Source organism: Saimiri boliviensis, chromosome 17 (genome assembly GCF_048565385.1).
Source record: "Saimiri boliviensis isolate mSaiBol1 chromosome 17, mSaiBol1.pri, whole genome shotgun sequence".
In the NCBI taxonomy this organism is placed as follows: domain Eukaryota; kingdom Metazoa; phylum Chordata; class Mammalia; order Primates; family Cebidae; genus Saimiri; species Saimiri boliviensis.
The window spans coordinates 58,159,134-58,422,681 of NC_133465.1; the positions used below are offsets into that span (position 1 = coordinate 58,159,134).

At 45.0% G+C, this 263,548-nt stretch overlaps 4 protein-coding genes and 1 pseudogene across 14 annotated transcripts; 2 read left to right on the top strand and 3 right to left on the bottom strand.

Moving 5' to 3' along the window:
- The first annotated feature begins 19,278 nt into the window (after positions 1-19,278).
- AMZ2 (archaelysin family metallopeptidase 2) lies at positions 19,279-29,173 on the top strand. 5 transcript variants are annotated; one of them, XM_074388882.1, is made up of 9 exons: positions 19,279-19,375; positions 19,859-19,956; positions 20,266-20,351; positions 21,801-22,077; positions 22,404-22,577; positions 22,669-22,797; positions 26,466-26,629; positions 27,732-27,908; positions 28,834-29,173. In XM_074388882.1, the coding sequence occupies exons 4-9, from the start codon at positions 21,903-21,905 to the stop codon at positions 28,987-28,989; spliced, it is 975 nt and encodes a 324-aa protein (XP_074244983.1). In that variant the 5' UTR covers positions 19,279-19,375; positions 19,859-19,956; positions 20,266-20,351; positions 21,801-21,902; the 3' UTR covers positions 28,990-29,173. The 5 variants fall into 5 exon arrangements, with proteins under 5 accessions (XP_074244983.1, XP_010340794.1, XP_010340795.1 ...); XM_010342493.3 differs by having other exon boundaries at positions 19,280-19,375; positions 21,795-22,077; XM_010342492.3 differs by lacking the exon at positions 20,266-20,351 and having other exon boundaries at positions 21,795-22,077.
- Positions 29,174-31,243: 2,070 nt separating this feature from the next.
- On the top strand, positions 31,244-177,524 carry ARSG (arylsulfatase G). 6 transcript variants are annotated; one of them, XM_074388885.1, is made up of 12 exons: positions 31,244-31,650; positions 77,376-78,114; positions 107,985-108,172; positions 111,805-111,852; positions 116,080-116,191; positions 120,064-120,201; positions 131,013-131,209; positions 132,847-132,927; positions 148,533-148,641; positions 159,803-159,923; positions 165,708-165,824; positions 166,019-166,096. In XM_074388885.1, the coding sequence occupies exons 2-11, from the start codon at positions 77,897-77,899 to the stop codon at positions 165,810-165,812; spliced, it is 1,317 nt and encodes a 438-aa protein (XP_074244986.1). In that variant the 5' UTR covers positions 31,244-31,650; positions 77,376-77,896; the 3' UTR covers positions 165,813-165,824; positions 166,019-166,096. The 6 variants fall into 6 exon arrangements, with proteins under 6 accessions (XP_074244986.1, XP_074244987.1, XP_039332822.2 ...); XM_039476888.2 differs by lacking the exon at positions 165,708-165,824 and adding an exon at positions 176,266-177,524 and having other exon boundaries at positions 31,245-31,650; positions 166,019-166,109; XM_074388884.1 differs by lacking the exon at positions 165,708-165,824 and adding an exon at positions 176,266-177,524 and having other exon boundaries at positions 31,245-31,541; positions 166,019-166,109.
- On the bottom strand, positions 41,148-61,375 carry SLC16A6 (solute carrier family 16 member 6). Of its 2 annotated transcripts, XM_003931796.4 has the most exons (6): positions 61,175-61,375; positions 49,380-49,618; positions 46,403-46,546; positions 45,123-45,251; positions 43,337-44,152; positions 41,148-41,841 (listed from the first exon to the last, which is right to left on the bottom strand). In XM_003931796.4, exons 2-6 carry the CDS (start codon positions 49,609-49,611, stop codon positions 41,591-41,593), a joined length of 1,572 nt encoding a protein of 523 aa, XP_003931845.1. In that variant the 5' UTR covers positions 49,612-49,618; positions 61,175-61,375; the 3' UTR covers positions 41,148-41,590. The 2 variants fall into 2 exon arrangements, with proteins under 2 accessions (XP_003931845.1, XP_074244984.1); XM_074388883.1 differs by lacking the exon at positions 61,175-61,375 and having other exon boundaries at positions 49,380-53,399.
- On the bottom strand, positions 44,622-44,746 carry LOC120366947 (U4 spliceosomal RNA; annotated as a pseudogene).
- WIPI1 (WD repeat domain, phosphoinositide interacting 1) lies at positions 177,337-217,571 on the bottom strand. Its single transcript, XM_039476886.2, has 13 exons — positions 217,378-217,571; positions 212,582-212,664; positions 209,811-209,980; positions 202,942-203,038; positions 194,873-194,970; positions 194,120-194,212; positions 193,049-193,119; positions 191,992-192,099; positions 187,658-187,822; positions 186,478-186,585; positions 184,469-184,587; positions 183,489-183,589; positions 177,337-177,873 (listed from the first exon to the last, which is right to left on the bottom strand). Exons 1-13 carry the CDS (start codon positions 217,455-217,457, stop codon positions 177,826-177,828), a joined length of 1,341 nt encoding a protein of 446 aa, XP_039332820.1. The 5' UTR covers positions 217,458-217,571; the 3' UTR covers positions 177,337-177,825.
- Positions 217,572-263,548: the final 45,977 nt, after the last annotated feature.

A 263,548-nucleotide genomic window follows, 5' to 3' on the forward strand; every position in this document is an offset into this window, starting at 1 on the left:
CTTGGGTTCAAGTGATTCTCCTGCCTCGGCCTCCCGAGTAGCTGGGATTACAAGTGCCAGCCACGAAGCCTGGCTAATTTGTTTGTTTGTTTGTTTGTTTGTTTGATTTTTTTTTTTTTTTTTTTTTTTTGAGATGGACTCTCACTCTGTCACCCAGGCTGGAGTACAGTGGTGTGATCTCAGCTCACTGCAACTTTTGCCTCCTGGGTTCAAGTGATTCTTCTGCCTCAGCCTCTCGAGTAACTGAGATTACAGGGGTCTGCCACGACGCCCAGCTAATTTTTGTACTTTTAGTATCGATGCAGTTTCACTATGTTGGGCAGGCTGAACCTTGCTGGCCAATCTGGTAATTTTTGTATTTTTAGCAGAGATGGGACTTTGCCTGTTGGCCAGGCTGGTCTCAAACTCCTGAACTCAGGTAATCTGCCTGCCTCAGCCTCTCATAGTGCTGGGAGTACAGGGGTGAGTCACTGTGCCCACTAACGGATTGTCTAGAGAATTGATGTGCTGCTTTTTTTCTTTTATTTTGTAAGATTCTTTAAGGAATGAGCGCTTCTCTAATTGGTAAATTTTCTTCTCTAATTGGTAAATTTGGGTGATTATTTTCTTATCGCCCAAAGGGTGCTTCTAAAATTGGTAAACATGAACATGGGCTTTAGCATAAGAGGGACTTGGATTCATCCAGGCTTCTGTGTTTACTAAGCTGGGTGACCTGTAATCCCTGCTACTTGGGATTAGCAGGTGTACACCTGTAATCCTGTCTACTAGGGAGGCTGAGGCAGGAGACTTGCTTGAACTTGGGAGGTCGAAGTTGCAATGAGCCAGGATGGAGCCACTGCACTCCAGCCTGGGTGACAGGGTGACACTCTGTCTCAAAAAGCAAAAAAGAAAGAAACCAGAAACCAATGTGTGAAATTCTCGCCTGTAGCATCACCTTTACCACCCTGCAGTGATAGTTGAGCTAAAAGTCCCCTGAGAGAGGAGTTGTGTTGATGATGATTGAAGAGGGAGGGTGGAAATGAAGTTCAGCCCTATATTAATAGGATCTGTCAGTAAAATTCACAAGCACCCAAACTGTGTGGTTGGCTGAGCACCACAGGTGTAAATTATTATTAACTTCATGCCCAACAGAATTCAGCTCTCCTCTATTTTTACTATAGGAAAACACGCAATCGCTGGTTTTTTGAATTTTAATTTTTTTCTTTTTCCCTCTGTGAGTCAAATAAAGAGAAATAGCTATTTTTTAAAAGATATGATTGTGTTCAGGCAGATAATAAACATTCCTCAACGATGAGGGTTTTAACCCTTCCCTCCCATCCCCTCTTTTTCTTCTTTTTTTGAGCGCATCTCACTCTGTTGCACAGGCTGGAGTGCAGTGGTGTGATCTCAGCTCACTGCAACCTCCGCCTCCCAGGTTCAAGCCTCAGCCTCCTGAGTAGCTGGGATTACAGGTGCCCGCCCGCCACCATGCCCAGCTAATTTTTGTATTTTTTAGTAGAGAAGAGATTTCGCCATGTTGGCCAGGCTGGTCTCGAACTCCTGGCCTCAAGTGATCCGCCCACCTTGACCTCCCAAAGTGCTGGGATTACAGCATGAGCCACCGCACCCAAGCCTTAACATTCACCTTTCAACACTAATTCAGGCAAGTTAAATAGAAAGAAAATGGGGTCCCAGATTGCCTGGCCCCAATCCCATCTTCTTTTTGAGATGGAGTCTCACTCTTGTCACCCAGGCCGGAGTGCAGTGGCTCAATCTCCACTCACTGCAACTTCCACCTCCCAGGTTGAAGCATTTCTCTTGCCTCAGATTCTGAGTAGCTGGGATTACAGGCACACACCACGATGCCCTGCTAATTTTTTGTATTTTTAGTAGAGACAAGGTTTCACCATGCTGGCCAGGCTGGTCTCAACCCCATCATCTTTTGGCTTTTAGAGAGTGAAAAGGAGGACTTGCTGTGGTCTCCACCTGAAGCTGGCTCACCAGGGAGCCCTCCTGGGCCTGTAAGGACGAGAACAAACCCTGGCAAACTCCACTGGCCAGAGTGGATTTGCGAGAGTGCAGGCAGCACAGTTAATTCAGTACGGCATTTGTAAGTGTATCACTTCACAAAGGAACAAACAATGCAGGAATCTGAACGCAAAAATGCCAAGAAAAAGGATTGGGAGTAGACCTGCCTCTTGTGTATGTTTGACTGTTTTGTGCCCTAAGAGTTACATGAGAGGCTGACTCTTCCATGGTGAGAATGGAGAATCCAGGGAGGCTTCCTTTAGGACGAAGAGTGAGGAGGGAAGGCTGTCAGGATGCAAGGCTGCTCTGGGGACAGAGTCTTCTCTCCTGCCCCCCACTCCAGCCCTGTGTCTCTTTCTCTGTGGTCCAGTCCTCTACAAATTGTCCAGCCCACCGCAGGAAGCCAGTCTGATGGAGTCAATACTTTGCCCCATTGGAGGAAGTCTTCATGGGCCACCCATCAGCCAATGGACTTGTTCTGGTCACATGTCCTCCCCTGATCTCCAGTGACCTAGGAGGTGCCCAGTCTGGCTTACCTGGCCACCTTCCACCTCTGAAGGAGGGCAGGCATCGTACAAGTGTTTGGAAAATACATTTGATTTTATAGTTTAATTCTGGACAGTGGTCTTGGGACTGTCCTCAATAGCAAGGATCATGTGACCGAGCCCCCATTACTTTTCACATTTCAGCTGCCTAATTTACTCCTAAAATGTACTCTGTGTGCTGAGTGGGGAAATTCTGAACTGGCTTCTGATTCTGGCTCCAATATCAAGGGACCCACCTCACCACTCTGAGCAAGGTGCCACTTCTTAGGGTCCCAGTTTGCTCCCCTGTGGCACAGGGTTAGGAGGGAGGAGCGCAAAGTAACGTGCCATCACCTTGTGACTTTGCGATTTTGAAACGCTGTTGTTATACATAATAACTTTTATGACTTGGGGCACCAAGAGAGAGAGGCCCTGATTCCTTTACCAGAACTTGAACCCTTGTGGATATAACGTTTTTAGGAATCTATGTTCATAGCTGGAGGACGGAGTGGCAGAATGGTGAAAAGTGTTCCCCCTGGCATCACACCCACATCAGTGAGAATCACAGACCCGCTCCGTGACCTTGGGAAGATGAGCTGATTTCTCAATACCTGGTTTTCCTCCTCTGGGAAGTGGGGATGCTAGTAGGTCCTCCCCCTCTGGCTCATCGGAGGAGTAAAAGGCAACACAGGCAAAGCACTTAAACTGGAGCCTGGGGAGGGACCTGCCTGTGAGTTCAGAGCCTGGGATTTGTGAGATGGCCCAGTGCATGCATTTCCAATGGCTGCTGGCATTACCACAAACTCTTGGTAGCCAAACATAACTGAAATCTACTCTCTCACAGTTCTGGAGGCCAGAAGTTGAAACTCCATATTGCTCAGTTGTGCACTTGCTGCAGGCTCCAGGGGAGAATCAGTTCCTGGACTCTTCCAGCTTCTGGTGGCCACCAGCATTCCTTGGCTCGTGGCTGCATCACTCCAGTCTTTGAGGCCAGCATCTTCAAATCTCTCTCTGCTCCATCTTCACACAGCCTTCTCCTCCGTGTGTCTAATGGCCCTCTGCCTCCCTCTTACAGAGATACCTGCACTGGCCAGATGCAGCAGCTCACACCTGTAATCCCAGTGCTTCGGGAGGCTGAAGCGGGAGGATCACTTGGGGCCAGGAATTCAAGATCATCCTGGGCCACATAGTAAGACCCCCATCTCTACAAATTAAAAACAAGAGAACTGTATTCAGGGCCCAACCACGTAATCCAGAATAATCTTCTATTTCAAGACCCTTACTTAATCACATCTGCAAAGACCCTTGTAGTCACAAGTTCTGGAGATCAGGATGTGGATATATTTTGGGGAGGGAGACATTTTCAGCCTATCACACCCAGCTGCAGAGGGCACGTTCCAGCTGGCTGTTAATTTTGCCTTCACCGCCTGTTTGCTGTGGCGTTGTGCCCTCGTCTCCTCCAAGTTCCCCTAGCTGCCCACGTGTCACCTTTCCAGCCCAGGTTCAGCTCCCCGTCCTGAGACTTCCTACTTCTGCCCACAGTGTCATCATCTTCTCCCCACCCTCCTCAGAACTCTCTTGACTCTTGACGCTCCTTCCCTTTCCTGACGCCACCCTACCCACGCTTTACGTCAGTCACCAAATCTCAGCATCACAGTCTGAGCAAAAGGGAAACTTCTCATCTGACTCCTCTGATGCACAGAGATGAAGCTGAGCCCTAGAGAGAGGGGGTGACTTGCTGGGGTCACATGGTGACTTCATGGCGAGGCTGGAGACCACAGCCAGGCCCCTGGGATCCTCTCCTATTCTGACTGCCCATCAACAAAATGCTTCCTGAGGACGAGGCTCTCTCCAAACTCTGTCCCTCCTCAGTCCTGCCCTCGCCTCCCCTCCCCTCCTCGGAAGGCTGCAGAAGCCTTGTGGACTTCCTCCAGCCAGCCTCCCTGCCCACTCCAGCATTCCTTTCACTGCTTTCATCTGGGTCATCCCTGTGGAGATAGTTTCAATGTTTCCCAGTGACCCAGAAGTGAAGTCCAGCTGTTGGCAAGCATTTATTGAGCATCTATGATTATATGCTAGCGGCTGAGGAGTCCAAGCTGAACCAGGCACAGGCCCAGCCTTCAACTCAGTCTGGCCCATATGCTGCCTTAGCCTGGCATTCACATTTCTTTATTTTCTTTCTTTCTTTTTTTTTTTTAGACAGAGTTTCTCTCTTGTCGCCCAGGCTGGAGTGCAATGGCTTGATCTCAGCTCACCACAACCTCTGTCTCCTGGATTCAAGTGATTCTCCTGCCCCAGCCTCCAAAGTGGCTGGGATTATAGGTGCCTGCCACCACACCTGGCTAATTTTTGTATTTTCAATAGAGACGGGTTTCTTCCTCTTGGGCAGGCTGGTCTCAAACTCCCCATCTCAGGTGATCCGCCCGCCTTGGCTGGGATTACAGGTGTGAGCCACTGTGCCCAGAGGTATTTTTAACATTTTTGTTTTTTAAGTTTAATTTAATTTTCATGTATTTATTTTTTTGAGACTGGGTCTCAGTTTGCTGTCCAGGCTGGAGTGCGGTAGTGCAATCATGGCTCACTGCAGCCTGGACCTCCCGGGCTCAAGTGATTCTCCCACCTCAGCCTCCCGCATAGCAGGTACTACAGGAATGAGCCACCACGCCTGGCTAATTTTTTTTTTTTTTTTTTAAGTAGAGAGGATTTTTCCCCATGTTGTCCAGGCTGGTCTCAAATGCCTGGGCTCAAGTGATCTACCTGCTTTGGCCTCCCAAAGTGTTGGGATAACTGTCATAAGCCACTGTGCCTGAGGGCTTGTGTTTTTACCAGACGTTACTCTCCATGAGTCATCCAGCATTGTGCCTTGCATGGCGACATATTTGCTATTTGTGTGGTATGTGTCTTTTTGGCATACGGAATTACCTTTCTTGGCTTCTTGGAACCATGTATTGGTTACATGAGCAATCATGAGGCCACCACCTCCTCCACCAGTTTGGAAATAGAGAACTAGGATTTCCCTTGGAGAGAGGGTGGTGAGGGTTCACAGGTAAAAATACAGGATGCTTAGTTAACTAGAATTTCCAATGAACAACAAATAACTTTTAATATAAGTATATCCCAAAAAATGTATGGGACATACTTATACTAAAAAATTACTCATTGTGGCCGGGCGTGGTGGCTCACACCTGTAATCCCAGCACTTTGGGAGGCTGAGGCGGGTGGATCACGAGGTCAAGAGATCGAGACCATCCTGGCCAACATGGTGAAACCCTGTCTCTACTAAAAGTACAAAAAATTAGCCGGGCATGGTGGTGCGTGCCTGTTGTCCCAGCTACTTGGGAGGCTGAGGCAGGAGAATTGCTTGAAATTGTAAAACAGAAGTTGCATTGAGCCAGGATCGTGCCACTGCACTCCAGCCTGGTGATAGAACAAGACTCTGTCTCAAAAAATAAAATAAAAACAAAAAACAAAAAAACAAAATTACTCTTTGTTCATCTGAAATTCCAATGTGACTGGGAATCCTGTATTGTTTTAGCAATTAAAAAATGGTAAAACTGTAAAACCAATGCATATGGATTAGAAGAAATGTAAAGTCTAATGTAAAGAAATGTAAGGTTACCTTAAGAGATTAGAACATTCTTTAGCAAGACTTGGTTACAACTGGAGTATGTAAAAAAAAGACATATTTACAAAAGCACTTCTAACCTCTTTTAACATATCTTAAGAATGTGGTAATCAGAAAGGGGGTTGGACCGGGCGTGGTGTCTCATACCTGTAATCCCAGTGCTTTGAGAGGCCAAGGTTGGAGGATCACTTGAGCCCAGGAATATGAGAGTAGCCTGGGCAACATAGTGAGACCCTATCTCTAAAAAAAAAAAAAAAAAAAAAAAAAAAAAAAAAAAAAAAATTATCTGAGTGTGGTGGCCTGCATGTGTAGTCCCAGCTACTCACTCCTTAAGAGACCTTAAGAGATCAGAACATTCTTTAACAAGACTTGGTTACAACTGGAGTATGTAAAAAAAAAAAAAGACATATTTACAAAAACACTTCTAACCTTTTTTAACGTATCATCTTAAGAATGTGGCAATCAGAAAGGGGGTCTGGGAGTCTGAGGCTACAGTAAGCTATGATCACACCGCCGCACTTGGGCCTGGGTGACAGCAAGACCCTATCTCAAAAAAAAAAAAAAAAGGAGATTGGTCAACAATATAAAATGAAAGGTAAAAGAGAAAAACAACAAAACAACTTTGGGCTGGGTGTGGTGGTTTACATCTACAATCCCAGCACATTGGGAGGCCGAGGTGGGTGGATCACTTGAAGTCAGGAGTTCGAAACCGGCCTGGCCAACATGGTGAAACTCCATCTCTACTAAACACACAAAAATTAGCTGGGTGTGGTGGCACATGCCTGTAATCCCAGCTACTCAGAAGGCTGAGGCATAAGAAATTGCTTGAACCCAGGAAGCAGAGGTTGCAGTGAGCTGAGATTGCACCACTGTACTCCAGCCAGACTTTGTCTCAAAAAAAAAAAAAAAAAAAAAAAAAAAAAAAGAGACAAACTTTGGTCATTCTCCTCAACACCATCTGCAAGCACCAACTTCCAGGTGGAGCTGGCTCGGATCTTATTGTGGAAATGGACTTGCCAAGTGTCTTAGTCAGCTTTGGCTGCCGTCACAGAGTATCATAGGCTGGACGGATTGCACAACAAGCATTTATCATTCACGGCAGAGGCTAAGAAGTCCAAAGTCAAGTGCCAGCATGGCTGGGTTCTGTGGAGGCTCTCTTCCTGGTCCTCAGATGGCCAACATCGTGTTGTGTCCTCACATGGCTGTGGCAGAGAAAGAGAATGCACCAAACTTGAGGGGTAGGGACCATTATGGTCATCAACTCATTACCCATGTTTACCAAGAAAACTTATTATAAATTGGCTTCCCGGCTGGGTGTGGTGGCTCATGCCTGTAATCCCAGCACTTTGAGAGGCTGAGGCGGGTGGATCACCTGAGATCAGGAGTTTGAGACCAGCCTAGCCAACATGGCGAAACCCTGTCTCTACTAAAAACACAAAAATTAGCTGGGCGTGTTGTACTTGTAATCACGTGTAATCCCAGCTACTGGGGAGGCTGAGGCAGGAGAATCACTTGAACCCTGGAGGCAGAGGTTGCAGTGAGCTGAGATCATGCCACTGCACTCCAGCCTGGGCAACAAGAGCAAAATTCTGTCTCAAAAAAAAAAAAAAAAAAAAAAAAAAAAAAAAAAAATGGGCTTCCCATGCCTCCTGGGAGTGAAGGTGCTGATCTATGAACCTATGTCCCCAGCCCTCTGAGGGTGATGATTCAATACAAATCCATTGGGGTTTTTCTATGTCATTCTCTCTATGAGCTTGGATGATATGATGTTGATCCATTCTTTTACTATTATTATTATTATTATTATTATTTTCTAAGACATGGTCTTGCTCTGCTGCCCAGGCTGGAGTGCAGTAGCATGATCTTGGCTTACTGCAGCCTTAACCTCCTGAGCCCAGGTGATCTCCCCACCTCAGCCTCCTGAGTAACTGGGACCACAGGTGCGCACCACCACACCTGGTTAAGCTCATCTATTCTTGCTGCACTGGGTCACCCCCAGGTGACACTCAAGGTCAGTAAGTCATGTTTCATTCCAACAACTACACTTGGTTTTTCTGGATCACTACAGCAAATGGCAGATTCCACTTCTTCAGGGTGTAAGTAAGAACAAGTAGCATTTATTGAGGGTTTACTGTATCTTATGTAATCCTTACTAGAAAAAAACCTCTATCCCAGTTTCAGAACTAAAGACATAGATTGGGAAAGGTTTCATAATCCTTTCTCCCCGTCGCACAACCAGTAAGGGGCACAGCTAGGACTCCATCCCATGGCTTTCTGAAGCCACAGTGCCTGTGCTGCTTACCGCTATGCCTTAAAAACATGCTAGAAGAACTTTAAATGTTAACAAATATCTTGAAAATTTGGAAAGCAAGCCCAAGAAGACTCCAGATAAACAATCCAAATATTAAGGAGGATAAAAGATTTAACCTTGAGAGAAATATTACTACACCCTTCTCAGGCTTTTGTTTGTTATTTTGAGACAGGGTTTTACTCTGTTGCCCAGGCTGCAGTGCAGTGGCATGATCCTGGTTCACCGCAACCTCCGCCTCCCAGAGTCAAGCAATTCTCCTGCCTCAGCCTCTTGAGTAACTGGCATTACAGGCACGCGCCACCACGCCCAGCTAATTTTGGTATTTTCAGTAGAGATGGGGTTTTAGCATGTTGGCCAGGCTTCCTTTTCAGTTTTAAAGCCACTTTATAGCCATTCACATTAAGCTGAATCTTCTCATGTTTGTGTTTTATGAGAGAAACAAAGTTATTTGAATTACCATTACAAACATTTTACCCAGGCTACAGGCCAGGCCCTGAATCAACAGAGGTGCATATATAAAACAAGAGAATCTAAATGAGAGATAACGTAAGAGAAGAGCTCCAAGGAAGCAAAAGGGAAGAGGCTCATCAAGTTATTATTTTTTTTGGGACGGCGTTTCGCTTTTGTTGGCTAGGCTGGAATGCAATGGTGCCATCTCGGCTCACTGCAACCTCCGCCTCCCAGGTTCAAAGCAATTCTCCTGCTTCAGCCTCCCGAGTAGCTGGGATTACAGACATGCGCCACTGCATTTGGCAAATTTTGTATTTTTTTTTTTTTTTTTTTTGAGTCAGAGTTTTGCTCTTGTTACCCAGGCTGGAGTGCAATGGCGCAATCTCGGCTCACCGCAACCTCCGCCTCCTGGGCTCAGGCAATTCTCCTGCCTCAGCCTCCTAAGTAGCTGGGATTACAGGCACGCATCACCATGCCCAGCTAATTTTTTGTATTTTTAGTAGAGACGGGGTTTCACCATGTTGACCAGGATGGTCTCGATCTCTTGACCTCGTGATCCACCCGCCTCGGCCTCCCAAAGTGCTGGGATTACAGGCTTGAGCCACCACGGCTGGCCAAATTTTGTATTTTTTTTTTAGTAGAGACGGGGTTTTCCATGTTGATCAGGCTGGTCTCGAACTCCCAACCGCAGGTGATCCACTCGCCTTCCTTAGCCTCCCAAAGTGTTGGAATTACAGGCATGAGCCACAACGTCCAGCCTTAAAATTCTTTAAGTGGCCGGGTGTGATGGCTCATGCCTGTAATCCCAGGACTTGGGGAGGCCGAGGTGTGTGGATCACTGGAGTCTAGGAGCTCAAGACCAGCCTGGGTAACATAGCAAGACTCCCTCTCTAAAAAAAGAAAAAAAATTAAGATTAACCAGGTGTGGTGGCACATGCCTGCAGTCCCAGCTAAGTGGGAGGCTGGGGTGAAAGGATCGCCTGAGACCAGGAGGTCAAGACCGCAGTGAGCTGTGAGTGCACAGCCTGGGCAACAGAGTGAGACCTTGTCTCTTAAAAAAAAAAACCAAAACCAAAACCAAACAAATCACTGCATTGTTTTAATAAAAATATATGTATCTTATGGGCCAGGTGCAGTGGCTCATGCCTGTAATGAGCCAGGCCACTTTGGGAGGCCAAGGTGGGAGGATTGCTTGAGCTCAGGAATTCAAGACCAGCCTGAGTAATCTAGTGTGACATCTGTACTACAATTCGAAACAATAAAAGATGAGCTGGGCATGGTGGTGCACACCGATAGTCTTTGCTGCTGGCTGAGGCGGAAGGATTGCTTGAGTCCAGGAGGTCAAGGCTAAAGTGAATCCTGACTGTGCCACTGTACTTCACCATGGGTGTCAGAGAGAGACCTTGTCTCAAAAAAAGAAAAGAAAAGAAAAGAAAAAAGATAGGTACATAGAAGGATAGATGTATCTGCAAATCACTTCTAGGAGTAGCCCAGGCCTCGAGAGTTAAACCACCCAGAGTGACTCACATCAACAGCCCCTTTTGTCAGCCGGCATTTCCATAATTAGAACTTGTGACCAACATGTCCAGCCACGAGGATCTATCACAAGTACTTGTCTCCAGCGCTGGTTTCTGAGGAAAAAAAGAACCTGTTAAATGTCAGGGCTTTGTGCTTTTGCCTTCGGGCTTCTGCCATGCCTGATTATTGGGCACTTTCTGGTACTAAACAGTTAGTCGAAAGGAGCTGTTCCTATGTCTTATTTAATTCTCTCATTAACCCTGTGCCCAGAGGTTCCTATTGTCCATACTCCTGGATAAACGCACTGAGTCCCAGGGAGGTGAAGTGCCTTGGCCGAGGGCTGCCTGGGAGCGGGTAGTGCCTCCGCTTCAACCCAAGTCCGTGGACTGTGGGGTCTGCGTTCTCTCGCCGCAGCACACAGGCCTGAGCCTTGGGAACGCTGTGAAGCAAGTCGGCTTCCCCCTCTCGGAGCCCCCACTGGGCAGAGCCTCAGTCCCTCAGGGACCCTTTAGGTGCCTGCTTGGCTGACTGGGCAGCCTGGAGAGAACAGTGACCCAGAAAAGCAAGAGGAGAGTTTCCAGGAGGAAGAACACAGGTGCTATCAGGTGCCAGGGGCAGGGTATGCCACACTCGGCCCTTCTCTGCTGTGGCTTTGTGCCTTTAGTACGTGCTGTGCCCTCCACCTGGGCTTCCCTGGACTGGCCATTCCTATCCCTCCAGGACTTAGCCCAAAATCTTACTTTTATTTTATTTTTTTTTTTTGAGATAGGGTCTCACTACATTGCCCATTGCCCAGGCTGGAGTGCAGTGGCACAGTCTTGGCTCACTGCAACCTCCATCTCCCAGATTCAAGCGATTCTCCTGCCTTCGCCTCTCGAGTAGCTGGGATTATAGGTGCCCACCACCATGCCCGGCTAATTTTTGTGTTTTCAGTAGAGACGGGGTTTTGCTATGTTGGCCAGTCTGGTCTTGAAGTCCTGACCTTGGGCGATCCAACCACCTCGGCCTCCCAAAGCGCTGTGATTACAGGTGTGGACCACCATAGCTGGTTTCCAAAATACTACTTTTTTCCCTAGAATGGAAATACAATTATTATTCAAAATATAAGAATAATCTTAAAAAATATGTTTTAAAACTTTTTATATGCATGTGTAAAATTTATATGCACACTATATATATCAAATGTGTGAATGTATTTTTATATTTATAAACACTTAAACTAAAATATGTAAATTTATGTATAAAATTATCAAATATGGACATGGTATCATACTATGTATATGCTTTGTAACCCTCAGTTTCATTCACTACAAAATAAGTATGTTTTTATATGGTAAGTGTAGATTTACATAATTTTTTCAAGGTAAATGTTTAAAAATATAAAACTAGTAAATGCTCACTGCAAAAAACAAATATTGCTAAAAAATATCAAGAAGAAAGTAAACAGCACAAAAACCGCCCCCACTTTTTTTTTTCTTTTGAGATGAAGTCTTGCTCTGTCACCCAGGCTGGAGTGCAGTGGTGCAGTCCTGGGTCACGGCAACCTCTGCCTTCCAGGCTCAAGGGATTCTCCTGCCTCAGCCTCCTGAGTAGCTGGTATTACAGGTGTACACCACCATGCCCAGGTAATTTTTTCTTTTTATATTTTAGTAGAGACAGGGTTTCACCATGTTGGCCAGTCTGGTCTCGAACTCCTGACCTCAAGTGATCCACCCACCTCAGCCTCCCAAAGTACTGGGATTACAGGTGTGAACCACAGCTCAAATTATATATACAGTTTCAGGACTTTTAAAAAGTTTCAGCAAGATCTTGGGGACATCCTTTCATGATAATACGCATAGCAGGAGATGGATCTTTTAAATGACTAGGTAATATTTTATTGTGAGACCATAACTTTATTGAATTTATTTATAAACACTAGTGGTGAGCATCCGTTTTCAGCTGTTCAGAATTATAAACAACACTGTGATGAACCACCCTTATACATGTATTCTTTCTGGAGTTAAGAAATAAATGGACTGAAAAATCAGAATGTACAATTCTAGATGTCCCACATTGTCAAATTATGTTGAAAAATGTGCACCATGAAAATGTCTAAAAGTTCAGCCAAGGTTCACGTGGGTTATTTCTGGGCAAAAGGACCAGGCATGACTTCGTTCTTTTTCTATTCTTCTGTCCTCCTCAAATTTCCTGTTATAAGTTTGTCCTTCATTATGTTGATGCAAGTTGGTATTTTTACATTGCACAAGACTATATGGTTTTAAACCACGCAAGTGTTGCCTCTGATGACACCTTCTTTCCAGTTCCTCACTTGCTCTCATCATCTGCCACAGGGCTCTCAGGGACCCGCCAGCCCTGTGTCTAAGTTAGCACCGGCAGGAACCCTCAAGTGTTCACTGGGGAGTCGCTGACTGCCTTGGAGAAGTGAATATGAGACAAGGTGTTAATGGCTCATGGTCCTAGGGTGACCCCCTCGGCTGGCACCTGCACTTACCACAGAGGTGAGCCAAGTGGTTTCCAGTTTGTGGGAAAGAAGCCTTGAGGGGTCCCCAAGGGTAAGGAGGCCTTCTCCGGCTCAGTTCAATCAGACACCTGCTGTGGCTGTGCTGCTTCTGGACACAGGTCCCTGTCTTTGTCGGTTCCCTGCACTGACCTGGACAAAAGGAAGCTGCTTGCTTCTGGGCAGCAGCTGTCCCCTCTCTCCCCGAGAACGTAAAAAGGACACAGAGGACGTCTTCAGTATTTCCGTAGAGGTCACAGTGAAGTGGGCTGCTGTTTTATGTTTGGTCGGTGCTGAGACACTTCCTCTTTCATTTATGTCTTATTCAGGCCACCTCCTCCATCCCCCTCGGAGACTGAAAAAGGGGAACTTGAAAGAAAAACTGAAAATTTCAGACTGAGCTGCAGTGCAGGAGACCATGCTGTCATCCTGAAGTGGAGGCTGGGGTGGTCACCTAGAGGATCACGGCATTCTCCAGGGGTCACTGAGGCCACTGACCCAGGCTTTCTTTTTCAATATAGAGATCAGAGTCTTGCTAGGTTGCCCAGGCTGAACTCAAACTCCTGAGCTCGAGCAGTCCTCCCACCTCAACCTCCTAAAGGGCTGGGATTATAGGCTTGAGTCACTATACCGGGCCTGACATGGGACCTTCTTCCTCTCCTCATCTGAACTTTCTTAACTCCCACTCAAGTCTTCCTAAATGCCACGTGGTATCCTTGGGACTCCTAATTCCTATTTGTTCAGGAAGTGAAATGATATTCTTAAAGTAAAAGACAAAATCTGCTTTTGCTCAGTTCTTTGACTTCACTGTATTTCTCTGCCGTGTGTGTGTGTGTGTGTGTGTGTGTGCAGAGAGAGAGAGAGAGTGCATATATACACACACATATGTACATACATACACGCATACACATTGGATTGTGGTAGCTTTTGGAAACTCTGAGACACAGAAAATAAGTTGCTTGACAAGACATCAAAGAATTGCAAAAGAGGCCACAGCACCAAAGGCCTTACTGACTGCTTTGCGATTTGTAGCATGACCGCTGATAAGCATCTATTTGCTTCAGTAAATAGAAGTTGAAGTAGAACCATAACATTTGTTCCAGGAAACAGTAACTGAAGTCACAAATCATAAATAATAAAGCATGAAAAATCTTCTTTTAACCTAATGGACTAAAAGATTCCTTGCTTTTTTCATTTCTGCTAATGGCCTCTCTCCCTTGGCACCGCCAGAGCTGGCCCATTAAGGGTGAATCGAGCCTCAGTGTGCAGGCAGGACATGGTCCAAAAGATCATTTGTAAGTTGGTTGTTTGGACCAAAGAATGTGTTTTGCCCTGGAAACCATTTTTCTCAGGGTGACTGGGTTCTCAGGTTTGCTTGCACAGTACTGTTCAATTTCTACTGAAGCTGAGCTCTGGGTGGTTGAGGGCGGGTTCTCTGCTGCTCAGGAGGGAGAAAGCAGGTCAGCTGCCGCTCCTTTGCATAGAGCCCCGGCTCTGAGCACAATTGAAGCCTAAGTAGTTTTCTTTTCCACTTTCTCAACCCCCTTTTGACATCTAGGTCCAGGGCCCTAGTCCCCGGATTGTAGCACCCTACGCTAATGTGCCTTACCCACCTCTGGGCAGCTTGCCTGCTGAGGGGGGCCTGTGACCCCAAATTACCTACTTGTTCCTGCTTCCTGACCAATCAGACTTCCATTTCCTCAGGGTAGCTGATATCAGCTAAGGGCCGGAGGAGAAGTAAAAGGAGCAGCTATGAATTCACACTAGCATGTGAATCATGGAGAATCTCTTAACCCTCTTAATGTCTTCTCATGTTAAAATTAATTAGTTGTGAGGCTTGAGAGTCCTTGTGGGGCAGTATGGGTTAGGGATGAATGAAGTAGCTAAGGATTCAGAATTCACACACACATTAGTGGGACTCTTAGGCTCTTTACTGCACCTGTTTTTCCAGAACACTGGCAGTCAGTGAAGAAATGATCCTACTCTGGAAAAAAATAGGAGGGTCATAGAGAAGAAACTTTCAGGTTCAGACACTAGGGAGACTCCCCTCAGTGAATAAGCTGGTTCTCTGCCAGATAGCCTCTGAGAATAAGCCACATTCAGGCACACAGAACCCCCCACCAGCTTTTTGTACCTCATAATGAAACCTTAACAGATAGCCGAAGATTACCAGATGTATATGGAAAGTTCTAACATGAAACAAAGAGATCAAAACAGAGGAAACAACAGAACAAATCTTCAAAAGTAGTATAGTTACTAGCTATAGAGAAATAAGAAAAGACATTTTTATCCATGAAATGAGAGGATGTATTTTAGACTGTTTGGGATGCCATAACAAAATACAATAAACTGGGTGGTTTGTAAACAACAGAAATTTATTTCTTACGGTTCTAGGGTCTGGAATTCAAGATCAAGGTGCTGATTTGGTGTCTACAGAGGGCCTGCTTTCTGATTCACAGATAGTGTCTTCTTGAAGTGGCCTCATGTGGTGGAAGACACCCACTGGCTCCCTTGGGTCTCTTTTATAAAAGCACTAATACTATTCATAAGGGTTCCATTTTCATGACCTGATCACTTCCCAAAGGTTCCCATCTACAAATACTATCACATTGAGAGTTAGGCCTCAACATAAATTTTGGGAAGACACTGACATTCAAACAATAGCAGGGTGCAAAATAATCATAACAGGAAAGGGATTTTGGCTATGAAAAAGCAGAACAGTTGAAAGTAACTATTCAAAAGAAAAGATAGAAAATAATTGATTAAAAACTTCAAAACATAGTACCAAAAGATGAAAAAAACGTGAGAGATAAGAAAATTTGAGGATCTATTCTGAAAGTTCGACATCCAGCAAGAATGGAGGGAAAGAAATTATCAAAAAAAAAAAAAACCAGAAAATTTCTCAGAATGAAAGGATAAGAGCCTCAGTATCCAAGGCCCTGATAAGTGAGACACAAAATGAATGGGAAAGAAGGTGCAGGCTAAGGCACATCTTTATAACCCTTCAGAATTCTAAGGATAAAAAGGAGATCCTAAAATCTTCCCAAAAATAACAGGTAACATACAAAGGACTAGGAATCAAAATGGCATTGAACATCTCAGTAGCAACACTGGAAGTCAGAAGAAACTGGAGCAAACTATAATTCTGAGGGGAGGCGATCTGCAAGCTAGAATTCCACACCAACCCAGATAAATCTTCAGCCAAGTATGATGGCAGAATAAAAACATTTTCAGATGGCAAAGATCTCAAGATATTTTCTCTATGTACCTTTATTCCAGAAGGTTCTGGGGATGTGCTACTGAAACCAAAGGAGTAAGCCGGGAAAGAGGAAGACACAGAATTTAATAATTTAAGAAGCAGGGGATCCAACAGAGCAAAGTGTAGTTGCAGTCACAGGAACAGCTATGCAGCAGGCCCACTGATGACCAGTATAGATAGGAATGGGGAGATGAAGGTACCCAGAAAAAAAAATGTAACCAGTATGCATGGGTCATGTAGAGAAGCATTAAAAAAACAAAGTAAAGAATCAGAGAATCATTAAAAATGAGGCACATGAATATTATATAATTTTTTAAAGAAAATAAATAATAGAAATCAAATGATGATTAACTCCAGGCAAAAATAAAGAGGTTCTACAGGAAAAAAAAAAGTATGGTCATAGTACACTACTTGGCTTTGTGGTGCACAATGTTTGCATAAGCATCATAATGTAAACACTGACCACCAGAATCAACCAAAATTTGTGATATAATCATAAGAGGAATGAGAGGTGGAAAGTATGATGTATGAGATGTATGTATTCTCTCACGGCAATAAACAGATGCTACCTAAAATTAAAAGATCAAGAAATCATCCATGTGCGGTGGCTCACACCTGTAATTACCAGCACTTTGGGAAGCCAAGGTGGGTGGATCACCTGACAGGAGATCGAGACCAGCCTGGTCAACATGGTGAAACCCAGTCTCCACTAAAATACAAAAATTAGCCGGGTGTGGTGGTGCATGCCTGTAATCTCAGCTACTCGGGAGGCTGAGGCACAAGAATCACGTGAACTCAGGAGGTAGAGGTTGCAGTGAGCTGGGATTGCACCACTGCATTCCAGCCTGGGCAACAGAGCAAGACTTTGTGTCAAATAATAATAGTAAAAGGATGTTCTCTAATTGTCTATATTTTACAAACTAGGGAAGAGATGAAAAAGAGGTCAATTGACTGGCACAGGTCCCATGCATACAAGTGAGGGTTTTGGGGTTCAAGCACAGACCACCTTCACCTCAGGCTGTTGGGAGATAGGCACCCATTCAAATACACATGTAAGAAAGCTCACGACTTAAGCACTGAAGCAGGAGTTGATGCATCAGTATTCTCAATTTCCAACTTTGAGAACAGTCATGGTACGAATGCATTTTATTAAAGAGTGGGTTCAGGTGAGAGTGGATATGGGCACTGTGTTCAAAGGACACATTTGGAGATTTCAAGATCCAGGATGGAGAACCAGTAAGGAAGGGCTGAGGAGATCCTGTAAGTTGAGAGGTTCAAACACACACAGTTAATATCCTCTAAGGAGAACCAACAACGGGTTAGGATTGGAGAAGACAATAAGACAAGTGCTGAAGTCATCAAGAAAATGTGCCTGTCTTTCCTGGAGACTGGGAAGGAGAATTAGGATGAGGAAAATCCAGAGGATGGTAAAATGGGCTGATTTCAAAAGAACTGAGACCGGGCGCGGTGGCTCACATCTGGAATTCCAGCACTGTGGAAGACCGAAGTGGGTGGATCACCTGAGCTCAGGAGTTCGAGACCAGCCTTGGCGACAGGGTGAAAACCCGTTGTGTGTGTGTGTGTGTGTGTGTGTGTGTGTGCGCGTGTGTTTTTAAAGAGAGGTTACTTTTGTGGCCATAGGACTATAGCTGGAAAATAAAAACAGGGGCTTGGTATTTTTGAGGGAAATGTGGGAGGCAAGAAGTGGTGTCCAGGGAAGGAAGCTGGGTGTCCCTTAAGGCGAGGTCTTGAAAGTGAACCAGTGGGAGGTTTGGGGAAACAGGTCTGTAATGGAATTGGGCTTCCCCAGGGCTCCTTTGTAGGAAGCTGCTAGGACCAACAGATCATGGCATGAACTGGTGAAGAAGGAACTGAGTTGGATAGGAAGGGAGGTGTGGGGGTAGAGCCCTGTTTAGAGGCCCACAACCTCAAAGGGAGAGGGGACGCTAGTTAGGTGGCGATTTGTAACTGGGATCACTCCGTGGCATTACCCAGCCTGGCCATCTGCCGTGTCCCAAGGCCTGATGGGCGCTGGGATGCATCAGGAGCTGTACGCGGGAGTGTCCAGGGACTGCGAGCGTCTATCCCTCACATTCCCAGGGCCCAAAGGGTCCTCTCCTCTTCCAGATGACAATGCCGATGCTCTAGGCCCGGGCGCGGTGGCTCATGCCTATCATCCCAGCACTTTAGGAGGCCAAGGCGGGCGGATCACTTGCGGTCAGGAGTTCGAGACCAGCCTGGCAAACCTGATGAAACCGTGTGTCTACTAAAAATACAAAAATTAGCCCGAAGTGATGTTGGACACCTGTAGTCGCCAGCCACTAGAGAGGTTGAGGCACGAGAATCGCTTGAACCCCGGAGGCGGAGTCTGCGGTGAGCCGATAACAGCACCACTGTCCTTCAGTCTACAAAGCGAGACTCGGTCTCACAACAGAAACAAAACAAAAAGAGAAAAAGAAAAAAAAGAATAGCGAGGCCCAGAGAGGTTGAACGTCCCACCCCAAGCCACGGAGCTGGGTAAGCCCTAAGGCCGGCTCCGCGGTGCCTTCTCGACCTCGCGGCCTCTCCGGCGCATCTGGGTTTCGACCTCGGGGCGCCAGAGGCGTGCCCACACGTGCGTGTCTGGGTTTCAGCCTCCGCCGCCCCCAACAAATAACGAGGGGAAAGTCCTGCGGGTGACGTCCCCGGGGAGTGCCGCGGCTCTACGTCAACCCGAGGCGGCCGCCGACTCCTGGGGGGCCACCCTGGTGGCATTCGCCACGCCGGGGACACCTCTCCAACCCGCAGCCCGCCCGGCACGTTCCCACCCGGGCGACCCCGGCGACCGGGATGCGTCTGGGGCTCTCGCGTATCGGACCGCGGAGCCTCCGCGAGGGCAGGCGGGGAACCGGCGACTGCGGGGACGGACGGCGGGGGGCCTACAGTCCCCCCGCGACCCTCTGCGCTGGAAGAAGCGGGCCACGGCCGCCAGACCCTGCGCCTGCCCGGCGGCCTCGCGCTACGGGACGTGGCGCGGGAGGGCCGTGAGCTGGGCGGGCCCACGGGGCGTGCGCGACGGAGCGGCGCAGAGCGTGGCGCGAAGGGGCGTGGCCCCGGTGGGCGTGGCGAGGCGGTGCGCACAGCGAGGCGATGCGCACGCGCGTGAGGGCTGCCGCGGGTGGCGGGCGTCCAGGCGTGTTGGGTGAGGGCGGTTCGCGGGTGCTGTCAGAGCTGGGCCGGGCTCCCCTAGGCGGGGCAGCCGGGTCGTAGAGGCGGGGGGCCGGTCGCGGTCGGTGGAGAGGGATGAGGATGTGGGAGGTGACGACGTGGCGGAAGCCGCGGGGACCGCGGGGGCGGAGTGCCTCTGGGGAGCCAGGGAGGGCCTTTCCCGAGAGTCCTAGGGGAGACGAGGCGAAGCGAGAGTCCCCGGGGGAACCCCCACTCCACCTTCAGCCGGAGACTGGGTCGTGCCTGCACGGGCCGGAGCCCACAGTGCGAGTTGCCATAGCTCCTCCGGGTTCGCCCGGGATGTTCCGGTTTGGGGACCAGAGCATCCCAGGCCTCCAGCCCACTGCGGTGACTGCGTCGTGCACCCTCTGCCCGTCTTCTCCCACAGCTTCCCTAGATTAGGCTTGGGAGGCAAGAGGAGGCCTCCTCACCTTTCACTCTGCCTTTTTAATATTAGGATGAAGGCACACGCCGTAACATCTTTCCGGCCAGGCCCAGACATGTCCGTCCTTGTAAGATAAAAGCTTCCATGGGAGCCTTCCTTCCTAGATGAAGGTAGGTAGACGACAGGAAGGTACATCTTCTTGTATAGATTGTCCTGTAGAAGTCAGATTTCAGCCCAGTTGTGTAGGGGTGAGGATAAGCCTATGCTCCTATCCGAGCTTTGAGTACAGAGACATTTGATCTGGAATTTCAGCCATCCTTGTCAACCCCAGAATTCAGAGGTTCAGTCAGAACACACATTAGCTTAAGTTTTCCCATTCATTGTCTATCATTAAACTGGGAAAATCTAGATAATTAGGAAATATGACAGAGATGATCCAGACAGAGATGTTCAGTTTTTTCCTTGTCTAATTAAAAAAGTCTCGCGGTGGAACATCTGACCCATTCAAGAGGAAGGATGAAAGCTCTACATAGGAGCACGACGTGAATGGAAGAAACCTGTCATCGTGAGTCTGACTTTTGATTAGTCATCTGATAGCTTCCCTAATGTGATGTGACTTTGAGGCCATAAACTTCAGTGATTAAGCTGTGGCTTCTCATCCTGCAGTTAAATTACAGAAATGATAGGCCTTACATTTGTTTTGTTTTTATTTGATGTTGAAGATCTTTGAGTCACATTAGAAAGGGTGAGTATTTTTCATGAGGCCCTAATGAGTTAACTCATAGTATTATTATTATTAATTAATTTATTTTTTTGAGACGGAGTTTTACTCTTGTTGCCCAGACTGGAGTGCTGTGGCATGATCTCAGCACGCCGTAACCTCTGCCTCCCAGGTTCAAGGGATTCTCACCTCAGCCTCCCAAGTAGCTGGGATTACAGGCATGTGCCACCATGCCCAGCTAATTTTGTATTTTTAGTAGAGATGGGGTTTCTCCATATTGGTCAGGCTGGTCTTGAACTCCTGATCTCAGGTGATCCACCCACCTTGACCTCCCAAAGTGCTGGGATTACAGGTGTGAGCTACCACACTCGGCTAGTAGTATTTTTTTGAGACAGGGTCCCTGTTGCCCAGGATAGAGTGCAGTGGCATGATCATGGCTTGCTGCAGCCTCAATGTCCTGGGCTCAGACGATCCTCCCACCTTAGCCGTCCTGGGCTCAGATGATCCTCCCACCTTAGCCTCCCAAGTAGCTGAGACTACAAGTGCGCACCACCATGCCCAGCTAATTTTTTGTAGATACGGGGTTTTGCCATGATGCCCAGGCTGGTCTCAAACTCCTAGGCTCGAGCAGTCCTCCCTCAGGCTCCCAAAGTGCTGGGATTATAAGTGTGAAACACTGTGCCAGGCCAATACTATTATTCCCCAAAAGAAGGAAATTAGGTGTGAGGTCATGCTCCTGAGGTCACCATGAGGTTTTTTTTGTTTGTTTGTTTTGGACTCTTGCCCAGGCTGGAGTGCAGTGGCATGATCATGGCTCACTGCAACCTCAAGCTCCTGGGCTCAAGTGATCCTCCTGTCTCAGTCTCTCTGGTAGCTAGGACCACAGGTGTGCACCCCTATGCCCAGGGGATTTTAACATTTTTTGTAGTGACAGGGTCTCACCATTTGCCCAAGCTGTTCTTAAACTCCTGACCTCAAGCAATCCTCCCATCTCAAAGTGCTGAAATTATAAGCATGAGCCACCACGCTTGGCCACCATTAGTTTTTGTAATGGGAGCAGGTTTCATATGAAATGGAGGAATGGATTTTATGATTTTCTTTTTAATTTCTTAGATCCTCAAGAAATTGATTTGACATGAGGAAACCACTCTAAGTTTGACCACTCTAAAGCGTTAGCAGTCAGTCATCTCATTCTATGGAGAAATCAGAGCTGTATATGGAAGACAGTTAAAGTTCTCAATATGGTTATGTATTTTTATATTTGACTACTTGTTTTTTTTTTGTTAGATGCAGTTAGTACGGCACTCTCAACAGACGCTAAAAACAGCTCTCATCTCAAAGAACCCAGTGCTTGTGTCACAGTATGAGAAATTAGATGCTGGGGAGCAGCGTTTAATGAATGAAGCCTTCCAGCCAGCCAGTGATCTCTTTGGACCCATTACCTTGCATTCTCAATCAGATTGGATCACCTCCCACCCTGAGGCCCCCCAAGACTTTGAACAGTTCTTCAGTGATCCTTACAGAAAGATACCCTCTCCAGACAAACACAGTATTTATATACAGTCCATTGGTAAATACTGGTAATGTGTTGGTTTTGGTTTGGTATTGCAATGGTGCTGTTGTCAGGAATAGTCCGGGCGATCGATCTGATTCAGATGGGCAGTTTTAGGATTATTTTTGATATTCATTGCAATGGTACAAGTTTTATAGCCAAACTGACTTACAAGAGAACATTTTGTTTCTTTTTAATTCATATGAACACCAATGAATGATAAAGGTGTATTGAAAATTTAGAGTTGCATTTGTTTCTCATTTGAATCCTCTTCCTCATAGACTGGGTATAAAGACTGAATAATCCTCTTAAAGTCTGTCTTTAAATGTTCTTCCATATTACAGGATCTCTAGGAAACACCAGGATTATCAGTGAAGAATATATTAAATGGCTGCAGGGCTATTGTAAAGCATATTTCTATGGCTTGAGAGTAAAACTCCTAGAACCAGTTCCTGTTTCTGCAACAAAATGTTCCTTTAGAGTCAATGAGAACACACAAAACCTACAAATTCATGCAGGTGAATCACACAACTTTGCAGTTTGAACTGAGTGAAGGAAGCATGTTTGTATAGTATGCATGCATACATATGTATATTTCTTTTTAAATAGGGGACATCCTGAAGTTCTTGAAAAAGAAGAAACCTGAAGATGCCTTCTGCATTGTGGGAATAACAATGATTGATCTTTACCCAAGAGACTCCTGGAATTTTGTCTTCGGACAGGCCTCTTTGACAGATGGTATTCCCATTGTTGTTAGGAATTTCTTCAAATTGAGAATATTTGAAGATGTCAAAAGAGGGAAAAAAATTCCAACCAAGAATCATTTTAATATTTAATACTGTATAGTATTTTCAGTTGAGACATCATGCCATAATGAGAAGTGTGCTGTTGGTAGAGTCTGATAATCTGTGTTCCAGTTGGCCAGTCACTACCTACATGACCCTAAAGGTAACAATAACTGGCCGGGTGCGGTGGCTCACACCTGTAATCCCAGCACTTTGGAAGGCTGAGGTGGACGGATCACCTGAGGTCAGGAGTTTGAGACCAGCCTGACCAACATGGAGAACACCCCCCACCTACTAAAAATAGAAAATTAGCTGTGTGTGGTGGCACATACCTGTAATCCCAGCTACTTGGGAGGCTGAGGCAGGAGAATCGCTTGAACCTGGGAGGCAGAGGTTGCAGTGAGCCAAGATTACGCCATTGCACTCCAGCCTGGGCAGCAAGAGTGAAACTGTGTCTCATTAAAAAAAAAAAAAAAAAAAAAAAAAATAGAGGTAACAACACAATACCCACATCATGGAGTCACTTTGAGATAATTTACATAAAAGCGCCTGTACATAAAGAGTGTGTATAAACCTGGTCTACATAGTAAGACCACATGTCTACAAAAAAAATAAAAAATAAAAAATAAATTAGCTGGGCATGGTGGCACACACCTGTAATCCTAGCTACTCAGGAGGCTGAGGTTGGAGGATCACAAGAACCCAGGAGGTTGAGGCTGCAGTGAACCGTGATCACACCACTGCACTCCAACCTGGGCAATAAAGTGAAACCCTGTCTCAAAAAACAAATGTATATATATATGCCTGGCATATATGTAGGCATTCAGCATAACAGCTAGTAAATGTCCGTAATTCAGTAGCAAGGTGAATTAAACCAGTTACAGTTTGAACTATAATTAATGGCTATGAAAGTCTTGCTAACTGATTTTCAATCCTTTTCGTAGTCATCTTGCACAGATAGAACAGCCATAGACTAATGCATGCTTCTTCCTCATCCTACAGTGTTTGTTTTGTGTTTTTTAATTTAAAAAGTCAAAACTTCCGTCTTTGATTTGAGATATGTAATAAACCCTGACTCATTAGGAACTCCACATGGTAATATTGGGGGTGGGAAAGGTTCTGGAAACAGATCATATTTTTAGCCTTTTTTTGGTCATCTCTCTGCTTCTCTTCTCCTCTTCCCTTCATTTTTGCTCTTCTCTAATTTCATCCCCAAAAATCCAAGACAGACTTGAAAGGGAAAAGGCCCCAAAGGGAAGTGGTCCATTAGTGTTCTGCGAATGAGGAGTGAGTACCAGGGACTATCCTGCGAGTTAGTGGTCTGTCCAAATGTTACATTCACCTTAGAATTTATGTGGGGTGGTAAGCTTTTTGGGACAAATGTTTCTACTAGTGGTGTGGGTTGTAGGGTTATAGAGCCTCTTCCCACCTAAACTCCTTTATTCTAATCTCCCATTTACATAAGGTTTCTTGTTACCCGTTCCCCTCGACCCCTGACCATGGTCCTACCAACATGCACTCTTGGAGATGTGGGTCACTACTCTTAACTGATTTTGGTGGTGTGAGGTAACTTTTTATCATGTTTTCTCTTTTATTATTAACCTTATAGAGATGGAAACATTAAAAAATAATTTATCTACCTTTTATTTTTCTTTTGAGACAAAGTCTCCCTCTGTCACTCAGGCTGGAGTGCAGTGGTGTGATCATGGCTCACTGCAATGTCAACCTCCTGGGCTGAAGGAATCCTCCTGCTTCAGCCTCCCGAGTAGCTGGGACCACAGGGCCACCACACCTGGCTATTTGTTGTTGTTGTTGTTGTCAAGATGGAGTCTCCCTATGTTACTCAAGCTCATCTCAAACTCCTGGGCTCAAGCGATCCTCCCGCCTCAGCCTCCCAAAGTGCTTTGATTACAGGTGTGAGTCACCACACCCAGCTAAAAAAATAATTTTAAAGTCATATGTTCATTTATCTAGCTATTGCTAGCTACTTTATCTTATGTATTTGAGAGGTCAGGAAACATTTCCCCCAAACTGTTTTTACTTTAATTCTTTTTTTGGTAAGTTTCTTAAATAATACATGACGCAAAAGATTTACGCAGGAAAGTAGCAGGAATAGATAGTGATAATATCTTAACACAAGTGGTCTTGTTTTCTTCAAGTTTACAAAGATTAGTATTTTTAAATTGAGAAACATTGACTATGAAAGGAAAAATCTTCTATTTATAGGATTATTGGAAGAAAGACATGTCCTTGCTAAAAGTATTACTGTAGTGAAATATGCCCACACTTGATTGGCCAGAGGTTACTTGTGGTACATGAATAGATTTAGTCTTTTCTTAACAGGAATAGATTTAGTATTTTCTTAACTTCAGAATGCTATCTTTCCCTGATTTTTGAATTATCAGTCTACACTTTTTGGGTAAAGGGAAGTGGGGAAGTTGTTTTCGGATCAAATTAGATTGGACAAACCTGCTATTGTTTTCTTTAAAAATGTATTACTTTATGCTAGGATTACAGGCTTGAGCCATTGTGCCCAGCCTATAAAAAAAAAGTATTACTTCAAAATAACTGAACGAGAGGCATAAATAAAATTGAGAATGTAAACAAGTCAAAGTATGAAGCAATACCCTGTAGAGTGAGTTATGTATCAAACCGTGTTCTCTGTGCTTGCAAAGATGGTTGTTGTAACTCTAAATGTAACACAGGAAGTCAGTTAAAAGGGTATTTATTCTGGTCACCAGACACTAGTGACATAATAGAGTTGTGCTGTTCTTTGAAAAGGGGGTGGGGATGGAGGCAGGGGAGGAGGTTATTCGGTCTAAAGCTGTGGTTTAAAGCATGGTCTACAAGACATCAGGGGAAGTTGTCCTTAGTGCTGTGTGAGGGAAGGCCAGCAACCCCTCCAGATGCACGTGTAACAGATCTGTTTAGTGTGTCCTTAAAAAGTGAAATCATCACTGCCTGTTGTTCATGTGATTTTTTTTTTTTTTCAGATGGAGTCTTGCTCTGTTGCCAGGCTGGAGTGCAATGGCACCATCTTAGCTCACTGCAACTCTGCTGCTTGGGTTCAAGCCATTCTCTTGCCTTGGCCTCCCAAGTAGCTGGGATTACAGGCATCCACTATCATACCTGGCTAATTTTTGTATTTTTGTAGAGACATGGTTTCACCGTGTTAGCCAGGCTGGTTTTGAACTCCTGACCTCAGGTGATCCACCTGCCTTGGTCTCCCAAAGTGCTGGGATTACAGATGTCAGCCACCACACCCGACTCATGTGATTATTTTTTATGATTCCATTTTGAGTACTTGATTTGGAGTACTTGCTACTTGCAGAAAAGACTTCTTTTGTGGGAAAAGAGTCTCTGAAACTTCAGTTTCTCAAGAATTTGACCTCAAGTCCGTTAAGTTTTACAGGGCAAGGCAAAGTGGATAGCAGCACACAATTTTGATGGGGGAATCTGGGGCAAAAGTCTTTGTTGGCAAACTGTAAGTACATCAGATGGTGTGGACACAGTGACACAGAGGTGCATTCACTGGCCAGATGGGCCAGCAGGCTCTTCTTTCTCTGGTCTTTCCTCAGGGACCTGACTCTCATCCTGTCACCACTTGACCTCTTTTTGTAGGTGTGGGGATATTCAGCTTTGCCCGGTATGGCAGCGATTTTTATAGCTTGCGCTATGAAGGCAAAGTGAAGAAGCTCAAGAAAACATCTTCAAGTGACTATTCAATTTTCGACAACTATTATATTCCAGAAATAACTAGTGTTTTACTGCTTCGATCCTGTAAGGTAAGTTTTTAAAATCTGATGGGACCATTTTTTAAAAGACATCTTTGTTCCCTAAATTGGATAGTGTCAGTCCTAAGACAATATTATAAATGAGTTTGTGTCATTTGTATAATTTTGGTGCATAGTGCTTGACTGAAATGATCAGTAAAACAATTTAAATGGATACCTTCATATTGAAATTTACAATATCAGTGCCAGGTTCTTGTGGTAGTTACAAGCAGCCTTGGCTGTACCCAGATCCTCTCTATTAGTGTAATTCCTGAATTCTGGTGTGAGCGGGTAACCTGCTTTTTCAAGCTACCGTGGTCATTGGGCAAAGCTGCCTTCCCCAGGCCTTTGGAGGACCTCTGCTCTCTGGCCTCTCTGGGAGCATGGGCCTTCCTGCCCTGGGCTCCAGGATACCCTGGACTATAGTTGTCCTGGCAGTTCCTGATCCAACTCAGTTTTTTCAAAAGCCTATCTCCCCTTTCTCCAGAGCCAGAGAGATAGGCTTTTCCTTTAGCTAGATAAATTCTGCTTTCACCTGTATTACTTGAGAATTACATTCTCAAAGTGTGTTCCATGGGCCCCTGTGTCATTGTCACCTGATGTTCTCGTTAGCATGCAGATCAAGCCCCCTTTCTTCCAGACCTACTGAAATCAGCATCTCTAGGGGAAGGGCCCCAGAATCTTTATTACAACGAGTACCCTAGTTTAGGTCAAGGTTTCTCAACCAGGGGTTTTGCCATCCAGGGAATATAAGCTATATCTGGAGACATTTTTCATTCTCACAATCAGGGAGGGAGTTCTGTTGGCATCTAGTGGGTAGAACCAGGGATACTGCAAAGCATCGTGCAGTGCACAGGACAGCCTCCCACAACCTGGCATTATCTGTCCAGCATGTCAGCAGTGTGGAGGTTCAGGAAGTGTATAGCAAGAAAAGCAATAAGACATTTGGGAAAATGAGGGATTATTAAGTCTTTGAAGGTCTGGACAGGGTGAAGTTTTGGCAATAATGATAAGAGAGTTGATTCCTGTTTTTCTTGGAAAAGCCAGAAAAAGAGGAGATGTGTAGTTTAATGTGATGGTGGACTTACAACACCTCAATGTGATTGTGATGCAGACTTTAACCCATGAGATTGGACACATATTTGGACTGCGACACTGCCAGTGGCTTGCATGCCTAATGCAAGGCTCCAACCATTTGGAAGAAGCTGACCGGCGCCCTCTAAACCTTTGCCCTATCTGTTTGCGCAAGTTGCAGTGTGCTGTTGGCTTCGGCATTGTAGAAAGATACAAAGTAAGTTGGGGTCTGGACCGTGTAAACGGGGGGAAGTGGTTATCTCAGTAGCAAACTGACATTTCTATTATATCCTTCTCTAGAGCTATAATTTATCAGAGGAAATTAGTGTAAAGATTAGCAGGAAGCTGTGGTTTAAAAAAAAAAATGCAAAGAAATGCCCTTCTTAAAAACTTCAGCTTGCCTTTGAGTGATTTATGCTAACAGTTCGATGAGGAGTAGTTTCTCTGCTTCTCTTCCATTTAGGGCAAGAGAGCTTGACTTTGCAGAACAGAATAAATATAGATATGTGTGACAAAGTTCATTTTTTAAACCCTGTAAGTCTGTGCACAGGATTTATCTTTCCAAATATGGGACAGAGGTATGTTCATTAGGAGAAAAAAATGATTTTCTTTAAAAAGGAAGAAGGAAAGTACCTGATCTCCATGTGTGGGTGCCCACACATGCCCACAAACATCAGCATACATTCATGTGGCTACTCATGGGTGTGACTGCGCATTCAGGTGACTGCACAGAAATGTCTACACACGTGTTTTCACATGCATATGTCTACCCATGCCTGTGTGTACACTTACATATGTATATATGTACATATCAGATTAATACAAAGCCTTGTGGAATATTTAGCAAGTTGAGAAAAAGTAATATCCTATCATGCTAGGAAAAAAGGGTAAGAATTAGTGTATTTCTTTTTCATCTTTTTTCAGTACATACTTTTGACATAATGTGTAATTCCGTGTGTATTTGGTAGGTGCCCTTTCACTCAGCTTATCATCAGCATTATTTCATATTCATACCATAATTATCAAATGCAGCATCTGCCTGGGGTAATACATCACCCCATGATCTGGAAGCCAGTATTCTTTTCTTGCCTGATCTGTTTTGCTGTGGTTTGTTAGAACGCACGACTTCTATGTTTTTCCAGGCACTGGTGCAGTGGATTGATGATGAATCTGCTGGCACACCTGGAGCAACTCCAAAACACAGTCGTGAGGATAATGGGAATTTACCGAAACCCGTGGAAGCCTTTAAGGAATGGAAGGAGTGGATAATAAAATGCCTGGCTGTTCTCCAAAAATAAGGACCTTCAAATAGGAGTGATTGAAATCAATAACCACTTGCATGTAATGCTTTCATTTGGGTGGAATACTTCATTGGAATAAACTAGTGATCTTGTGCTGTGTCAGAGTAACAGAATAGAACCTTCTTTCAGATGCCTGAATTGAAATGAAACTCATTTTGAGTAATAAAAACTCTAGAAACTCTTTATCTTCTCATCTTACTAACCTGGTCTGTGGCAGCAAGCATATAATTTCCATTCTCCAAATATGTGTATGTCTCACAGGAAAGCTGGGACTAGTGATAATGAGTTAAGTGAATAAATAACTCGAAAAATATATGCCCCAAGGAGCCAACCAGCATCATTTCCAGGGGGTGATTTCATTTTTAGAAGAGTTACTTCCTTCTGTTAGGCCCAGCCAAGTCACATTTTTGGACAGCCATGGGCTCTGACCTTCTCCACCCATAGCCCTCCTCCTCTTCCGTGAGCCTTCCTTACTCTCTGGAGTGCATTACCTCTTTTTTTTTTTTTTCCCTCTTGCTGGTAGTCACCTTATCCCTGAAAGAATTAACAGCTTGTATCAGTTTTCAGCAGCTTAAAACATGACCTCTCAGGAACATGTGTAAGTGAAAATAACAATGGTACTTACACAACCACAACACTTTTTGTGGTGGGAGTTTCATTGCACTTCTCAGCTATAACACAGTTATTTATGAGGGATCTTACACATAGTTTGTAATGGTATTTATATTTGTGAATATTGTACTTTTTCTATAGATTGAGAGCAAGTTTCAAGTTTATTTCAGTAATAATGTCTTTCTCACCTTCTTACATTGTGAAGTGTTTACTTGTAGGAAAGAGTTTAATGGGGTTATCTGTTGGGGTGCTATGAATGCTGATGATGGCTTGCAGGGTGCGAATATCAGCCCCATTGCTGCCAGGGTGGACAGGTGGAAAACCCCAGACTTGACAGACCACCTCTGCCAGGTAGATGTATCTTAGAAATCTAGAAATTACCGTGAATATTTTATGGAATGCCAGTGAGCAGACAGCATTTCCTGCTTTCCTATTTTATCTTGAGGGTAAGACTTTAAGATATATATATATATATATATATATATATATATATATATATTTTTTTTTGCAATTTGAAATCTAGATTATTTCATTGTTTGGTGTATACAATATGATGTAAGGCACACTTTACACCTGAGTCAGTGGTTTCCCTTGGATTCATTCTCCTACTTGATTAAACCCATTTAAGTCATTTTAGAAAATGGTAGTTTGCTATTCAAATTAATTGGAGCAAATACTTGGTCATTCTGTTACCAAAAAGAGACTCTGATGGAGCATGGTGTTTTATGGATTCTGTTACAGGGCTGATTTCCTCCTTGAGTAATGTACTTAAAAATTATTGTCTATTTGATTACTTTTTTTTTTTTCCTATAAGGTAAGCACGGTTTTAGTCCTGTAGGTCAGCTTTTGTCACAAACTCTTTTGAACTAAGATTTGCCTAGGTGAATAAATCGGGGATGACAGTTGGTTGGAGAAAATATAAGGTCCATTTGCGTCTACTCTGCACTGTGAGATTAGGAAAAGAATCATCTAACAAATCGTTCACTCTTGCTAAACATTGAACTAAACATAAATTTTATATAATGCATTTATTCAGCAATCATAAGTGCTGTGTATATCGTATATATTTTTGGACAATTTCTTAGGGTTAAGCTTAAAAATATAATTTGCCTACTGCAACCAAGTCTTTGTAGTTTTTCTTTTTTCTTCACTAATGAATGGCTGTCAGTATGAAAATCTTTGTAGTTTTAAAAGATAGTTTTCACTAAATAAATCCAAGCACATCTTGCTCTGCAAATGCTGAATGAACAAAGTATTGAGCTAATTAAGAGGATTAATAATTTTCTACTGTCTAAATACTCTTAGAAATCAGTGAATTTGGAATGCCGTTCATTTATGTCATAGATTCTGATCCCGGGCACTGGTGGAGTTACTGTCTGTCCAGTCAAGAGATTTTTTTCAGGTCTCAGGCTTTTCACGGTGAGGGTTAAATAGGAGAATTTGGCGAAGATTACCCGTCAGTTCTTGTTCAGCTTGCTTTTTGAAACACACATTCCCCTGATATGAATAGTTTACATTTCAAGCCCTACGAGGGACAGAGAGCCGCGTTGCTCCCCCTTGGGAGCAGGAGTGCTAAAATCGAAGCAGGCAGCTGCGGGACCGCTATAGCCTGCACTGCGCTCGGGCCCTTCCCGGGCAGGAAGCGCGTCGCTGTTCCCGGCTGCGCCCAGGCGGGTGCGAGCGCGCGGGCCCAGCAGCTGCGAGCCGCCGGCGCGCCACCTGTTTCCGCGCCCGGGGACTTCCCCCGGCGGGGTTCAGCAGTGTGGGGTCGGTTGCTTGGCCTCCCCTGGCGTCAGCGACCCAGGGTAACCTCCTCCACTGCAGCCTGACGTGCGGGCCCGCCTCTGTGGAAGAGCCACGTGTGCCGCACTCTGGGCACGGCCTTGGAAAGTCAGGACCATGATGGCAGCAGAGCAGTGAGTGGAATCATCTCTCGGGTAGAGCATTTAAAAAGCGCTTCATTGAAGAGTTTGAATCTCAGTCACTTTCTAGATGCTGATATCTAGAGTAACATTGTCCAATAGAAACATAATACAAGCCACATAGGTAAGCGTAATTTTTCTAGTAGTCGTATTAGCAAATGCATAAAGAAGCAGGTGGAGTTAATTTTAATAGTATATTCTATGTAATCCAATGCATCCAAAATACTATTTCAACTTGCAATCAATATCAATGCTGAATGAATTAGATCCTTTTTTTTTTTTTTTTTTTTGTGCATCTTACTTCCAACTGGCCACATTTTCAAGTGCTCAACAGCCCCATGTGGCTTGTGGCTACTGTATTGGACAGTGCAGCTCTAGACCAGTACCGAACTCTAGTCTACCTGGAAAAATGTACCCAGGATATTGAGTTACTAGGAGACGAGGCTTATTTCAGGAAAAGGTCATGCAAGTCTTCTGGTAGTACAGCCAGTGCTGACATTCAAGTTGAAAGGGTGTAGACACTGTAAGGTCCTCTGGCTTCAGTGTTAATTCGTTTCTTTAAAAGCTTGATACTATTCTGTTGCAGATGGTTTTTTAAAAATTGCATTTTAGGTTTTGGGGTACATGTGAAGAACATGCAAGATTGTTGCATAGGTACACACGTGGCAGTATGATTTGTTGCCTTCCTTCCCATCACCTATATCTGGCATTTCTCCCCATGCTATCTCTCCCCAACTCCCCACCCTCCACTGTCCCTCCCCTGTTTCCCCCCGACAGACCCCAGTGTGTAGTGCTCCCCTCCCTGTGTCCATGTGTTCTCATTGTTCAACACCCGCCTATGAGTGAGAACATGCGGTGTTTGATTTTCTGCTCTTGTGTCAGTTTGCTGAGAATGATGGTTTCCAGGTTCATCCATGTCCCTGCAGAGGACACGAACTCATCATTTTTGATGGCTACATAATATTCCATGGTGTATATGTGCCACATTTTCCCTGTCCAGCCTATTATTGATGGGCATTTGGGTTGGTTCCAGGTCTTTGCTATTGTAAACAGTGCTACAATGAACATTCGTGTGCATGTGTCCTTATAGGAGAACGATTTATAATCCTTTGGATATATACCCAGTAATGGGATTGCTGGGTCAAATGGAATTTCAATTTCTAGGTCCTTGAGGAATCACCACACTGTCTTTCACAATGGTTGAACTAATTTACACTCCCACCAACAGTGTAAAAGTGTTCCTGTTTCTCCACATCCTCTCCAGCATCTGTTGTCTCCAGATTTTTTAATGATTGCCATTCTAACTGGTGTGAGATGATATCTCAACGTAGTTTTGATTTGCATTTCTCTAACGATCAGTGATGATGAGCACTTTTTCATATGTTTGTTGGCCTCGTGTATGTCTTCTTTTGTAAAGCATCTGTTCATATCCTTCGCCCACTTTTGAATTGGGCTTATTTGTGGTTTTTTTTGTAAATCCGTTTTAGTTCTTTGTAGATTCTGGATATTAGCCCTTTGTCAGATGGATAGATTGCAAAAATTTTTTCCCATTCTGTTGGTTGCCGATTCACTCTAATGATTGTTTCTTTTGCTGTGCAGAAGCTGTGGAGTTTGATTAGGTCCCATTTGTCTATTTTGGCTTTTGTTGCCAATGCTTTTGGTGTTTTGGTTATGAAGTCCTTGCCTACGCCTATGTCCTGAATGGTTTTGCCTAGGTTTTCTTCTAGGGTTTTTATGGTGTTAGGTCTGATGTTTAAGTCTTTAATCCTTCTGGAGTTAATTTTAGTGTAAGGTGTCAGGAAGGGGTCCAATTTCTGCTTTCTGCACATGGCTAGCTAGTTTTCCCAACACCATTTATTAAATGGGACTCCTTTCCCCATTTGCAGATGGTTTTTTACCTTCCCCTCTTCATTTTCAAGGGCCTGGTATTGTCTTCAAATGCATTTCCATGTTTGGAAAGTGGAGTCGCAAAGCATTAATAATGTGGAGATTGTTTAGTCCATTTTATGGAGGAGGATGCGTGCCTACAGAAGCCGAGTAAACTTGTGTGTCATTTAACCAATGGCAAAAATGCGATCAGATCCCAAGTCTCCCTACTGTGGAGTTATCGGTTGTTTTCACTGTGCTACATGACCTCGTTGAAGTAAAATATCACCAGCCAGAACCTAACCACTTTTCCCCCCAGATTGTTTACATAAGGGGTTATACACAATGAAACTTTCAATTTCTTTTCTGTTCAAGTGGAGTCATCTGGGGTTGCTCAAAGTTGGAGAAATCGGTCTATGTACTTCTGCCTTAGTACCAAAAAAAGAGAGGTGCGGTATTTATTTATTTTTGAAATAGGGTCTCGCTCTGTTGCCCAAGTTGGAGTGCAGTGGCATGATCATGGCTCACTGCAGCCTCAACCTCCCCGGCTGAAGTGATCCTCCCACCTTAGCCTCCCAAGTAGCTGGTATTACAGGTATGCACCACCATGCTTGGTGTATTTTTTTAATTTTTATTTTTTTAGAGATGGGGTTTTTCCACATTGCCCAGGCTGGTCTGGAACTCCTGAGCTCAAGTAATCTGCCTGCCTTGGCCTCCCAAAGTGCTGGGATTACTGATATGACCCACCGTGCCCAGCCAAGAGTTACAATATTTAGTTAGTAAAGGTCTTGCAACTAGTTGAGGCATTAAAATAAAGTATTATGAAAAGCATGTCTACTGGAAAATAGTTAAAACAAAATCTATTGGGGCAATATGTTAAAACTCGCAGACCTCCATACTTACCCCAGTATTGATTTCGTCCCACTGTTTTCTTTAGGGTCTGCTCATGGATCAGTTTTTGCTTCTCTACAGCTGAGCCACCCATATAGGACACGACTGCTGGACACTCTGAGGCCCATCCCTCCTCAGATGCTGAACCGGTGGATTCTGAACACAGTGTGTTCCGTGTCCTGTGGTTATCCAGCTGTTTCACAGCAGCACAGACTCTCCTGAGCTGTAACTGTCAATAGGTACAATTTTTTTCTCTTGAGTAACTAAAGGGGAAAAAAGTCTGTAACTCGTTCATTCATGTGTTTTTTCTTTCAACTATTTTCATAGACTACCACCTACTGGGTGCCAGGTCCTACTCAAAGCCTTGAGAATATAGCAGTGAACAAAGAACTCCTACCCTAAAACACTAGTGGATGAGACAGAGAGTCAAGGAGTAAACAGATACTTTATTTTATTAAAAAAAAATTTTTTTTTGAGATGGAGTTTCACTCTTGTTGCCCCAGGCTGGAGTACAATGGCACGATCTCTGCTCACTGCAACCTCTGCCTCCTGGATTCAAGCCATTCTCTTGCCTCAGCCTCCTGAGTGGCTTTGATTACAGGTGTTTGCCACCATGCCTGGCTAATTTTTGTATTTTTAGTAGAGATGGAATTTCACCATGTTGATCTGGATGATCTTAAACTCCTGACCTCATGATCTGCCTGCCTCAGACTCCCAAAGTGCTGGAATTACAGGTGAGAACCACCATACCTGGCCTTATTAAATTTTTTTTTTTTTTAAGACAGAGTCTTGCTATGTCACCCAGGCTGGAGTACAGTGGTGTGATCTTGGCTCACTGTATCTTCTGCCTACTGGGCTTAGGTGGTCCTCCCACCTGGGCCTCCCAAGTAGCTGGGACTACAGGCACGTGCCACCACACCTGTCTAATTTTTGTATTTTTTGTAGAGAGGGGTTTTACTATGTTGACCATGCTGGTCTCAAACTCCTGGGCTCAAGCAATCTGCCTACCCAAAGTGGATGCTGTTATAACCTAATGTCAAAGTAAATAGAAAAAAGTACCATTTTGAATAGGATAGACAGGAATACCTCCTTAGGGATGTGGCATTTGGAAATGATCAAATTGAAGGGTCACCTTGTGTACACATCTCAGGGAAGTACCAAGCAAAGGGAACCACAAATACTGGTGCCTAAAGCTTGCAATAATAAGAACAATAAGAGAGGTCAGGTGCAGTGGCTCACACCTGTAATCCCAGCACTTTGGGAGGCCAAGGGAGGTGGATCCTGAGAGATCAGGAGTTCAAGTCCAGCCTGGCCAACATGGCAAAACCTCGTCTCTGCTAAAAACAAAATAAATAAATAAATAGATAGATAAATAAATAAATAAACAAATTAGCCAGGCTTGGTAGTGGGCACCTGTAATCTCAGCTACTTGGGAGGCTGAAGCAGGAGAATCACTTGAACCTGGAGGTGGAGGTTGCAGTGAGCTGAGATTGAGCCATTGCACTCCAGCCTGGGCAACAAGAGCAAAACTGTCTCAAAAAAAAAAAAAAAAAAAAAAAAAAACCAGTGAGGCTGGCGTAGCAGGAGCAGAGAGAAAAGGAATAGCATCAGGCAGTTCACACAGGGCCCATTGCTAAGGATTTATGTCAGACTTGTGCTGTAAGAGGATTACTGTGGCTGCTGTGTGGAAAATTAAGGTGGGGGTGGCACGTTGCGAGAGTGGAAGCAGGCAGACCAGCTAGACGACTACTGTCATAATCCAGCTAAGATGATATTGGCTTGGACCAAGGGTCCTGGTGCAGTTGGCAGAAGCAGTCAGCTCCTGGATGTATTTAGAAAGGAGAGCCAATTGCACGTGTGGAGGAGTGGGTTTGAGGAGGAGGATCCGGAGTTCTGCTGAGGACATCTTAAGTTGGAGATGCCTAGTTTACATCCATGCCCTGCCATACAGGCAGATGTAAATCAGGAGCTCACGGACCAAGTTGGGACTAAGAATGGGAGGTGCCAGTGCAGAGAAGGTACTTAAAGTTTTGGTTGAATTCTAAGGTATATAAGTTGTTAGCGAAGTTAGTATGCTTGTTCTTGAGTTGCTGGGAAGGCATATAAATGGTACAAATGCGTGGCCACAATATGTATTTTCTCAATAATATTTGGTGAAATGTTCTGGGCGTGAGGTTTGGCATCTAATTTTTCCTGTAGGAAACTGATAGTCATTGAAGGAGTTTTGATTTGGGTGTGAGTTGTTACATGGAAAGCGAAGCTGTAGGTTCTTTTGCCACTTTGTCTTATTCTGCACCTTTAGAGAGTCATTACGAGAACTGAACACTAGAGGGACCCAGTTTCCTTACTTATGCAACCAGCTGTAGGCTATGGTATAAACACAAATCTGAAAACAAGGGCCACTTCTCTTTTCTCAATGCAATGTATACTTATAGAAGTGATCATTTTGCGTGTAACGTGTCTGAATTCCTTAAATAGGTCATTTTAAGTAATGTGCATAACTATTAAAATGTTTCTGAGGCAGGGTCTCACTCTTTGCCGAGGCTGTGTGCAGTGATGCCATCTGGACTCACTGCAACCTGTCTCCTGGGCTCGAGTGATCTTCCCACCTCAGCCTCTCGAGTGGCTGGGACTACAGGCCTGAGCCACCATACGTGGCTAATTTTTGTTTCGCCATGTGAGCCAGGCTGGTCTTGAACTCCTGGGCTCAAGCAATTCACTCACCTTGGGTTCCAAAAGTGCTGGAATTATAGGCATGAACCAACATACCTGGTCACCATTTAAAGATGTAAAGGCAATGGCTTCTGAACTCTAGTTCCCTATTTGTGAGCTTCATATTTGCCACCTTGTAAAAATAAGGATAATGATTCCTTTATTTCTTTTTTAATTTTAATTTTTTGAGATAGAGTCTTGCTGTGTCGCCCAGACTGGGGTGCAGTGGTGCGATCTTGACTCACTGCAAACTTCACCTCCCAGGTTCAAGCAATTCTCCTGCCTCAGCCTCCCGAGTAGCTGGAATTACAGGCATGCACCACCATGCCTGGCTAAATTTTTGTATTTTTAGTAGAGCCAGGGTTTCACCATGTGGGCTAGGCTGGTCTTGAACTGCTGACCTCAAGTGATCTGCCCGCCTTGGCCTCTCAAAGTGTTGGGATTACAGGAGTGAACCACCATGCCCAGCTGATTTTTATATTTTTAGTAGAGACGGGGTTTCACCATGTTGGCCAGGATGGTCTCGATCTCTTGACCTCGTGATCTGCCCACCTCAGCCTCCCAAAGTGTTCGGATTACAGGCGTGAGCCACTGCGCGTGGCCATAGAATCAATTTTCTATTTTATCACCAGGCATTAAGCTCAGAGAAAGGCAGATAAATGCTCAAAAGCTGTATTATATGTTATTGGAGTATAAAATGTATAACTGTGTTAAAAGGTTTAGATACATTTTGCATTAGTTACAGATACACAGTTCTTAAAAGAGTAGATGATCTTAACTCATTTTTATAACTAGAATAATTTCACTTCTGGAGAGACAAAGTCTACACAAGGTTTGTACTGAAACTTTTTGAAAGTCAACAAACTTAAAGCAGAATCTTTTTAATCAGGGGAAATGAAAACACAATTAACAAATGTGTTCACTGTAAGGCTGGGTGTGGTGGCTCACGCCTGCAATCCCAGCACTTTTGGAGGCCTAGGCTGGCAGATCACTTGAGGTCAGGAGTCCAAGACCAGCCTGGCCAACAAGGCAAAATCCTGTCTCTACTAAAAATACAAAAATTAGCTGGCTGTGGTGTTGCACGCCTGTAATCCCAGCTACTTGGGAGACTGAGGCAGGAGAATTGCTTGAACCGGGAGGCGGAGGTTGCAGTGAGCTGAGATTGTGCCCCTGTACTGCAGTCTGAGTGACAGAGCAAGACTCTGTCTCAAAAAAAAAAAAAAAAAAAGAGAAAAGTGTTAGCTGCTTGTTCTTTCCTCTTTTGGGGCAGTTATGATCTAAGAATTACTTTGACCACAACGTATCCTTTCCTATGGGTCAGGACTGTTAGTTCTCAGAGTTTTGCTTCTGGTGATACTGACCCGTGCCTGTTACAGATGTGTGGTGAAGGGGCGGGAAGCTGTGGGCCACAGGCCAAATCCAGTCCACTACTTATTTATTTCAGTTTGAGAGCTAATGATGTGTGTTTTTTTTAACATTTTTATGTGATTAATATAAAAAATTCCTGTATGAAAATCTTGTGAAAGTCACATTTCAGCATCCATAAATAAAATTCCATTGAAACACTGCCATGTTCATTCATTTATATATTGTTTGTGGCTGCTTTTGACCCACAATGGCAGAGTTGACTAGACAGAAGTCTCATGGCCTGCAAAGCTTTAAATATTTACTATCTGGACCTTTACAGAAAAAAGTTTGCCATCCCCTGGCATGTAGAGTTTCTGCTGTTTACTTGCAAGTTACAACAGTTTGTAGAACGATTCTGTAACAGTGTAGTCTTTAACTATTTGCCTTTATGACTTTTGATAGGCTTACTCTACCATGATATCCTTCCATTCATGTATTTCTCAGTAATAATTAAATTCCATTACTGCTTTAATTCTTATTTCAATTCTTAGATGAGAATATGCTTCATTTGATTATATTGTTGAATTTTTATTTCTCTCTCCTGTTATTCATTACTTAATACTTCCCTTGAATTATTTAGTCTTTTTTTTAAGGTGCTTTAAAATAATTTGTATGGAAGACTCAATATAAAATAAAATTATCCTGCTTTCAATGACCCAAAAAATTAAAAAAAGACATAAAGTTCAGGCCATGCATGGTGACTCACGCCTGTAATCCCAGCACCTAGAGACCGAGGCAGGTGGATCACCTGAGGTCGGGAGTTTGAGGCTAGCCTGGCCAAATGGTGAAACCTCATCTCTACTAAAAATACACAAAATTAGCTGGGCATGGTGGCGGGCATCTGTAATCCCAGCTACTCGAAAGATGGAGGCAGAATTATTTGAACCTGGGAGGTGGAGGTTGCAGTGAGCTGAGATTGTGTCATTGCACTCCAGGCTGGGCAGTAAGAGCAAAACTTTGTTCCAATAAATAAATAAGTTCAGCAGATACTTCTTGGGAAACTGTATGTGTCTCTAGTAGAGTTAAAAGGTTTTGCAAAAGATAAACATTAAAAACTTATTTCTTTGGAGTGAATCTTTGGTGAGTTTTTATAACTTTAATTGCATCAAACACGGAACGATGTGAGAGTCAATAAGATCTTGTAACAGAAGAAAATCAGTCTCTTTAAATAAAAAAGCCATAAATTTATTGCAAATCTAGAAGTACCAGAATGTCACTAATACAGAACAAATCAGCAATCTTGTTTTTATTTTCCTCCAAACATTTAAAACCTTGATTATTGACGTACTGAAATTGGCATACAGTTTGTTTTCATGCAGATAACAGAATAGACATGGAGCAGATCCCTCAGAAATAGTTATAAATATTAAATTGTATTGAACATTCATAGTAAAAAATACGTTGTAAAGTGCTGAAGTCATGTAAGTCTGCAAAACTGCCACAAGCTCAAAGTTCTCCTCAAGCAGTGACAGAGATTTGCTACATCCACCTTGTTTTAGGTATGCCTGTTTTTGACAGACTGTCATTTCCTCCCCCACCCTCCCAAAGTTTTATAGATTGTCCTATTTCTATGGCTAATAAAATGCTATACAAAATGTAGCAGGTGGTGATGAATTATGCCACTTTCATTTCAGTGCAGAGAAATATTCAAGCTTATGTGTACCTGTAACCAAACTAGGCTTGTTATGTTTTCCCCCTGAGTTGTCATAAATTAACATTAACGATGAATAAAGATGGAGCAGCAAGCATTGACCATCACCTGCAGGGTGAGATTGTGGTAAAATAGGTGAGTAAAAAGTCACCCATTATCCTGACACTTGCCCTCTTTACAGAAAACTGCTAATGTGAAAAATACTATACATGTAGTGTAACTCCAAAAAAAAAAAAAAAAAAGAAAGAAAAGAAAGAAAAAATACAACAAACAATGACCACTTACCCTATACCTCTGGCAACTTAGAACAATAAAGTCAAGTGTTATAGAAGATGTAAATTGCAGCTTGTAACTCACTATTACATAAATGTCTCTGTTCCCCCATGTGAAATACAGAAATGCTTCAACAATTAGATGTTTTTTTCTTTAAATCAGAAATGCTTTAACAGTTTAATGAAATATAATTCTGATCAAAGAAATTCCTCAAGTATTCTTCGGTGATAAAACACATTAGTTTTGAAAGCTAAGGCGATTTGCTATCCAGTATTTTTTCCGCTTTAAATGGCACATGTTGCCCTTACTCAAATGGAAGAATCACGACAACCTGGCCTTTTATGAAAGTATTTTTACAAGATAAGACGTATTCTGTGAGGCATTTAAAGGATTGCAGAAAGGAGGTAAAAATGATGTCTCAGATTTTATTTCTTTTGCTTATTTTAATCATCCTCGAATAACTTAATAATAAATAGTGGTTTAAATTAAAGACACTACAGTCACATATTTCTGCATAACTAAAAGCAACAGGAAACACATGTTTAAATGCCGTTTTGTGTATTCTGTGCTGAAATACTTCTGGTAAGGACTGGCCATACAAAGAAGTGGTAATCTTCACATTTATGAAGTTCAAGTTATAGAGAGACTTAAAGTTTGTTAATTGTAAAATGTTTGGTCTTAAACTGTACTGCATTTCCATGTAGTATGTGGAAAATTCAGGCTGTTACTTGGTAATGGGAACCTCAATATTTTACAAATTTTTTAAATGATTGAAGTCTTCTTTTTTTTTTTTTTGACTGGCCAATTTCATTTCAATGACCTAGGCTAGATGTTGTTTTTTTTTTCAAGATAGTAGTTGATTCGGACAAGACCATAGGAAGGAAGAGAAGAAAAAGAAAATCATTTATCCCATGTGAAAGCTTTTACAACCACTTTGCCAGTTCATGTCACTATTTTAATATCGGAATGTGAACCAAAGAGTCTTTTTACATATCTTTCGTATTGCTACTGAATACAGCCAGATTTATATACGGAAGAGTGCTTGGTTGTTTTTTTTTTTGTTTTGTTTTGGCTTTAAAAACAAGCAAAAAGGAAAGCTTAAAAAAATAAAAGATGTTGGTAGTGCTCTCCACATACACATTCCCTTTAAAATGTAGTTTTGAAAGTGGAGTGGAGGGGCTGGCTCCTTTACCTGCTGTGTTCCCGCTGGGCCCACCCCACCCCTCTCCAGCCAGCACAGTGGCTGTTGTTGTAAGAAACTGTGTCATACTGGCTCCATTTGCACCTGAACTCTGTGCTCATTTTTTGCAAGATCCATTTCCAGAAAGTCTTCAGGTATGTCCTCTAAAGTCTTCCCACGATGGCTCACTACCTTTGTTTCACCTGAATGAGGACGCTGGCACAGTCCCACCTTACACGGTCTCACCAGGGCGAGGCACACAGCAGCCAGGGCCATGCCAGCTGCGCAGGAGTAGAAGGCCCTGCTGTAGATCTTACTGTGGTCCACCAACAAACCTGGAAGACAGCATGGCACCTGTTAGCAGCGTCCTTCCTAGACATAAGCCCTCTCACCCAGGCGGCCATCACATTCAGAAGCCTCTCTGTTTCATGGCCTTCCCTGTTTTCTTTTGTGTTTCTAAAGAAAAATGGGTGTTGGCCAGGTACAGTGGCTCAAGCCTGTAATCCCAGCACTTTGGGAGGCTGAGGTGGGCGGATCACAATGTCAGGAGTTTGAGACCAGTCTGGCCAGTATGGTGAAAACCCATCTCTACTAAAAATAGAAAAATTAGCTGGGCGTGGTGGTGCACGCCTGTACTCTCAACTACTCAGGAGGCTGAGGCAGGAGAATCGCTTGAACCTGGAGGCAGAGGTTGCAGTGAGCTGAGATCATGCCATTGCACTAGGTGACAGAGCAAAGACTCCATCTCAAAAAAAAAAAGAAAGAAAAAGAAAAATGGATGTGAAAGACAGAAATCTTGGCTAGACTGGAGAGGAGAAAGAGACAAACAATATACTTGCTCTTCTTGGGCTAAGTCTCTCCTACCAGAGAATCTGAAACCTGGGACATTTAGATGCACACTTATTTAAAAAGGTAATATTCTTCAGTAGGAAGGAACTGTATTTTTTCACTTGAGTTCACTTTAGGTTTTTTTTTTTTTTCTTTTTTTGAGATGGAGTTTTATTCTTGTCACCCTGGCTGGAGTGCAATGGTGCAATCTTGGCTCACTGCAACCTCTGCCTCCCGGGTTCAAGTGGTTCTCCCACCTCAGCCTCCCAGATGGCTGGGATTACAGGTGCCTGCCACCATGCCTGGCTACTTTTTGTATTTTTAGTAGAGAAGGGGTTTTGCCATGTTGGTCAGGCTGGTCTGGAACTCCTGACCTCAAGTGATCCACCCGCCTCAGCCTCCCAAAGTATTGAGATTACAGACGTGAGCCATTGCTCTTGGTCCACTTTAGGTATCTGTTAACAGGGGGTAAGATTTCTAATCACAAACACTTTAAAAACCTATTTTGGGATCTAAGATATGAAACATACCTATGTCCCTCCTACAAGGAAATATTCTGTACAAATCAATTAGGTATTTACAGAATGCTGCGATCAATCCCCAGATACCTTTCCTCAGAAGGGAACATGACTTACAAGAAGCCTGTTCTATGATTCCAAAAGTCAGGTGGGCTATGAAGGTGATAAATCCATGAGTTCCTGTCTAGCATGCGAGAAGGCAAGGTGATGGAAAAGGCCTGCGCCAATCTGGACTACAGGCACAACTTCCAGTCTTGATTCGACCACTAATTTACCATATGAGCTTTGACTTACATTCTTTGGCCTTCAGTTTCCCCATATTTAAATTAAGAGGGCTGGCTCAGGTAATCCCTAATCCCTGACAGCTCTAAAATTCAATGGAAGTATAAAAATAGCAGTAAGTTTTTATATGGCTTCAACGGGAAGCTAGCACAATTCCTAAGGGAAAGTAGACAAGCATTTGTATTTTGCGGATTTAAATTACCTGCAAGGGGCGGTCCAGCCAGTCCTGATATGCTCTGGATGAAGATGTAGACCCCAGCTGCAGAAGACATCTTCTCAATGCCCACGACATCGTCTTCGGCAAGCAGTGGAATGTGGGTTCCTCCTATTGTTCCAACCATAAACCCAAAAAATATGCTACAGGACATTAGACCCCAGAATTCAGTAGCAAAAGTGAAGGCAAACAGAGACACAGTCAGTAAGATGACACAGATGAGCTCAATGTAAATCTTACGAATGGGCTCCCTGTTGAGGACAAAGCCAGCTCCGATCCTCCCGAAAACTTCTGCGATGGCCATCGTAGATAATAAAAAAGCAGCGCGGTCCTGGTCGATGCCCAGACTAATGCCCAAAGGAATGATGTACAAGGAAGGTGCGAAGAATCCCAGTGTTGCAAAGAGACCAAATAATGCATAACAAATAAAACTTTTCTCTTTCAAAATGGAGAAGTCTAATAGCGGGGCTTTCTTGTCACTTGGCTTGGGGCTGGCCTTCACCAGGACCTGTTGCATGTCAGCCTTCAGCTCCAGCTCTGTGTTAGTGTGGCTAGGCACATTTTTAGGTGAGGTAGTTAGTTCTACTCCTGAGTCAATGGAGTCTATTGAGGTTCGTGTTTTCTCATTTTCAAGCATATACTGCGCTTCTTTCCGATTTTCCTGGACGACTACTTTTGGTGACTCTGGTCCTCTGATGATGATTGGTCTGAGCAGTGCTCCGAAGACGACAATGTTTAACTGTAGTAGGCCCACGAAGAGGAGGCTGTATCTCCAGCCAATGTTCTCCTTCAGAGCCATGATTGCTTGAGTCGGCAGGAGTGAAGAAGAAATAAAATCTAAGGTCAATAATGGACTCAAGACCCAGGAGAAACGATCAAGAAGAAATAGGGACCTAGATTTCATTATAAGTTTTGTGGAAATTTATTATACTCAGCAGTATGAATGTACTCCATCTGTTTTTTCTTTTATTTTGTTTTGTTTTGTTTTGTTTTGTTGAGATGGATTCTTGCTCTGTTGCCCAAGCTAGAGTGCAGTGGCGTGATCTTGGCTCACTGCAACCTCTACATCCTGGGTTCAAGCAATTTTTCTCAGCCTCCCAAGTAGCTGGGATTACAGGCATGTGGTACCATGCCCAGCTGTTTTTTATGTTTTAAGTAGAGACAGGGTTTCACCATGTTGGCCAGGCTGTTCTCGAACTCCTGACCTCAGGTGATTCGCCCACCTCAGCCTCCCAGAGTGCTGGGATTACAGGCGTGAGCCACCAAGCCTGGCTCAAGATTTTGTTTTGAGATGATCGCCACACAGATAAGAAGGCTGTCTTGGGAGAAGTGTTCAGTTAGCAATACTCCCACCTCGGATAAACCTCACTGGCTACGATACTGCCACTGCACAAAGTAGAAGGCTGTCTTTATTAGCATAATCTAAATCCACATTGAATGTAGCTCTTTTGAAAAAGGAGAGGACATGACAGGTGTTTGATTTGCAAACAGTTGCAAATCATTAGAGTATTCTGGAATGCATGTGTCCAGAAAGCCCTACCATTGCAGATGTGCCCAGTTAGGAATTCAAACCTATTATGAAGGTGGTCTGAACTCCTCAAGTGTGGGTTAGGGAGGACAGATCCTAAAAATGAGCTGGAGAAGAGATGGTAAATAACCTCTCCCTATGCACACACTTAAAGTCATCCATACTGTTGGCAAAAATTGCTGTAGCAAGACCGTCTGAGCGGGGTCCCTCACCACATTAACACTTAGATTATCGTAGTCCACCTACCGGGCGCGAAAGCAAACACGGCGAAACATTCTCCTGTGGAAGCAGCTGCAGTGACGATGGAACGTCTTTTGCCAAAATATTGTGACAGGATGGTTACAGTTGGGAGAAAACTAAAGCAGTATCCCAAACCTGTGGAGGAAAAGTCACAGAAGCCAGTGAGACCCACATACTGCCAGAGACTGGAAGGAAGCATTCAGAGGTCTGGGATTGCCGGTTTTCCTTTTAATCTATGTTCTGGGAGCTAAGTAATTCATTCTGCACAAAGGTGATGTTGCAAAGAAAAATGGGCTCCATGAAAGGTCTGAATAAACTGCAGTGGTTGTTTTGGGATATAAACACTTCTTTTCTCAAATATATATAATTCACAATGGATGAAACTATTATTGCATGAAATTTTATATAAGATTTGTATCTAGAAAGAAATAAGTCATTTCATATGTGCAGATACATAGGAAAAATTTAGTCTGCAAATCTTAACTACTCTGTGTGTGTATCTATTATCTATAAGGAATATATGGCCTCCTTGTACTGTTCATTTCACTTTATTTTTTTTTACACACAGGGTCTCGCTCTGTTGCCCAGGCTGGAGTGCAGTGGCATGATCACAGCTCACTGGAGCCTTGACCTCCCAGGCTCAAGTGATCCTCCCACCTCAGCCTCCAAAGTAGCTGGGATCACAGGCACACACCATAATACCTAGCTAGTTTTTTAGTTTTTGTAGAGAAGGGGTCTCCCTATGTTGCCCAGGTTGGTCTCAAATTCCTGGGCTCAAGCAATCCTCCTGTTTCAGCCTTCCAAAGTGCTGGAATTATAGGTGTGACCCACCATGATGGCTACTCCTTTTAAATGGAAAGAGGTTTTCTTAGGCTCCCAAGAATAAGTCTAGCATGCTGCACTTCCCCTTCAGCCCTGGATACTTAGACACTGATCTGAGAAATACTGGCTACAGAAATTCATCTTACTTTGTAAAAGTGACATCTTTTGCCTGCAAATACAGCACAAGAGAAGTTATCATCATCATTGGTGAAGATCAAACAAAAACTCGGTCCCCTGAAGTCCGTATTGCTCAGTTCAAAACTACTGATCTGAGACACTGTTCATGTTAAATAAAAAAAAAAAAAAAAAAAAAGAAAGAGAAAGAGAGTTTGGCTTTAATTTCCTCTTTCCCCTTCCTTATTCTTCCTTATTCTTCCCCTTCCTTATTCTTCCCCTTCCTTATTCTTCCTTATTCTTCTCAGAACTAGTTCTAGAGAACTTCTGAGCCAAAGAGGAACACTTACCAGAGATGATGCCAATGGCGACATACATATGAGAAACTTCTTGTGAGAATGAGGCGGCCACCATCCCAGTGCTGACAAGCAGACCCCCCAGCATCACCACCAGACGGTGTCCGAAACAGTTGCTCAGGACTGTGGCGAGGGGAGCTGCCGAGAAAGAACAGAAAGTGGTATTTTAACAAACAGAGGCTTTAGGGTTACTTCCATACATAAGACTCCTTCCTCTACATCTTGCATATGGAGAGATGATGTCAAATATAAATACAGCTGGGTGTGGTGGCTCCTATCTGTAATCCTAGCACTTTGGGAGGCTGAGAAGGAGGATCACTGGAGCCCAGGAGTTTGAGAACAGCCTGGACAACATGGTGAAACCCTGTCTCTACAAAAAATAAAAAAATTAGCCAGGCACGGTGGTGAGCACCTGTAGTCGCAGCTACTCAGGAGGCAGAGGTGGGAGGATCACTTGAGCCCTGGAGGCAGAGGATACAGTGAGCCAGGACTGCACCACTGCACTCCATACTGGGTGACAGAGTGAGACCCTGTCTCAAGAAAAAAACAAAGCCAAACCATAATACATTTCATGCGAAGTCAGTGCAGGAATTATTTTATTATTTGTTCAAATTCGACACGATTTGTCAGGCTCCTGAAAGAAAGCCAGAGTAACAGTGTAAAACTTTTATCTATATTTTTAGATGACTCTGACTCACCATGAGCATCTATAAAATTAGATATGTATTTAATTTATGTTATTCTATGATAAAAATTGGTTTTCCTATGATTGCTTGAATCATTATTTTTTCTCTACTCTAATGCTTTGGATTCTTTTTCAAAAGCTCCATTTGGGGTCAGATTCTAGTTAGTTTCTTTATAGGATGAAAGAATGTGAACATTCAGTTATGCACTCCTGAAGGAGAATTGCTATGGGATAGATAATTGAAAGTGAATCATCACTTGCTTAGCTTCTATAAGCTGTATCCCCTGGGACATTTAAATCTGGCAAATCGGGCCGGGCTCGGTGGCTCATGCCTATAATCCCAGCACTTTGGGAGGCCGAGGCGAGTGGATCACGAGGTCGAGAGATCGAGACCATCCTGGTCAACATGGTGAAACCCCGTCTCTACTAATAATACAAAAACTTAGCTGGGCATGGTGGCGCGTGCCTGTAGTCCCAGCTACTCAGGAGGCTGAGGCAGGAGAATTGCTTGAACCCAGGAGGCGGAGGTTGTGGTGAGCCGAGATCATGCCACTGCACTCCAGCCTGGGTAACAAGAGCGAAACTCTGTCTCAAAATAAAATAAAATAAAATAAAAAAGTCTGGCAAATTAGTTTCCTAGTTATAGGTTACTTAATATTAACTTGAGAACACTGACATAAGTGAGCCATTGAGAGTTGGGTCGAAAAATAACACGATAGAAGAGGCAGTGGGAAAAAAGGATTCCATTTTCTGGCGTTAGTCCGTGTGTGCCTACTATGTTAACTATTAGAATACAAAGTAATCTTGGACGTAGCTCACAATAAAAGCACACTCATCATTTTGAGCCAGGATGTTGGCTCAAAGCATTAACAACTAGAATAATAGCCTTTGGAAGAATTATCTTCTGGTATAATAGTATTAAGTGGAAATTTTGTATTGACTACATTTTTATTTTTGGTTATAAAAGACCTAAAACTTAAGCTTTGGGATTTTCTTTTTATTTAGATTGCCAAATATAACATTTTAGTCCTAATTCATTTAAATTATCTTTCTAAGCAGGTAATTAAGAAGTTTTCCACAATTTAAAAATTAAGTTATCTTAATACTTATTAAAAAAAATTTTTTTTTGAGCTGGAGTTTCTCTATTGTTGCCCAGGCTGGAGTGCAATGGCATGATCTCGGCTCACTGCAACCTCCGCCTCCCAGGTTCAAGCGATTCTCTTGCCTCAGCCTCCCGAAGAGCTGGGACTACAGGCATCTGCCACCATGCCTGGCTAATTTTTGTATCTTCAGTAGAGATGGGGTTTCACCATGTTGGCCAGGCTGGTCTCAAACTTCTGACCTTGTGATCCGCCCACTTCAGCCTCCCAAAGTGCTGGGATTACAGGCGTGAGCCACCACTCCTGGCTGCAACTTTTCAAGTGATTCTCATGCCTCAGCCTCCCAACTGGCTGGAACTACAGGTGCGAGCCACCATGCCTGGCTAATTTTTTTTAAATTTTCAGTAGAGATGGGGTTTTGCCAAGTTGGCCAGCCTGGTCTTGAACTCCTGACCTCAAGTGATCCACCCACCTCAGCCTCCCAAAGTCCTGGGATTACAGGTGTGAGCCACCATGCCCAGGCATCAGCAACTTTCTGATATTGCTTCTAGACAGTGAGTATATCCTCACCTCCTGACAAAAGGGGGTTGACTGCTCTCCTCAAAGGAATCTACAGAATCCTAAGAGAGTGCAGACAGCAGATGTTTAATACATGTGTGTTAAATTGAAGGCTGTCATGGCTGGCAAATAAGGCTTTTTCCTTCAGTGCCTTTTTTTTTTTTTTTTGAGACGGAGTTTCACTCTTGTTACCCAGGCTGGAGTGCAATGGCGCGATCTCAGCTCACCGCAACCTCCGCCTCCTGGGTTCAGGCAATTCTCCTGCCTCAGTCTCCTGAGTAGCTGGGATTACAGGCACACGCCACCATGCCCAGCTAATTTTTTGTATTTTTAGTAGAGACGGGGTTTCACCATGTTGACCAGGATGGTCTCGCTCTCTTGACCTTGTGATCCACCCGCCTTGGCCTCCCAAAGTGCTGGGATTACAGGCTTGAGCCACCGCGCCCGGCCCTTCAGTGCCTTTTATTTCTTGCCAATCCTCAATGCTCTGAAATCCCTGTTAGTTGAGGCTAGGAGGGACCAACTATCATATAAGGGAATGAATGCATCAATCACACCAACTACCATTACCTAGGTAGGCAAATTAAAAAGGGTCTGCACTTTTAGGTAGGCTGAGAGATGTACTAACCTGAAAAGGTTAAGACAAACACACAGATTGAGATTATCCATGAGATTCTGCTGTTGGATTCATTAAAACTGTCCATTAAGTCATTAAAGAAGACACCAAATGTCTTGATGATGCCGTAGGTGAAGACTTCAATGAAGAAAAATGAAACAGCTACCGCCCAGCCCCATCCTCCATCAGGCACTTGAGTATACACGTTGGCTTTGGAACAAAGCTTTAGTTTATTTTGGGTCATTCTTAATCTGAAATAAAAAGTTAAAAAACAATTCAGATCAATAGCATGAGGGTTGATGATTCTCATACTCTTTAGCAAACATGACAGATAAGAACTACTTATCCCATTTCTTAGGTTGTTGAATCTATCTTCTATCTATCTATCTATCTATCTATTTTCTGAGACAAAGTCTTGCTCTGCCACCCAGGCTAGAGTGCAGTGGCACGATCTCAGCTCACTGCAACCTCTACCTCCCAGATTCAAGTGATTCTCCTGCCTTAGCCTCCCAAGTAGCGGGGAGTACAGGTGTGCACCACCATGCCTGGCTAATTTTTTTTTTTTTTTTTTTTTTGAGATGGAGTCTCGCTGTGTTGCCAGGCTGCAGTGCAGTTGCATGATCTCAGCCCACTGCAACCTCTGCCTCCTGGGTTCAAGCAATTTTCCTACCTCAGCCTCCTAAGTAGCTGGGATTACAGGCACCCACCCCCACGTCCCCACTAATTTTTGTATTTTTAGTAGAGATGGGGGTTTCACCATGTTGGCTAGTCTAGTCTTGAACTCCTGACCTCAAGTGATACACCTGCCTTGGCCTCCCAAAGTGCTGAGATTATAGGCGTGAGCCACCACACCCGACTGGTATTGAATATTTCAATCATGTACAAGTAGTATAAACCCTCTGGATAATTTTATGCATATATACATATACACAAATCTTGTTATTGCATATGGGACCCCCTAAAAAGAAAGTTAAATGTGAAAGACAAATAGACATGAAGAACCAGGGCAGAATATTTAGAAGCATATTGGAGGACACTGAATGGCCTCCAGACCAAGTATTAATGCGAACCTTGAAGGAGTCAACTTAGGCCAAAAAAGACTGCACTGACCATAAGGAATGCTGATCAGAAATAAAGCCTAGAAAATGGAGGCTGACGGGCATGGTGGTGGGCACCTGTAGTCCCAGCTACTCAGGAGGTGGAGGCAGGAGAATTGCTTGAACCCAGAAGGCAGAGGTTGCAGTGAGCTGAGAGTGAGACTCCATCTCAATAACAACAACAACAAAAACAAAACAAAAAAAAAAAAAAAAAAAAGAAAAGAAAAGAAAACGGAGGCTGAAGAGCAAACATTAGCTGTGCATGCAGCAGCTTCCACCGAGTGTCTGTGATACCATATGCATCTCTGCTTGATATCCCTGGACACTGCGATCACCCAGCTAACTTTCGTTCCCCCCATTTCCCACTCAGTAAGCAATATTCCGATTATGATTTGGTGTCCTATGTGGAGGTACCTACACAGACGAGAGTGCCACTATAAATCAAAATGTGGGCATTCTGTCTTCTGGGAGTTCGTTAAGCAGGAGTAATTTCCTCAAAGTTGACCACCCCTTGGTGTAGTAGGAATTGAATTTCCAAGTACATGATGATACTCTAGAATATGGTGTCTAAAGAAGGTACTAATACACAAATCATCTGGGCACCAATTAACTGGGTTACCTCTGACCTCACTGTGCCTCTCTATTCAAACTGTAACAAACATCAGAACAAGCAAACCTGTAGCTAAACACCACTAAGAAGACACTGACATTGACATTGGTTTAGCTTAAGTCTCCTGGATTGGTCTCTAGCACATGAATACTATCTTTTTCAAAGTCTCTGTAATTACATATACTTTGAAACAGTCTTTTTTTTTTAAGATGGGGTTTCACCAAGATGGCCTGGCTGGTCTTGGTCTTGAACTCCTGACCTCAGGTGATCCACCCACCTCCGTCTCCCAAGATGCTAGGATTACAGGCATGAGCCACCGTGCCCGGCCAGTCATGTGTATTTTTAGCCTAACTAAAAATCAATGATACATGGTCTTAGAGTTCTTAATGGAAACCAACAACCTCAAGTTTAAAAATTCTTTACATATGACCCAAAGCAATCTACAGGGTGGATTCCTATCAAAATCCCAATGACATTCTTCACAGAAATAGAAAACAAAAATCCTAAAATTTGTTTAGAACCACAAAAGATCCTAAAGCCATTCTGAAAAAAAGAACAAAGCTAGAGGCATCATACTAACAGACCTCAAAATATATAACACTACAGTAATCAAAACAGCGTGGTACTGGCATAAGAACAGACACACTGACCAAAGGAACAGAAGAGAGAACACTGAAACTAATCCATATATCTACAGCCAACTGATTTTTGGCAAAGTGCCAAAGATGTTCATGGGAGAAAGTTTAGTCTCTTCAATAAATGGCAATTTGAAAACTGGTTATCAATACAAAGAATGAAACTAGACCCACACCTTTCACCCTATACAACAATCAACTCAATCAAAATGGATCAAAGACTTAAATATAAGACCTGAAACTATAAAACTACCAGAAGAAAATATAGGGGAAACGCTTTAGGACATTTGAGGAAAGATTTTTATGAATAAGACTGAAAGAACACACGCGACAAAAATAAACAAATGGGATTATATTAAGTTAAACAGATTCTGCATAGCAAAGGAAACGTATCAACAGAGTGATACGGGGCAAGGTGGCTCAGGCCTATAGTCCCAGCACTTTAGAAGGCCAAGGTGGGTGGATTGCCTGCGCTCAGGAGTTCGAGACAAGCCTGAGCAACATGGTGAGACCCTGTCTTCACTGAAAATACAAAAAATTAGCCAGGCATGGTGGCACACACCTGTAGTCCCAGCTACTTGGGAAGCTGAGGGACAAGGATCGTTGGAAGCCAGGAGGTGGACGTTGTAGTGAGCTGAGGTCATGCAGCTTGACAGAGGGAGACTCTGTCTCCAAAAAAAAAAAAAAAAAAAGAGTGAAGGCTGGGCACAGTGGCTCACATCTGTAATCCCAGCACTCTGGGAAGCCAAGGTGGGTGGATCAAGACCAGGAGTTCAAGACCAGCTCGGCCAAGATGGTAAAACCCCATCTGTACTAAAAATACAAAAAATTAGCCGGCCATGGTGGTGGGCATCTGTAATCCCAGATACTCAAGAGACTGAGGCAGAGAACTGCTTGAACTCAGGGGACAGGGAGATAGAGGTCGCAGTGAGCCAAGATCACGCCACTCCACTGCAGTCTGGGTGACAGAGCAAGACTGTGTCTCAAAAAAAAAAAAAAAAAAAAAAGAGTGAAAAGACAACCCACAGAAGGATAGAAAATATTTGCAGACTATTCATCTGACAGGGGATTCCTATCCAGAATATACGAGGAACTCAAACATCTTAACGGAAAAAAACAAACACACAACGCCCTAAAAACCTGATTTAAAAATGGGTGGATAATCTGAACAGACATTTCTCAAAAGAAGACATACAAACAGCCAACAAATATAAAATGCTCAACATCACGAATCATTAAGGAAATGGAAATCAAAACCACAGCGAGGTATCATCTCACCCCATTTGGGATGGCAATTAGCAGAAGACAGAAGGTAACAAACGCTGGCAAGGATTTGGAGAAAAGAACCGTTATACACTGTGGGTGGGAATATAAACTAATACAGCCAACATGAGAACAGTATGGAGGTTCCTCAAAAAACTACAAATAGGGCCAGGCACGGTGGCTCACACCTGTAGTCCCAGCACTTCGGGAGGCCGAGGCCGGTGGATCACCTGAGGTCAGGAATTTGCAACCAGCCTGGCCCACATGGTGAAACCCCATCTCTACTAAAAATTAAAAAAAAAAAAAAAAAAAAAATTCTCCGGGCATGATGGCATATGCTTGTAGTCCCAGCTACTGGGGAGGCTGAGGCAGGAGAACTGCTTGAACCCAGGAGGCAGAGGTTGCAGTGAGCTGAGATTGTGCCACTGCCCTCCAGCCTGGGTGACAGTGCGAGACTCCATCTCAAAAAAAAAAAAAAAAAAAGAAAAAGAAATTATTGGGGTGTGGTGGCACATACCTGTAGTCCTAGCAATTTGGGAGGCTAAGGTGGGAGAACTGCTTGAGGCTGGAAGCTCGAGGTTGCAGCGAGCAGTGACACACCACTCCACTCCGGTCTATGTGACAAGAGTAAGTAAGACCCTGTCTAAATTTTTTTTTTAAAGTTGGCAGGCATGGTGGCTCATGCATGTAATCCCATCACTTTGGGAGGTTAAGGTGGGTGGATCCCTGGAGGTAGGGAGTTCAAGACAAGCCTGGCCAACATGGCAAAACCCTGTCTTTACTAAAAATACAAAAATTAACTGGGCGTGGTCATGTGAGGCTGTAATCCCAGCTACCCAGGAGGCTGAGGCACAAGAATCACTTGAGCCTAGGAGGCGGAGGTTGCAGTGACCCGAGGTCATACCACTGTACTCCAGCCTGGGCAACAGAGTGAGACTCTGTCTTTAAAAAAAAAAAAAAAGAAAGAAAGAAAAAAGAGGCCAGGTGTGGTGGCTCAGGCCTGTAATCCCAGCACTTTGGGAGGTTGAGGTGGGTGGATCACTTGAGGTAGTTTGAGACCAGCCTGGCCCACGTGGTAAAACCCAGTCTCTACTAAAAATACAAAAATTAGTGGGGGCATGGTGGTACTTGCCTATAATCCCAGCTACTGAGAAGGCTGAGGCAGGAGAATCACTTGAACCTGGGAGGCAGGATTAGATTGTGAGTCACTGCACCCAGCCTACTCAGACTTTTTCAATGGCTTTCCTCTCTCTGAAGGATAAAATCCACTCATTAAGGACAGGTTTGGTGACTCACACCTGTAATCCTAGCACTTTGGGAGGGTGAGGCGGGTGGATCACCTGAGGTCAGGAGTTTGAGACCAGCCTGCCCAACATGGTGAAACCCCATCTCTACTAAAGATACAAAAATTAGCTGGGCATGGTGGCACATGCCTGTAGTCCCAGGTACTCAGGAGGCTGAGGCAGGAGAATCGCTTGAACCTGGGAGGTGGAGGTTGCGGTGGGAGCAGCCTGGGAGCTGAGATTGTGCCACTGCACTCCAGCTTGGGTGAGAGAGCGAGACTTCATCTCAAAAAAAAAAGAAAGAAAAAAAGAAAAAATATCCACTCATTAGTCTGACTTTGTACAACCCCATGCCCCCGGACCCTGCCTGTACCTTGTACACAGCTTGTGTTTATTTTTGAAACAAAATACCTATCAAGTGCCAGGTCCTCTGCTTTCACGGTACAGACACTACAGTGAGAAGGCCAAGAGATGGTCTCTGCTCCACGGACTGAAATGTTTGCTGATGATAATTCTAAGGAAAATTAATGCATCTGAAACACATCCTACTGAAATGATTCATCCACAGCCTGCCAGAGTTCAGCACATTTTTGACAAGTAGTCAGGACTCAGTGGGTACTACGTCCAAGGTCAAATTGGTACAATTGTTCTAACCCAGAAAGGTGCCCAGAAGGTCTGAAGAGTTTCAGTGGACGGCTCAGGACAACCTTGAAACAAAATGTATAGTGATAAAATTTGATAAAGGCCCTAGACAGATGTGGAGTGCAGTGGCACAATCATAGCTCACTGCAGCCTCAAAACTCCTGGGCTCTTGGCATGTCCAAGAACTGAAAAAAAAAGAAAAAAAGATTAAAAAACAAAACAAAACAAAAAAAAACCTCCTGGGCTCGGGCTGGGCGCCCTGGCTGACACCTGTAACCCCAGCACTTTGGGAGGCTGAGGTGGGTGGACTGCCTAAGGGCAGGAATTCAAGATCAGCTCGACCAACAGGGTGAAACCCTGTCTCCACTAAAAATAAAAAAAATTCGTGTGCGCCTGTAGTCCCCGCTACTTAGGAGGCTGAGGTGGAAGAATTGCTTGAACCCAGGAGGCAGAGGTTGCAGTGAGCAGAGACTGTGCCACTGCACTCCAGCCTGGGTGACAAGAGTGACAAACGGTTTCTCCGTTTCAGAAAAACAGAAACAATAAAACTGGGCTCCAGTGACCCACCACATCAGCCTCTTGCATGTCTGGGACTATAGCTGTGTGCCACCATGCCTGGCTAAGTTTTAATTTTTATTTTTTATAGAGACAGGGTCTCACTCTGTGGACGTGGATTCCATTTAGATGAGTGGGACGGATGCAGTTTTTGTATGAGCTGAGATGACCTGCCGTCATCAGCAGGCTCTGTCCGGCCAGCACTGACGCTCTGGCGCTAGCTGCTGCCTTCCTCTCTTCCCTTACACGTGCAAAACGGATGGGGTTAGGATCAATCTGTAACCTCCAAACGGAGTTAGAATTACTGAATGTTAAAGCTGAAGGGGAAATCTGAGCTCATCTTGTTCAATTTCTCTTCGTAAAATCTTACTCATTTTGCAAAATAGGAAAACTGAGCCTTAAGAGGTGAAGGGACCTGACTGAAATAGTCCAGTGTTGAATCTCTTGCCTGTCCAGGGCTCCCACTATACAAGCCTACAGGAAAGCATTTTATTTTATTTATTTTTTCCTGCATAATTTATATAAAGAATTTATTCATTTTATTTTGAGATGGAGTCTTGCACTGTCACCCAGGCTGGAGTGCAGTGGCGTGATCTTGGCTCACTGTAACCTCTGCCTCCCAGGTTCAAGCAATTCTCCCCCCTCAGCCTCGTGAGATGCTGGGATTACAGGCACCCACCACCATGCCCGGCTAATTTTTGTGTTTTTAGTCGAGACATAGTGCCTGGCCCCTCCCTGGCATTTAAAATGCTCTCCAGGCTGGGTGCAGTGGCACATGCCTGTAATCCCAGTACCTGGGAGGCCGATGGGCAGATCACTTGAGGTCAAGAGTTGGAGAACAGCCTGGCCAACATGGCGAAACCCCATCTCTACTATAAATACAAAAAATCTGGCTGGGCATGGTGGCAGGCACCCATAACCCCAGCTACTTGGGAGGCTGCGGTAGGAGAATCGCTTGAATCCAGGAGTTAGAGGTTGCAGTAAGCCAAGATTGCCCCACTGCACTCCAACCTGGGCAACAAGAGCAAGAATCCATCTCAAAGAAAAAAAAAAAAAAAAAAAAAGCCAGAGAAGGAAGCATTTCACATAGAGATTGTGAAGAAACTTTTTTTCCCAAAGAGAAAAGCTCACTTGATCTCCATGTGTAAAGAAGTCTGTGAACTGTTTTGCCATTTACCTGTGTGACCTTGAGAAAGTCACTTCACCTCTCTGAGCTGAGTTTCTCATTAGTCAAATGGGAGGCTGGCCTGGTGAATCACCCTTAACAGCTGATACTTTTGCATTTAGTACTGAATTCTATTAATCATCTGATGGCTCAGGTGAAGCCTGGTGGCCCAAGGAAACTGAGCTAGGAGAAAGTATAAACGTTAGATGGTTCCTGCAAACATAAGTGTAAAGTAGCTAGCTGGTCATTGCTTAGCTCTATTCTATGATAGCTGCTTCGAAGATGGTGGACTTTACTTTTTTTTTTTCCTATTCTGTTTTTGTTTTTTGAGACAGAGTTTTGCTCTTGTTGCACAGGCTGGAGTACAATGGCATGATCTTGGCTCACTGCGAACCTCTGCCTCCCGGGCTCAAATTGATCCTGCCTTAGCCTCCTGAGATTTTTAAATAAAGAGATTTGTTTTTTAAAAATACCTATTTTTTTAAAAAAAATAGAGATTACAGGCACCCGCCACCATGCCCAGCTAATTTTGTCTTTTTAATAGAGATGGAGTTTCATCATGTTGGTAAGGCAGGTCTCGAACTCCTGACGTCAGGTGATCTACCTGCCTTGGCCTCTGAAAGTGCTGGGATTACAGGCGTGAGCCACCATGCTGGCATTCTTTCTTTTGGAGAGTTTCACTCTTGTTGCCCAGGCTGGAGTACAATGATGTGATCTTGGCTCACTGCAACCTCCACCTCCCAGGTTCAAGTGATTCTCCTGCCTCAGCCTCCCAAGTAGCTGGGATTACAGGGATGCACCACCACGCCCAGCTAATTTTGTATTTTTAGTAGAGACAGGGTTTCTCCATATTGGTCAGGCTGATCTCGAACTCCTGACCTTCAAGTGACCCACCCGCCTCAGCCTCCTGATGTGCTGGGATTACAGGCATGAGCCTCTGCACCCAGCCTCTTTCTTCTTTTTAAATAGAGATAGGGTCTCCCTATGTTGCCTCAGCTGGTCTGGAACTCCTGGGCTCAGTCGATTCTCCTGCCTCCCAAAGTGATTTCTCCTGCCTCCCAAAGTGATGGGATTAAAGGTGTGAGCCACCTCACGTGGCCAGATGGTGGACTGTTTATTTTTCTTTTCGTTTCCTTTCTGAGCCCCTGGTGGGTAGTTAATTCCTTTGCTTTTTTTTTTTTTTAAAAAAAAAAAAACAAAAAAAAAACCAAAAAACTCTGCTTTATGTCTGTGCTATTCTACTCTAGCTAGAGCCACATACAACTTTTACCTGCATTCTTGAATTTTTGGACAGAAGCTTTCTTTTCTTTTTATAACTGAGATCTCCATCAAGGAAAGACCCTGAACCCAGCCCTACCCCAAGGTTTATGCCTTTATCATCCTAAAGCATTCTATGTCCTATCATATTCGGCTTTTAAGATAAGACCACAATATAAAGTAATAACAGGATAACCTAGTTTCTAAACCTTCCTAGGTGATTAAGGTCTGCATTTTGCATTTAGGATTGCACAGAGAAGGTACTTACAGGGCAGTTATCAGCTCTTTCCCGACCCAATCTCTGGCTCAGCCCTTGGCACATAGTATGTGCTCAATAAAAGTTCACTAAACAAAGTATGCGTTTTGGGGAAACTGTTGGTATTTCAGAGTACCTAAAGTAATGCACAGATACTCATGCCTTATCAAACTGAGTCATAAGGGGAGGAAGTGCTTGGTTGCAGAATAAACCCCTTCCTGGACTCCTTTCTTTTTTTTCCATTCCTTCAGCAGAAGGCCAAACTGTCTACCTCTGCAAACAACGCAACTGAGGCCTGAATTTTGAACTCATTTATGTAGAAGCCTCTATAAGTTCCAGGATATGAAAGTTTATCTGTCCACTTTGGTTCTGTGGCCATGTGATTTTATCCCTCCTAGGTAGGGACATTTTTCAGCTGTGTGGGAATCTAACTGGTGAGGCAAGCTGAGTTATCCTGCCAATCGACCCCTGCTTTACAGATGACGGAATCTGGGCAGATCGCTTCTTCATTTTTCAATGTCAATGTAAAATCAAGGTAAATGTAAAAAAGGGAGTTGAACTAGACTCTGACGAACTTAGATCTCTTCCTGCCTTAAGAGCCTATACTTCTGTGATAGCCTTTGACCCTCACTTGCTTTAATCCTTCTAAACCCTTTGAAGGCAAGGCCCAAGAGCTGGTCTTCTTAAAGCTCATAGGCCATATTTGTTCATTTCTGTTTACCATTAACTGGCTCTGCAATGTTATGGAGACCACTGAATCCCGAACTTCTATCATCTATAAAGCACGGGTTGTCAGGGCAGTCTCTCAAGCCTTTTACAACTCTACAATTCTGAATGGGGGCTCCTGGCAGCCATCTTCCCTTCACCCTAGTGTTCTTCTGGAGGAAGTACAATGACAAAATCCACAGGCAGTTTCGAGGATTTCCTAGTAGCATGTGGTTAAGTGTCCCCTTAACTAAATGGGTATTGGCTGGGTGTGGTAGCTCGCGCCTGTAATCCCAGCAATTAGGGAGGCTGAGGCAGTCGGATTGCTTAAGCCCAGGGGTTTGAGAGCAACCCCAGGAACATAGTGACCCTATCACTACAAAAAAAAAAAAAAAAAAAAAAAAATTAAAAATGAGGTGGGAGGATTGCTTGAACCCAGGAGGTTGAGGCTGCAGTGAGCAGTGATCACACTACTGCACTCCCATGATGGGAGTGAGACCCTGCCTCTAAACAAATAAATAAGTGAGTATCTTGCCAAAGGCTTGAAAATCTGCTATCCTTGGGAATTTCACTATGATTTAATTTGTTGAGAGAAGATCTGGCCTGAGGGCATGCAAAAATTGGATTATTGTAGACCATCAGAGTGTTATTCTAGGGTTAGTTCAGAGCAAGTTTCAAAATGCAGGCTCTGGAAGGAAATGGGATGGCTACTGGTGTAGGCAGACCCCCAGCGAACGAACTGTGGATTTCTTTTCCTCTTAAAGGCGTAGCCTGGAGAACGGCTTTGACAAGTTGTTTCTGGCCCAAGTTGTCAAAACCAGTCTGTATTCGGCTAAAGTTCATTTGCATCCTCTATTTTAAAAAAATTCCCAGCCTAACCTGGATGGCTGCCTCACGATGTTTGAATCACCGGCTACAACCGAGTCACCATTTTGTAAGACTATGGTGTTGAAACCTGAAACCCTACTTTAAGTGTCCTCCTCAGGAGTTCCACTGAGGAAAGTCCCTTTTTGGAAACCACAGAAGGAAAACTCAAGAGTTAGGGGTACTCATTAAGCTGGAAGGAGCTTTTCCACTTGGCTGCATTGTTTATTTACATACTGCAAGTTCCTATCTTGGACACCCTTCCTTTCCTTATGAGAAGAGGTGTTTCTATTATATCATCTGACTGGGTGTATTGCTGACCCCAAAAATGCCACGTAACGGTGCTTGGGACATGGGGCGATGCATCGTTTAGAGATTTCAGCATAGGCACTTGGCATGCTTTTTCTTCCCTTTCTTTTCTTTCTTTTCTTTTCTTTCTTTTTTTTTTTTTTAACAAACAAGACACCTACCTTACCATGATTTGCAAAAACAATCAGATCACTGAGAAATCTCATTCCCAGTGTAGAAACCATCTCCTTCGAGAAGGAGCTGGCACGAAGTGTCTAACCGTGCAAACAAAACCGGCTTCCAGGTTGACAAGTTGAAATTGCTCTTCCCCAGTTGGCTCCGGGAAGCTTTTTCTAAGGCTGACGCCCCCCGTGCTTGCTGACATTTTATAGACGCCGCCTAACAAACTTCTATGACCTGTCTTGCTAGGGTTGGGAGAATAAAAAGACGACAACAACCTGGAAGGAAATAACCCATTTCCTCTGCAAAACCATCTTCCCTTGCTACAGAACTGCTCGGCGACATCAGCGCTTCCCCGCGGTTTGTAGCCCGGGGAACCTTGAAGTTGCGCGGGACCCGCCGTCAGCCGCTGACAGTTGTGACCGTCCAGGTGGAAATCCCTGCCGGGAAATCCCTTCCTTCCATCAAGGGGGCAAATGGTGGCCGCCCCAGGGAGTGCTGTGTTTAGGGGTCGGGGGAGGCAGGGAGCCCCACTTTCCCTCGCGCTACCTCAGTGGCCGCCCTGCGTGCGCGCGCCAGCCTGGTGAAGGAAGGTACCTCTGACATTTCGCTCCTGCGACGCGCAGGCAACTTCATGCGGAAAATTCGCGGAGGGGCTGAGCCCGGAGCCCCCGACTCGCCCGACGTCCCGGAGCCCCCAACCCGGGGCGGGGGGCACTCAAAGGCCATGCGTGCCTTTAGGTATCTTCCGGGACCCAACTGTACCAGGGTCACGGACATTCAACTCTCAGCTACCCACACAGGCGAGAGCGCGTCATCCCGGTGGCCCTGGGCATTCCTAACTGTCAGAGCGAATATTTTTGGGAATAACCTCTCCAAAATGTGAAGATGTTCAGTGGTCTCCTCCGCCTCCCATCCCCAAAAAAGGCCCCAACACATATTTTTAAAAAAACAATCCACACCCCACAATCAAACTTTTAAACATGTAAAATAATAAACCAACTCACCAAGTTAGAAGGGAAGAGAATAAACCCCAAAAGGCTCCCAATAAGGCGGAGGCTTGGCCTCCCCCTCCTTATAAGCCGCTCGGTAACATGAGAAAAGGATTAACCCCTTAGGGGGCGGCCCCGACTGTAGCGCAAGTTGGCTCCGGCTGCCGAGGCCGGAGCGCCCGGGCCCTCCACCCACTCCCGCGACTCGGGCACAGGAGCCACACCCTCCCCCCGCCCCCCCACCCCGGCCGCCTGCGCCCCGGGCCGTGCGTGCTGCCGCCCGCGCCCCGGCCCCGCGTCGCTGCCTAGCTCTTATCCTATACCGGCTGCAGCCGGTCTCCGCCGGCCTCGGGGGCGCGCCGCCGCGGACCATGTGCTGCGAGCGCCGAGCGCAGCCAAGGAGGGGGCCGGCCTGGCGCGCGCGCGCCGGCCCACGTGGACCCGGGCCGCGCCGGGCGCGCGCCCGCCCGCCTGCCGCCTGGGCTGGGGGTCACGGAAGGTAACCGCGTCGCGGTCCGCGGCCGGGCCGCCCCCGCCAGCGCCGCCGGGGTCCTTGGCACAACGCCTGGATCTCTTAACCCGGGCGCGCCTCTGCGCGCGTGACCCGCCCAGACCCCGGAGCTTTGCTGCAACCCTAGTAGGAGCGCGAGTGTGCAGGGGCGTTGGGGGCGCCTGCACCCTGTCTCGGAGCCCCACGGCTAGGCGCCCGCGTGCCGGTACCCCTTCCCAACCCCGGGGGCCTTCCCAGTGAGCCCACTGCCCAGTCCAGTCCGCGCTCTGAGGATTTAGGGATTTAGCGGGGAGGGGGAACGCGCGCGCCGGGGCTGGTCCCGCGCGGCGCTCGCGGCTGCGGCGGCTCCGCGCCCTCCCCGAGCAGAACAGGTTCCTTCCAGTTTGGGTGTGAGCGGCGCGCGCGGCGCTTGAGTTCCTCCTGCAGCGCCCACTTCCCCCAATTTCGTCAACTCGCGCACCCCCACAGTTCCCCTTCCGGCGGTGGGGAGGGAGTGCCGCAGTGGGCCTCAGGGAGAGAGCAGCCAGGCCGCTGCGGGTGCCTTGCGTCCCCGCGTTTGCTGCACCGGCAGCGGCGGCAGCAACAGCATCCGCGTTGCGCGAAAGGAATGTGAGCAGCCGGGCTGAGTCAGCATCCCCGGCCCGGGGCGCGCGCGCACCCTCCAGGCAGAGGCGGCTCGGCACAGGTGCAGCGCTCCCATACCCGCGGGGAGCCTTCTGTAGAGGGCCTGAAGGTTTAGAGAGTCCGTGCCCCTCATCCCGAAGTCCCCGACCCCAAGGTCACTGTGAACTAAGCCGATGATGCACGGGAAACCTCATTTAGGAGCTCCTCATGGGGACAAACAATGTGTCAGATCCTAGACATTTCAGAGCCTGCGGGGGCGCAAACTTAGCTTCTCGGTCTCTACCTCACATCCCGAGGGCAAATTTGGAAACTGCTCGGAAGCAAAGGCCATGTTATTCGCCTTGCTCTGCAGACTTTGGCGCCGGCTGCTGCCTTCACTGGGGTTCGGAGAATGTGATTCTGATGTCAGAAACTCAAGAGAGCAGAGTTGGGGAGTGCGTGCACTGAGGGTCGCCACCGGGAGGAGTCGGTGATCTAAATTTTAATAAAAATTCTTCCTTGCTCGCCGATTTTCTCTCACCATTTTGGGATAGGCTCTCCTGGGCTAAGTGCCGTCCTTTGCTGTTGACAAGCTCTGGTTGTGTAAGTGGGAAGAAGAATCGTTGGTCCAGGGTGCCCGGTACGGCCAGTACTGTACAGCCAGGGGGCCGCTGAATACCTTTGCAACCTTGTAAGCATAATTTAACTTCATCGAGCGTTCATTTCTCCACATCTGTAAAATGGGGATTAAGGTGGTATTCCGAGAATTGGAGGGTTTAATTTATGGTACTTGTCAGGTGCGGATCGCAGTGACTCGCATTTGGTAAGGCCTCAGTACCCATTAGCTCCTGCTGCTGTTACGATTTATGCTTTACCAAGGCCAATTAATTGCTGACTCCACACTCCGTGTGAGAGAGCCTTTTTTGAGTTCTTCTTCAAAGAATCCACATATAATGATATTTAGAAACTGATTTGAACACTTCATGCTAATGCAGGGCTGCCTGTAAGATGATCTTTGATATTTAGGATCTTACACTTTAATATTTAGGACCTGTTATTGTACTCGGGATGGAAATGTGTGTAACACGACAGCATATGACAGCATATTCTGTACATCTTAGGAGCCTAAAGGTGCAGGCTGCCATTTATAACTGAGTGACTCAAAACAAGTCATGTAAAATCTCTGTACTTCAGCCTCTTGATTTTAAAAATTACACAAATTACGCCTTAAAGCCTTAGGAGTGAATACATGATTGGAAAAATCACATCTGAATGTTTGAGCAAGTGAAATCTGGCTTTTGGGGAGCATGATTGTAATAATAATGGATTTTTGTTACTACTAATGTATTGCTATTCTTATGCTTTATTAATATTAATCATGCTACTGTTTGCTTTGTCCTCAGCACTGTGTTAAGTGCCATACATGCGATGCAATTTTAACCTCATCAGTAACCTTCTATAGTTGACGCTCATTATTCCCATTTTACAGGTGAGGAAAGTTGAGGCACTGAGTACTGGAGGGATTGACCTAAGGTTACACCATGTTTATAGATACACACCAGTGCTTTTTGCAACTAGAGCTCATCCAAAGATGACATTTGTGATCTGTGTTTGAATAATGGAGAGGTGGCTGGAAATCCAACCTAAACACAGCCTTGCTAGTCACAAAAAAAGTCACACAAGATGACTTTTGCCCACCCTAGTTAGAGGCTGGCTTCACCTTGTTCCCTCAATCCTAGTGAGACCAAGCATGAAAACCCCTGCTTTTTTAACTTCTCCAGAGAAAGCACTGCATTGCCATGCTAACCAACACCCCCTCGCCCCCAAACAAAACTAACTCTGTTTAGTTCTAAATAAGAACAAAAGAACCTTTGGAGTCTGGATTACAAGACCAGAAAAATCAGGAAATCAAGGGAAGGGCTCAGGGCCCCTCTTAGCCTCTCCTGTTGTGTCTGCCTGATCCCGGGTGGCAGGCAGAGCCCCCCCACCCCCCGCTTTTCTTTACAGTGGGCAAGGCCATCATGATGCCCTTAAGAAGTCCCCCCGACATCTTTCTGGGGAAAAAAATTGGCTCTTCAGAGCTGTCCCCAAGGCTCCCTCTTCTAGCACTCTTGCTTAGGGTCATTTGCATGAGAACAGATTCCTTTGTGCAAAGTTGGCCTGCCTGTTCTCTGTCCACGTTTATAGTCCTTCAAGTCTTCGTGTTGGGTTGCTAGGCAGATATGACCCTGGCTTGCAAATAAGCTCACTGCATTTACTAGCCTGTGAGAACTTCAACTTGGATAAGTAGATTGAAAGGAATCTGGTCTGGAGCTCTGAGAGGAGGGTCCTGCAAGCCCACTTTTGGGGGCTGACTCTTCAGGGCAGCCATCAAAGAGGGAGAGTACGTAAAGGGGGCTTCCGTGGGAGGCTTCGATGGCCCACCCGCCCTGCCACTCTTCCTCTTCCAGTCTCTGTTCCACCCACTGTGCTCCCACCCAAGGGCCTGTGTTCTGGGCAAGTGACTTGCATGCCGTCGAAGCAATTTCTTGCTTTAAAACTTTAATATTTGTGGCCGGGCGCGGTGGCTCAAGCCTGTAATCCCAGCACGTTGGGAGGCTGAGGCAGGCGGATCATGAGGTCAAGAGATCAAGACCATCCTGGCCAACATGGTGAAACCCCGTCTCTACTAAAAATAAAAAAATTAGCTGGGCGTGGTGGCGTGCGCCTGTAGTCCCAGCTACTTGGGAGGCTGAGGCGGAAGAATTGCTTGAACCCAGGAGGCAGAGGTTGCAGTGAGCCGAGATTGTGCCACTGCACTCCATCCTGGCACCTGGCGACAGAGTGAGACTCTGTCTCAAAACTAAAAAACAAAAACAAAAAAAACTTTAATATCTGTTCTGCGGTTGGCCTGTCTAGCAACCTTTCCAGTGAAATGATGGTCCAGGTAGTTCTAATAGGTTTATTTTGTGATTTGGGGGCCTCCCCTGCAGCACACCCCCCCCCCCTAAATTTCATAGTTTGTAGGAAGGCAGGGCCCTTCAAGCTGGCAGATGCACACTTCTGGGATAATTTAAAGATTTGGCAAGGGGTTCTGAGGCACAGTGATGAGATGATAATAATAATACTACAGATTGTGTGCATGGCTTAGTACTGTTGCTAAGTTAACCAAATTAATACATGCAAGGGGCTTAGCTCTGGGATTGGCTTGTGGTGAGATTCCCTAACTCTTGGCTGTGACTCTTTCAACTTGTAATTCCTGGGGGGTTGAGGAGGACGGCGATCAGGAAAGCAGGCAGAGTAGACCTTGGGAGGACTAGCAAGTGGGTACTGAGCCAGGGCAGGGGTGAACAGCATCAGAGGAAGGTAGGAGGTGGGTGAGGCCATTTTGTATTTGGGGACAGTGAGGTCACCTTCCCATCCATGGGTGTGGGGGTGGGTGATGATTGATTTCTGTCATGCCCGTTGCCATTTGGTACAGTATCGATGTATTGCTGGGTGTCTGTCATTAACTCTGAAGTAGCTTTTGCTTGATCAGTATTGAACTTTGTTCCTAAGCTTCTCAGTCTTCGTAATTGACTGTTCCTCTAGTTTTGCCATCTATCACTGCTTAAAAAAGAAAAATAGAGAACATAGCCTCCGGTAGGCTTCTATAAAGTATCTGAAGCCTGTTGCAAAAGTCTTAAAAAACAAACCCAGGCAGGAGGATTGCTTGAAGCCAGTCTGAGCCCATCCTGGGCAACATGGCAAGACAACGTATCTAAAACAAATATATATTTTTTCAGATGGAGTCTTGCTCTGCCACCCAGACTGGAGTGCTGTGGCATGATCTCAGTTCACTGCAACCTCCGCCTCCTGGGTTCAAGTGATTCTCCTGCCTCAGCCTCCCAAGTAGCTGGGACCACAGGTGTGCGCCACCATGCCTGGCTAATTTTAGTATTTTTAGTAGAGATGGAGTTTCACCGTGTTGGCCAGGCTAGCCTTGAACTCCTGGTCTCAGGTGATCTACCTGCCTCAGCCTCCCAAAGTGCTGGAATTACAGGAATGAACTACTGCACCCGGTCTAAAAAAATATATTTTTTAAAAAATTAGCTGGATGTGGTGGTGCTGTCATGCCACTGCACTCCAGCCTGGGCAACAGAGTAAGACTCTGTCTCCAACCAACTAACTCAAAATCTCAGAACAAAATTATTTAAATCACATTGCATTTAGGAGTGAATGCATGTCGTATTAAACTGATGACGCAGTTGTGGGTCGTGGAATCTCCTTGGCAATATTGGGAAGGGCGGGGTATGGGACCAGTGGCTTTTGTCCCAATGGAGTCAAGCTGTCTTTGGATAATTGAAGTTGCTCCACTTGCCCTGTCCTCAAGGCCCAAGGAATAAAAAACCTGCTCATCTGCTCTGTTTCTTGCCTAAAGGGAGATGCTGACTTTCCCTATCTTGTCTAAACCTGCACTTCCTATCCTGTGCTTCTAGCTAGGTTCCTGGGAACAATAGGCAGTGTGACGCTTCCATTTTAACCCTTTAGGACCAGTGCCTCTATGAGTTTCCAGTTGGCTAGGGGACGATGAGAAGACACTACAGGGATGTTACAGGATTGTGTTGTGGGCAAGGGGGGAGAAGGGGTCCTGCCCTGCTGTGATCAGTGGGAGGCTGTGGAGATAGGTGAGCTTTTGTTGGGATACACACCAGGACCGGGTCCAGGGAGCACTCAGCCCTCCATCCTTTCCTCCCATGCCCATCATCCATCCATCCATCCATCCATCCATTCATCCATCCAAGCAGCCTCTGCTCATCCATATTCCAACCCGTGAGCACTGACAATGCTGTTGCTTCCCACCACAAAACCACCCCTCAGAGGATGTGGTTCCTTCTCTCATAGTGTTTATAGTTTAGTTAAGAAGGCAGGACGTGTGTGGTTGTTACCTAAAGCAGCGTTTGAACAAGTGCAGTTTTACAACTGAGAATTACAAGTGAGTGTCTTCCAAGAAAGAACTTAGAAAAGTCATTTAAGTTTAGGGGAATGATGAGATGAAGCTGGCAGGGTGGGGCAGAGCAGGCTGGGCTGTTGATGTTCATGTTACACCCACTCATTCAGCAAATATTGACTGAATAACTTCTGAGCCAGGTGCCAGAATTATGTAGTGCGTATAGACAGAACATTCCTGCCCTTACAGAGTTTCTGCCCTGGAGTTGTGATTCTTTCTTGCTTGAGCACTTAGCTAGCAAAACATCATGGAGAGAGTTCTTTTGAAATGTTTCTGATATGGAATTGTAACTTCCATTTTCAATTAATATCAACAAAAGGGAGATTCCCCTCACACCCACCCTACATCTTGACCTCGTATTGTTTTATTGTCCCAAACCAGATTTGCTGGAAGGCAGCATACTCCAGGGATGCCAGCTGTCACTAGAGTCTGCTCAGCTGAATGGGCCTGGCTTAGGTTTAGCCAAGATGGCACAGCCAGCTATGGGATTGTGTAACAAGGAACCATAGTTTGGAACTTTGAAAATGCAAACTGGAATCACTCTTTATTTCCTCTTTGCCTTGTTTGTGACTGTGGTGTTGTGTTTACGGCTTCTGTGCTCTCCAGGTTCGGAAACCAGCATCAGAGTTTGCTAACAAATGGTTCTGGTAGATTCAGTCAGTAGCTGCAAGGAGTCTGGATTTTGCCTTCTACACTCAGAATAGTTATGTTTTATCTTTTTTAAAAAATTAAATTTTTCTTTTTTCTAATAGAGATGGGTCTTGCTATGTTGCCTAAGTTGGTCTGGACCTCCTGGGCGCAAGTGATCCTCTTGTCTTGGCCTCCTAGATGGTTGAGATTACAGGCATGAGCCCCTGTGCCTGGCCGTTGTGTTTTATTTTAATGTTAGTAAAGCTTTGGGCTTGCATAGCACATTTTTGATGTGTTCTCATGTTTATTATCCCTTTATCCTCAAAACAATCAAGAGATGGAATAATAGTAGCCAATATTTCTTAGCACTCATTGAGAACTTGGGTTGGAGTATTTCATTCTCACACTGTGTTTGGGGTTGAGAAAGTTTGCTGTGGCTCTGTGTGTTTTTTTTATTTTTTCCTGATGTCTAATTTCAGGTCAAAGCTCCATTTTTCAGGTAAGGGAGGAAACTCAGGCACAAAGAGATTCTGTAACATATCTGCAATCACACAGCTAGCAAAGACTGCTAGATCCTGGATATATACTCTTTTCAAAATGAGGCAACATATCTCCAAAGTCAATTCCCCAAGAGGAAAATTTGCTAAGTCACTGCTTTACTAAATTGAGTTGTTTTTTTTTTTTTCCTAAATTTGGGTCTTACCCCTATTTCTGCCTCTACCTGAGCTTCAGAGATTCCCAGGTGAAAACTTTAGCAGGAATCTGTTTTGGGATGCTCAAGATGCCATACTAAAATACCATAGACTAGGCCGGGCATGGTGGCCCACACCTGTAATCCCAGCACTTCAGGAGAGTGAGATGGGTGAATCACTTGAGGTCAGGAGTTCAAGACCAGTCTTGTGAAACTGTGTTTCTACCAAAAATATACAAATTAGCAAGGCATGGTGGTGCACATCTGTAGTCCTAGCTACTTGGGAGGCTGAGGCACGAGAATTGCTTGAACCCAGGAGGTGGAGGTTGCAGTGAGTTGAGATTGCTCCATTACCCTCCAGCCTGGGTGACAGAGCAGGATCCTGTCTCAAAAAAAAAAAAAAAAAAAAGAAAGAAAGAAAAAAAGAAAAATACCGTAGACTAAGTGACCCAAACAACAGAAATTTATTGTTTACAGTCTGGAGGCTGGAAAGTCAAGGTGCTGGCCAGTTTGGTTCCTGGTGAGGGCTCTCTTCCTGGCCTGCAGGCAGCCACCTTCTTGCTGTGTCTTCATATGACAAAGAGAGCGAGCAAGCAAGTTCTCTGGTGTTTTGTCTTGTAAGGGCACTAATCCCATCACCTCATGAGCTCATCAAAACCTTATTACTCTCCAAAGACCTGTCTTCAAATATCATCACACTGAGAGTTAGGGCTTCAACATACAAATTTTGGGGGAACACAAACTTTTAGTTTATAACAGAATAACATGTTTCATTGAGGAAGTGGAATGGATCCAGGACAAGGATAAATCTATAGAAATAGAAAAGATAACACAAAGCACTGTTTTTCTTAAGAGAAAATTAGAAATGACAAACGGAAACAATGGAACTTTTTTTTTTATTTGAGATGGAGTCTCTGTCATCCAGGCTGGAGTGCAGTGGCACTGTGTCAGCTCACTGCAATCTCTGTCTCCTGGGTTCAAGCAGTTCTCCTGCTTCAGCCTCCCGAGTAGCTGGGATTACAACCACCCACCATCATGCCTGGCTAATTTTTATATTTTTATTTTTTATTATTTATTTATTTTGAGGCAGAGTCTCGCTCTGTCGCCCAGGCTGGAATGGCGCGATCTGAGCTCACTGCAACCTCTGTCTCCTGGGCTCAAACAATTCTTCTGCCTCAGCCTCCCATGTAGGTGGGACTACAGGTGTGTGCCACCATGCCTGGCTAATTTTTTGTATTTTTAGTAGAGACGAGGTTTCACCATGTTAGCCAGGATGGTCTCGATCTGACCTCGTCTATACCGTTGACTAAGTGGCCCAAACAAGGCCTGCTTTGGCCTCCCAAAGTACTGGGATTACACACGTGAGCCACCATGCCTGGCCAATTTTTATATTTTCAGTAGAGATGGGATTTTACCATGTTGGCCAGGCTGGTCTTGAAATTTTGACCTCAGGTGATCTGCCCACCTTGACTTCCCAAAGTGCTGGGATTACAGGCAAGAACCACCACACCTGGCCGAGAAAATGGAACTTTGACAGATAAACCACTGATCAGGCTGAACATGACCAGGGGAAAGATACAACGCATGAGGAGGGCCTGCCAAAAAAATACTGAACCTGGATTGGATCTCACCCTCTATCTACAAACCAGTTTACAGGGAAACGAGGGGTCCAGGGAACATTTCAGTAGGGGATACAATGAGCTAAATCCAAAATGTGAGAAATGTTTTGGGTCAAACAACGTGATTTGTTTTCAAATCTATTGCAGAGAAAGGAGGAGGGGAGCCGTAAATGAAAAGAAAAGAGACACGTGAACCAGGTGCAGTGTGTTGTGAACCTTGTCTGGATACTGAGTAGAACAAACCACCTGTTAAAAAAAAATACCGATGAGACGATGGAGGACATTGGAATTCTGATTGCATTTTTAATGATACTAACAAATGGTTGATTTTTAGAAGGAGGGTATTATGGAATTGTAGTTACAGGTTAAGAATTAACTTTTAGGCCGGGCACGGTGGCTCATGCCTGTAATCCCAGCACTTTGGGAGGCCGAGGCGAGTGGATCACGAGGTCAAGAGAGCGAGACCATCCTGGTCAACATGGTGAAACCCCGTCTCTACTAAAAATACAAAAAATTAGCTGGGCATGGTGGTGCGTGCCTGTAATCCCAGCTCCTCGGGAGGCTGAGGCAGGAGAATTGCCTGAACCCAGGAGGCGGAGGTTGCAGTGAGCTGAGATCGCACCATTGCACTTCAGCCTGGGTAACAAGAGTGAAACTCCGTCTCAAAAAAAAAAAAAAAAAAAAAAAAGAATTAACTTTTAGAGAATCATGTCAAAATACTTTTGGATAAAATTACATGATATGTGGGATTGCTTTTTGTTTTTTAAGAGACAGAGTCCTGCTGTATTGCCCAGGTTGGAGCGCAGTGACATGATCACAGCTCACTTGCAGCCTTGAACTCCTGGGTTCCTGACGTCTTCCCAGTTCAGCCTCCCTAAAGCTGGGACTACAGGCATACGCCACTATACCCAGCTCTTTTGTTGTTATAGAGAGATGGGGTCTTGCTGTGTTGCCCAGGCTGGCCTCTAACTCCTGACCTCAGGTGGTCCTCCTGCCTCAGCCTCCCAAAGCACTGGGATTACACATGTGGCCCACCATGCCTGGCCTGGGGTTTACTTTAAAATAATCTAGTATATGTGGAGAGGAAGGCAAAGAGAAATTGAAGGAGACAGCCAGTCTGACCATGTGTTGATAATTGTTGAGATGTTGGGTAAGTACATGTGAGTTTCTCAACTTTTGTATGTTTGACAACTCCATAATAAAATGTTTAATAAATGATAAGTAAATACAGCTTTGTAAAATGTTTAAAAATGTGAAAACAGGCTTCCAGGGAGTGAATTTCAGACAGCTGACCTAGAGCTTTCTTCCTGATCACACCCCTCAGGATTTTTCTTCTCAACTGGAGGATAGACTTTTAGAAAAAAGATGTTATGCAGAGGTTCATCTCCTCTCTCTGATCTGTGAGCCAGGACCCAGGAATAATTTCCGCGGGGCTACTGGGTTTTTAGATGCATGGCTTGATGCCACCTAGATTCTCTCAAATTGGCTCCTGCAACATGGCTTTTTTCTGAGACCATCTCAACAAGTGGTTTGAGCCTAAAAGTAGGCAGGATGTCATATGCCCCCTGTGGATGGGTTTCCTGGTGTCGTTGGGTTCTCAGAAATGATACTGCCCCAAACGGTGTCTGGCATGAGGTCTCCAAGCTTTAAACAAAACAAACGGGAAAAAAAAGCATTTTAATTACCTAAGTGAAATTGCTCTCCAGGGCTGGATAGAGGCATTCAGATACGTCATTTGCATCCTCTGTTGAGCTTAGACTGCTGCCCTTTGGTCCCCACACTCTAAAAAAGCAATCTTTCCAAGTTGGGCCAGCCTCAAAATTACATGTCGGGGTCTAAGGGCAAAAGAAGAAGATGCGAGGATGTTTGATACGCATAGATAATAAAGATCCCTTTGTTCTGGCTACCGTGGTAACTGGGTTTTCCTTTTCTCCTGTGTGGACTAGGGTGAGGCAACGTGTAAGGAAGCGCTCACTGCCCAGGTAGTGCCAGTACAGAGTGTCCACCTGAGCAAAGGGCCGCCTCCTGACGTTTTGTGCCCTAGGCATTTTGCTTGTCTCACTCTAGCATTGTCTCCCACCTGGACTCACCTGGACCCACGCAAAGGACTCCTAACTCAGCCACTTCTTTCATCTGCTGCCCTGCAGGGCATTTGTGTGTTCTCAAAAGGGCAGGGATCCTGTTACAATGTAAACCAGAGCCGGCTGCTCTTGCTCAATCCCTCTGGCTTCCTATCTCTCGCAGCAAAAGCCTTTCTTTCCTCTCTGACTCCAGTCCCTGCCCTTCCTCTTCCCATTGCTTCTGCGGTGGCTTCTTTGCCGCTCCTTGCTTGTGCCAGACCTCTATCTTCCCAGTTTTTCTATCTTTCCTGCATAGCTTCCTGATGGCAGCGTAACTTTCTCCCTGACCTCCTACAGATCCTTATCCAAATTGCACTCAATGAGATCGTCCCAGACTGCCCCCTTTAACTTTGCAGCCCCCACCCCATGCCTGAGCTTCTTTGTTGTTCTCCATGCTAGTTAAATTTTATTGATTTCATTTCTCCCCTCACCCTCAAAAATTAAGTGGTGTGAGGGCAGGGATTTTCATCTGTTTCATTCATGGCTGTATGCACCATGCCTGGTTTAAGACCTGTCAGTACACATTTGCTGGACAAATGACAGAATGCATAGGGGAGTTGCTTCAGATAACACGTGGGCAGTTGGTGCCCAAGGCCCCTTCTGACAGCCCTGGATGGCTCCTGGCACCCATCCAGCACACAGACCACATTCTGATTTGGGGAGTAAAACAACAGGACTCTGCATCCCAGAGACCTACTCCGCTCCTCTTTTGTCTTTTTTGGCCTCAGCTCATCAGATGCTTTTGTCTCTGGAAAACCAACAGGACTCTCTGCCAGAAAGGTCTGCCCAACCTCCTTGTTATTTCAGCTGTTTTCAAGGTTCTCTAGGAGGATGCTTGGCCACAGGGAGGCCCTTGGGGAACCAGGGTCAGGTGATGGAGCGAGTGGCTCAGGAAGCCCAAGGACTTCAGCTGTGCGTTTTCAGACGCTGCTCAGCAGATCTTCAGGTTGCTGCATTCCATTTGCCTCTCAGTGCTTCTGGCCCACAGCCTGCCTGTGGGTCATTTGGCTGTTCATTGGTGTCTTCACCCCTAAGCAAGCCTGGAAACTGACGGGAGGTCAAACTTGAGCACACTAAGTGGACCTGCTTTAAAATGGGGGTCGTGGAGAACCGGAATCATGGGTAAAGCTGATTGTCAATTAAAGTTCACTCTACTCCTGCTTGGGAGCATGCGACATGAGAAATCGTTTATGCTTTTGCCCAGCAAGGATCTGTCATAGTCAGTTGTGCTTCGATGGAGCAGACGGGCCTTTGTCGTGGGATTTGTTGAGTGAGGTTGAGTGAGGTGGCCGAGTACCTTCCACGCCAGTGGGAGGAGGGGTAAACGCTTTATTTACCAAAGACGCTGCCTTTATTTGTAGCCAGGAGGAGTGCTCCTTCTCTGTGTCTACTCCTTTCTGAGAGTGATGGAGAAAAAAAAGCTGGCAAAATAGCATCAGATCAGACCTGAGGGCAGGAAGCAAGGCCATTTTCTTTTTTTCTTTTGTTCTAAGAGCTAGGTGCAATCAAATGCTTGGCTTATATAGCCGTTGTTTGAAGGTATCGTTTTCAGAGACAGGGTCTTGCTCTGTTGCCCAGACTGGAGTACCATGGCATCATCACAGCTCGATACGGCCTTAAACTCCTGGGCTCTGATGATCTTTCACCTCAGTTTCCCAAGTATCTGACGTGCACCACCATGCCTGGCTAATTAAAACATTTTTTTTATAGATGAGGTCTCGCCATCTTGCCCTGGCTGATCTCCCAACTCCCAGGCTCAAGCAGTCCTCCTACCTTAGATTCCTGAAGTACTGGGATTACAGGCATGAGCCACTGAGCCTAGCTATGGGACCATTTTCCTTATATTATTGTTTCGTTTTTTCGAGACATAGTCTCACTCTGTCACCCAGGCTGGAGTGCAGTGGTGTGATCTCGGCTCACTACAACCTCCACCTCACAAGTTCAAGCGATTCTCATGCCTCAGCCTGCTGTAGCTGGGACTACCGGTGCATGCCACTATACCCGGCTAATTTTTTTATATTTTTAGTAGAGATGGGGCTTCACCATGTTGGCCAGGCTGGTCTCGAACTCCTGACCTCAGGTGATCCACCTGCCTCGGCCTCCCAAAGTGCTGGGATTACAGGCATGAACCACCGTACCCGGCCCCATTTTCCTTATAGCACTTGAGCTCAAAGTTTGACCTTAGATCTTAATCAATGTCTGTACCTGGTCATCTGAGTGTCTGGTCTGCCTTTTCCATTTAGTTTAAAAAAAAGTGGGGAAAGGATTAAATGTCTCCCTGGAGGTGTGGGTGTGAAGAATAATGCAATGGTGTGCTGGCTAGATTCACTTATTTCCATTCTATGAAAATTTAAAGTAATGATTCTCTTTGAAAATCCTCAGTGGAATGTTTCATCATGGAACACTGAAGAAACACAATCTGTTTATTTATATTCTCGCCTTAATTTTAGCTTCTTTCTTAAGTGATTTTTTTCCCTGAAGTCTTGTACGTTGGATTCATTTTGAAATGGATTACCGACCAGGCATGAGGCTGCTCTAGTGTTCCCAGCTAAGAAGCTTTAAGAGAAAAAGTCTCTGGTATCTGTTTCACATGGTCAAAAGCCAGTAGAATGAGCTCGGAATCAAGCAGCAGGTCCACAGGCGTTTGTTAACCATCCTCCTTGTGCTGAGGCTCTTTCTCCTACAAAGGGAGATGCCTTTGGAGCCTCAAGATCAACAAATACCAGTTGAATCTAATTGAGTTTGAGATAATACGTCTCCTTTTGCGAAACAGAAGAATTTGCATTTCTGAACAATTGATTCATTGGCCTCCAGATGACATGACTGTTTACTTGGATTTCCTTTTATTTTGATTAAGGACGTATTTGCCCGTTCTTTTGTTTTTTATCTAGGTCTTCCAGAATTTACATACCTCCAGCCACCCCCATTCATGTGGATTGACCAGTTGGGTTGGCTGGCAAGGATGTACAACTGGAAAAAGCGTCTGTCATAACCCCAGCCCTGTGTTTTTTACACGTCGGTTCTCCTTTAATCTGCTCCATACATTGGGTGTTCAGCTGAAGCTTTGTTGTTGTTGTTAATTTTAGACTAAAAAAAATAATAGGGATAAGGCCTCACTATGTTGGCCATGCTGCTCTTGAACCCCTGGCCTCAAGTGATCCATCTCCCTCTACCTCCCAAAGTGTTGGGACTACAGGAATGAGCCACCATGCCTGGCCAACTGAAATTTTTATTTGGTCCACAATTTCAACTCTGTTTCTCTTTATGAAACTTGCAAATTGGCTACAAGTGGCGGCTCATGCATGTAATCCCAGCACTTTGAGAGGGTGAGGTGGGAGGATCACTTGAGCCCAGGAGTTCCAGACCTGCCTGGGAAACATAGTGAGACCCAATGTGTATTAAAAAAATAAAATAAATTAGTGGGGTGTGATGGCATGCACTTACAGTTCCAGCTGCCCGAGAGGCTGAGGCAGGAAGATTGCCTGAACCCAGGAGTTTCAGACTGCAGTGAGCTGGGATCTGTCTCTTTAAAAAAAAAAAACCACAATAAATACATAAATAAACACATAAACTAACTCATAAATGTAGGCCTTTCAGGGCTTTTAAGTGAACTAGGGCTAATCTAATTTTATCCTTAGCTCTATTTGCAACCTGCAAGTTAAAGTATAACCTTCAGTTCCCGCCTCTCAAACTCCATCTGACTTATTGCTTTTGCTTGTCCGCTGAAGTTGAATCATCACTTAGATGAAGCAGTTTCCTTTTCTTCTTGCGTTAGGCTTGTGATGTTTTTCTTTTCCAGCACCTTGCTACTTAAAAGTGTGATCCAAGGAAGAGCAGTACAGGCCTCACGTGGGCTTGTTAGAAATACCGATCCCGGGCCCAGCTTAAACGACTGCATCTGTGGTTTAATAAACACAAAATCCACAGCTGCTTCGTATGTCCCTCCACGTGTAAGCTGTACAACTGGTTGAACGTGTCTTTAGATTTTCTTATTAAAATTATATGGCCAGGATGCAAAGGGACACGTTTCCATGAAGAAATTTTTTTTGAAATTTTTTTCTAACATTTTATTATGAAAATTACAAACATACGGCAAAATTAAAAGAGTTTTATAGTAAGCACCCATATATACTCTACCTAGATTCTATTATTAACTTTTCAAAACCATTTTCTTTTCCCCTAAATTAACGTCTATCAAGAATTTTAGCTGGCGCTGGGTGTGGTGGCTCACTCCTGTACTCCCAACACTTGGGGAGGTCAAGGCAAGCGGATCACTTGAGGTCAGGAGTTCGAGACCAGCCTGGCCAACATAGTGAAACCCTGTCTTTACTAAAAATACAAAAATTAGCTGCATATGTTACGGGCACCTGTAATCTCAGCTACAGGGAGGCTGAGGCATGAGAATTGCTTGAACCTGGGAGGCAGAGGTTTCAGTGAGCCAAGATTATGCCACTGCACTCCAGCCTGGGTGACAGAGTGAGACTCAGTCTCAAAAAAAAAAAAAAAAAAGAAAGAAAGAAAAAAGAATGTTAGCTGTCTATGGTGGCACATGCTTGTAATTCTAGCTCTTCTAGCTATGTGGGAGGTTGAGGCAAGAGGATCACTTGAGCCAGGAGTTCAAGACTAGCCTAGGCAACGTAGCAAGACGAAAAATATTTTTGTAATGTAGAATCATTAGGTTATAGCATGACTGTTACAAATAATCATGTCTTGGTAATAAGGGTCTCACCTCTTCTTCTAGAATTCTCAATGGCACACTGGGAGTTAGCAGTGCTGGGGGGCTGGTCCTGGTCACAACCAGAACACTGGGCCTCAATATCCTCATCTATATGGTGAGTGGGTTGGCAGAGATTGTCTCTAATGTTACCTCCAACCCTGTAACTATAGGTCCATTGCGAATATTATTATCATCACTATTTTTCAGGTGGAGAAACTGATGAACCAGTTAAATATTTGAATAAAAAGGAAAACATCTGTTGGCATGGAAAAGTGATTATTTCCTAAGCTACTGAGTAAAACACAGCTGCACTGGCAGTCTTAACTCTGTTTTCTTGTCAATTTTTGTTCTTTCAGGAAACCTTACAGAAACATGAAGCCCTCAACCATCTGGAACTGAGAAACTTATTCGGGGCTGGCTGCGGCTTCTAGAGCATCCAGGTGTTCTGCAGATGTGAGAACTCATCCTGTAGTCACCAGATGGAGTCCCAAACAGCTGTAAGGCCTGTGCTGTGGCTTTAAGGCCACAGAAGAGTCACTTTCTTAGTGGCTGAAGAGCAGTTGCTGACATGGATGTCTAACTACTGAACACAATCAGTCATTTAACTGACCATAGAAGATCAAGCCAAATTAGGGATTGCACATTTCCTGATTCTCTTGAATCAGGATTCCCGATGAAGGCCACGTTTCTATAGCCCCCCACATCCCTGTAGCTGTTATCACTGCCATCACCTCCTGCCACCAGCATCTTCTTGCAGACTTCACCCTTGCTCCCCAGAGACTTCCTGCATTGGAAGTGAGCAGAAAGGAAGCTCTCAGAAACGTCTCTAGTGGTGCCTGCCATCGCTCCAGACAATCAGAATCCTGCCTTAACCACCATGGGCTGGCTTTTTCTAAAGGTATTGTTGGCGGGAGTGAGTTTCTCAGGATTTCTTTATCCTCTTGTGGATTTTTGCTTCAGTGGGAAAACAAGAGACCAGAAGCCGAACTTTGTGATTATTCTGGCCGATGACATTGGGTGGGGTGACCTGGGAGCAAACTGGGCCGAAACAAAGGACACTACCAATCTTGATAAGATGGCTTCGGAGGGCATGAGGTGAGTCTTGAGATGCCAGGGCAGCATGTCTGTCTTTGGACATCTTACTCCTGTTCTTGAGAGGGGAAGGGGCCGTGCAAAGCACTTGAAGAGCCATTGTTGGACCTGTGCTGATTTAATTAATTTATTAATTGATTTGGTTTGAAGCCAGCATAGCATCCTGAAGAAATCCAGCCATCTAGCACCCATCCATCTGTCTGATAACATGTATTATGTGTTAGAAGCTAGGAATTCAGAGGTGAATAAGATAAAACATTTTTGCCTTCAAGTTATTCATTGTCTGGTGGAGGAGACAGGTTAAGAGGAAAGTAAGGGGCTGGGTGTAGTGGCCCATGCCTGTAATCCCAGTGCTTTGGGAGGCTCAGACAGGAGGTTCGCCTGAGCCCGTGATTTTGGGACAAACTTCTACAAAAACTAAAAGCAAATTAGCCAGCAGTGGTGGCACACTCCTATGGTCCCAGCTACTTGGGAGGCTGAGGTGGGAGGATCATTGGAGCCCAGGAGTTAAGTCTGCAGTGAGCTATGATCATGCCACTGCACTCCAGTTTGGGTGACAGAGAGAGACTCTGTCTCTTAAAAAATAAATAAATAGGCTGGGTGCAGTGGCTCACACCTGTAATCTCAGCACTTTGGGAGGTCATGGCGGGCAGATCACCTGAGGTCAAGAGTTCGAGACCAGATGGTGATACCCCATCTCTACAAAGAGTACAAAAATTAGCCAGGTGTGGTGGCGGGCACCTGTAATCCCCAGCTACTCAGGAGGCTGGGGCAGGGGAATCGCTTGAACTGGAAGTCAGAGGTTGCAGTGAGCCAAGATTATGCCACTGCACTCCAGGCTGGGTGACAATAGCAAGACTCCATCTCAAAAAAAATAAATAAAAGGAAAAAAGGTAAATATATAAGTAAATAAGTAAACAAAGAAAGATAAATAAGAATTATAAGTAAGTAGCTTCTGAACCCACATTCAGAGTTTTTGGAGAACAGAGGCAAGGGTGTAGAATCCAACCGGGGGTTTCAAGGGAGGAGATGGCCTTTAGAGAGCAACGTGGAGTCTGTGAGGCCTGGGAGACATGACTCACTTATTTCTGAGAGGCGTGGCTTAAGTTTAAGGTACACTGAACTCTAAGGGACCACAGAAGAGGAGCACCTATGCATCTGATGAGTCGAAGTGTTTAGAAGACAGCTATGCAGATTTCTGTGAAAACGCCCAGCTCCTTTCCCCACTTAGATGGAGAACAAGCATGAGAGCTTTCAGACTTCAGGGTTTTCTTCTTGGGCTAACATTGGTCTGATTGTCCAGCTCGGATCCTGTCTGCACTGGGCTAAACTCCTTCATGTGGTTTGGGGGGCATCGTTCCAGCTCACTGCTCAGGGTGATGCGTGGGGCATCTCCACAGAGTTCTGGTCACTTGCATCCTGAGATACGCGCCCTTGAGGGCCGGTGGTTTCTATGTCTGGTCTCACTCACTCAGTTCTTCCTCACCTCCATCACGGCGAACTTTGTAGAAATACTATTCTGTTTCCACTACCTCAAAGACATTTTTCAGCCCTAAGGATAAAACCCAAACCCCAAACTTGTATTTGGCTGGGTGGGGTGGCTCACACCTGTAATCCCAGCACTTTGGGAGGCCAAGGTGGGTGCATGACTCAAGTGAATGAGTCATCACTCAAGTGATGCCAAGGACAGGAGTTCGAGACCAGTCTGGCCAACATGGCGAAACCCCATCTCTACTGAAAATAGAAAATTTAGCCAGACATGGCGCATGGGAGAATTGCTTGAACCTAGGAGGCAGAGGTTGCAGTGAGCTGAGATTGCACCACTGCACTCAAGCCTAGGCAACAGAGTGAGACTCTTTCTCAAAACAAACAAACAAACAAAACCAGAACACCCCCCCCCCCCCCGCCCCACTCGACTGGTTTCTGCACTGCCTCTTCTCTCTTGCAGTGGTCTTCAGGTGAGCTCTCCCCTGTGTGGGCCTCATCTGTGTGATGGGTTCATCCTGGTGCACTCTCTACTTCCTCTGTTTAATTAGTTTCTACTTACTACTTAGGTCTCAGTTGCACGTGAGGGCCTCAGGAAAGCTTTCATGGGTGCCTCGGGAGTTCTGTCATGGTCCTTGCTGCTTTCTGTGGTGGCTGTTCAATCATCTGACCACTACGTTGGGTTGAACAGCATCCTCCTAAAATTCGTGTCCATCCAGAACCTCAGAACGTGACCTTATCTGAAATTAGGGTCTTTGCAAATGTTACTAGTTAAGGATCTCGATGATCTCAGAATCGACTTAGAGTGGGTACTAAATCCAGTGACATTTTCTTATAAGGAGAGGAGAAGACACAGAGAGATGGTGAGGTGAAGATGTTGGCAGAGGAGATTCAAATCATGCCTCTACAAGCCAAGAATACCAAGGACTGCGGGCAACCACCAGAACCAGGAGAGAGGCATGGAACAGATTCTCCCTCAGAGCCTCCATGAGGAGCCAGCTGGGCTGACATCTTGATTTCAGACTTTTAGCCTTCTGTCCTGTATTTATGTGTTTTTTAGTCAGAGTCTTGGTCCATCACCCAAGTTGGAGTGCAGTGGTGCAATCTTGGCTCACTGCAACCTCTATCTCTCGGGTTCAAGTGATTCTCCAGCCTTAGCCTCCCGAGTAGCTGTGATTACAGACATCTGCCACCATGCCTGGCTAATATTTGGAGAGATGGGGTTTCACCATGTTGGTCAGGCTGGTCTCGAACTCCTGACCTCAAGTGATCCCGACTTGGCCTCCCAAAGTGCTGGGATTGCAGGCGTGAGCCACTGCGCCCAGCCTGGCCTATTGCTTCAAGCCACCCAGCTTGTGGTAATTTGTTATGGCAGCCACAGAAAACTTACACACCTCCCTCCCAGCTCTTGACTTCAGGAAGAAAAATGCCTCGTCTATTATTTCTGTTTATAGTCCTAGCATGTAGCACAGTGCCTAGTACGTAGTGGACAATTAATAAATATTTGTTCATCAATAAATGGGCTCTAATAGCTCAAGATGCCCTGGAGTCTCACCCCAAATTTTGCATGTAGGAATATTTTTCTGGGGAAAGAATTCATCCATCCATTAGCATTTGCCAGATTCTCAAAAGGACCTGGCTTGCCAAATGCTTAGGAACTTCTGTTTCAGTGTCTAGCGGGTTAGTGGGGAAATCCCGTGAGTTAAGCTGAGTTGTGCAAGGCCTACCCATTTTTTTTTGGTTTTATCATGTTCTGTCTCTACTGTCACACTCTCATCTTGAGCAGAAAGGGTGACTCGGGAGTCAGATGCCAAATGTGGTTTGCCAGGCTCTCCTTTTTCCCGCCCCCTTGTGAAAGTGTTCTCTCCATCTGAGCCTTGTGACAGTGGCCAGGTGGATGGCCCTCTGGCCCGAGGTTGACGGCTTTTCATTCTTCTTTGTTGACAGGAAAGCCGGGCTTCCTGTGAGGCCATGAACTGATTCATCGCTGGTTTCTCCCACTGCCTAGTCACGGCCAGCGGGGAACTGTAACTTTCAAACACAAACTCTTACTGCCCAACAAGGTCTGGGGTGACTGGCTGGGACTGCATGCTCAAGCCACCACCCCTGGTTCTATTGTCTTCTTTTTATCCATGCATGAATTTCCTAGGGCTGCTGGAACAAATTACTCCAAACTGGGCAGTTTAAAACATTACTTTGTTGTTTCACGGTTCAGAGAGTCAGAAGTACAGAAATGAAGGTTATGTTGAAGGCTCTGACAGCATCCGTTCCTCGCCTCTCTCCTGGATTCTGGTGCCTGCTGGAATCCTTGGCCTTCTGGGCTTGTAGACTCCTGTTTCTGCCTTGGTTGTTACATGGAGTTCTTTCATGCCTGTGTCCAGACTTCCCTCCTCCAATAAAAATACCAGTCATTCGATGTAAGGCCCACTCTGCTCCAGTATGACCTTATCTTAAATTGATGACATCTGCAAAGACTCTGTTTCCAAATAAGGTCACATCACAGGTTCTGGATTGATAAGAAATTTGAGGGGAATGCTATTTAGTCTGATGCAATTAGCCGTATTACATCTCTATTACATCTCTCTCTCTCTCTCTCTTTTTTTTTTTTTTTTTTGAGACAACAGTTTCATTCTGTCGTCCAGGCTGAAGTGCAATGGCACAATCTTGGCTCACTGCAACCTCTGCCTCCTGGGTTCAAGTGATTCTCCTGCCCCAGCCTCCTGAGTAGCTGGGATTACAGGTGTCTGCCACCACACCTGGCTGATTTTTGTATTCTTTGTAGAGATGGAGTTTCACCATGTTGGCGAGGCTGGTCTTGAATTCCTGACCTCAAGTGATCCACCTGCCTCAGCCTCCCAAAGTGCTGGCATTACAAGCGTGAACCACCACACCGGGCCTATGTATTTCTTTTTCCTCTGCTTTTAACGCAGTCTGTTTTGTGTAGGTGATCAGCTCGTATCTGTTGCACTGAAGACTAAATGTCATGCTTAAGAGGGCAGGAGCCAGACAGCTCGAGCTCAATCAGATTCCAGCTCTGCCACTTCCTATTTGTGACCCGGGCAAGCTGCATCGTCCCTTGGAGTTTTCCTTTCCTCTTCTGTAAGTGGGGTTAGTGATAGCCTTCTATCCCACAGGGTGTTGTGGGGGTTAAATTAAGTAATCCATAAGCCAGGTGTGGCACACATCTGTGGTCCCAGCTACTCCAGATACTGAGGCAGGTGGATCCCTTGATGCCAGGAGTTCGAGGCTGTGGTGAGCTATGGTCACGCCATTGTACTCTAGCCTGGGCAGCAGAGTGAGACCCTGTCTTGTAAAAAATAAAAAAATTAAGTAATCTATATAAGCAGTTAGCATAGAGCCTAGCATACAAGAGATAGGGTATGTTAGCTAGGTTATTTCTGTTATTGTTATTAGAAATATTCATATGTAATGCTAGTGTAAATTGACTAATCTGCATGATAAAAGATCCAATGACAAAACTTGGAAGGATGAGGTGGAGTTCCAGTGACAAATTCCTGTTAATCCCTGTGCTGGCCATGCATAAGGACCAACACCTTTATTTGAATCAACACAACAGCTACAATAATAGCAAACCCTTACCAAGTGCTTGCAAGGTGCCAGGCTCTAGGCATCACCCGTTCTTTGTACCACCCTACCTTTCTCTCTCTTTTTTTCTTTCTTTTTTTCCTTTTTTTTTTTTTTCTGTTTTTCATTACCTCCAGTAATGGCTATAAGCAACACCCTACCTTTCTCTTATATCACAGATGAGGAAGTTGAAGTTAAGTAACACACCCAGAGTTGGTAAGTGGCCAAGCCCACGTTCAAGCTCAGATTTCCTCATCCTAGAGCCTTATTCCTTCAGGGCTGGGCAGAACTGGGGAATTAGCAAAAATAATCCATCGAAGTTTGGGCCAGCTTTGCCATATGGGTGTCAAAGAGGAGGAGGCCAGGCGTGGTGGTTCACACCTATAATTCCAGTTCTTTGGCTGTGCTGTTGAACACTTACCAGTTTAAAAATGATAAGATAGCCAGACGATAATTGAAATGAAGTTTAAGTGAAAATGTCAGGGACTTTGTAATCAACTAAAACTTAACAATTTTAAGCAATTGGCCAGGCGTGATGGCTCACATCTGTAATCCCAGCACTTTGGGAGGCCAAGGCGGAGGATCACTTGAGGTCAGGAGTTTAAGACCAGCCTGACCAACATAGTGAAACCCCCTCTCTACTAAATACAAAGATTAGCTGAGTGTGGTGGCGGGCGTTTGTGATCCCAGCTACTTGGGAGGCTGAGGCAGGAGAGTCTCTTGAACCCAGGAGGTGGAGGTTGTAGTGAGCCAAGATCATGCCATTGCACTCCAGCCTGGGCGACAAGAACAAAACTGTATCTCAAAAAAAAAAAAAAAAAAAAAAAGAAAGAAAGAAAGAAAGAAAGAAATTTAAAAGTGATTAAAATGGGAGATGAAAAGCAACTTGCGTTACAATAGGGGATAGAGGGATGAATTGCTAATGCTTTAAAAAACAGAAGAGGACAAACACATTCTGTTGGTGCCTTTTCCAGCTCTTCACGCATTCTGAAAATATTTAAGACACTCTGAGAGCCCAGGGAATAAGCCTGATGATACAACGCCTGTTTGGTTCTTGCTGGTAGCACATCTCACACCCAGGGAAAGCCAATGCTGGTTTCACCTGTGATGTATAAGTGAGATCATTTCTTGAAAATTCTCAGGCTGCGGAAGTACCTTGCGTATGACTCCTGGCTGGGTGGCTGGATTCAGGCAATGGCCTAGGATTTCTGAATGGGGATTTGAGCTCCTGGGCAGTAATGACTCACACATCTTTTGGGAGGGAGAAGGAGAGTGCCCAGTGATCATGAGAGAGAGAGAGGTGGTCACAGCCAGCAAAGCCCAGATACTTCGCACTCGCTTGAACTGTCTGCCAGGCTGGCTCAGAAGTGCAGATGACAGCATGCTGTAATCGTGTTTACTTAATGTGTGTTGATTTACAGTATGTTAACATTGCACCTTGATCTTGTTTCTTCCCTGCTTTCCTCCTTCTCTCCCCCTAGTTTAATTTTGAGTCAAGTCACTGTTGCTGCTGCTGCTGCTAGGAATTATAGGCAGTGGCTTAGCTAGGAATCAAAGATCAATATTCACCATGGGAAGGTCAGGGGCTCCCAGGGACTTGAGGCTGTTTCTAAAACGGGCCTCGGTGAGCAATGAATTGAGCTGTCAATTTAGTTGAACACTTGGTTTGATTTGTGTTCTCAGAATTGGCTTTTTGCAAGAGTTCATGCACCCTGCTACCTCTCAGACCTCTTTTTCTCAGCCACCCTGCTGCCTTGGGGATTTGGCAGTAACCTAATGGAAGATGTGAACCAGGCCGGCAGTCACAACACAGGGCCTTGTGATGACTGGTGGACAGTATGGGGACGAGGGCAGAAAGGACATTCTAAACAAGACCAATATTCTAAACGAGGACCTTTCCTCCCTCCTGTAACTCCTTTTCAGCTCTATTCCTACCCCTGACACAGTAACTCAGATTTGGGGTTGGGAGGACCTTCACTGGGGAGAAATCCTCCTATCTCATGACCTTCACTATTACCCTAAGACGCCTGCTTTGGGAAGTCCCATCCTGACTTTTCTTTGTAAGCTCTTGGCATCGTGGGACAGGTGACTTTATATTTTCGTACTTGGGTAAATAGGTCAAATAGACATCAAAATCATGTCAGGCCCACCTTTCAACTGGGGCCAGGTAAGTGCTGAACAAAAGGGACCACGGGTTTTTACCTCTTGGCTCTGTTTAATAGATGGGGACAGGCAGGAACACAATGACCTAGATGGTAGCCAATCTTAGAGAGAAGCAAAGGAACTGAAATATTAACCAGTGGGGCCTTGGTGCCAGCCTGCTTAACCAACTGCAAGTTCAAAGTAGCCTGTCCAGCCACTATTAATAGTTCCTCTTTTAAGCCTCTCAAAGACAGTCATTCAACACTGAATCTCTACGAAGAGCCAGTCATGAGACAGATGCTGGGAGACCCTAGCCAGCTCTGCCCTTGAGGGATCGATGGCCTGATGGCAAGCAAAGACGAGAAAACCAGCCTGTTTAGGATGCAGGGAGGTTGTGTGCTATGAGAGTGGAAACCCCAGGCGTATCTCCTGCTCCTGTGCATGAGATGGATGTGTCTGAATTGACAGCTTAGGGGATGGAACTAGCATATCACTTATAAATTGGTCTCAGTCAAGAAAGAGAAAAGCCCATTGCAGGGCCTTTTACCTTTTAGGTGGTAAAGCTTGCAGTGAGGAATCCTGTTACAGATAGTGCCATGGGGGCTACAGAAAGAGAAAGTTCATTTCTCTAGAGCAAAGTCAAGAGGTCATCAGTAAAGGTTATCTGTTAGGACTCGAATGCTGAGACTTAAAATGAAGGGAGAGGAGCGTGTTGTAGGCAGAAGGGAAGGTAGGAGCAAAGACCCAGACATGATTCTAGGGCCTCCCTGGGGCCCTGTCCCAGGTGCTGGGAACACAGCTATGATCCAGAGAGCCAAAAGCCCTCACTCTCCAGGGGGTGTTGCATTTTAGCAATTGAGTATGGCCGGGCCAGGTGCATGAGGCTGGATGGAGGGACTGGACATCTGGTACAGCGTGTCATGTACATGTTTACAAGATTCGACTGAATCCTGCAGGCTCTGGGGACCCTGAGTGACTGAAGTCATCAATCTGCATTTGAGATGGGATGTTCCAGCTTACCAGGATGCCCCACATGAGTGGCTGGAAGGGCAAGGGTCACGTTGCAGGGATCTTCAGATGGCCCGACTCAGAATTGTGGCAATGGAGAGGGATGTCAGATTCAGGAGGCACGTAGATGCCTGTATGTCTGTTGCATTGTCATATGCTTTGTGTGTGTGCTTCCTTGAACATGAATGTGCATATATGTACAAGATTGTGAAAAGGAAAGGAGAAATTTACCAAGGACCATGACCAAGCTCAGCTGCCAGGAATCCTCTCTGGAAAAGAACAAGAGGCTGGATGTGGTGACATATGGCAGCTACTTAGGAGGCCACCCAGGAGGCTGAGACAGGAGGATCGCTTGAGTCTGGGAATTTGAGGCTGCAGTACACTATCACTGCTTCTGTAAATAGTCACTGCACTCCAGCCTGGGCAACATAGCAAGACCCCATCTCAAAGAAAAGAGAAAGAAAGCAGAAGAACAGGAGTATAAATAGATGAATGAATGAATGAGTCAACAAAAGGCACCAAGTAGGCTATTTGTTGCCACATTTGCTTGTAGCTTACAAAGGGCCTGCGTATCCATTAGCTCAATAATCTCGCTTACAACCTTCTGGGGAATAAGTCAGCTGTGTTCTCAACAGAAGGCAATGTGGAGTCTGAGCTGCACGGGTTTTCTAAGTTGTAATTCAGCCGCTTTCCAGTTCCCATTTCCCAACCCTGTCCCCCTACACACAAAGGCCACAGCAAAAGATTTTCAAAACCTATTTTCACGTCCATGCCTTTAAATTATGAATGGAGCAAGGGCAGTTTTTATTCTAGTCACATAGCAAAGTAGAGAGTTGCCACAGAATGCCTCATCATCTACTTTAAATGCCTTGCAAATGAAGGCTGGACACGCTTAACTTTGCGATGTTATGTCTCTCCAGGGCTTTTGTGGCAGCCTTTCCAGCACGAGCGTTCCCTGGTTCTAATACACATAATTTATGCAATGGCAAGTTGCTTTGGTTTCTGTCTGGCTGTGTCTTAATTTGCGTTGATTTTCTTGTTAACAGGCTGCTGTAATGTCTGGCTCTGTATTTCCAGCTTTGCTTTACAACGTATTTTCAGACTTTAATTAGGACCCCTGATGGTGAACTGGCCTGAGCCTGCCCAGATAGACTTGGGAGAAAAGAAAGCTTTCCAAATAACAAGGTCATTTTATTGCTTATTAATTAGTCCAACCAAAGGGAGACAGTGGCCAGGAGAGGGGAAAGAGGTGACGTGCAGGCCAGTTCATAAAGCTGCATTTTTAGGGGTGGGTACAGCCTCTCCAAAGAATTGCAAATAAAGGAAATGAGATTGTTTCTGAGAGTTAAGCTATGAACTTTAACACACCGTGAGGAAGGAATTAAGCCCTGAAAGCATCCGCTTAAGTGATTACGTGAAAAATGAACTGACATGTTTTTCCCAGTCAAACCACCTGAGTTTCTCCAAGTTCTGTTTGTTTGTTCACCAGATATTGCTGCGGCGGCTCTGCCCCACCAAGGTGCTGTGCTTGTGGCTGGAGTTACAACTCTAAGCTCCATCTCATGAAACCTACACCAGGCAAGGGAACTCAAGGCTACACGCTGCTGTAGAAAATGTACAGTAGCTGTTCCCAAGATGAGAATGTTAACAAGTCCAAGGGGAGATTGCGTTTAGGGCCATCGTTAAAATTGGGCAAGCAGGGATGACTTTCAGGCAGTGTAGTTTTGGCACTGGCCAGCCATATTTGTCAGCTTGGGTTGCTGTAACAAATACAACAGACTGTATGGCTGAAGCAGTAAACGTTTATTTCTCACAGTTCTGGAGGCTGGAAGTCCAGCATCAGGGTACTAGCATGGTCAGGTTTTGGTGAGGGCTCTCTTCCTGGCTTGCAGATGGCCTCCTTCTTGCTGCATTCTCACAAGGAGAATACAGTTCAAGGCCAGCCTGGGCAATACAACAAGACCCCCATCTCTACAATAATAATAATAATAGTAATAATAATAAATTGGTGAATAAGAGAGGGCTCTCTCTTTCTGTCTCTGTCTCTCTGATGTTATCATCCTAATTACTGGAAGACGTGGAGGGTGTGGGATGAGAACTGATTTCATATTTTTTTTGGAGTTAACAGATTTCTAATGAGCATCTACTTAGTGCCATATTTTACCAATGTGATTTATAAATTCTCTCATTTGATCCTTGCAGGGATTTTATAAGATTAGCATTATTATCCTCACTTACATATGAGTAAAATGAAGTTCAGATAGTTTGAGTCACTGGCAGACTCTTAATTTATAAATTCTCGGTCTTGGAAGTCAGTGAAAACTAAGAAAAGGGCTCAAACTAACTTGACATTACTCCGAAGCCACAGACGTACTTAATGAGAGAGACAAAGGACCGTCTTATTAATTAATGAATTATTGTTATTGTAAAGATGGGCTCTTGCTATGTAGCTCAGGCTGATTTTGAACTCCTGGGCTCAAGCAATCCTTCCACTGCAGCTTCCCCAAATGCTTGGATTATACGTATGAGCCACCACACCTAGCCAAGCCCTCTTTTTCCAAATGCACTCATCTCATCATGGAAGCTGTCCCCTCATTACCTTATCTGAATCTAATTACCACCTAAAGGGCATATGTCCACATACCGGCACTCTGGGGATTAGGGTTTCTACATATGAATTTCGGAGGGACACAAACATTCAGTCCACAGCACCAGGCAAAAGGAAATGGTAGCTCAAGAGCCTTTGAGGATCCCAGACCCACTATTCAAGGTCAATCCACAGGCTGGGCACGGTAGCTCACACCTGTAATCACAGCACTTTGAGAGGCCAAGGCGGGTGCATCACCTGAGGTCAGGAGTTTGAGACCAGCCTGGGCAACATGGCAAAACCCCGTCTCTATTGAAAATACTGAAATTAGCCAGGTGTGGTGGCAGGCGCCTGTAATCCCAGCTACTTGGAAGGCTGAGGCAGGAGAATTCACTTGAAAACAGGAGGTGGAGGTTGTAGTGAGCCGAGATCGCGCCACTGCACTCCAGCCTGGGTGACAGAGCAAAACTGTGTCTCAAAAAGGAAAAAAAAAAAGGTTAATCCACAGCGGAGGAAAGGCCCTTCAGCTTCACAAAGTAAAGGTCTTTTTCGATGATCCATTTGAATTCTCTTAGCATTAATGCAGTCCAAACTCACTATGGCAAACTTCAGATTCTGATTTCCTGTGTAGCTTGTGCACAGGAAGAAAACATGTTGACCACACTGACACTCTGGTTCCTGTGCCCATCCTCGGAAGTCAGGTGGGTCAAGGGCATTCCTACATCTTTCTTGGGCTCACGTGGTTTGTGTGGATGTGAGTCAGGCTCTTGGGGCTGACACCACCAAGCATAAGTCTCGGGACCTTCCCAGTCAAAGATTGGTTCCTGTAACATGGTGACCTAGTTAATGTGATACCTCCTGCAGACCGGCTCAGCTCCAGCCAGCCTTCCCTCCTGTAGCTATAGTGGAAAGAGCATAGGAATTTGGGTTGGAAAGGCCTGGGTTCAAATTCTGGCTCTGCCATTTCCTAACTGTAGGGGTCTGTAGTCTTCAACATGACACAATGGTGAGACAGGCCTTGGTGTAAGATGCATTGAGCTCATACCAGCTAAGTCGTCTTGGAAAGCTATTTAATCTCTCTGCCTCAGCTTCCTTCTCTGTAGAATGGGAATTTAGATCCTATTTTACAGAGTGTTTTAAAAGTTAGACATCATACGTGTAACATGATTAGAGGTGTAGCCACTTGGTATGTGGTAGACATTTTTGTTACTATAAGACAAATAATGCTAATGCCTATTTATACCTTAGGTCTCAGCTTACACATAACTTGTTTTGATAAATGCTTTCCCAACACATAGGTGTACATGCTTGGTACATTTCAGAACATCCTGTGCTTAATGTTTTCCAAATCCTCTTACACAATGAAATTATCCACCTCCCTCACTGACCAGTGAGCAGATTGAGGGCTGGGATTTTTTTGTTCATTGGTATATCCTGGATCACCTACAGCAGGAGTTCCCAACCCCTGGGCCACTGGTATTGGTCCATGGCTTGTTAGGAACCGGGCCGTACAGCAGGAGGTGAGCAGCAGGTGAGTGAAACTTCACCTGTATTTACAGCCACTCCCCATCGCTCGCATTGCTGTCTGAGCTCCGCCTCCTGTTCGATCGACAGCAGCCTTAGATTCTCACAGGAGCTCCTGCCCTGTTGTGAACTGCGCATGCGTGGGATCTAGATTGCACGCTCCTTATGAGAATCTAATGTCTGATGATCTGTCACTGTCTCCCATCACCCGCAGATAGGACCAAGAAAACAAGCTCAGCGTTCCCACTGATTCTACGTTATGGTGAGTTGTGTAATTATTTCATTATATATTACAATGTAATAATAGAAATGAAGTGCACAATAAATGTAATGCATTTGAATCAACCTGAAACCATTCTCTGCAACCCTGTCTGTGGAAAAATTGTCTTCCATGAAACTGATCCCTGGTGCCAGAAAGATGGGGGATAGCTGACCTGCAGTATAATAGCCAGGATTCTCTGGTTTTAAGTGCCAGAAACCCACCTTAATCAGCGTAAGCACAAAAAAGAGGCACAGGTTGGGCTCGTGACCTAAGCCCCTGAGACCCTCTGTTTTTCCTCTGTGCTTCTGAGCCAGTTGGCCCATTCTTTCAAGTTCCTCCATGTGACAGTCAAGGAAGCCCTTATCCCTCTGAGGTTGCTTTCTAATAGCTTGAGATTCCAAAGGGGGACAAAAGAGCTGTTTCTCATTCTCTGGTTCAGAAAATTCCAAGTTTGAACTCACACTATCCCTGCCTGGCTCATGGGCCGTGGACCAGTTTGCTGAGGACAGAGGGTTGTGGTAGTGTGATTAGATTGCAGTGGAGTCCTGGACGCACATTGGGGTGGGTTATTGTGCATTGGGGAACAGGCATCAGCAGCTCTACGAGTCATGTGGAAGGTGTGGCTGGAGAAAGTGTGTATGCTCCACAGTCAAACACAACCGATGGCAGTAATAGCGCTCAGACAACAGGTGGATGTCTACATTACACATGCAAAGGCTGCGAGACAGTTTCACGTGCTTCCGAAGTCAAAGTCAAGGCTTTTTCTCCCAGAGGATAAGGAAAGACTTTGTGACAATAGTAGGTTCTGAAGGAAAGGTAGGAGTTTGAAAGGGCAAGAAGACAGTAATGTGTTCTTTAGCAGAGATACAACAGCGTTAATGTGTTGAGTTGGAGAGTGGGTGGGGCGTGAGAAAGGGAGGGATTCCAGATGTTCCAGGAAAAAAAATCCTGTTGAGCTGGACCCTAGGGACACACAGGGAGGTGTACTCATTTCTGAGGCCTGCTGTAGCACAGGACCACAAATTGAGTAGCTTACAACCACCAAAATGTATTATCTTACAGTGCTGAAGGCTAGAAGTTCAAGATTAAGGTGTTGGCAGAGCCACATTCCCTCCAAAGTGCTAGGAGAAGTTCATTCCTTTCCTATTTCAGCTTTTGGGAACCCCAGGCATTTCTTGATTGTGCTGGCATCATTATCGTCTCTGCCTCTGTCTTCACGTTGGCCGTCTTCCCTCTGGGAGTCTCTTTGTCTTCACAGCATTCTCTTCTCTGTATCTCGGTTCTTCTGAAATAAGGACAACAGTTACATTGGATCAAGACCCACTCTACTTCAGTATGATTTCATCTTAACTTAAAATTACTCTGCAATGACCCTGTTTCCAAATGAGTTCACATGCTAAGGTACTAGGGGTCAGGACTTCAACAAATCTTTTGGGGGGATGCAGTCTGACCCATGGCAGGCAGCCATAGCTCAGAGCCTGATAGGTAGGTTGAGCCAGAGCATAATGGATTATGGAGGCTGAGACTTGGGGCTGTAAAATGGCATGACCAATCAGCATGCTAGCATGGGTTAGAGGAAGTGCTTCTGGTGAGGGACAACCACCATTTTGATCTGAAAGATGCAGGAAGTGGCAGAGAGACTTGAAGATAATGCCTCAGTTTCCACTGCCTCAGTGGCTTTGCTTGACTGGGAGGGGGTGGACACAAGCTTTTGGAGGGAGAATGCGGAGCTTGGTTCTGTGTATGTTGAGTGTGAGTTGACATGTGACATATGTGTGGCAGTGAACATGATGCCAGGATAGCACCAGCAGCAGCCAAGTGCCACTCACCCCTAGACTTCCATCCACTCACAACCTGCTCGCTTATTGCCACTTCCCACCTGAAATGTTCTCTTTCTCCCCATTTAGCTGGTGATGGCAGTAATCATGTTGCCTGCCATGGTGTTGGAAACAGATGCTCAGTGCTGCAAAGAAAAGTCAGCACTGAGACAAAGGCTCTCTCAGCAAGGCAATCTTTACTTCCTGCAGAAAGGGTACCCTTGCCAGCAGTCTTGCCACGAGAGTATAGCACACAAAGGAAAAGTGGGACATATTTATTCCTTATGCATTTGTGGTGGTCCTTACTGCTGTATCTAATCTCTGTTGGTTGGAGCCAGACCTCACAATCTAAAACTGAACCTGATTGGCTGATAACTTAAAACTTTCTTGAATAGGTAAAGGCGATGGAGAAGTCCAAATAAGGAAGGGTCAGGAAGTTGCTTGTGAAAGGACTTGGAAAAATAATAACATAAATATCTTGGTTAAAGTATAAGGACATAGAATGTACTACATGCCTGTGAGCATGTCTTACATAGGATAGGCCTTAACAGAGTTATTAGCAAAAAGCAAGAAGGCTTTGAAGAAAATCTTTGAAGCAAACTATTATTTTTAATAATTATGATTTATTCTTTAACAAGAAAGGAAACTGAAGAGGAACTTTTCTACTTCCCATACATGAATTTTAAAAACCTACTCTGCTTTGGGAGGCCGAGGTGGGTGGATCACAAGGTCAAGAGATCGAGACCATCCTGGTCAACATGGTGAAACCCTGTCCCTACTAAAAATACAAAAAATTAACTGGGCATGGTGGCATGTGCCCGTAATCCCAGCTACTCAGGAGGCTGAGGCAGGAGAATTGCCTGAACCCAGGAGGCGGAGGTTGCGGTGAGCCGAGATTGCGTCATTGCACTCCAGCCTGGGTAACAAGAGCAAAACTCCATCTCAAAAAAAAAAAAACAAAACAAAACCCAAAAAACAAACAAAAAAAACCTACTCTGTGCTGGATGCTTTGCTAATTACTTGATGTACATCATCTCACTGAATTCTTCAAATAACTTGTTGAGGTAGGTCTCATTATGCCCATTTTGCAGAAGAAGATAATGGGCTTAGATTGAATTACTTGTCCAGTCTCACACTAGACAGAGTTGGGGCCGTATTTGGCCTCAGGCTTGTTTTCCCATGCTTTTAACTTTCTTATCACTCTGCTTCCCATAGCATTTTCTTTGTATTTTTCATATAGGACTCATCTTACTTTCTCTTATTATCTACATATGGCAGTTCTGCTAGAGTGTAAGCTCTCGGATGGAAAAGGCTGTAGCTCCCCAGCTAACTCTGTTGTGGTTGGTTGAACTAGACCGGAAGCTTGTAGGTGAAAGGTTTGAGATGGCAGGTGATATGCGCGTGTTTTTTGGGAGGCAGAGAGATGAACAAAGGGAGGAATGCCCAGTGGTGCCTTCAGGTCCACATACCTGGTTGCTGGAGGGATGAAGTCATGGTGCCTGCAGAAAACCCAGCTGAGGAAGCTGGTGTCCATGCAGACTATGGCTTTCCTACCAGACTGGAAGAAACAGGTCTCATCAAGTAGAGTGCAGGACCTGGGCTGCTGATGGTGGAGAAACAGTGCTCCTGAGGTCTGGAATTATACCCCAGGGCAGTGACGGGACTAGGCAGGCACATCTCTGCTCTTGAGGAACTCTAACCTAGGTAAGGGAGCCAACAGCAGACAAATCTCTGAGCAAGATAAAGTCAGATACGATAAGGGTGAGGGACAAGCTCAAACAGTGCTACTGTGGGTGTCACTGGGTCAGGCAGACCTCCCCAGGAGGCGAAATGAGAGCTGAAGTCCAGCTGACCAGGACGGGCCAGCCCTGTGGAGACCAGAGCAGAGTGATCAGGATGGAGCGAAGGGCCTGAGGCCAGAGCCAGCTGGGGGTGTTCTAGAAAAAGCAACTCACCTTGGCTGGCTGGAGGGGAGAAAGGTTGGGGAGGAGGGTCTTGATGCCAAACAGAGTCCGGATCACCAGGGTGGCGACTTCCCACCTTTCCTGTGCCCTGTCACACGTGGAAACGATATGTGTCTCTTTCCAAGATCCTCCACTAAGGCTGCCAGTGGAAGACTCTCCGCATTGTGCTGTAAGGGGACTTCTTTTCCCGGAGCTGGGCAGGGAACAGACGGAGCCCACATAGGACAGCTCTGGTGCCCGAGTTGCCCCATGCCCCACCTGGCTGCCCCAGGGGCTGAGGCAGAGCACAGTTTCAGAAAATCTATGGCTCATTTGGGCCTAACTGCTCCAGCTCCCCTGCTGGGACGCTGTGATAAAAGGACCTGTAGACTGGTGACTTCAAATTTGCTTTGACTGATTTGCAGTAAGAATCCATGAAAGGGTTTCCAGCCAGGGACTAATTGCAGGGCTGTCTAATCTTTTGGCTTCCCTGCGCCATGTTGGAAGAAGAAGAATTGTCTTGGGCCACATATAAAATACTCTAACATTAATGATAGCTGATAAGCTTTAAAAAATCACACAAAAACTCAACGTTTTAAGGAAGTTTATGAATTTGTGCTGGGCTGCATGTGGGCCATGGGCTGTGGGCTGGACAAGCTTGTACTTGTGCTAGGTGATACACATTTTATTTTATTTATTTATTTATTTATTTATTTATTTTAGAGGAGGACAATACATTTCGTTTTATTTCAATCAAATCACAACACTCTCTTTTCCAACTGCTGCAAAGTGTATCTACAATATTCTATTACAGATCCACTTAAAAAAGGTTTCCTGTGACATTACAGCAAGCCTCTTTTTTCAAACAGAGGAATAATCCCAAATTCTTCCTCAAAAATAAAAACTCCATTCCAGTAAATACATAAAAATTACAGTAAATCAGACAGGTGATACACATTTTAAAGAGGCTGGGTGTGGTGGCTCACTCTTGTGATCTCAGCACTTTGGGAAGCCAAGGTGAGCTGCTTCCCAGCTAGCTTGAGATCATCTGAGGTCAGGAGTTTGAGACCAACCAGGCTAACATGGTGAAACCCCGTCTCTACTAAAAATACGAAAATTAGCTGGGCATGGTGGTGTGCACCTATAATCCCAGCTACTTGGGAGGCTGAGGCAGGAGAATCGCTTGAACCCGGGAGGCAGAGTTGCATTGAGGTGAGATGGTGCCACTGCACTCCAGCCTGGGTAGCAGAGTGAGACTCCACCAAAAAAAAAAAAAAAAAAAAAAAAAAAAAATAGTTTAAAGATTACTTTGGCTGCCCCATGGAAAATGAGGGGAGGGGGAACTGGAGACAGGAATTGCAAACAGGGGCGGGGAGTAAGTAGAGCTGCCGCCGATAGCTGGGGAGACTGTACATTGCTCACCTCTGGCCTATGGTATGAATGGCATCCCCTAGGATTGTTCAACATGATGGCCCTGGGGTCTGGGTACAAGGCGATGGTAGCTTGGACTAGGACATGAGCAGATACGTGGAGAAAAATAGAAATATTCTGGATATATTTGGAAGTTGAGTTGATAGGACTGGCTAATAATTTACCTGTGGAGAGGGAGAGGGGAAGAGAGCAACCTCGGATTCCTGTGAGCTGAGTGACAGGGTGGGGGTGCTTTTTACTGAGACAGGGAAGATTGGTATGGGATAGCTGGTATGTAGGGAAAAATCTAAAGAAGATCCAGATAAACTTGTGGAAATTTGTATTTTAGCAGACAGAGGGTTTCACTATGTTGCCTAGGCTGGTCTCGAACTCCTGAGCTCAGACAATCTATCCACCTTGGCCTCCTGAAGTGCTAGGATTACAGACCTGAGCCACTGTGCCCAGCCTGACCCTGCATTTTCATATTTCACTGGGTTCCGTGAATTACAAAGCTGATTCTGTTGTGATGGATAAACAGATGAAACGAGTATGCTTGGGGCAGCTTGCACGGAGCTACAAATTCAGACCAAAGTGAAGGCAGGGGCAACAGAGGCTTATGCCTTAATGCATGTGAAGTGCTTGAAAAAGTGCCTGGATTATAGTCATAATAACTCATAAGTGTCATAACTCATAAATGTCAGCTGTAAGAGTAAAAAGAGTTGTTAAAAGGAAGGAACGTTTCGGAGTGTGAACCAGGTGGGTCTTTGTGCTTCAGTCTCAGGAGGAAGAGAACAGAAAAAGCGGGATAGACATGAACATTTGGGGAGCAAAGGTGTGAGCAATAGCTAGAACTCGATTTGGATATCGAAGGGTAGCAGTTACCAGTTACTAGTTACCAGCCACGTCAACGGCCCGGGCTCAGAAGTTTGGGGTCTGTGGTCCCAGTATCTGTGGCTGCCAGTGGTGCTTTGAAAAAAACCTGTGGCTGGGAAACTTTACCCAAGGCCCCCAGTGATTGAAGGAAGAAAGCCTGCAGTGTTTCTTCCAGCTCCCCTTCCAGGGCACTGATGGTCAGGAGGGAAGAGCTGGCAGGGGTGGTGCCAGGAGCTCCCTGAGGCTCCGGAGGGAGGACCTCACCCAATGCGTGCAAACCCGCCAGTGCCTATTGGCGCAAACACCTTCCCTGCCCTCATTCTGTCAGACAGAGGGATCAGTGGCCAGCTTCCAAGACTGTGGTTTCAAGGCCACACCAGGCCTCCAGATGGGCAGGGCTGGGATCTCACAGTGCGATTTCACCGCTCTCTGATGATGACCCTTTGCCATTTGTCGCCTTGAAAAACAGTGTCAGGGAATGAACCCATCTTCTGGGACTGAGGCCCAGGTCTCTTTAGCTAGCCTTGCCATGTGGTACAAAAGCAAAGAGGATGGTGGCGTCATCTAATCAGCATGCATTTGGTAGCACCCCATTTATTCTTCGCTGTGCTGGGGACTTCATAGTGAACCAAGCATTATCTTGTGAGAGACACAGACATTCTTCTGGCTCTGTATTGCTGAGTAACAAACCAGTCCCAATCTCAGGTTCAAACAACAACCATTTTCTTTTTCTTAGAGCCCATGTTTTTGCAGTGAGGAATTCAGGCACTCCTTGGTTGGGCAATTCTTTTCCACTTGGTGTTGACTGACGTCCCTCATGGAATGTAGCAGGCAGATGGTCAGGTTGGGAGGTCTGAAATGGCCTTGCTCTCATTTTGGACATCTCCACGGGGAAGGTCTGAGCTGGGGTCACCGACCAGAGCACCTACAGATGGGCTCTGCAATGTGGTGGTCTCTGGGTGGTTTAGCTTCTTATACGGTGGCTCATAGAGTGTTTCCAGACAGGAAACAGAAGCTGCCAGTCTTATAAGGCCTGAGCCCAGAAAATGGCATAGGGTCACTCACTGCCACATTATTCTATTGATCAGTGCAGTCACAAAACCCACTCAGATTCAAGGGGAGGGGACATAGACCCCCATCTCTCAATGGGAGGCATGTCAAAGCATTTGTGGCTTTCATTGATCGATTAATTGATTGATCGATTGATGGAGACAGACTCTGTTTCCCTGGCTGGAGGGCAGTGGTGCCATCATGGTTCACTGCAGCCTCTAACTCCTGGGTTCAAGCAGTCCTCCCGCCTCAGCCCCCTACGTAGCGGGGACTACAGGTGTGTATCACCACACCTGGCTAATTTTTAAATATTTTGTAGAGACAGGAGTCTTCCTATATTGCCCAGGCTGGTCTCAAACTTCTGGACTCAAGCAATTATCACTGCTGCGGTTGAGTGTTTTAACAGATATGCTGAATGATATATAATTACATGGAGAAGGGGGCCCCCAATTCTGTGCTGGCATGGGGGTGTGGCAGATAGGTTGCAGGAGGAGAGCTCAGGGAGGATTTCATCGAGGTGCTAACATTTGAACATTTGGCTTTGAAGACAGGTCAGGCCTTGATCTAGGCCTTGAAGGCAGCTGGGGTTTCCCAATCAATGGAAGGTGGGATAGCGGGGAGAAAGAATTTCCAGTGATGGGAACAGCCTGTGCAAAGGCACAGATGCATGGGAGCAATGTGTTATGTTGGGAGTATAAGATGGGCAGCAGATAAGCCCAGAGAAGCAGGAAGAGCAAGATCGTGTTTTTGTTTTCTTTTTTTGAGATGGAGTCTCACTCTGCCACCTAGGCTGGAGTGCAATGGTGCGATCTTAGCTCATTGCAACCTCTCCCTCCCAGATTCAACCAGTTATCCTGCCTCAGCCTCCCGAGTAGCTGGGACTGCAGACACCCACCACCAGCCCGGCTAACTTTTGTATTTTTAGTAGAGATGGGGTTTCACTATGTTGGCCAGGCTGGTCTCGAACTCCAGACCTCAGGTGATTCACCTGCCTCAGCCTCCCAAAATGCTGGGATTACAGGGGTGAACCACTGCACTGGGCATGTTTTTCAGTAAGGGATTGGTATGATCGAATTTGCATTATAGAAAAACATTTGGGTTGGGCACTGACTCATGCCTGTGATTCCAGCACTTTGGGAGGCCAAGGTGGGTGGAACACTTGAGGCCAGGAATTCAAGACCAACCTGGCTCATATGGAAAAAGCCCATCTGTGTTAAAAATATAAAAATTAGCTGGGCATGGTGGCATACACCTGTAATCCCAGCTACTCAGGAAGCTGAGGTTGGAGAATCACTTGAACCCAGGAGACGGAGGTTGCAGTTAGCTGAGATTGCAGCATCACTTCACTCTAGCCTTGGCAACAGAGCGAGCCTGTGTCTTGGGGGAAAAAAAAGAAAAAAACAGAAAAAGAAAAATATTTGTATTAGTGTGGAGGGTGACATGAGGTGACAGGAAGATTAGGCTTTTGTGATAACTTTGCCTCTAGCTCCTAAGGACCTCTGTGGAGGCCGTGCTATTGGGTGACAGAGTGGAAAGGCAGGTCTGGGAGAATTGGTGGAACTTGGTGACCACTTGACATGGAGAATGAGCGGGAGCGTAGCCCCTAGGCAGGCCTGATGGGTTCTCTGTGGGGATGTGGGGTGGATGGTGGTGGCATGGCTCCCTGGCTGGCAGTTTGGAGGGGAAGGGAGCAGGGTTTGGAGGGAAAGACACTGAGGGCAGTCCTGGATTATTGCGTATAAGGTGCCAAGGAAAGATGCCCGGGAGGGGAGGGGAGGGGTCTCCACATGAAGTCTGAGCTGGAAATACGGATTTGGGGATCATCAGCTTTTAGTCATTAGTTTAGAGTGGGGCTGTCTGAGACTTCCCAGAGTGTGTGAGTGGACTAGAAGTTAAAAAAAAAAAAGGGCTATAATTCCAGCACTTTGGGAGGCTGAGGCGGGTGGATCACCTGAGGTGAAACCCTGTCTCTACTAAAAATACAAAAATTAGCCGGGTATAGTGGCAGGTGCCTGTGATCTCAGCTGCTTGGGAGGCTGAGACAGGAGAATCACTTGAACCTGGGAGGCGTAGGTTGCTGTGAGTCAAGATCCTGTCATTGAACTTCAGCCTGAGTGACAGAGCAAGACTCCATCTCAGAACAGAAACAAAACAACAGTAACAACAACAGCACAGAGGGTTGGGGAGGGAGCCTGGGCACATCTAACATCTTAGAGATGGACAAAGGAAAACAGGCCCACAGTGGAGGGAGAACAGGAGCCATCAGGGAGGCCGAAGGAGGATGAAGACGGGTTTCCTCGAAGGTGAAGTAGGAAGGTTTCCAGAAGCAGGGCGCCGTCTGGATGATCATGACCCTGAACGGGCACCTGGAGATTAGGAAGCTAAGCAGCAATTCTCTTCTTTAAAAGCATGCATTTCTAGAATCCCTGCAAGCTTGCTCCTGGAAACTTCTGTCTTCAGGCAGGTCTCCGAGGAAAACCTCCAGGCATTCAGGTGCCTGGTTTTTCTCTAGATGGTTTTCAAGGTACAAAAACCTTGAAAAACCAGCTTCCCTGAATAGATCATTCCAGTGTTGTGTCATCTGATTTTGTGAGGCCTTCCCCATGCCCAATTAGTACTTTCCTCAGTTCACATCAAACAGTTTTGGAAGACGTGTGTGCGCGCGCACGCATGTGTATTATCTACGTGTGTGTGTGTGTGTGTGTGTGTGTGTCCCACACCTGTCTTTGGATGGTTAAGCCTCACGGCCTCTTCTCATGCCCAGGCCAAATTCATTTATCTCTCCTCCCTTACATTAAGCCTGGGGGACTGGGCGCTCTTTCCTCTCTTCTTTAAAATTTCACTTTATCTCTTGTGGGTTTCCTCCTTCCAAGCTTAGCTGTGGAGTGGGTGAGTCTCCCCTGCCCCTTCCCTTCAACTTTCAAGACAAGTGCCTGGAGTTCTCAGTAGAGGCAGCATGGATTAGTGACACATGTATAGGATGTGGAATTGGACAGGACTGAGTCCCGGGGTGTGCCCTTGGATACCTGACTGCAGGGTGCCACGGCCAGGAGCATGGACTGAAAACACATTGTGGGTCTACCCCTTCCAGCAGTGTGAGGCAAGGTCTTTTCTTTTCTTTTCTTTCATACGGAGTTTTGCTCTTGTTGCCCAGGCTGGCGTGCAATGGCGCGATCTTGGCTCATCGCAACCTCTGCCTCCTGGGCTCAAGTGATTCTTCTGCCTCAGCCTCCTGAGTCGCTGGGATTACAGGCACGTGCCACCATGCTTGGCTAATTTTGTATTTTTAGTAGAGACAGGGTTTCTCCATGTTGATCAGGCTGGTTTCGAACTCCCGACCTCAGGTGATCCACCCACCTCAGCCTCCCAAAGTGCTGGGATTACAGGCGTGAGTGACTGTGCCCAGCCAAGGCAAGGTCTTTAACCTCTCCCTGGCTCGTTTCTTCATGGGAATCCTTGTATTAGCCCATCCTAGGGCTCTCCCATGAGGGGCATTTAATGCCATTAAATGACTTAGCACACGTAAGGTGCCGTGTTCATAGTTCAAGCTAAAAAACAGCGATAGGTCTTAGTTGTAAAATGGAAATTACTTCCTTGGACTTTTGTTTGAAATTGAAATGGGAAGGTCATTGAGGATAGGGACCTTTTCTTTGCTTCCTTAACATGGATTACAGGGTCTGCCCCTAGTAGCTGCTGCTGCTCAGTAAATATTTTTGGAATGGATGAAATGATAAATGAACTCCTTTGTTATAAATCAGTAACTCTTTCCCCTGAAGACCTCCTGCCAGCCAGCTTGCCGGGCCAAGGCCCCTCCCTAAGAGGTTCTCTTTGGGACTTTTCCTCTCAGTCTGTAGGATTTGTTTAAAAAAAATTCAAGTGTTACATACATAACATAAAATTACCCACTTTGAACTGTTAAAATCAACTCAGTGACATTTAATATATTCATAATATTGTGCAACCACCACCTCCATCCGGTTTCAAAACATTCTCATCACTCCAAAAGAAAACCCCGAACCCATTTAAGCAGTGACTCCTCATTTCTCCCTTTCTCCAGGCCCTGGTACCCACCAGTCTGCATTCCGTCTCTGTAATTGACCTATTCTGCATCTTTCATATTAATAGAAGCATACGGTATGTGGTCTTTAATGCCTGGCTTCTTTCACACATGATGATGTATTTGGGGTTCAACTCTGTCGTAGCATGTAACAGTACTCCAGTCCGTTGTATGGGTATGTTACAATTTGTTTATTCAGTTCATCTACCAATGGGCATTTGAGTTGTTTCCACGTGTGGGCTATTGTGAATAGCGCTGCTGTGAACATGCCTGTGTTAGTATTTGTTTGAGTACCTGATTTCAGTTGTTTTTGTGTAGTTCCTAGGAGTGGGATTGCTGGGCCACGTGATAATAATTTTTAAATGATTTTGCCTTTTGATCTCTGGGCTAGAATGTAATTTTTTTTTTTTTCATTTTGAGACAGAGTCTCGCCCTGTCACTCAGGCTGAAGTGCAATGGCACAACTTCAGTTCACTGCAACCTCTGCCTCCCGGGTGCAAGCGATTCTCCTGCCTCAGCCTCCCGAGTAGCTGGGATTACAGGTGTGTACCACCATGCCTGCCTAATTCTTTTATGTATCTTCAATAGAAATGGGGTTTCACCACGTTGGCCAGGCTGGTCTCGAACTCCTGACCTTGTGATCTGCCCACCTCGGCTTTGCAAAGTGCTGGGATTACAGGCGCTTGGCCGTAATTTCTTTAAAGGAAAGAGACAACAAAAGAAAGAAGAGCAAAGGAAGTGATCTGCTTTGTTGCTTCGCAGACATCATTGCTATCCAGGGCTGTCACCTTGGCAGAGGCCAAGGTGGTACAGGGCACAGTCTGCAATACTGACTTTCCTGCTCACTGTAACCATACAGAAGTCATCTCCATGGGGCATCTTTGAGGGGTATGAACACATTGGAAACTCATAGGGCCACCAAATATGGTGGTTTATGCCTGCGATTACAGTACTCTGGGAAGCTGAGGTGGGTGGATCGCTTAAGCCTGGAGTTCAAGACCAGCTTGAGCAACATGGCGCAACCCTGTCTCTACAAAAAATACAAAAATCAGCTGGGGATGGGGGCATGCGTCTGTAGTCCTAGCTACTCAGAAGGCTGAGATGGGAGAATGCTGGGCCCCTGACCACCCCCTCTGTCATTGCCCTGTTCATTATAGAATCCAGACCTTATAATTTAAAAACCTTTTTAATATGAAACACTTCAACCCTAAAGAAAAATCGAAAGAATAGTAAAATAAACATCAGCATACTCCTCCATTGTTAAAATGTTGCTGTTTTTGCTTATATTTGCTCCATCTATAAACATTTTTTTTCTCTGAGTTATTTGCAGGGTACAAACCTCGTGACCATTATAAATACTATAGTATGCATCTCTTAATATTCTTGGCCAAGCATGGTAGCCCATGCCTGTAATCCTAACACTTTGGGAGGCCAAGGCAAGAGGATTGTTTGAACTCAGGAGTTTGACACCAGCCTGGGTAACGTAGTGAGACTTCATCTCTATAATTAAAAAAAAAAAAAAAGATTAAAAATAAAAAAGAGGGTCCAGGCATGGTGGCTTATGCCTGTAATCTCAGCACTTTGGGAGGACGAGGCAGGTGGATCACCTGAGGTCAGGAGTCCGAGTCTAGCGTGGGTAACATGGTGAAACCCAGCCTCTACTAAAAATACAAAAATTAGCTGAGGATGGTGGCACACGCCTGTAATCCCAGCTACTCTGGAAGCTGAGGCAGGAGAATTGCTTGAACCTGGGAGGGGTAGGTTGCAGGGAGTGGAGATCGTGCCACTGTTCACCAGCCTGGGTGACAGAGTGAGACTCTGTCTCAGAATAAATAAATAAAATAAAAAGCAGAAGAATATTCTCCCATATTCCTATAATACTATGATTATACTCAGAAAATGAACAAAAATTCCCTGATATCTTACATTGGGTCTGTATTAAAATCCCGTTAAGTAGCCCCAAATGCGCTGTCAGTTTATCTGGCCAGTCAAGGATCACATATTCCATGTGGTTTTGTACTTTAATGTAAGTTACTACCCACCCCAGTACCATTTTATCCCATGATACTGACTACTTGAAGAGACTAGACCCGTTGTCTTGTAGAATATCTAGATACTGGTTTGTTAAATTATTTCCTTGCGGTGTCATTTAATTTGTTTTTCTATGAAGCTCTGTTTCCTGTAACCTGGAAATTAGATCTAGAAGTTTGATTAGTTTCAGGGTAAATGCTTTTGGCAAGAATCGGTGGTTTTATAAACTTCATCTTGCATCACATCAGGAGATGTACAAGGTCAGGGTACCTGATGTGGGTGACACTAAACTTAATCATTTTATAAGGTGGGGACCGCCAGCTGTGTCCGATTTATGACACTCCGAGGTTGACACTGTGGAACAAGCACTCCCGACACACCCACTGATCGTCAGTTATTGGCTGGGGAATGGGTGGGCTTGGCTGCCCCAAAAGAGAAAAAAATAGATGAGGTTGGGTTGGGGATGGTGGAGGTGGAGTTGCAAAAATGTTGATTTCCTAAGGCTGCTGTCCCTTCTCTGTGTCCAACTGCCTGCCATGCTTCTGTAAAAGAGTGCTTTCCCTCATCACCTAGTGATGACTGTGGCCATTCTAAAGTGTCAAGATGAATGTTTAATTACAAATTTTTAGGGTGTGGAGTTGGCATAACATTCTTTTCTAATGGCAAATGAATTTTTCTGAGTGTCAGTATGGACTAATGGATTTTTATGTATTCATGGCTTCCAATCAGTTACACTAATTGTTCTTTTTTATTTGAGACGGAGTCTCCCTCTGTCTCCCAGGCTAGAGCACAGTGGTGCGATCTCACCTCACTGCAACCTCTGCCTCCCAGGTTCAAGAGATTCTCGTGCTTCAGCTTCCTGAGTAGCTGGAATTACAGACGTGTGCCACCATGTCCCACTGATTTTTTGTAGTTTTAGCACAGACAGCATTTTGACATGTTGGCCAGGCTGGTCTCAAACTGCTGGCCTTAAGTGATCCACCCGCCTCAGCCTCCCAAAGTGCTGGGATCACAGATGTGAGCTACCACGCTAGGCCTAATTGTTCTTTTGATGCCCACATTGTCCCAAGTTTGGCCAGCAGGAGCCCCTCGAAGCTGGTTCTTGGGGCTTTGCTTCCTGGTACACGCAGATGTCCCAGGCTCCCCTGTTACTTATTCCTCAAATCTGGAATTAACCATTTCTCCAAGGAGATCTGATTCCTTTTATTGCAGGATGGTGTTTAAAACAATAATATGGGTGTAGCATGCTCATTGCTACCGGGGTGTCAATGATTCTAGGCCCTTTCAGCAGATAGTAGCTAGGAAATATATATTTTTAAAAATCCTGAGTTCATAATGACTTCTATATTAATTTTAACATTAGAGGTTTTTTATTATCTTCTTTTATTTTCTATCTTTATCTTTTGCACTGGAAATCTTGGTTACTGATTAGGAACATTAATATAATCACTTGTTTGCTTTACTCTACCATATCACGTAAGATAGTTTGAAAATCCTGAGCCCAATGTTGCTACCAATGGAACAGCTACTGAGTAAAGTTTAAGCTTTTTTTTTTTTTTTTTTTTGTGGTTCTCTTTTTCCTTACATGATATCCCACTAATGTTGGACAGCCAGAACACTGGGTGCTAATATTACTTGAAATGAATCTTTCCTCTGTGTGGTCATATTCTTGTTTGTTATATGGTTGGATTTGTTTGTTTCAGTGTTTTGTTTATTTTTTAATTATAGGATCTGCTTTTTTTCCCTTGTGATTTAATTGTATATTTTGACCGTATCAAACATTTACAAGGTACAAAAGTCAAACTGTGTAACAACATATTCCAGAGAATCTTGCTTTCCCGCTCCACGTACAGTTTCTCCCTCCCTTTTTGGGAAATCATTCTTTCGTTAGCTTCTGGTATATCCTTTCAGTGTTTTCTTTTGCAAAAATAAGAATATTCTGCTATTCCTCCACCAGGAATGCCTATCCTTGTGATTTTTAAAGTGTTCATAACAGTCCCATTTTTTTGATTGATTCCAACCCCTGTGGTATTTCCTCTGTAGAGATTTCTCTAATCCTTGGAACATCATCAAGTTCTCTCTCCTTTTCTCAATCCTAGAGCATTCCTTATCTCCATTTCCTGTGCTCTATCCATCTATTTGGGGGTCTTAATTATATACCATTGTGCATTGTTGTGATTTAAATTTGCTCATGTCTTGTCTCTCAGTGTCTTGTTTCTGCCTGTTCCTTGAGGGTGGGATAATGGTCAGACTTCTTTTGCATTTCTCCACAATGTCCAAAAAAAAAGCCTGGGCATAGAGTAATAGGTAATAGATTCAGTCAATTCTTTTTAAAAAGTTTTTGACACAGACTCTTCCTCTGTTGCTCAGACTGGAGTACAGTGGCACAATCTTAGCTCAATGTAACCTCTGACCCTTGGGTTCAAGTGATTCTCCTGCCTCAGCCTCCTGAGTAGCTGGGATTATAGGTGTGCACCACCATGCCTGGCTAATTTTTGTATTTTTAGTAGAGACGGGGCTTCACCATTTTGGCCAGGCTGGTCTCGGACTCCTGACCTCAGGGGACCCACCCACCTCAACCTCCCGAAGTGCCGGATTAAAGGAGTGAGCCACCGTGCCGGACCTCAGTGGATTCTTGTTATTGATAGTGTTCCATAAAGCCACTGTGAGTAATGAATTAGGAATACTGACTCTTTTGCTTGTAGGGAGAATATGGGGTTAGCTTCCTGTGAGCTTCTAGTCACAAAATTTTCATTCACTAATTAAATTAATACATAACTGTGTTTTGTGAATGTTTCCGTGTAAATACACCTTAATATATATATAATTTTTTTTTTTTTTTTGAGATGGAGTCTTGCTCTGTCGCCCAGGCTGGAGTGCAGTGGTGCGATCTCGGCTCACCATAGCCTCCGCCTCCTGGGTTGAAGCGATTCTTCTGCTTCGGCATCCCGAGTAGCTGGGGTTACAGGCACCCACCACCACAACCAGCTAATTTTTTTTAAAAATGTTTTTGGTAGAGACGGGGTTTCACTGTGTTGGCCAGGCTGGTCTCGAACTACTGACCTCAAGTGATCCACCCGCCTCGGCCTCCCAGAGTGCTGAGATTATAGGCAGGAGCCATGGTGCCTGGCCTTAACACATACATTTTCTCTGTAAAGCTCATCAAAGCCTTTGAGTGCTTAGGAACACTGCACAGCACTTAGGTACTACATCTGGGGGCCATTTTCCACAGTGAAACCACCAACATGAAACACAAAAATGCAAAGCCGTGGCTCTAAATAGACTGTGTGGACATTTGTTTACAGTGTGATATGAGAGCTGAAACCAGAAGGGAGAGGGTCACCTTGTTCAGTGTCTACTGAGAATGTGTGCATCAAAGCAACACAAACTTTTTCCAGGTCTGCCCATACCCATGAATGACCCTAAATGGCCTCAGGTCTTGATTCTGGGATTAAAAAACTACAACATTAGTAACTAGGCACACTGGAAATGTAGAACCTTTGAATAAATAAGATTGACTGAATTTGTTGGATTAAATCCATTTGAATGGGTTGTACAACCCTGGACTACTTGTGTTACTTCTCTGGGTTTCATTTTCCTGAAACCCAGAAATCCTATTTCCTTTTTTTCTTTTTTCTTTCTTTCTTTCTTTCTTTTTTTTTTTTTTTTGAGATAGAGCCTTGTTCTGTCACCCAGGCTGGAGTGCAGTGGTGCAATCTTGACTCTCTACAACCTCTGCTTCCCGGGTTCAAGCGATTCTCCTGCCTCAGCCTCCTGAGTAGCTGGGATTACAGGCTTGGGCTACTGCACCCAGCTAATTTTTATGTTTTTAGTAGAGACGGGGTTTCACCATGTTGGCCAGGCTGGTCTTGTACTCCTGACCTCAGGCGATCCTCCCACCTCGGCCTCCCAAAGTGCTGGGATTACAGGTGTGAGCCACCATGCATGGCCAGAAATCCCATTTTCTGACCTGTCCCATGACTGGGTGATCTTTGATCTTTGAGCACTGGCATCCCGGGAACTGCATGGGCATTGCCTTTTCTCTTGCTGTCGCCTCCTGTGATTGGTGCGGTCCTGACCACTGTTCCTTTCCATGCAGGTTTGTGGATTTCCATGCAGCTGCCTCCACCTGCTCACCCTCCCGGGCTTCCTTGCTCACTGGCCGGCTTGGCCTTCGCAATGGAGTCACGCACAACTTTGCAGTCACCTCTGTGGGAGGCCTTCCACTCAACGAGACCACCTTGGCAGAGGTGCTGCAGCAGGCGGGTTACGTCACTGGGATGATAGGTAATTCTGGGCGCCGTCGGCCGGTTGCATTTCCTGCAGTGGCAGCTGCCTTGTGTTCGCAAATCCCCGACATGCTGCCTGTCTGCTTTCCTGTTCATGTCTGCTGTGTGAGTTAGGGGTGCTCTCAGCTATGAGGAACTGAAAAGACCTAACAGTGGATTAAAACATGCATGGAGCTATTTTCCTCCCATCACAGCAAGTTTCCAAGTAAGTGGTTGCTTTCATTAGCTCAGCTGCTCAAAGATGCTGCCGAGAGCCAGGCGCTCTCACTCTGCCATCCTTAGCATGTTGGTGTTTGGTGTTTGTCCTCATGCTTGCTGCCTCATGACTGCCATTCAGCAACTTCGGGCCCCTGAACCAGGAAGGAAGTAGAGAAGGGAGGAGGCTCAGCTCCGCTCCCACCCCAAGATTCTCACTTACATCTTATTGGCTAGAGCTGGGTCTTTTGGCCACGCCTTGCTGCTGCACTCCCAGATTGAGAAACTGAGGACAGCAGTGACTGACTTGAACTTGGGCATGCTAATCTTCCACACTTTGAACAAAGCCACAGTATTATTAGCAGGATACATGGGGGCATGGGCATTGGTGGGGGACCAGCAGCGTCTGCCACATTGTCCAATGACTTCCTCTCCTTTAAAACAGTTTTTTTTTTTTTTTTTTTTTTTTTTTTTTTTTTTTTAGGCATCTCTTACTCAGCATTTATTATGTGCTAGGCATCAGGTTAAATGTTTATTGGCATGAAGATTATTATTTCCCCCATTGTAGTGGCAAGAGAACTGAGTTTCAGGCTGGTGAAGAGAAGTTGCCTAACCTGGAGGGGTGGAGGCCAGGTCTAGACAGGTGTATCTGTTCCCAGCCTTGCCCTGATGCTCCGCCTCACTGCCGATCTCCCCTCCAGGAACCCAGTATTCCCAGAAGCATCCTCAGCTGCCTGCGTTTGTTAGCCTAACTCTCAAAGAGCTGGACCCTTTGGGATCCCTGCCTCTCTCCACCATGCAGGAAATTGCAAGGGAGGGTGCGACCACAAGCCGTTGGCCCTTGTGTGTCTTGGGTGTCTGAACTGTGTGAACCTGTGGGACGTTCTTCCACCCAGGGCTGGTGCTTCTGGTATTGGCCCTCTTGTCCCACTCTGGGTTAAAGAGCCTGACATCCTTTTATATAAGCTCAACCTGGAGTTCAGCATTCCTTATCTCAGGAGGGGATGTCCCAGGCTGTAGGAAAGACCAATTAACGTCCAACCCTTCTCTTTTTCCAATCCCTTTCTTTCCATACCCCAAGGAGTTATTATGTTAACAACATCAACACCAAGACACCATTTGTGAAACTCCCCCTGTGGGCTGACTTTCCCAACTAGGCCAGTTACATGCATCCGCGTAAACCTCACAGCCGGCTGAATGAGGTGGCTCACACCTGTAAGCCCAGCACTTTAGGAGACTGAGGTGGGAGGATCCCTTAAGCCCTGGAGTTCGAGACCCACCCGGGCCATAGTGAGACCCTGTATCTAAAAATAAGTAAACAAATAATAAATCTCATAGCCAGGAAGGGTTTGGTCTCAGGGCAGTCCCAGATTCAGTCCTTATGCTGCAGTAGGGGGTCTGGCGTCTCCTGGAGCTGGATTTGTTCTCATGCCCCTCCCTCTTCATGAATTTAAACTCTAAGTAACCAACTGTTTGCAGCTTGACTGTTTAGCTGCCATTTCTCACCCCCTCACCACTCACAATACCTTTTGCATGTCCTGGACAGGATATTTAAGCATACCCACCTGTTGAAATTAGGAAATAAAGCACACTTTTATGAAAAATTAAAGACCCACCAAAGGAATATCAGATCCATTTATAACACTCCCACAGTTTTGTTTTTTTTTTTTGAAATGGAGTCTCATTTTGTCACCTAGGCTGGAGTGCAGTGGCATGATCTCAGCTCACTGCAACCTCTGCCTCCTGGGTTCAGGCAATCCTCCTGCTCAGCTTCCTGAGTAGCTGGGATTAGAGGTACATGCTACCACACCTGGCTAATTTTTATATTTTTAGTAGAGATAAGGTTCCACCATGTTGCCCAGGCTGGTCTTGAACTCCTGACCTCGTGATCCACCTACCTCAGCCTCCCAAAGTGCTGGGATTATAGACGTGAGCCACTGCCCCCGGCGTCACACTTTGCTTCTATTCTGGGTCCATGTTTATGTGTTTTTGCCTGGTTATGCACATATCACTAGGCTCCACTTTTTCCCCCTTCACGTTATTCTATGTTTTCATGTAATATAATTTTACATATTATATTTTTTATGATTAAACAATAATTTTCAGAATTCTAATATGTCATATTCCCATGTAATGTTTAATCGAAGTATTCCACATAATGCTTAATCCATTTCTCTCAATTTGTTTGTTTGTTTGTTTGAGACAAAGTCTCACTCTGTCGCCCAGGCAGGAGTGCAGTGGCATGATCTTTCTCACTGCAACCTCCACCTCCTGGGTTCAAATGATTCTCCTTCCTCAGCCTCCTGAGTAGTCAGGATGACAGGTGTGCACCACCACACCTCGCTAAGTTTTGTATTTTTAGTAGAGATGGGGTTTTGCCACATTGCCAAGGCTAGTCACAAACTCTTGGCCTCATGTGCTCTGCCTGCTTTGGCCTCCCAAAGTACTGGGATTACAAGCATGAGACACTCAATTGACAGCCCATTTCTCTCCATTTTTTATTAATCTTTTTCTCAATCCTATAGAGCAGTTGCAGGGAGGGAATAATGGGCTCCCATGGGCTTTTCGTCCAGCTTCACCGATTCTTAATTTTTGCTACATGCATTTGTCTTGAAAAATAGTCTGATAATAGCTTATGAAGCCACATCAGATAATGTACTTAGACATACTCCTGTGGTTGCCTGTCAGTCTCTCTCCTTTTAGTGGTTTAATGCTGCCAGCATCTCGATCTTTGTACCACATTCTTTTCTTTGCCCCCTCACCATGGGGGTGACGTCCCTGGGGTCTACTCCTCAGAGCGGAAGAGCAGATCAGAGAGTTCTGACACTGTCAGAACTCTGGCCACACATTACCCAATTATTCCCCTGGATTGAACGCAGTGGCAGAACGAGGAGCAGCAGGCATCTGAGTTTCCTCATTTGCTGCCCTGTAGGTGTCTTGGTGCTTGAACTGCGGGCTGCTGATGTTGGCCATAGAGGAAGATGATGAAACCAGGCAGGAGGCGAGCATTTCTGAGAGCACGTGGGGAGGTGCACCTGCACCCTGGGCTGCCTGGTGCCTTTGCAGGGCCCCAGTGCAGGAGGGCGAAGTAGAGGGGGTGATGGCCCATGCGGGGTTGCTGTGTCTGCGGAGCCCTCTTTGAGGGGCAGAGGTGCAGCCTGCTGGCTTCTCTGGGCTCCTGGTGATGGCCCGTCTTCCCCTTTCACTGTGGTTTCCTGTGTGACTCTGGAGTCATCCCTTATGTGTCCCTGTGGACACCATCTCGGCCCCAGAGAGCAAAGCTTGGCTTGTACACTGCAAAAAGAGGACAGCCTCTCTTCGCTTGTCCACAGCACAAAGTAAAGCCGATGAAGAGTGGAGTGTGTGATTAGCTCCTCAGGGGGTCGTGGTACCCCTAGGGGGATTCCTCTGAAAATCTCTTTTGTTTTCCTACAGGCAAATGGCATCTTGGGCACCACGGCTCATATCACCCCAACTTCCGTGGTAAGAATTCTTTTGGAGATTTGTTACCTGGGAAATGGAGAATAAAGGTCTCTGTGTGAGATTCCGTGAACAGCTAAGCCATCCTGTCTCTGGGGGCAACCTTGAGTTAGGACATCTTTGTCAACAAGGTCATTTGGGTGCATTTGGGGTGCCAGGGCTCCCCCAGGACCTTACACCCCACTAGGTGGCACCTTCCCTAGCTCCGCTTCCTTGGTGCCCGTTTGCCCTTCCAGCTGCCCCCTCACAGGCCCATCAGCTTTTTGGCCATCTCCCTGTTCTTTACACCTCAGGGAAACTTCCGCGCATGAGGTCCACACTTGGCTAATCCGGGAAGAAGTATAAACTGACTGACGGGTTCACCGAAGCGGGAAACCTGGCCATAGACCCAAGCAGGAGATGCTGCCTCTTGGCCTCTTCCTGCAGCCTTCGCTTCCTCGCCCTCTGGCCTTGGGGAAATAGGCCAAGATCAAGCTGCCAAAGCTGGTTCTCTGAAAATCACTTTGCTGAAGGGCGGAATCTCCAAACGTTCAATTCACTAAATTATTGATGGTTTTTCAAAGTTGCAATTCGTGCCACTGCTCCTTCCCTGACCTCTTCCATTTCCTATGGGAAGCCATGGACTTTCTCCTAAAGGCAGTCAGCTTTGGTGGCTTCTCCTGTCCCTGGCCCTACACTGGGTCCCCTTCATCTCCTGCCATTTTATAAGCCAATGTGCTTCTCTGTTCTGCAGACTTCTCCCCTCCCTGGCCCCAATAGCTCTCCCTGTCACTGTGGAAAAGGGCTGAATTGTTCTGCCCTAGACCTGGTGGAAGGTTTGCATCTGAAGGTTTTTGCATTTGGTGAATGATTTTCAGAGGGTTGGCCTGGAGCGCGCCTTCCGCAGGGGCCCCAGTGGTCAGTAGCCCCACTGGCTGACATCTTCAGTGCTTACCTCCCCTTTGATGCCCATTCCTCTGCCTCTCCTCCCTAGAGCCCCTTTTCCCAATTGGGCATTCATGGCATTGTCCGTATACGCCTTTATAAAAATGCAGATGGGGCAAGTGAAGACCTGGCTTTTGCACTCGCCAAAAATTTCTGCACAACTTATTTCCTCCTTGGTCTTCAGTTTTCTCACTTGGCAATTGAGGGGTTGGACCAGATCAGGTATTGGCACCTAGAGGGCATATTCCTATGCTGAGGGGATACTGAGGCCAGCTTCTATGCAGCTGGAAGTGGTGCTATGAAGGACCTGGTGTTTGCTGTGGGTGCAGGAAACGGGAAGAAAGAGTATCTCCTACTTAGCTGCTGTCTTTAGACCCGGCAATTCCAAAAAGCCCTCTGGCATGGACATGCTGAGGTTTTCTCATGCTCACGGACAAGTGCACTCCTCTTCCCTCCGGCCTCTTACATCTTCCCTGTGGTGCACTGCCCAGGTCCTCACCAGCTTCCTGGCTTCCCCTTGGCACAGGCCCTGGGTCGTGCCAAGTGCACTCACACATTCCTTCTAAGCACCCAGGCTCCTCTTGCTGCCCTGGGCTATTCCTCAGGTCAGGGCTTCTGCAAACACAGCGAGGCCTTTCTAACACTGGGGTATGAGGATGTCTGTGATCTAGCTCAGTGTCTGGGATGGACTGTGGTCCAAATCCAGTATGCTGCCTGATTTTGTAAACAAAATTTTGTTAGAAAACAGCCAGGCCGCAGGCCGGGCTCGGTGGCTCAAGCCTGTAATCCCAGCACTTTGGGAGGCTGAGGCAGGCGGATCACGAGGTCAAGAGATCGAGACCATCCTGGTCAACATGGTGAAACCCCGTCTCTACTAAAAATACAAAAAAAAAATTAGCTGGGCATGGTGGCGTGTGCCTGTAATCCCAGCTACTCAGGAGGCTGAGGCAGGAGAATTGCCTGAACCCAGGAGGCGGAGGTTGCGGTGAGCCGAGATCGTGCCATTGCACTCCAGCCTGGGTAACAAGAGCGAAACTCCGTCTCAAAAGAAAAAAAAAAAAAACAAAAAAAAACAGCCAGGCCGGGCATAGTGGCCCATGCCTGTAATCCCAGCATTTTGGGAGGCTGAGGAGGGTGGATCACCTGAGGTCAGGAGTTTGAGACAAGCCTGGCCAACATGGTGAACCCCTGTCATTACTAAAAAAAATACAAAATTAGCTGGGATGGTGGTACGTGCCTGTAATCCCAGCTACTTGAGAGGCTGAGGCGGGGGAATCGCTCGAACTCAGGAGGTAGAGGTTGCAGCAAGCTGAGATTGTGCCACTGCACTCCAGTCTGGGTGACAAAACAGAAACTCTGTCTCAAATAAAAAATAAAGAAGAAGAAATAAAAAAAAGCTGAGTGGCCTTAACAGAGACCATCTGACCCACAAAACCTAAGATGTTTACTATTTGGCCCTTTCCAGAAGAAGTTTGCTGTCCCTCATGGAGACTCATCCTGATACTGGATGCAATGACATTTCAGAGCCATGTTGTGTACCTAGGGGGTAGCCAAATCCATTTGTACAAACCAAGTTAGCATGAAGGTATCAACTTAAAAAAAATATATATGACAAGCAGGCTGGGCGTGGTGGCTCACGCCTGTCATCCCAGCACTTTGGGAGTCCAAAGCGGGTGGATCACTTGAGGTCAGGAGTTTGAGACTAGCCTGGCCAACATGCTGAAACTCTGTCTCTACAAAAATACAAAAATTAGCTGGGCATGGTGGCAGGTGCCTGTAGTCCCAGCTATTTGGGAGGCTGAGGCATGAGAATTGCTTGAATTCGGGAGGTGGAGGTTGCAGTGAACTGAGATCAAGCCACTGTACTCCAGCCTGGGAGACAGTGAGAATCTGACTCGGAAAGAAAAAAAAAAAAAAAAAAAAAAAAATATATATATATATATATATATACATTTCCTAGTTATCCTACATACACCACACATTGGGTTGGCCAAGATCTAATGTTTAACTGAAGGAGTGCATCACTAATGGGGAAGGCAGTATTACCCAGATGGTAGAAAGTCTGTAGGCTACACTGGGAGAATGAGTTGAACGCAGGGTCGTGACAGGTGGGATGCAGTGAGGAGCAGGGAAATTCTATAGGCAACTTCCCACTAAAACTGGGCTGGGAAGAGCTAATGCAGTTTCACCTGTGAGAGACACAGAGCAGAGAATTCCAGGCAAAGCCACCGAGGCCCCAAGGCATGAGGCTCATGGGGAGCTGAAGGGAACTTACTTCGTTTAGGATGTGTGGTTATAGAGAAGGCCAAGAGGCATTTGGAGGGGCAGGAGTTGAAGCTGAAAACCCAGCTCTCTCTGTTCCTGGGCCTGAAATTTGAGACTAATGAGAAATAGCAATTATTTGTGAGATTTGAGTTCTGTCTCCCTCTAGAGAATTAAAGAGAGCCGAAGTAGTTACCTGGGCAATTGGGGAAGATTTCCTTTTTCCGGAGAATTTGTGCATTCTAGTTGCATAGGTAGCTATAGCCTTTGATTAAAAGCTTGGGTTGGAGAAGAGATAGAATGAAGGAGGAACTCAGAAAAAAACTTCAACACAATGCTGAAGTTTTTCTGAAATTCAACACAACGCTGAATTGGGTCTCAATGCTCAACCCTTCCACCCTTCACCTTCACTCCAAGCCCAAATTCTGCCAGTCTTTTGAGTCCCAGCTGAAAAGCAGTATCTTTCAAGGAGAATTTTGAGATTCCTGCCCTTACTCCCATCACCATCTCTATGGGGGGTAACTTCCTCTGATCACTCTTGTTGGCTCATCTATTCATCTTTCATTGCTTAATCTTTACATCTTATTTTCTCTTCACACGAAACGTCTCTTGAGGACAGAATTTATTCTTTCTGAAAAAAGTTTTATAATTTTGTCCTCTGTGGTTGTAGCAGCTAAGAACAATTTATTTATTTATTTTTTATCCCTTAACATGTCATGTGTATAGTAGGTTTTCACCCAATACTGAATATGTCCGTAATTTCACTGAAGGTGTTAGGTATTCAATAATTCTCTCTACTTCTTCCCAAACTGGGTTCATTCTAATCACAAGATGTTTTGCAAATCTAGTCTAACAGCCAGAACCCAGCAAAGTGATTTTCTATGCATACTACAAAGGGATATTAATCAAATCCTCTTTTAATTACATACTCTCTAGCACTGCAATATTAAATCATAGGAAATTAAATTTTTGCCATGGGTATACGAAAGCAAGTACATGGAGTCATAGCCACGTGGGGGTGTTTACCACTTGCTTCTCTTCCAGGTTTTGATTACTACTTTGGAATCCCATATAGCCATGACATGGGCTGTACTGATACTCCAGGATACAACCACCCTCCTTGTCCAGCGTGTCCACAGGGTGACGGACCATCAAGGTAATGCTGTCTGACACATTTGTGATAGGCTTCAGGACAAGGCAAAGTCCCAAGAGTGTGGTCCATCAGGAATAAATAAAAGATTCAGACAGGAAATGGCTAAGACAGCAAATAAGGTAGACGGTACATTCTGTGCAAATTTAAATGCGTTATCTGCAGGGAGTGTGAGAAACCTTTCAATGATGAGGTCCACAACATTATTCTATTGAAATTTTCCAGGTTCCTTGGACTATTAAGCTCAGCTGGGGAGAGCCTCGTGCTGCCAGGGTCTCACACATGTGGGGCCTCCCTCCCTCCTCCTCTGCCTGCTGGCTTTGCTTCTAGCCCAGACACTGAACATAAGGAGGGATATAGAGAGGGAAAAAAAGTGCACAGGACCCCTTTTGAGCTTCTCCCACCATGGACAAGTAAGCCAGCATTCTGATACTGGAATACCAAGCAGGCACCAAACAGGATGTTTTGAAAAACATTTAATAAAATGGGAAAATGTTCATGATACAATAGTAAGTGGAAAAAAAAAAAAAGCAGGAAGCAGGTCATCAATAGTAAGATCTTAATGGCTTCTGTAGCCCTATTTTGTAGCCCTATCAACAGAGACTCAAAGGAGTTATGCTTAAAATGTTATCAAGGGAGCTTTCTGGTCCTGGGACTCAGGGTTTTCATTTTTTTTCTTTTTTGTTTTTTTGAGATTAAGTCTTACTCTGTCTCCCAGGCTGGAGTGCAGTGCCGCAGTCTTTCTGCTCACTGCAACCTCTGCCTCCCAGGTTCAAGCAATTCTCCTGCCTCAGCCTCTCGAGTAGCTGGGATTGCAAGGTGCCTGCTACCATACCTGGGTAATTTTTGTATTTTTAGTACCATGTTGGCCAAGCTGGTCTTGAACTCCTGACCTTAGGTGATCTGTGTGCCTCGGCCTCCCAAAGTGCTGGGATTACATGTATGAGCCACCGTACCCAGCCAGGGTTTTCATTTTCTTCTTTCTCATTGTATTTCCTAAATATTTTGTGATATATTTATGATCACAAAAAGATGATAAGCCTTACTCAGGTAATAAAACAGCACAAACCACGTGTTCCCCTTATTCAGACAGTGCACTGTGGTCATTTTAAGGCCACAAGTGTCTGAGCCATTCAGGAAAGGTGAGTCTCAGCTGCTCTATCTATAAAACAATAGTTAATATAATAATGGTTACTTATTGAGAAATTGTTACATTCTAAGCACTGTCCATATTTATCTGTAATCCACATGACCACTGTGTGAAGTAGGTATTTCTTAGGTTGGTACAAAAGTAATTGTGGTTTTTGCCGTTACTTTCAGTGGCAACAACCTCAATTACTTTTGCAGCAACCTGATGCCTGATTTTGTAGCCCAGGATATGGTAGAGCTGGTAAGAGGTGGGAATGGAGATTCCAATCTGGGTTTCTCTGAGTCCAGAGCCCATGCCCTTTCTATCTTTGCTACTCATAATATGGTCACTGAACCAGAATGATGGATATCACCTACATATTTGTTAGAGATGGACAAATTCACACCCCACCCCCAGGTCTGCCTTTTAACAAGACTCATGCCTGCAGTGAGCTATGTTCGCACCACTGCACTTCAGCCTGGGCCACAGAGTAAGATCCAGTCTCAAAAAATAAATTAAAAAAAAAAAAAAACAGGGTTGGGCAGGGGTGGCTCATGCTTGTAATCTCAGCACTTTGGGAGGCTGAGGCAGGCGGATCACGAGATTAGTAGATCTACCCACCTAGGCCTCCCAAAGTGTTGGGATTACAGGCATGAGCCACTGCACCCAGCCTTAATTTTTATCCATGTTAAAAATCTCTTTTTAATCTATGTTAAAAATCCGTGAGTATGAATCCTCCCTAATGTTGCTGAAAAAAAAAAAAATCCAATAAAAGGCAAGGTTCAGTAGGCCACTCCTGTAATCCCAGCACTTTGGGAGGCTGAGGTGGATAGAGTTTGAGACCAGCTTGGTCAACACAGCAAAACCCCATCTCTTCAGAAAATAAAAAAATTAGCCGGGTGTGGTAGCCCGTGCCTGTAGTTCCAGCTACATGGGAGACTGATGTGAGAGGATAGCTTCAGGGGAGGTGGTGGTGAGCTGAGATCATGTCACTGCACTCCAGCCTGGGTGACAGAGCCAGATCCTGTTTCAAAAAAGAAAAAAAAAAATTAAAAAGAAAATAATGAGTGGCTTAGGAGAGAAAAAAAAAAAAGGAAAGAATGTAAATGACTCATGGAGTTGCAATGATTTAATAAAAAACTGAAAAATTCAACATAGATATGAGATTAGTGTTATAATGCCCAGCATGGTGATAATTATTTTCCTCTTTTAAAAAATTTGTGATGCCTGTAATCCCAGCACTTTGGGAGGCCCAGGTGGGCAGATCATTTGAGCTCAGGAGTTCGAGACCAACCTGGCCATGGCAAAACTCCATCTCTACAAAAAATACAAAAATTAGCCGAACACGGCAACACACACCTATAGTCCCAGCTACTCGTGAGGCTGAGCTGGGAGGATTATCTGAGCCCAGGAGTTTGAGACTGCAGTGACCTGAGATTGTGCCACTGCACTTCAGCCTGGGTGACAAAGTGAGACCCTGTGTCAAAAAAAAAAAAAAAAAAAAAAAAAAAAAAATTGTGGTTTTTGACAATTATCTATGCAGTCTGACCATATCTCCTATATTTCTATAATGGGGTGTGTGTGCATGTAGGTGTGAAGGGGATTTTTGGTTTCTTCACAAATGCGTCCCGGCACTATTAGAACGATGAATTTGCCCAAGAGGATTCCATTTACCACCTGTTCTAGTTTTATTTGGTGACCAGGACTGAGAGCTTGAGTTGTTTTTTTTTTTTGTTTGTTTTTTGTTTTTAATTCCTAATACACTGAAACTGTGTGCAATGCACTAACCATTTATTATCCCTTTTAGACCACCAGCACCCCTGTAAGGATGGCACAGGCCACCCCATGCTACAGATAAGGAGATAACTCTGGGAGCTTAAGTAACTTGCCAGAGATCATGACCAGATCATGACTCAGCCACCTTGATGGGCAGCCATGGCTCAGATTCATTTCAATCTATAAGACCAAATCCTGAGATTGATTTTGTTTGTTTGTTTGCTCGTTTTTTTCTTTCTTTGAGATGGAGTCTCGCTCTGTCACCCAGGCTGGAGTGTAATGGCGCAGTCTCGGCTCACTGCAACCTCCGCCTCCCGGGTTCAAATGATTCTCCTGCCTCAGCCTCTCGAGTGCATCACCACACCCGGCTAATTTTTGTATTTTTAGTAGAGGCAGGGTTTCACCATGTTGGCCAGGCTGGTCTCAAACTCCTGACCTCAAGTGATCTGCCAGCTTTGGCCTCTCGAAGTGCTGGGATCACAGATGTGAGCCACCAAGCCCAGCCTTATATATTCTGTCCTATTTTTATACCTGATAGTACATGAAGTCCTGATTGTGGACTTCTGAAAACGCCAAGTTGCACACCATACCCAGAGGCTGAGATTGAAGTGAGATAGCAGAGAAAGCCAGCAATGGGGCTGTTGATTGGCTGTGGGACTCTGCTTGACATAATTTAGCCTCTTCAGACCTCAGTTTCTCTTTCAGCAAAATGGGAATAACAAAAAACAATGTCCCTAGCTCACAAGAGTCTCTGTAAGCTTTACAGAGGGGTCAGCTTATCCAAGGAGCATAAACATAGGGAATGGAAGAAAGTATTATACATAAACTTTTACACTGGGAGGAAATGGCCAACCAGAAAAATCATTTGTGGCCAGAGTGTTGTATTTATGTGCATGTGTATTGTTGCATTAAGGCATTTAGTTTTCCTCCATGAGTATGTAGGAAATGAATACGGTCTGTGGTTTCCATGCAGGAACCTTCAAAGAGACTGTTACACTGACGTGGCCCTCCCTCTCTATGAAAACCTCAACATTGTGGAGCAGCCAGTGAATTTGAGCAGCCTTGCCCAGAAGTATGCTGAGAAAGCAACCCAGTTCATCCAGCAGGCAAGGTGAGGAGCCTCCCTTCCTTCCCAGTGCCTCCCCCCACTTCCATCTTCCCCTGCACACACATCAGGCACTCTTGAGGCTGTGGCAGAGTTTTGCTGCTCAGCAGAGAGGAATGCATACATGTCTCCTATAAATAAAGCTGGAAAACAGCACCTTCTGGAAATCCCCAGTCCTGGGTTAGAAATTCCTCAGGTAGGCCAGGCACAGAGGCTCATGCCTGTAATCCCAGCACCTTGGGAAGCCGAGGCAGGTGGATCACCTGAGGTCAGGAGTTTGAGACCAGCCTGGCCAACATGGTGAAACCCTGTCTCTACTAAAAATAGAAAATTAGCTGGTTGTGGTGTGGCGTGCCTGTAATCCCAGCTACTGGGGAGACTGAGGCAGGAGAATCGCTTGAACCCCAGAGGTAGAGGTTGCAGTGAGCCGAGATCACACCATTGCACTCCAGCCTGGAAAACAAGAGTGAAACTCCATCTCAAAAAAAAAAAAAAAAGAAATTCCTCAGGTATGTTCCTGGAGTCCCTGGGGCTTATCGCTGTTGCTTTGATCATTTCAGTCATGTTACACTGTCATGATCATTTTGTCCTCTCCTTCTAGGGTATAAGCTCCTCAAGGGTGGGGCCCGCCCACTGTACTCTGGGCACTCAAGGCAACCTCCGCCTCCCCGGTTCAAATGATTCTACTGCCTCAGCCTCCTGAGTAGCTGGGATTACAGGTGTGCATCACCGCACCCGGCTAATTTTTGTATTTTTAGTAGAGGCAGGGTTTCACCATGTTGGCCAGGCTGGTCTCAAACTCCTGACCTCAAGTGATCTGCCAGCTTTGGCCTCTCAAAGTACTGGGATCACAGATGTGAGCCACCAAGCCCAGCCTTATATATTCTGTCCTATTTTTATACCTGATATTACATGAAGTCCCAATTGTGGACTTCAGAAAACGCCAAGTTGCACACCATACCCAGAGGCTGAGATTGAAGTGAGATAGCAGAGAAAGCCAGCAGGCAGGGTGTACGACTTTTCTATTGCTGCTGTAACAACCAACCACTAATTTAGTAGCTAAAACAACCATAACTTATTTTCCTACAGATCTAGAGGCCAAATGTCTAAAATGAGTCTTAGGGGACTAAAATCAAGGCGTCAGAGGGCTGTTTTCTAGGGGAGTCTCTAGGGGAAAATCTCTCCCTTGCCTTTTCCAGCTTCTGGCATCTCTAAGCTATGGCCATATCGTTCTCACCCCGAATTCTGTTGTTCACTGACCATTTTCTCTTTAGCCAAATCTCCCCTCTGGCTCCCACTTATAACTGCACTTGTGACTGCATTTAGGGTCCACCAGGAGAATCCAAGGTGATTCCCCTACCTCCAGATCCTTAACATAATTCCACCTGAAAAGTCCCTTTTTCCGTATAAGTTAACGTTCACAGACTCCAGGAATTAGAACCTGTGTATCTTTGGGAACTGTCCTTCATTCTATCAGACAGAAGTTACCAATTCCAGCATCTAGAAGGCACAGATAAGTAACCTTAAAGAGGGAAGGAAGCAGGATGAACGTAGAGCATTAGGGAGTGGTGGGGTCTGCAGAGAACCCATAGCACCTGGCCCATCTACAGAGGGCAGCTACTACCTTGCTCCAGCTGCTTGTTGCTTCTTTGTGAAAATGTGAACCTGGAATATCAGATCTTTTCATGTTACAAGAGAAATAGGATACCTGGCTTTTGTGTGAAATCTCCTGATCTTGAAATATTAGAAACTACTAATTAACAAAAAGCCAAACGTGGTAGCTTACATCTATAATCCCAGCACTTTGGGAGGCTGAGGTGGGCAGATTGCTTGAGTCTAGGAGTTCAAGACCAGCTTGGGCAACATGGTGAAACCCTGTTGCTACAAGCAATACAAAAATGAGCTGGGCATGGTGATGTGTACATGTTGCTCCAGCTACTCAGGAGGCTTAGGAGGCTTGAGCCTGGGAGGCATAGGTTGCAATGAGCCAAGAACGTGTCACTGAATTCCAGCCTGGGTGACAGAGCGAGACCCTGTCTCAAAAAAATAAAATGTAAAATCAAATAAAAGTAAATAAGAATAACAAAAAGTGGGCTGGGTATAGTGGCTCACACCTATAACCCTAGTGCTTTGGGATGACACTTCCAGGTGGGAAGATTGTTCAAGGCCAGGAATTTCAGACCAGCCTGGACAACATGGTGAGACCTCATCTTTACAAAAAAATTTTTTAAATGGTTGGGCACAGCAACTCACGTCAATAATCCCAGCACTTTGGGAGGCCGAGGCTGGCAGATCACCTGAGTTCAGGAGTTTAAGACCAGCCTGGCCAACATGGTGAAATCTCATGTTTACTAAAAATACAAAAATTAGCTGGGTGTGGTGGCACGCACCTGTAGTCCCAGCTACTTTGGAGGCTGAGGCAGCAGAATTGCATGAACCCAGGAAGCAGAGGTTGCTGTGACCTGAGATCGTGCCACTGCACTCCAGCCTGGGTGACACAGCAAAACTCTGTCTCAAAAAAAAAATTGATAAAATTTTTTAAATAGCTGAGCATAGTGGTGTGAATCTGTAGTGCCACCTAACTCGGGAGGCTGAACTGGGGGAATCACTTGAGTCCAGGAGTTCAGGGTTGCAATGAGCCATAATCGCATCGCTGGACTCCAGCCTAGGTAACACATTGAGATCCTGTCTCTTAAAAAAAAAACCCCAAATCCCAAAAACAAAAAAGCAAAAACAAAACCATACCACATTGTATCTCTAACAAATCATATATATGTGAGGGTTGCTGGCTTACAACCTCGGTCAGATGTCAGGCAAAGAATGGATGTTGTGAAATAATGGACGACTCCCAAATTGTGCACATATCTGGAGTGCACACCTATAGACCTTGGTGTGCAGGTGGATACACACACGTACACGCACACATGCACACAACAATCACCCTCCCCGCCCCCTTCATAACTGCTTTGTGCTGCCCTCTGATGATCCCAAATATGTTCATCTGATCTTCCTCCCAGGATTACACTCCCCGAGGATGATGGGCTCCTGGAAACTGGGCGTTATCTACAGCCTTAGCCTAGGCGGGCCAGGAAACACGTGCTGCATGGCTGTCCACTTGGGCAGAATTTAAAAGGGACTACCTGTGGCTAAGTGATCACAGCAGCCCACTGAATATACAGGAATCCCCCACCTCTCGATCAGCCACATTGGACTTTTTTTTTTTTTTTTTTTTTTTTTTTTGAGGCAAAATCTCGCTCTGTCACCCAGGCTGGAATGCAGTGGAGCAATCTCAGCTCACTGCAACCTCCACCTCCTGAGTTCATGTGATTCTCCTGCCTCAGCCTCCTGAGTAGCTGGGATTACAGGCATCTGCCACCACATCTGGCTAATTTTTGTATTTTTAGTAGAGACAGGGGTTTCACCATGTTGGCCTGGCTGGTCTCAAACTCCTGGCCTCAGGTGATCCGCTTGCTTCGAACTTCGAAAGTGCTGGGATTACAGGCATTAGCCACCGTGCCCGGCCCACATTGGACTTTTTTAGAGAGAAGCTCAACAGGGAGGGTAGAGGCAGCAATGCAGGAGATCCAGGCATCCTTTTTCTTGGTAATAAAATCTATTAAGGTCTTCATCTCAAAAGCAGCTCCTAAGGGCTTCAGAGATTACACCTTAGGGGTTTTTCAGGACCTTCTGAGTTTCTGTAAAACTGTCTTTTTATTTTAGATTGTTGATAGTAGAAAGGGCAGAGCCTCTTCTCCCATCTGAAGGGTTGAGGGTCTCCCAGCTCCCTGCATCTTTGGGATGGTTTCAGGCCCCTGTGCCCCATGACATGTGGATGCTTCAAGGCTGCTGGGGACAGTCTTTTCTGCTTTTGCAGTGAATCGAACAACACTGTGTTCTTAGGAGAAGGAATGGGGACTCCGGGGTGTTTAACACTTGCTTTGAAGTGGGCATGGGGCCAGGACATCCACCCATTAATTAGTCAGTTAAAAGGCAACTCAACCAACAGCCTCTTTATTGTACATAAAAGGGGAGCACTTTGTTAATTCATCAACTGGTTATTAAGTGAAAAGTCACGAGTCCTGTTGGCATTTAACTTTACCGAAGGAAATCCTCAGAAATACTGGTTTCTTTGGGATTGCCACGTGCCAAATGATTTTCTGAGCGTTAGCAGAAAAGACCCGCAGGTCCGTGCCCATCTTCCTCCATGACTTCGTCTCCTGCCTCAAGCCCCTCCCCCAACTGGGACCTGTTTGTCAAACCCACCAGGTATCCCTTGCGTGTGGCTTCTGGCTCTTCCTTGGCAAGGGGGGCCACCCTAGGGCTTAGGAAGTTTTTACTTGGGTCTTTAGTTGGCTTTAGTGTCTTACCCAAGGCTCTCAACATAGTACTTGAGTATCACTGCTGGTCATTCAGTTTAGTTGACTTTAGCCCCTTAATCTGGTGGCAATGCTGAATGCTAATGCTTGATTTTAGCTTTTTAAGCAGAAGGCAGAGCTCTGAATAGGACAAAGGAGCGGGTAGAAGGCATGGGGTCCTAGATCCCAGAGCTAGCTGGGCCTCTGTTCCCTATGAGGTCTGGGACTGCATTGCACCTACAGGGAACACAGGGCTTGATAAGCAGGAGTGTATCGGGCATCCGGGTGAGCAGCAGCCCAGGATGTCTGAAATCAGACATTTCTCTCTTTTTTTTTTTTCTTGAGACTGAGTCACTCACTCTTACTGCCCAGGCTAGAATGCAGTGGCGCGATCTCGACTCACTGCAACCTCTGCCTCCCGGGTTTAAGCAATTCTCTTTCCTCAGCCTCCTGAGCAGCTGGGATTACAGGTGAGTGCCACTACACCTGGCTATTTTTTGTATTTTTTTAGTAGAGACAGGGTTTCACCGTGTTGGCCAAGCTTGTCTCAAACTCCCAACTTCAACTGATCCACTCGCCTCGGTCTCCCAAAGTGTCGGGATTACAAGTGTGAGCCACTGCACCTGGTCTGAAATCAAACATTTTAAACAAATCAATATTCCATGGTGTCATGGACTACACGCTGAAATCCTAACTCTTAATGGGGTGGCATTAGGAGGTGGGACTGTTACAAAGTAATTAGATTTAGATAAGGTCGAGAGTGAAGCCCCCATGATGGGATTCGTGTTTGTATTAAAAGAAGAGAAAAAGACTAGGGTGTGCTCTCTCTTGGCCATGTGAGGATACAGTGGGAAGGCAGCTGTCTGTTAATAAGCCAAGAATTAGCCGCTTACCAGACAGCAGACTTCCCAGCCTCTAGAACCGGGAGACCTAAAGCCAGGCTTGGAGACTCACACCTATAATCCCAACACTTTGGGAGGCCAAGGGTGGGGATTGCTTGAGCTCAGGTGTTCAAGACCAGCCTGGGCAACATAGTGAGACCCCACTATCTCTACAGAAAAACAAAACAAAACAAAACAAAAAACCAAGATCCTTTTCCATTCTAGAACCTGGAAAAAGAAAAAGAGAGGCCACGCACAATGGCTCATGCCTGTAATGCCAGCATTTTCGGAGGCCAAGGTGGGTGAATCACATGAAGTCAGGAGTTCAAGACCAGCCTGACCAACATGGTGAAACCCCATCTCTACTAAAAGTACAAAAATTAGCTGGGCATGCTGGCACATACCTATAATCCCAGCTACTTGAGAGGCTGAGGTAGGAGAATGCTTGAACCCAGGAGATGGAGGTTGCAGTGAGCCGAGATCGTGCCATTGCACTCCAGCCTGGGCAACAGGAGCGAAACTCCATCTCAAAAACACATAAACCCCAAAAAACAGAATTGGGAGAAGTTGATGGTTGTATCCTAAGCCACCCCAGGAACTGGTGTTTTGTTACACCAGCCGAGCAGGCTAAGACACAGGTCTTCAGGATGCAGAGATGAAAGACATGTTTCAGCCTTCCTGAGCTCACCCCTGGGATCTGCAGAATTCTCTCTTTTACTTGACTCGCTGCCTGCCTTCAGTGCTGGCCCCCGTGCTCGTCTGAGTGCCCCCGCTCTGCATCCGGCCCCTCACCCAGCTGTGTGTGATGACCATGTGAGGCGGAGAGCACAGCCCTGGGGTAGATGTTCGATGTGATTGCATCGCTCTTCGAGGTTTATTCTCTTACTCGCTAGAGGTTCATCTCTGCATTCAAACAGGAAAAAGGAGAAAGATGGGTTGGGGCTGTGCGTGGTCTTTGGATCTGAGCCCGGATCCCTGATGTTGGTTGTGTTTTCCCTTTTCTAGTTGCCATTCCAGTTGTTTCCCCCCCACAAATAACGTGTGTTCCCTTTAGAAATCTTGGAAAACTGAGACAAGCAGGCAAACAAACAAACAAAATCACCCTGAATTCCACATCCCAGAAATAACCTGTTGTTGCGTGCGTGTGTGTGTGTGTGTGTGTGTGTGTGTGGTTTTTGTTGTTGTTTTGTTGTTGTTGTTGTTGTTTTGAGACAAAGTCTCACTCTGTCACCCAGGGTGGAGTGCAGTCATGGGATCATAGCTCACTGCAACCTCTGCCTCCCGGGTTCAAGTGATTCTCCTGCCTCAGCCTCCTGAGTAGCTGGGATTACAGGCACAGGCCACCACGCCCAGCTAATTTTTGTATTTTTTAGTAGAGACAGGGTTTTACAATGTTGGCCAAGCCGGTCTTGAACTCCTGACCTCAGGTAATCTGTCCACCTTGGCTTCCCAAAGTTCTGGGATTACAGGCATGAGCATCATCTGTTTTAATAGAGCTGAGTGTGTTCTTCTAGCCTTATTCTCTGCTGGTGCATAAACATATGTTTCCTGGTTTTATTAAGGTATAGTTGAAATGAACATATTTTAAAAAACAAAAGTGGAGTAACACTGTGTTATAATCAGCATTTTTTTTTTTAAGCACAGGGTATCCCCACTCTATTTTCCATTCAGCACAGGTATATAATGAGGAGGTAGCTTATGGGACAGATGCCTCAGGGGACTGATCTGTGTAGGCTCTGCCTGATGTCATCTTTTGGAATCTAGCCTGGCATCAGGATGCAGAGAAAGAGGTACATCCTTGGGCACCATTTATACTTACTACTGCTGGCATGTATTCAATATTATTAACAGGAAAGTGGCCGGGCATGGTGGCTCATGCCTGTAATCCCAGCACTTAGGGAGGCCAAGGCAGGCAGATCACTTGACGTCAGGAGTTTGAGAGCAGCCTGGTCAACATTTCAAAACCTCATCTTTACTAAAAATACAAAAATTAGCCAGGCGTGGTGGCGCATGCCTGTAGTCCCAGCTACTCAGGAGGCTGAGACAAGAAAATCACTTGAATCTAGGAGGCAGAGGTTGTAGTGAGCTAAGATCACACCACTGCACTCCAGCCTGGAAGACAGAGTGAGACTCTGTCTCAAAAACAAAAAATAAAAAACAAGAAACCTACCACTTACTAGATGCTTAGTGTGGGAAGTTACACAACAACTCTGTTGGGAGATCTGATTGTCCCCGTTTTGTAGATGACAGAGGTTAAGTTAATTGTCCAGGGCTACACAGTCTTGAAATAATAAAAAATCCAGAGGTTTGGATGCGGGATTCTCAAGCTCTTCAACAGCCTGTGCTCTGCTGTTTCTCATAACTGCCTGTCTCTGTAAGCCTCTGGCTTAGGGTGCTAATGTGACTTTGCTAATGGGTGAGAGTTTGGAGGATGATGATGGCTGATGAAGGGTGTACAGTGGAACCACCCCTTGTCCATACACATGGTGAACTGGTTTCTAAGAAAACAGCCACAATCGGTAGCATTTGCCAGTTCCTGGGGTGTCAATACTCACTCTCACCGTGGATGGTTTCAAGCTATGGAGATGTCACTGAATGTAGCTTTGAGAAATGATGGGCAGTAGCAAGCCATCGTGTGTGATTTCCACCACACAGATACCACAGATGTAAAGAATCCCATGAGCATGCCTAATAGTAGAATGTAACAGTTAGGAAGTGATACAGGGTGAGAATGTACTACCTTTTAAAAAATATAATTTGTTTATTTATTTTCTTTATTTTTTTTTTTGAGACAAGGTCTCACTCTGTCACCCAGGCTGGAGTGCGGTGCACAATCTTGGCTCACTGTGACCTCCGCCTCCTGGGTTCAAGCAGTTTTCCGCAGCCTCCCGAGTAGCTGGGATTACAGGCGCCTGCCACTAGAGCTGGCTAATTTTTGTATTTTTAGTAGAGATGGGGTTTCGCCATGTTGGCCAGGCTGGTCTCAAACTCCTGACCTCAAGTGATCCACCTGCCTTGGCCTCCCAAAGTGCTGGGATTACGGGCATGAACCACCGTGCCTGGCAAAAAATAATAATAATACTAAATTTATTTAATTGTAAACTTATATAATTCAATTTTTAGCAATGGCCATGTTTAACAACTGGTTTGAAAAATTCTTGAAATTTGAGCCAGCTCTAGGAACCACTGCAATGTGGAATCTACCTGAAAAATTCAAAAAAAGATACCCCCTCTGGCTACGAACTGCCCTGTGCAGAGTACCCAGCCAGTAGATTGTAAGCTGGAAATAAGGACCCATTCACTCAGCAGGATGTCCTCTTGCAGGCCACAACCTGCCCAACCTTACATGACCGTCCCTGAGAGAGTGGGCCCAGGCACTGCGAATCAGTGCTGTAGGAAAAAAACTCAGCAAGGCTGGAGATGTGTTCTGTCTGCACTGTCCAAGCTGCTGGCTTCTAGCCACCTGCTGCTGCTGCTGAGCATTTGAAATGTGGCTAGAAATATGTGTGTGTGTGTATGTGTATATATACAGATATATATAATCATAAAATTTTACCATCTTAACCATTTAAATGTAAAGTTCTGTAGCATTGAACATTCACTTTGTTTTGCAACCATTACCACTATCCATCTTCAGAACTTTCTCATTTTTTTCTAACAGAAAAACAAACATAAACTCCTCAGTTTTTCTTCCCCGCAGTTCCCCGCCACTCACCATCCTACCTTCTCTCTCTGAATTTGACTGTTCTGGGTAGATCATACAAGTGGAATCATACAGTATTTGTTTCTTGGTGACTAGGAATCGTACAGTATTTGTTTCTCAGTGACTGGATTATTTCACTTAGTATAATACTCTCCAGGTTCACCCATGTGCTAGCATGTGAGCCGTGGGACTTTCAATATGGTTTAATTTTCGTTAATTGAAATCTAAGTAGCTACACGTGGCTTGTGGTTGCTGCTCTGAACGACACAGCTGTAGCAATGTTGCAGGGAAAGTGTGGATGTAAACGGGAAAGGCAGAGGCCCCTGACTTGGGGCTCGTGTCCAGGGTTTTATGCCCATCAAAGAGAACTGAGTGTAAGCAGAATCCCGGGCAGCAGACCCCGGAAGCCAGGATGCAGGGGGTTTGAGAGCACAGTTGACTATAGAACAAGGCTGTGAGGTGGTGTAAACCAGGGTGAGCTAAGGAGAACCCTGGGGCCAACTGAATCTCGGAGCATGAAAGGCGCATGCATCTACCACACCCTCTGTATGTGGTTGACTGTGCTCTCTCACTACCCTTGCTTGGTGTCCTCTGAAAGACACCCCGTGGATGGGCCTGTGGGAGAGGGGTCCCCTGGAGGTCCCTGCTGCCACTGTGATTCTGCAGCTGCTCTTGCTTGGGAGTGGGGCTGGGACCTTTGCTTGGAGGCTAACCCAGCTCCCTCCAAGCCTTTTACTCTACACCAGGTGTCCCCAAACTTTTTACACAGGGGGCCAGTTCACTGTCCCTCAGACCATTGGAGGGCCGCCACATACTGTGCTCCTCTCACTGACCACCAATGAAAGAGGTGCCCCTTCCTGAAGTGCGGCGGGGGGCCAGATAAATGGCCTCAGGGGGCTGCATGCGGCCCGCGGGCCGTAGTTTGGGGATGCCTGCTCTACACTTTCAAGGGAATCAAGATTAGTACAGAAGTGGCAGAGCACCAGGGCCTCTGACAGAGCCCTGATCTAGATGTTATCTGGTGGTCATATGTCTCCTTGGACTTCCTGTGATCAAAACTCGAGACAACCATTGATCTCTTAGGAACAAGACTGGCCAGGTGCAGTGGCTCACTCCTGTAATCCCAGCACTTTGGGAGGCGGAGGAGGGCAGATCACCTGAGATCGGGGGTTTGAGACCAGCCTGGCCAACATGGCAAAATCCCATCTCTACTAAAAATACAAAATTATCTGGGCATGGTGGCAGGCACCTGTAATCCCAGTTACTCAGGAGGCTGAGGCGGGATAATTGCTTGAACCCAGGAGGCAGAGGTTGCAGTGATCTGACATTGTGCCACTGCACTCCAGCCTGGGTGACAAGATTAAGACCGTCTCAAAAAAAAAAAAAAAAAAAAAAAATGGAATGAGGGACTGAGAATGGACAGGATAGTCTGGATGCTGCAAAATAAAATTTAAAGGTGTATGTGCCTTAGGCTTTAGAGTGTGGCAGTTAAGAGCAAGATTCAGACACGTGGCTAATTGCACACCCTGGGGTAAGTCCTTTAATCTCTAACCTTCTGATTCTTCATCTGCAAAAGGGATCTTGGGGGCTACGATGAGGGTGAACTCGAACTCCTAATCTCAGGTGATCCACATACCTCGGCCTCCCAAAGTGCTGGGATTACAGGTAGGAGCCACCGCACCCAGCAATTCTCATTTGTAATTGGCTAACCAGATGGCTTCCATGATTTCTTGGAAGGTTAGGAATAAACGTGTCCTTCCTGAGCCCATGGGGCAGAAGGAGCTTTGGGGTTTTCCTGGAGGAGAGGGAGGATCCCTGAGGAACCAGACGAGCCAGGAGAGCCTTCTGCAGAGTCACTTCTTGATTCTCCTGTTTCAGCACCAGCGGGAGGCCCTTCCTACTATACATGGGTCTGGCCCACATGCACGTGCCCTTACCTGTGACTCAGCTACCAGCAGCCCCACAGGGCGGAAGGTTGTATGATGCAGGGCTCCAGGAGATGGACGGTCTGGTGGGCCAGATCAAGGACAAAGTTGACCAAACAGTGAAGGAAAACACATTCCTCTGGTTTACAGGTAAAGTAGCAAAAGCCAGCTAGCCTAACTACCTTTCAATAGATAACCTTGCACATTCTCTGTGAAGAGCAGAGTCTGGCCCTGAGATCCTCTTTCATAGGTCGGGGGCTTGCTTTGAACTTGAGGCCCAGGTAAGGCTTGCCGGCCTGAATGCTGAGCACCTGTCCATTGAGGCCCTCAAGGCCAAGTCCCTGGGAAGGTTTGCACACACAGAGCAGGCACCTTGCTGACCCCTTGCCTGTCGATTGGGGCTATCTGGGTATTGCCCTTAGTTGCCACTGAATGATGTTGACGTTGTGAGCTTGTGTTGCCCTTGAGCAGTTCTAAGATTTTCCTCTTCTCCATCCTCCCTGGCCCCAAAAATTCTGGTTGCTGCCACTCCCTGTGTCACGTGTTTTGGCTGAGTGGCCTTAGTGGGCTGCACTAGTGGCCTCTTTAAAAGCCACACACACACTGTGTGTTTTTGGTTTCTGTCTGGAATGACAGCAGGGGTTAAAGGCACTGCCTTTGCCAGGCATGGTGGCTCATGCCTGTAATCCCAGCACTTTGGGAGGCCAAGGCAGGTGGATCACCTGAGGTCAGGAGTTTGAGATCCACCTGGCCAATGTGGCAAAACACTGTCTCTACTAAAAATGCAAAAGTTAGCCAGGCGTATTGGTGCACGCCTGTAGTCCCAGATACTTGGGAGGCTGAAATGGGAGAATCGCTTAAACCTGGGAGGCGGAGGCAGAGGCAGAGGTTACAGTGAGTTGAGATCATGCCATTGCACTCCAGCCTGGGCAACAGAGTGAGACTCTGTCTAAAAAAAAAGGGAAGGGGCGTTGCTTTTGGGTCAAGTAAAGACCTAAACCAAATCCTATAGGGTTTGAATCTATACTCTACTGTTGCTCCAAGCCTCCCTTTCCGCATCTGCAAAATTAAGCTAATAACAGAATCTACTCCATAGCATGCTGGAGGATTAGGAGATGACGTATGTGAAACACTGAGCATGTAATAGATGCTCAATAAACAGTCACTGGGCTGAGGCTGACGACAGTGGCAATGAGATTGTTGAAACCTTACAAAAGGGCAAGGGCATAGAAGGCAACAGAGTCACGACGGGGCTGAGTTGGGGAAGGAAAAGACCATGTGTGTCTGAAAGCCCAGTGGAGACAGGCCTCATATCAAGGGTTGTTCTTCATGGGTGGGAATCATATTTGTATGTATGTATGTATGTATTTTTTGAGATGAAGTCTTGCTCTGTCACTCAGGCTGAGTGATCTCGGCTCACGGCAGCCTCCGCCTCCTGGGTTCAAGTGACTGTCACGCCTCAGCCTCCAGAGTAGCTAGGATTATATGTGCCTGCCAGCTAATTTTTGTATTTTTAGTAGAGAAGGAGTTTCACCATGTTGGCCAGGCTGGTCTGGAACTCCTGACCTCAAGTGATTCACTTGCCTCCCTCCGCCTCCCAAAGTGCTGGATCACAGGCGTGAGCTACCGCGCCCAGCCCATATTTGTCTTTATAAGTCCTTTTTCGGTCCTTTTTCTGTCCTTTTTCTGTCTACTCCCTGCTCTGCACAGGGATGTAGGGCCCGAGTGGGAGAGTCAGCAAAAGTGTCCAACCAGCCTGGTGACCATCATGCTTTTCTGGTTTCTAGGAGACAATGGCCCATGGGCTCAGAAGTGTGAGCTAGCCGGCAGTGTGGGTCCCTTCACTGGACTGTGGCAGACGCATAGAGGTAAGGGGCTCAGGTGGGGTTGATGGAGCCCACGGCAATGCTCAGCCCAGGCTGGGGTGTGGGATTATGCCTCTGGGAGGGGACAGCTCATATGTGGGCTTTAGGGACATCATCATGAAACAGGGACACCTTTGCTCACCAGCCACCAGTACCCAGGGAATAAGGAACAAGTTGTGATGGAGAAAACGTCTGCTCGGTTTGGCTCATCCCTCTCTCTCCTTTCCTTCTAGAACTTCCCAAGGCAACCAGCCCTCTCCCAAGGCAGTTGTGAACTTCTCAACAAATACACTTTGTCTTTACTTTCATCCCATTCCCTTGCTTCTTCCTTCCTTTCCTTTTTAAAAACTGTATCCCTCCATCCAGTCAACCATTAATTTATTTCATCCATTCAGGAATAATTTAGTGCACAGCTCTGCAAGGTTTTGTTTTGTTTTGTTTTTAGACGGAGTTTCGCTCGTTACCCAGGCTGGAGTGCAATGGCGCGATCTCGGCTCACTGCAACCTCCGCCTCCTGGGCTCAGGCAATTCTCCTGCCTCAGCCTCCTGAGTAGCTGGGATTACAGGCACGCGCCACCATGTCCAGCTATCTTTTTGTATTTTTAGTAGAGACAGGGTTTCACCATGTTGACCAGGATGGTCTCAATCTCTTGACCTCATGATCCACCCGCCTCGGCCTCCCAAAGTGCTGGGATTACAGGCGTGAGCCACCACGCCCGGCCCTCCACAAGGTTTTAATGTACATCGTCTCCAATTCTTACAATAGTGGAAGGGTGGTAGTCATAGCTCCATTTACAGATGAAGAAAGAGAGAGGCTCAGAGAGGGTAAGTAATTTGCCCAAGGTCACGCAGTTTGTGAGGAGGAGCCAGGTTTGCCATTGGAGTTCAAGTTGGTAAAGACAGAGGCAACTGTGAGCAGCAGTATGGCCCTGCTATGCTCCCACCTCAACCTCCCATGTAGCTGGGATTACAGGTGCGCACCACCACGCCCAGCTAATTTTTTTGTTTGTTTGTTTGTTTTTGTTTCTGTATTTTTAGTATGGTATAGTAGTATGGCCCTGCTATACCATACTGCTTCTCACAGCTGCCTCTGTCTCTATTTCAACATCTTTCAACTTCCAACTCAGCTCCCATCTGCTCTGGGAGAGCTTTCCCACAAGGGTCTCACTTTCTGAGAGTGCAGCCATGCTGGGGACAATTTGACATATGGACCAAATGGTTGAAAAATGCTCATGTCTTTTAATGCATCAATTCCTCCTGTAAGAATTTGTCTTAAGGAAATAATTAGGCAAGTGCTCCATGACGTACGAAAAAGGATGCTCATTGCAGTGAATTTTTTTATAGTGGCCATAACTCAAGTGTCTAGTAAAAAGATAATGCTTAAAGAAATTATTATTCCTCCATTTAAAAGAAGAACCACTAAAACGATACATATTTATTGACTCGGAAACATTTACATGAAATATTTTTCGATGAATAAAGCAGGTTCCAAAACAATATGTAAAGTATGATTTTATTATATAAAAATAATTGGCCAGGCATGCTGGCTCACACCTGTAATCCCAGCACTTTGAGAGGCCAAGGCAAGCGGATCACCTGAGGTCAGGAGTTTGAGACCAGCCTGGCCAATGTGGTGAAACCCTGTCTCTACTAAAAATACAAAAATTAACCAGGTATGGTGGAAGGTGGCCTGTAATTCCAGCTACTCAGGAGGTTAAGGCAGGAGAATCGCTTGAACCCAGGAGGCGGAGGTTGCAGTGAGCCGAGATCGCACCACAGCACTCTAGCCTGGGCAACAAGAGCGCAACTGTCTCAAAAAAAAAAAAAAAAAAGAAAATCATATGTAGTCTCAGAAAAATCTTGAAAGAGTTAATAAAGGGTAACAAAACAGCAGAAATTACCTCTGGGCAGAGGAAGGAGAGTTTAAGGGGTGAATTTCCCCCCACAATAAACTGGTATTATTTGTTTCATAAAGAAATTATGTTTGTGTCCAAGGGGTTCAGAGGTGGGCCTGGCAAGATTTCCCCAATTGAGGAATATGTGGGGCAGAATTTTAGATCTGGGGCTGTGTATTAGTCCACAGACTAATATCCAGAAAGGTCTGTCTGTCTATCTATCCATTCATCCTATCTATATCTATCTACCTATCTATCTGTAGAAACACCAGTACTCCAAGAGATCAAGTAAACTCACATTGCTCGAAAGAACTACCTGAGACTGGGTAATTTATAAAGAAAAGAGATTTAATTGACTCACAGCTCCATAGGCTACACAGGAAGCATGGCTAGGGAGACCTCAGGAAACTTACAATCATGTCAGAAGGTGAAGGGGAAGCAGGCACATCCTACATGTTTGGAGCAGGAGGAAGAGAGGGGAGGGTGCCACACACTCTTAAATGTCAAGTCTAGTGAGAAGTCACTCACCATCATGAGAACGGCAAAGGGGAAATTCGCTCTCAAGATTCAATCGCCTCCCACCCAGCCCCTCCTCCAACACTGAGGATTACAATTCATCATGAGATTTGGGTGGGGACACAGAGCCAAACCATATCAGGCTGTTTTCCCTGCTGTCAAACTCAGTCCTGAGCTATGGCCCTCAGCTGTCTCCAGGGGTCTCCACTAACACTCCCTTTGCCGTATTAGTCTGGCAGGATAGTTGTAGTCACCTAGAAACTGAAGCATTTGTGCACTTCGAGTCTCGTACAGAGAAGGAAATGCTGATTATTTATTTATTTATTTATGAGACAGGATCTCACTCTGTCACCCAGGCTGGAGTGCAGTGGCATGGTCTTGGCTCACTGCAACCTCTGCCTCCCGGACTCAAGCGACTCTCCCACATCAACCTCCCATGTAGCTGGGATTAGAGGTGCATGCCACCATGCTCAGCTAATTTTTTGTTTGTTTGTTTTTGTTTTTGTATTTTTAGTAGAGACGGAGTTTCACCATGTTGGCTAGGCTGGTCCTGAACCCCTGACCTCAAGTTATCCACCATCTTCTGCCTCCCAAAGTGCTGGGATTACAGGCATGAGCCACCATGCTCAGCCATGATCATTTTTATTTTTCCATTTTAACCTGATGTCTCTTGGATCAGATATCTCGAGAACTTTAGGAGCAAGTGGCTACTGGACTGTGGCCATATCTTGTGTCTGGAAATTTGAGTCAGGGGTCAGGAGAGCTGAGACCACCTCCTACTAACCTTCTCAGTGAACAGACTATTTTATCACTTGGAATATTCATGTTTCCCACTCTCTCTCTCTCTCTCTATATATATATATATATAGATCTTTTTGGTTCTCTTCCATTCAAAAATGCTGTGATTTCTGGAGAGTTGGTTCAAGAGAAGATGCTAAGGAGGACTGGAGGTAGATGGAGGTGTGTCAAGAAACAAGAGCCTAGAGAATTACAGCATATACTGGGAGTGGTTTGTTGCATTAGCTGATTACAATTCCTCCTTTCTGTACCTAGGACACCCTTGGGCCAGGCCACCATCTTCAGTGTTCAGTTAGAAAGCCTGGAATAGGCCGGGTGCAGTGGTTCACACCTGTAATCCCAGCACTTCGGGAGGTTAAGGTTGGGTGGATCACCTGAGGTCAGGAGTTCGAGACCACCCTGACCAACATGGTGAAACCCCATCCCTACTAAAAATACAAAAATCTGCTGGATGTGGTGACGGGCACCTGTAAACCCAGCTACTTGGGAGGCTAAGGCAGGAGAATCAGTTTGAACCCAGGAGGTGGAGGTTGCAGTGAGCTGAGACTGTGCCACCTCACTCCAGCCTGGGTGATAGAGCAAGACTCCATCTCAGTTGAAAAAAAGAAAAAGAAATAAAGCCTAGCATAGCTTGGTCTCAGAAGCCCCAAGGTTAAAAGTCCAGAAGGTGTAGAGACCATGGATGTAGGGGGAAAGATCTGTAAGTTAAGGGGCTTCTGCATGGGGAGCTGTCACTTGAAGAAAACCTGCTGATCTCCTATCTGAGAATTTGCCTTATTGATCTTTTCTCCACTTATGAGGCAGCTTTGAAACAGTGAGTCAGGTTTAAGGATGTGGACTGGGCCCCATTCTTTGAAGGAATAATGAGAAATAAATTTACTAGCTGGCCAGGTTCAGTGGCTCATGCCTGTAGTCCTAGCACTTTGGGAGGCCAAGGCAGGAGGGCAGCTTGAGGTCAGGAGTTCAAAACCAGCCTGGCCAACATGGTGAAATCACATCTCTACTAAAAATACAAAAATTAGCCAGCTATGGTGATGGGCACCTGTAATCCCAGCTACTCAGGAGGCTGAGGCAAGGGAATCACTTGAACGTGGGAAGTGGAGGAGGTTGCAGTGAACTGATTATACCACTGCACTCCAGCCTGGGCAACAGAGTGAGACTCTTGTCTGAAAAAAAAAAAAGAAAGAAAGAAAGAAAGAAAGAAAAATACCTTTAATAGCTGTGCAACCTTCATCTCTTTTTTCTTTCTTCCTCCTGAAATCATTTGTTGAGCGCCTAATGTTTTCTATTCCTCCTATTTGTTGATCACCTACTGTGTACCAGGAACTATGCTTAGTGTTGGTGATACAAAGATCAACAAAGCCCTGACCTCAAGGAATGACAGTGTGGAATAGTGTTTGATTTTAATGTGCAGACAGTCCCCTGGGAATCTTGCTAACATGCATTTCTGCCCCAAGAGGGCTGGGTTGCTGATGGGTTTTGCATTTCTAAGATGCTCCTAGGTGACGCTGATGTGGCTGGTCGAGGGACTGTACTTTGAGAACCACTAGTCCAGAACATCTACATTCAGAATAATGAGTCTAGAATCATCTGAGTCTAGAACTTTCAACTTTAGATCAATAGTTATCAAGTGTGGTCCCCAACCAGCATCATTAGCACCACCTGAGAAATTGTTAACAGTGCAAACTTTAGGGCTTCACCCCAGGCCAAAAGATTCAGAAACACTTGGGATGGGTCCCAGCAATCTGTGTTTTAACAAGTCCTTTGGGTGACAATGCAGGTTAAAATTTGAGAATTGGCCGGGCGTGGTGGCTCACGCTTGTAATCCCAGGACTTTGGGAGGCAGAGGCGGACAGATCACAAGGTCAGGAGTTCGAGACCAGCCCGACCAATATGGTGAAACCCTGTCTCTACTAAAAATACAAAAATTAGCCAGGTGTGGCGGCATGTGCCTGTAGTCTCAGCTACTCGGGAGACTGAGGCAGGAGAATTGCTTGAACCCAGGAGGCAGAGGTTGCAATGAGCCAAGATCGCCCACTGCACTTCAGCCTGGGTGAAAGAACAAGACTCCATCTGCCTAGAGCTACACGGTCTGGTATGCCAGGTACTAGCCACATATGACTATTTAAATTAAAATTAATACAATTCAATTAAAATTTAATTTCTTGGTCATCAGCCATACTTCCAGGGCTCAGTAGCTATATGTGGCTAGTGGCTACCATACTGGGCAGCAAATAGGCTTCCTTGGGGGTGATTTGCATTTTGAAGAATGAGCAGGAGACAGCCAGGGATTGGCAGGAGAAGAGGCTCTGGGCGAGGGCAGCAACCTGGGTAGGGGTGGGAACAGCAGGGAGTAGGAGCCGCTCCCTGGAGCTGTCCCTGTGTCTGTGAGTCTAGAGTTTGTAGGGACCAAGGAGAATAGCAAGAGATGGGGCCAGCATTCAAAGGTCTTTTAAGTTTGGCTTTTATTTTAAGGAAATGTGGAACCATGGAAAGATTTTAAGAGTGAGAGGGACATTATTATTATTATTATTATTATTATTATTTATTTTTTTTTTTAGAGGGAGTTTCGCTCTTGTTACCTAGGCTGGAGTGCAATGGTGCGATCTCGGCTCACCGCAACCTCCGCCTCCTGGGTTCAGGCAATTCTCCTGCCTCAGCCTCCTGAGTAGCTGGGATTACAGGCACGAGCCACCATGCCCAGCTAATTTTTTGTATTTTTAGTAGAGACGGGGTTTCACTATGTTGACCGGGATGGTCTCGATCTCTTGACCTCGTGATCCACCCGCCTCGGCCTCCCAAAGTGCTGGGATTACAGGCTTGAGCCACCGCGCCCGGCCGAGAGGGACATTATTTAATGTTAAATATTGAGATGAAATTTACATCACATAAAATTAACATTTTAAATTGTATGGTTAAGCAGCATTTACCACTTCCCAATATCGTGCTATCACCACGTCTGTCTGGTTCCAAAGCACTTTCATCACCCCCCCAAAAAATCCCCTATCCTTTAATTAATTTATTTATTAATGTTTTAGAGATATGATCTTGCTCTGTTGGCCAGGGTAGAGTGCAATGGCGTGATCATAGCTTATTGCAGCCTCAAACTCCTGAGCTCAAGAGATCCTCCCACCTCATTCTCCTGAACAGCTTGGACTACGGGAGTGGGCTACTGCACCCCCGCCCCTACTTTTTTTTTTTTTTCGAGATAGGGTCTTGCTCTGTTGCCCAGGCTAGAGTGCAGTGGTGCCATTACAGCTCACTGCAGCCTCAAACTCCTGGACTCAAGTGATCCTCCCACCTCAGCCTCCCAAGTAGCTGGGACCACAGGCATGCACTATGCCCAGCTAATTTTTATTTTCCTTTTAAAGTCTTTTTGTAGAGACAGGATCTTGCTATGTTGCCCAGGCTGGATTGAAACTCCTGCGCTCAAGTAATCTTCTTACCTTAGTCTCCCAAAATGTTGGGATTACAGGTGTGAGCCACTGCACCTGGCCTATGCTTAGCTTTAATATATATATGTATTTATTTTATTTAACCCCATATCATTTAAACAGTTGCTCACCATTTCCCACTCCCCCTCCAGCATACCATTGCATTTTTTAAAAAGATCCCTCTCATATCCGGGAATGAAGAACAAAAAGAAGGGCAAGTGACAGTCTCATTTCCACTGATCCAAAAATGACCAGTGAGAGAAGAGCCAGTGACAAAATCTCCAGGAATATTCCCTCAAGTTCAAAGAATGCCGAAACTGGAAAAGGTCTCAGCCATCTTTTTTTTTTTTTTTTTTTTTTTTTTTTTGAGAAAAGTCTTGCTCTGTCATGTGATTTCAGCTTACTGCAACCTCCACCTCCCAGGTTCAAGTGATTCTCCTGCTTTAGCCTCCCTAGTACATGGGATTACAGATGCATGTCACCACACCCACCACCATGCCCGGTATTTTTATTAGAGACAGGGTTTCACCATGTTGGCCAGGCTGGTCTTGAACTCCTGATCTCAGGTGATCAGCTTGCCTCAGCCTCTCAAAGTGCTGGGGTTACAGGCGTGAGCCACTGTGCCTGGCTGACTTTAGCGATCTTTATTACAGTCACCTTATTGGACAAATAAGGAGACTGAGGCCAAGAAGAATGGAGGGTGTCCCCAAGGCCAGCCAGCAATGGAGGGACCCACATTCTCTGACCATCACTGACTCATTCCCCAAGCCACGTGACTGCTCTTATGGACACTTTGTTATACCCGACTTCTCAGCCACCTGGAAAATTCTGTCTTGCACCTTTGAATCTGATAATTGTCCAGGAAAAAGTCTTTAGCCCTTGTGACAGTCTGAACCTTTCCACATCTGTGGGAGGCAGGGAGGCTTTGGATTCTCAGGCTGGGCGTGAATCTTGACTCAGCTCAGGGCTCAGCATCCTCTTCTCGTCGGGTGGGGTCATGGACCATTCTCCATGGACTGTTGGGAGAATCAGTGGGGGCACTGCCAGGGAGGCTCCCGACCTTGCGCCTGGCCTCTAATGATAACCTCCATTAGACTCAATTTCTTTACTCCTGACCTGACGGGACCCCCATAGAAGGATTAGAAGGGGATCAGCAAACACCCTGAAAAAGATTCCCCCGCTAAAGGACAGGGCAACTTAAATCACATACAGATAATTTTAAAAGTGTTCAGAGTTCGCCGAGAGTGGTGGCTCATGCCTGTGATCCCAGCACATTGGGAGGCTGAGGCGGGTGGATCACAATGTCAGAAGTTTGAGACCAGCCTGGTCAATACGGTGAAACCCGTCTCTACTAAAAATACAAAAAATTAGCCAGGCATGGTGGTACGCGCCTGTAATCCCAGCTACTCAGGAGTCTGAGGCCAAAGAATCGCTTGAACTCAGGAGGCAGAGGTTGCAAGAGCTTAGATCGCGCCACTGCACTCCAGCCTGGCGACACAGTGAGATTCTGTCTCAAAACAAACAAAATATTAGTCGGGCATGGTGGCATGCGCCTGTAATCCCAGCTACTTGGGAGGCTGAGGCAGAAGAATTGCTTAAACCCAGGAGGCAGAGGTTGCAGTGAGCCGTGATCGTGCCACTGCCCTCCAGCCTGGGCAACAAGAGCGAAACTCCATCTCCAAAAAAAAAAAAAAGAAGTATCTTGGGAAACTTTGTTCTGAAGCTGAATTTCAGGCACCTCAAGGTAACATTCTTTTTTGGAGCAAGGCCTTCCCACTAACTCCGTGGCTTCATGTGGGATCTGTGGGTGACAGCACTTGAATTCATGATGGGGCTGGGGCTGGGGCTGGAGGCCATTCCCTTCTTTTCTTGGGAGTTTCAAAGTGAACTTTGCCTGAAAGGCTGCTGCCTGGGGGTAAACACTTCCCCTTCCTCATTCTCCAAAGCAGCTTCCTGTCAACTAACTATTCCACAGCCTCCTCCTTCCTCTCCGCCTGGAATGCCGCTGGGGCTCTGGGAAGCCAGGCAGTGCCCCGCGTGTAGCTCGGCAGGTGGCCACATCCTGTGAGTCAAGGGGGCTGGGGTCACTCTGGCCACCTGCTCCTCCTCACCCAGTTTCCCATCAGTGGAATGTCTGCACGGCTCACGGTACGGGGGCCAGACTCAAGAGCAAATGAAAGAGAGAAGGCGATCAATGTTTTCGCAACGGATTAGGACAAACAGTACCCGGAGCCCTGCAACTTTCTCCCCGAAGCCAGGCTGCTGCGTCAGGCCACGCGCTGTCTTCCCCTGTTCTCAGGGCCCCCAGACCCCCCTGCTTGTCTTCCCTTTCCTTTCCTGGCCGAGCCGCCCAGCTCAGCTGATGGGATGAGGCAGCGTCTCCTGGAGTCATCTTTTCACCCCGTGCGTGTGGACTGAGAATGCTCCACTTGGCTTGTGCCCTGCAGGGACGAGGAGACACGGAACAGGGGCGGGGGCAGAGCAGAGCAGCCCTGCCTTCTCCCGAAGAAGAAGGGCACAAGTAAGACACCCCTGCTGCCTCTGAGCCCACAGCCCGGTCCAGGAGGCCTGGGTCCCCCCACAGCCACCCTCCCCTGTCGATGCCAGATCTGTTTCCTACCCGGGACAGAACCGACACCTTGTTTTTCCCTTCACTGACTGCTCCTCTGTCTGGAAAATCTTTTCGTGTTTTATTTGAAGAGCAGAACTGTTCCTTCCTCCCCCTTGGTGATGAGGAAACATTCTGTTGAATTTGGCATCCAGGCTTCTGGGAGACCTTGGTTGTTTGTAATCTGATGCTATCAGGTTGTTGCATAACCTTTCCCACTGGGAAGCAGTCTCTGCATCCTGGGCCTTCTGTCCAGTTTGGGGTAGGGGGTGGGGCGGGGAAAAGTCAGAGGTGCTGTGGGGTGACAGAGCAAGGGATAAAGGACTCTGGCTGTTGGCCCTGGCTGGGGACAGGGCCCGCTGATAGGGACCCAGCGGAAGTCAAACTGTGTCTCTTTCTGGGCCTTCGGCCACCAGGCTTGGTGGAATGTCCTCAACCTATACTCAGGGCCACTCCAGGCCAGCCAGAGTCCTGGGTCTGAAGAGAGGCCAGGCTGCCCTGTGTTTCTAGAAAACGAGTATACTGTAGGCATCCTTAGCAAGGGGACATACTACATTTAGAAACAAAGCCTGCTTTCTTTTATTTTTATTTCATTTTTGTAGAGACAGGGTCTCACTCTGTTGTGCAGGCTGCAGTGCCGTGGTGTGATCATGGCTCACTGCAGCCTTGACCTCCCGGGCTCAAGCGATCCTCCTGCTTCAGCCTCCCTAGTAGCTGGGACTATAGGTGTGTGCCACCATGTCCAAAACTTAATTTTTTTTTTTTTTTTTTGATACGGGGCAGAGGGGTCTCGTTTGTTGCCCAGGCTGGTTTCGAACTCATGGCTTCAAGTGATCTTCCTTGCGTTGGCCTCACAGAGTGCTGGTATTACACGTGCAAGCCACTGCCCTGGGCTGAAAGTGTGCTTCTTTCGAAGGCTGTTAGAATGTGCACTCCTCAGAACAGACACTCCAGCCAGTCACAAGTGCTTTTATGGGCCAGGAGGGTGACATCAAGGAACAAATGTTGGTTTTTGTCAGTCATGGCAGTGTTAAGAACTCAATAAACTGGAGAGAGGACTCTGTCTAATGGCATTCAGCATTAGTTAAAAGAAAAATACTATGCATGCTAAAGCAAACTGTCAGAGGTTGTGATCTCTGCTGTTTCCTCCGTGTAGGTAATTTGGTTGGCACGTCTCTGGCAGGCATTATGCAAAAGTCCCTTGCTTAAAGCTTTATGTACACTATCTTACATAACTGTTCCCACAACCCTAGAAGTACAGTTGACTCTTGAATGACATGAATTTGAGCTACGTGGGTCCACTTAATATATGAAGGCTCTTCTGCCTCTGCCACCCCGAGACAGCAGGACAGCCTCTCCTCTCCTCCTCCTCTTCCTTAGCCTGCGCAACATGAAGACAACCAGGATAAAGACCTTTATGATGATCCACTTCCACTTAATGAACAGACATACATTTGGTCTTTTTTTAAATTTACTTTTATTTTTCATTATTTTTATTTTTGTTTAAGCCTATAGCACTCAGTATCCCAGGTATTCTCCCATCCAAGTACTAACCAGGCCTGACCCTGCTTAGCTTCCAAGATCAGACAAGAGCAGGTGCATTCGGGGTGGTATGGCCATAGACTATACTTTGTCTTTCTTCTGATCTTTCCTTCCTCCGTCCTTCCTTCCGTTCTTTTCTTCCTTCCTTCCTTCTCCTTTCTTTCTTTCTTTCTTTTTCTTTCTTTCTTTCTCTTTCCTTCTCTCCCTCCTTCCCTCCCTCCCTCTCTTTCTTTTTCTTTCTCTCTCTCTCCCTCCCTCTCTCTCTCTTCCCCTCTCTCTTTTTTCTTTTTTCTCTCTCTCCCTCCCTCTCTCTCTTTCTTTCTCTCTTTCTCTCCCTCCCTCTCTCTCTCTTTCTCTCCCTCTCTCTCTCTCTCTCTCTCTCTCTCTCTCTCACGTTCGCTCACTGTGTTGCCCAGGCTAGAGGGCAGTGATGTAATCAGAGCTCACTGCTGCCTCAACCTCTTGGGCTCAAGTGATTCCCCCCCACCTCAGCCTTCCAAGTAGCCTGGACTACCAGCTAGGACTCCCAAGCAGCTGGAACTACCACCTCTGGCTAATTTTGTGTTTTTTATTATTTTTTTTTGTAGAGACAAGGTCTTACTATGTTGCCCAGGCTGTTTTCAGACTCCTGGGCTTTAAGCCATCCTCCTTCCTTGACCTCCCAAAGTGCTGGGATTGCAGGCATGAGCTACTCTGCCTGGCCAGAATTTTATTACTAACATTTTCTTTTCTGTAGCTCACTTTATTATACGTCTACAGTTTATAATACAAATAACATACTGAATATGTCTTAATTGATTGTGTTATTGGTAAGGCTTCCTGGTCAACCTAAGGATATTAGTAGTTAACTTTTAGGAGAGGCAAAGGTTATGCCCAGGTTTTCAACTGCTCGGAGTCAGTACCCTAACTCTTGTGTTATTCAAGGGTCAACTGTACAATCACTTCCCTGCTTCCCGGTGATGATTGAGACTGAGGGAGATTATGAATTCTGCCCAAGGCCACATGGTTGGCAGGGGTGGCACTGGAGACCTGTCTGCCCCCAAAGGCATCCTCCTAATTATTCCTTGAATACTTCTTCAACTCTGGTTTTCAGACCACTGACATCAGAATTACCTAAAATCAGAGCCCTACCCCTAACCCAGAGTTATTAAATTAGAATTATTGGGGATAGGACCCAGAAATCCGTATCTTAGATGAGATCTCTTCTGGTGATTCTTCTGTATGGAGAAATTTGTAAATTTCCTTGTTCGTGGCATTACCCTTCTGACTCAGTGAAACGTGGTCCTTGGGTTCCAGCCAAGAAAGGCCACTGTTCCTCCGCGTGGGCCGTGGTGAGTCTTCCTTAGCCTGCCCCATCTTGATGCATCATAAAATGCCACTTCACTTCCGTACCCAGAGAAGCACAAATAAGCAAATTCATGAATCATGGTTTTGTTTATATTTTGGTTGCTGTGGCTAAATATTTATTGCTTTAAGTAAGAGGTTCTGCTTTAATTAGAGTCATAAGTAACCACAAGTGCATAGAAATGCATTCTCATGGCTATAAGACATGCATTTCTCGACAGAAAGCCGAAGGCAACTAACACTTTTAATGCGCCAGTGCCTGATCAAAGTATGGAGGCTTATCTAAATGAATGAATCGTGTTTGAAATTGAAAAGCAATTACAAGTGTCATTTATGGATTATCTATTGTTCTTGCTGTGACTTACGAGGTCATATTTATGATGCTATGGCATAAAGTTACAAAGGCATGGGTAGCAGAAAGCCTGTGGTTACATAAGCTACATTGAACTTTGAAATGTGCTGTGTTCTCTTCCCGATCTTGCCCCTCGCCCTCCTTCTCTGGGAATGGGTGTTCTCCACACTAAATCCCCAGGAGAGTTTTAGAAGATATTGATGTCCAAGCCTCACTGCAGGCCGATTAAATCACAATCTCTGGGAAAGAGACCTTGGCATGGACATTTTTTAAAAGCTCCCCTAGTGATTCTAATATATATTCAAAATGGGAACCACTGCCCTAGAAGGTTTAGTGAGTGAGGGTGCTGGCTGTGTAGTCAGACCGGTATTCAGATCTTGGCTCTATTATTTCCTAGCTATGTGACTTTGGGCAGATTACTTAGCCTCTCTGAGCTTTGCTTTCCTCATCAGAAGAATGGGGATAACAGTGCCTAACTTGAGAGGTTGTCATAAGGATTCAGTGAGATAATGCCAGGAAGCATGTATTATGCTTAGGAGCACTTAACCTGGTACTTAGTAACAGCTCGATAAATAGGGGATGTTATTATTGCTCTTATTATTAATATGTTTAACTTCAAATAACTATCCATTAGTGTGAGCAGGTATCACTGAAGACTATTGGGGGATCATGAGTAGCTATGCTAGAATTCAGCCTTTGCTGGTGCAGGTAAAATACAACAGGTCTGTTTGAAACAAGCATATGCATCTTATCATTAGACTACACAACCCTAGTCAGATCTTTGTAAGCTTTGTCCGCTCCTAGCAGTACCAGTGAGAATTTGGGATTTATAGCAAGACAGTATCTGTGTTATGGGTGATACATAAATAATGTTTATGCTTGTTCACACTCTAGACTCTTTTAAGATAAATCCCTTTAGAATACAAGGTCTGTGGGCTGGTGATCATTTGCGTGACTGGCATATATAATTGTGTCTTCCTGTGAAAGCCAGAACCCAGGGTGTAGCCTGCACCAGCCGAGTAGTTTCTACGGCAGAAAGAGGGGATTGCTCCTTAAGTGACCACACTGGGTGGGGGTTTCTCTCAGCCAGTCTTTTTCTTTCTCCTAATTCCTGAATCTTTGCAAGGAGACGGTCTGCTTTGTTGACTATACCTGTTTTATAACTAGCCGGATTTCTCCAAACCCCTCCAGCTTTCAATCCTTTGCTGAAATAAGGCAAGCACACTGAAACATTTTTCTCTGAAGAATGCATTAGGAAAGTCAGTCACCTACAAGACAGCAACACAAAAGGTTGTGGCAAACAAAAAGAATCCCTAGTGGTAAAAGCCGATTAGCAAATTTACTAATTAAAGGTCAGTTTACCCTTCTGGAAACATCCTGGAGGCAGAGACCAAATCCTGTGTCCAACCCTAGTGTCATTACCCACCCCAATGCAGACCCACAGCTCCTGCCTTCTGATTGACTGGCAGAGCTAATGGCTTGTTTCCTGGAACTAAAGCCTTGATCTTTCCTTAGCATCTGGCCTTAAAGGTTAAACAAGACTGTTTGAATATTATACACCATGGTCATGCATATAAACAGGCTCCCTGTTTTCACCCACCCATACCCCAAACTTCTCCAAAGATGCCCCCATGGGGGTGGAAGTAACCACAAAGCCCCAGCACATGCCTTTGAGAGGATGCTTCCTCCCTGCTCTTTGGCCCTGAGCTGAAGCATAAGTCATACATTCCAGAGCCACGTGGAAATGCGTTTTATGCTTGCTGGGGTTCTGGGTTCTTTGTTCCAAGTGTTCGAATACATTGGAGGGAGCAATATGTATTTATGGGAGACGTGGCTCTCGATAGGAAGGACGTACTTGAGCAACGCTGAGCTAGATCAAAAGACGTCTCACTCAGCCTGCAGAGACTCCAATTGGTTTTTCGAACCCCACGCCCTTACACATAAACAGTCCATAGGATGTAAGTTATTTTGTGTTTTGTTTCTTACTTCAAAACTTGAGGGACTCCAAAGCTGGTTATGAAAAAGTCCCAAGAATGCTGAGCATTTCCGGTGTGGTGTGCTGGGCCAGGGACATCAAAGGTTCTGTTTGCAGCAGTGCTGGTACAGAGCGACAGAAGCCTTCATCTTGTTCCTCCCCACGCTCCTCCCCACGTAACTGCTTTTATTATTCACACCAGCCAAACAAAGGGAAGTTGCATGACCGCAGTGTGTGTGAGCCACACACGGCACTTGCCTTGGAAAGGCTGTGCACACGCTAACTTTGTGGGATCCTTGGCCCTTGGCTCAACCAGGATGAGGGTGGGGTGTGTGTGGGGGTGGTGGGATGGTCGTGGTTAATGCAACCCAACATGTATTCAGGATGTTTCCATCAAACATGACCTCATCTCTTCCAGCCCGCTGGCCATCATTATACTGGTGGTCACTTTTGACTTAATGGTTACAAAAATAATTCCTTTAATTGCCAAAGTGGACATTCATAGATCGCACGTAGTTAGTTCTTACCTCCCCCGAGAGGCAAGAGGTTGGAGCTATTACGGACACTGTCTCCATAACATCAGAACAACTCATTAATTCAAGGAAAAACAAAGCAAAGCAAAGCAAAATAAAGCCATAAAATCCATGCCAGATCAGTTCTTGGATGGTGAGCGGATCAAATAGCTGGAGAAGTTTCCTTCTTCTTTAATAGTTGTATTTCTTCATCCTAAACAGACAGTCACATTGTGATCACTAGGAAGAGAACTTCACTTATTCCACAAAGATTTTTTTAAGCCCCTCTGTGCCTTAGGTGCATGAGACTGATGAAGTCTCATGTGTTGAGACACACAACAGGCAAATCAATAAACGAAAAAATTTACCGTGGGGAAGGTCTTATGAAGAAAATAAAATGAGGTGATTCAGTAGAGTGAGGCAACTTTTTACATCTGAAGTCCAGTAAAATAAAAAGCATATGTTGAAAGATACTAGCTAGTCGAGGAAAATAGCTGGTTACCAAAAAAGTTATTCCTTTGTTGGGGTTATTGGAAACTCAGAGAGGGGTTCTCCCAGAGACCATCTCCTAGCTGAAAAGAAGTTTCAAGTTATCACCATGGATGAACCAGCTACCTCCCTTCCTCTCACAGGGGGAAGTCCAGCTAAGCAGACAACCTGGGAAGGTGGGCACCGCGTCCCGGCACTGGCTTACTGGCCTGGCAGAGTTCCAGTCAATGTCACCAGCACTGCCTTGTTAAGGTATGAGACCCAAACTACCTTGAGATGTTGGGGTCCAGAGCAAGAAAAGTCATGGAGGCATTGGTGGCTAGAGGCCTCAGGAAGGTCATTCATCACTGGCCTTTGCCAGACGTTCCCAGACACTTCTAAGACTCTGATTGTAGAAGCTATGAAAGTAATAGTGAAGTGGGGCCAAGTGTGGGGGCTCACTTCTGTAATCCCAGCACTTTGGGAGGCTGAGGCAGGAGGATTGCCTGAGGCCAGGAGTTTGAGACTACCCTGCAACAGAGCAAGACCCTGTCTCTAAAAAGAAGGGAAGGGAAGAGATGGGAGGGGAAAGGAGGGGAGGGGAGAGGAGAGGTTGGTAGGGAGAAACAGTGAAGTGGGACACAAGCCATCTTCTGGGAATAATGCCTGAGTGGAGAAGGGATTGCTTTGTTTCACATACATCAGCATTGGGTCCTGGCTGTGTCTGCTGGAGAGAAAGCCACAGAAAAGATAGCAGCAGCAGCATCTCCCCTCTCAGCCTGGGCCAAGCTGACAGAGGGAATAGATCATTTGAGCTGTGATTATTCCATCCTTGGAGTTAAGGCAGATGTCTTAGGGGTGACTGTGAGAAGCCAACTAGTCTCTAGCAATCAGATGGGCCCAAGAAAGGAGTCCAGATGTCCACTTCCCCAGGAGGAGGATGGAGAAGAAAGGTGGCCCCTCTAGGCCATTAGGGAAAGAATGAATCATTAGGCAAAGACATTCTTCCTACTTCTGGCCATGAAGCTTCTCAATGAACTGAGTCTCTGGGTGCTTCCTTTATTAGAAGGAAGCTCTCTGTGTAACTCACCGCAGACCCATCACATCAGGTAAATGTGATGTCTCACCATTACTCTTACTGCTGCAGTAAGGCAGATCCAGGAGGCCATCTCCATGGCAAAGAACTTGGCTGTGCAGCGTCTATGTGAAAGCAACATCTTCCTAGCTGTGGGAGCATGACTTATACTGGGGATGCTGCACTAATTCAGACAGGGCCTTCCTCTCTGGGTTCTACCCGGTGTTCACTAACAAGAGGGACCCCTTGTAGAACCCTGTGCTAATTCCTGTGCCAAAAAAACTGGTCTGGTTAAAGACCAATTTCCTAATTCCAGAGGTTCATTGCCATTAGCCCAATGAGTTCTGGCATAAAGAACACAGCTGAGTAGAGGCAAGCAAGCTTCATTGGCACCGACTTCCCTGGATCCAGTGGGGAGGAGGGGAGAAACTCAAGCCCAGGAGAAAAGAGTAAACAGCTCTGAGGGCCAAAGTATGGGGTGGGTGGGCATCATCGCTGGCAGCCTGTGGGGCCCCCAGGAATTCCGGGTCAGCCCTGTACAGTCAGGAGAGGGCAGTGTGCTGTCAGCGGGTACTAGCAGGTGTGACAACAACAGCGGAGCCTGGAATCTGTGATGTCAAGACTGCCTGGGAAAAGGGCCAGGCAGGCTGCTTTTTATAGGGCTGACTTGGTGTAGTCAAAGTGCTTATCAAGGGGGCCAAGTGTTCACGGCTGGACTGCGCATGCACAGCCAACTCAGCCGTCTCTCAAGCTGCATCACAGACAGCCAAGCCGTGGCTTCTTATTGGAGAATGGCGTTTGCACCTATAGTCAACCATGATCAAGGGGCCTCATCTCGTTGATAATGTAGAGCCTTAGAGGAGACAACTGACTGAGGGGATGGTTCGGTGACCCAAAGGCAGTGAGTTCTGGGTACAAGGCAGTGTCTGCCTGAGGGCCCCTGGAATTTTGCCAGGACAATACCAATACACCATATCATGGCTCTTGGGAGATACATTAGGTTGGTGCAAAAGTCGTGATTTTTGCCATTACTTTTAGTAGTAAAAACTGAAATTACTTTTGCAACAACCTCATATATGTGTATATGTGTGTGTGTGTGTGTGCATACACACATCTACACATATATATTTTTTATTTTATTTATTAATTTTTTTTAAGAGACAGGGTCCCACTCTGTCACCCAGGCTGAAGTGCAGTGCGGAGATCATAGCTCACTGCAGCCTTGAACTCCCAGATTTATGTAATCCTCCCACCTCAGCCTTCCGAGTAGCTAGGACTACAGGCATGCGCCACTATGCCTGGCTAATTTTTTGACTTTTTGTAAGGACAAGGTCTCTTTCTTTTTATTTTTTTTTTAGTTTTGAGACAGGGTCTCACTCTGTTGCTATGGAATGCAATGGTTTCGGCTCACTGAAACCTCTGCCTCCTGGGTTCAAGCGATTTCTCCTGCTCCAGCCTCCTGAGCAGCTGGATTACAGGCGGCCACTACCATGCCCAGTTAATTTTTATATTTTTAGTAGAGACGGGGTTTCACCATGTTGGCCTGGCTACTCTCCAATTCCTGACCTCGTGATCTGCCCGCCTTGGCCTCCCAAAGTGCTGATATTACAGGTGTGAGCCACCGCACCTGGCTGGGATGGGGTGTCTTAATGTTGCCCAGGCTGGTGTTGAACTCCTGGTCCCAAGCACTCCTCCCTTCTGAGCCTCCCAAAGCACTGGGATTACAGGCGTGAGCCATCACACCCAGGATAGCTTTTTGTTAAATTAGGCTGGATTTCAGCCAGCCAGTTTTACCTCAAAAGATTTACCCTCTTTCTGTTTCCCATGTTAATCCATGTAAAGCAAATTTGGGTGGAGTTTCCTTACTGCCCGGACAGGCTGTGTGTGCGCGTTTCTCTTTCCCTTGATGCCTCAGAGTCAGCTTGACAGAGAATGGTGTTATGATCCAAATTCAAGAAACTGATGCTAATGCTTCATGTTTTTGGGAACCCAGCCTGGCACCCACCCCCTACCTAGACTGCATATCACCTACTCTCATTTTATTTCTTGAGGAATAGAGATCTTCCAGATCAGAGATAAGTCCCTTAATCCACTAAGAGCTAAAGCCAGAGTCCCTTAAACCTATATTCTCAAGGCCCTAAGGAATTATGAGCATCAGAGAGTAGTCAAGTTGATAGAAATACGAATACAGAAAAGTAAAAGAGAAGGTGTGGGGGATCCGTTCACATTGATCCCACTGGTTTTAGAGATAACCAGTGTTAATATTCAGTGTGCTCCTGGGTGATGTCATAAGATGAGAGAAAGGCCTCGCACATGACCTGCCTCCAAAGACACAAGCACAGAATGGGGAAAATGCATTTATTCAGCAAATATTTATTGCCGTGTCCAACTATGGTTCAATCATTACTCCAGGGACTGGGGTGGTGGCAGCCACGAGCAGACTAGGCAGAAAGTTTTTTGTTTAGGGTCTCCCTTACCTTCAGCAGGGCAGGGCTTTGGCGGCACATGTGAAAACATTTCAGAAATTTTCACCTAAAACTGCGATTGCAGGCTTTCCCAACCGTGGCATGGTTGGCATTTGGGGCTGGATCACAATTTGTTTTGGAGGACTGTCCTGTGTGCATTATAGGATGTTTAGCAGCAGCCCTGGCTTCTACCCATTAGATGCCAATTGCATCCCCACCCCACCTCCTAAGTGGTACAGTCAGTACGTTTCCAGGCAGCGCCAAACGTCCCTGGGGAGGGTGAACTCACACTGGCTGGGAACTATGGCTTTAGCGGAAGCCCTCTTAGCCATCTACAAGAAGGGGAAGGGCCTGCTCCGCCTCTGAGCTGGGAGACCCCATCTCTGCTCCGAAAGAGGATCAGTCCTTCAGAGATGAACTGGGGCAAGTATGAGGTGACCAGAATGGCAAAAAGGACTTGAAACAATCTTGTTTGAAAAACAGCTAAAGCCGCTGTGTTAGCCAGGAGAACAGGTAATCCCCTGGGCTACCTCGTGGCTCTCTGAAAGATAGTCAGGTGTGTGGAAGAGGGATTCACCTGGTTCTGGCCCGTCTCGAGGCACAGGTCTTGGCAGTAGAAGCTGCGAGGAGGTGCTGCTCACAGTAGTGTTCTGTGGTTTTGGTGTCACCTCCAGGCAGGGCCTAACCACATGTCCCCTTTCTAAGTAAGCCCTCTCCTCCTCCCTGGATCTGGGAGTGCGTGGTGGCTGTTGGGGGAGGTGGGAAGGTGGTCTCATCCCCACCCCAACTCTTGGCAGCTCTCTTTACTCTGTAAGACGTGCTTGGTTTGCTGGGTGGCATCCCCTGATGCTCTGGGACCCCTGGGACCCCAGTTCTCCCTGAAATCAGTGTGGTTGGGGCTATGCTGGCTTCTAAGAGGGACCCGCATGTGGATAAGGGTGCCAGGGAAGCTGCCCATCAAATGTGAGCGTAGGCTTGCCCGCACAGCTCCATGGCTGAGATCAGGAAGGGGTGGGTACCTCACTTTTCTCGGGGATGATGACAGGGAAGAACAATGCAGGAGAAAACTTAAAACTAAATGCGGAAAGAAATTTACAGCTCAGTGCTAGGAAAGAAGTGCTCTCGTGGCCAGGGGATGAACCCTGCTGTTCCCTGTCCCCTCCTTTTCTTCAGAGGAAGCTCTCTCGGCGCCCTCACTCGGGAGAGACGAACACAAAGCCTCCCTCTCTGGGTCCAAGAGCCTCCAATCCATCCCTGAACAACCCCCTCCTGCTTCTCACTTCCTGTCCTCAGATCAGATCCACCTTTTTCCAGATAAAATGTTCTCAGCTTCTAGAAATACCCTTCCTCTCCATCCCCTGCCTTCATCCTGGGATGCCTTCCACCCCAGGGCTGCCCAGCACAGCACCTCGGGTCCCATCCTATGCGTCCTGAAGTCCATGTGGGTCCATCCCTCTGGAAGGAACCCTCCTGTGGATCTTCCACTCCCCCTTCCCCTTCCCTATCCCTTACCTGCACACGTTGGGGTCCAGCAGGCCAGGCCTTTTTTTTTTTTTTTTTTTTTTTTTTTTTTTTGAGATGGAGTCTCAAGGCTGTTGCTGAGGCTGGAGTGCAGTGGCGTGATCTCAGCTCACTGCAACCTCCACCTCCCGGGTTCAAGTGATTCTCCTGCCTCAACCTCCCGAGTAGCTGGGACTACAGGCGTGTGCCATCACACCCAGTTAATTTTTGTATTTTTAGTAGAGATGGAGTTCCATCATGTTGGCCAGGCTGGTCTTAAACTCCTGACTTCAAATGATCCACCCAGCAGGCCGGGACTTTCTGCATCCTCTTCGCCACTGCCTCCATCTCCACTCCTAAGTTCCTTCAGCAACTTCTTGGATAAGAACACAAATATATACCCTTTCTACAAACAACCGTCAGAGTCTGGGTTGGCCAGAGCCATAGAAAAGAAGAAGCACGTATTTCCTTTTTCTTTTCTTTTCTTTTTTCTTTTTTTTTTTTTTTTGAGATGGAGTCCCACTGTCGGACAGACTGGAATGCAGTGGTATGATCTCGGCTCACTGCAATCTCTTGACTCCTGGGTTCAAGTGATTCTCCTGCCTCAGCCTCCCAAGTAGCTGGGGTTACAGGCACCCACCACCATACCTGGCTAATTTTTTTTTGTAATTTTAGTAGAGACGGATTTTGCCGTGTTGGCTAGGCTGGTCTCGAACTCCTGACCTCAGGTGATCCACCCACTGCAGCCTCCCAAAGTGATGAGATTACAGGGGTAAGCCACCGTGCCTGACCCTCTTTTTTTAAAAAAAAAATAAGATAGGCTGGGCACGGTGGCTCACGCCTGCAATCCCAGCACTTTGGGAGGCGGAGGCGGGTGGATCATGAGGTCAAGAGATCGAGACCATCCTGGTCAACATGGTGAAACTCCGCCTCTACTAAAAATACAAAAATTAGCTGGGCATGGTAGCACGTGCCTGTAATCCCAGCTATTCAGGAGGTTGAGGCAGGAGAATTGCCTGAACCCAGGAGGCGGAGGTTGCGGTGAGCCGAGATCGCACCATTTCACTCCAGCCTGGGTAACAAGAGCAAAACTCCATCGCAAAAAGCAAAAATAGAGGAAAAAACCCACGAAGGCAGAAGTGCCTAGGTCCCATGAAATGTGGCTCTGCCAAAAGCCAAGCAAATGAACACAGGAAACTTGAAAGTATAGGTTTCTATTGATTTTATCTCTTTCGCTGAGGTTTTAAAGACTCCCAGGCCCAATTGCTTTGGAGGGGTTTGAGGTTTGGAGTAGCTGGGGTGCCCTTGGTAGCCTTAGTAGGGCAGATGCTTTCTCCAAGTTCACACGTAGGCTGGGGCCCAGCCCTGGGGTGGCATTGGGCTGATTGTGCCAAGGACCATCTCCCCTTCCAGGGCTAACCTCAGGGTCTTGGCTTTTTCTGTTACTTAGGGAAGGACTATTTCATAGCCCAAGCTTGCCAAATCTGGACGGGGCTGCCTTGAGTGGCTTGAGTCACCGGACGTACTGAAGCTTTTCTCATGGGCGAGAGGTTTTCTTTGTGCTCCGTGTGGACTAGGTACCTCTGAAGTTCTTGCCAAAGTCTGAGACATTAGGATTCCGTGAACGTTAGACTTAGTGCTATATAATTAGGATGCTAAACCTCAGGATAGAGTAGTGGGGGAAAATCACATGGAAAAAGAAAATATACAATACTTTCCAACATCGAGTACAGATCCTGTTTCTTTTGCTGACTGATCTGACCCATCTGTGACGCTGATCTTTCTCAGGGGCACAATTTCGAGAAAACTCAAGCAAACAGCTCCAAACCACCGCAGCCTTTTCAGACTGGTTTGTGGTTCTCTTTGCTTTCCGGGTTGTGGCAGGAACCTTGGTCTCTGGACAGGTTTCTGGACTGTTCCATGCTCTGCGAGCGCCGAGTCTGCATTCTTGACTTTGCGTTGGAGTAGGATGCCAGGTCTTAGAGCTGGTATCTCAAGAGATAAGCCATCAGCTCCAAGGAACGTGAGAGCCAAAGACAAATAGAAACGCTCTGTACCTCGGTCAATGGAGAGATTCTGCCTGAGGTTGTAGGTGGAGCGCTGGAGAGCAGAAGTAGGTGGCTAACAGGAGACAGAGCCTCAGGGAAGGTCCTTTCTGCAGCCCCCTTAGAGGGCGGATATCCCCCCAGGCCCCCAGATATCAGACTGAGGAAAGTGGGGATGTGTCACCCTGGAGGCTTCCCGGTGAATAGTGCATGCAAAAACCTCAAGTCCCGCCACTGCACCCAGCTTCAGGGCAACCAGGGCCTCTTTTGTGGGGAAGTCCAGCTTCCCATTAGCTCAGCCCTCCTGCCTTCACTAAGCCCCGCTGACTTCCAGTTGGCCTGGTCATCAGATAAATGGCTCTGTTGAAGGAGCAGCCTCTCTGTTCTTGCTGAAAACTTCCGTTTTCTGCCAACATGGGCACATCAGGCTGGAGGAAGATGTGCCATAGGTAAAGTAACCTTGTACCGTATGACTTTTAAAAAATCGCATCCACAAAATCCACTAAAATATGAACAATGGCCAGGCGTGGTGGCTCATGCCTGTAATTCTAGCACTTTGGGAGGCTGAGGTGGGTGGATCACTTTGTTGCAGGAGCGGCCGTGGGAAACATCTTTCGGACACCGAATATTGGAGGAAGGAGTTTATTCAGCCCGGGAACAAGGTGGCATATTTGCCTAATATCCAAGCTCCCCTAACAAAGGAAGATTCCTTCTTTATATAGGCTTACACTTTAGATGTTACACGTGGAAGAATCTTAGGTTTATAGCTTAACATATGAAAAGGGTCTCAGTTTACAGTCTTAGGAATTACATATGAAAAGGGTTTCAGTTTACAGTCTTAGGAATTACATATGAAAAGGGCTTCGGTTTACAGTTTTAGGAATGAAAAAGGGAAGTTTATAGTCTTAGGAATGAAAAAGGGAAATTGATCTGAGATGCCTGGGTCTCCCTCTTCATTCTGAGGTCAGGAGTTCAAAATCAGCCTGGCCATCAGGGTGAAATCCCATCTTTAAAAAAAAAAAAAAAGAAAGAAATAAAAAAGAAAAAAAAATACATGAACAATGGCTGCCTTTGGGTGATGGACTAAATGTATGTTATTCTCTCTTTTATATTTCTGGATGCTCTCATTTTTTCTACCATAAACATTCACTTTTTTTTTCCTTCTTTTTTTCTTTTTGAGATGGAGTCTCACTCTTTCACTCAGGCTGGAGTGCAGTAGTGGGATCTTGGCTCACTGCAACCTCTGCCTCCTAGGTTCAAGCCATTCACCTGCCTCAGACTCCCAAGTAGCTGGGATTACAGGCGTCTGCCAGCACACTCAGCTCGTTTTTGTATTTTTACTAGAGACAGGGTTTCACCATGTTGGCTAGGCTGGTCTCAAACTTCTGACCTCAGGTGATCCACACACCTCGGCCTCCCAAAGTGTTGGGATTACAGGCGTGAGCCACCACACCTGACGGCATTCACTATTTTGTAATGAACTAAAAGAGCTAAAATAAAGAGAGTGGAATGTTTCACATATCATGGCATTTGGAACAAAAAGTATATCTTTTATAATACAGAGATCCACCCAATGGGAAATGCAGTGAATATTCTCTTGTGGACACCTGTACCCCACTGTTTCCTCTAAGTGAATGGCTGTCACCTAGCTGGTGACAGGTAGAACTCCTCAGTTCTTAGATGGGCTTGCAGGGATTACCCTTGTGAATCATTAAAACACAAACATCCAGTGGGTACTTTCTGACTGCCAGGTCTTCCTCTCTGTGCCTTACGTGTGTGTTTCATGCATACAGCCACCTGAAGCTGGTACCAATGCAGCAGTCCTCCTTTATCCATGGTTTCACTTTCTGTAGTTTTAGTTACCTGTGATCAACCATGGTCTAGAATTATTAAATGAAAAATTATAGAAATGAATATAAGTTTTTTGTTTTGTTTTTTGAGATGGAGTCTCGTTCTTGCTGCCCAGGCTAGAAGGCAACGGTTCGATCTCAGCTCACTGCAACCTCTGCCTCCCGTGTTCAAACAATTCTTCTGCCTCAGCATCTCAAGTAGCTGGGATTCCAGGCAGGTGCCACCATGCCTAGCTAATTTTATGTGTTTTTAGTAGAGGTAGGCTTTCACTATGTTGGCCAGGCCAGTTGCGAACTCCTGACCTCAGGCAATCCACCTGCCTCGGCCTTCCAAAGTGCTGGGATTACAGGTATGAGCCACCGTGCCTGGCTGTAAGTTTTAAATTGTGCACATTCTGAGGAGTGTGGTGAAGTCTTGCACCGTCCTGTCCCGTCATACCCAGGATGAGTCATCCCTTTGTCTGGTGTGTCCACACTGTATACGCTACCTGCCTGGTAGTCACTTAGTAGCCATCTCATTATCAGATCGATTGTCGAGGTGTAGCAGTGCTTATGTTCCAGTCACACTTATTTTTACTTACTAATGACCCTAATGTGCAAGAGTAGTAATGCTGGTGATTCGAATATGCCAAAGAGAAGCTGAAATGTGCTTCCTTTAAGTGAAAAGTGAAAGTTCTTGACTTAATAAGGAAAAAAGGCTGGGCCCGGTGGCTCACGCCTGTAATCTCAGCACCTTGGGAGGCTGAGGCAAGCAGATCACTTGAGGTCAGGAGTTCGAGACCAACCTGGCCAACATGGCGAAAACCCATCTCTACTAAAAATACAAAAATTAGCTGGGTATGATGGCATGCACCTGTCGACCCAATTATTTAGGAGGCTGATGCAGGAGAATCACTCGAACCCTGGAAGCAGAGGCTGCGGTGAGCCAAGATTGCACCACTGCATCTCCAGCCTGGGTGACAGAGCAAGACTCCATTAAAAAAAAAAAAAAAAAAAGGAAAGGAAAAGAAATTATGTGCTTATATGCTGAGGTTGTTAAGATCTATGGTGAGAATGAATCTTCTATTTATTTTTTATTTATTTATTTATTTTTTTTTTGGTTAGAGATGGGGTTTTGTCCTGTTGCCCAGGCTGGTCTCAAACTGGCCATCGTTCACATGGCCATTGTTCAGCCATTATTCACGTTTTGGTGGATTTTGTTCATGTGAGAACAAAATCAAGTGATCCGCCCACCTTGACCTTCCAAAGTGCTGAGATTACAGGCGTAAGTCACCAAGAATGAATCTCCTATCACGAAATTGTGAAGAAGGAAAAAGGAATTTGTGCTAGCTTTGGTGTTGCACCTGAAACTGAAAAAGTTATGGCCACAGTTCATGGTAAGTGCTTAGTTCAGATGGCAAAGTCATTACATTTGTGAGTGGAAGACATGAACAGAAACGTGTTCTGGCTGGGTGCAGTGGCTCATGCCTGTAATCCCAACATTTTGGGAGGTCGAGGCAGGAGGATCACCTGAAGCCAGGAGTTTGAAACCAGCCTAGGCAACATAGCAAGACCTTGTCTCTACAAAATAAAAATAAAAATAAAACAACAAAGATATTACGTAGGCATGGTGGTACATCCTGTAGTCCCAGTTACTCTTGGAGTCAGACAAGAATTGCTTCAAGGCCGGGCGCGGTGGCTCACGCCTATAATCCCAGCACTTTGGGAGGCTGAGACGGGTGGATCACGAGGTCAAGAGATCGAGACCATCCTGGTCAACATGGAGAAACCCCGTCTCTGCTAAAAATACAAAAAATTAGCTGGGCATGGTGGCACGTGCCTGTAATCCCAGCTACTCAGGAGGCTGAGGCAGGAGAATTGCCTGAGCCCAGGAGGCGGAGGTTGCGGAGAGCAGAGATCGCGCCATTGCACTCCAGCCTGGGTAACAAGAGCGAAACTCCGTCTAAAAAAAAAAAAAAAAAAAAAAAAATTGCTTCAGCCCAGGATTTCGAGGTTACGGTGAGTTATGATCACATCACTGCACTCCAGCCTGGCTGACAGAGTAAGACTCTATCTCTAAAAAATAATGAATAAACATGTCTGATTTATGGTAACCAGATTTGGTATAATCCAAGGTTCTAGGCATTCAGTGGGGCTCTTAGAACTTGTCTCTCTCTGATAAGGGGGGAACTGCTATATTATTAAAATATCATACCCATTTTAGAGAACTGAAAACAGAGGCATTGAGAAGCCAGATAGGTGGAAGAGCTGGGATTTGAGCGCAGGCAACACCTGGCTGCAGAGCCTGGGTGCTGAACCGATGCACCGTTCTGCCTCTTGTAGGAGCAGAAATCCGGGTGGAACCTAAAGGGAAAAAAGGCAGGTGGAGAAGGTGAGCCAGGCTGTGGGAGCAAGGCTGTTGGTGCTTGCTCTGGGCTGGTTCAGGTGGGTGTTGACAGAGCAGGGTCAGGGAGCAAGTCAGAAGAGCTGGGGCCAACTCAAGTCTTTTTATTTCTGCAGCGTGCTGGACATTTTTCCAACTGTGGTAGCCCTGGCCCAGGCCAGCTTGCCCCAGGGTCGGCGCTTTGATGGTGTGGATGTCTCCGAGGTGCTCTTTGGCCGGTCACAGCCTGGGCACAGGGTAAGTGGGGGAGGTATGTGCCCACATGAGGCTCTTTAGGAGGCTGGGCTGCTGCCTCTCACCTCTGTGCAGACAGAACCATCCTCGGAAGATGCAAGCAAGTGGATGGTTCCCACCCCATTTGAGATGAGCCTCTTTCTAACCCTGAACTCCTGTCCAGATTTATATTTAACCATTTGGCTTAGGGTGGGTGTATATAGGTTCTCATTCCCTTTAATGGGCATTTTTTTCCTGCATGTTTTTAATTTAATAACATAGCTACCCAGCATGTTTTGTTAGATGAGATGACTGACTAGTGTCTACAACGTGTTTATTGTGAGCCTCTTCCTCTAGAATGGAAGCTTCTTGAGGGCAAGAATCTGAGCCATCAGGTTCAGCTCTGAGTTCTCACTGTCTTCAGTCAGCCAGCATTCAGTCCATGCAAACTGGATGAACCAATAATGGAACAAATGAACAAATGAGTGAAAGACCCTTTGGGCAGCAGGTCCGACAAGGGCTTTACATCCAATATTCCCCTGGCTCCAGAGGGCTCAGCACATGCTCTGCAGCCTGTTGTGGTTTTCTTTCTTTTATTTTCTTTTTTTTTTGAGATGGAGTCTTGCTCTGTCACCCAGGCTGGAGTGCAGTGGCGTGATCTCAGCTCACTGCAACCTCCGCCTCCCAGGCTCAAGGGATTATCCTGCTTCAGCCTCCCTAGTAGCTGGGATTACAGGCCCATGCCACCATGCTTGGCTAATTTTTGTATTTGTAACAGAGATGGGGTTTCACCATGTTGACCAGGCTGGTCTCGAACTCCTGATCTCAAGTGATCCACCCACCTTGGCCTCCCAAAGTACTGGGATTACAGGTGTGAGCCACCATGCCTGACCTGCAGCCTGTTCTTGACCAAGCAGTTTGTGACAATGGCTTTGGGCTTCCACTTACCAGCCTCACCTCTCAATGTCCCCTCTTTACACTCTGAAGCACTCATTGGCAGTGACAGCCAGGAAATGTCAGGCCTCATGGCCTTTCCTTGTCATTTCCCTGTGTTTTCCTTTCCCCAAATGGAAGAGGAAGCAGGAAGAAGCAAGGAGGCCAAATGAGCAGCAAGTCCCCTCTGCAACGCCCTGCAAATGCATGACTTCTTGGTGAGGGACCCACACATCAAAGGGTCTATTTATGTCTTTGCTAAGGGTCACATGGAAGTGACTCAAATGTACACAAGTGTCCTGTGGCTGGTAGTTACTGAAGCTGTTCTTCCCACCCAGCCTCCCCCAGCAAACCAGAACACGGGTCCTCTGTGGGCCATTGGTGCCTCTGTGCACAGGAATGCAATTTTTAAGGGTTATCAGATGAGGCCTGAGAGGTCTTCTGAAGTCCTGCTTCTCCCCAGAATATCCGCCCGCTAGAGCTGCAGACCCTTCCAGGCCTAGCCCTTCTCCCTAAGCCAGAGCAGCAAGCAGGAAGATGGTTTCCGCCTTGAGGTTGGAAGTTAGCAGTATGTGACCCTGGAGGGTTGTCACAGACGTCACTGGAGAGGTGCTCCAGAGTGTTTATTACCACGGCTGCTAGGAATAATTGGGGTCACCAGGAAGTGCTTCAAGGACTGTGGTCTCCTTGACGTTGTTGGTACTGCCTGTGGAAGCCAGCTCCTTCATGTGCTAATTTCCTTTCTCAGACAGGAGAGCTCTGCTCTTGCTCAAACTATAGTTTTGCCCAGGATCACAGAGACCCCAGCCTAACTAGTTCCCAGCAGGGTTAGGCGCAGGAATCAGACTGGGAAACCAGATACAAATCACAGCATCGTCATGGGGATGTATGATGGCATGGTTAATGCAGCTGGAGTCAGGACTGACTTGCTCCCTAACCACACCCCATGGCCCAGAAAGAAACAGCCACACTTACTGCTTGTGGGAAGCAGCTGATGGTATCTTCAAGGTTAAGAGCACATGGGGCTGGCACCCTGCCTCCCAGAGCACGCCTGCAGTATCAGTGAAGACACTCGAGAGAAGACTCTGAAGTTTGAGGACAACGTGGGGTAGTTGCTGGACCTGAATTTCGGTTTGGTCTTCTCTGGTCAGTCCTCTCTATTGAAGCAAAGTAATAGGCCTAAAGCAGGTGTCCCCAAACTACGGCCTGCGGGCCGCATGCGGCCCCCCGAGGCCATTTATCCGGCCCCCCGCCGCACTTCAGGAAGGGGCACCTCTTTCATTGGTGGTCAGTGAGAGGAGCACAGTATGTGGCAACCCTCCAACAGTCTGAGGGACAGTAAACTGGCCCCCTGTGTAAAAAGTTTGGGGACGCCTGGCCTAAAGAAATAAGAGTAAATTGTCTCAAATTTGGAGTAGCTATGGGGGAGGCCAGAAGGTAAGAATATGAGGAATGATATACACACATAAACATGCTATACATACACACACGTATATACACACATGTACAGACGTGTGGATGTGTCTATACATGCATATCACACATATGCATGCATATTCTAGACATGTGTATGCATATGGATGTTTTATTTTATTTTTTTGTGATGGAGTCTTACTCTGTCTCCCAGGCTAGCGTGCAGTGGCACAATCTTGGCTCACTGCAACCTCCACCTCCTGGGTTCAAGCAATTCTCCTGCCTCAGACTCCTGAGTAGCTGGGATTACAGGCATGGTGCCACTATGCCCAGTTAATTTTTGTGTTTTTAGTAGAGACGGGGTTTCACCATGTTGGCCAGGCTGGTCTCAAACTCCTGACCTCAGGTAATCTGCCCACCTCAGCCTCCCAAAGTGCTGGGATTACAGGTGTGAGCCACCGTGCCTAGCCTGCATAGGTATGTTTGTATACCATGCATATATACACATGTATACACATGTATGCATATGCACATGTCGGTATACATGCATGTATAAATATGTATGCATGTGTGTGCTTATACATGCATACATATGTTTGCGTATGCATGTGTCTATATACCTAAACATATATACATGTTTATCTTCAAACACTATACATGTGAACATATGTATGCATATGCATGTCTGTGCACATATATGTATACATTTGCATGCACACACATACATGTATACATATGTATATGTCCAGGCATATACATAGAGATATATGCATATATTTATGTGCATGCCTATGCACATGTATACATATGTATACGCATGCATATATCTATATACACATACATACATGTACACATGCATATGTCTGCATACATGCAAACATGTACACAGATGCATATGTCTATACACACATGCATACGTGTATACATATGTAATTTTAAATAAGCACAATTTGTGTTCACTCTCAGATACATCCTGGGCTTACAAGGATTCCAATATGAGTTAGTTTAGAAACAGTTTCAGTTCTAGAAGTTCAAAGTAACTCCTCGATATTCAGCTGAAAACAATATGTCGATGCATTTTAGCAATTGGGTTCTTACCTATTGCAAACCAAGTAGCCAAGAGTTAAGCAGAGAAGCAAGAGAGTTGAGAGGTGTTGCGCACGTAATGAGCTACCACTTCCCCCTGGATGGTGTTCTCACAACCCACTTCATCAACCTCTAGGGACATTGTGTCTGTGATGTTCAAAACCACGGCAGCTGACACCATGCTGCGTGTTCTTGCATCAGCCCAACCTCCTGCTTCTGATCTTGATGCGTCTGCGTCTAGGCAGTGAAGGTCACCAGGAGAGAGATGAGGTCTGCACAGCCTAGAACCAAATGTTCCACTTTGTGCTTTCCGGACTCCCACATGGCAGCTGAAGGTTGTAACATCACCACTGCTCAGGTTGTACCTTAGCCCCAGGTTGTCATGATCAGGTCCAGAAATTGTCCACAAAGGAACGTTTTCCCCAATAGCTCTGCATCTGCCTAGCCCAACACTGTGTGGGGCTGCTGTGGCTCACCAAATGCTTGGCACACCCCTGGAGGCCGTACATTGAGGAAACAAGCTGCCTTGTAACGTCCAGAATGTGGATCGCTTCTCTTAGGGAGGCCCCTAGTGGCGAGAGATGTCATCTGGAGTGGGTGGCAAACTACTGACCACCCCATCTGCCCCGTTTGGGAGCTGTGCATCCCTACCTGAATGGTGAAGAAGCCCACCTTTAGGGGATGCTATATCAGCACCCTCTAGGACCTAAAACAAGGGAACACTTGTGCTTAAAAAAACAAAAGAAGATAAAATAGAGCAAGAAAGGCAACCAGGAAGGCAAAACACGTTTGCATAAGATAAAGTCATCTTTGAAATTTGAACCAGGCATCTGGAGAGCTGTGATTCATATGCACTTTTGACAACTTCCTTCCTATGTTGATATAAACAAGAAAGCCATAATGGGTCTGCTCAAACGAAAAAAAAATGCATAGACAAGTTGTCCAAAGTCCATCTATGTTTCTGAGAATGAGCCATCCCACAGTGTTGCTTCCTCTTGGATTTTGGAAGTTGCCTCTGGTAATGCCACATAAATAGTGGGAAAAGAGCAGCCCACCCTCATGGAGTTTCTGTGATTGCGACCCAAGTACTGTGAATGACCTGAAGCAGCAAGCCTTCACTCCCATCTTCTGCATGTCCGAGTGCATCGTATATCAGTTGACAATAGATTTTCCAAGTCTCCCACTTCCTGCTGTCTCAAGAAGGAAACAAAACAGTCTCCTGTGGTGAAGAGGCTTGGCTTTCTGCAGGGATGGAAGAAGTGAGGGTTTTCAATGACGACTTCTTTTCCTGTTTGGAAGGAACCTGCTATCATCACGCGCGCCCTGGGTATGTGCAGGGATTGTCATGAGAACCTGGAAGCAGCAGGTGTGGGGAAGAGACGCACCTTGGCAGCATCCTCTCAGAGTTGTGAAACTCGGGGGTACAGCTGTTTACTGCTCCAGCAGATGTTTCTCGTTTTTTTTTTTTTAAAGTCCCGTGGAAACTTTGAATCATGTAACTGCCTTTCCAGCCATATATACGGTTGTGATTCATACCAAGGCAATGTCATGCTTTTAGCCCAGACCCACCAACCTACCAAGGTCACTGGCCTTTTATTTTCTTTCACATCCTTTCCTTGAGAACCCTGAATTAGCTGTTTCCATTCTGCAGGGTAATTCTTTTATCTGTGACCTGATGAGGAAAGATTTCCTCAGTCCAAATATAGTCGGATTGAGTCATAGCTGTGGGCGTCTGCGTCCAGAGGCTGGGCTGTGCCTGGTTCTGGGGAAATCAAGGATGCCACCTTTTGTACCATCCCTGCTCAAGAGAGAGTTGGAAAATTGACTTGATGCTAAAGAAACCTTTTTTTCCAAGAGATTTGAGGGTCACCTGCATCAGAATCCCTAGAGATATTTGTAAAACAAGTCAGTCCCCAAGGCCCATCCTGACACTGAGGGGTTGGAACTCGGGCAGGGTGGCCTTTAGGTCTGTGACCTGTTCACCACACAGAGCCCTGCACTTATAAAGGGACTGTGCTTGGTTTTAAGCTCTGTCATAGTCATCATGAAATTTTAAGTTTGTGTATAAGTTTGTGATTTGCATTTTGCAGTGGACTTTGCAAATTACATAGCAGGTTTCAGGCCTGGAAATCTGACCTACCTAGTGAAACCTTTTGCCTACTCTTCCAGAGTTGTAACCCACTCCCATCAATTAACCAGCAAAATAACTTCACAGGCTCCCTGGGGTTGGCTGGTGTGGACTCCAGGCTTGTGTCTGTCAGTGTGTGTTGGGGTGCAGGCATAGGGAAAGCAGACCCTAAAAAAGGCAGTAATATTTTCCAGGGAGCATCCAGCATCATCTAGCATGTTTTATTTATTTATTTTTTTTTGACACAGGGTCTTGCTCTGTCATCCAGTCTGGAGCGTAGTGGTATGATCATAGCTCACTGCAGCCTTAACCTCCGAGGCTCAAGCAATCCTCTCACCTCAGCCTCAGAGTAGCTGGAACCACAGGTGTGCACCATGATGTCTGCTGAAGTTTTGTATTTTTGTGTAGAGAAGGGTCTTGCTGTGTTGCCCAGATTGGTTTCAAACTCCTGGGCTCAAGTGATCCTCCTGCCTCGACCTCCCAAGGTGTTGGGATTACAGGTGTGAGCCACCGAGCTCTCCCAATTTTTCCATTTGTGAGCTCTGCCACTCTTTCCCAGGTGCTGTTCCACCCCAACAGTGGGGCAGCTGGAGAGTTTGGAGCCCTGCAGACTGTCCGCCTGGAGCGTTACAAGGCCTTCTACATTACCGGTGAGTGAGGGGCCACCTACCCCTGCCTCCCCATGTGCACACCTGCACGGGGACCCTGCGGACTCTCACCCATGCCTCTGAGAATGAGTGTGGGCTGACCTCCTTTTGGGGGGTTCTCAGCAGCTCTTGACAGTGTCTCCCCCAAACCCAGGGTCCCTGCACAGGCTCTCTGGATCCCCCATATGCAAATAAGGCCTTTGTGCTGTTCACCTGACTTTCTAGGGAGCTGGGAGCTCTCAACACATTTATTTAGCTCCTTTTCACACAGTGAGTGTTTCCCATTATTATGCTTTAAATGCCAGTTTGGATGAACATTAAATGGAAGCCTAGAGATATTTTAAAGTATAATTTACTTGACAATAGACTGTTTCAGAAAATAGATTTTAGAGGACTAGTTAGCAAACCGACAGAAGTCTCTCTGCTTCTTGGTTTACTGTGACTATCCATCTCTTATATGTATATTTTAGAAGTGTCACACTGGATCAGGATGATCCTCAGGGTCCTCTGATGCCTTCTTGCTGCCAGCTGAATTCAGACTCTCACTCCTGAGTCCTTCTGTCTTTCCAGCCTTAGTTTTCCACAAACAAGTCTCCTCTTCCTTTAAATCCCTTCAGCTTTTTTTTTTTTTTTTTTTTTTTTAAGATGGAATCTTGCTCTGTCGCCAGGCTGAAGTGCAATGGCGCAATCTCGGCTCATGGCAACCCCCGCCTCCTCATTCAAGCAATTCCTCTGCCTCAGCCTCCTGAGTAGCTGAAATTACAGGCATGCACCACCATGCCCAGATAATTTTTTTGCATTTTAGTGGAGAGGGGGTTTCACCATGTTGGCCAGAATCGTCTTGAACTCCTAGCCTCATGATCCACCCGCCTCAGCCTCCCAAAGTGCTGGGATTACAGGCATGAGTCACCACGCCCAGCCCCCTTTCAGCTTTTAAGGTCCAAGTCAAATGTCACTTTCACAAAATTCTCTCTTATCTTCCCAGCTGGCTAGGAATCCTGGAGAACACTGTGATCTCACTTTCTGCCAGTCATTTAGGTACATGTTTTATCTCCTGTACTAGTTTTAAGCTTTCTAAATTCAGAACTCTTCCAGTGCTTTAATCTTTGTTGTCTTGAAGTGCTTAGCTACAGTTTTTTTTTTAATGAATGAAAAACAAAAACTAGAAAAAGGGAAACCTGTGACCTAATGCAGATTCCAACTTGATTCAGTTATTTCATGTTGGAGCTTTTCAAAGAATTAGATAATAATAAAATTATTTTCTCTGGGTGTAAATAAGTGATCCAGAAGAAAACGTGGCATAAAAACGAAACATGACTTGAACGGTATTAAAAATGTCACAAAAATCTTTGATTCTCTAAAACCTAAAACTCAAAACAGTCAGATACTTGTTATGTTTTCAGATGAGAAGTTTCTAGATGAGAATCCTTATATTACATTATGTAAGAGGTATGGGACTTCCAGGCTGTGTTAATTTCACAAGGAATAGTCCTGCCAGAAAGCCCTTGGCAGCACAATGTTGGAATCATACATGTTACTATGAAGTAATAGGGCTGTTTAAAATGATCACAATCAGATAGGAATTATAGCACCCAGGGGAGGTCTGCTCTTCTAAGGAGTCACCAAACTCCCGAGAGAGGCTGGATAGGGAGCACTAAACTTTTAATGCATCAGTGAAAACTGGGAATAGGATGAAACAGCGGTATGTTCTGATTCCCCCTTCCTCTTGTGTCTAACATTTGCATCCCAGTTACATGTAACTGCTTTTGGATAAGCTAGATGAATTGACATCTACCACATTAGATTAGAGAAAGATGTGTGCTTCTATGAGGATACCATGTTATGGTCACACACTGGGAGTGGCCTTAGAAAGACAACCAGTCTGTTTTGGCATGTGGCCTAGAATTAAGGTACCTTACTGTTTTTCATTTTAAGAAGCAGATAAGGCAGCTGTGATGGCTCACGCCTGTAATCTCAGCACTCTGGGAGGTTAAGGTGAGTGGATCTCTGAGGTCAGGAGTTCGAGACCAGCCTGGCCAACATGGTAAAACTTCATCTCTACTAAAAATAAAAAATTAGCCAGGTGTGGTGGCACATGCCTATAGTCTTAGCTACTCAGGAGGCTGAGGCAGGAGAATCGTTTGAACCTGGGAGGTGGAGGTTGCAGTGAGCCAAGATTTTATCACTGCACACTGCACTCCCGCCTGGGCAACAGAGTAAGACTCCGTCTCCAAAAAAAAGAAAGAAAGAAAGAAAAAAAAGCAGTTAAGGCAACCTGTACACATAGTGAGAGGCCCCAGATATAAAATGTATAATTTGGTGAGGTTTTGTAAGTGTAGATACCTGTATATGTACTCTTTTAATGGTGTGAGTTCCATTGCTTATTTTTGTCTTTTTCTATTGATTGATTTTCAACTGTTAAGCCAACTTTGCATTTCTGGATAAATCCCATTTAGTCATGATGTATTGCACTTTTTATATCTTGCTGGATTTGATTTGCTAAGACTTTATCTATAATTTTCCTTTCTTGTCTGTGTCAACGTTTGGGATCAGGATTTTTCTGACCTTATAAAACGAGTTCAAAAATATTCCCTTCTCTGTTTTCTGAAAGGGTTTGTGTAAGATCAGTATTATTTCTTTCATGTTTGATTGAATTCATCTGTGAAATGATTTGCCAAACTCAGTGTTGTGAAGATTTTGTCTTATTTTTAAAAAGATTGTTAGTATTTTAGGTCTTATATTTAGATTTTGGATCCATTTCCAGTTAATTTTTGTATGTGGCATAAGGGAAGGGTCCAATTTCATTGTTTTACATGTTGACATCTAGTTTTCCCAGCACCATCCGTTTGTTGAAAAACTGTCCTTTCCCCATTGAATGGTCTTGGCACCCCTGTTAAAAACTGTTTGATCATACATGTAAGGGATAATTTCCACTGTCTATTCTTTTCCATTAGCTATATGTCTATCCTTCTGCCAGTACCACACTGTTTTGATTACTATAGACTTGTTGTAGTTTTGAAATCAGGAAGTTTGAATCCTCCAGTTTGGGGCCTTTTAATTTTTTTTATTTTTTAAGACTGTTTTGACTTTTCTGGATCCTTTGAGATTCCATGTGAATTTTAGGATGGGTTTTTCTATTTCTGCCAAAAACATCATTGGGATTTTGATAAGGATTGTGTGTAAATTACTTTGGGTAGTGTTGACATTTTCACAGTATTAAGTCTTTCAATCCATGAACATGAGATGTAACCATTTATTTATGTCTTCCTTAATTTCTTTCAGCTATATTTTATGGTTTTCATTATACAAGACTTTCATTTTTTTGTGTTAATTTCTATTTTATTCTTTTTGGTGCCATTGTAAATGAAATTGTTTTTGCAATTTTCTTTTTCAGATTGTTCACTATTAGTGTGTAGAAATCTAACTGGTATTGTGTTTTGAATTTTTATCCTGGTATTTTGCTGAATTCCTTTATTAATTTTGCTTTTATGTGGAATCTTTAGGTTTTCTTCATAAAAGATTATATCTTCTCTGAAGGAGGTCATTTTACTTCTTCCATTCCAATTTGGATGCTCTTCATTTCTTTTGCTTGCCTAATTGCTCTGGCAGGAATGTCCAGTACTATGTGGAACAGAAATGGCAAAAATGGCATTGAAACTTTTATTAATATGTTATGTCCTTCTCTTTGTCTCTCATAATCTTTAAAAAATTTAATGTCTATTTTGTATGACATTAGGATAGCTACTCTGTCTTTTGATTGTTATTTGCATGGAAAATCTTTTCCTACTGTTTCACTTTATTTTTTTCATGGGTTATTGGGGTACACATGGTGTTTGGTTACATGAGTAAGTTCTTTAGTGGTGATTTGTGAAAATTTGTTGCGCCCATCACCCAAGCAGCATACACTGCATCCTATTTGTAGGCTTTCATCCTTGGCCCCCTTCCCACCCTACCTCCAAATCCTCAAAGTCCATTGTGTCATTCTTATGCTTTTGCATCCTCCTCATAGTTTAGCCCTCACATATCAGTGAGAATATATGATGTTTGGTTTTCCATCCCTGAGTTACTTCAGTTGGAATCATAGTCTCCCAATCTCATCCAGGTTGCTCCAAATGCTGTTGATTCATTCCTTTTTATGGCTGAATAGTATTCCATTATATATATATATATATATATATATATATATCACAGTTTATTTATCCACCCTGTTGATTGATGAGCATTTGGGTTGCTTCCACAATTTTGCAGTTCCAAGTTGTGCTGCTACAAATATGTGTGTGCAAGCGTTTTTTGTATAATGAATTCTTTTCCTCTGGGTAGATACCCAGTAGTGGGATTGCTGGATCAAATGGTAGTTCTACTTTTAGTTCTTTAAGGAATATCCACACTGTTTTCCATAGTGGCTATACTAGTTTACATTCCTACCAGCAGTGTGGAAGTGTTCCCTGTTCACTGCATCCATGCCAACATCTACTGTTTTTTGATTTTTTGATTATGACCATCCTTGCAGGAGTGAGATGGTATCACATTGTGGTTTTGATTTGTATTTCCTTGATCATTAGTGATGTTGCACGTTTTTTCATGTTTCTTATCCATTTATATGTCTTCTTTTGATGATTGTCTATTCACCTGCTTAGCCTACTTTTTGATGGGATTTTTTTTTTCTTGCTGATTTGTTTGAGTTCATTGTAGGTTCTGGATATTAGTCCTTTGTCAGATTGTGAAGATTTTCTCCCACTCTGTGGACTGTTTACTCTGCTGACTGTTCCTTTTGCCATGCAAAAGCCCTTTAGTTTAATTAAGTTCCAGCTATTTATCTTTGATCTTATTGCATTTGCTTTTGGGTTCTTGTTCATGGAATCCTTGCCTAAGTCAATTTCTAGAAGTGTTTTTCCAATATGATCTTCCAGAATTTTTATAGTTTCAAGTCTTGGATTTAAGTTTTTAATCCATCTTGGTTGATTTTTGTATAAGGTGAGAGATGAAGATTCAGTTTCATTCTCCTACATGTGGTTAGCCAATTATCCCAGCACCATTTGTTGAAAAGGGTATCCTTTCCCTACTTAATGTTGTTGTTTGCTTTGTCGAAGATCAATTGGCTGTAAGTATTTGGGTTTATTTCTGTGTTCTATATTCTGTTCCAGTGGTCTGTGTGCTTATTTTTATACCAGTACTTTGCTATTTTGGTGTCAAAAGGGTTGGCACCAATTCTTCTTTGAATGTCTGGTAGAATTCTTCTATGGATCCGTCTGGTCCTAGACTTTTTTTATTGGTAATTTTTAAATCTTGCTGCTTGTTATTGGTCTGTTCAGAGTATCTAATTCTTCCTGATTTAAGCTAGAAGTTGTATTTTTCCAGGAATGTATCCATCTCTTCTAGGTTTTCTAGTTTAAATGCACAAAGGTGTTCATAGTAGCCTCGAATGATTTTTTGTATTTCTGCGGTGTCTCTTGTAATATCCCCCGTTTTGTTTCTTATTGAAGTTATTTGGATTTTCTCCCTTCTTTTCTTGGTTAATCTTGGTAACAGTCTATCAATTTTATTTATATTTTCAAAGAACCAGCTTTTTGTTTCATTTATCTTTTATATTTTTCTGTTTGTTTCAATTTTATTTAGTTCTGCTCTGATCTTGGTTATTTCCTTTTGTCTGCTGGGTTTGGTTTGTTTTTGTTTCTCTAGTTCACTGAGATATGACCTTAGAATGTCAGTTTGTGTTCTTTCAGTCTTTTTGATGTAGGTGTTTAGGGATATGAACTTTCCTCTTAGCACCTCCTTTGCCGTATCGCAGAGGTTTTGATAGGTTGTGTCACTATTGTCATTCAGTTTAAGGAATTTTTAAATTTGCATCTTGATTTCGTTTTTGACCCAATGATCATTCAGAAGAAGGATATATAATTTCTATGTATTTGCAGAGTCTCCAATCTCATCCAGGTTGCTTCCTGGTTTTCAGTGTTCCTTTGGAATAGATTTCCAGTTTTATTTTACAGTGGTCTGAGAGGGTGCTTAATATAATTTCAATTTTCTTAAATTTATTGAGGCTCACTTTATGACCTATGATATGGTCTATCTTTGAGAAAGTTACATGTACTCTTTAATAGAATGTGTATTCTGCAGTTGTTGCATGGGATGTTCTGTATATATCTGTTAAGTCCATTTGTACCCAGGTAGAGTTTAAATCCATTGTTTGTTGACTTTCTGTCTTGATGACCTGTCTAGTGCTGTCAGTGGAGTATTGAAGTCCCCCACTATTATTGTGTTGCTGTCTATCTCATTTCTTAATGTCTATTAGTAACTGTTTTATAAATTTGGGAACTCCAGTGTTAGGTGCACATATGCTTAGGATTGTAATGTTTTCCTGTTGGACAAGGCCTTTTACCATTGTATAGTGTCCCTGTCTTTTTTAACTGCTGTTGCTTTAAAGTTTGTTTTGTCTGATGTAAGAATAGCTCCCTGCTTGCTTTTGGTGTCCGTTTGGATGAAATGCCTTTTTCCACCCCTTTACTTTAAATGTATGTGAGTCCTTATGTGTTAGGACTATAATGTGATAAAACAAGGCTCCTGAAGGCAGCAGATGGTTGGTGAATTCTTATCCATTCTGCAGTTCCGTATCTTTTAAGCGGAGCATTTAGACCATGTACATTCAATGCTAGTATCAAGATGTAGGTACCATTTCATTCCTTGTGCTATTTGTTGCCTGTGTACCTTGGTTTTTTGTTTTTGCTTTTCAAATTGTGTGTGTGTGTGTGTTTTTTTATAGGGCCTGTGAGATTTATGCCTTAAAGAGGTTCTGTTTTAATATGTTTCCAGGATTTGATTCAAGATTTAGAGCTCCTTTTAGCAGTTCTTGTAGTGGTGGCTTGGTCGTGGTGAATTTTCTCAGCATTTGTTTGTCTGAAAAAGACTGTATCTTTCCTTCATATATGATGCTTAGTTTCACTGGATACAAAATTCTTGACTAAGAATTGTTCTGTTTGAGGAGGCTGAAGATATGGCCCCAATCCCTTCTAGCTTGTGGAGTATCTGCTGTTAATACTGATAGGTTTTCCTTTATAGGCTACCTCATATTTTTGTATTAGGTTTTCCTTTATAGGTTACCTGGTGATGCTTTTGCAATGAATTTCCCAGGTCTTCTTTGTGCTTCTTGTATTTGGATGTCTAGGTCTCTAGTGAGGCCAGGGAAGTTTTCCTCAATTATTCCCCCAGTATAGTCTCCAAACCTTTAGATTTCTCTTCTTCCTCAGGAACACTGATTATTCTTAAGTTTGGTTGTTTAGCATAATCCCAGCCTCCCTGGAGGCTTTGCTCCTATTTTCTTATTCTTTTTTCTCTGTCTTTGTTGGATTCGGTTAATTTGAAGACCTGTCTTCAAGCTCTAATTTCTTTCTTCTGCTTGTTTCATTCTATTGCTGAGACTTTCCACAGCATGATGGATTTCTATAAGTATCTCCAATGTTTCCTGAAGTTTTAAGTGTTTTTTTTCTTTAAGCTGTCAATTTCCTTGAATATTTCTCCCTTCACTTCTTGTATTGTTTTTTGGATTTTCTTGCATTGGGCTTCACCTTTCTCTGGTGCCTCCCTGATTAGCTTAATAACTAACCTCCTGAATTCTTTTTCAAGTAAATCAGGGATTTTTTTTTTTTCTTGATTTGGATCACTGCTGGTGAGCTAGTGTGATTTTTGGGGGAGTGCTAAAGAGCCTTGTTTTATCATATTACCAGAGTTGGTTTTCTGGTTCCTTCTCACTTGGGTAGGTTATTATTAAGTCTCAGTCTTTTGGTGAGCCTGTGTCTTTGGACTGTGAACTTCACAAGTGCTTCTTAGTCTTCCCCTTCCCTCCCCTTAGGTGAAACAGCTAGAGTGGCTAGAGCTGGGTATTTCCCTTCCCTTCAGTCAGTTAGGCTGTGAGAAAAACCTAAGTAATTTAAGCTCTGGTCAAAGAGTTTCTCCTGAGGGCAAGCCTTGTTAAGAAGAATAGAACGTTTTGGTATATTTAAAAATTGCTTTTATCCTACCCCTCTTGGAAGGATGAGGGGACTTTTCTCCAATATTTACTGTAAGAACTTGGTTGAGCTCCTGGAGGTAAAATTCACAAAAGTGTGTGTGTGTTTGTGTTAGGGGCGGGGCTTGATAACTGGGTCCTGCTGGGGTTTTTTCTCTCTCACACTTGTCCACCCTGAACCTCCAGCAATTTATCAATTACAGTTCAGGTTTTCCTTACTCCTGGCACTGGTTCCTGCAGAGGTTTCTGCTCTGGTAAGTTGTGATTCTTTCTATTTGCCTGTCTGTCTCTCTGATTTTGGAGGCAGTAGTTTGCCCTGTGACCTCACCTCTCTGAAAGACCTAATAATTGTTGATTTTTTAGTTTGTTCAGCTCTTTACTTGTTGTTAGAATGGAGTGATGATTGTCAAGCTCCTTACATGCCAAACTAGAAACTGGGAGTCTCCTATTTATTTGTCCTTAAAAATTGTAAACTGGACATTGTTGGTGAAGCATTGCAGTGATTCTGATTTCTGTTATCTGAGATGTTGATTTTTGTTTTCACTGGCAGTTAATTAGTGGTCAGTCCCTTTCAACTTATAATGCCTTAGTTTTACACTTTTGTTAGACGAGTCTTCCAGATTTTTCCCTTGATCTTAGGCAGATCCCTCAGTCATAGGACACAGTCTGTACTCCTAGCATGAACTGTTTGTTAAAGCTCATGTCACTGCCCTTTCCTGGCAATGAAGAATAATCAAATTCTACTCCAAACTCTAGGCAAAGATAACAACTATTAATCTCTACTGATCAACTGGACTCTCAGTCACAGGAGGAAAACCAGTAATAGAAGGTTGTCTAAAGGCTTTGAGATCTACTCATTCTCCTAAATATTTCAAATTTTATTTCTGGCCAGATTGGACCAGAAGGCTGAATTCTTAGGCAGTATGGCTTTGCCCCTATAGATTTCCTTGTACTGAGTTGCACGTTGGCACCTGCTTTCATCATATAGTAAAGGATGTGATAAGAAGTTATCAGTGGAACCATCCTAATCTCAGTTTTATTTTTCACAAGAATGCCATTGAGCATTCCATCCTGCAGGGCTCCCTGGAAGAATTTCTCTCCGATCTTAGTACCAGAAAAAGCCCTGCTTCTCCTGAGCAATTGATAAGTTTCTGTTTCACTAATGTTTGGCTACTGATAAGCTCAGAAGCAAGGTCAGTGTTTCGGAACTCTTGTATTTCTGAGGGCTCTTTTGCCTTTATTCCCTTTGTTTATTTAATTATGTTTATTTCCATCAGATACCTTAACTTACTTTTTGTATAGCAAAGGCAAAAGAGGAAAAAATAAAAATAAAAAGTCATTGGAATCATGAAGAGCCAAGGAAGCTGCTATCTTTCCAAACATTTTTGTACTTCCTCTTTTGGATGGCTTTCATAGCCATATTTGAATACATATAAGACTGTCATCTTCAACCCAAAGTGAAATTACTTACCTGCCTTTCCACTTGATTCACCAATTGGTATTCAAGAACTCGATTTTCAAAAAAATCAAATTTACTCCTAAAGGGCAGAGGTTAAAAATACTTAAAAAAAATTACATCCTGATTTTGTGTCAATATAGATACTCGAATGAGTATTGTACTGGCTCTGAAGGCAAGCCCGAGGAGAAGTTCCAAATCATTTTACTTTGGGCACAGTGGCTCCTGCTGACAATCCCAGCATTTTGGGAGGCTGGCACAGGAGGATTGCTTGAGGCCAGGAGTTTGAGACCAGCTTGAGCAATGTAGCAGAACCCTGTCTCCAAAAAAAAAAAAAAAAAAAAAAAGCTGGGCATGGTGGTGCATGCCTGTAGCCTCAGCTACTTGGGAGGCTGAGGTGGGAGGATTGTTTGAGCTCAGAAAGGTTGAGGCTGCAGTGAGCTAGGATCATGCTACTACACTCCAGCCTGGGCAACAGAGCCAGATCCTGGCTCAGAAAACAGAAACAGAAACAGAAATGAAAATAAAACAAAACAAAACACCTTGGACCACAGGATCATCATTGGAAGGAGCAAATAGATTCTCAAGGTAATTTCTTTGACAGAGAGAGCCATCACTGGAACATTTGGTGATCTGGTAGGTTTGAATTAATGTATAATCAACTGCTGGGGTTAGCGAGGTGTTTGTTGCCATTCCCTCTCTAGGTGGAGCCAGAGCATGTGATGGGAGCACCGGGCCTGAGCTGCAGCATAAGTTTCCTCTTATTTTCAACCTGGAAGACGATATCGCGGAAGCTGCGCCTCTAGAAAGAGGTGGTGCGGAGTACCAGGCTGTGCTGCCCGAGGTCAGAAAGGTTCTTGCAGACGTCCTTCAAGACATTGCCAATGACAACATCTCCAGAGCAGATTACACTCAAGACCCTTCCGTAACGCCCTGCTGTAATCCCTGCCATATTGCCTGCCGCTGCCAAGCCACGTAGCAGACCAGTTATTATTCCATAAGGAGGAATATCTGGAAACGCGACGAGCAAGTTTGCTTCCAAACTTCATGTTTACCCTCTTTACAAACACACACTTTAGTTTAGTCTTGGAATTTAGTTTTGCATGCACCGCCTTACGTATCCCTTCATTATCGTGTCCCTCCTCCACGCCAGCCTGAGAGAGCAGCTGAGCCGCACTGGCTCTGGGCAGGGAGTGTGCCCTAATGGGAAGCACACGGGCTTTGGAGTCAGGCCCAGGTGCCAGCTCCGGCGTTTGAACTTGGGCGATTATTTGACCTAACTTACAAGTTCATTTTGAGAGTTAAATAAAGGCATGTAAAAATGCCTGGTGTGTTACCTGACACAGAGCAGATATTCAGTACATTTCAGTTTCCTCGTTTCTCTGGTTGTTTTGGCATGAATCCATTCTAATTAGTATCTGGGACAGAGCTTCTCTATTTTTTTTTTCCTTCCGCGAACCCGTGTACTCACTGGTTTCCATCTTTAATATGCAAACAAATCACCTGGGATCTTATAAGAATCCAGATTCCATCTTAGTAGGTCTCAAGTAGAGCCTGAGATCTTAGATTTCTAGCAAACAGTGCCTTAAAGAGCACAGATTTAGACCAAAGTTAGGTCTTTTTCCAGATCTCAGAGCAGACGAGTCCATGGATAAGTCTGTGGCCCGATCCACTTCCTCTCCTTCTAAGGGTGAAATGACCGCATTTAAGAGATGTTAAAGAGTTCTTCCTGACCCCTAAAACCACGAGGAAATAAAATAAAATGTAAAAACCTCAAAAATGCAATGCCATGATTTTATTATTAGTGTCCAAAATGGGACTCCCAAGTAATAATGATTTATTCCAGTCACAGCAAAATAAAGACTTTGCCTGGCTAAAATAGACTAAGTGTGTAATATACAGGAAATACAATTCAAAGATATGTTCCTATAAGTACATTTTTTACACGGCATATATTTAAAAAGGAGACCCCTTTTAATATAAAATTCCGGTTATATACCAATATGGTTAATCAGCATTTACACTATGGTTGGAACATATTTTAAATAGCATAATGTGTGTACGATGTCTCCCACGCCCACTGGCAACCAGGGTTGCGGGAAGCTTGGTGAGGAGTTAACCACGTTCTGTGGTTTAAGCAGTGTAGCACCTGGGATTCCTGCCCCCCTTTCTGCTCACACAATTGCACTCCATTCTTCCACCTTCCATGTTTTCTCCAAAACCACCTGATAGGGGATGTCCTGATTTCTGAGGTGTGCTTCTCATCATGACTGCTTCGTTTTGCCCTTCTGATTTCCACGGCACAAGATTATCTACCAAAATCAAAACAGAATGGCCTTACCTTCTCAGAAAGAGGCTGGCAGGCAGGTGCATTATCAACAGGTCTGTGCCCATGTCAAGTGAGCAGGGGGAGGCTGAGCACTGCCAAGTTTTTCTGTCTGACCTCGCTCATGGCCACAGAACACTCACACAGCTTCTTTAGGTTTACACAAGTATGACATAGTTCTAGAAAATACTGACTGTATAAAAATGTCTGTGTATTTATATGTATAAATTTTTTAAAGGCTCATCTTACTTGTAAACATGGACTGCTCAATCACTATTAAAAAGTCAGTTTAGGCTGGGCATGGTGGCTCATGCCTGTAATTCCAGCACTTTGGGAGACCAAGACAGGTGGAACACGAGGTCAAGAGATAAAGACCATCCTGGCCAACATGGTGAAACCCCATCTACTACTAAAAAGACAAAAATTAGCCAGGCATGGCAGTGCAAGCCTGTAGTCCCAGATACTTAGGAGGCTGAGGCAGGAGAATAGCTTGAACCTGGGAGATGTAGGTTGCAGTGAGCAGAGATCATGTCACGTGAGACTCCACCTCAAAAAAAAAAAAAAAGAAAAAAAAATTTAGGCTCATGCCTGTAATCATAGCACTTTAGGAGGCTGAGGTGGGCAGATCACCTGAGGTCAGGAGTTTGAGACCAGCCTGGCCAGCATAGTGAAACCATGTCTCTACTAAAAATACAAAACTTAGCTGGGCCTGGTGACATGCCTGCAATCCCAGCTACTTGGGGAGCTAAGACAGGAGAATCACTTGAACCTGGGAGGTGGAGGTTGCAGTGAGCGGAGATTGTGCCAACACACTCCAGCCTGAGGGACAGAGTGACACTCTGTCTCAAAAAAAACTCCAAAAACTCAGTTTATACCCTTGGGCCTTATTTTCTTACTCTTGCTCACAAGATTGGGACTAGTCTCACAAAATACACAGACTTGTACAGGTTGGCTTGTTCCCTGAAACAAAAGCTTCTCATCCTTCTGAATGTAACAGCTTTCTAAGGTACCAGAAATGATCAGGTCTCCTTTTCTTTCATTGCTCTCGGAGCAAAAGTAAATCCCAAGAAGGCAAGCGTGAGCCTATGCAGGGAAATGTCAGTATATGTTCTAAAAAGATCACTAGTGATGGCAACGATTCTCCTGCCTCAGCCTCCCGAGTACCTGGGATTACAGGTGCATACCGCCATGCCCCGCTAATTTTTTGTACCTTTAGTAGAGATGGAGTTTCACCATGTTGGCCAGGCTGACCTCAAACTCCTGACCTCATGGTCCGCCTGCCTCGGCCTCCCAAAGTGCTGGCATTACAGGCGTGAGCCACCACGCCTGGCCTGGCCTGCATTCTTAAGGCAGCGGCATGACCATTCAGAGTAAAGACACAAAGAGGAAGTTCTCCAGTATCCCTCATTGAACATTTCTGTCAATTCAGGCATGACTGAGACGGTCCATGTTGACAGAGCACCCTAGGAGCACACATGCCTCTGGTCCTTACGTGGTGAGATGGAGAAGCCTGCCTGCTATCACCATCTACCTGCAGGCTGGAGGGCAGGCCGAGGGGTTGGTGGCTACCACAACACCCAGCCCTGCACACAGTGGCTGCCTGACACTCACGAGGATCTAGCACCCATGCTAGGGACCTTGTTTGGTGACCACTCACTGGCAGGAATTATTTCTTGTGTATAAATAAGGATTCCTGATGCAATTTCAACCAGCTTTCACTCATTTGGTCCATAGGAGGGATAAGAAACAACTGTCTCATGCCCAGCTTCCTGGCACCCAATGGGCACACAGGCCTCAGGGCAAACTTTCACACTAGTTCTTCAATTAAGCGCCTCCCCTTTTCCTTTTTACCCCAAACAGACAATCTGCACAAGGTACCTATTATTTTATACAGGTTTTCTTTGGCAAGGGACTACCTCCTAACTGCCAACATCCAAAGTGCCCCCATTCCTTAAATATAAGAGGTTGCGAACCCTGCAACCTCTTATATTTACAGAATGGGGGCACTTTGGATATTGGCAGTTTACAATATCCAAATGATCAGTTTACAATATGTGATTATAATTCAGAATCAAATCATCTTTTATAGTAGTCACAGACTTTTACCAAAGTTTGTGAAACGGAACCTAGTGAGTGTCTGGATGCTCTAAACCCTGACAGAGTAGAATAGTCACATTTGTCCCCACAGTGTCTGAACTAGAGTGCCCTGGTTCCTGGAAGACTCAACTTCAAGTAAATAACACTGCCTTTTGAGGGTACAGAAAAACTCCCTTTAAGGCCAGCTGGGGCCGTGAGAACCCAAAGGCAAAACAACAGGTTTATAGTTAGGAAGCATGCCAACAGATGTTTTGAAGTTTATAATTTGTGTGTGTGTGTATGCATATACATGTATGTGTATATATATATATATATATATATATATATATATATATATATACACACACACACACACACACACATTTTTTTTTTTTTTTTTGAGGTGGAGTCTCACTCTGTTGCCCAGGCTGGACTGCAGTGGCACAGTCTTGGCTCACTACAATCTCTGCCTCCCAGGTTCAAGCAATTCTTCTGTCTCAGCCTCCCGAGTAGCTGGGACTACAGGCGTGTACCACCAAGCTCGACTAATTTTTTGTATTTTTAGTAGAGATGGGGTTTCACCATGTCAGCCAGAATGGTCTCGATCTCCTGATCTCATGATCCTGCCTTGGCCTTCCAAAGTGCTGAGATTACAGGCATGAGCCGCCACGCCCAGCCTATAATTAGTATTTTTAAGAACAACTGCTCTCTGCCACTACAATAGAAACTTCACTTGCTGGCCATGTCTCTGACAACCTGCCTATTGAAAGCCAGAAATGCAAAAGCTCAAGCTACGATCCACAGAGCCAATGTGGAAAATCACAAACACCTCCCGACCCTGCACAGAGGGCCCCACGGCGGCTTTGTTTCCTAAGCCAAATGCTGAGGGCTGCTGAGAAGCGATTTGGGGACTATCTTAATCCCATCAGCTGTGTCATCAAGGAACAGACAGTAGCTCAGATAAAGGCCACTGTGAAACGCAAGGTATATGAAGACTCTGGCATCCCCCTTCCAGCTGAGTCACCCAAGAAAGGGCCCAAGAAGGTGGCATCTGGTGTCTTGTCACCTCCAGCTGCCCCTCCTCCCAGCAGCTCCAGTATCCCTGAGGCCAGGGGTCCCCCCATAAAGAAACAGAAGGCTGATGTGACACTCAGTGCTCTGAACGACTCCGACGCCAACAGTGACCTGGTGGATATTGAAGGGCTAGGAGAGACTCCTCCAGCTAAGAAACTCAACTTTGACCAGGCCTGAACCTGGATTCTGGCCTTCTCATGACTTCTGCTGATCCTCCTCTCCTCTCCTGCTGAGGCTTCCTCCTCTGACCCCTCTCACTGTTCATGCCAGACCTGTGGATCACCTGGGACTCTGAGCAAGGTCTGCATGAGAGAGGGCTGAAAGGCTGCGGGGGCTGCCACCTTGCTGTTCCCACATAAGCATCTGCCCCCAGCCCCTTTGACCTTCATCTGATGGACATTTTTTACAGAAAATAATAAAGATTTCCATAGATCTGTGGGAGAAAGAAGCAAGCCCTGTGCTCCATCCTTTTACAACTGGAATCTCAACTGACACAAAACAGTGATCAGGAGACGTTTCCATAACTAAGCCTCATGGGCATTGCTTCAGCGCCCAAATGGTGACTCCTCTCTGGCTCTAGGAGTTGATGCTTCAAGTCTTGTCCCAAACACTACTTCCGTCTGGGCGTGGTGGCTCACGCCTGTCATCCCGGCAGGCCGAGATTACAGGAGGCCTGCCGGGATTACAGGAGGCCAAGGCAGGTGGATCACTTGAGGTCAGGAGTTCGAGACCAACATGACCAAAATGGTGAAAATCCGTCTCTACTAAAAATACAAAATATTAGTCGGGTGTGGTGGTGCACGCCTATAGTCCCAGTTACCCTGGAGGCTGAGGCAGGGCAATCTCTTGAACACAGGAGGTGGAGGCTGCAGTGAGCTGAGATCATACCACTGCACTCCAGCCTGGGTGACAGAGCAAGACTCCATCTCAAAAACAAAACAAAACAAAACAAATCACTACTCCTATCTTGAAATGATTTCAGTTTGACTATTAGGGATGCCTTCTGACGGAAGCTCCCAAGGGCAGTCTGTATGTTATTCCAGATGGGAGCTTGGAGAATCAGAAGTTAAGGAAGCCCTGGCAGCCACCCAGGAGAGAATCTTTTTAGTTGCAGGTGCTCGAAGAAGCCACGCCCAGCACCCAGCCAGCCCCAAGGGCCCTAGCTGTGGGAACAGCCTGAGCATGTTGCTGGGAAACCCAGCTAAAGCTCCCGCCCTGCACCTCCCACCCTCCACAGAGCACACAATTGTTTTTTTCTTTTCTTTTCTTTTCGTTTTGAGATAGGGTCTCACTCCTTCACCCAGGCTGGAGTGCAGTGGCACAATTACAGGTCACTGTAGCCTCGACCTCCCAGGCTCAGGTGATCCTACCATCTCAGCCTCCTGAGTAGCTGGGACTACACACACACGCCACCATGCTGGCTAACTTGCTTTTTTTTTTTTTTTTGGTGGAGATGGGGTTTTGCCATGTTGTCCAGGCTGGTATCTAACTCCTGCCTGGGCTCAAGCAATCCTCCAGCCGTGGCCTCCCAAAGTCCTGGGATTATAGGCATGAGCCACTGCACCCAGCCAGTTGTCTTTCTTTTCTTTTCTTTTTTTTTTTTTTTTGAGATGGAGTTTCACTCTTGTTGCCCAAGGTGGAGTGCAGTGGCATGGTCTTGGCTCACTGCAACCTCCACCTCCCGGATTCAATAAATTCTTCTGCCTCAGCTTCCCGAGTAGCTGGGACCACAGGACTACAGGCACGTGCCACCACACTGGGCTAATTTTTGTATTTTTAGTAGAGACGGGGATTCCATATTGGCCAGGCTGGTCTCAAACTCCTGACCTCATGATCTACCCACCTCAGCCTCTAAAAAGGGCTAGAATTACAGGTGTGAGCCAGGGCGCCCAGGCCCCCTAGCCAGTTGTTTCTTAATATTTGCAGCTGCTGGAGAGGTACAGGTCTGCCCAGCCAGAGCTGCAGGTGAGGGTCAAGCTCGCCCGCAGAGTGCAGCAACCCAGCTCAGAGTCCTGAACACACAACCCAGCCCTCTGAAACCACCCCTTCCAGCACAAGGAAGGCAGCATTCTGCAAAAGCATCCATAGGAGCCTCAGGAAAATAAGTGTTACACAAGGCACATGTTCCTACCTACCAGGCAGCAAAGTCAGTGCTATAGAAGCAAAGGAAGTGATCCCAGGCCTCTGGCTGGAGGGAGGCCACCAAGACTCCCTGGATTAGTATTCAGTGACTCTAATGCTGTCAGGGTTTAGCTTGGCACCTAAAGGCTAGTCTGCAGGATTCGAAGCACACAGTACAACAAACATCTTACGGTTTTCTGAATACTAGAGCAGAGGATTAGTTGTGATAGACTAGAAAACAGGGAAAGGGCCTCCGCCTCTCAGATGAGGCTAGCGTTTCCTTCTAATCACACAGACTGAACCACCCGGTTACGGGTTCCTAATGCTCACAGGAGGGAATTCATTCTCATCATCAAGACACACTGGTCCCGTCGCAAACTCATGTTCAGGAATAACTTCTCCTCGCAGCGCCCCGCCGTCCTCGGAATAACCTGGAAACCAAGAAAGAGACATGAAACAAGCCCTGGGATCTGCTTTTATGCCATGACCTGGCGGGGCAGGGGACTCATATAAAGGGGCAGAGGAAGCAGGGAGGCTGTCTTTCCCCTAGGACAAGTCACAATCCTCACACCTGCCACCTTTAAGCCTGACCTGCCTTTCCACTTCAGAGGCCCGAAACATCCCATCTCTTTGAATTTCTTTTTTTGGTGGGGAGGGTCTCATTATGTTGCCCAGGCTGGTCTTGAACTCCTGAGCTTAAGGGATCCTCCTGCCTCAGCTTCCCAAGTGGCTGGGACTACAGGCTCTTTGGAATTTTTAGTTTAGTTTTTATTTTTTGAGACAGAGTCTCACTCCGTCACCCAGGCTGGAGTGCAGTGGTGTGATCTCAGCTTACTGCAATCCCTGCCTCCCTGGTTCAAGCTATTCTCCTGCCTTAGCCTCCTGAGTACTGGGATTACAGGTGTGTACCAACATGCCTAGCTATTTTTGTTTTTCCCTTTTTTTTTTTTTTTTTTTAGTAGACACAGGGTTTCACCATGTTGGCCAGCCTGGTCTCAAACTCCTGACTTCAAGTGATCAGCCTGCCTCAGTCTCCCAAAGTGCTGGGATTACAGGCATGAGCCACTGTGCCCAACCTCATTGGAATTTTTGAAGAGGCAAAGGGTTAACACCACTTGTTAGGAAAAAGACGATCTTGTGCGATGCCTTGCCAGGTTAAGGGTCCCAGGTTAAGGGTCCTATGACCGTGGCCTCACCTGTGAGGAAATTAAAAATTCGAGGAGAGTGCTCTACCCCCAGGTCACAGTGAAGGGAGAAGGAGAGCGGGGTCACTGTTGGAGATGCTCCCTGTTGGCCCCGTCCCCACCCACCTGGCACCGTAGAGGCTGAAGATGCACTTGGTCTGGCTACAGTTGCTGCGTAAGACTGAGGTAAGGAAGGTCTGAGGTCATTTTCTTTATTCTCTTCGGTTGTTCCTGAGCCAAGCAAGCTACTTGTGACAAGAGGGGGTGAAAGAAAAAGATCGTCATATATCTAGGACACTTTCCAAAGGAAAAGCATGCGGAAGCTTGGGCTCAGCTCTGTGGGTTGGTTGGTTGGTTATTTATTTTTTTATTTATTTGAGATGGAGTTTTTGCTCTTGTTGCTCAGGCTGGAGTGCAATGGCACAATCTTGGCTCACCGCAACCTCCACCTCCCGGGTTCAAATGATTCTCCTGCCTCAGCCTCCCGAGCAGCTGGGATTACAGGTATGCACCATCATGCCTGGCTAATTTTATATTTTTAGTAGAGACAAGGTTTCTCCATGTTGGTCAGGCTGGTCTCGAACTCCTGACCTCAGGTGATCCGCCTGCCTCAGGCTCCCAAAGTGCTGGGATTACAGGCATGAGCCACCATGCCTGGCTAGTTATTTATTTTTGATACAGGGTCTTGCTCTGTCACCTAGGCTGGAGTGTAGCAGCATGATCTCAGCTCAGTGCAACCTCCACCTCCCAGGTTCAAGGGATTCTCCTGCCTCAGTCTCCCAAGAAGCTGGGACTACAGGCGCCCACCACTGCACCTGGCTAATTTTTTGTATTTTTAGTAGAGATAGGGTTTCACCATGTTGGCCAGGCTGGTCTTGAACTCCCAACCTCAGGTGATCCACCCACCAACTTTGTGGGTTTAAATCGTAGACCTACCCACATGCTGCTGGGCCAGGATGACCTGAAGTGACCTGAAACCACCAGGGGCAGTCACATACCTTCAAAATGGCCCCTTTGTCTTATATTGACTAAACAAAGATTGGTCCTCTGCTCTTCCCAGTGCACTAAGGTGAGGACATGTGGGCAAAGTGAGGGACCACAGGTGAGGGGCAGTGGCAGCTTGTACCCTGGCCACAGCAAGAGAGCTCAGTCTGTGCTTGTTCACAGAAGGCATGAGCACTTTTGTTTTTTCTTTTCTTTTCTTTTTTGAGACAGGGTCTCACTCTGTTGCCCGGGCTGCAGTGTGATGGTGTGATGCCAGCTCACTGCAGCCTCAACCTTCCCGGGCTCAGGTGATCCTCCCACCTCTGCCTCCCGAGTAGCTGGGACTGCAAGGCATGTGCCACCACACCTGGCTAATTTAGACATATATATTTTTTGTAAGGATGGGGTTTCACCATGTTGCTCAAGCTGGTCTCCAACTCCTGAGCTCAAGCCATCCTCCCTCCTTGGCCTCCCAAAGTATTGGGATTACAGATATGAGTTAAGGTGCCTGGTAGAGCACTTTTCAATTCAATGCAGGGAACAATTTTTTTTTTTTTTTTTTTTTTTTTTTGAGAAAGGGTCTCACTCTGTTGCCCAGGCTGGAGTGCAGTGCTGTGATCATGGCTCACTACAGCTTCAACCTCTCCAGGCTCAGGTGATCCTCCTACCTTAGCCTCCCGAGTAGCTAGGACTACATATGTGTGCCACCACACCCGGCTAATTTTTGTATTTGTTTTTGGTAGAGATGGCGTTTCACCACGTTGCCCAGGCTGGTTTTGAACTCCTGGACTCAAGCCATCCGCCCGCCTCAGCTTCCCAAACTGCTGGGATTACAGGTGTGAGCCACCATGCCTGGTGGCAGCAAATATTTCTTAACACCCACTATGAGCTCCGGGTTACGTTAGAAAGACAGGCCGAGGTGGAAATCATCTCGTGTGTTATTAATTGTGGCACTTTTCCAGATGATACCACAGGCAGAGGGCGCCTGACACAGAGCCCAGGGCAGAGCAGGTGCCCGCTAGAGGTTTGCCACTGAGACTGCCAGTGAGGAACACATCAAAGCAAGGGCACTAAAGCTTGTTGTTCTTGGCAAAGAGACAACTCTACACAACCGACTCAAAAGTCTGTCTTTTGAAAAGCAGTATATTCACCTGTGGGTTTTGATTAAGACACACTCTCCTCCGTCCTGAGGATCCAAATTGTAGATATAAAGGTGTCCATCAGATGATGCAACTAGCAGCCGTGGCAACTTCTGGATCCTAGGGGCCAAGGAAAACATAAACTGTGGTGACAACGACCATGGGTGATGGATTCACTTTCAATGACAAAGTCCCCCTCACCCTAGCTGTCACTAGATTCTGCCTTTGACAAGCCCTTAGCCCACTGATTGGTTCTGGGCTTCTGGCTATTCCTTTGCATTCTGGCCTTGGAATCTACTTTCAGGATTATTTCTTGTCTTTGAATGTCATAGTGTGGATGAGGCAAACAAGTGTAGATGCTGTGACCCCGTGAACAGCAGTAGCTAGCAAAGACATTAGCTCCCAACATGGGGCACAGTCTCCCTCTGACATGTGTCTCAGCCCTCAACCGAGACAGAAGGCAGGGCAATGGATGATTGGCTCACTGTCTTTGCTGGTTAGTTTTGTGAAATTTTAAAAATGTTCAACTTTTGAGTAAACTCCTTTAAATTTCTTAAAACATCTGTCAGCCCCATAGGTGTCTGAACCTAGAAAACAGACCTGGAGGCTTTTTACATAATTCCATAAAAATAAAAATTGTTTTTAGGACAGTGACAGTATAACCAGAAGGTTAAAATTCCCATGCCAACTTCTAGCTGCCCCCTGAGAATCCAGTTGAAGTCAGATAGGAAAAGCAGGGGTTTGATTCTATTCACCCTTCCTTTGGGGCAAGTGGTTTTTTTTTTCTTTTTTGAGACAGAGTCTCACTCTGTCACCAGGCTGGAGTGCAGTGGCACGATCTCGGCTCACTACAACCTCCATCTTCTAGGTTCAAGAGATTCTCCTGCCTCAGCCTCCCGAGTAGCTAGGACTGCAGGAGCACACCATCACACCTGGCCAATTTTTGTATTTTAGTAGAGATGGGATTTCACCATGTTGGCCAGGCTGGTCTGAGACTCCTGACCTCAGGTGATCCACCTGCCTCGGCCTTCCAAAGCACTGGGATTACAGGTGTGAGCCACCATGCCTGGTCTGGGGCAAGTTTTTTGTTTTGATTTTTTTTTTTTCTTTTCACTTTTGGGGATTTTCGTGCTTTGGAAAAATAAACCGATGAAAGCGTGGTCTTGTTTAGAGTAGGTGGCGTTGTACGTACGTTGAGAGCGTGCAGATGTTCCTCTGTCCGGAGAAGTTCAAGCGTGCGGTGGCAAAAGCCCTGTCCTGATGCATCATATCTGATACCTGGGTGGGGAGGTAGTTGGTAGCAGCCATGAACATCTTTCCCATGTAGCCACTCCAGGTCGAAGGCTCTTCTGGTCGACTAGGGGAGTAATGCACAGGCAACAATGGGACTGGGCTGTAGGCCCCGCTCGCACCCAGTAAACTCCACACCCAAGCGCCATTAGCCGCACTCTCACCGCCGCAGGGAGAGACTGTGCCTTAGCCTAATGTTCTGCCCACTGAGAACAATCCAGGACCTATTATTCTGGCAATAACTAAAGAGCATCAGGGGCCTGTTTGTTCTTCAGAAGAGCCACCGTCAAGCTGTTAGAAGGTTCCCAATGCTACCACTTTCCCCTATTAAAGAAGGCGGATCTGACAATTAGTCTGATGCTGAGATTTCCGAAAGGGAACTAGGGTAGAGAGTGAGATGGACTTGATATCCGGGTGCCATTAAGTAAGCCCGGGACGGCGCTGGGCTCGTGGAAGAACAGACAGATCTCAATGTGAAGGCCTCCTGAGCCAGACTGAGTGGGCAGCAAACCTCCGGGCAAGACATTTTGGGTGGTGTTTGATGGTAGATAGCCCTGGAGTCACCCAGGTCCCAGCATGCATAATGATGATCATGCAGAGGGATGTGGGAAGTCACCTGCAGTCATGGGACTTCATCCCAAGGCCTCTGCCAGACAGGCGGGGACTGTTCCATTGGTGAGAGATACTCCCCCAGCTCTGCCCCACACAGAGGGTGACACACTGAGGACCAGGGCTACCATGTGAGTTCCCAGGAATGGGCGGCTGCTGAGAGGCTGCTCGTCTGCAGGACTGGTCCTGGTGGGAAGCTGATTCTGCAGCTCAGGGCTTCGGGAGTCATTCTTTTTTTTTTTTTTTTTTTTTTTTTTTTTTAGACAGAGTCTCGCTCTGTCGCCCAGGTTGGAGTGCAATGGCACAGTCTTGGCTCACTGCAACCTCCACCTCCCGGATTCAAGTGATTCTCCTGCCTCAGCCTCCAGAGCAGCTGAGACTACAGGCACGTGCCACCACACCCAGCTAATTTTTGTATGTTCAGGAGAGATGGGGTTTCACCACGTTGGCCAGGATGGTCTTGAACGCCTGACTTCGTGATCTGCCCGCCTCAGCCTCCCAAAGTGCTGGGGTTACAGGCATGAGCCACCGCACCCGGCCTGGGAGTTACTCTTTACTATGCTACCAATGGGCTAGGGGGTCTTTGGACAAACCTCTCTAGGCCTTGATGTTCTCATCTGAAAGTGACTCTGCTAGGTGCACTGCTGTGATTCTGTGATCCGAAGCATCCCGAGACATCCCTGTACTGACTGTCCCACAGCCTGTGCTACGGTCTGGGGTTTACAAAGAGGTATATAATCCAGACTCTGCATTCCACACTGAGCGAGCATGGGATGTATACAAAGAGAAACAATGTGAGTGGTGAATGTGCAGTGCTGCATAGATGGTCCAAGCAGGAGCTAGTCCAGGACCACAGAGGAGGGAGAGATGGATGAGGTCCATAATATTTCCGTTTCCAGGTTTCCTTATTTGGGAAACAGGAATCCTCATCACAACCTTCCCGACAGGGTTGCTGGGAGAACTAAGGAGGCTGAGCCTATAGCGTGGCACGCGGCATGTGCTGTTTTATGGGATGTTGTCTCTGGCTCGAGGGAGTAAGGAGGTTCTGGGGGTGGTAGCTGCTGGGCTCTGCAGCAGGTCTGACTGGGGGGACAGGGAGGAGCTGGGACTTCACTCCCAAGGTTAAAGGGAAATAAAGGTGTCTGAGGAGGTGTCATGTTCAAAGAAGAATTTTAAGCAGATTAATCAGCAAGATGATGTAGGATGGATTGGCATTGGTTAAAAGAGACTGGAAAGAGTCAGACCAAATGTAAGAGTAACGCTGGACCTGCACGAGGTGCTGAAGACATGGCTAAGGGCCCCGGCCAGCGAAGCAGGGCTGAGTAGGCACGTGTGAGTCGTGCCGCTGGGGACATATGAACACCCCGTGGACAGGCTGATGGGAGGCACACGTGAGTCGTAACCACTGGGAACATGTGAACACCCCGTGGACAGGCTGATGGGAGGCTCATGTGAGCTGTAACCACCGGGGACATATGAACACCCCACAGACAGGTTGAAGGGAGAACCCAGAACAACTTGGAGCTTCTGCTCCTGGTCCCCTGTGCTCACAGACAGAAACGGGAGAGCCTGAAGTGGGAAATGAATCTCTGATAATAAACCCTGGTGGAGACGAGGCTGCAGCAGCAATTGGGATCACTCACTCATGGAACCCTGGGGTTAAACGGCATCTTAACAACTCAGCCGCCCTCCGGTGCTCAAACCCGGGACAAAAGATGATGAATTAAGGCTTCCAAAAAGATCGGGGCTGAAGAAGCTGTCTGAAAAGTGAAAGAAAAGCCTAAAAAGTAGATATAGTATCTAGGGAAAGAGTAAAAAGATCCTCAGGGTGAACAATAAGCTTTGGGTTACACCTGTGTAGAAGAGGGGTTGGAAAGTTCTGGAAAGATGGAGGAGCAAGAAGGGAGCAGCCCCCATAGTGTTTTATACACAATGGGGAGGACAAGGATCCTAGAGATGAGGAGACATCAGTCCCATGGCTGTGATATGTGCTATGGCTCAGGTGACCTCAGGCAGCATGGACTTGCTCTAATCACACGTGCCTTTAAAAATAGAGCTTTCTGGCCGGGTGTGGTGGCTCATGCCTGTAATCCTAGCACTCTGGGAGGCTGAGTGGGTGGATTATGAGGTCAGGAGATAGAGACCATCCTGGCCAACATGGTGAAACCCCATCTCTACTAAAAATACAAAAATTAGTGGGGCATGGTGGCACGCGCCTGTAGTCCCAGCAACTTGGGAGGCTGAGTCAGAAGAATCACTTGAACCTGGGAGTTGGAGGCTGTAGTGAGCTGGGATCGCGCCACTGCATTCCAGCTTGGCGACAGAGAGGGACTCCATCTCAAAAAACAAAAAACATAGAGCTTTCTCCAACTGTATGTGTGTGTATCAGTGCAAAATGCTGCCCAGCTGCTGTAATGGAGGTGTTGGTGTGTGTATCAGCATGATACAGTGCCCAGCCTCTGTCATGTATGTGTTAGCATGTAGCAGTGTGATAGGTGCCTGGTCTGTGTTACATATGTGGTAGCATGTATCAGCGTGATATGGTGCCCAGCCTCTGTTATGTATGTGTTAGCATGTATCAGCATGATACGGTCCCCAGCATCTGTTACGTATGTGTTAGCATGTATCAGTGTGATATGGTGCCTGGCCTCTGTTACATATGTGTTAACGTGTATCAGCATACGGTCCCCAGCCTCTGTTACATATGTGTTAGCATGTATCAGCATAAGGTCCCCAGCCTCCGTTACGTATGTATGTGGTAGCATGTAGCAGTGTGATGCGGTGCCTGGCCTCTACACCTCCATCTTCTGAAACTCCATCCAAGGGTACCAGCAACCAAGCCCCCAAATACAGGAAGATTTCCCTCCTCATCCTGCCTTTCCCCTGCAGGTTGGGGCAACATTTTCAAAGTGCTCTTTCTCTAGAATCCTTGTCCCCCACCCCTAGGGTGTATGAAACACTGGGGGCTGCTCCCTTCTTGTTCCTCCACCTTTCCGGAACTTTCCAGCCCCCATTCTGCACAGGTGTAACCCAAAGCTCACTGTTTGCCCTGAAGTTCTTTGTACTCCTTCCCTAGAGATTTTATCCACTTTTTAGGCTTTTCTTTCACTTTTCAGACAGCTTCTCATGCCCTGAGAAATTGCAGGTGTTTCCCAAGCACTCAGCGGTAGTGCTGGCAGCGACAATAAATAAATATATTGCTATATTTACAGCTACATTGGCTAACACTTCTTAGTGCTTACTACATGCAAGACATGATGTTCAACACTTTAGATCTGCAGACTCGTTTCATCCTCGCAATCAGCCTCAGACATGTATACTATTGTTACGTTTGTTTTGCAGATGAGGAAACTGAAGAACACAGATCTAAATTATCTTCAAAGGATTTCATGGCTCCTGAGGGGCGGAGCCGGGACATGAACTCACCAGGATGGCTCCCAGTTTTTGCTTGTGTGCAATATGCCACGAAAGTTTTGCTAACACACACTCCATCACTTAGGTGAAGTCCCAAGTAAAGGCAACATTGGGGTGTTGAGAAAGAAGAGAGATCATTCATGCCAGCAGAAGAGCCAGGGGCGGACTCCTTTCGTTTAATGACCATTTGTGGCACCCCAATGCGGTACTTGCCTGTTGGTGACCTGTTCCAGCTTGAAGATGTGCACTGTCTCGGTGTTACTGGAGGCACAGAGGAATTGTGAGTCCATGCTGAACACTAGAGAGCTGATTGTCACATACCTAGAAGCACAGCAACACATGGGTCAGTGAGCAAAATAAAAGACTTACAGCCTTATAGTTCTGAGATCAGCTTTATAAGAAAATTTGATGTATCCTGAAGAGCCTAGGTAGCCCCAAATCCCTTAAACATTGTGGTTCTCATGTTTAGAAATTAATGTCAGAAAGATTCCCAAAGGGTTATAGTCCTTTTTTTTTTGAGACAGAGTCTCACTCTGTTGCCCAGACTGGAGTGCAATGGTGCAATCTCCACTTACTGCAACCTTCGACTCCCAGGTTCAAGAGATTCTCCTGCCTCAACCTCCCAAGTAACTGAGATTACAGGCGCCCACCACCACGCTCAGCTAATTTTTGTATTTTTAGTAGAGACGGGGTTCCACCATGTTGACCAGCCTGGTCTTGAACTCCTGACATCAAGTGATCTGCCTCCCTCAGCCTCCCAAAGTGCTGGGATTACAGGCATGAGCCACCGTGCCCAGACCCTAGTCTTATTTATGTGAGAAGAAACAAGGTGCAGCCCCACCTCTTCAGCAGAAGAGAGGAACTGTGCCTTCCTGGCATCTTGGAATCTTCCGGTTGCTCTGTGCACCGATCTGGCTGCAAACCTACATCTGATAAGATCCTAAACAGTCACACTTTACATCATCCTTTATTTTCATGGAAGGAAACCAGAAATTATTTTTGGACTGTGACTCCCTGGCTCTCTCATTTCTCCTGTGCCGGCCGCCCATGCACACATCAGAAAGGGACTCTTATGGCTGAACTGTGTTAAAACAGCATCTCGGCTTTCAGTTTTGCTGAGCCCCGATTAAAGCCTGGACATCAATTACCTGGGAGAGCAGTTACACTCCTCCAGGTGAGTGAAGAGCACAGCGCCACTCTGTCCTCTCCCTAAGACAGCTGCCAGCAGCCCCTGTGGGACTTCAAAATGGGTTTGACATTGAACACAGACCTTTTCATCCCTCTCCGGAACTCGTAGACCTTTTGCCCATCAGGGACGGAGAACACCCGGATGACCGTGCCCTGGAAGAGAAAGCGGGTGGAAATTTCATAACCATCAATGGCTTCACACAGAGAGGTCGCTTTACAGAGGAGTTTGTTGTGTTGGTTTTGAGTGTCCATCTCTAAGGAGGAAACACACAGTGTCGGGCACAGAGGCATTTTTATTTACCAGCAACTCTTGGAAAATGTTTTAAGCACCCTCTGTCTCCCTTTTCCCTTCCACCTGTGCCCAAGGCTCTGTGTGTGTGTGTGTGTGTGTGTGTGTGTGTGTGTTCACCCAACTGCCCTGGTTTCTTAGAATTTCAATTTGAGCCCAGGCACGGTGGCTCAGGCCTGTAATCCTAGCACTTTGTAAGGCCAAGGCAGGTGGATTGCCTGAGCTCAGGAGTTCAAGACTGGCCTAGACAACACAGTGAAACCCCGTCTCTACTAAAATACAAAAAATTAGCCAGACGTGGCAGCATCCGCCTGTAATCCCAGCTACTTGGGAGGCTGAGGCAGGAGAATCACTTAAACCCAGGAGGTGGAGGTTGCAGTGAACTGAGATTGCGCCATTGCACTCCAGCCTGGGCAACAAAGCTAGGCTCCATCTCAACAATAACAACAACAAAACAAAACAAAAAATTTCAATTTGATCACTTTCTGTGATTATTCCAGGCAGAAAACATCATTCTCTCTAAATAGAAAAGCCAAGCACTTGGTTTGCCCTGTACTGTGTTTATAAGGTATAGCATCTGTCTGTCTCTACGGCTCATGTGTATGCACATTTCTTAATAAGACCATGAGTTTTCATGCAAAGTGTCTTGTATCTTGCATAGTACAGGCTCTGGTCTATTGAATTAACAAGTGCATGAATATACCACACATGCAGAGGCCAGAAATTCTCCCTCTGAAACAAATTCTGAGTGGGCCCAGAGACCAGTCAGTCTTCATGTCACCAGGCTCGTTCCACCACATCCCTGGGCATGGCAGGAGCCATCCAGTGAACCCCAGGCAGAGGCATGGGTGGGAGTGGACTCACTTTTTCAGATGCACTTGCTAGTTTGGAGCCTGAGGCATTGAAGGTGATGGCGGCCAGCGTCCCCTCGTGGGCAGCAATAGTGCAGACTGTTTTCTGTTGGTGAAAAGGAAAAATGGATATTGATGCTTCAGAAGAGGGAAGATAGATTTCATCTCTCTCCCCTCCCTCTTTTTTCCTTTCTCCCTCCTCTCCAGCTCCCTCTGTCTCTTCCTCTGTCCACTAGGCCACTTTCATGTAAGCTGTGCATCATTTCCTGGTGAATCAAGATTCAGCTTCAAAGGCCACTCCATTTACATCCCTTTTCCTGCCCTTGGGAAGGTGGCCACGAACTGAGCACCCGCTGCAGCGTGATGCTATTACAGGTACGCCCTGCACGCATTTTTAGGGAACTTCCTTCAGCAACCCTGTCCTGCTCAGGGAAGCCTCAGAGACCAGAAGGCAGGGAATACGAAACACCTGCACACAGCCTCAGGCTGTGGCATGGGGCAGGGTGACACATTCAGTCAGCACCTGGCCCCCTGCTGGCAAGTGGTTTTCATTATGCTGCGGATGTCTGACTTGGCCTCACCCGCCAGCTTATGGTGATATTGACTGACGGCAACCCCGAGGGCAAATAGCATCACCTTCCCTTGAACAACTCCCCAGTATTGCTTACCCCCACCACCTCCGGCCCTCCGCAGCCCGTATCCACTTCCTTCCTGACCACACAGCCAAGGAAGGCGGGTGGGCTCAGTTGGGTCACTGTCAACTTACCAGGGAGTTTCCATCATAAAGCACAATCTCGCCTGAAGTCAGGCTTCCGGGATAGGCCAAGTAAGAATTGGAATGGTTGATAGAGAGAGCACATAGACCTGGCAAAGAAGAAACAGGACATGAGAAGCCAGGGGCCAAGGGAGAGACTGCACGGCTGGAGAGGGCATCTGAAACAGTACAGCCACAGTGCCACCTGCTGGCGAGGGGATGAATGGCTCTGCAGACAATTGCTTTTCGCTGATTCTTCTTCTAATCAAAGGGTTCCAATAAAGCAAATTCACAGGGGGAAACCTCTTGATTTAACACTGGGTGTGTTCTTGCTACAGTGAAACAATCAGACTTGCTAGGTGCAGTGGCTCACGCCTGTAATTCCAGCACTTTGAGGCGGGCGGATCACTTGAGGTCAGGAGTTCCACACCAGGTGGCCAACAGGTCAAAACCCCATCTCTACTACAAATACCAAAATTAGCTGGACGTGGTGGTGCATGCCTATAGTGCCAGCTACTTGGGAGGCTGAGGCAGGAGAACAGCTTGAACCCAGGAGGCGGAAGTTGTAGCGAGTTGAGATCGTACCACTGCACTCCAGGCTGGGCTACAGAGTGAGATTCCATCTCAAAAATTTTTTAAAAATTACATATATACATAATGCTTATCATTACATTTTACCCCAGGACTCTGAAATAGCAACTATTTCTCTTCCAATTCCATTACCCTCTAGGGCTACAAGACAATTTACTCAAAACTGAAATAAATCTTCCTATTGTGAAAGGTCAGTATATGTTGGTCTTTTTTCAGATGATTATATACTGTTGTCCAGTAATTTCAAGTTGGAGGAGAGGAGCTGCCAACGACCTATTTGGAAATTGAGCAACTTCAGGCTGGACGTAGTGGCTCATGCCTATAATCCCAGCACTTTGGGAGGCCGAGGCAGGTGGATCACCTGAGGTCAGGGGTTCGAGACCAGCCTAGCCAACATAGTGAAACCCCATCTCTACTAAAAATAGAAAAATTAGCTGGGCATGGTGGCAGGCACCTGCAGTCCCAGCTGCTCAGGAGGCTGAGGCAGGAGAATTGCTTAAACCCAGAGGCAGAGGTTGCAGTGAGCCAAGATAGTGCCACTACACTCCAGCCTGGGTGACAGAATGAGACTCTGTCTCAAAATAAATAAATAAATAAATAAATAAAAGAAAAAAAACACAGCAGTTTCTGAACTAAATGTTCTGGCTTGATAAGGGAAATGGGCACCTCTGGAGGCGGGAGTTTATTTGAGGTCTCCATCTTCAGTCAAGATGGTGCACCTAGATGAGACGAACTAAATAAAGAGGACATTTTGGATTTAAGATGCTTCAACAATATTCTGGAAGAGCAAACAGCCCATCAAACCACTGAACCAACATAAGCTATTTTTATTTGTAAGAGGATTCAAGGAGGGAGGACATCTCAACAATATTTAAGTAAAGGATTTTCAAAACAGTGGCTTAGATGAACAGAGGTGCACATGATAGGAGTGAATTCAAGCAATTCCATAGAGACCAAAGTGTTACCGGAAACTTTGAGATCACGCAAGAGACATCTTTCTAAATAAAAAAGGTGACTGACGTTGTTACAAGTTAGTATGTTAAGTGGGTTCTTATAAAAGTATCAGAAAAATTTGAGGTCAGATTGCAACATACCTTAACTAATCTGCTAAGGAAGGAGAGCAAAGGAAAAAGAAAATCAAACATTTAGAGTTGGAACTTAGGTCTCATTTCCTGCTCTGGCTTTGCTGAGTCCACAGTGGGCTGTCCTCTTATCACTGGCCATGCATAGCTACGGGAGGAAGTGGCCGAGCCCCAGAACCTTTAACTGCGTGTTCTGGCAGCTCTGCCACCCCTTTGGCCATACAAGGTCATTCCTGGCCCCAGTCTTAGAAGAGGCCACTTGTACATTCCCAATTTTGCTCTGGAAAGCCCAATTCCTTTCTGAGTTCTTTGCCATCCAAATGTAATTCCAAGAACAGCTAGGCAGGCAGAAGGCATTCTAATCTTGTGAAAGGGGGGAGGGGAAGGCAGTCAGGAGATCTGGTTGGCTTGCGTGCTGGGTTCTCATAGAGGCAGCTGGCAGAAAAGATGTGAAGACTGTGGAAATCTTAGATGGACTAGAGTTCCAAACTAAAGAGTTAAAGCCTTAGGAATGCGGTGCGTGATGACTGAAGGTTTCTCAGTACATATGTTTTGTTTTCTTTTGCTTTTGAGATGGAGTCTTGCTCTGTTGCCCAGGCTGGAGGTACAGTGGTGCAATCTTGGTTCACTGCAACCTCCACCTCTTGAGTTCAAGCGATTTTCCTGTCTCAGCCTCCCTAGTAGCTTGGATTACAGTCGCATACCATCACACCCAGCTAATTTTTGTATTTTTAGTAGAAACGAGGTTTCACCATGTTGGCCAGGCTGGTCTCAAACTCCTGACCGCAGGTGATCCATCCGTCTTGGTCTCCCAAAGTGCTGGGATTACAGGGGTGAGCCACCACGCCTGGCCTAGCACATATGTTTTTTAAAGAGCTGTGTTAAAAACATGATGAGACACCACCATACAACCACTAGGATGACTATAATAAAAAAGACAGATAGATGTTGGCGAGGATATAGAGAAACTGAGACCCATGCACCACTGGTGGGAATGTAAAATGGGGCAGTGCTTTTAGCAGTTCTTCAAAAGCTAAACATAATGTTCTCATATGACCTAGAAATTCCACTCCTACACATATACCCAAGAGAAATTATAACATATGTCCACACAAAAACTTGTATATGAATGTTCATAGCGGCATCATTCGTAAGTCAAAAAGTGGAAATAACCCAAATGTTTTATCAACTGATACATGGATGAAGAAAACGAGACATATTCTTAAAATATCTTATCCAGCAAGAAAAATAAAGTACTGACACATGCTACGACATGGACGAACCTTGGAAACAGTAGGCTAAGTGAAAGAAGTCGGTTACAAGGGAAACTATACTGCATGATTCTATTGGAGTAAAATGTCCAGAATAGAGAAATCCATAATCTAATAGAGAGAGAAAGTAGATTAGGGTTTGCCTGTGGCTGGGGGCATAGGGAATGATAGCTAAGAGGTGCAAGGTTTCTTTTAGGGGCAATGAAAATGCTCTAAAATTAATTATGGTGATGGTCACCCAATTCCCTGAATATACCAAAAGCTATTGAATCATTCATTTTAAACAGGTGAATTGCATAGCATATGAATTATATCTCAATAAAGACTTTCAATTTTTATTTTAAGGCAGTATTTCAGGAATATTTATCTGGTTAGAGACAGGCTGAGGACACTGGTTCAAGACTGGGGTCTGCCATGTACTGTGTAACTCCGGCTGCATTATTTGTGGCTTTTCAGGCCTGTTTCCTGTCTGGGAAATGAAGGCTACTGTGACCTAGAGGTCTTTCCAGATTCAACATTCCACGATGCCAAGCCTTCGTTTCTTACTTCTTCCCTCTGAAAATACTGGGCATGTCTTCAGGGCAGAGAGAGCAAAGAAGTCTTGGAGCAGAAGCCTTGGATACATAATTCCCATTGTGCTGCAGAGTTTTATGTTAAAATAGAAATATTCCCAGAAGGGAAGAAAGGTTTAAACTTTTTAAGCTAACATTGAACTTCCTGTAATACTTATAGAACTGGAGGACGCTGGATGCTAACGAGAAAGGGACCAAGGAGAAGAGCGAGGGCAGGCATACGCTGCCACACACCGCTTCTTTGACAGTTTGCGTCTAGGCTCGTACCTCTACCAATCCATCTGAATTTAGACAAGGAATCCTGCCTTCCTAGCTTTATCATCTTAATGAAGCTCCCCAGAAAAGCTTACTGTGACTTCCCTATGGTCCAAGTGTCAGAAACATCCAACCAGCTACATGAATGTATCTTCCTATCTTGGGAACCACCCAAGGCAAGCAAGAAAGAGTTTTCCTCAGCTTCGCTCTTGCCATTCTGCCAGTCTTCTCTCCCTGTTACAGGTGTCACACAAAGCCTTTTCAAGGAAGGACGTGGGCTTTAAAAAATATTATTGTATAATATAAAAGTGATGGTGTAGAACATTTGCAAAGCCTAGTAAATAGAAGGAGAGAAAAAAAAATCACCCACAATTCTAAGACCCAGAGGCTTTTCACTGTTCTGAACATCTGAGCATATTTTCTTCCAGCCTTTTTTCTACATAGGAATAAGGTTCTGATTGGGGCTTTCGGACTTGTTATACACTTGACACATATTTTCGTAAGTCACTGGCAGCTGCAATTTCACTGTAATTGTTTGGCTGTAATTCTTCTATAGCTGGAAAAGAAGTACCTGCTCTCAACTCAAGAACCAATGGCGTCATCAGTGGAATTAGGAGGAAGTCCCATGATTCTAAATGATTCTCATCTTGGTATTTACAGTATTACATGCCAAATTTTAGGTAAGTTAACAGTGATTTATAAAATACTGTTCCCTCTGAGTTGATTAATGTCTCAGACTACGCATCCCAATTTTCAAAAATAGAAAGAAATCTTCTTTGTGCAGCAAATGCCCTATGCTCTTACAAAAGGGAACCATCTATACCACTTGTATTACTATTTTCAGAAAGAGGTCTTGCTGGGGAAGAAACCATGAGTTGTTCAATGATCTGCATTGCTGTATGGTATAAAACACTCCCTCAATATTTCGTAAAAGGTGGTCAGTTCTGTGACCACCCCCTCCACTGAGGAGAGGTCTGCAGCTGGCAGGACTTTCATGGAGATTTCCACCCTTGACTGCTCAGGGCAGACTGCTATGCTGGCAGGAAATTAACTTGGAGCCCCTGTCTGGCCAAGCTCTTTAAAGGAAACAGCCTGCAATCTCTGACACAACAGGAATGGGCATGACACAAACACAGACAAAAAGGAGGAAATTTACAGCTGCGTTAGATGCTGAATGTGAGGCAATAGGAGAACTATCGATAGCTAATTTGTAGTTTGAAGTCAAAATGCATTCAGGATTCACAGGCGAAAGACCATCAGCCAAGTGATTCTGTCTTCCTTCTCTACCTAGCAAGGATTTACAAAATTGACAGCCTGAATTTCCATCTTATTTCTTTGTTCAGAAAATAAGCTAGAGGATAGAACAGAGGTGATTCCTGGCCTCTGGGGAGTGTATATTCATGATTTCGACAGTGCAGAGTCCTCTGAGGGTTCCTGAGTGAGGACCTGGTCATGTCACTGAATCGTAGCTCCTGTGCAAGGCTGCCTCATGGGATGGAGCAGGCTGGTCAGTGAGCCTAACTGACTGTGGGCATGGACAGGGTGGACCCATCTTTGCCCACCCAGGCCACGACCTCAGGTAATGCTCTCCATGGCAACTCTGGAGGCTAAAAATGATCATCTCCATTTTACTGCAGTAGAAAGGGAGCTCAGGAGAAGTTGAAGGGATAATTACAAACGTGAGCATTTGAAACATCTTGGATTCCATCTATAAAGAACATCAGAGGTCTAAAAAGACACAATTTGGTCAATCTGCTCCTGGTCTTTCAGAAGAAATGCTCAATTTAACCCTGGATCCTTTCATAAAGAGACATCCTTTTATCTGAGACAGAAAAAGTACCTGCCATCGTTTCTAATTTTTCTTGAGATAAAAGCGATTATGTTTACAAACAATAAACATGGAACACAAATAGCCCTGTACTTATTTTCTGTTTAAGCTGCAGTAAGTAAGGCAACCAGTGAGTTTTCTGAATGACAGAAAAACAACTATATTTGCTAAATAAAACAAAACAGAACAGTAAATGGTAGCTGGGCATGGTGGCTTACGCCTATAATCCCAACAGTCTGGGAAGCCGAGGTGGGCTGATCTCTTGAGGACAGGAGATCGAGACCAGCCTGACCAACATGGTGAAACCCCATCTCTACTAAAAATACAAAAAATTACCCAGGTGTGGTGGTGGTGCCTGTAGTTCCAGCTACATGTGAGGTTGAGGCATGAGAATCGCTTGAACCTGGGAGGCAGAGGTTGCAGTGAGCTGAGATCACGCCACCTCACTCCAGCCTGGGCAACAGAATGAGACTCTGTCTCAAAAAATGGAAGAGTAAATGGAAGAACATGTGTTTGCAAGGGAGGGTGCTCGGTCCAGAAGTAACTGTGTTCCTTGGGGATCAAGTGTGAGACAGGTGTGAGGAGTAAGTGGCATTTACTGTGTCCAACTCCCCTCTCTTCAGAGAAGCTGAGAGCCACAGGCAGCTTGTAGCTATCTGCATGTCTGATGTTCCTCTCCAAATCCCTGAAGGCCCAGCTCAGGACCTGCCAGCCTCAAGCTCTGCACAGATGCAGGGACCTCTCATTCCCTATCAGACGAGCGCATGCTCCCTTCAACTGTGTCCGCAGCCCAGAGTTAAACATGGTTTCACTCCTGCCAAAGGCTGCTGGCTCACCGGTCTCGGACCATCCCAGAACAGACTGTTTGAGGGAACTTGTGACAACTAGATATTGGGCTCCTGGTATGTGGTTGCCTAATGGTGCCTACTGCGGTGCCAGGCACAAAGAATGTCTGCAATAGATATTTGTCCAGATGGTTTCAGTCTCTCCTGTCTAAAGGAAAAACTTACCACCCAGAGCTTCTTCATGTACCATCTTCCATTTTGGAAAATGTGCTTCAAAGTCATTATCTCACAGAACTCCTTAATGGCCTTGATGGCCTGGTTATTATTTATTTATTTATTTTAGTTTATTTATCGTTTTTTGAGATGGAGTCGTCTCACTCTGCTGCTCAGGTTGGACTGTGATCTCGGCTCAGTGAAACCTCTGCCTCCCGGGTTCAAGCAATTCTCCTGTCTCAGTCTTCCAGGTAGCTGGGGTTATAGGTGCTTGCCACCACACCCAGCTAATTTTTGTATTTTTTTAGTACAGGTGGGGTTTCTCCATGTTGGTCAGGCTGGTCATGAACTCCTGACCTCAGGTGATCCGCCCACCTTGGCCTCCCAAAGTGCTGGGATTACAGATGTGAGCCACCACATCCAGCTGGCTTTGTTCTTTTAAAATATTCTTTTGCCATGGCTGAAATGTTAAAGCACTGAAATCAACAGCCAAGGGCCATTTATAGAATTGAAATGAAGAGAAGACGTAGGAAGTATTTTGTGCATGGCAGTTCCTGTGCTGGTCACTTTCACAAACATTACCTTATTTAATTTTCAGCCAATCCTGGGAGATGGGTATTATTCCATTTTACAGATAAGGGAACCAAGGTTCAAAAAGTCTAGGTGACTTGGGTGGCACCCACATAGATCTTGAAATTCAGTGAAAGGCAAAGAACTAAGAAACAGTCAATAGAAACAGTTGCTCAATGATACGAAACTGGAATATAATCTGCAAATATTAATCTGGACTCATTAAATGCACAAATTGTTCCAGTGTGATGACTCCTCAACTCACCACACAACAAAGGAATTCTTTCTTGTTTACTCCTAGCTCAATGCATTCATATAATATCATCTGCTATTTCAATATAACAAATCCAAACCATTCCTCTTCTTATACACCAGGAATGTATTGAATGGTGTGAAATTCCGAGAGTTCAGTAAGGTTTAAAATCCTATCATATCACCAAAGTAGAGAGATTTCTTTGTAGTGTAATAAAACACATTATCTATGGTTCAATCAGATTGTCTTTCTGCTGGCTACGAAGACACACCAAGTTGAAACCTGCTTCTAATTATTACACCTACTCTGTACTGAACGAACCACAAAAAACAATTAAGGATAAACACCTTTCAACATCAGATGCTTGAAATCTTTTACACGTCTACCTTACGTGCTTTGACACATTTGCTGACATGGGTCCCAGACAAAGGGTGTTGTTATTCTTGGACTGCAGTGAAGGCCACACAGCCCCCTTGCGTGGCTCATGGCTTGACATAATTTGAATCTGCCACCATTAAGAAGAAGCCTCAAGACAGACCTCACTAAAACTCAGAAAGGAAGAACATTGCTTCAGGTTTGCCATTTAGAGGAAAATAAAGCTTGGGAGAGAAGCACCTGGACAAGAGATTTGAGGGGCATCTGTTCCGTTTGTGGGGCTCACCTGTCGGGTTTGCAGGAACATCCAGGAGAGTCTTCAACAGCTTCATGTCCTTAATGTTGTGAATATAAATCGACTCTTCCAGGCAGACCAGCAGCCTCTGGAATCACACAGACTTGTCAGTCCACGGAACCGTTCCTTACAGAGACACTGACCAAATCCCCATCACTCATCTTTCATATGAGTCCTAACTTGATCCTAAGCCTAAAGGAGAATTTTGATGATGCATTTTAAAGATTGTGTTTATGGATGCACGCACATACACACATTATTATCCACCTGAACAGAAGCATGGAATGCAAGATCTTAAGAAATTTTATTAGAAATTGTTTTCATTTTTCTCTCTTTCCTTCTTCCCTCCCTCCATTCCTCCCCCCTCCCTTCCTTATCCTTCTCTCCTTAGAACAGATATTCCTGAATCCCCCCCCCACTTTTTTTCAAGACGGTCTCACTCTGTTCCCCAGGCTACAGTGCAGTGGCACAATCTCAGTTCACTGCAACCTCCACCTCCTGGGTTCAAGCGATTCTCCTGGGTCAGCCTCCTGAGTAGGTGGGATTATAGGTGTGCACCACCATGCCTGGCTAATTTTTAAAATATTTTTAGTAGAGATGGGATTTCACCAATGTGGCCAGGCTGGTCTTGAACTCCTGACTTCAAGGGATCCACCCACCTCAGCCTCCCAAAGTGCTGAGATTATAGGCCTGAGCCACCGCACCTGACAGGATTTCTGAACATTTTCTGATCAGACCCCCTGTGCCATGTAAGACAATTTCATGTACCCTCTCTGGTTTTCATTGCCATCTGACAGGCTGCCTTTCACCCTAATCAAGTTCTCCTTCCCACACAAACAGGTTTCTTTGCTTTCTCTCCATCACCAAAGCTTAGCTTTTACCCCTCTCCAAATAATTACTAGCTCTAACTTCTTGCTACTCAGACACTCCTCCAGGCCCGCTCTTGGGCTGCTATCTACAGCCCTGGCAAAGGGAACAGAAGGGCTTCAGCCCTCATGTGAACACCCCAGCAACCCATATCCCCTTTGGCCCCCCTGGGCTCCTCTCTCTGGTGCTGCTCTCCCCACTGCTGTCAGACCCTTCTCTTCCTCTCCAAATGAAAGCCTGTCAGGTTCAGAGCCTCTTCCCAATGGCTGTGCTCTCAGCTAAGTGAAAGCAGGCCAGAGGGTTGATGTGTTGGGTGGTAAAAGAAATGTAATGAGTGGTCCAGTACAAGGGCAGATGTCGGTGCTGGGGAGGAGGTGTCAGGAAGGTGTCTCTGGTCAGGCAGCTCCTTCCACATCTGATCAGCCACTGACCACCCCTGCACATGGCTGACTTGGCTTCCCCCAGGCCAGTGTTTCTCAGACCTGGATGGACACCAGAACTGTCCCAGGAGCAAGCCCTGCACTCCCCTTGGAGATTCTGGTTTGGCAAGTTTTTAGACGAATACCCAGGTGATTGTTGACGTGCACAGAGGCTTGAGAACCACTGCTCTTAGGCCAGCTCCTTTTATTCCAGGGAACACCCACTGGAAGGGAAGGTACTAAAAAATACCACACAAAAGAGGCAGGCTCTGCTCCTGGGAAAAGCCCGCCCTGCTGTTCTCCAAGGAGGACTCTCCATGGCTCAGAATGATGAAGGTCATCAGTGTTAACCAAACAGAAAAATAACATTTAAACACCTTTTTTTTTTTTTTTTTTTTTTTTTTTTTTGAGACGGAGTTTCGCTCTTGTTACCCAGGCTGGAGTGCAATGGCACGATCTCGGCTCACTGCAACCTCCGCCTCCTGGGTTCAGGTAATTCTCCTGCCTCAGCCTCCTGAGTAGCTGGGATTACAGGCACGCACCACCATGCCCAGCTAATTTTTTGTATTTTTAGTAGAGACAGGGTTTCACCATGTTGACCAGGATGGTCTCGATCTCTTGACCTCGTGATCCACCCGCCTCGGCCTCCCAAAGTGCTGGGATTACAAGCTTGAGCCACCACGCCCGGCCTAAACACCTTTCTCAATTTTTTTTTTTTTTTTTTTTTTTTTGAGTCAGGGTCTTGTTCTGTCACCCAGGCTGGAGTTCAGTGGGAAGATTACAGCTCACTGTAGCCTCGACCTCGGGGGCTCAATCCATTTTCCCACTCCAGCCTCTGGGGTAGCTGGGACTACAGGTGTGTGCCACCATGCCCGGCTAATTTTTTGGTATTTTTTTGTACAGACCGGCATTTTACTATGTTGTCCAGGCTGCTCTCTACCTCCTGACCTCAAGAGATCCTCCTGTCTCAGCCTCCCAAAGTGCTGGGATTACAAGCGTGAGCCACGGCACCTGGCCCTTTCTCGGTTTTACCTAAGGCTTTGTTATAGATCTGAGACTGGGGGCTGAGGGTTAAGAAAAAAAAAAAAAAAAAAATTCTAACAGGGTCTCGAAATTGGTGACAAATATGAGCATTCCTCCGTGAAATATGCTCTGACTTATCCAATCACTGTACCTTTTTCCAGCACATGCCACGGTTTGAGCAATGTGGTTCTATGCCTGCTTCTGTTCTGAGGTTTTCGGATGCAGTCATGTCCCCTCCCAGCCCCACATCCAGTCCCCGGGATAGTGGGGCCTCAACATAAGCCTCTCGCAGGAACAGCACCTACGTCTCGCCTGTCTGATCTGATCGGCCTCATTTCCCACGAGCTCTAATGGCACCATCTGCTCTGTGGCCCACTCAGCTGAATTTCAGGTCACCCCCATGCCGGCTGCAGATAAGACTAAACACAGAGGGAAACAGAGAGAAAACACTGGGAGAGAACGACGAGGCGCTCTGTCTTAGTTCCCGCGAGAGCACGCTTCTGGGGTGCGCCGGGACACTGCTAATTGCTTTCTTAACAATCAGTTTTCAGTCCCCACAGAACCATGGCCTTGCCTTCAACTCAGCTCCTTGTCTGCTGCTTTGACTTTCATGTCCTTTTCTGGGTTTTATAAGTAACTCCTTTTATCAATGGCAATATTTATAGCATCTACCCTAGAACACCGTAGATTTGGCCTCAGAGGCTTCGATCCCATCAGCCTCGATCTGGATAGCAAGGGCCCCTCGGAGCACATGGCAAAAGAACAGCAAAAGTTTGCAAATCTAAATACGCCATACAGCTGCTTTATTGTCTTTATTCCATAAAATATTTTTCCTCAGTTCAGAAGAGAAATAACATGAACTAAAAATGAAACATGTGACAATTCCTAAGTGTTCTTCCTTGTTAAAATAAAAAACTTTTTATTTTTTATACAGACAGGGTCTCGCTGTGTCACCCAGGCTGGAGTGCAGCAGCTTGGTCATAGTTCACTGCAGACTTCAACTCCTGGGCTTAAACAATCCTCCTGCCTCAGCCTCCCAAGAAGCTAGGCTCATGGGCATGCACTAGCCTGCCCAGCTAAATTTATTTTTATCTTTGCAGAGACTAGGTCTCCTTATGTTGCCCAGGCTGGTCTCAAACTCCTAGGCTCAAGCAATCCTCCTGCCTTGGCCTCCTGAAATGCTGGGACTATACAAATCCTTAAATTTCTTAATTTTTATTTATTTATTTTTAGACAGATTCTCCCTCTGTCACCCAGGCTGGAGTGCAACAGCATGATCTTGGCTCACTGCAACTTCCGCCTCCCAGGTTCAAGCGATTTACTGCCTCAGCCTCTTGAGTAGCTGGGATTACAGGTACACACCACCATGCCCAACTAATTTTTGTATTTTTAGTAGAGAAGGGGTTTCACCATGTTGGTCTGGCTGGTCTTGAACTCCTGACCTTGTTATCTGCCTACCCTGGCCTCCTAAAATGCTGGGATTACAGGTGTGAGTCACTGCTCCGGGTTCTGTTTTTTTTGTTGTTGTTTTGTTTTTTGTTTTTTTGTTTTTAAACTGTGCTGTCTGAAGACCTTATGGAGTAGCAGAGTGAGTGCTATAGAAGAGGACATGCTGCCCTTATGCCTTTTTCATTTTCCCAGAGTGGGCACTCACACCGGGCACCACAGAACCCCTACCTGGCAAGAGAGGCTAGAGCAGCTGAGTTGCTTAAATTAAAATTTAAGTCCTCAACCTGAAAGTTTTAAGAAAAGCAAACTCCCAATGCTTCCCAGATCTGTTTCAAGTCATTCCTGTCGGGGAAGAAACGCTAAAGGAAGGGGTAATTGTTAGATCTTGGTTCCGATGAACTGATGTTCATCTTGGTTCCAACGTTAGATCTTGGTTCCAAGAACTGTTAGTTCCTAGTTCATGGCTTTGCCATGAATTGCTGACAGTTCTCGGTGCAACAATGTTCTTTAGAAGGTGGGGGGAGGAGAACCTTACAGTTAATGAGTATTACATTAAGGAGAGGCTGGCGCCTAAAGGTTAACAGACTCGGACGCTCAAATAGTCCTTCCTTGTCCCATTTGCTAACAAATATACCAGACAGAAAGAGAGAAATCATACAAGCAAATACAATAGATGCTGTTTGAGGGTTCTGATCTTTACAGATTATTTGCCTAAACAATCTTAAAAAGATCATCAGGTGCCAAAAACAGATGTTTAACCTTGTATACTGATTACTACTATATGCAAGGATAAAAAGTTTAGCGGCAAAACTTAATCTGTTACCAAGAGATTTCAGAGAAAACACCCAAGTCAAGAATTTCACCTAAAAGCCTTCAGGTAGAAAACTCTCAAACTGCCTTTCCCTCCTTTGCCAAGAACTTGGGGTCCTTTTCTTTCTTCCTCCTGCTACTCCCCATTTAAAAATCCCCACTTCTCTTTCTCCAGCTATTTTTCACCACACTGCTTTAGATGGACTTAAGTGGATTTTCATTTGAAAGAGTTGATCAACTCAAAGAAACAATCCCTTCTCATAAATTTAAAAAACATTTCATTTGTCTCATCTGCTTAAAAAAATTATTTAGCACTTAAGAGTTTAGATACAAAGACAGAAGAAAACATTGTCCTCAATGAATGCAGCAAACTCTCTGGGAAGACTTAATTGAATAGATAAATCACGGTCACACAAAGAATCTCTTTGTTTATTTGCTTAGTTAATAGTCGCTCAGGAAACAGATATTTATGGCATGTATCTACCAAACACAGTCCTTTCTATCATGTTTCTATCAACATGGTCCCTGCTCTCACAGTAATACGGCTGGACCTGGTGGCTCATGCCTGTACTTCCAGCACTCTGGGGGGCAAAGGAGGATTCTTGAGCCCAGGAGTTTGAGACCAGACTGGGCAACATGGGGAAAGCCTGTGATATGGTTCAGATCTATGGTACTTCCCAAATCTCACATCAAATTGTAATCGTCAATGTTGGAGGAGAGGCCTGGTGGAGGTGAGTGCATGGGGGTAGAGTTCTTCGGAATGGTTTAGCACCATCCCCCACCTTGGGTACTGTAGAGTGAGTGAGTTCTCACAAGATCTGGTTGTTTAAAAGTGGGTAGCACCCCCCTACTGCCAACCCATCTCTTGGTCCTGCTCCTGCCACGTAAGATGCCTGCTCTCACTTTGCCTTCTGCCATGAGTAAAAGCTCCCTGAGGCCTCCCTGGAAGCAGATGCTGCCATGCTTCCTGTACAGCCTGCAGAACCGTGAGCCAATTCAACCTCTTTTCTTTATAAATTACCCAGTCTCAGGTAGTTCTTCATAGCAAGGTGAGAATAGACTAATACACTCTGTTGCTATTTAAAAAAATACAAAAAAAAAAAAAATTAGCTGCACATGGTGGTACACACCTGTAGTCCCAGCTACTAAGGAGACTGAGGTGGGAGGATTGTTTGAATCTGGGAGATGGAGACTGCAGTAAGCCAAGATTGTGTCACTGCACTTCGGCCTGGGCAATAGAGCAAGACCCTGTCTCAAAAACAAAAACAACAACCAAAAACGAAAACCTGGCAATTCAAAAGGAAATCTGCTAACACCCCCAATACTTACTGAATAAGAGTTTATATTTTAAAAGAGAACATGTGACCGGGTGCAGTGGCTTACACCTGTAATCCCAGCACTTTGGGAGACCAAGACAGGTGAATCATGAGATCAGGAGATCGAGACCATCCTGGCCAACATGGTGAAACCCCATCTACTACTAAAAATACAAAAATCAGCTGGGTGTGGTGGCATGTGCCTGTAGGTCCAGCTACTCAGAAGGCTGAGGCAGGAGAATTGCTTGAACCCAGGAGGCGGAGGTTGCAGTGAGCTGAGATTGTGCCATTGCACTCTAGCCTGGGCAATGAAGCAAGACTGTGTCTCAAAAAAAGAGAGAGAGAGAGAACATATTGCCATATTGCCTATTTGAGATTGGACTAATCCTTCAACAAAGAAAATAAATACTACCAAAAAAAAAAAAAAAGTCTTCAAGGGTTAGCTGAGAAAAAGAAAAATGGAACCCAAGGCTTAATAGCGGGCCTTCCAGGAGAGCTGAGGACGTGGTGGGAGAAGGGCCATTTTCCTGACCCAGGGAGCCCCCACTTCATTCTCAGGCATCTCCTGCTCAGTGGCATTGCCGCCATCTGCAATGAATGCTATTGTCTGGGGCAAAACTGGAAGAGTTGCTCCTCTGGTTTAAGGGGCCCTGCAGTGGCTCATGGAACTGTTCAAGCCAGAGCGCTGACCCATCCCTGCGATGCCTAATCTGCACTCTACGGAAAGGGTGCAGCCTACCCATCAGTGGCCAACATTCTGGAAACATGAGCCAGAGATCCAGGAAGACCCCACTGCAACAAGCACGTGGAGTAGACTCTGCTTACAATACCCCCGGGACACCAAGCCTGAGCGTTAAAATTCTCTTTAGAATTGGATGCTTGTTTTAAAGACATTGATCTTGAAAGATGTTCATTTTTTCCTTTGGCTCCCATTAGCAGAAGCTTTGAAACCCTGAGGGATTTTCCCCCCACTTACTTGCCGGTTCAGCCTTATGGACAAGATGTTGCTGGAGTAGCTGTAATTACAGATCTCCGTGCCTTTCTTGAAGTGGTACACGTTCATTTGCCGGGGTTTTGTGTGACTGACCACCACCACCAGGCTGCTGGAGAAGAGGCGCTCCACGATGTAGACGTCCGGGATTTCATCTGGGAGGAAAAGCAGCTGGGAGGTTCCAAAGGCTCTCCAGGTCTTGCTGGCCAGATGCCCTCTCTGAGCTTGCATCTACAGTGATCCACCATGCCCCCCACCTTGTCAGGCGAGTTCTAACCCTCTCCCCAGGGAGCACTTTCAGAGCCCTTTCCTAATATCTAAAGTAAAGAAAATATAGCCCAGCATGGTGGCTCAAGCCTGTAATCCCAGCACTTTGGGAGGCTGAGGTGGGCAGATCACGAGGTCAGGAGACTGAGACCATCCTGGTTAACACGGTGAAACCCTGTCTCTACAAAACAAAACAAACAAACAAACAAACAAAAATTTAGCCAGGCATGGTGGCGCATGCCTGTAGTCCCAGCTACTCAGAAGGCTGAGGCAGGAGAATTGCTTGAACCCAGGAGGCGGAGGTTACAGTGAGCTGAGATCACACCATTGCACTCCAGCCTGGGCAACAGAGCAAGACTTCAACTCAAAACAAAAACAAAATAAAAAAAAAACACCAGTGTTCTGGCACAGCGGCTCACTCCTATAATCCCAGCACTTTGGGAAGCAGAGCGGGGAGAATCCGTTGAGGCGGGAGTTCAAGACCAGCTTGATCAACATGGCAAAATCCCATCTTTACTGAAAATATTTTTAAAATTAGCCAGGTGTGGTGGGGCACAGCTAGAATCCCAGCTACCTGGGAGGCTGAGGTATGAGAATCACCTGAACCCAAGAGGTGGAGGTTGCAGTGAGCCAAGATCATGTCATTGCATTCCAGCCTGGGCAACAGAGCGAGTTTCCATCTCAAGAAGAGAAAAAGAAAGCACTAGTGGCTAAGAGTTTCCAGAGCTGCCTCTGATGCTGTCTGCATGGAAGAATCTCCACTCCAGACCCTAGGGCTCCACTGTTTGCTCTGTCAAACATGTTTGGAAGGTTTGAACAATCTTCATATACCCTTTCCCTGAGAGACTTCCAAGGAGTGACTTCTCAGTTGAGAACCTCTGCTTCAGAATTCTTCTAGTCTTGCTAGAGGGGTGTGGATATGGGAGGGGGCAGTAACAGAGTTAAATCTGTATTCCTCCCCACACCCCATCTTGCTGTGCTCCCCAGATCTCCTTACTGCTGAAAACAATCTGGACATCAGTATTACGACGAGTAGAGTACTTCTGAAAGAGGCAAATTAACGACCCTCCTGAGCACAAAGGTTACAGCCTTGGTGTCTTTCTCAGCATGTTCTTTTCATATGTGTGCCTTTCTTGCACTTGGACAAAGCCCACATGGAACAATGTGGGACAGATACAGAGCAAAAAATTCACAAAAATGGTATAATAAAAATAACATCTTATGGCTAGGCACAATGGCTCACGCCTGTAATCCTAGCACTTTGGGAGGCCAAGGTGGGTGGATTGCCTGAGCTCAGGAGTTTGAAACCAGCCTGGGCAACACAGTGAAATCCCATCTCTACTAAAATACAAAATAAATGAGCCATGTGTAGCGATGTGCACCTATAGGCCCAGCTACTTGGGAGGCTGAGGCAGGAGAATTGCTTGACCCTGGGAGGCAGAGGTTGCAGTGAGCTGAGATTGCACCCCTGCACTCCAGCCTAGGTGACAAAGCAAGACTCCATCTCAAAAAAAAAAAAAAAAAAAAAAAATCTTACAAATAAAGTAGGAGCCCAAAATATTATTTATTAAACCACTTTCTTTCCAGGAAACTGAAAGGTGTATATTTTTCACTATTATGATGGCATAAACTATCACCCTGAGAAAATAAGGAAGTCACATTTTTAGTAAATTATTTGCAACGTTCACTAGATGTTCTTCAACACCATTGACATGAACTATGTAAACAGGATGGTGTTGTCTTCTTCAAACAAATACTTCCATGACTGAATGAATGTTGTCAGTATCTTACAGTGCCAATATAATGGTAAAAATAAGTCACAAGGGGCTGAGTGTGACGGCTCACACCTGTAATCCCAGGACTTTGGGCAGTCAAAGTGGGCAGATCACATGAGATCAGGAGCTGGAGGCAAGCCTGGACAAAATGGTGAAACCCAGTCTCTACTAAAACTACAAAAATTAGCCAGGTATGGTGGTGGACACATGTAATCCCAGCTACTCAGGAGGTGGAGGTTGGAGAGAGCCAAGATCGTGCCACTGCATTCCAGCCTGGGTGACAGAGCAAGACTGTCTCAAAAAAAAAAAAAAAAAAAAAAAAAAAGTCACAAGTGACCTTCAGGTTTGACAATTATAAAAATTAACAACTGGTGCTTGCTTCGGCAGCACATATACTAAAATTGAAACGATACAGAGAAAAATTAATGACTGTGCATATATATGTGAAAAAGTCTCAGTCATATGATTTCACACAAATAATTTCTTCATGTAAAATGGAAATGTTACTTAAACTATTGCCAGATCTTACTAAGTGCTTGTGGTTTTAAAGCAAGTGGTGGCAATGATTTCTATTTAAATCTGAAAAATGCTGACTCCCTAAGTTTGATGGTTAAGGAAGGGGAAAATAGGAAGCTTGGTGGCACCACAGATTAAAGTCAGGAGGGAGGCTCTGGTTCTCCTGCAGATCCTAAGGTCTCTCTCACACACACTTACTGCTTCCATGGACTTGATCCAGATGCTCCACAGAACTCAGAGAAAACAGCTTATACCCGGCTTTAGTTCCAATTGCTAGGGATCTGTGGAGGATAATAACAGCATGGGAATGACAACAGGTATTCTAACAGCAGATCTATCTGAAAATAGATACCCTTTGCCCCCTAGCTTCAGGGGTACAGGTAAACAAGCCTCTGCAGGAGCTTAGATCCTTGATAACATCCTAAATGGTGACACATGCCTTGACAGGCAGAAATAGTAAAAGCAAAGAAAAAAAAAGTCAAAAGCAACTTAAAAAAAGTCAAATGGTCAAGGGACATGAAATTACATGAGCTCTGTCATCCAATAAAATATCATATCTACCAGACATGTTTTTCCAACTGGGCAGATAATAGGAAAAATGGAATGTTTAAGAATATTTATGATAGCTCAAACCTTTACTTCCAACATAACGAGAATATCTTCTTGATGTCTGAGAGACATTTTACCAGGTAAATCATTTTTTCTTTCCTTCATAACTTTGTTTGTTGCTTATAAGAAGAAATACTGTTTTCTTTTTTTTTTGAGATGGAGTCTCGCTCTGTCACTCGGGCTGAAGTGCAGTGGTGCCATCATGGCTCACTGCAACCTCTGCCTCCTGAGTTCAAGGGATTTTCCTGCCTCAGCCTCCCAAATATCTGGGATCATAGCCAGGTACCACCACACCTGGATAATTTTTGTATTTTTAGTAGAAACAGGTTTCACCATGTTGACCAGGCTGGTCTCAAATTCCTGGCCTCAAGTAATCCACCTGCCTTGGCCTCCCAAAGTGCTGGGATTACAGGCGTGAGCCACCATGCCCAGCCTAAGAAATATACTTTCATAGTAGGCATAGTAGGTAAAATTTAAGAGATGCTTCCTTTCATCGGTTTCCAGGAAACTGTCCCAATACTTTACACCAGTAGCTCTCACTCCTGGATGTACATTAAACTCAATTGGGAAGTTTACTTGGATTTTCTTTTCTTTTCTTTTTTTTTTTTGAGACGGAGTTTTGCTCTTGTTACCCAGGCTGGAGTGCAATGGCGCGATCTCGGCTCACCGCAACCTCCGCCTCCTGGGTTCAGGCAATTCTCCTGCCTCAGCCTCCTGAGTAGCTGGGATTACAGGCACGCGCCACCATGCCCAGCTAATTTTTTGTATTTTTAGTAGAGACGGGGTTTCACCATGTTGACCAGGATGGTCTCGATCTCTCGACCTCGTGATCCACCCGCCTCGGCCTCCCAAAGTGCTGGGATTACAAGCTTGAGCCACCGCGCCCGGCTGGATTTTCTTTTAAGTTCAGTTACTCTAATGAGCAGCCAAAACTGGAGAACTCTGCTCTCTACTATGTCCTACAAAGCAATCATCACAACCAACAAACAAAATAAAAACTAAAGATTTATCTGGGACAATCAAAGTGCTTTTTTAAAAAATCTGGTTTTCTTAATTTTTAATTTTTCAATGAGGAGACAAAGACAGGTTGTAAATCCAGATTTTCTTGGCCTTGTATTGAAAGTAAACATCAAAGTCAACTTTATTCAGCAGCTGGGAATCCCCACTCAGCTCTTTCCAGCTGTGCCCTCCCCTCCACACCTAAGTGATGAACAGAATCTGATCTGGAGCCCACTCACAGAAGTGTGCTTCTCTGGAAGCCCACCTTGGAAAAAATGGGATGTCAGAGCTGAAATGGACCTTAAAATGGTTTAGTCCACCCTCCTCATTTAAAACAAATATATGCCAAGGTGAGATTCATTCTTTAACGGGAAGCATATACTAAAATAAGCAACTTACTACTACAAGCCTGGATGGCTGAGGCTCTTGTTTCACTAGTCTAAAAAAGAGAAGGTCACATGATTTTCCCGGGATTTTTTTTTTCCCTACCCAACCATTTCTTCTTCCCTGAGACACAGGATAGGGCAATTACAGTAAACTTTTAATCAGCAAGGTAGCTGGTGATGTCTCCTATCCCTCCAACCTGCTATGCAGCTAAATTGGTGGGTTAGACATTTGCAGCTGTGCACTTAGAACCGGCATTTAGTAGCTAGACTGAGGTATTAATGACGACAAACAGCAACTGGAAAAGTAAGCCCAGAACACCTTAAAACTTCAAAATGTATTTTGTAGTGATTATTATTTTTAAACTTTCTTCACATAGACTTCTTCACATAAGTAAAGATGTGTTTGGCTGCAAATTGAAGTTTGTAAAGCTTGCAAGTAAGGAAAGAAATCCTGTAACTAGAGTCTTATAACATTAATGCAAAGTAATAGCAATTTAAAGTAATTTTCAAACATAAGCCTTCTCCTGGACCAGTAGAATTCTACATATGAGAAAATCACAGTGATGTTTTATGTGATGTTTTAGATGATTGATCAATGGCCACAAAATACTCTGAATCAAGGAATTTAGACTTAGACCTGATTAGATCCATAAAGTCTTTCTGCAGAAACAAAATTCTAATCACTACTCATGGAAACAGACAAATATTTATCACAAATCAAATTTAAAATGTACCCAAAGTAGGCCGGGTGTGGTGGCTCATGCCTGCAATACCAGCATTTTGGGAGGCCGAGGTAGGCGGATCACTTGAGGCCAGGAGTTTGAGACCAGCCTGAGCAACTTGGCTGTTCCCTGTCTCTACTAAAAAATACAAAAAAATTAGCTGGGTATGGTGGTGCATGTTTGTAATCCCAGCTACTCGCAAGGCTGAGACAGGAGAATCACTTGAACCCTGGCAGGCAGAGGCTGCCCTGAGCCAAGATCGTGCCACTGCACTTAAGCCTGGGTGACAGTGAGACTCTATCTAAAAAAAAAAAAAAAAAAAAAGTACCCAAGTATAGCACAGTGCCAAGCATGAAGTATGAGTGTAGGAGATGGGTAAGGGTTTACTGCTTTTAACCCACCTTCTTCAGAAATACTAGATCCTGAATTCAGCCTACATTTATAGAAGACGACATGGCAATACACCCCAAGCAAGGGGCTTGGCTTATTTTAAAATCCAGTGTCATACCCTCTGTGGCTCAAAGCAACTGAGTGTGACAAGAAATTTTATTTATAGGCGAGGCAGAGCTGCCCAGTAGAGCCTTCCTCCAAGAAAATAAAACTAACAGTAGGGAGCAAGGAAATTAACTTTCAAAGCACCCTACAGTTTTGAAAATATCATTCTTATTCAATTGCTGTAGAAAGCTGGGACTTTGCATTATTTAATGACTAGAGTATAAATTAACATCTCCCACTTTTTTTTTTTTTTTTCAAATCTAGTAATGTTACAAAGCAGAATTTAGAACATTTACTACTTATAAGCAAACTAACTCTTCTTCTTAACTTGTGTTCAATTGGGAAGGAAAACATCACCCAGGCATTTCAACAGCCATACTTGCTTGCCAAATGTTTCTTACAAAACATCAGGAGTTTATCTATACCAGCATTTTTGTAAACTGCAGGTCCCAACTCATGAGTGGATCCTAAAACGCAATTCAGTGAGTCACTTTTTCTTAGCAGCTTAGAAAAAAAAAAAGACACATTCACTATTTTGTGAATAGTGTATGTGTTATGGGTATTGGGTGATGTTGCAATATGTATTTCTTATTGCGGGTCACAACCGCAGCAATAAGAAATTGCAACATCAAGAAAAACTTGAAAGTCACTCAAATAACCAAGCTGTAGAGCTATTCGATTACATGATTACACATACGGTTTTTTCAAACAAAGGCATATTGTTCAGCACTGGGTGTTTTTAAACAGAAACACAAAGGGAATGGAAGTCAGGGTGGTTAATGGTACATGATGGCCTTAATTACACCACTGAAGGATCAATATTAGCATTGCTCAGTCATCAGCAGCCAAGGCCCAGAAACTGGTACAGCAGGAAGTGGGAAACTGGGAAGCGGTCATCCCCGCCTGATGCTCAGGGTGCACATTCCAAAAAGATGATTCCATATGGTCCCCGGGGCTCGCTTCCAGGAAAAAAGGGAAAGAAACAGGCGTTTGCCTCTAAGACACAGAATCCTGCAGATGCCTGAAACACACTTAGCAAGTCCCAGCTCCCTCTCAAAGGCCAAATGTGAACATCAAAGTAAAACATTAAAAATCCACTCAAAAACAACAGGGCGGAGCTCCTGTTTCCTGGAGAGAAAGCAGTCTGCGCCCTGGAAAGGACTTTTGGACTCCGAGAAGGAGATCCTGCCTGGCTGGGTGGGCTATGTGAAAACGGCCAAAGAAATCCAGTTTCTTCCATCCAGAGCGGGCAGGCAAAATGCCCTGTGCCCGGGCTGGGACAGGGGGCTGGCCGCAGGGATAGGCTGCCTCTTTGTCCGAGGCCCTGCCCAGATGCCACGTTGAGATGCTCAAGGACAAATGGGAAAGTTTTCCTGTACTCTCATCTTCCTGGGCCCCAACTACAGAGTCCTGGGTCAACTTGCAACTTCCTCTCCCTTCTCATCTCTTTGTTTTGGCCACTGTCTCTCTTCCCCAGACACTCACTTTGGTCAGTGGCTTTCCCACCGCCCCGCTCCCCGCATATTCCGTGGCCTCCGCAGCCCCACTCCCTTTGGGAACCCCCTGCTTTCACCCTTGGCCCGACCTCCCGGCTCTCGGAGGACACTTGGGGTGGGGTGGGGCAAACCCCACTGCAGGGGTACGGGGTTGACCCCAACGCGTCCACCGCAGCCACCGGCCGTCCCGCCGAGGCCCCCTCGAGGCGCAGGCCACAAGCTGCGCTCAGGAGCTGGTCCTGACACTCTGTCCCCCCCTCACTAGCAGGGGTCTCGTCGGGGCTTACGTGCAGTCCTGGTTGAATGAGAAGCAGCTGAGCGCAGACTCGACCCCGCCCGGGGGAGCGTCCGCGACCTCGGCCTCCATCGGGGGCTCGGCCCGGGAAGCTGCAGCTCGGAGCCGGCGACAGCCACCTCAGCAGCCCGCCGGCGCCGGCTCCACGGGCCGGGCCGCGCGGCCTGCCCGCCCCTTCCCCGCCCCTTCCTCGCCCGGGCCCGGGCTTCGCCCCGCCCCTCCTCGCCCCTCCAGCGGGTCCCGAGGACCCGAGCAGCTGACAGGGCGGGGCTAATACCTCCGGCCACCATTGGCCACGAGCCCAAGCCGCGGTGGGCGGACACCGCCCCCTTGGCCAATCCGCGGCGTCTGTGGGCGGACCCGTCTGACTGGCGACCCGCCCCTGGCTTCGTAACGCGGCTTTCCATTGGACAAAGCCACGTGACACAATGGCAGCAGGCCACGTGGTGGTGTTTTCATTGCCGGAGCCGTCCAGCTGCGAGGGAGAGGGAAGGATGAGTACGGCTGGGGCGAGACCTGCTGGTTTCAGTCCGGCATCTGCGTCCGGGCCGCCACTAGGAAGACGGGAGGACGAGCTAGTTCCCACCCCGCCCAAACCCTTTGCTAAGTGTAACTCTGCCTATTAAACTTACAGAGTTTAGTAGAGAGCGTTAGACTCCAAAGCCCCACCCTTTTGTAGAGTCCTCAAGCTGCATTGAGAGAAGCTCCTAAAATGGGGCTGGTTCAGCCAGAGAGGTAGCAAGTTATCTTATCTATTGCCGAGCGGTTGAGAACCTTCACTACTTGCCAAGCACCATACTATGTATGTTATCGTGTTGAATTCTTATAAAATTTGTATGGAAAATTTGACTGTGCTCAGTATACCGAAGAGGCAACTGAAGCAAAGCTAAACGATTTGTCTAAAGTAACAGCAAATGGTAGAAAGTGTGTTTGTCTGCTTTCAAGACCTGTGCACTAAATAACTGCTAAACAGTTATTTGGCAAGACCAATCTGATCCGTAGCTGAAGAAAATGAACGTGTGTATAGGGTAGTGTAGTTTATGAAAGGGGTGACGTCTTGAAGATATAGCACAATTTAAAACTCACATAATTCGAAATAAACCTTGACAAAGGATCTCTTTTTCCAGGCTTAGTACTGTACATGTTCCCATGCGGAATTATTGCCAGTATGGTTTATGAATCAGGAGCTCTGCCAGCTTTGGACTGTATAATTGCTAATGGATTTTTAATTCATTTTTCTCAAATTTTGAGATGATGTTTTAATTATTGTTACATGACAGTGTCTCAAATCGGCATAATTCAAATTTATTAGGTTGGTGCAAAAGTATTTGCAGTTTTTGCCATTACTTTTAATGCCTAGTTTATGACAAAGCCATATATATATATATATTTAGCCTTGGACCTAGAATAGATGAGCAAAGGGCACTATTTCACCTAAACCTTTCTGGTTGGATTTTCAGTTTGTGTTTTCTGAGATGCAAATATAACAGTTTCTTTTCTCAACTTTATTATTTTTTCTCTCCAGTCATGTAAAAATAGTTCAGCTCATAGATTCACAGATGTTGTTGCTCTTCTGCCTATTGTGAGCTGTTGTGTAAACTATCAGGAGTGAATGGATTCTTTTAGTATGGATACTTTTAGTATCCATTAGATATATTTGTATAAGTATAAAAACGGTACAGAGTGTCTAAACAGTAAAGCTACTTTGTACCATTTTTGTATATATACAAATGTAGCTAATGGATAAACAGTATACTAAAAGTATACTGTTTAGATACTTTGCACAATTTTTGTAACCTTTCTTATCAAAGCTACTTCCCCGCACCTCCCAGCTCTGTCAAATGCTGCATTCCTTTCTGTCCTGTTTAGAAACATGAAGTGTACCATAAAGCATTTAAAGTATAAGCTGTTATTATCAGTTTGTTTTTAAGAGTTTGGACTTTACTGGGTAGATGTGGGAGCTGGTGTAACTTTTGGAGCAGGAGTGTTTCATGATAAAAGCAGTGTCTTTGTCAGATAAATGTGGCCAGGGTGTACAAAACAAATTAGAAATGGGAAGAGGCCTAGAAGTCTTTAGGGGATGAATGTGAAATTCTGGGAGCGAAGTGACAGGAGAGACTAGGCTACAGTGTTGAAAACAAGGCCAGAAAATTAGACCAAAGCATAGAGATGCTTTTAGGCAATGCTGTCCAATAGATAAAGTGAGACCCAAATGTGAACTCCACATGTAAATTTCAATTTTTTCTAGAAGATACACTTAAGAAGGTAAAAGAAATAGGCAAATTAATTTGAACAATATTGTTTATTTAATCCAATATGTCAAAAAACATCATTTCAATATAAAGATAATCAGTATAATACAGTTACTAATCAGTTAATTCAGATTTTAATTTTTTTAAGAATGAAATATTTTCAATCCGGTGTGTATTTTTCACTTACAGCATATCTCAGTTCACATGAGCCACATTTTATGTGTTCATGTAGCTGGTGGCCACTTTATTCTCAGTGGAGTCTTGAGGAGCTAAATGACAGGCATGACAACTAATGGGGAAGGGGGAGAGGCAGAGAAGAAGAGGGAAGAGTCAAAGCTGATTTCATGGTTGGGAAGGGGAAGCCCATTGGGTTGCTTTTAGAAACTAGAGCTTCAGTCAGGTATTCAGAAAGATGTATTTCATTTCAGACACATTTCGTTAGCAGCAGAACTGCATGGTTACTGAAATTAAGATTTGGATCTGGAGATATGGTGATAGGAGAAAAATTGCTACCTTCCCAGGCTCACCCTTCCTGTGAATGGTCCCCCTTATATGTTTCTTTCCAGTTTAATGGTCCATTATGCCACCATCCATGTGGAAATAACATCCCAGAGCTGCCGCATCTGATTTCATTTTTCTCAAGACAATACATAAGTCTATATTTTTATATAAATCTACATTTATATAAACCTATGCCTATTTTATTAAAAACCTGTATTTTTAGGTAAATTTAAAAAGTGATGAAAACGAATTCTTATTTTCAAAAAGTACCTTGTGAGCAAAACTAAATACATCAGCTGACTGGGTGTGGTTTATGGAGGGCTGCTTTGTGCTTTCTTTTAGAGGTATAAGCAGCCACTTTGAAGAGCTCCACCCTCAAAAAAATTCCCAGAAGTCCATTCATGTAAAAAGCAAGGACAAAGATATAAATAACTTAACAGGTGCTGAATTCATTTAATGTCAGGCTGATTTTTCTTTTTACCATTCTAGTTCTGGGTTCTGTGGGAGAGGGTACTCTTGATTTGAATGTTGGGGTTATGGGCATCCTAATTCAGCAATTTCACTACTAAATGACATCAGCAAAAGGTAATGGGGTAGGTGGGGTGGGGGACAATGCTTTGTTACAGTGGAAACAAGATTTTGGCTTTTTCCCCTTCCAATTGAAATTCCCAAGTTTCTATCTTTCCCCTGTGGCGGCGGGGGGGGGTGGGGGGGGTGGTGGGTGGTGGTACAGTGGGAGGCGGGGCAAGGATACTCCATTATTTCTAGGAAAACTTACTAGTAAGTAACTAGTAAGTTACTTACCAATCAGCAAAATCTGGGAGAATAAAGCTGGGCTCTGGGAATTAAAGACATGTTTGGTAATACAAAATTGCAGGCTACCATTCAGCTAATGGAGTGAATTCTTATTTGTGTAACAATCAGGTTGTAATTTTAAAATGCTGATTAGGGCATGTACAGGGCATTAACAGGGGAAGCTGGAAATGAGACATCCTGTCTGATGCAACACTCCTGTCACCCTATATGGCCGTTCATTGCACCCAACCATCTATAATTAGAGTAACTACTAGGTGAACAAACACCACTCTGTCCTGTTCTTCTTTTTATAAAGTCCATTCTATTTTTATAAAACCAAGTTACAGTGAATAATCTGCTGCTTCTTTTCTGCTATGGGGCAACACTCAGAATGTGAACTGAAAAAGAGTTGAACCCTACTGGGCCAGTGTATAGTAGCCCTTTGAAAAAGGGTAAAGGAGGCCGGGCGTGGTGGTTCTCGCTTGTAATCCCAGCACTTTGGGAGGCCAAGGCGGGCGGATTACCTGAGGTCAGTAGTTCAAGACCAGCCTGGCCAACATGGTGAAACCCCTCTTAAAAAAAAAAAAAGAAAAGAAAAAGAAAAAGCGTAAAGGAAGAAGGGCCTTGGGACAATGGAGACAAGAGGGAGAGGGAGGGAAGGGAGTGGGTGTCAGTACATGTGAGTACGTGGAGGAAGCTCAAGGAGTCAGCCCTTCATTGCCAGAGTAGAAGGGAAGGGGTTGGGCTGTAGGGCGATTTCTGGGAAAGGAGATGATCAATCTGATTGGCAAGCAGGAAATCTCCAGCTGGAGGTCTGGCTGAGCAGCAGGTGCAACTGGGTGTTTTGTTTCCAGTTATAGACAGTTTGTGTGAGATAGCATGGCTGCAGTGAATGAAGAGTTCCTATCAAGTGCCCTTGCCCCCCATATGGAACCATTATTTCTGGATTTATTGATTAAAAGGGGGAGAGACAGGGAGCAAAAACCAACGACACTTCCAATGTTCCTTGACTTATACGTTCCTTCCCACGAGTCAGGAAAAATGTTATTTCACTAAAGAGTGAATTGGTGTCTTAATTCATTCTCTTCCCTCATCTGTCTTATTTTTGCCTCCAGAATAGCCTTCCTAAAACACCAAGGTGAATCATAGGTTTTCAATAAGTGCTTGCTGATTGGCAGATGATCAGTAAGACAGTTGCTTTCTAGGAGTGCGTTTGCCAATGTCCTTTGAGCTGAGAGTCTATCACCCACGCCAGTGCAGAGAGCTGGGTGTTTTTGTTCACCGAGGCATCTTCAGGCTGGCCAAGGATACAGAGACGGGTTCAGCAGGTCAGCCAATCACCCTGCCTTAAATTTTAGAGGGTAATTATAGGTGATACCTGAAAATAGAAAACCAAGCTTTATAGAAGGCTTGGTTTGGAGCATCATACAACTTCTCATTTAACACTAACCACGTCTGTCTGGTTGAGAAATGTTGATTCCCATTGGGCAACTGCATAAGCCAAAATGGAGAGTATTGAGTAAGTTACCAAAGGCTCTGAGACAGCTTAGATGGAGGTGCGGTTTGTCCTCATTCCTTCCACTGGGTGCCCAGGTTGCCAGTCCACACTGTCTCTCGGACTGCTTTGGCTCAAGGCTGGAAATAGAATTGGCATCTTGACCTGTGCTTCATCCTATGAAGGGACAGAGAAGCAAGGGGTGGAGAGATAGAGGCAGGATCATGCCAAGAGGGCCACAGGCCAAGTACAAAGGCGAGAGTGTGGAGTCCTGAGCGCTTCAAAGGTAACCACCTCTTTGCCTACATTTACCAAGGATACATCTAGAAATACTCAAAAACGTCCTTTGCCCGGGCACGGTGGCTCACACCTGTAATCTCAGCACTTTGGGAGGTCCAGGTGAGCAGATCACGAGGTCAGGAGTTCCAGACCAGCCTGACCAGCATGGTGAAAACCAATCTCTACTAAAAATACAAAAAAGTGAGCCCGGAATGGTGGTGCGCCCCGGTAGTCCCAGCTACTCGGGAGGCTGAGGCAGAATTGCTTGAACCCGGCAGGTGGAGGTTGCAGTGAGCTGAGATGGTGCCACTGCAGTCCAGCCTGGGCAACAGAGTGATACTCCATCTCAAATAAAATAAAATAAAATAAAAAATAAAAAAAATTGTTCTTTGTTCCCAAGCAGAGAGTTAGCCTGTGCTCCTGGGTGGACGTGACTTGTTGGAAAGTGCTGTACTACTTTAGGTTTCTTTCTAGTCTTGCGGTGGTCTAGGGAGTGGTAAACGTTCCTTAGAATCCATCACCCGCTGGGAAGAAGGTGGATTCAAAGGCTTTGGGATTGGGGTGAGAGGGGAGTGGCTAAGAATCCCAAGATTCTTGGTGAACAGTGCCATCTAGTGGTCTGCATGATTTAGTTCTAGGATGGTTGGGTGGACACCTCAGGAAAAACTGGCCTGAGTGGTAAGATATGGGTAGCCGGGTCCTAAAGCCCCAAAAGAAAAGTCTCTGAGGCTCCATTGTGTATTCTTCCAAAACCTTTTTACTGTCTATAAATGGAAAACATGGAAGCCTCCCCCACCAATTCCTCTGAAGGAGGAGGTTTGGAAGGAGTTTGTATATTCATTCATTTGACCAATTTTTATCGTGTGCCTGTCGTGTGCCAGCCACGGTTCCAGGTTCTAGGAATATGAAACTGTCCAAAATGAGTAAAAACCCCTGCCCACCTGGGCAGAGAGACCATCAACAAAAAAAATGAGATATATAGTATCTTAGATGGTGATAAGTGCTAAGAAGAAACATACAGTGAAAGCGTGTGTGGGAGGGTGGGATGTGGGGAGGAGAAATTTCCATTTGAAATCGGAAGAGAGGGGAGCAGGTTATGCAGTCATGTGGGAAAAGGCTGAGAGAGCTGTGAGGAGGCAGGGCTGTCGGAGAGTGTGGAGAACTGCAGACAAAGAGGTCACAGTGGCTTGGGAAACCACGGGAAGTTCTGACTTACGTTGGAGCAGAATCACTCAGGCAGCTGCGTTGAAAAGAAACTGACGATGTCTTGGGAGATTCACAATTCACTTTAGCGTGTTCAAGCCTCCAGAAAGCTCGGCATTATGTGTATTTAACATCGTTTCACAAGTACTTTCCAAACTTATTTAAAGATAGGTCCCTGTCTTCCAGGAATACCCACTACTTCATGTGAGACCTGAGAAAATGGAAATCAGCTCGGATGAGCAGGCTGGAATGTTCCCAACAGTCATCAACAAGGTCAGCACAAGGCCAGGCAAAAACACTGTTTAGCCCAAGGCCACACCATAGCTGCAAAATTACTGGCACTGGAGTGTCTAATTCTTTCATATCAATGCCTCTCCCAGACCCACGTGATTTCTCCCCTTGCTGAAGAAAAATTTCTGAGCTACCCAATTATGAAGCCACCCTGCTTCACCACACATCCATTCTTGACCTGATTCCTATTTCTTCTACCTTTCCTTCCCTAGCATCACTTAACACAAACCGGCCAAAAAGCCCTTTCCCAAAGCCTCTTACTGAGAAGCTTCTTGGTTCACTTGATGTGCACAACACCCTCTTGCTGCAGGAAGTTAATAAAACTAACATTGACAAAATTCATCTTCTTGTACTCTACCTGTAGGTGTTACCAGAGCCTAGCATTTCATAAAACAAGGTGTAAGAACAGTTGGACAAAATGATTATTTCCTGTTGTGAAATTCTGAATCTAAAGATGAGACATTGCACCCCCAAACTGTCTTGTGTACCAGTTGGAGACAGCATCTTAAGAATGAAGAGGGTGAGGACTGTATTGTTAAATATTTAAAAAATAGGAAGTGTGGATTATTTTTATAAGTTGTTCCTTGTCTGGTCCCTTCTGCTGCTAACATTTTTGGCTGAACATTTGTACTATGGGACCTCTTGGCCTGATGAAGATTTAATATGCTTTTCTTCTGCCAGGAGCCTCCTTGGACTTTCTTAGCCAATGCACAGATGTCTGGAGGCAGACCAGATTGGTTCTAGGCAAAATAAAAGATAATGTCTCAGCTTTCTATTTTTTTTTTTTTTTTTTTTTTTTAGATGGAGTCTCATTCTGTTGCCCAGGCTTGAGTACAGTGGTGTGACCTCAGCTCACTGCAACCTCCACCTCTGGGGTTCAAGCAATTCTCATGCCTCAGCCTCCAAGTAGCTGGGGTTACAGGCATGTGTGACCATGCCCTTTTGTATTTTTAGTACAGATAGGGTTTCACCATGTTGGCCAGGCTGATCTTGAACTCCTGACCTCAGGTGATCTACCCACCTGGGCCTCCCAAAGTGCTGGGATTACTGGCATGAGCCATCACCCATGGCCTGTCTCAGCTTTCTTGAGCTGTAGTGATGGTATAGGCAACGGTGACCCACAAAAGCAGATTTGCATCTTAGAAAGCTCCCTGCAGCAGGAGCAGCAGAGGATGTCGAAGAGGAGTGGGTGATAAGGCAGCAAACAGGTGAGAGGCTGGTGTGTCAGTTTAAGTCAGAGACCGGAACTTAGGTGCTTTGTGGAGTGGAGGTAGAATCTATAGGAATCAGTGGTTTATTAGATGAGGGAATGGGGAGAGGCAGATCAGCATAGAGAGTGGTGGTCAGTGTAACTTGGGTTTCCTCTGACCTTACTGGCTTCTGCATGCAAATGGGCCTGTGTTACCAGTTACCCAAATTTCACTGGCTCCTTCCTCTACCTTTTATAGAATACTCAGCTCCCTTCAAAGCCTTTCCTATTGATTACTGGGAGTCCCCAGAAATGCCTTGCACGTGCTCGGAATTGCCCTTCTGGGCATGCCCATAGGGACATTTGTTTATGCTGATGAAGACCCTTGTGATGGATGCCTCATTGCTGCCACCTGCTGGGGTCCACTGTAACAACACCGAAGTGTTTCTTCCAATATACATACACTCTTTCTGCTTGTATTGAAATGATTGTTTATGTTTTCTCTCTGTCTCTCTCTCTCCCTCTTTTTTCTTTTTTTTTGAGACAGAGTCTCACTCTGTCACCCAGTCACCCAGGCTGGAGTGCAGTGGTGCGATCTCAGCTCACTGCAACCTCTGCCTCCTGGGTTCAAGCGATTCTCGTGCCTTGGCCTCTTGGGTAGCTGGAGTTGCAGGTGAGCGTCACCAGGCCAGGCTAATTTTTGTGTTTTTAGTAGAGACGGAATTTTACCATGTTGACTAGGCTTGTCTTGAACTCCTGGCCTCAAGTGATCTGCCCACCTCGGCCTCCAAAGTGCTGGGATTACAAGCGTGAGCCACCATGCCCAACCATGTTTTCTCCTATTTTATGTTAATGCAGATAACTACATCAGATAATTTTTTATTGAGGTGAAATTCACATAAAATTAACCATTTTTAAGTGAACAATGCAGTGACAGTATATTCACAATGTTATGCTTCCACTTCCGTTATCTAGTTCCAAAACATTTCTATCACTCTAAAAGAAAACCCTGTACCCCTTAAGCAGTTACTACCCATCCCTCTACCCCAAACCCTTGGCAACTGCCAGTCAGCTTTCTGTTTGTATGGATTTATCTATTCTGGATATTTCATATAAATGGAATCACACAATATGTGGTCTTTTGTGTCTGGCTTTTATTTAGCAGAATGTTTTCAAGGTTCACCTATGTTGTAGCATGTGTCAGTATTTCATTTCTTTTTATGGCTGAATAATATTGCTTTGAGTATGCATGTCACAATTTTATTCATTTATCAGCTGAGGGGCATTTGGGTTCTTTCCATCTTTTGGCTATTGCGAATATTTTGAACATATGTGTACATGTACTTATTTGGTAACTGTTTTCAATTCTCTTGAGAATGCTCTGAACTCCTGAGAGTGGAATTGTTGAGTCACCTGGTAATTCTATGGCTAACTTTTTGAGGAACAGCCAAACTGTTTTTCATAGCAGATGAACCATTTTACATTCCTATAGCAGCATACAAGGGCTCCAATTTCTCCATATCCTTGCCAACACTTGTCATTTTCTGTTTTTGCTTTTGTCTTCCAAATTACTCTAGCCATCCTTGTGGGTGTCATGAACACTAAAGTTTTATGAGATGCCTGCAAACTGCAAACCCTTGGGACATATTAAGTAGTGCTAGAGGTCCCACCATTCTCACTGAGTCAAAGCCCTGCTATATTCTTAAGACTGCCATGCTCATTGTGGGTCACACTCTTGACACCTGGACAGTGAGTTTCAACATGGAGCTCTCTCTTCACGCAGCTCAAGTGGGAGTTCATGGTACTATGTCAAGGACTCAAGATCTGAAGTAGATCCCAGGCTTTCCTTCCTGGCCTGTTCTTTCCAATCTTATCTTTCATTCTCCTAGCTAAAACCTCTTGATATACCACCATCTCTTTAGGTACACTGGGATATGATTGCCTCCAAACTTAGCTGCTTAGCTTCAGCCAGGGATCTCTACTATGCAGGGTTTTTTTTTTTTTTTTGAGACAGGACCTTGCTCTGTCACTCAGTGGTGCCATCATGGCTCACTGCAGCACTGCCTTCCCAGGCTCAATTGATCCTCTCACTGTGGCCTCCAAGTAACTGGGACCACAGGCACATACCACCATGCCCAACTAATTTATTTACATATATACTTATATACATATATATATATATATATATATATATATATATAATCCATTTTTTTGGAGAGATCATTTTGCCATGTCACCCAGGCTATGATGGAGGTTCTTGTTAGTATGGAGAATGGAGCCAATCACACAGATGATACAGAAAAATAGACACAGAGGACTAGAAACTTTGGTCCCTTTTACTGTAAGGAAAATCCTGTGTGACATCAAAGAAAGCATGTCTAGGAGTATTTGATATCTGTAGCTGGGGCTAAGGGTAGATGCGTGGGATTGAGAGAGAGATCCTGGAGTCACTGGGGAAGATGTAGTAGCTGAAGCTGTGAGAGGAGGCAGGCTGTAATGGAAAATGTGTCAGTTGGTGAAGAACTGGAATGAAATGCCCTGGTTTGACATTTTGAGTATTCCTTTAATTTTAGGAACACTATCAGAAAAGAGGCTAGCTTGTGAGCTGAGTCGGCTGCAGCGGCTCTAAACCACACATTGCTGATGAGTGAGAACCTCTGTTATAAATGGAAATGTGAACTGGCAAATGCTCATTGGCTAAAGCCGAATGCACCAGTTTATTTTGGTTCCTATTATGTCCATGATCTCCTATTTTCCTTATTGATTGCAAATACACACAAGGAATAAAAAGCTGGTTTGCCTTCCAAAAACATGACTGAATGTTTTCACTACTGCATATCTAAAGGGGGTGCAGATTGGGCTTTTCACTATTTCTCTGAGGTTAGAAATGTCCTTTGGTGGGTTTCCAAGTTTTCATGAAAGGCCAGTTCCAGAGACTATTTACAAGCTGTTAGGAAAAACATCAAGCGACACGACGTATCTCAAAATATTTAAAGTGGCCCATTTCTAGGCTCTCAGCTCTTCTCTCTCCACTTCCTCTCCATGGATCAGTTTTCACACATGGGGGCTTAAGTCAGCCTCTATCTGTAGGTGACCCTTGTCTGACCTTAGACTCTGGAATGCTCTATATGCCTCTGACTTTCATCCCAGGAAACATCAACACCCACTTCCGCTGGCATTCCTGATGGGAGCCAACTCTTTCTCCTGAGCTGTTGAAAGAGTCCTGCTTCGGTGACTCCCAGGGAATGTTGAGAGAGTCACTTTTTTAGAAAGAGATTTATCTCACACCAAAACAGAAATCACTCATTTTGCATCATTTTATGCCTTGCCTATTTTGAAGGTAGGGTGTTTCATTTTGTTTTGTTTTGTTTTTCTCTTGTTCTTCCAATCCATGAACATAGTATAGATTCTTAAGTCCTTTTGAAGTGTAAAATTTCCCACAGCCACATAGCTCAATTTCTTCTACTCCCAGGATTTAAAAAATCACAGTAGCCTGTGTATTTCCTCCAAAACAGTTATTAAAACTGAAATTATCTTGTTGATTTCTTGGTTTACCTGTTTAGCATCTCCTCCATCTAAAAGGTAAGTTCCATGAGGATGAGGTCTCATGTGTCTTCTCCCAGCACCTAGAATAATTCCTGACCATGTACAGATGCTCATGAAATATTTGTTGGGTGACTGGCTTACAGAATCACTTGCTTAAATATCATACAAAACTTTCCATCATGAATGTCCTTTTTTTTTTTTTTTTGGCCTCTCTTGAGTAAGGATGTTGTCCTGATTTAACTAGCATTATTGACAAATGCCACTTAACTGTATTAATGGCTCTCAAGTTTTTGGATGCTCTTTACACTCTTAAAAATAATTGAGGATCCCAAAGACCTTGTTTGTATGGATTATATCTATCATTATTTAGTGAAATAGAAACTAAAACTGATAATTAAAAATATTTATTAATGCATTAAAGTAATAACAAACCCATTACATGTTAACATTAATATTATTTTTTATTCCCCCAAACAAACAAAAAACAGGGAGAACTGAGGCATTGTTTTACATTTTTCCATATCTCTTTAATGTCTGGTTTAATAGAATACAGTTGAATTCTCATATCTACTTCTGTATTCAATGTGTCATGATATCACAATATCACGTAGCCTTTGAAAAACCCCACTGTGCACTTGTGAGAGAATGTGAGTAAAAAAGGCGAATAACATCTTAGATTATTTTGCAAATAGTTTTGACTTCACAGATACATCAGGAGATTCTTGGGTAGCCCCAGGGATCAATGAAGCACATTGAGAACCAAAGATTGATATTAGCAGAGAGGAATATTTTTCTTGGTCTTTGAACGACATTATCATCAAACACTGTACTTTTCTCTTTAATATGCTTTGCTTAGCTTGATATTAAAATACATTTGCATTCCTCAGGATTGCCAAAGGTGGACAAGATGCATAGTGAGGAAGGGGTGATAGAAAAACAAACCAAAAATTAATAATTCATTGCTTTTATACAAACACATACATATATAAACAAAACAACAATACAAATATGTGCCTTTGTGGAATGTGCACCATGTGTTCTGTATTTTCCAAGGATTATCTCTATTTTTTTATTTTTTAATTTAATTTAATTTTTTTTAAAGACAGCTTTCACCATGTTGGTCAGGCTGGTCTTAAACTCCCAACCTCAGGTGATCCGCCTGCCTTGGCCTCCAAAGTGCTTGGATTACAGGTGTGAGCCACCGCGCCCGGCCGATTATCTCTATTATTATATCAACATTTCCAGACAGGAATTGTCAGCTTCATTTCATAAATAAAGAAATGGAGGCTCAGAAAACCAAAATAACGTATGAAAGATTGCCAAACTAATAAGTAATAGAGAGGTGACCGCCATGCCCAAATTTCTTTTCCTCCAAAAGCAGGACCCTTTGACCATCAAATTCTACGTTACCACAATATGGGAGAGAAAAACTCAGAAACGATGAAGAGTTCACTGTACAAATTAGCCTTCTTGTTTTGCATAAATGAATAAAAAATCATACTCCCTTTTTTCTATTAGTGATGATGAATTTAAAAAGTCAATTCATTTTTCTCCCTCTGATGTGAAAAGTAATACACCTGCAGCAGAAGACTGAAAAACAACTAAATGTCCACCAGTAGGGGACAGGGTGGTTGCATTAATTGCGACATGCCTGTGGATGGAATACTATGCAGTAATTAAAAAGAACAAAGCCATTCTATTGGTACTGAAATAGAACTATCTCTAAGATGGGAAAAAATAAGATGGTGCAAGTTCTACAGTATGCTGTCACTTGCATTTAAAACGTGTATATTGATACGTACTGGTAACCGATTGCTTTTGTGAATTCAGTAAAGGGACAGTAAGAAGCAGCTTATTTTTCTGTAACCACGATCTCTTCCCCAGACATAGACCTTGATTTGTGATATGGACAGAAACCCTACCTTTTCAGAGAGCAGAACTATCCAGCCATGTGTAACATCAAAACGTCACTCTTACCGCCAATTTAAAACTCCTGAGCCCTCTCTATTCTTTCCCCACCTTCTCCTTTCCACTCCATCTCCCTCTCCACCTGAGCTGGGGCCAGGAGAGGGCAATGCAGGGAGAGGGGTTAAGTCTTCATCAGGGATGTCCCTGTCGTACTTTCTTGCCTAATGCTTTTCTGCTAGGGCAGCTCACCAAATGTCTGCAAATGCCTGGCTGTCTCAGAGATCCCACTTGTGGTCATTCAGCAGGCTCCCATGAGACCCTCTGAATGGCCTACTTTATTTTTCTTTTCTTTTTTTTTCTTTCTTTTAGACAGAGTCTTGCTTTGTTGCCCAGGTTGGAGTGTGGTGGTATGCTCCCAACTCACTGTAAACGCCACCTCCCGGGTTCAAGCGATTCTCCTGCCTCAGCCTCCTGAGTAGCTGGGATTACAGGTGCACTCCACCTCACCTGGCTAATTTTTGTATTTTTATTAGAGACGAGGTTTCACCATGTTGGCCAGGCTGGTCTCAAACTCCTGACCTCATGATATGCCTGCCTTGGCCTCCCAAAGTGCTGGGATTAGAGGTGTGAGCCCCTGTGCCTGGCTTGCTCTAGTACTTTCTTGTTTAATGCTTTCCCCTAGTACAGGGAGCTCTCCATATGTCTGCAAATGCCTGGTTGCCTCAGAGGGTCCACATATGGTCATTCAGAGGGCTCCCAGGAGACCCTCTGAATGGCTTCATTTCTTTTTCTTCTTCTTTTTCTCTTCTCCCTCTCCCCCTTCCCTTTCCCCGCCTCCACTCCCCCCTCCTCCTTCTCCTTTTCCTCCTCCTCTTCCTCCTCCTCCTCCTCCTTCTTCTTTTTGGACAGAATCTCACTTTGTTGCCCAGGCTGGAGTGCAGTGGCATAATTTAGGCTCACTGCAACCTCTGCCTCCTGTGTTCAAGCAATTCTCCTGCCTCACCCTACTGAGTAGCTGGGATTACAGGCACCTGCCACCACGCCCAGCTAATTTTTGTATTTTTAGTAGAGATGGGGTTTCATCATGTTGCCCAGCTGGTCTTGAACTCCTGACCTCAGGTGATCCACCTGCCTCAGCCTCCCAGAGTGCTGGGATGACAGGCGTGAGCCACTGCACAGGGCCAGCACTGCCTGGTTTCTGACAGGAGTGAGGAGTGCCGTTCAGCAGACTTCTTGTGCTCAGCTCCATCCCCCAGTGCCCCACCCACACAGCCCCTTTCTTCTGTGGCCCAGGCAGGTGGCAAATAAGGCCATTCAGGACCGCTCCAACCTTGCTAACTTCCCCAGCCTCAATGGCTCCTGAATCTCTCGGACTCTCACCTTGTCATGGCTGGAAAAGTCCTCCCCATGCTGCCATCTTCTCATGCCTGCTGGCCAGAAGCAGGCACGAGACTCAAATGTTCACAGTTCCCCTCCATGTTCCGGGGGACCCAGGCGGAGCTCCCAAGAACTTTCCTGCCCCTGGGCATGTGAGTCTTCACTGCAACACCAAGCTTCCAATCAGGGCCAGTTACCTAACTTGCAAAGCCCAGTGCAACATGGAAATGTAGGGTTCCTAGTCCAAAAAACAGGAGAGACTGCTGTTAAAGACACTAAAACAGTGGGCGTGGTGGCTCATGCCTGTAATCCCAGCACTTTGGGATGCTGAGGTGGGCGGATCACGAGGTCAAGAGATCGAGACCACCCTGAGCAACATGGTGAAACCCCGTTTCTACTAAAAAAGAAAATACAAAAAATTAACTGGGCGTGGTGGTGCACCCTTGTAGTCCCAGCTACTCAGGAGGCTGAGGTGGAAGAATCACTTGAACCGGAAGGCGGAGGTCGCAGTGAGCCAAGATTGTACCATTGCACTGCAGCCTGGTGGCAGATTGAGACGCCGTCTCAAAAAAAAAAAAAAAAAAAAAAAAGACACTAAAACATAAAGCTTTTCTTTAAAAAATTTAGTTTATAAATAAAATGTATTAGGGATAAGAGTGGTGCATGAGCATCACATTTAACTTACAACTTGCAAAGAATCTAACATTTTGGTGTCATAATTTTACATAACAGCTGGGTGCAGTAGCTTATGCCTGTAATCCTAGCACTTTCGGAGGCCGAGGTGGGCAGATCATTTGAGGCCAGGAGTTCAAGACCAGCCTGGCCAACATAGTGAAATCCCATCTCTTCTAAAAATATATAAATTAGTTGGGTGTGGTGGCATGCCCCTGTAATTCCAGTTATCTGGGAGTCTGAGGTGTGAGAATCACTTGAACTTGGGAGGCGGAGGTTGCAGAAAGCTAAGATCACTCCACTGCACTCCAGTCTGGGCGACAGAGTGAGACTCTGTCTCCAAAATCAAAAGTAACTTAATAAATAATAATTTGTTAAGGTGATATTTAAATGATCATTAGGTTTTTCTGGCTCATTTTTCTGCAAATTCATTCACTAGGTCATCAACATTTATACTTTTAGCAACTTCATTTTTAATTGATATAATTGAAAGTTATACCAGCCTCTCTCAGCAAATGCTGAATCACAAATAATTTTTAATTTTCAGAAAAATTATTCTGTAGATGCAACTTTTGGCTTTTGCTACAGCCTCTGCGAGTTACAGGAGATGTCAGAGGAAATATTAGAGTGTCATTGTACACATTTACATTTAAACTTAAATTAAGGCTGGGCACAGTGATTCTTCACAGCTATAATCCTAGCACTACAGGAGGCTGAGTGGGAGGATCACTTGAGCCCAGGAGTTGGAGACCAGCCTGGGCAACATAGTGAGACCTCATCTCTACAAAACTTACTTAAATAAATACACTTAGACTCACACAGAACTTTTTTTTTTTTTTTTTTTTTGAGACGGAGTTTCGCTGTTGTTACCCAGGCTGGAGTGCAATGGCGCGATCTCGGCTCACTGCAACCTCCGCCTCCTGGGTTCAGGCAATTCTCCTGCCTCAGTCTCCTGAGTAGCTCGGATTACAGGCATGTGCCACCATGCCCAGCTACTTTTTTGTATTTTTAGTAGAGACGGGGTTTCACCATATTGACCAGGATGGTCTCGATCTCTTGACCTCGTGATCCACCCGCCTCGGCCTCCCAAAGTGCTGGGATTACAGGCTTGAGCCACCGCGCCCGGCCCACACAGAACTTATTAGTGTGAAAAGACCTACTGATGTAGCTGCAGATCTCTCTGAAAATACTTGATTTGGTAAATCAATTGACCTATGTATTTTATACGGATTGTTGATTTCTGGAAAGATGGAGAGAAACTGGAAAAGGTGATTTCCAAGTCTCTTCTCATTCCCCAAAAACTTAAAAATTAGGAGAATGGAATGAGATAGATCTTATTCTTTATTTTTATAATTTCCCATTATTTGGCTTTTTAAACATGCACATGCATTTGTTGTTTGATTTTAAAACTTGTTAACGGTGGAGCGTGTTGGTTCACACCTGTAATCCTAGCACTTTGGGAGGCCTAAATCCTAAGGTCAGGAGTTTGAGACCAGCATGGCCAAAACAGTGAAACCCCATCTCTCCTAAAAATGCAAAAATTGGTTGGGCATGGTGGCACGTGCCTGTAGTCCCAGCTACTCAGGAGGCTGAGGCAGGAGAATCACTTGAACTTGGGAGGTGGCGAGCGGGGCAGAGATTGCATTAAGCCGAGATCACACCATTGCATTCCAGCCTGGAAGAAAGAGCAAAACTAGGTTAAAAAACAAAACAAAACAAATAAAACCTTGTTAACAAGAAAAGGAACTCTTAAAGAAAAAAAATGCATGTTGACACGTTGGCTTAAAGTCTTCAAATTCAGTTGATCATTGATACTGTTTTGATTCTTGCTAATCTTTCTAAAAACCACCAAATATATTTCTACATTCATTTATATTATACATAGCTATAATGTTCATATACTATACATAGCTATAGTTTAGGTGTCTTCAATTCAGCTGAAAAATGTTAAGCCTAAAAATTTCCAGATGTAGAGCATTAAGTCACATTAACTCTGCTTTTCCCTGGGGCTAAGTTTTTGGGAAGGTAGGGAGTCAGCTGTCATTGCAGCTGTTTTTAAAATGGTGAAGTGTGCTTCCTAATGAATGAAGAGGGTGCCAACAGAAGGTTATTTCCTGCGCTGGACTCCCCTTGCATGTACAGGAGTCTGAGGCTTGTGTGACTGGTACAGCAGTGCCCCGGGGGCCTGCTTGATCTCCGGTTGTCTGATGTCACACATAGTGAGAAGTCTGGCAAGCGGAAGGCAGCACAGCCTCGGGTTGATCTCGTGATGAGCGGTCAGCAGTGCACCGTGTCAGGCGGCTCTCTGTGAGGGTTTCTCAATCAGCTTATCAAAAATAAATAAATAGGCTGGGCACGATGGCTCATGCCTGTAATCCCACCACTCTGGGAGGCCAAGGTGGGTGGATCATAATGTCAGGAGATCAAGACCATCCTGGCTAACATGGTGAGACTCTGTTTCTACTAAAAATACAAAAACTTAGCTGGGTGTGGTGGCACATGCCAGCAATCCCAGCTACTCTGGAGGCTGAGGCAGGAGAATCACTTGAACTCAGAAGGCAGAGGTTGCAGTAAGCTGAGATCATGCTACTGCACTTCAGCCTGGGTGACAGAGCAAGACTCTGTCTCGAAAATAAAAAAAATAAAATAAAATAAATAAAAAAATCACAGTCAAAATGCCAGTTTTCCTACTTGCTAACTTAAGTAAATTTAAAAAAAATTTTAATGTCATTTAAAATTCTAAAATCTGAGTTGGATTTATTTTTGTTGTAAAAGAAGAGCTCAATGTCTGAAAATCAATGAGTACATTTAATGCAATTTTAACATATGAATGGATGAAGAGGAAAAATGTAACCCTTTCAACAGATCTCTTAGTGGATTGATATGTTTCAAATCCATCCCTGATACAAATTCTTAGCCAGCTGTGAATAAAAGGGAATTTCCTTCACCTAACAAAAAATATCTACCAAAAACTTCTAGCAAATACTATTCTTGTTGTGCAAACATGGAAAGAATTTCCTTGGCATCAGGAAGGACACCTGTGCCTTTGTTTCTACATTGTACTTAAATGGATGAATTAAATCTTCATATGTCAATACAGTCTCTGGTGTAAAACAAAACACTCAACAAGGTAAGCAAGCAAGCAACAGAAGGATATGTGTAACGTGAAACAATTCCTCTTTAGGTCCTTCTGTATAGCTTCATCCTAGCCATTTCATTTTGATTTATTATTATTATTGTTTGAGACAGAGTCTCATTCTGTCACCCAGGCTGGAGTGCAGTGGTGCAATATTGTCTCACTGCAACCTCCTCCTCCCGGGTTCAAGTGATTCTTGTGCCTCAGCCTCCTGAGTAGCTGGGACTACAGGCACGTGCCACCATACCCCATTAATTTTTGTATTTTTAGTAGAGATGGTGTTTCACCACATTGGCCAGGTTGGTCTCGATCTCTTGACCTTGTGATTGCCCGCTTCGGCCTCCCAAAGTGCTGGGATTACAGGTGTGAGCCACTGTGCCCGGCCAAGATTACTTTTATGTCTGCTTTGTTCTTCCAGATTCTGAATTCTGCAGTGTATTTAAATAATATGGCTTTTGTTATTTATTCACTTACAAATTTTATACAAGGCCTTTAGTTGTCTTGGTCCAATAGAGAAGTCCCAAACACTCTCTTCTTCTCAGTCACATAGTAATTTTGTAAATCCACAACAATTATCTTTGCATATGACAGCAATGATTGTAAACCTTTATTCCTTTACTTATCATGCGTCAAATCTGGTTGACTGTTAGAGGATATTAGAACACTCATCCTTCCCTCCATAACTTATAATTCACTTAATTCTCTTCTTTCATCTGCTATATCTCTGCTTGTACATTTTCTGCCATCAATTCATAACGATCATGTAAATTTTGTTCACTTCAGAACCAAAACTCACTGTGAGCCTGCAGATCCACGTGTAATTATTCAATTTTACAATCTTTTTTGTTTGTTTGTTGTTGTTGTTGAGATGGAGTCTCACTCTGTTGCCCAGGCTGGAATACAGTGGTGTGATCTTGGCTCACTGCAATCTCTGCCTCCCAGATTCAAGTAATTCTCCTGCCTCAACCTCCTGAGAAGCTGGGATTATAGGCGCCCACCACCATGCCTGCCTAAGTTTTGTATTTTTAGTAGAGACAGGGTTTCCCCATATTGGCCAGGCTGGTCTTGAACTCCTGACCTCAGATGATCCACCCATCTTGGCCTCCCAAAGTGTTGGATGACAGGTGTGAGCCACTGCACCTGGCCCAGTTTTACAATCTTAATGTCATACAGTGGAGAATGTTTCAAGTGTCGGGTTCAACACTTGAACACTCCAGTTTAACACTACTCCAGATTTTTTTCCAAACTCTTAGCAGCCCAGCAAGTTGACAGATATCTTTTTTCTCCATGTGTACTTACTTCCCTATTATTTCACCCATCTGGTCAAATCCAGATTCAGTGCTCTCTGGTTTTCTATGCAGATGACTTTCAGTTACTTCCCTTCATTTTTTCCTCCTATGCTCAATCTAATGTTTCAGACACACTTTTATTTTATTTTATTTGGTATATTTTCAATATTTATTTATTTATTTATTTTGAGATGGAGTGTCATTTTTGTTGCTCAGACTGGAGTGCAGTGGCACGATCTCGGTTAACTGCAAACTCCACCTTCCAGGTTCAAGCGATTCTCCTATCTCAGCCTCCTGAGTAGCTGGACTTACAGGAGTGCGCCACCACACTCAGCTAATTTCTGTATTTTTACTAGAGACAGGGTTTCACCATGTTGGCCAGGTTGGTTGCAAACTCCTGACCTCAGGTAATTTGCCTTCCTTAGCTTTCCAAAGTGCTGAGATTACAGGCGAGAGCCACTGTGCCCAGCCTGGAATTATATTGTCAAGTAAGCTTTAACAAACTGTTCTTGAGACACAGCTTTATGAGTCCTTTAATGCCCCCAAATATCTATTATGTTTTCACATGTTCTTTGATATTTTGGCTTGGAATATAATATTTTGTTTAAAAACATTTTTCTCTGAACACATTGAAGGTAATATGAGATTGCATTCTAATATCCACTGTGTTGATGAAAGGTCATATTGTGATCTGATTATTGTTCTTTTCTCATGACCATTTAGAAATTGTGTGTGTGTGTGTGTGTGTGTGTGTGTGTGCACGCGCACGCATGTGCGTGCACCTATCTAAATGTGTGTATATTTTATATTCAATGTTTGTAACTTTCACAATACTAGGTCTAGGTGTGCTAAACCCTATGGTTTTAACATGTATATGTTAGACAGTCTTTTTTTTTTTTTTTTTTTTTTTGGAGGCAGAGTCTCACTCTGTGACCCAGGCTGGAGTTCAGTGGCACGATCTCGGCTCACTGCAACCTCCACCTCCCGTTTCAAGGAATTATTCTGCCTCAGCCTCCTGAGTAGCTGGGATTACAGGCAGTTGCCACCATGCCTGGCTAATTTTTGTATTTTTAGTAGAGATGAGGTTTCACCATGTTGGCCAGGCTGGTCTCAAACTCCTGACCTCAGGTGATCCACCCACCTCAGCCTCCCAAAGTGCTGAGATTACAGGTGTGAGCCACTGCACCCAGCATAAGCAGTTAATCTGTTTCTCCATGTAGATTTACTTTAGGCAAACAACTTAGAATGCTTTAACTATACTTATCCACATTCTATTTTTGTCCAGTATTTTAGTTTCTACATTTTTAATACTTTTCAAATTGGTAATTACAGCTGTTATTTTTATCCAGTAAAAACTTGTTTAGTGTATACACAGTCCCAATATTTTCTTTTGTTTTTATTTCTTGTGTTCTATTCCTTCCTCTTGGTGCTGTGAAGGAGTCAGCCGTGGGTTGAATTGCTATTCCATTTTAGGTAGAGATGACATAGTCTGTCTCTTTCCTCTTGTTGCTTTCTACATTTTCTGTTTGTATTTGGTGATTTTGCAGTTTTGCATTGCTATTTTTGGGGTTTGGATTTATCTATTCTGAATGGGACCTGGCATATTTTTTGATGCTCACAGCTATGGTTTTCATCAGTTTTGGATGCTATCAGCCATCATGTTTCAGATACTTCTTCCCTATCATCTCCGAGTTTTTCATTGGGAATATGCTGTTTTAAAAAATCTGCTTCATCCTCTATGGCTCTTAACTTTCCTATTTTCCATTTTTTAATCCTTCTGTGCTGTGTTCCATGTAATGTTATCAGTCTTTTCTTCAAATTTATACATTTTCTCTTTTTCTGCATTTAACATCCTGTTTAGTCTACTGAGATTTTAATTGAATTTAGTCTTATATTAGTCCATTCTCAGGTTGTTATGAAGAAATACCCAAGACTGGGTAATATATAAAGGAAAGAAGTTTAATTGACCCACCGTTCCGCATGGCTGGGAAAGCCTCAGGAAATTTCCAATCATGGCGGAAGAGGAAGCAAGCATGTCCTTCTTCACATGGCGGCAGGAGAAAGAAGTGCTGAGCAAAGGGGGAAATGCCCCTTATAAAAGCATCAGATCTTGTGAGAACTCACTCACTATCATGGGAACAGCGTGAGGGTAACCACCTCTAAGATTCAATTACCTCCCACCAGGTCCCTCCCACACATGTGGGGATGATGGGAACTACAACAACTCGAGATGAGATTTGAGGGGGGACAAAGCCAAACCAAATCAATCCCATGTTTCATTTCCAGAAGTTATTGATCCTTGAAAAAAATACAGCAGTTCCTTTAAATCCTAGGTTTTCCCCCTTAGTTTCCATTCTTTCTTTATGTCTTTGATTATGTAAACATGCTTGATTGAAAGTATTTTTGGACTGTTTTATAATTTAACGTTTTGAGCATTAATTTTCTATTGTGAGCTCATCTTCTGGGTAGCACCATTTATGGGAATCCCTGTGGCCTGAGTTATTGGAAAGACCTTCCAGGGAGGTTTTTGTTTCTTCCATTAGGTGCCCCAGGAATATCACTATCCTGGGACCTTTTTAAACATTAATTTATCAGTTCAGGGGTTCCCAGACAACCTTGCTACTATATATTTGAGATCCAAACTACTGGAAATGCAGGCTAGGAGGTTTACTTTCTCAGGAGGTTTACCTTACCCAGGGCTCACATGACACAAGCTTTTGTTGTTGTTATTGTTGAAACAGTGTCTCATTCTATTGCCCAGACTGGAGTGCAGAGGTGCGATCATGGCTACTGCAGCCTCAACCTCCTGGGCTCAAGTGATCTTCCTCCTGCCTCACCCTCCTGAGTAGCTGGGATTACAGGCATTGGCCTTGACACTGGGCTAATTTTTTTTTTTTTTTTTTTTTAAGAGATGAGGATTCTAGCCAGGCGCGGTGGCTCAAGCCTGTAATCCCAGCACTTTGGGAGGCTGAGGCGGGTGGATCATGACGTTGAGAGATCAAGACCATCCTGGTCAACATGGTGAAACCCCGTCTCTACTAAAAATACAAAAAATTAGCTGGGCATGGTGGCACGTGCCTGTAATCCCAGCTACTCAGGAGGCTGAGGCAGGAGAATCGCCTGAACCCAGGAGGCGGAGGTTGCGGTGAGCCGAGATCGCGCCATTGCACTCCAGCCTGGGTAACAAGAGCGAAATTCCGTCTCAAAAAAAAAAAAAAAAAAAAAAAAAAAGAGATGAGGATTCATTATGCCACCTAGACTGGTTTCAAACTTCTGGATTCAAGAAATCTGTGTGTTTTGTACTCCCAAAGTGCTAGGATTATAGGAGTGAGCCACCACGCCTGGCCAGCACAACGTTCTTTATCTTCCTGAGCTACTGGATAATTTTCTACCCTTTTACTTGGTGGTAGACCTTCAAAGTCCTCAATTTTATTCAGGAATCTTAGATTAAATTCTCTACCTCATGCAGGTCCACAGCTTCATCTCTATGATATATAGGTAATAAAATCTAAGCCTGTAGCTTACTGGCCTAACAGTCAGGCATCTCCGTACCCAATTATAGCAACAGCTCACCCTCTCATGGGTGGTCGTATTTCCAGTACCATTTTTGTTTGTGTTTTTTTATCTTCCCTGTTTGCCTGTGGCATGTGTTTGGCCCCCGAAGTTTCCTTTCCTCTTTGAAAGCTTAGTTATGCATTAAAACAGCAGTCCCCAACCTTTTTGGCACCAGGGACTGGTTTCATGGAAGACAATTTTTCCATCAACAGGGTAAAGTGGGATGGTTTTGGGATGGATGATTCAAGCACATTATATTTACTGTACACTTTATTCCTATTATTATTATATGTAAATTATAATGAAATAATTATACAACTTACCATAATGTAGAATCAGTGAGAGCCCCAAGCTTATTTTCCTGCAAGTAGATGGTCCCATCTGGAGATGACGGGAGGTAGTGACAGGTTATCAGGCTTTAGATTCTTATAAGGAGTGCACAACCTAGATCTCTCACATGCACAGTTTACAATACGGTTCCTGCTCTTATGGGAATCTAATGCCACTGCTGATCTGACAGAAGGCAGAGCTTACAGCACTGGTCCTAGCCCAGGATTGGGTACCCCTGCATTAAAACATTATATTAATTGATCCAGAGTTTCCAGGTAGTTAGGCATTTTTCTCTTTATTGTAGTCTTCCATCTTTCTGGAATCCTGGGATAGTTACTCATCCATCCACTCATTCATTCACTTTTGTCATGTGATATTATTTAAGCACCCATTATATGCTGGGCACTGGCTATATATACAGATGAACAGAACATGTAAAAGCCAATGGAAGCTTGAGTTAACAAGAAACACTTTTCAGAAGGATGGAACTTAAACTGAGATTTGTAGGTTAAGGAAAAGGAGACAGACGTGTACCAAGTGCTTGGTACATGCTAGGCAATGCTCTAGGTGCTAGGGCACAAAGTGAAAGAAATGCCTTTAAAGAGTTTATAATCCAGTGGGTGGAGCCAGAGAAAGACTAGGAGATGGGTATTGATAGTGTGGCCAGTGCTGTGTGTTCTAGTGAGGGGATGCACAGGTGGCCAGGGGAGCAAGAAGACAGGGCAGGTCAGAGAAGATGTTTCGAAGGAGACCTGCAAGTTGAATTTTGAATGATGAGTGGTGGTTACTTGTATAAAATCACAGGGAAAGAGATGGACAGATTTGACTGCATATAATTTAAAACATATGTTGTATTTATTGGCAATTTACCATGTGCCAGGCATAGTGGTGCCTGTTTCCACAGAGCCTCATTTTAGCTTCACAAAAACCATATGAAGATGTTATTACTCTTTGACAGATAAAGAAACTGAGGCTCAGTTGCTTGCCCAATGGCCCACAACCATTGCGGGGTGAAACTGGAATTCAAATATAGTTTCATCTGATTTATATGCTGTAACGTAGAAACAAGACTTATTGGGACTTTTTTATGGTGCTGTAATAAGGAAGCATTCACTAGCTTTCCAAGAGGAAAAAAATAAATGTTTTAAATGGCAAAGACATTTAGGTTTTAAAAATTCCTCTTTGTTTTCATGGTTTGTACTTCCTCCACTCTGGGGCAATAACGCTAGACACAGGGTGAAGGTTATATAGCTCATTAAGCTTGGCACCATCAAACCAAATATTGTCAGTACAATAAAGGGGAAAAGAATGGGCAGAAGAGGAGGCTTTGTGTGTATATCCATCGGCTCCCTTATTTGTTTTCACTAAGGTCAATTGGTAGACAAAGGAAGGGCCAGATGTCCTCAGATTGCCTTCGGCATATAAACTATTTACTCTCAGCAAATATATCAACCATTCCCACACTGGGGTGACAGATGATCTGGAGCAAGCTATGAGTTTTCCAGGCAGAAAACATTTCTTTATGATTCCAGCTTGACGTCTGATCATATCTGGATGTGGCGGTTTGTCCTTAGTTTTGATGAAGTCCAATTCATCAGTTTTTTTTTTTTTAAACAAATCATGCTATGGTGTCAAATATAAGAAATCTTTGCCTAACCTAAAGTCACACACAAAAAAATTCTTATGTTGTCTTCTACATATTAGTTTAGGTGCTACGTTGTCATCTGTGATCTAGTTTAAGTTTTTTTTGTCTATGATGTGCATGGACCCAAGTTCATATTGGTTCATACAAATCATCATAATGCTCCAGCACTGGGCTGGGAGTGGTGGCTCACGCCTGTAATCCCAGTACTTTGGGAGGCCGAGGTGGGCAGATCACCTGAGGTCAGGTGTTCAAGACCAGCCTGACCACTATGGTGAAACCTCATCTCTACTAAAAATACAAAAATAAGCTGGGCATGGTGGTGGGCGCCTATAATCTCAGTTACTTGGGAGGCTGAGGCAGGAAAATCACTTGAACCTGGGAGGCAGAGGTTGCATGCTGTGAGCTGAGATCGTGTCCCCAGTCTGGGCAACAGAGCAAAACCTGGTCTTAAAAAAAAAGATTGAGGAGGTGGTCCTTTTCCACTGCATTGCCTTCATGCCTTCATGTCCTTGTTAAAAATCAATTGTCCATATATGTGTGTGTTTGTTTCTGGACTCTATTCAGTTCATTGATCTATTTGTCAATATTTATACCAATGCCATGCTGTTTTATTACTGGGGCTTTATAATGACTTTTGAAATTAGATACCATCAGCCCTTCAACTTTGTTCTTGTTGTTCTAGGTATTTGTGCATTTCCTTATGAATTTTAGAATCAGCTTGTCAATGTCTACAAAAAACCTCACAAACAGCTGCTGGCATTTTTATTGGGATTGGACTGAAACTATAGGGTAATATGGGGAGAATGGACATCTTAGCAATACTGACTGTTTAGGCTCACAAATCAAATCTCCCTATTTATTTAGGTCTTTAAAAATTTCTCTCTGTACTGTGTGTGGTTGTGGTGTCCAGTGTACTGGTTTTGCCTATCGATCAGATTTATCTTTAAATGTTTTCTATTTTTGATGCCATTAGAAATAGGAGTTTAAAATTTTCAACTTTTCATTGTTAGTATGTAGAAATACAATTACTTTTTTTTTTATTTTGACTTTATATTCTGCCACCTTGCTAAACTCACTTATTGTGGTATCTTCTTTTTTGTATTCCGTCGGGTTTTCTACAATTTTCCTTCTTCCTTTCTGATGTGAAAGCCTTTTATTTCTTGCTTTTGCCTTATTGAACTGACTAGATCCCCCATTATCATGTTAAATAAGAGTGAAGAGAGTGGATGACCTTGACTTGATCCTGATCTTAGATAGAAAGCATTCAGTCTTTCCTCATTGAGTAAAATGCTACAGGTTTTCCATAGATGTCCTTCATCAAAAGTTCTGTTTGGGTTGGTTTTGGAATCTTATCAAACGTAGCAAGAAAGGCTGACAAAGCCGTGTTTTCCATCCTGACAGAGAAAGCAAGTGAGTGTGAAGTGTCAGATTCTGTAGACAATCCAAATTAAGAAAACGTCCCTAAATTTGTCATGAAAATGAAAGTGGGGATTCACAGGATGTTCACTTTCATAGTTCAAGGCAAAGTTAAATTGGCTCTGTTCACTTTAAAGTGAATGTATTTTCTGCCACAGTGGCAAAGAACTAACAAATCAGCAGTTTAGTCTGTAAGAGACAAGCAGAATATATTAAGATATTGTAGATACTGTCTGTTTTACCAAGGACTCAAAGAACAACTTGAACTTCTATAATTTGCTGGATTCAAGGGCAGACTGTGGGTTGCCTTTCTGCTAATTAAATTATTTTTTTCCCATCAAACCATCTTGGAAAAATGCTCAAAAAAGCTGTAGTTTATGCACATTAGAACTATTGGTCTAGAATTGAAGGTAAGCTCAAGACAGATGCAGAGTGGGAGACAAAGGCCAACTTCACTTCCACAAATAGCTGAGTGTCGAGTGACCCCTACAGTAATGAGCTAATATTGGGCAAGGAGATTGTCCTAGACCTGAGAGTTCCCCTCTATGCTTGGATTGTGTTGGATCATGCGGCAGTGGGTTTGCTTTGTAAGAGAGAAAGAGCAAAATAAAAAAGCAGAAGACATCTGTTACCGCTAGTGAGTCCAGTCTTCTAAAAACATTTCCCTTTCACTGTCCACTTGTTATTTTGACCCTTTCATCTTTTGCTTTGGAAACAGGACCTTTGAAACTCTTCTGCTTCCCTCCCTGTGTTTGTAAATTGATAATAATGCCGGTACCTCAGAGGACAAGACTTCATTTTACATCCAAATCTTTTGGAGATAAGGGGTTGAAGTGATTAAGGAGAAAACATTCTAATTATTCTTGCGAGGCCTAAAGAATTATACTTTTTCATTTAAAAATTTATTTAGAGTCATTCCACTGATCCTAAAAAAACACACTTTAGGTTTCCTTTTTCTTGAAATGCAGTCTCACTCTGTCACCCAGGGTGGAATGCAGTGGTGCAATTCCAGCTCACTGCAGCCTCCACCCTGTGGGTTCAAGTGATTCTCCTGCCTCAGCCTCCCAACTAGCTGGGGTTAGAGGTGCACGCCACCATGCCTGGTTAATTTTTGTATTTTTAATAGAGATGGGGTTCCACCATGTTGGCCAGGCTGGTCTCAAGGTCCTGACCTCAAGTGATCTGCCCACCTCGGCCTCCTAAAGTGCTGAGATTACAGGTGTGTGACATCGCTCCTGTTTCCATGATTGACCCCACAGTCCATAACATGTTTAGTGATTCAGTGAACTGTTGATTAATCAAAAGAAGACATTTTCCCAGCAATCAGCCACTTTGCAATCAATTTCACATCGGTCACACTGGTGCCTGGACCAAGAGAAAAGCTCATGAGATTTTTTTTTTTTAATGTCTACATAATTATGGAGTCTTGGACATATGCGTGGTTTTGCAGGGGACTATTCTATGAAGTCATTGGGCTGAAGTCTGTCACCGCATCAGAAGGCACAAGCTCCTTATCTTGAGGCTCCATCTTCTTCCTTTTCATCTTCCTCCTCCTCTTCTTCCTTCTCTTCTTTCTCTTTTCCTCCCGCCTTTCTTCTTTTCTCTCCCTCCTCCTTCTTTTTCTTTCTCTTCCCTCTTCCCATTATAAAAATAAATTATGCTTATTGTAGAAAGTGACAATATAGTGTGACTGTGTGCTCTTGCTCTGGAATGAAACTTGAGCTGGTTCCAATGCTAACTAGCTGCATTAGAAGTCACTAATCTAATATGCCTGTGGCTCAGGTACCTAAGTGTTAATGGGTATACTAACGCTAGTCACCTCCCAAAGTCGATGCTGTGTGGATTTCTTTTGTTTTTCGAAGACAGAGTCTCACTCCGTCACCCAGGCTGGAGTGCAGTGGTGTGATCTTGGCTCATTGCAACCTCCGCCTCCCAGGTTCAAGCAAGTCTCCTGTCTCAGTTTCCCGAGTAGCTGGGATTATAGGCACCTGCCACCACACCTATCTAATTTTTGTGTTTTTAGTAGAGATGGGGTTTCATCATGTTGGCCAGGATGGTCTCGAACTCCTCACCTCATGATCTGCATGCCTTGTCATCCCGAAGTGCTGGGATTACAGGTGTGAGCCACTGTGCCCGGCCTCTTGTGTGGATTTAATAAGACATTCATGTACACACATTGCACAGTGCCATAAGGAGAGCTCAAAATACAGTTTTATTAATAAAAATCAGAAAAATATAGGTAAGCAACATTATAATTCCACTTCTGGGAAGCGAACTTTGCCTCCAGGTACAATTTTAAATTCTGGAGTTTTCAAATGAGGGCTACCAAATTAATTAATCAATATTTACCTAGCCTAGCACTATAGTATATAGTGAGAGGCATATAGTTATAATTTAAGCCAACATTTCCTGACTTTCTTCTGTGCTAATAATTTTTCTAGTATTTATTCATTCATCATTTACTTATAAGAAAAGTGGTTTTGGGCTGGGCCTGGTGGTTCACACTTGTCATCCCAGCACTTTGGGAGGCTGAGGCAGGTGGATTGTTTGAGGTCAGGAGTTCAAGACCAGCCTGACCTACATCATGAAACACTGTCTCTTACCATGTACCTCTAGCCTTGCCTTCATCTCTGTTCTTTTTTTTTTTATTATTATTGCATTTTAGGTTTTGGGGTACATGTGATGAACATGCAAGATTGTTGCATAGGTACACACATGGCAGTGTGGTTTGCTGCCTTCCGTCCCCTCACCTGTATCTGTCATTTCTATCATCTCTGTTCTAATGGTAATCTGTTAGCCTGGAATCAACCTTCATCTCTGTCCTGTGGGTCTTTTGCGCCTGTGGCCTTGGACCAGCCTATATCCTTATCTCTAGCTCTCCCCATGTTACCCCCTACTCCCCCATGCTCCGTATTGATCACGATCTGACATATTATATGTATTTCACTAGTCCGTTTATTCCCTCTCTCTTGCATACACATGTAAGCTTCATGAGTGCAATTTTGTTTGTTTGGGTTTTTTTGTTGTTGTTGTTACTGTTCACCGTTGTGCCTCTGATACTTAGAACACTATTTGGCACAAAGAGAGTGTAAAATAACCAAAAAACCCACATTTCTTTCTTTCTTTCTTTCTTTTTTTTTTTTGAGATGGAGTATTACTCTGTCTCAGGCTGGAGTGCAGTGGCGCGATCTCAGCTCACTGCAACCTCTGCCTCTTGGCTTCGAGCCATTCTCCTGCCTCAGCCTCCCAGGTAGCTGGGATTACAGGTGCCCACTAGAAGGCCCTTGTCTCCGAGACCTTGTAATGACTCTCGCTCAGGGCATTTTAGCAACAAAATGATTATTTATTTTTCTTTTCTTTTATTATTTTTTTGTTTGAGATCGCCCAGGCTGAAGCGCAGTGACATAATCTCAGCTCACTGCAACCTCCGCCTCCTGAGTTCAGGAGATTCTCCTGCCTCAGCCTCCTGGGTAGCTGGGATTACAGGCATGTGCCACCACGCCCACCTAATTTTTGTATTTTTAGTAGAGATGGGGTTTCGCCACATTGGCCAGGCTGGTCTTGAAGTCCTGAGCTCAGGTGATCCGCCTGCCTTGGCCTCCTAAAGTGCTGGGATTACAGGCATGAGCCATTGCACCCAGCCAAAATAATTATTTCTTTTCTCAGATGGCCAGTTCTCAGGTTCTTTAAGTAGACAAGAAGCCTCTTTTTCAGCTTACTGCCGAAAAGGGACTGGACTTTCCTCCCTGCAAGCTTTGAATATGACCTTGCAGATCTCTACGCTTGTTGAGAAGGGTGTGGAAGTAATTAGAGAAGTGGCAACTTCAGGAGGAAGTGGGTGGAAGTCACAGGCACGCTCGTGGAAGGCCTTCATGTGCTTGCAGGAAGAAGAGCCCTTGGATTCAAGAGGGCAGTGTTCAATATTCATTTGCCCTCTTGACATAAACTAGCAACCTCTGGAAGACTTGGGGCTTGCGGTAAGAACTCACAAATGGCAAAGGCAGAATTTCTCCTTCTCCCAAAGTGGTGCTAACTGAAAAAAAAAAAAAAAAAAAAAAAAAAAAAAAAAAAAAAAAAAGCCAGTAGGTGGGATCCTTAAAGGGCCAGAATCAGGTCTATGCAGGCAGACAAACTACTTCCAAAGCCACCAGAAAACCTGGCCCTGGGGCATAACAGGAACAAAAAACATGGCACATTGTAAGGAGCTGGCAGAGCCAGAGTTCCAGTTAGTGTCAGTCCTGGCCATGTGCCAGCAGACAGGGGAAGGGTTGGAGGGCATCCAAGCTGTTAGGTTAAAAACAAGTATAAATCTCAGGGGATAGCCACAAGGAAGCCTGGGTGTCTTTGCTGCCGTGCGAAAGCCACAGACACACAAGTAACAGGGAGAGTGTGTTTAAGAAGTCACGTGGCATTCGAAGTGAAAGCCAAGTGGTAGACTTGCTCCTGAAGCTGATGGTTCATTCGGCAGGTGTTCAAGGTCTCTTTTCAGAACATGCAGAGAAAACGGGAGAAGAGGCAGTGTGGGTCCTCGGGAAAGAGCCAATCTTAGTTGAAAAAGCAGAGGATACACCTGATGATGCATGGTTTGAGGCTTTGGTTCTACCACTCTCATGAGCTTCTTGTCCAGGAAGGTCATTAGAACCCTAGTTTTACTTGGTGCATACCCCAAGATTTTTCCCATCCCTGCGAGCCACCTGTCAGGGTAAGCTGAGAAATCAGCCATGGGAGCAGAGCCTCTGTGCCTGAGAGGAATTGTTCTGGGCATTGGTTAGTGAGCAGGAGACTGGAAGGGAGAAGAAAACTGTGTACAGGGGTTGGACGCCTCCAGCCAAAGAAGGCATAGAGGTCTCTTACCACTAGGGAACATATGTGAGCTATGCAGCACCAAAGTATGTTAGCACTTGGGAACATATCCAAGTCACACGGCACCAAAGTATGCTCCTGGTGGTGAGTTTGTATCCATACAGGTCTGCAGCAACCTCAATTCTTGTCTCCTCAGAATAAAGAATTTGACTGAGGGGCATAAGGCAGAAGGAGAGACCATGGCAAGTTTTAGAGCAGGAGTAAAAGTTTATTAAAAGACTGTAGACTCTATCTGTGTCCCTGCAAAGGACATGATCTTCCTCCTTTTTTATGGCTGTGTATATTCCGTGATGTATATGTACTACATTTTCTTTATCCAGTCTATCATTGATGAGCATTTAGGCTGATTCCATGTCTTTGTTACTGTGAATAGTGCTGCAATGAACATATGCATATATGTATCTTTATAAAGGAATGATTTATATTCCTTTGGGTATATACCAAGTAATGGGATTGATGGTCAAATGGTATTTCTGCCTTTAGGTCTTTTAGGAATTACCACATAGACACATTGTGGGTGGGGAACAACACATATTGGGGCCTGTCAGAGGGTTAGGGGTCGGGGGAGGGAGAACGTCAGGAAGAATAGCTAATGGACGTTGGGCTTAATACCTAGGTGCAGTGAACCACATGGCACACGTTTAGCGATGTAATAAACCTATACCTCCTGCACATGTACCCCTTCAACTTAAAAGCTGAAGAACAAAAAAAGCTTTAGAGCAGGAACAAAAGGAAGGAAAATACCCTTGGAAGAGGACCAAGCAGTCGACTTGAAAGGCAAGTGCTATGTAATATTTTTTAAAAGTTAAGTTGTCCATATCAGAAAACTAAATAGGGAGAAGCTCATGGAACAGCTGATTCCCCTCACACTTTTTTTCTGCAGCCGCGCCTCGAGTGGCCACTCCCTGCACTGGAGCAATGCTTCCCACTTCGTCTCCTTGCCAAACTATTCTTTGCACTGATGCCAAAGATATTTTTCAACATGCAATTTATTTTTATTTTTATTTATTTTTATTTTTATTTATTTATTTTTTTCAGACAGAGTCTTGCTCTGTCACCCAGGCTGGAGTGCAGTGGCATGATTTCGGCTCACTGAAACCTCTGCTTCTCGGATTCAAACAATTCTCCTGCTTCAGCCTTCTGAGTAGCTGGGATTATAGGCATGTGCCACCACGCATGACTAATTTTTGTATTTTTAGTAGAGACAGGATTTCACCATGTTGGCCAGGCTGGTCTTGAACTCCTGAACTCGTGACCCATCTGCCTCGGCCTCTCAATGTGCTAGGATTACAGCTGTAAGCCATCTGAGCTGGCCCGACATGCAAATTTAATAGTGTCTATTTCCTACTTAAAGCTCTTGAGTGGAAAAGCATGAAGATACATGGAGAGTGTGGCAATGCTGTACATCAAAAATTTTGAAAGAAATTTCTTCACAACGTTATGAATAGTTTCTCGGTGGGAGGATTATGGGTGATTTTAATTTTCTTTCATGTATTTTTCTAGATTAAGTATGTTTAAAAATATATAATCAAAGATGCCCTTTACTGGCTCCCTGTTTCTAGTTGTGACACATTAAGAACACATGGACACAGGGAGGGGAGCATTACACACTGGGGTCCGTTGGGGGGAAATGGGGGAGGGGCGGGGGGTGGGGAGGTGGGAAGAGATAGCATGGGGAGAAATGACAGATACAGGTGAGGGGACGGAAGGCAGCAAACCACACTGCCAAGTGTGTACCTATGCAACAATCTTGCATGTTCATCACATGTACCCCAAAAGCTAAAATGCAATAAAAAAAAAAAGAAAAAAAAAAGAGCTTTAACACTCTTTCCATTGACGGACGGGGTTTAATTCTCTTCCCGTTGAATCTAGTCTGGCCTAAGTAATTTGTTAGAATAAGAAAATATGGGCCAGGTGAGGTGGCTCATGCCTGTAATCCCAGCACTGGGAGCCAGAGGTATGTGGATCACTTCAGGTCAGGAGTTCAAGACTAACCTGGCCAACATAGTGAAACCTCATTTCTACTAAAAAAAAAAAAAAAAAAAAAAAATTAACTGGGCATGGTGGCGGGCACCTGTAATCCCAGCTGCTTGGGAAGCTGAGGCATGAGAATCACTTGAACACAGGAGTTAGAGGTTGCAGTGAGCAAGATGGCACCACTGCACTCCAGCCTGGGCAATAGAGGGAGACGGTCTCAAAAAAATAAATTAAATAAAATAGACTAGAATAAAATAAAATATGGCAGGAGTGCTGTGCTGGGACTTCAAGGGTAGATTATAAAAAGCCATGTGGCTTTTGCATGGCTCTCATGGAACATTCTTTCTGGGAGCCCTGACCACTGTGGAAAAGTCAGATACCCTGAGACTTCCATAATGTCAGTGCCCTGGCTAACAGTCTCTGCTGGGCCTGGTATATCAATTCTCCCCACCACAGCAGAAGCCACTTGGAATCCTTCAGACCAGCCCATCCTCCAGGTGAATGCTATCCCTGACCTCAGTCGACACTGCATGGAACAGAAGAATCCCCTTAGCTGGGCTTGTCAAATATCTTGCTTTTTGAGATATAATGATTGTTTTAAGCATTAGGTTAACTTGAGATACAAGGATTGTTTTAATTGTTAGGTTAACTTGAGGTATAATGATTGTTTTAAGCATTAGGTTAACTTGTTTAGGTGGCCATAGATAATTGGAATTCTATTAAACAAAGAAAGCCTTCTCAGCAGGGCTAAGATCCTCCTAGATCTGGCCTCCATCTACCTTCCCTTCCTATTGTACTCTCCTTAATATCCCAGGCTCCTTTTTTTTTTTGAGACTGGGTCTTGCTCTGCTGCCCAGGCTTGAGTGTAGAGCTCAGTGGTGTGATTTTAGCCTCGAACTCCTGGGCTCAAGTGGTTCTCCTGCTTCAGCCTCTCAAGTAGCTAAGACTACAGGTGTGCGCCACCATGCCCTGCTGAATTTTTATGTTGTCCATGCTGGTTTCAAACTCCTGGCCTCAAGTGATCCTCCTACCTTGGCCTCCCAAAGTGCTGGGGTTACAGATGAAAGCCATCACACCTGGCCCCATGCTTCTTCTAGGTTCCTGGACAAACTATGGTCTTCACCTTGGTGCCATGGTCTATAGCCTCCTTTTCTTACTTATTCCATTTTCCTGGACTGACCTTCCCATCTTTACTCCCATTTCTCTGTCCTTGCCTGTCAATTACACCATCAGCTCCTCCATCTCTCTGGTAAATTCTTGTTCAGCTTTCAAAATTTACCTCTGATGGTGCTTCTGGAAAGACTTACTTCTCCCTTAACCCTCACACAGGGTTCCACATCTTCTCCTCTGTGCTAATTGCACGTTGATATTGCACGTGATTCTATTACGATACAGTACTCATTTACTCATCACATACAATCTAGCACAGCTGCTCTCACGTCTATTTCTTCTACTTATCTGTGTATTAGTTTCCTTTTCTTGCTATAACAAATTATAAAACTTAGTGCCTTAAAACCATACAAATTTATTATCTGGAATTCTGAACCTTAGAAATCCTAAATGGGTCTCATTTAGGCTGAAAGCAGGGCAGCATCCTTTTCTGAAGGCTCTGGAGGAGACTGTTTTCTTGCCTTTTACAGCTTCTAGAGGCAGCCTGCATGTCTTGGCTCCTGGTCTCTCTGTGTTTTCAAAGCCAACAATGGCCAGACAAATCTTCCTAATGCTGCCTCACTCTGACACGAGCTTTTTATCTTCCTCTTCCACATGGAAGGACCGTTGTGATTACACTGGGCACATCCAGATAATGCAGGACAATCTCTCTATTTTAAGATCATCTAATTAGTAAGCTTAAATTCATCTACAATATTAATTCCCATTTGCCATGTAGTGTAACACTTTCACAGGTTTTGGGGAGTAGGACATGGACATTCTTGGGGAGGGGGTCATCATTTGGCTGACCACAGTCTGTGAGTTTCTATGGTAAAAGTACTGTGACCTATGTATCACTCCCCTTGAATGTAGAATAGAAGCCTGCTATGTAGTGTATGAGGAAGACATAGTTGTTCAAATGGAGTTTATTTTCTAAAAAAAGGGGTCGACAAATTTTGATCTATCACCTACTTTTGTACAGTTTGTAAGGTTAGTTTTTACTTTTTTTTTTTTTTTTTTTTTTTTGATACAGGGTTTTACGTTGTCACTGAGGCTACAGAGTGCAGTGGTAAAAACACAGCTTACTGCACTCGGCCTCCCTGACTCAAGCGATCCTCCTGCCTCAGCCTCACAAACAGCTGGGACTACAGGTGCATGCCACCATGACTAGGTCATTTTTGTATCTTTTATGGAGACAGGGTTTTACCATGATGCCTAGGCTGGTCTTGAACTCCTGAACTCAAGCGATCTGCCTGCCTAAGCCTCCCAAATTTCTGGGATTATGGGCGTGAGCCACTGCACCTGGCCATATATTTTTCAGTGGCTAAACAAGCTTGAATGGAGAATGATATTTTGTGACATAAAAATTAGATGCAGTTTAAAGTGCCCATAAGTAAAGCTTTATTGGAACCCAGCCACGCCCATTCATTTATTTGTCGTTTATGCCGCTTTCACACTATAGTGGTGAAGGTGAGTAGTTGCAACAAAGACCTTATGGCCACAAAGTCTAAAATAATTACTTATTTGACCCTTGACAGAAAAAAATTGCTAGTCCCTGCTCTAGAGGGAACTTTAGAACTTTCTGTGATGGTGGGCATATGCTGTATCTGGACTGTGCAATACGGTAGCCACTAACTACAGCAGGCACTTGAAATGAGGCTAGTACCCCTAAGGAAATGACTTAAGCCTTATTTGATTATAATTAATTTAGATTTGAAGAGCTCCCTGTGGCTAGTGGCTATAGTACTGGGCAGCCCTAGGAGATGAGATGATGATTATAAAGATGCTGATAAAAATGTGATAATTTACCATGTGCCAGGTGCCATGCTAAGAGAACAAGGATGATGCTCTTAAAATTCCCATTTGATAGAAAAAAAAAAAATGGAAGCTTAGATGGATCAAGTATGTTGCCCAAGGTCACACAGCCAGAGAGGGGCAAGCTGGAACCCAGGTAGGTTGACTCCTGAATGTTGTTCTAACCACTAGTCTATGCTGCCTCATGAAAGACAAGACACATAGACATTGAATTATAACATGTGACAGAATGTAATGAGTGCTGTGAAAGAAGCAACAACAAGGCAGATAAACAATTAAGGGGAAAAACTTCTGACCAGGGAGGGAAAAGACACCTTCTTCATGGTTGCCAAACTACTTAAGATGAACTTTAAAATTTGGCAGGATGCCTGGGCGCGGTGGCTCACGCCTATAATCCCAGCACTTTGGGAGGCTGAGGCGGGCAGATCAGCTAAGGTCAGGAGTTTGAGACCAGCCTGGCCAACATGGTGAAACCCCGTCTCTATTAAAAATACAAAAATTAGCCCGGCATGGTGGTGGGTGCCTATAATCCTAGCTAGAGGTTGAGGCAGGATAATCACTTGAATTCGTGAGGCAAAAGTTGCAGTAAGCCGAGATTGCACCACTGCTCTCCAGCCTGGGGGACAGAATAAGACTCCGTCCCAAGAAAGAAAAAAAAATTGGGGCAGGATTTTGACTGATATTTATATACCTGTAAGCTAAGTGGATGCAACCACCTTAACAGAGGTGTGATGGGGGAAGTAGAGGCGGGGTTAAGGGATTGGAAAGCAGTCCACTTTGAAAATTCATGCTGGACCGTCGCTAGCAAAGGGCCACAATTTTTCTGGGCAGCTGGTGCACTTCCCCTTTTCTGTCCATAACAACCATGCCAGTGACCTTGTCTTCTTTTTCACTCTGACTGGAAGTTTAGCTTCAAATCTGAGCTTAACTTGAGCAAGAGCAAAGAACCTCACAGCTTGAATATGTGTCTTTCCTCTCCCTTCCTTCCCCAAAACTCAATTTCTGCTCTAATGTGTGTTTTCTCTGGTCTTAATATTTGTGTTTATCCCTATCTTAACATCATTTCATTACATGTTTATTTCTTGCAATGCTCCTGAGTCCTTTTGTGAAATGAATCGGTTCCAGCTGCGGGAGGATGTGAACGCAGGGAGATAAGTTTGAAAAGATAAGTTGATGTCAGGTACTGGGTACATCAGGGTCAAGGAAGCTGGCAGATGCTCCTGCCTTTGAGAAAGAGCCTCAGCCAGTTACGTGCCATCCCCATGCCCTTATCTCCTGCAGCTTTGGCTGCAATCCTGGCAGCTCCCCACTCAGTTCTTGGAAACCTGGCAACTGACCCTTGTTCCATCCCACACCACTGCCCACTTGCTTCCTGTGCTGGCTCTGATGTCTGTTGGCATCTTCTTCGAGTGTTAACTCCCAAACATCCTCAGTTTCAGTCTTGTTATTGGTATCAGGAGACACGCTGTCATTCTACAACCTCTCCAAAGTACAGGCCGATCAGATCCCTCCCCTCTTTAAAGGTCTTCTATAGCTCTCAGGTGGAAGTCCAAGTTCACTAGCTTTGCTTAGGGTCCTTGTTCACACTCCAGCTCTGCCTCTTCCTCACCACATGACTTGGGCAAGTTGCTTAACTTCTATATGCCTGAGTTTCCTCATCTGTAAAATAGGAATAATAATAGTACCTACCTCAAAAGGTGTTGTGAGGGCAGGTTGAGGAAATATATGTGAAACGTGACGATGGTTCCTGGCACAACTTAAGATCTCTCCATGTGTTATTGTCAACGTCATGAGCTCTTCCGACTCACCTCTTGCCAATGTCCCTCAGACAGTTTCTGGCTTCATATCCAGCAGAATTACTTGCAGTTTGCTCAATGTCTTCCAGCCTGAATTTGCTCATCGTTGGGTGTTTTGCACATTTCCTTTGCCAGAAAGTGTTCCTTTCCCCTCTTAACCTATTCTTCCTCATTCTTCTTATATCAGAGAGCAGGGATGTAATGGAGGTAGAAGGGAGGAAGTGAGTGAGAAAGGGAGGAAGAGAGAGAGAGATAAGTAAACAAGACAAACTCAGCAATGAAGGATGAGAAAATACGCAGAAATTGGGTGCTGAATTGCATTCCAGAATCCAGATCTAGGAGCAAGCAGGCAGGATCGGGACAGCAAGCCAGGTTTCCGTCCAGATGGGCTATCCATCAGAGTTGCTTACTACAGCTCACTAATGACCATTAGTTGGCCCAGAGTTCTTATTTGCAAACAAAGAAACATAACCTAGATGTTCTCTAAGTAGAATTGGAATTTATTGATTATATACTGAATGACTCACAGAACCTCTAAGGAGGTATGAGAACAAGGCCTGGGGGCTATGCCAATTGGAAACATTCTCAAAATCACATTGATATGGTTTGGCTGTGTCCCCACCCAAATCTCATCTTGAATTGTTATCTCCCGTAATTTCCACGTGTGTGGGAGGGACCAGGTGGGAGATAATTGAATCATTGGGGCAGTTTCCCCCATACTGTTCTTGAGGTAGTGATTAAGTCTCATGAGAGCTGATGGTTTTATAAGGGGAAACCCCTTTTGCTTTGTTCTCATTTTCTCTCTTGTCTGCTGCCATGTAAGACCTGGCTTTTGCCTTCCACCATGATTCTGAGGCCTCCCAGACACATGAAACTGTAAGTCCATTAAACTTCTTTTCCTTTCACCAAGTCTTGTCTTTTTTTTTTTTTTTTTTTTTTTTTTCGAGATGGAGTTTCACTCTTGTTGCCCAGGCTGGAGTGCAATGGCACAGTCTTGGCTCACTGCAACCTCCACCTCCCAGGTACAAGAGATTCTTGTACCTCAGAATCCCGAGTAACTGGGGTGAAATACCCACACTGTGAAAGTGCTCAGGTAAGGATACTATTGAAGAATCGTTCCCTGAGATGTGAGTAGAAAAGCAGTTAACAAAAACAATGCAGTCTTTACATTCTGTATATTTTCCCTGTTCTTTCTGATACAAGTTCCAAATGAACATTTAGCAGCATGACGGCTTCCTGATTATTTATTTGCTCATCTCTTACTGGTTGGTCAATGCACATAAATCCACGTGGAGACACAGCTCTGAGCATACCCCTCCTTGACGGTGGATCAGAAGTGTCATCTTGGTTTCCAGTATCCTGCTTGAGCTGTGAATTGCCCTGACTCTTCATTTCTCACTCTGACTCTCTGCAGCATCTGTCTGCTTCTCAGAACACTTGCTTCCCTTGGCTTCTGTGACCTCCTTCCTCTCTGGGTTTGCCACCTGCTTTCCAAATGTTCCTTCTGGGCTCCCTTCCTCCTTTTAACCTCTCACTGTTAGCCTTACTCATGGTTCTATATTCAGCTACCTTTCTTCTTCCCACTTCTTCTCTCTCAATAGCCTGTATGAGGAGGGGATGGATTCACTCCTATGGCTTTGTAATCAATAAGCTGATGATTTCAAAACCCTCAGCATTCTCTCTCTCTCTGTCTCTCTCTCTCTGAGACACACTCTTGCTGTGTTGCCCAGGCTGGAGTGCGGTAGTATAATCATGGCACACTGCAGCCTTGAATTTCTGGGCTCAAGCCATCTTCCCACCTCAGCCTCCCATGCAGCTAGGACTACAGGTGTGCATAACCCTGCCCAGCTAATTTTTAATTTTTTCTGTAGAGGAGGCATCTCACTATGTTGCCCAGGCTGGTTTCAAACTCCTGGCCTCAAGTGATCCTCCCTCCTCACCTTCTCAAAGTGCTGGGATCACAGACATGAGCCACCATGCCCAGGCCTCAGCACTCTTAAATTTCCAACCAGCAAGGAAGCAACTGGACTGCTCTTTGTGGATGTCCAACAGTCCTTCAAACTGAACACATTCCAGATGGAATCCTTGCTTCTCTTCCTGTGTTCTCTGAATCAGTGAATAGCAGCAGCATTAATTCATTATCTGAGTTAGAAATCTAGGTATCTTTGAGTCCTTCCTGTCTCCTTCTTAGCCTTCACATCACTCCCTAGGTTCTCTCTTATTTTCTTAATATCTCTCAAATCCGCCCAGCTTCATTCACCTGCATCAACATCATTCAGTGTTAGCTATCACTACCTCTTACTTGGATCATTGCAACAAACTTCTGAGAAGTGTTCAGGCTCCAGGTTCCAGAGATCCCTCACAGTCCCTACTCCTGTCCTTGCTTCATTAGAACCCAAATGATAATGTGTGACTTGGCCACATCTCTTCCTTGCATGAGACCATTCAGTGAATCCCCATGGCTATAAGAAAATTCAACCTTCTAAGGCAGGGGTTGGTAAGCTATGGCTCATGGGTTGAATCACCTGTTTTTAGGCAGCATGAAAGCTAACAATAGTTTTTACATTTTTAAATTATTTAAAAACATCAAAGAATGCAACACATGAAAATTACATGGACTTTATCCAAAATATACAAAGAACTCTTAAGCTCAACAAGAAAACAAACATCTCAATTTAAAAAATGGCCAAAATGGGACCAGGCGCAGTGGCTCATACTGGAAATCCCAACACTTCGGGAGGCCAAGGTGAGTGGATCACCTGAGGTCAGGAGTTTGAGACCAGCCTGGCCGAACATGGTGAAAACCCGTCTCTACAAAAAATACAAAAAATTAGCCTGATGTGGTGGCAGGCACCTGTAATCCCAGCTATTCAGGAGGCTGAGGCAGGAGAATTGCTTGAACCTGTGAGACAGAGGTTGCAGTGAGCCAAGATTATGCCATTGCAATCTGGCCTAGGCAACAAGAGCAAAACTTAGTCTTAAAAAAAAAAAAGATATTTTGAATCTGGTTCTGAGCTAAATTTAAGTAAATTGTTAGCTAAGAAAAAAATGGAAATCCATTATTTTTATTAGCAACAGATTCTCAGGGTAAATTGTTAACTTCTATGATTTATGATAATCAAGCTGGACTTGATCATACAAGTCAGTCTAATAATGTATGGACCAAAATATAAACTTTATTGGTCAGATTTCGAAGCATTCATGCTCACAAGTTTTGGGAAAGTGAAAAATAATAAAATTGTCTAGGATTTTAAAAAAATGGCCAAAAGATCTAAACAGACACCACCTTAGAGAAGACTCACAGATGGCAAACAAGCATATAAAAAGATGCTTAACAGCACATGCCATTAGGGCATTGTAAATTAAAACAAGGAGAAACCACTACACATCTAACAGAATGCCCAAAATCCAAACCACTGACAATGCAAAATGCTGGCAAAGATGTAGAGCAACAGGAGCACTCATTTATTGCTGGTAGGAATGCAAGAATATACAGCTACTTTAGAATAGTTTGGCATTAAAAAAAAAAAAAAAAAAAAAAAAAAAAAAAAAAAAAAAAACTAAAGGTACTTTTACCATGTGATCCAGAAATTGAACCTGGATAAATTAACAAGATTTGTTGACTTTGACAGATGGACAAAAACAAAGAAAGTTACTGATCCTAGTTCAACAATCATACCACCCATGACACAAAGATCTGTGTGACAATAGCAAAGACATGGAATCAACCCAAATCTCCATGAATGATAGACTGGATAAAGAAAATGTGGTACATATAGACCATGGAATATTATGAAGCCATAAAAAGGAATGAGATCATGTCCTTTCCAGGGATGTGGATGGAACTAGAAGCCTTATCCTCAGCCAACTAACACAGGAACAGAAAACTAAACACTTCATGTTCTCACAAGTGGGAGCTGAACAATGAGAACACATGGACACAGGGAGGGAACAACACAGACTGGGGCCTGTTGGGGCAGCAGGGAGGGGGAGCATCAGGATAAATAGCTAATGCATGTGGGGCTTAATACCTAAGTGATGGGCAGATAGGTGCAGCAAACCACAATGGCACACATTTACCTGTATAAGAAACCTGCATGTTCTTCTGCACATGTATCCCAGAACTTAAATTTAAAAAACCCAAACATACATACATCTGAAAAAAAACAAAACAAAACACAACACTATCTTTTCACATAAAAAAAAATAGATCTGTGTGGATGACTGACTCATCCCTACTTTTCTTAAAGCCTCAAATTCATGACAAAAGGTCAGCCTTGTTTAAAAACAGCTTCGGCCTGGGAGATTAGTATTCAAAGGAAGAACATTTTAGAAGAGGTTCATACAAGTATCTGGACTTCACTGAACACATGCTTGTGATAGTTAATTTTGTGTCAACTTGGGTAGGCCATGCTACCCAGTTATTGGTCAAATTTAAGTCTAGATGCTGCTGTGAAGGCATTTTTTTTTTTACATGTGATTATCAGTTAATTCAACAGACATTGAGTAAAGCAGATTGCCCTCTTTACCTTGTGTGGCCTCACTCAGTTAAAAGACTGAGGTTCCCTGAGGAAGAATGAGTTCTGCCTTGGACTTGAGACTACAATGTCAACTGTTAATTGGCTCTAGCCTGCCACCCTGCCCTGAAGATTTTGGACTGTATATACCCAAAGAAAGACACATGCATGCTTATGTTCATTGCAGCACTATTCATAATAGCAAAGACATGGAATCAACCTAAATGCCCATCAATGGTAGACTGAATAAAGAAAATGTGGTACACATACACCATTGAATACTATGTAGTGATAAAAAGAATAAAATCATGTCATTTGTAGCAACATGGATGCAGCTGGAGGCCATTATCCTATGTGCATTAACACAGGAACAGAAAACTATCGCATGTTCTCACTTATAAGTGGGAGCTAAATATTGGTTCCTCAAGGACATAAAGATGGCAGCAATAGACACTTGGGACTGCTAGAAGGGGGAGGGAGTCAGGGGAGCAAGGATTTAAAAAGTATTGGGTACTATCCTTATTACCTGGGTGATGGGATCACTTGTATCCAAAACCTTATCACACAATATACCCAGGTAACAAACCTGCATATGTACCCCCTGAATCCAAAATAAAAGTTGAATAAATAAATAAATATGCTATTTTTTGATGAAGATATGTTTTAGATTAAGATATTTTTGCTCAGAACACTCTTTAGTGTTAGGCCCACGTTTGCCACCCTTCTGGTTTCTCGGTTAATATTTTCAATTAATGCTCAAGACAAACACCCTTCCTTAGTTTAAATGAACATTCACCAGAGAGAGAAGTAGGAAGACATTTTGGCATTTGGGTGTTTGCTGGAATTAGATTATGTCTGAAAGCACAACTTCGGGTCCCCTAGGAAGCATAAATACTCAGTACCATTATACACCATAGGTAGGTGGTAATGGACTTGAAATTGGAAATATGTGGATCTGTGGTTTTTCAATGAAAACTTTAGGTATAAGAACCACCAAGAAATGGACTACTAAAGTATTCCTTCCTTTCATGTTTTAGCTTTCTTAGTTCTATTTCTGCTTACCACTCATATTTATTTTGCTTTTATTGTTTTTGGTATTGTTTCACAAACATCATAACAGCAATTATGAAATTTCTTTTTTCTTTTCTTTTTTTTTTTTTTTTTGAGTGGCAAGGTCTTGCTCTGTGTCCCAGGCTGCAGTGCAGGGGTGAGACCATGGCTCACTGCACCCTTAACCTCCTGGGCTAAAGCAATCCTCTCAGTACATGCATGCGTCACCACATCTGGCTAATTAAATTTTTTTTTTTGTATACACAGCATCTCTCTATGTTGCCCAGGCTAGTCTGGAACTTCTGGGCCCAAGCAATCCTTCAGCCCGGGCCTCCTAAAGTGCTGGGATTACAGATGTCAGCCACCACTTAAAGAGGAAAATTTACTTATAATCCCAATACTCTAGAAACGTATTTTTAAACTGAGTTTCTCAAGAGCACAGATCTTTGAATCAAGAGCAGAAGGGCTCTGGAGAAGGGAAATCATACAGAAACCACAGTGGAACAAATGTCATTTCCAAAACGTAATTTATGAATACCAACTTGTTGGTATTCTCACAGCAACACAGTGGCACTGAAAGAACATTTGCACCATTTGGAAAGCCCTGAGGCTATTTAGCTTTTCAGAACAGCTGTCTCAGTGAACTCCCCCTGGGCTCAACTGTCTACTGCCCATTTCCCTTTATGCCTTCTAAAGCCCCAGCATATGAGGATTTGGCACCTAGAACAAGGTTGAGTGTGACTGACACAGGAAACGGCCCGTGGCTGGACTGGCGCCTTCATACAGCTGAATGGGGACACACAGCCAGGCCTCAGCAAGGAAGCAGCTGTCACTCAACGCACTCAGCTCAATGTCACCAGCTTGCTTGTTTCCTTATTCTTAGTATCTTAACTGCACTTGGAAGGTAACACTAACACTAATGGTGGGACATAGTGTCACTCTGACTTAACCTTGTAGTTTGGGTAGCTCTGTAGGAAGAGGGAGAAGTGGGAAGTAAATTAACATTCATTTAATATATCTCACACTGTACTGAACACTTTATGCATGTACATACACATGTATATGTATATGTGTATATACATATGTATATACATACACACACATATATATATATATAGAGAGAGAGAGAGAGAGAAAGAGAGAGAGAGAGAGAGAGAGAGAGAGAGAGAGAGAGAGAGAGAGAGAGCTCTATCTGTCCTGCAAAGGAGAGTGATTAAGATCACTGCTTGGGTTTAAGCCATGCTGGCTGTGTGGCCTTGGGCAAGTCACCTAACTTCTCCATGTCTCATGTTTTTTTCTGTACCAATAACAATATTACCTATGTCAGAGTTATTATGAAGATTAAGTTAATTATGTGTAAAGCCCTTAGAACAGTACTTGGAACACAGTAAGTGCTATACGTATGTTCGCTGTTATTACCCTTATTAGTTAACTGCAGCACAATCATGTTCATCCTTTTACGACCAAGGAAACTGACACTCATGGAGATTAAGCCAATTACCGGACATGGCAGAGCCTGAAACCAAACTCAGATTTATCTGACTGCAATATTTTCTTCCCATAACATGACTGGGCCTGCTCAATGCTATCAAATTCCTTCTGCTGCTTGCCAGTGTAGGGTTCAGTTTATCAACCATTCTTTGTACTGTCAAGAGTGAAATCCCATATGACTGAGGCTCTGTCTTTAATCCCCCATTCCGCTTATCCCTGGAGAAGGGCCAATGGTCAACATTTGGGGAGTCAGTGAAAGAGAAACCTCTCTCTGTTATTTCCCCCCGTAGGCCTGATTGCCCTTTTGATATCGCCTATGTGTCCCTATCAGAAGGCGGTGAGTGACATAACTAAATCAAAGAAATCATCTGATGGACAGTACCCTTAGCGCCTGATGGATTTGGGGGAGCACTCGGTCTCCGAAGCCAGCGCTGTCCAATTGGAATATAATGGGGGCCATCTGTGTAACTTTAAAATTTTTAATAGCGACATTAATAATTAAAGAACAAAGGTGAAATTAACTTTAATAATATTTTACCTAATATATAAAAATATTATTTCAATCTGGGGTCAATATAAACATTGAGATACTTTTCTACTTTTTTGTATTGTGTTGCGTTCATTAA

Excerpts from the sequence above, each read along its gene's own strand:
- AMZ2 (XM_010342492.3), top strand. Across the intron at positions 22,078-22,403 it reads TATTTATATACAGTCCATTG|GATCTCTAGGAAACACCAGG; the intron begins GTAAATACTGGT and ends TCCATATTACAG. Across the intron at positions 27,909-28,833 it reads GCATTGTAGAAAGATACAAA|GCACTGGTGCAGTGGATTGA; the intron begins GTAAGTTGGGGT and ends ATGTTTTTCCAG.
- ARSG (XM_039476888.2), top strand. The coding sequence starts at position 77,897 with ATGGGCTGGCTTTTTCTAAAGGTATTGTTGGCGGGAGTGAGTTTCTCA. Across the intron at positions 116,192-120,063 it reads CAGGGTGACGGACCATCAAG|GAACCTTCAAAGAGACTGTT; the intron begins GTAATGCTGTCT and ends GTTTCCATGCAG. Across the intron at positions 132,928-148,532 it reads ACTGTGGCAGACGCATAGAG|GGGGAAGTCCAGCTAAGCAG; the intron begins GTAAGGGGCTCA and ends TTCCTCTCACAG.
- WIPI1 (XM_039476886.2), bottom strand. The coding sequence starts at position 217,457 with ATGGAGGCCGAGGTCGCGGACGCTCCCCCGGGCGGGGTCGAGTCTGCG. Across the intron at positions 203,039-209,810 it reads CCATAAGGCTGAACCGGCAA|AGGCTGCTGGTCTGCCTGGA; the intron begins GTAAGTGGGGGG and ends GTGTGATTCCAG. Across the intron at positions 192,100-193,048 it reads TTCCGGAGAGGGATGAAAAG|GTATGTGACAATCAGCTCTC; the intron begins GTCTGTGTTCAA and ends CTGTGCTTCTAG.
- SLC16A6 (XM_074388883.1), bottom strand. The coding sequence starts at position 49,677 with ATGAGAATCATCAACCCTCATGCTATTGATCTGAATTGTTTTTTAACT. Across the intron at positions 45,252-46,402 it reads CGCCATTGGCATCATCTCTG|GTTTGGGATACTGCTTTAGT; the intron begins GTAAGTGTTCCT and ends TTTCCTCCACAG. Across the intron at positions 44,153-45,122 it reads CGTGTTTGCTTTCGCGCCCG|CAATCATGGCTCTGAAGGAG; the intron begins GTAGGTGGACTA and ends TGCCGACTCAAG.